Here is a 243,793-nt window from a genome sequence, read left to right as displayed (position 1 = left end):
AGGACAGTCTCAGAGACCTCGGGGACAACATTAAACGCACCAACATTTGAATTATAGGGGTCCCAGAAGAAGAAGAGAAAAAGAAAGGGACTGAGAAAATATCTGAAGAGATTACAGTTGAAAACTTCCCTAATATGGGAAAGGAAATAATCAGTCAAGTCCAGGAAGCGCAGAGTCCCATACAGGATAAATCCAAAGAGAAACATGCCAAGACACATATTAATCAAACTATCAAAAATTAAATACAAAGAAAAAATATTAAAAGCAGCAAGGGAAAAGCAACAAATAACTTACAAGGGAATCCCCATAAGGTTAACAGCTGATCTTTCAGCAGAAACTCTGCAAGCCAGAAGGGAGTGGCAGGACATATTTAAAGTGAGGAAAGGTAAAAACCTACAACCAAGATTACTCTACCCAGCAAGGATCTCATTCAGATTCGATGGAGAAATTAAAATCTTTACAGACAAGCAAAAGTTAAGAGAATTCAGCACCTCCAAACCAGCTTTACAACAAATGCTAAAGGAACTTCTCTAGGCAGGAAACACAAGAGAAGGAAAAGACCTACAGTAACAAACCCAAAACAATTAAGAAAATGGTAATAGGAACATACATATTGATAATTACCTTAAATGTAAATGGATTACATGCTCCAACCAAAGACATAGACTGGCTGAGTGGATACAAAAACGATATCTATATATATGTTGTCTACAAGAGACCCACTTGATACCTAGGGACACATACAGACTGAAAAGTGAGGGGATGGAAAAAAAGATATTCCATGCAAATGGAAATCAAAAGAAAGCTGGAGTAGCAATTCTCATATCAGACAAAATAAACGTTAAAATAAAAACTATTACAAGACACAAAGAAGGACACTACATAATGATCAAGGAATCAATCCAAGGAGAAGATATAACAATTGTAAATATTTACGCACCTAACAGGCACATCAATACATAAGGCAAATGCTAACAGCCATAAGAAGGGAAATCAACAGTAACACAATAATAGTAGGGGACTTTAACACCCCATTTTCACCAAAGGACAGATCATCCAAAATGAAAATAAATAAGGAAACACAAGCTTTAAATGACACATTAAACAAGATCAACTTAACTGATATTTATAGGACATTCCATCCAAAAACAACAGAATACACTTTCTTCTCAAGTGCTCATGGAACATTCTCCAGGATAGACCATATCTTGGGTCACAGATCAAGCCTTGGCAAATTTAAGAAAACTGAAATTGTATCAAGTATCTTTTCTGACCACAGCACCATGAAACTAGATATCAATTACAGGAAAAAAACGGTAAAAATACAAACACATGGAGGCTAAACAATACACTACTAAATAACCAAGAGATCACTGAATAAATCAAAGAGGAAATCAAAAAATACCTAGAAACAGATGACAATGAAAACACAATGATCCAAAACCTATGGGATGCAGCAGTTCTAAGAGGGAAGTTTATAGCAATAAAATCCTACCTCAAGAAACAAGAAACATCTCAAATAAAAAACCTAACCTTACACCTAAAGCAATTAGAGAAAGAAGAACAAAAAAACCCCAAAGTTAGCAGAAGGAAAGAAATCATAAAGATCAGATCAGAAATAAATGAAAAAGAAATGAAGGAAATGATAGCAAAGATCAATAAAACTAAAAGATGGTTCTTTGATAAGATAAACAAAATTGATAAACCATTAGCCAGACTCATCAAGAAAAAAAGGGAGAAGACTCAAATCAACAGAACTAGAAATGAAAAAGGAGAAGTAACAACTGACACTGCAGAAATACAAAGCATCCTAAGAGACTACTACAAGCAACTCCCTGCCAATAAAATGGACAACCTGGAAGAAATGGACAAATTCTTAAAAATGCACAACCTTCCGAGACTGAAGCAGGAAGAAATAGAAAATATGAACAGACCAATCACAAGCACTGAAATTGAAACTGTGATTAAAAATCTTCCAACAAACAGAAGCCTAGGACCAGATGGCCTCACAGGCAAATACTATCAAACATTTAGAGAAGAGCTAACACCCATCCTTTTCAAACTCTTCCAAAATATAGCAGAGGGAGGAACACTCCCAAACTCATTCTACGAGGCCACCATCACCCTGATACCAAAACCAGACAAAGAGGTCACAAAAAAAGAAAACTACAGACCAATATCACTGATGAACATAGATGCAAAAATCCTCAACAAAATACTAGCAAACAGAATCCAACAGCACATTAAAAGGATCATACACCATGATCAAGTGGGGTTTATCCCAGGAATGCAAGGATTCTTCAACATATGCAAATCAATCAATGTGATACACCATATTAACAAATTGAAAGAGAAAAACCATATGATCATCTCAATAGATGCAGAGAAACTTTCGACAAAATTCAATACCCATTAATGATAAAAACCCTCCAGAAAGTAGACATAGAGGGAACTTACCTCAACATAATAAAGGCCATATATGACAAACCCACAGCCAACATAGCCCTCAATGGTGAAAAACTGAAACCATCTCCACTAAGATCAGGAACCAGACAAGGTTGCCCACTCTCACCACTATTATTCAACATAGTTTTGGAAGTTTTAGCCACAGCAATCAGAGAAGAAAAAAATAAAAGGAATCCAAATCGGAAAAGAAGAAGTAAAGCTGTCACTGTTTGCAGATGACATGATACTATACATAGAGAATCCTAAAGATGCTACCAGAAAACTACTAGAGCTAATCAATGAATTTGGTAAAGTAGCAGGATACAAAATTAATGCACAGAAATCTCTTGCATTCTTATACACTAATGATGAAAAATTTGAAAGTGAAGTTAAGAAAACACTCCCATTTACCATTGCAACAAAAAGAATAAAATACCTAGGAATAAACCTACCTAAGGAGACAAAAGATCTGTATGCAGAAAATTACAAGACACTGATGAAAGAAATTAATGATGATACAAACAGATGGAGAGATATACCATGTTCTTGGATTGGAAGAATCAACATTGTGAAAATGACTATACTACCCAAAGCAACCTACAGATTCAATGCAATCCCTATCAAACTACCACTGGCATTTTTCACAGAACTAGAACAAAATATTTCACAATTTGTATAGAAACACAAAAGACCCCAAATAGCCAAAGCAACCTTGAGAAAGAAAAACGGAGCTGGAGGAATCAGGCTCCTGGACTTCAGACTATACTACAAAGCTACAGTAATCAAGACAGTATGGTACTGGCACAAAAACAGAAATATAGATCAATGGAACAGGATAGAAAGCCCAGAGATAAACCCACGCACATATGGTCACCTTATCTTTGATAAAGGGGGCAAGAATATATAATGGAGAAAAGACAGCGTCTTCAATCAGTGGTGCTGGGAAAACTGGACAGCTACATGTAAAAGAATGAAATTAGAACACTCCCTAACACCATACACAAAAATAAACTCAAAATGGATTAAAGACCTAAATGTAAGGCCAGACATTATCAAACTCTTAGAGGAAAACACAGACAGAACACTCTATGACATAAATCACAGCAAGATCCTTTTTGACCCACCTCCTAGAGAAATGGAAATAAAAAAAAACAAAACAAATGGGACCTAATGAAACTTAAAAGCTTTTGCACAGCAAAGGAAACCATAAACAAGATGAAAAGACAACCGTCAGAATGGGAGAAAATATTTGCAAATGAATCAACGGACAAAGGATTAATCTCCAAAATTTACAAGCAGCTTATGCAGCTCAATATCAAAAAAACAAACAACCCAATCCAAAAATGGGAGGAAGACCTAAATGGACATTTCTCCAAAGGAGATAGACGGATTGCCAACAAACACATGAAAGAATGCCCAACATCATTAATCATTAGAGAAATGCAAATCAAAACTACAATGCGGTATCATCTCGCACCGGTCAGAATGGCCATCATCAAAATATCTACAAACAATAAATGCTGGAGAGGGTGTGGAGAAAAGGGAACCCTCATACACTGTTGGGGGGAATGTAAATTGATACAGCCACTATGGAGAACAGTATGGAGGTTCCTTAAAAAACTAAAAATAGAACTACCATATGACCCAGCAATCCCACTACTGGGCATATACCCTGAGAAAACCATAATTCAAAAAGAGTCATGTACCACAATGTTCATTGCAGCTCTATTTACAATAGCCAGGACATGGAAGCAACCTAAGTGTCCATGGACAGATGAATGGATAAAGAAGATGTGGCACATATATACAATGGACTATTAGCCATAAAAAGAAACGAAATTGAGTTATTTGTAGTGAGGTGGATGAACCTAGAGTCTGTCATACAGAGTGAAGTAAGTCAGAAAGAGAAAAACAGATACCGTATGCTAACACATATATATGGAATCTAAAAAAAAAAAAAAAAAATGGTCATGAAGAACCTACAGGCAAGACAGGAATGATCACGCAGACCTACTAGAGAATGGACTTGAGGACATGGGGAGGGGGAAGTGTAAGCTGGGACAAAGGGAGAGAGTGGTAGTATATATATGGACATATATACACTACCAAATGTAAAATAGCTAGCTAGTGGGAAGCAGTCGCATAGCACAGGGAGATCAGCTCGGTGCTTTGTGACCAGCTAGAAGGGTGGGATAGGGAGGGTGGGAGGGAGGGAGACGCAAGAGGGAAGAGATATGGGGATATATGTATATGTATAACTGATTCACTTTGTTATAAAGCAGAAACTAACACACCATTGTGAAGCAATTATACTCCAATAAAAATGTTAAAAAAAAAACCAAAAAACAATAAATGCTCGAGAGGGTGTGGAGAAAAGGGAACCCTCTTGCACTATTGGTGGGAAGGTAAATTGATACAGCCACTATGGAGAACAGTAAGGAGGTTCCTTAAAAACTAAAAATAGAACTACCATATGACCCAGCAATCCCGCTACTGGCATATACCCTGAGAAAACCATAATTCAAAAAGACACATGTACCCCAATGTTCATTGCAGCACTATTTACAATAGCCAGGACATGGAAGCAACCTAAGTGTCCATCAACAGATGAATGGATAAAGAAGATGTGGCACATATATACAATGGAATATTAGCCATAAAAAGAAACGAAATTGAGTTATTTGTAGTGAGGTGGATGGACCTAGAGTCTGTCATACAGAGTGAAGTAAGTCAGGAAGAGAAAGACAAATACCATCTGCTAACACATATATATGGGATCGAAAAAAAATGGTTCTGATTAACCTAGAGGCAGGACAGGAAGAAAAACGCAGACGTAGAGAATGCACTTGAGGACACGGGGAGGGGGAAGGGTAAGCTGGGGACAAAGTGAGAGAGTAGCATTGACATATATACACTACCAAGTGTAAAATAGCTAGTGGGAAGCAGCTGCATAGCACAGGGAGATCAGCTTGGTGCTTTTGTGACCACCTAGAGGGGTGGGATAAGGAGGGTGGGAGGGACACACAAGAGGGAGGGGATATGGGGATGTATGTATACACGAAGCTGATTCACTGTGTTATATAGCAGAAACTAACACAGCATTGTAAAGCAATTATATTCCAATAAAGATGTTAAAAAAAAAAATCAAACCTTCACTTTATCAGCATGATAGGCTGCCCTGAGAAGGTAACAAACCACACAACTGAATTGAACTTAAATCAGAAAGAGAAGAAATGCTATTATAGAGGAAAGGCAAATAGGTTCCATATGAAAGTCACTTCCAATCAATCATAACGAGAGCTGTATTTATTGAGCACTCATTATGTTGGTCACGTGAACTGAGTATTCTTACCCCATTTTTACAGATGAGGAAACTGAGGCAAAATAATTTGCCTAAGATTATATAGCTAGTAGGTGGTGGAGCCAGGATTTCAAGGCAGGCAGTCTGACTGCAGAGTCCTAGCTCCCAACCATGGCATGCTCTGGCCTGCCAGCTGGTGGGTGATGGCTATCTGAGCCTGGTGTTCAAGGGTCTGAGGCCAAATTCAGGTTTAGCAGGGTAGGCTGCCACGATTAATCAGAGAGCTGCCAAAGGGATCCAGACACAGAACAGAAGCACATGTATGGGTACTTGCATCCCTGACTTTATTTAATAGAAAAAGGTCCTACAACATCTGTACTATCAGAACCATGCTTGTCTCAGTCTCTACAAATATTTACTCCTAGATTTTGGCAACATCTGACACTGAGTAAGGTAATTACTAGATTTTGGCAACATCTGACACTGAGTAAGGTATTAAGAGTAACTTTCCCTGCAGGTACAGCAGGTAACGAATCACTAACAGCTTCCTGTTTCATTTTCTGGACCGATGTTGATATGTTTCAGGTCCTGACAGATTGTAGACCTACTTGGGACAAGCAAGACCCAGAGTAACGATGAAGGAAATTTTCCAGTAACTCAGAAAGACAGTTGCTGCTACTGAGATTCCGGCTCTGGAGTCCCAGCCCTAGTGCTGTCATCTTAAAGCGCAGACAGTACTCTGGCTTGCTAGGAGGGCTATGACCCCATTTACTCCCACAGGACTATTCAAAGGGAGGGCAGTCTTTGGCTTTGGGGTAGACTGGGGGCTGAAGAGTCCCTGCCACATGGCAGGCAGATGCAAAGCTGAGGTTTGATTAGGTAAAACATGAGAATCAGCATGCATCTTTGACAAAAACAAAAAAGGGCGAGATCTAATACAACGTCAGGCTGTGGGCAGATGTGAATAAAAACGTATATTATAACTAGTCGTTATTTTTGGTATCTGTAACATTATCATCAGATATATAAAATCACATTTTACAATAGGAATGAAACTTAATTAACTTAACGACCAACATGATTGACATGTTTTATCTGATGCCATTTACGACTGGTACATTGAAGAAAAGACAAGGGCTTCGTGGTTCACGTTAACATTTGTTAGTATAGTCACTCGATCATCCAGAGGCACACTAGCTGTCAGTGTACTGAGGACAAATCCATATAACTACAGTCTAAAACTGTTCTCTTTTGCTTTGTAATTTAAACCACTTTCCTACGCATTGTCTGGAGACATTCTTGATCATCAGGACCGGGGGATGTTACTGGCATCTAGTGGGTAGAGGCCAGAGGCGCTGCTCAACATCCTACAATGCACAGGTCAGTGCCCCACAAGAAAGAATTATTCGGCCCAAAATGTCAAGAGCGCCGAGGTTGAGAAATTCTGGTCTAGTCTGGTGTTTACATATATGGGGAGAGGAAAGCTAACCTTTACTGAGTGTTTACCAGGGGGCAGGCACTGTTCACCGGAATTAACTCATCTCATCACAACAAACCTGTGGGGTGGGCCTATTCTGACCCTGTACAAGCCTGGGTGGGGTGGTGGAGGCAGACAGGCAGGTTATACTCTGTGGAACAGACTGAGAAGACTGAGACTCGGCGCATTAGGGGAAGACCTGGGCGTCCAGCTCCAGCGCAGGGCATGGCGGTGCCTCTGCTGTGTTCACATGCACAGAGCAGGAAGGCCAGAGTGGCTCTGCCCTCTCCTTCTGTTGGTAACACCACTGCCAATTCATGTTCAGGCGGCAGCTCCAAGGTTACGTGGCTCTGGGGCTCCCCCACCCACTCTTGCAGGCTCAGCACCTGGAAAGAGTAGGAGAAATCACAGCACCAAACTGTGATGGTAGCCCGTGGGGCCCAAGGAAGCTGTGCAGCACCCAGAGCATATCTGCTGACTTTGTGCTTTGCTTCGGGAGAGGTGGCGCTGGGGCATCCCTGGGGGGACCTGGACACCAGACTGAAGTGCCCAGCAGGGACAGAGACGGAGACTGGAGTTTTCCGGACAGTCACTTCAGAAAGGCCACCTCGATGTGGGACGTGTCTGTGGGGCTGGCAGGCAGATCTGGTACTGAGTGGAAAGAAGCTGCAGAAGGAGAAAGCGGAAACCACAGGGCCAGAGTCAGAAACCAGTTAGCACAAGTGAGAGCAGCACCCCAGGTTGCTGGAGAGGAGCTTCTCCTGTATAAATCTAGCCTTTAATGAAGTGTCCTCTGGGCAGGCTCTCCACCGGCAGGGGTGGGGTAGGGGAGGCTGGAGGCATGTGGGAGGCGTGGTCCAATACAATCTGCTGCTTAAGGGGAAGTCATGCCACAGAAAGAGAGGAAAGTGGGGAGCTAGTTCCCAAGGTGTGGGTTCTTCGGCACCCCTAAAAATCCAACTGGCTCTAAGAGAGGATGGGATCCAAAGCTCTTCACGTAGCTTACAACAGTGGGTCTCAAAGTTTAGCCTGCATTGGAACCACCTGGAGGGCTTGTTAAACCATAGATCGCTGGGTTCCACCCAAAGTCCTAACAAGTTCCCAGGTGACACTGATGCCGTTGGTCCAAGGACCACACTTTGAGTCAGGCTACCCTACCCTACCCTGCCCCCTCCAAAGATCTGTCATCATTACTTAACCGTAAAGGGTATTATTATTCCAGTTTCTTCAAAGACGGTGTTCATAGGAGTCCCTATTTAACGTATAGCAAATTCACCAAACCTCCACTCAAATTATATTAAAAATGTGAATGTAAACTTCACCCCAGCATCCAATACAAAAGATTCTGGATCCATCATCGGTGTTAATTTATTCACACCACTCCTTGCCTTCATTAACGTGGATGATTGGGAGTTAGCCAGACTTAAAATTTATTATGCATGGAATGAGAGCTATTACCCAGACTTGAAAAATATTTTAAGTCCTTGGACTATGGTCTGCGATTTTAGACCTGAGTGAAAATGTGAGTTTCAGGTTGTCCTGAGAATTGCTGCCATGACATCCTGATCACAATAAATTTGATTTGCTGAAGCAAATCTCTTAATTGCTTCTGGAGCCTGTGTCTGAAACCCAAACTGGTAGCTTGGCTTTGGTAACAAACAGTATATATACTTCTGGATTGCCACTGCTTATTTTTTTTTTCTCCATTTAAAATGGCCTCTTTAAAGGCTTGACATTAGTTTCCCACCAACCTTGGCCCCGTGGGACTGATGTAGTAAAAATCCAACTTTTAGTCAGCAAATGAAATAAACTGTTTTCAAGACACATATGGAGTAAATATGGATGGTAAAGAGGTGCTATTTTTATAGTCACTTTTCTGACCATCCGTCTCACAAAGGAATCACTTACAGGTCTCTCGGAACCTGGCTTCTCTATTCCTCAGCCGGCTGAGCAGCAGACGGGCCCGGCCACCAGCCCTCCTGTGCTTATTCTCTTTTGACTCATCACTGCAAATGAAGGTGTTGGCCCCAAATGCTCTGAAGCAGCTGAAAACTATCCCATTATATAGCACCCAATCAAGCCCCCTCCCCCTTTACTAGACTCTCCGCACATGGAAGCATTTTGAGACCTGGCTCTCTGGGCTTCCAGAAACTATTCTGGGACTCCCACACCGACAAAAGGCCTCACTTTGATGTCAGCGGTAAATGGTTGTTCCAGGGAAGTGTGTTCTCTAATCCCACCACCCTCCTTCCCCCCCATCACCATGAAATGGGGCGGCTTTCACAAATAGCTTTTGTAAAACCCTACAGTCTCTGCCCTTGGCCCTGGTTCCCAAACTCCTTCTTCCAACGGAAACCTGGGGCTTGCTTTTCCTAACCCTTTCCTGATGACGCTGTACAGGATAAGGCCAGTCCTGGCAGCGCTGTGAGGGGTATGAGACTATCAATGAGAACAGTAACAAGCACTTGTGAACACTCATTACGTGCCAGGTACTGCGCTGAGTCATTTCGATGTATTATCTCATTTAACCCTAAAAATGTCCCTGGGTGTCAGTACTGTTATTTTTCCCATTTTGAAGATGGGTAAACTAAAGCAAAGATAACATATTTGGGGTGACAAAACTATTAAGTGAAAAGACAAACAGGTTTAGAACCTGTGTTCTTATAAAAAACTTATTTGTTGAAGTATAAAGTATATTCAGAAGAGTGAAAAATCCTGTGTATACAGCTCAGTGCATTTTTATTCACACACCCATGTAACCAACTCAGGTCAAAAAAATACGGTGAGCACCCTAGAAGCCCCCTTCCTGTACTACACGGTCACCAGCCACCCACTCTACACAGGAACTGTTACCAAGATTTCTTAGATCGTAGATTAGTTTTGCTTATTTCTGAATTTAAATGGAACTGATCCAGTATGTATTCCTTTGTATTTAACTGGTTTTTTTTTTACCCACTATTACAGTGGTGAGATTATCTGTGATACTGTATGAGGCTTTTCATCACTATATAGTGGTCCACTGTGCAAACATCCCACAATTGATTTATTCCATTGTTAATAGGCAGCGGTTATTTATAAGTCGGGGCCATTACAATAGTGCTATTAGAAACATTTCTGCTCACGCCTACTGATAACATACACACACTTTTCTGCCGGGCCCACGCACAGCCAGGAAAGGGACTGCTGGGCACATTCAGCTTTAAAAGATACGGCTAGCAGTTCAGCCAGGGCTGCTGTGAGCTGGCAAATGTCTTGAGGGGTATAACGGACTGAACTGTGTCTCTCCAAAAGTCCTATGTTGAAGCCCCGGCTCCCAGTGTGGCTGTATTTGTAGACAGAGCCTTCAAGGAGGTGATTAACATTAAATAAGGTCACAGGGGCCCTACTCCAATGGGACTGGTGGTCTTTGAAGGAGAGGAGGAGACCTGGAGCTTGCTCGCTCTCCTGACACGAAGGACAGGCCGTGGGAGGACACAGCGAGAGGCGGGCGTCTGCAGCCAGGAAGGGACAGAGTCCTTACCAAGGACCACATCTGTCAGCACCTTGATCTCGGACTTTGAACCTCCAGAACTGTGAGAAAATAAACTTCTATTGGGTAAGCCACCAAGTCTGTGGCATCCTGTTGCAGCAGCCAGAGCGGACTAATACAAGCGGAAAAGTGGTGGAAAAGTTGGGTTCGCCTCAGTGAGCTTTCTTTCTAGTTGGGATCTTGGCCTTTCTAGGCCTGCTGTCTTGGCCACTCTGAGCCCGCAGTTTTGTCTCCCCAGCCCTTGGACTCTGCCAAAGCTTGGGAAAGGGGTGCAGCCTCTCAGTGGCTTTGACCTGGCTTTTTAGCCTCTCATCCCTGTGCCAATTCCAACCTGGCAGAGCCTTGAGGGAAAAAGCGCTTCGAGGGTGGCCTGCAAAAGGTTACTCTATCATTACTGGAAATGGAAATCTAACTGGTAGTTTTTAAAACAAGGAACTTACAAATAACAAAATCAAACTGTAGTAGGACTGACACCAATTCTGTCCTCTTTTTATTAATATATTATTCAGTCAACTAGCTATTCAAATGTAGTATCTGCTAGTTTTTGAAATTATCAACCCGACACAATTTTTTCCTCTAAGGATGTCTCAGTTTGGAACCCACACTTTCTAGATCTTTGATAATGTGGAGAACTGACTTCCTAGGTTAGGCGATTACCCTCAAAATGATCAGAACTGCCTGAACTGTTTTTGAAAAAAGAAGTTTAAGAAATTCAAATACTTAGTGGCATCTGAATAAAAAAAATTGTTACATTTAGTGATTGAAAAACAGAATCATGGATGAAACCCAGAGAGCCCTCCAAATCGGGAAGCCTGGTTTCAAGGCCCACACTGTTCCCCGTTAGTGGTGGGGCACTAGGGGAGTCAGCCACTTGGTGCCTCTGTTTCTTTTTTTTTTTAAAGCATCTTTATTGGAGTATAATTGCTTTACAATGGTGTGTTAGTTTCTGCTGTATAACAAAGTGAATCAGCTATACATATACATATATCCCCATATCCCCTCCCTCCCACCCTCCCTATCCCACCCCTCTAGGTGGTCACAAAGCACCGAGCTGGTCTCCCTGTGCTATGCGGCTGCTTCCCACTAGCTATCTATTTCACATTTGGTAGTGTATATATGTCCATGCCACTCTCTCACTTCGTCCCAGCTTACCCTTCCCCCCCCCCGTGTCCTCAAGTCCATTCTCTACGTTTGCGTCTTTAATCCTGTCCTGGTGCCTCAGTTTCTTTAGCTGTATAAAGGGCATAATCACACTTGTGAAGTGTTCTTGAATTTCCAGAGCACAGCTAATCATTTGCCCTGGGAGCTCCCTCAGCACTGCCGGGGTTAAGCCTTAGCACTGATTGAGGGACAGCGTTCCTAGCTGATGTCCTGGCCTCCTCCACTGGGTTCTGAGCTCCTTAGGGCAGAGGTCATGTCCTGCCCCTTCTATCCTCAGTACAGGGCCTCACACAAGGGAGGTACCGAGGAATGTGACGTAACCCCCATGCCACTCAGCACCCCGTGCGCTGGCAGCTCCTCCCAGTGTCCACTGATGTGGCATGCCTCACAGGGCAGGGCGATGGCATCTTCAGCAGAGTTGATAAGTGGAGTTGTCACATAACGGGAAATAGAATCACCCTACAAAGCTCCTTACATGGCCCACAAAGCACAGTACATATACATTCAATCTAATTCAGTCATCTTTAGGCACCATCACTTTTGAGAATGACAAAGCCAGATGCAAGGAAGGAACCACCGACAGAACCGAAGATCTGGGCATTCAAACTCCTCTGCCCTCGTAATCCTACTGAGTCCCTGAAGGGAATGGAGACACGTGGAGATGTCTGGGGAAGCTTTACTCCCCTGGAGCGTGTCCTGTGAAGCCTCGAGGACTCTTACACCTGAGTGAGACTGTCGAGGTTGGGTTCTCAAGTCAGTGACTAGCCTGGCTGCCTCTTTTGAAGAGTCCCAGCACACAGCAGCTTGGTAAAGGCTTTGAAAAAGTACTCGGTATGTTTAACTGGGATACACGCAGTTTTTCAACGTTATTTGACACTGGACCTTGATTCCTGTTGGTGTATGATACCTATTAATATTCTGTGGGACATGTTCAATGTGACACGCTGGGAATGCAGCCTTAGACCATTACTCAAAGCTTTTCTGACTTATTTTATAAACAATCCCTAACAGAAATATTTATCTGCCTTCAGGGCAGAGCAATTAAGAACAACCTAGAATTGGATGAAGAAGGCTGTCAGATTAAAAACAAAATGGACAGCTAACAGCCTGGCAGGAATGGAAAGGACAGAAAACTTACAGAGCATCCATGGAATTATTTTCAGATATTCAACAAATATTATTGTATGGTACGATCACGGAGGTTCAGAAGAGTAGCAGTCCTTAAGAAAATGTGACATCCTTGGCAAACTTGCTTAAGATGGTAGGAAGACATTTATTGTCTTTACCAAGGTTAGAATTAAAAAGTTGGGTATATACAGACAAGATTCAATTGTTGGGAAAATTCATCTCCTCACCGCACAAGATAAGGACCGCACCCTTCTTACCATTCGCTTTCCCAGCTTCCCGCAGTTGTCCTTCCTTCAGATACTACTCAGATCAGCCTCCTGGACAAAGGCCGAGTCAACCAACTCAAAAAGATTCTTCACGTCCTTCCCACTTCATAAGAATCTGAGTTTCATTTAACCCCAAACATTTTTTTTTTTAAGGAGGAAGGTCTTTCTAATGAGTAAATTTCAAGATACCAGAACATAAATAAAAGTTTATTTATCTTTTAGGTCATATCCACTTGTGAATCACATTCGGTACACGGATGAGAGACTTTAGTCCACATCGTTGGCACCTCCTCCGTGGCCCGAGGCCCGTTGATCGAGGTTGTTCAGCCAGTCTCCTAATGTAATAAAAAGCCTCTCCATCAATTTCGTGGGTTTTTTTTGTTTGTTTGTTTGTTTGGTTTTTTTGCAGAGAGAGAGAACATTCAAAAGAATTATTCCCGGGAGCAGAAGAGGTCCTCATCCCTTCCATCCTTCCGCTTTCCACTGTGTTTAACATACCGACAATTCTCTTTGGAAATGGAACCGTTTTTTCCATCCTTACTCATTGTACTTGGACAGTTTCAACCTGGGGATAATGTTCATCGACTGCAGCTCCTGGAAGAGCAGCTTGCAGGCGTACGGGATGCGCAGGGAGGACACGTGGCAGGACGACTTGCAGAAATGGCACCTGAAACCCAAGCCAGCTGTGTTAGACGGACAGCAACTCAGAGGTAGAGGCCTGCACACAGGAGGTGAGGATTTGCTCTGAAAATTCCATGACCATCCTATCAAGTTCATTCGTTTTCTATTCCTCAGTGTTCAGTCACACTATCAAATATGTATGTATGTGCCCCCAAAATAAAAAGAAGCATCCAAGGCAGCAAAAGAAAGAACAAAACAATATCACTCCCCCAGTTTTTAAAGCATGGAATTTTAATCAGTACTTCCACACTTCTAGACCTTTCTCCTTAAAATGCAAAATATCTGCCTATGTATTTATTTTGAATGAGGCCCAGAAATCTGAACCGTCTGAAAGTTACTCAGATTTAGACATTTTTTATTGTTGAAAGAGTTCCAAACCAATTGAATCCATGTCCATGTATTTGAAAAGCACCTACTATTCTATACTATTCTAGACAAGATAGATGCTCAATTTGATTTCTGTCACTGAAATGCTTGAAGTGTGATGGGAAAGAGAAGACTTTCATATAGAAAGGTGGTATCCAATCAAATGCTACCTATTTTTCCAGCACTCTTCAAGCGTGGTTATTTCTCTTAGTCCTGGAAGCCACTGCACTTAACAACGCGCTGACCCCTGTGCGAAACCAAGGAACCTCTGTGTGTGTGTGTGCGTGTATTCTCATTTAACCCTCACAACAGCACCTGCTCCTAACCACTGTGCCTGCTCTTCCAGTTAGGATTTTCTTTTCCTTCAGGAAGAGCCAGTGAACTGAACCTAGATCTTAGTCAATAGCTACAACTAAAGAAGCGTCCCTGAGGAGAAAGTGAATTATTTTCTCAGGTTTCAGACCAAAATAGGACCTTACCCTATACCTCAAGGGTCTGGGGCATCTGGGACAACAGGTTTCCAGGAAAAATCCTGAGACTTAATATGTAGAAAACTAGGTCCTCCCAGTTAACAGGGGGCAAAATGAGTGCAAGAGGAACAGCAAACAGGGCTTAGAAGAGTCAGCGCTGACTGGGGACTAGAGGGAGAGTCCTTAGTGAATGGTAAAGGCCCTTCTGGAGGGCAGTAAGGCAATGTGCGTTACAAACATAGACACATATGTTATTTCACTGAGTAATCACAAAAGTGGCAAAATACGTGCACAAGAATGTCACGGTTACACTACTTATAACGCATAGTAGCATATGCATACTACTCCGGCTTAAAGCAGGAGATGGCTCATGTGTCCAATAAGCAGTTTGTTCTGTGATTACAGGACATTCATGCAGAAGAATCCTGTGCAGCCATTAAACGTGATGCTGTAGACCCACATTAGTGAAATGTAAAGGTGTCCAGGACACACTGTGGAGTAGAAAAAGCAGTTTGCTAAACAGTGTGATCACAAGGGGGGGTCCTCAGATGGGTTTCAGTAAATGTATGAAGCCCTAAAATCATATGTAACAAGATTTTTTGGTGTACGTATTTTTACTTTTATACTATTATCAGAATCTCAAAAGGGCTCATGACTGAAAATAAAAAAGGGTACAGGACTACTGGCAAACAGAGATGTCCCCAAAAGAGTCACTAAAATGTTAATAGTGGTCATCTGTGGATGGTAGGAATTAGTGTGACTGTTTGTATTTCTTCTTTATATATGTATCATTAACAATTTTTATAACTGAATATTTTACAAAGAGCAGGGATCATTTTCACCATCAGTAAAATAAAGCTTTATTATTTTAGAAAAGAAAAGCATTAAGGCTGAGAATTTGAATGTGGTGGTGAGTATGCAGATATGAACTTCTTGAGGAGAAGAGTATGGAAAAGGGATGAGCCATGATGGACCTGTGCTCGTGTCCCCACTAGGGGACTTGCAGAGGCCTTAACAAGCACTGTGGAGATTCGATTCCATCAACAGTAATAAGAGGAACATGGTGGATGACTTTTTCCTAAAAGATTATCTAAAGACCTCTTTAATGCATTATAGTTTAAGAATTATGTTTTTAATGTGCCTGGGTTGATCTAATTTATCCAGGAATCATGTTCATGCTTTAATTAAACTGGAGAAATGGATTTAACTGGGGCAACTTCTTGCTGATTCTCCTGTCCAGTATATTACCTGGTGACTTCAGGTCAAGCTAATCCATTTAAAACTTCCATATGTGCTGATTCATAATCCAGAAAGCCCACTAATCTTCTCTATTATTCAATGTTTCTCCAACATTTAAAATGTTCCAATGCATGTGTATACATACATGCATATGCGTATATATATATATACACATAAAGAAAAATATTAAAATTTTTACCCTATTTCTGAAAGATTTCCAAAGAAAGAAACTTGACCCAAACAACAATAAAATAAACTGATTTTTTAGGGAAAAGCAACAAAAGAAGGAGGCTGTGGCTTCACATGAGGAATGACTGTCCAGTAAAATATCCTCTACGAGCTAATTATCTTAATAGGGATTTTCTTCTCTCAGCAGTTTTCCTCTCTTTTGTGACTTATGCCCTCCGTGTCTTCTGCAGAACAACAGTCTTGCTGTAAACATCCCCATAGCAATGCCTTACTAATGTGCAAATCACTGACAAAAGGCCAGTTTCAAGGTTCTGAACTGCTCTAATTACTCAGCCTCCATTGTGCTGTTCATTAAAGACCGACTTCCTCTAACAAATGCCCGTGCTCCCTCCCACACAACCCATCACACACGATCAGGTAACGACAGCATCATTATGCTCCTCTGCCAGAGAGCAGCACGAGCAGGCTGCTAGACTACCAGACTGGCTGAGGATTTTTTTCTGTTGGCAACAAGGGTATAAGTAGGCGCTCAAAATCAGACATACGGTATATCCAGGTCTGTTTAATTACAGTAAAGACCCTTAAACAGTGTAACCTGATTTAGTCCTCTTTCAAAGGATTTCAAATACAATACACATTGAACCCATGAGCTTCAAAATCAGGCACTGCCATCAGATGATCTCTAAACGAGACAGACACGAAGCAGGGAAGGAGAAATGAATTTAACAGAATAACGTCGGGATCAATTACAGTTTATGTTAGTTTCCCTGAGTATTCAGAGGAAGAGAGGGGAAGGTTTTCAAAGAGCATGAAGGAAGCTGGTCTACTGCTTCCTCTCTTTTTCTCTCTCTCTTTCTCCCTTTCTCTCTCTCTTTCTTCTTCCATTAGGGGGCATGGGAGGGAAAGTGAGGAGAATGGAGAAGAAAAGGAAATTCTTTTTGAAGTTTCATGATCCCTATTCTTAATAAAATGACTCCTCTGCACCATCTTTTCAAAATAAATTACTTAAAAATCCTTGTGCCAAGTTTGAAGACCTAAGACCTAGGTTCCAGGCACCTTCCTATTATACTTTTCTGTTGCTGTTGTTACACAACCAGGACAATAAAATGCAAACTCAATATGCATTTCAAAAGGCAAAAAGACATCTCAGAATTGAAACATCTGCTCCATGTCACTGATACAAGAAACACCCAGGCTTATGCTTAGAATAATGTCACCTCATCCCTGCCACCTTATGAAAGGAACGAACTGCAAATAGCCACCTCTTGCGTTAGTTTTTAAAATGAAACTATTTCTTCACAGACAAGAAGAAACAGACAACGATTTCTTCTCATTAACTCTTCTACACCAAAAAAATCATAAAATAATTGGCTAAAGGGTTTTGTCATTTAACTAGCAAGGTGTATACTGTGTTCTAAGAAGCTCACTCATTCTGACTCTTGATTTGCTTTCATTCGCCAAGAAACTGGCAGTGTAAGATGGCAAAAAGTTGGGGCTCTCTCTGGAAGGAGGCTTTGATGGGGGGCTCGATGGGAAAAAGGTGGCCCCTGTATTCCTAGACTCTGGCAATGAACACTCATCTGGGCCTAACCCTGTCCTTCTGAGGATGCCCCACCCCCACCCAGGGAAAAGGGGCTCTGGGAGGGTGGGTGAGGGCTGATGAGGGAGTTGAGGCTATTTCCTGTCCCCGCAGCATCTGCCTTATATCCTTGTTAGACCTCATCTCTGATGGAAGAGTGAGTAGAGACTGGGGAACTACCAGCCCTCCTGCCTACAGGAGTACTTCGGAGCTCTGGATCATGACTAACCCTAAACAGAGCAGCTGCCCTTTGGTGGTAGAGTGGAACCATTACAAGGAGGAAAGGTGTTCTAACTATACAAACACCAACAAAAAAATATGTAGCAACATCTTTTAAGCTGGCCTTTGTGTACTGAGCTCTCCACAGAAATTAGAAACTTTATGGATTACATAATTTACCTATTGATAATCCTAAGCAATTATATTTTATTTAGCATCAACCAGGTCACAGGCTGGAGAAGCAGGGGTAAACAAGACAGACTGGAGTTAGAATAAGCTAGAAGATAAGCTCCCTGTGAGCAGCCATTCATCCGTCTTATTCCCCACTGCATTTCTGGGGCCTAGAACAGTGTCTGGACTTAGCAAATTCTTACTAAATGTTTGTTGAGTGAATGACTGAGACAGGCGTGGTCTCTGTCTTCATGGAGTTCACAGTCCAAGTGTAAAGCAGACAGAGTACAGAAAACGTCCTGGCTCTGTCACCAAGTTGCTATAACAGCTGGGGCAACATACCTGGCTCTTTGGGTTTGAGGTTAAACGAGGACATTCAACACAGTCTTCTATTAAAGGCTGCTAGTTAAAATATGCTGTAATTCTGAATCTGCTAGTATTTTTACAGATAAATAGTGTTATAAAAGGTACTCGAGATAATATTAAAAAGAAAATAAAGTCTCCTTGGGAGCTTAAACTCTAGTGGCTGTAGACAGCAGAACATTAGGCAGACAAACTAGTCATGTACATACAGAATCCCCAATTCCAGGAATGTGTGGATGGGGGAGGCTGCAGAATATGTGGGTATGATCCAGGGTCAAACTCTGAGCTGTGATTTAAGAGGCAAGGGATGTGGTATGAGAGACATGTGGTATCCACTTACCAGCCGGAGTACCCAAGAAGTCCGCACTGCCCACAGACATCAACCTCAAAGGCATCACTTGAAATCATCAGTCTCTCTAGTAAAAGCATACTTGCTCCATAACCGATTAAACAGTCACGTTCCATTTCTCCAAGACGCAAACCACCATCACGAGATCGACCTTCAGTAGGCTGCCTTCGAAACAAGTCAGACAAATGTGTTATTATTATACTAAACAAACAAAGAGGCAGCATCACATGCTAGCTAAGAGCACAAGGCTTCAGAGTGGGCTCACCGGGATTCAAACTGCTTTTAGACAGTGCCCCAAAGCAGGCTGCTCAGCCTCTCAGCCTCATTTGTAAAATGCATGTTAGACAACCTATCCCAAAGCGGCTTAAAGGAGAAGAGATGTAACACTAGTGGTTGCTATTATTATTATTAGATAGAAATAATAATTACATAATCTTCTGTGATATAATAATAAATTAATATATAATCATATAAAACAGCAGCAGTGCTAGCATTACTATTACCATCACTATCATCATTATTAGCACAGTATAGTCCTCAAATCAGGGTAGAATGTCTTCTGAGTACTTTCAAAGATATCTCAGTTCTCTGTTATTTAAAGGCAGAAAAATTAAGCAGAACGCACTATGGAAGAAACGTGGGTCCCCAATTGTTATTGCCAGGGCTCCAGGGAAGAGCTTTACTATTAAGCAATAAATTAAACATGGAAAGAAGCAAAAGAGAGTTTTATAAAATTTGGAATAGATCAGGAATCATCTGGAAGGATGGAGTACCTGAGCCAGATGGGAGGTTCCCCAGAGACTGGGAAAGTTCTGTGTGTCCCATTCAGGTCGTTCTTTCTTCTATGAGAACTGGGAAGCTATTAGCCCCCTGAATGGACTCCCTGTGGTTTATGTACCTGCTGGGCTTGACAATATTTTAAAAGGTTAGGAATCCAAGACCCAGAGATGTAGGTAAAATTGGGGGATTCTGAAACAACTCAGGCAAACCCACCTAGATCCCACCTAGGTACTGATGACAAAAATTATTAAAAAAAAAAAAAAAAAAGTAAAGAAAAGAAAGAGAAAAAGAAAAAAGAAAAAAGTGAGCTCCCTGGCTGGTTGATTTTGGAGTGACAGCCCTTAGAGGTAGTCTGAGCAGGGGTGGACTATAAACCTCTTGTCTGCTTTATTCCATAGCATTTTTAATCTTTGTTGTTGCCTCCAGTTTCCCAAAGAGTTCAGAAGGTAAACACAGTGTACACCAGCACATGCTGAAATGTTACCTTCTGTTGTTGAAAGTTACAATGGGAAGTCAAATTGTAGATTATTTGTTGAAAGAAAATCTACCTATGAAAAACTTACAAATAGGTCTAAATAAACACATTATAGTAGCCACTTCATAACTGAGCACGATATCTATATTTTTATCTAGGGTGGGAGTCGGGGGCATCCCTACACCTGTGGTCACTGGACAAGTGAAGGGGGTCTGATCACATGTGGGCAGAACTCAAAACTTGGATTTTAACCAACTGAGATTACAGACTACAAACACACTGCAGGCAGATTTATATGGAATACACAAAAGTAATTCTAAAGCAGCAACGTTTTTTACACAACAAGGCAAAAAATAGGAAACGTATTTTGAAATATGTTACTCTGAAATAGTTTTTTTTTGTTTTTGTTGTTTTGTTGCTTTTTTTGGCCGTGCCGCACGGCTTGTGGGATCTTAGTTCCCAGACTAGGGATCGAACCCAGGCCCTAGGCAGTGGAAGCGTGCAGTCCTAACCACCGGAGAATTCCCTGAAATAGTTTTTGGATGTTGCAATTGAAATGGAAGTTCTGGAGGGGACAGCATTCAGGGGAGAGTTGCAGTGCCAGGTCAGAGTGGGCAGGGAACTGGATATTTGTTGAGCCTCTCCCATGAATCGGCACTGTATACATTCTATTTTAAAACATCTGACGTTCACCAGCACGCTGCAAAGTGGGAATTACTGTCTCCACTTCATATACGAGAAAAACTGAAGCTGAGAGGGGCTAAGTGATGTGTCCAAGGCTGGTGGAAGTGGTATAAGGTGGAGATGAGATCACATCCATGTCTGTCTGTCTCCCCGGGCCCGCCCTCTCTGGCAACCTCGGCACTACTGCCAGACTGAGCCGGGTAACTCTCTGTGGTGAGAACTGGCCTGTGCATTGCAGGATGTTCAGCAGCATCCCTGGTCTCCACCCACTGGATGCCAGTAGCTTCCTCGCCACCCGCCAGTTGTGACATCCCCAAATGTCTTCAGACATTGTCAAATGTCCCCTGGGAGGCACAATCGTCCCTGGGTGAGAACCACTGCCCTAGACCCTGCTTCTCCAACTGGAAGATGCAGTACTAAGAACATGTGAAACCTAATATTTAAAATTCCCTTTCCCAACAACTGTACCCATTCATCAACACACAGACATCGTGCTTGGAATTGAGGACACACTGGTGAAAGGGCACATGTGGACCTTAACCTCCCAGAGCTTATTCTAATAAGCATGCAAGTACAGGTGCCTTATGCTCCAGTAACAGTTTTAAAAAATGACAGTTGTGGCCTCGCTACCAAATAACGTATGTATGTGTTTTCTGTGTACACATGGGAGCATGCAGGTGTATCGATATGTGTGCATGTAAAGTGTACCTACATTCCTATATTTGAACCTTTTAAAATAGGACCATATTTAAACTTGTGCATAGTAAATGACTCTGTTAGGAGACGACTGGCAAGACCTACGGTGGGCTTGCTCTTGCGCCTATGAATTGATTTTTAATTGGTTGCTATTTTTTCATTTTAATCAGACGTATGTGATTTCTGTTGATGCCTAACACCCCAAATTTTGACATCTGCCTATTGCTATATCCGAGAAATGCAAGGTAGACTTAACCGCATTATAAATGCTCTTCTCTTACCTGGTAAGGACAGCTCGTGGTCCCCGGGCCCGGGCATGCATCTTATCGAGCACCATGTGTTTCAGTTTCTGATAGTACACGGGGCCAAAATAGATGTATGCTTCCAAGGGTTCACTGCAAGAAAGGTCAGAGTTTTAGGTTAAGAAACTAAGTTTGGGCTAACAAGAGACAGCCTTTTCTAGGACTCATCACTGGCAGGCCCTTATTTGTTTACGAACAACTTTACGACTGAATGAATGGAAGAGAGTGATTTTCAGTCTGCAGTGAACAAATATGCTAGAGCTGAAAATATAAAAGTACCATGGATGCAATAAAAGATGCATTGTTCAAATAAGAAATAAAAATTTATGAACATTGGGGTGCATGTATCTTTTCGAATTAGTGTTTTTGTTTTTTTTGGATTTATACCCAGGAGTGGAATTGCTGGGTCATATGGTAGTTCTATTTTTAGTTTTTCGAGAAACCTCCGTACTGTTTTCCACAGTGGCTGCACCAATTTACATTCCCACCAACAGTGTATGAGGGTTCCCTTTTCTCTACATCCTCGCCAACATTTGTTATTTGTGTTCTTTTTGATGACAGCCATTCTGACAGGTGTGAGGTGATTCTCACTGTGGTTTTCATTTGCATTTCCCTGATGATTAGTGATGTTGAGCATCTTTTCATGTGCCTGGTGGCCATCTGCATGTGCTCTTTGGAGAAATGTCTATTCAGTTCTTCTGCCCATTTTTAAATTGGGTTTTTGGTTTTTTTTGATGTTGAGTTGTATGAGTTGTTTTTATGTTTTGGATATTAACCCCTTATCGGTCATATCATTTGCAAATATCTTCTCCCATTCAGTAGGTTGTCTTTTCGTTTTGCTGATGGTTTCTTTTGCTGTGCAAAAGCTTTTCAGTTTAATTAGGTCCCATTTGTTTATTTTTGCTTTTGTTTGCTTTAGAAGACGAATTCAAAAAAATATTGCTGCAATTTATGTCAAAGAGTGTTTTGCCTATGTTTCCTCTAGAAGTTTTATAGTATCCAGTCTTACATTTAAGTCTTTGATCCATTGAGTTTATTTTTGTACGTGTTAAAGAATGTTCTAATTTCATTCTTTTTTATGTAGCTATCCAGTTTCCCCAGCACCACTTACTGAACAGACTTTTTCTCCACTGTATATTCTTGCCTCCTCTGTCATAGATTAATTAACCATAAGTTTGTAGATTTATTTCTGGGCTTTCTATCCTGTTCCATTGATCTGTGTGTCTGATTTTGTGCCAGTACCATAATGTTTTGATTATGGTAGCTTTGTAGTATAGGCTGAAGTCAGGGAGCATGATTCCTCCAGCTCTGTTCTTCTTTCTCAAGATTTTTTTGGCTATTTGGGGTCTTCTGTGTTTCCATACAAATTTTAAAATTATTTACAATTGCCAAGGTATGGAAGCAATCTAAGTGTCCATCAACAGATGAATGGATATGTGGTGTATGTGTGTGTGTGTGTGTGTGTGTGTGTGTGTGTGTGTATATATATATATACACACACACACACATATATACATATATACACACATACACACACACATGCACACACACACACACACAATGGAATACCACTCAGCCATAAAAGAGAATGAAATTTTGCCATCTGAAGCAACATGGATGGACTTGGAGGGCCTTATGCTAAGTGAAATAAGTCAGACAAAGACAAACACTGCATGATATCACTTAATGTGGAATCTAAAAAATACAACAAATTAGTGAATAAAACAAAAAAGAAGGAGACTCACAGATATAGAGAACAAACTAGTGGTTGCCAGTGGGGAAAGGGAAGGGGGAGAGGCAATATAGGGGTAGGAAAAAAGGGTTATTATGGGATTATATGAAATCATGTGTGAAACTTTTGAAAACCGTAAAGCACCATCGAATTTAAAGAATCATTCATTCAATTAAAAAAATAGTGTAAAAAAATTTAAACAGGCTGTGAAACAGTGTGAACAAGACAGTCCCTCCTTCACTGCTGCCACCCTCATCAGGCCATCATCCTTTCTTGCCTGGACTACTGCAGACAATCCTCCAGTTGGCCTCCCTGCTTCCACTCTTATCCCTCAACAATCTATTCTTCACACAACAAGCCAGAGTGATTCCTTTTAAATCATAAATCATACCAGGTCATTTTTCTGCTCTAAATTCCCAGTGGTTTCCCATTACATTCAGACTCTGCATTACCCAAATACGGTGTCACGGCCACAAGGTCTAACACAACCTGGTTCCTGTCCACCTGACTCATTTGCTATTCGCCTTCCTCACCGCTCATTCTACTCCAGCAGCACTGGCCTCTTCACTATTCCTCAAATGTAGCAAGCCCGTCTGCCCCGGGGCCTTTGCGCTTACTGTCACCTCTGCCTGAAACATTCTTCCACCAGGTATTCACACGGCCCTGCCAAACCCTTCACCTCCTCGGAGAGGTGCGCCCAATCACATTCTCTAGAGGCGCCTTCCTCCCACCCCAGCATCACAGTGCCAATGCAGTCTCAACTCTCACCTTGGTTTTATGTTCTTCAGAGCACTTGTCACCGTTTGCTATGAAAGTACACCTTTGTTATTTCTCTAATTATCGCCTGTTTTCCCCAGAAGAAGTAAACGCCGCAGAATAAGCACTTCATCTCCTTGTCACTGTGGCCCCTGCACTAATGACCCTGCCTGGCACACAACCGATACTCAGTAAACGTCTGTCACAGAGCTGACTTATGAGCCTTTAGAAAATCTGTAGTAAGAGTTTAAAAAGAGAGTGAATATTTAAGTGCTTTGACAGTGGAAAGCTTTATTTTTTTTTAATATAAATTTATTTATTTTTATTTATTTATCTTTGGGTGCGTTGGGTCTTCGTTGCTGCGCGCAGGCTTTCCCTAGTTGTGGTGAGCGGGGGCTTCTCGTTGCGGTGGCTTCTCTTGTTGCGGAGCACGGGCTCAAGGTGCACGGGCTTCAGTAGTTGTGGTGCGTGGGCTCAGTAGTTGTGGCTTGCAGGCTCTAGAGCGCAGGCTCAGTAGTTGTGGTGCACGGGCTTAGCTGCTCCGAGGCATGTGGGATCTTCCCAGACCAGGGGTTGAACCCGTGTCCCCTGCATTGGCAGGCAGATTCTTAACCACTGCGCCTCCAGGGAAGTCCCTGCATGACCTCTTTATCTCAGTTTTCTTAGTTGTACAACAAGGGGGTCAGACTAAGGTTCTTTCCAGCTTTAATAATAAATGATTCTAATTCCTCCACTGTATGGCTGCTCATAGTAGAATTTCTAGAACTTTGTCACCTAATGCCATTCTATCATTAACTGAATAAAGCCATATCCAATTCTTCCTCCTAGCTATGCTCGAAAATGTGACAAGGGATGAAAGCTGGTGGGTGAATATGTTTGTAAGCCCTTTATGGAACTTTCAACTAACAAGCTAAAGTAGTATTTCTCAAACTTTGCAACTGAGATGAATGGCAAAGAAATGAAAACACTTATTGGCTGGGGGCACTGGGGAAGGTGGTGCAGACAGAGCCTACAGCTGTCCATAGGAAGCAGAGCACAACCCATCCAAATCTTCCAGTAAAATTATGTTCAGAAGGTCCACCGAATTGATTCACTGGTTTTGCATACTTTCTGGTCAACTACTGCATTATTTCTGGATGACAAGCAAAGACTAACATGATCAGTTTAGCAGTGATAACTGTTTTTTTGAAATGGACCTTAGTTACTTCACTGAATCATTTTTGAAATGGACCATCACTCTTCTCCTGTAATGCGATTTCCTATAACATCTCAACTATGATACACCTAAAGAAATCCACATTATTACAGTCTAGATAGGTCATTTGAGAAAGCAGGCAATATTTTTAACAGATACAGATTTTGGCCATTTTCCTCATATCTGGATCGTCTATCTGCAGCACTAACATCAAGCTCTGTGTTCTCACACATGCCTCCACGCTGAGTTTCACTTGTGCTCAAGCAGTTTGAAACCTCAGAAGAACGGTATAAATGCCATGTCCCAGAGTTTTATCTGGCATAAACTATGTAAGTGGGTCTTAATTTAAGCAACTGAGTTGATCCTTTAAAACCATGTGTGAGTCAAGTTTGAAAACCTGATCATTCAGGGTAACCTCAGGGACATCTGTTTCTCCAGGGAACCAGGAAGACCCAGCGCTCTGCTGTGTCTCCCTTCAGGCTGCTTTCCAGCCTCCCCTCAGGCTGCAGCCACTGCCTCTTCCACTTCCCTGAACTTCCCAAGCTCTGCCCCTTGTAAGGTGCTCAACACGCTTCTCCCCTGCATGAAACACTCTCCAAATGTCTCTTCTCATCCTTCCTATCTCCACTGAAATAGCCACCTCCTCACAGGGGTCTTCTAACTTATTCTTTGGTTTCATTTTGGTGAGAGCTATTTGTACTTGTACTGGTTTGTTTTCATTCCTTTATTCAACAAACATTTATGGAGCGCCTGCTGTATGTCAGGCCCTGTGCTAGACACTGGAAATAAAAAGGTAAACAAAACAGACAAGCCCTGCTCTCATGGAGGTTACATTCCCATTGGAGAGACAGATAATGATATTATATGGTATTATTACATTACTTGATAATGATGAATGCTACAGAGAAAAATACAGCAGGAAATGGGCAACACTGAGTTGTGGTTTTAAAGTAAGTAGTCGGGGTAGGCCCTGCTGAGAAGTTACCTTTTGTCTTATTTTTTAATGTCTAGTAACAAATCTCAGTGGTCAGCCCCATAGGTCAGGGACCACGTCTATTTTGTTCACTGTTACATACTTAGTACCTAGCACATGTTAGGTATTTAACACGCCATTGGTGAATGAACGCGCAAATGTTAGGCCTCAGGCTACCTGTCAGAGCACTAAGTATCTGATATTCATCATAGTAGTGCAGAGAATGGCCAACAGTTAAGAGATTTTGTATTATAGACAATTGATGTGTTCTTTAAAAGCTGTGTAGAAATCCTATTTTGGTAAGTAAGATCTTTTCTACTTTTTAAATGGGAGCCTTATCGGCAAAAGAGCACTCCTTAGTTTATTAGTTTTCTAAATTTGGACTTTCTTTTCTCCCCTCCCCCAGTTTCACTGAGATATAATTGACAAATAACATCATGTAAGGTGTACAACGTGTTGATGTGATACACACATACCGCAAAATCACTACCACCATAGCTTAGCTGCGACGTCCACCATAAATCTGGATTTTCTTGTATCAGATTTCTTAAAGGAGTAAAGCCGTATATCTTACGGGCTCTTATGCCTTATCATATTTTTACTTTTATCCTTTTACTTTAATAAAATCATACTTTTACTTTAATAAATTCGTAGTTTTCCTTTAAGGCGTCTAGACACATACTCACCCTGTGATGCCAGATGTAACATAGTCTTTCCCCAAGTAGTTATAACCGTGGCGAACGAGGTCCTCACACACATCCTTCACTTTACTGCCTCCAAACGCAGTGCCGTAGTGGAATCTGCCATCTAACACGCCGGCCTTGCCCGCCAACAGCTCGATTAACTTTCCCACCTGTGGGATGTGAACAAATTAAGAGAGCACCTTCTTGTGGTTTAGGAATTCTGTCTGTTTATTTAGCTCTGGCCTATTTCTTCCAAAAGATTATAAGACTACTACTATTAATAAGAGTGATAAATCAGTAGTAGCAAATATTTATCCTCTCTTACTGTGACCTAAGTTTACGCCGATGGGATAGGTACTATTACCTCCCTCAGTTTACATCTGAGGAAACAGAGGGGTTAAGCAACTTTGAAGTCCCACAGCTGGTAAGTGTCGGAGCCAGGATGACAGAATGGTAACCACAGAAAGGGAGATACATTGATACATGGGGTTCTTCTGTTGAGGGGTGAGTTCATCACTCAGAAGACTGCTCTCGAAGGGAAGCCCAGACCTCTTCACACTCCCTCTGTAGAGGAGATTAGCCCACATTGTCAGGGTCTAGGAACCTGTTTATTTGGCAAGAGGTAAAAGGGCCCTTTCTGAAAATCAGTTTCAGGGCTCCATCTCCTCCGCTCACTACAAACCAACTGCCTGCCTTTTTCCTTAAAGGCAGCGCCTCTGAAGACCGTACTAACTGGGCTTCCCTGGTGGCGCAGTGGCTGGGAGTCCTCCTGCCAATGCAGGGGACACGGGTTTGAGTCCTGGTCCCGGAGGATCCCACATGCCGCGGAGCAACTAAGCCCGTGCGCTGCGGCTGCTGAGCCTGTGCTCTAGAGCCCTGGAGCCACAACTACTGAGCCCGTGTGCCACGACTGCTGAAGCCCGTGCGCCTAGAGCCCGTGCTCCGCAACAAGAGAGGCCACCGCAATGAGAAGTCCGCATGCCGCAACAAAGACCCAATGCAGCTAAAAATAAATTAATAAATAAATTTATTTTTTTAAAAAAAGATAACATTCCTTCTTAAAACAGAAAAACCAAAAAAATAAACCCGTACTGACCGTCATTCGAGATGGGAAGCCATGGGGGTTCATTATGATGTCCGGACAGATGCCAGAATCACAAAATGGCATGTCTTCCTGAGGGACGATCAAGCCACAAACACCTGGGGGAGAGAAGATTTCATGCCACGTAAAGCCGAGCGGCAGAAAGGAAGAACACAGTACTTAACTGGGATCTCCCCGCTGCCATCTCTATTTCCACTGCTCTCAAACCTTCTCCGTGGTCTCCATCAAGAGTAATAAAAGCAACTTCCAACAATCCTGCTACACGAACAGTTCAAAAACGACTGTCCTTGCAGAAAGGCACTGCAGCCTGCGTGTCGGCCTTCTGGCACGACACACAACGTGCCATCAGGCCGTCTGCCCGGCCTCTCTTGCCCCAGACAGGGGAGAGCAGTGGCTTCCCCACGCCCCAGCCCCATCATCGTTCCTGACGCTGCAAGTCAGCGGCAATCTCGCTCCTTGTCAGCCAGTCTGTGATCTGCTACCTACCGTACCCACAGTACAGGAATGCGAGTTCTCTGACCACCAGAACTGACTGGGCAAGGGATGTGTTTAGACTGTGGTTTTAAAACCTGGGACAAGGAGTCCTTGTGAGTGGCTGATGTGCTGACAGGGCTACCTACTGGCTGCCGAGCCCTGGCTGGTGGGCTGGCTTCTGCCAGGGCTTCCCTGGCCGAGCCTAAGCTGCCCTAGGGAACTGTAATTCCTATAGCTTACGGCACGTTAGAAAAGTGACCTCTGATTGAAGTTGTAAAGTTGAACAAGAAAATTAAATGCCAAATTACTCTTGGAGGAAAAGGCTGGAATTAGAAATGAAATTCTAAGAATGAAAACAAAACAAAACCCCACCAACTCCCTGCACTCTATTGATGGTCTCTTAAATTAGTCGTACTTTATTACTCCCCAAATATTATTCTAACCTGTAAGGGATCTTATTGCTTAAATAGTTTTAAATTCCTCTGATTTCTTTCTTGGTAGAACGACTATACAGGTACAATTTAGATTGTTCACCACAAGCTACCTAATTCAGAATTAGAAAACTAGTGTACAATGGCACTGGACCAAGAAAAAAATGCTTTTATATTTCTTAACATGAAATTTCTTTTCCTTTGTATACAAAGTTATCAACCATCTGCACCTATTGAAAAGAAACCGTTCTCAAAGAAATGTTTCTTTCCTCAGTTTGATTTCTACATGATTACTCAAACTATTTTAAAATAAAATTTTTGTGCATGTTATAATCACCAAGACCTGAAGTCTAAAGAAAAAGAGTGCCATCTGCCTATTTAACATCGGTTATCAATGTTCAGATTTCCAGTGGCTACAAACAATATGGTAATTCGGTTCACGAAGTTGAATTCTAGAGCATGCCTTTTTGGTTGAAATTGTATTGTTTATTATAGAGAACATATGCTTTCCTACATTAAGCCCAGAAACATTCAGTTCACTTTATTTCAAATTCAGCTACAATGTGTTAGAATTTAAATCAAGCAGAGTCTGTGACCCTCCTTTCTTCCCTCCAAAAATCCATCTTGTCCACACTGAAATTATCTGACAAAACACTAGGGCTACTGGGAAATCTACTCTGAAAGAGATCAAACTGTAAATCTAGGTGCAACCGACAACAACATTGTTTAGCAGTGAACAAAATGTTAAAAACAGCAATGCCTAAAGAGGCCAGTCCCTGGGACGTGCTTGGGTGAGAATGTCACTTTGGCTGGTGAGGAGGTGGAAGGTTCAGCTACATCCCTTAAAAACAAAACTGAAGAAAAGCCTCGGCACCCCTTCAGCAGCAGTTCACAGGGGGATGCTGGCGTCTGCTCAAGAGGAAGCTGCCTGTTCACCCCCGACAAGAGAAGGTGGGAGTGAGGTGCAGGAGGTACAGAAACCCACTGCGGAAGCAGGACACACTCATATTGGGGGAGGGTAAGGCGTGGCATGATTTGCATTTTGTATTCTCAGTCTTAGTTGACAAGTTTAATCAAGCAAATTTAACTTCACTTTGTTATTAAATTGAAAGCAATGCTCCCTCCCCTGAAATCTGAATCTCCCAATAACTCTGCTTGAAATCTGACTAATATTTGGTATAGAGATTCCTTTCTTGGGAAGTTATTTTCTTATCAGCCCTTTTCTGACATTGCAGTTTAAAAATACATTGGTTATATAAGTCACTTACAGATTTTTTCATTCCATTATAGGAATGGCTTTGGCCACATCTGAATCAAGGGCACCTGTAAGCCAAAAATTAAATCTTAGCTAACTTAAAATTACTTTAGGCTCTGAAAACCCTTTTATATGCCAAGATGGTTCCCATAGCAGACAGGCCTGTGTTGTTTGTTTTGTGTGAAAGTGAATGATAAAAGATCCATGAAATCGACACAGAAAGCCAGAACAGCAGAAAGAACTGAGGGCTCTCCATCATTGCGGCTTCTACCCTCTGCTGACTTGCGGAACAATGGAAGCTACACATCCAACTGCAGATCTAACACAGCTGTGCATTTCATTAGATGAAGAGCACTAGTGACACAAGTAAATAATTAACTTATTCTGGTCCGCTGACTGTGCTTATGAGACCAGTCATAGCTGACAGATTTTAATACAAGTTAACACAAAGAAACCATAATGAGCTTAGAAGTTAAAACAAAATATTTAGACAGAATTTGATGATCTCGAATCTCAAATTAGACAAATGATTTTTTAAAGTTTGTATTTTACTGAATTCATTTGGTGGGGGGAAGAGAGTTCTCAATCTTAGAACCAGCCTTCTCTTTCTTTTTTTTAAAGGTATTTCTGTTTCAGAAATATTCAAATCCTTAATTAAAGTAGGAAGGTTTTTTTCTTATTTTTCAAATGAAAAATTAAAACTCTGGTTTCTCCAGGGACAGAGGCATAAAAATCTCTTCCAATATTTAGAACTCTTAAAAGTTACAGTTACTTTCCTTTAACACTGGTTTAAAAATGTAAATGATATGCAGTACGCTTCAGTGTGTTAACACTCCCCTGGATCCCTGAAAAGGGGATGGACTACAAATAAACCATATCTAATGGAAGCTGTTGTGAAACAATTACTGATTCATACCTTAAATGCTTACACAGCATTTCAGATTTTAAAATAAAATTTCATCCCCCGGCTCACGCTGGTGTCTCGACTCCATTGTTTATAGCACAACCTCCTGGCAGTGAATTGCAAATACACCAGTTTAACAGGCCCCGGGAACACTTAATGCCCTCATAGGGGCCAAATGGGAATTAGACCACAGATTACACTACTGAACTTTTAACAAATGAAAACAGACAACAAGGAAAAACTGTAACACAGAAAGTTAGAGCAGAAAGGTTCTACGGATACCCAGTCAATAAAATATTACTCCATTACCGTCAATCTTAATTTCAAGTTGTAAAGGTAAAGAATTTAGGGAGTCTCAGGAAGCCACAAATCTCACCGCCAAGCCACACAGGAAAGGCAAATCTGGGGACCCACTGCCACGGTTCTCTGTGTCACGGCCCCTACACTGGAGGCTCTTACACCAATTTGTTATTTCTATTTCTGTGGCCTTGCAGAACACGTAAATCATTTTAAGAATATCCAGCAAAAGTCCAGTTAATCTGACAAATCACTCTTAGAAAATATTTCTAATTGTAAACAGCAACTCACTTGTTCAAAAGTCATTTGTGGACTTTTTTTTTTTTAACTAGTCTTAGTGTAATGGATCCATCTCAACCCAAATAGAAAAAAAAAAAAAAAAAAAAAGGTAAGAACGTGAGAAAAAAGATAAGGAAGAAAACTAAAGCGTTATATTACCATATAAAGACAGGAAAGCAAGTAACAACTGGCAAAAGACAACTGTAACAACATCTTTAATCTGAGAGCTGTTTTTGGTGTGACTTTAACGTGTTGAGAACCAGCTAGCAAAGGGTTTTCTCTTTTGCTGATAGCCAGGTCTCCCCTTAAGATCACATTCTACTTCACTTTTTAATTTAAAAACTTTTTATTTAGCAAGTCTACCTTCTATGTAACCACTTTTGGATTAAACTTATCACTCTCAGGTTGATATATATTTTCACTCTTCCTTTTCTGAGTGAGAAGAGAGAGAATCATTTCCCTTGATGCCGTCAGTTAATAAGCTGCATGGCAAATGCTGTGACGGAGGCGGGGGATACGAAGAGGTTCAGGGACCTGAGTCCACTCGAGAGGTGTCCCACGCCGAGGAGCCTAACTGAATACTGACCATGAAAACACCTGGATAGTTCAGCTCACCACGTTCTAATGCTCTAAGAGATGCAGAGCAAATCAGGTAGTATGTCCTGCTGAAATAACACTAATCAGAGTCTAAACTGCCTACTTTTACTTTCTGCAAGTACCAGTTAGACAAGACTTTTCTGCACAGTTTAACACTCTGTCACTAACCAAAGGTGAAATGATGCTCCGATGCTTCTCTATCAGTCCTAGTGCAAGAAGAGGGTTGGTGTTTGGTGAAGGAGTGATCACTGTATCAATGCCCGGTATTAATGAGGTTCATAAATGGGGGCCGGGGGGATGCGATCTGTAACGGGCTCACCACTCCTTGGACGCTCAGACCTGTTGTAGGGTGGGACATCCTGGAATCGGGTGACCTTAATTTGTCTCTGTGCTGTTCAACTGATATTGTTACCTTGGGGATAAAGCACCACTTTCTGGTGAGCCTTAGCTGTTTGGTCTTTGGAATGGGAATAATTAGCACCTATCTCATGAGGCAATTGTGTTAGAAGAACAGATGAGCTAATGTCTGAGAGGTACTTTAAGGTCCTCAGAGAAAGGCGGCATCTAAATACAAGGAATTATTATTATATAAGAAACCTAATTACTCTCAGCAGGAAGCAAACTAGCAACGCAAAGGAGACCAACTTAATGAATGGAAGGGGCAGATGCAGTTGCACTAACTGTGGCTGAAGAGACCGAAAAGCAGCTCACTCCGCTGGGCTGTTCAGATCATTTCACACGATCAGGACGGTGTCTCCTAATAACTTCAGAACCTCACAGGACCTGGGCTGCAGATTTCCAGGGCAGAGTAGCTTGCTGCTGATGAATATGGTGGTAAACGGGGGCCGAAGAAGCAGGAGGAATGCTTTCAAGTTTGACTGTTCGTGTTAAATAAGATATGTTTCTACTTTGAACAAACGCATCTCGATAAGCCTTTACATATTCAGAAATGTAAATCTCTAAATCAAAACGCGAAGGCTAACACAGGTGGTTACTCCTTTCTTCCTTTCCCCCTTTCCAGTTATTGAATTAACCTTCTTTTATTCTCACACCACCACCTTAAATAATCCCAAGGGGGAGGGGAGGAGACAAAAACTGTTGAATCATATTAGCTTTGTTCTGTTGTTGAATCGCTTCCAGATCTATCACATCACTTGCCATATCCCGGTTGACATAATTTTAATTCGGCTCTTCCTTACATGTTAACAGATAAATAATGCATAAGAAAACTTGATTAGCTTTCTTATTAAAACATCACTCTAAATGAGAGGAGGCGCTAGAAGACAATACAGTTTTTACACGGCTTTCCCATGAGCAGTTGAATGGTTTGATGTGATAAATTTGCATAGTCTGAAGCACACAAAGGGCTGATTAATTGAAACCCTTACAATGCTTCTGGAAGCAGCTATTGTAAAACAATAACCATAGGAACTTTACAAAATACACATGGCTGAATGTGTCAAGAGCTTAATAAAATGTGTTGAGGCTACACTATTTGGAAACAGAATTGGAGATTTTTATTCTGGGCCATAAAACACTAAACACCCTAATTTCAAAGCTTTACTTGGATATTTACTGAAAGGTCAGAGGGTTACAGGCTAGCTACCGAAGACCAAAATTTGTTCTTAAAAAACTAAATTAAAAAAAATCTTCTCGAGGTGTCTATGTGGACAAAATAATCTTGATTTCAAACGTTAAAGTAAGAGTTGCCAGAACTTCTTTTTGGAACGAAACTCTGAAGGATTGTCTGGCATCATATACCTTATCTTGGGGCTCACACTGTTAGCTCCATCGGCCCCCTTCTCCCCTCCCACTTGGAGTCTTTCATTCAAGCAGGATCAAGCAAAGTAGGGAGCCAAAGATATCCAGACTTTGAAGCTTCAGACTAGCAGAGAGGATTTTAGACAGTCTCAAGTGCTACATGAGTACAAGGTGTTATTATTATTACTTTAAATCAGAGTCTTTTCATCTCTCAATTTTAGAGAACATAATATAGAGAATGGAAATAACAAGTGAAGGTCTGGAAAAGGCATAGTTTTTGCCCAGCCTTGTTTAACAAACAAACTTCCCTCTTGGCTTTTCTGCCACACACAAATTAATATTTTCTTACTTCCCACAGCCTCCTCATACCTACTGTATAAAGATTCTTTAATGTGTTGGAAAGTCAGGGTAGACTTTTTTTTCTTCTAATAAACATTCAGTTAATATCTTAATAAATTAATTTAACAGGTTGCTGAATAACTTTTATTAATGCAAAATGGAGGCAAGTGACCTTATAATGAAACTTTTGTTGAACAAGAGAGGGCCAAAGACGAATCTTCCAAACAATGTTATCCATAAATGCATAATCCTTATGAACCAATACTGTGAAAAAACTGCATTTGGTAAGACTATATTTCTATTTTAAAACAAAGTTTGACTTCACTCCACTTAAACTAGCTGTCTGAGGATTTAGGGGGCGATACTGAGGAGTGTATACCATTATCTCAGATTTGCAGTTATTAAAAAGCTTCTGTTTGCCAGGACAAACACTCTTGCTCAAATACAGTTTTTCCTCTCCTTTGGAATACTGCTTGGTATTGCTGCCGATTCTGTGATCCACAGGACCTTTGTTGGAGGTGCTAATCCTTTTTCACATGAGAGACTGAGAAATGTTCTTTCAGAGAAGTGATATATTGCCTTTTTTCCCCCTACATCAAAGGAGTCCACTTTTTCCTCCCTCATTGTGAATGGCAGCAAAAGTAAGAGGAAATCTGGAAATATAATAATTTGGTTTCCTGAGCAATGAAATGAAATTTAACTTGGGGAATTCCTTAGGCTGACAGATAATTTTTGTTAAAGGATTAAAAAATAAAACAAACAAACAAAAAACCCAACTGAGCAGGAAATCTGCTCACCCTTCTAATAAATGCACTAACCATCATAGAAAGCAAGGCTCAAGATAAAAGTGTTTGCCTTTGATGAGTTCCCTTCATATAGAACCTATGCCAAAGTTCAAGAGGCTTACATAACTTATTTTGATTTTAATAAGAATTCTAGTTCCAAACATGACTCCAATCAGCATTCTATGTGAATGTGTCTTCCTATCTTTAACTCTATCTATAAAGCTGATCAAGGAAGAATGTGAAGAGAAAACATGAAGAACATTCCAGACCCATCTCTGCTCTCTTTTCCCCTGTGGAGCATCATTATGCATCTATTATGTAAGTCATGGCTTCACTCTGAAGTACCTGGAAGTCTAGAACACTTGGGAAAGGAGATCAAGACTTTGGGGTTCTAATATTTTCCCACCACCACCTGAATTTTTTTTTTTTTTTTAAATTTATTTATTTATTTATTTAGTTAGTTAGTTTTGGCTGTGTTGGGTCTTCATTTCTGTGTGAGGGCTTTCTCTAGTTGTGGCAAGCAGGGGCCTCTCTTCATCGCAGTGCGCGGGCCTCTCACTATCATGGCCTCTCTTGTTGCGGAGCACAGGCTCCAGACGTGCAGGCTCAGTAGTTGTGGCTCACGGGTCTAGCTGCTCCGCGGCATGTGGGATCTTCCCAGACCAGGGCTCGAACCCGTGTCCCCTGCATTGGCAGGTAGATTCTCAACCACTGCGCCACCAGGGAAGCCCCCACCACCTGAATTTAAAACAAAACTAAACTTTCCTTCCTTGGTAAACAAACACACAACAATTTCATAACTTTGGTGTACAGGTTATTACTAAATCATCTCACCTTTTCCAATATTTTGCATACTACTAAAGGATGAACTGTTCTCGAGATTCTTGACCAAAGGCCAGCTCCTTTGAGGGGGAGCTGATTCACTGCGCATTTACTGATGAGATGCGCAACGGACCTCACAAAGACCCAAAGGACGAATGTACTTCATTAAAATTCTTTGAATTTCTCATTGGAAAACTATGTTGGAATTCCCTTATCTAAAAAGTGTGCTGTGAATGAATATTATCTGCTTTTCAGGCTGGAGGAGTCTTCATGTTAATTGTGACACCCTCTTCCTTAGGGAATACTTTCTCCTTCCTCCATGCTTGGCTCTCTCTGCTTGGTCCTCCTCCATTACCCAGGTCACAGAAAGTGATGCTGTTTACTGGGTCTGTCACATTTTTAACAGCTACTGATCAAACACTTTCACTTCTCCAGTGGGGCTCCTCTGTCTGATCGATTACATTCAAGCTTTGCTTATCACACAGCACTGATGCTGATTCCCAACTACTTAGTACTGACTCTCCTGCCCCAGATCACCCACTTATTGCAGCCTCTTCAATCTTCTTGCTGAGCTTTTGTAACATAGAACACATAGCTACCACTGTTTAGCTTCCTCTTCACATTTGTTTCATTTAGCTACTAATTATCCTACCACCTTTGAAGTGAACAGGCTTGAGCAGGAGAGACACTCATGTCCCGTGAAACTAAATTTTCAAGTCTCCTTTAATTGTTAGAGAGGATATTTTAAGAGGCATTAGGTACAGAAATGCCATCTACATAGTATGCATATACAAAAAGAATTCCTAATAACAGCTTTGTCAAAGTAAACTTTTAACAAAAGACAAAAATCAGGCCATCTGCAGGGCCACATCGTTTTCTAAACACTGAGAATAACAAATTCAATGCTCTAAATGGAAGGGGCAAAAAGAGATGGGCATAAAGATGACCTACATCAGAACAATCTTTATATTTTCTCATAGAGAACACATGTGTGTCAGCTTGCAGGAGATGTTACCTATATATATATATATATATATATATATATATATATATATGTAATTTCCAAACAATTCTATATTTCAAGAGTAAAAACTAAGTTCAACTAACTACTGCGCTTACGCTGGTATGTATCTAGACCAAAACAGAAAGAAATCACTGTAGGCGTCACGGTGAGACACATGAAATTTTTATCAGCTCGTTTCATGACAACCACAATAGCATAACCGACATTGTGGGCTATTCTCCGTTTCATTCACAGTTTTACTTGCTGGCATCCAACTCTTTCAGGCCTCATCCAGCTCATCTTTGGGTCCCACGCTTAGGGCTGGGCTGCTGCAGGGCCCCATACAGACGCCGCCAGCTGTGCCTGCTGCATGTGAATATGCCAAATCAGCTCCCCGCCAGCACTGTCCAAGTCACTCCCCTCAAGTACCCCTCCTTTTCCGTCTCTAACTATCACATCTAGCCAGATGAATCAGGAGAATGGGAAAAGTGGAGAACTCAAAAATTCACTTCCTCTTATATATGCTCAAATTCTTGAGAGATTTGGGATTTTAACCAAAGCTACCAAGCCTGACCAGAGGACCAATTAAAGAAGGGAGTGGGGACAGTGTTTTACAATGAGGTGATTTTAGAAAGACAGGAATACCTGAAAACACAGCTCTGTGTTAGGAGTATATCTTAATATGAGGGTTTGGCAGACATTTCTAAAACAAGGTATGTGAGGATAGTGCTTCCTCTGGAGTGGTGGCAGAGGAGTGCTATGTGAAGCTGCTTATCCAGGAAGAAAGGGAATTTTGTGTCTCATTAAGGAAATATTAGAATTAATATTTAAATTACTAATATTAAATATAATATTAAGAAATATTAGAATTCTGTCCCAAGGAAAGGTTGTGTCTTTTCCAAGGGGAAATCTCAGGAAATATGGCGGCAACCTTGGGGGCAGAGTGGTAATGGGATATCAAAAGAGAAAAGAAACACCTCAACTGGAATTAACAGAATGGGCAATGCACTTGGAATCAAAAATCTGGATTTGAATCCTGACTCTGCCAGCACTAAGCTGTAGTAGGCAAGCAAGCTACTCACAACTCTGACTCTCAATCTCCTATTCTGTAGAGTAGAAATAACAATACCAACTAGAATTGTAAAGGTTAAAGGATGGAATATAGATGAAAATGCTTATAAACTATTAATACACAAAAGGTAAATACTATAAATGCAGGTGACTCCCAAATTTTATCTCTAGTCCTAACCTCTCCCTGGAGCTTCCGACTCTATATCCAAATGCCTACTCAACCTCTTCACTTGGAGTCTAATGGGCATCTCGAACCTGAGGGCCAAAATTTCAACCCCTGACCTTGCTTAACTCCAAAAAAACCATTCCTTCCCCAGTCCTCCCCTTCTTGGTAAATAGCCCTTCCAGCTGCTCAGGCCACAGAACTCACCCTCAGTTCCTGTCTTTTCCTTCCTCAACATCTCTGCCATCAGCAACTCCTGTTGGCTCTAATTCCAGAACATATCCAGAATCCGTCACTTCTCTCCAATTTTCCACTGCTACTGCCCTTGTCCAAGCCACCGTCCTCTCCTGCCTGGACCACTGCCACAGTCTCCCTGCTTCCCTCTCTGTTCCCCTCCAGTCTGCTCTCCATATGGAATCCAGGGTGATTTCTTAAAATAGTAATTAGATCTTGTCACTCCTTTGCTTACACTCACCACCCAACAGGCCTATTGGTTCCCAACATATTTAGTATGAAGTCCAAACTCCCTTCCTTTGGCCACAAGGCCCTGTAGTATGTGCCCCATCCTTTTTCTCTCACTATCTCAAACCATGTTCCTCCTCAGGCACATGCCTGGCCAGACTGGCCTTATGTCTATTCCCTGACTATGCCAGCTCACTGATACCTCGGGGCTGTTGAACTTCACTCTCCCAGACCCTTGCTTCTCTGGCTCCTTTTCGTCCTCCAGGTCTCAGCTCAAATGTCGCTTTGTGCAAGAGGCCATCCCTGACCATCAATCCACCCCCTCTCCCCGCAAACCAGTCACTCTTTCACATCAGCCTTCATCTGCAGCACTCATCACTATCTTAAATTACTGTGTTTGTGTTTTTATTTACTTCTTTTCCATCTGTTTCCTTCCCTAAGAAAACATAAACCCCAGGAAAGCAGAGACCCTGTCAGTATTTACCACTGTATTCCCAGTATCTAGGACAGTGCCTGGTACATAGTGAAAGCTCCAGAAATGGATCAATTAATTAATAATATAAGCACTTGAGATGATCCTCCATCTTTGTGATCGGTGCCCTCATTTCCAGGCTTAACACCAGTCACCGTGGCCTCCTTCCTCTCCTTGGCTCTCTTTATTCCTGTCGGTCAACACGCTGCACTGATCTGCTCTTTACTGTTGTTCCCCATTTTTTCTTTCACAGGAAAAAATATCTTCATCACAGCCTTCCAAGTCCAAACCCCACCCAGCCTGCCTTCCTTTCCTGCCCAGCCTGCGAGAGAAGACAGGGGACAGACCTAACAGCAGTTACCTTTACTGACTGCTGGCGGTGCTCCAGGCGCTGTGCTCCCTGCTTTCACACATCATTTTGTTTAATCCCAGTAACAACTCCTAGGAAACCATCTCCATTTCAAAGGGATAAAATTGCTCACTTAGCGCTCAGGATCTCTACCTCTTTGCTATACTTTTTCTCAACCTGAAGGCTTTCTTTGAATGCTGAACAGAGGTGGCCATGAAGAAAAGAGGAAATGTGTCCATTCAGTAAGCCCACAAGGCAGGGCAGGGCTAACGGGTATACATTACAGGAAAGCGCACTCAGGCTCAATATAACCATCGGAACGGTGCCACCACAGAACGGCTGCCTCAGAAAGCAGCAAGGGCCCCCCTCCACAGCTCATGTGCAAAGTGGAAAACCATCTGCCAAAAATAATCTAAAAGAAATTCTTATACTGGGGAAGATGGATTTGGACTAGACATCTAAAAGGTCTTTTTAAACTCTGAGATTTTGTCCCTATCTACAATAAGCTCTCAACTTCTCTCTCATGAATGGTCTTCACCATATAGTTTAATATTTAACTATATGTAATCCTTTGTATTCATCTTTTTGCCAACTCCTTAGGGGCATTAGCCAAGGGTTGAGTTTCCTTTCTGCCTCCTAGAGAGCCCAACATGGTTTTGAGCCCATGGCAGTGACTTAAATATGACCAAATAGATTTCTTTGGGCTGTCAAGGCAGATTCTCACTGAAGCCCAGGGCGCACATGTGGGTGAGCATGTGCATTTAGCTATTTTGGTTGGAAAAGCTTCAGTGGGCTTGTGTGGCCAGTTGGCCAGTTAGGACTGGGGAGCTATGAGTCTAGGGTGATGAAAGCCCTGGTACCAGTCCGGATAAAGATGAGACATTCCATTTCTGATATTTACTAGGAAGAATAAGTTATACTAATTTGGGGAGGGAAGATTTTGTCTTGTTATACCTATACATTTAAGATATTTAATTATTCCACAGACACATTGAGTGAATACCATATAATATGCAAAGTGCTGTGATGGGGGCTTAGGGGGGGTTAAATAAACTAGTAGGGCATGTTTCCTATCCTTGATAAACGTAAAATATACTTAAAGTTAGCAAACAAGGTATTCTGGTATTTAACAACAACATATACTAATATTTTAAAACCACTGCTATTTTTGAATCTTTACAATTTATATATAAATGAAAAGAACTTGAAAAAATAGGCTTCTGCTACTGTCATGCCTCTGACTTCAGATGGGTGACTTTCAAGGAAAGGATCAAAATGGTAGACCTTAGTTACAATAATAATCCAGGGAAAAGATAAGCTATTCTCAGATAATTAAGAGTTGACAAAATGTGGTTAATACTCTTCTGATAATTGTTAGCATTTATGTCATAATTCTGAGTGTGTGAACTATAAACATTTTTAACTTAGTTTTAAATCTTAGAAATGATTAGAACAACCAAAAAAAAAGAAAAATACACAAGGTACCTTGGAGGCAAGGCTCTGGTCAGCAGACAAAAGGTTGGTGCTCTAAAAACCCTCCTCACCTTTCATTAAAATAATTTTAACTTCAGTTCTATAAATTGCAGAGAAAAAAACCAAGCACACTAAGCATTCTTGTGTTGAACATTCTCGAATAATGGACATATGGATTTCCAGTAAACGGGGCAGATGAAACACATGTTTATCTCTACTCCTTCTCCAAACCTCACTAACAGGAGAGTTGACAAAATTAAGGTATAAACCTATAAGGAAAAAGAATGGACAAGAGAGAACTTTGAAAGCTGATGAATAGAGGAAAGAACAGTAAGTGACTTGAAAGAAGGAGAAAAATAAACCTAAGTACCTGCAGCAGAGGCACGAGGAAGTGAGCTGCCTCAGCCCTCACCGCCACTCCCGGGAAGGCTCACAAAGTGCTGTCAAAAGGGGGATGAGGTGTGGGGCTGAGAGCAGCAGGACCGACTCAAAGGCCCCCATCCATCAGCAATTCCAGTGGGCTCTGCGTTAAAAATGGGTCTGGACTGATCCCTTCTCACCGCTTCCCCCACCACCAGGCTTTTCCCACTCACCACCTGGGCTCTTAAAACAGCCTTTTAACTGGTATCACTGCTCGCCCACTCGCCCTATCATATTTCTCATCTGCTCAGGCCCCTCCAGGGCCGTCCCTCTCCCTCAGAGTAAAAGCCGAAGTTCACAGAGTGACCATCGAGGCCTCACCTCTGACTCCCTCTGCTCCGGCCACACTGGCCTCGTGGCCGGGCCTCGAGCACTCCAGGCTGGCTGCAGCCTCAGACCTTCCTTTTCCCTCCTCTGCTCTTCCACCTGAGAGGGTCTGCTCCCTTATCGCTCTCAGGGCTTTCCTCAAAGTCATCTTTTCAACGAGGTGCTGCTCCTCGATCACTTTACTTAAAACTTCAGCACTAACCACTCCTGCCCCTCATGCTTCCTATTCTGCTCCCCTATCTTTTTTTTTTTTTTTTCTTCTCAGCACTTATCATTATCTCTCTTGCCCACAAGAATGTAGGCCCCACAATGGCTGGGATTTTGTCTGTTTTGTTCACTGCTTATCACCAGGGCCTAGAATAGTACCAGACACTTAGGAGATACTTAATAAACATCTGTAGAAATATATGTCTGTATAAGAAATCATCAGAACCCGAGTTTCTATTCTCCACCCCATACAGCCAAGAAACTACCCTCCTACCCCAAAACTTACCCAAGAAACTGAACCACAATGACCCATGATCCACAGGTAGCAATTACAGCACAGGGTGGGGTGAGGGGCTGGCCTGATACAGAGGAATTAAGTGAAAGTCTGTGCACTGAACCACGGGCTGCAGCCCCCTGCCCCTATCTGGCTTCCAGAAGGTCAGCTGATAGCCTTAAGCACTGCACCCACCCTCATTCCCAGCTGCAACCTTCAGGCAGTAGCTAGAAAGATCCTACTATGTAGAAACTGAATGGTTCACTGCCTGATCACCCTACGATGACAGCCACCAGTCAACAAGTTCTGTCCCTGGGACACAGAGCTTCCAAGGTTCAAGGAGGCAGCAGACATTAAAGGAAAGCTTCCAACCACAACAACCAGACCCTAAAACACATAGGAGGGAAAAAACCTCTCTAGAAACGGAGACAAAATTAGAAACAGAAGAAAACCAAAAAGCAAAACAATCAAAAAAGTAAAGCTAAAAACTAAAAGAAAACTAAAAATATATACATATATACCTGTTGTGGTAAAAAGGAGGAGTACAAATTAAATTTAAAACTGTAATTAGAAATTAAAAATATAATAGGTAGGTTAAAAAAATCTGGAAAATAAAATTGATCAAATCGCCTAGAAAGAAAAATAAGAGAAAAGAATGGAGAGTGGGGGAAGAAAAGGTAAGAAAACTAGAGCATCATTCTGGAAGATCCAATATCTAACTAATAGGAAACGCAGAAAGGACATAGAGAAAATGATGAAGAAGAAATTACCAACAAGAAATATAAGAAAATGTCCAAGAATTGAAGGAACTCGAACTTCCAGAATAAGAGGGTGCCTGATTTCCAAGGGCAAGGAATGAAAAAAGGGTCTATGGAATTTCAGAATTCAAGACAAGAAGAAGATAGTAAAAGCTTCCAGAGAGCGGGGTGGGGTGAGGAAAGAGGGAAGGATGGAAGGAGGAAAACAGAGAGAAACAGAGCATACACACAACGATCAGGAAGAATGACATTACAATTCAGATAAGTAGCATGGAATCCAGATGATAATGTAGCAATGTGATCAAAATCCTTAGGGAGAAGAATTTTGAAATCTAGAATTCTATACTCAACCAAAGTATACATCAGGTATGATGACAGAACATGTTCAGACATACATGAGCTCAAAAAATTTACTTTCCATGCACACTTTCTCAGCAACATAACAGACGGACTATCCCACTATGGGGGTGGGGGTGGGCTGGAGAGAAAAGTGACATGGGAAGAGCCAAGAAACAGGGGCTCAAATGGGAATTTCATAAATGACTACCATTCAGCAGGCTTAGAGTGCGTTGTGGACTGTGTCCCCGAAAATTCATATGTTGGAGTCCTAACTCCTGGAGTACCTCAGAACGTGACCCTATTGGGAGACAGGGTCTTTAAAGAGGCAATCAGGTTAAAATGAGGTCATTAGGGTGGGCCCTAATCCAGGATGACTAATGTCCTTATAAAAAGGGGAAATGTGGATACAGACATGTACAGAGGGAAGACGATGTGAAGACACAGAAGAAGACAGCCATCTATCTACAAGCCAAGGAGAGAGCCCTTAAAAGAAAGCAACCCTGATGACACCTTGATCTTACATTTCTGGCCTCCAGAACTGAGAGACAATAAATTTCTATTGTGTAAGCCACCCAGTCTGTGGCATTTTATTTTGGCAGTCCTAGCAAACTAACACAGAGTGCTTCCCAACCTTTTTGGAAAACAGTTTAGGGCACACAAGATGAGCTGCTCAGGGCCTTGGCTGCCCCAGGCTCTGCCCTGCATTCCTGAGGGTTACAAGGATTGATCTCTCAGTTCACCTATTACGATTCTTAACACATTGGCTGGGAAGGTCTGGCTCAGAGAATATAACCACCACAGTTTGGAGGAGGAAGAGTCAGGGTGCTATAAAAGAAATCATCTGGGGAAAAAATGATCCTAACAGACTACTGATCATGTGGAAGATTGTGCTGAGAGGCTGTTGATGGTATAGAAGGATGGTAAGAAGAATAAAGAAAATTAAGCAAAAATTTTAAATGAGATAATTATTAACTTCTGAAAAAATAAAGTTACATAGCAAAGGAAATATACTCAACAATTACTTGGTTTGGGAATGAACAATATTTATGGAGTCAAATTATGCAATCTAAATAATTAAGTAACTCAAAATTATGATAAATCTATGCAGGGAATGGAGGTTGGGAGCAGGAAAGAGAGGTAGCAAAGTGCTCGGTCCTCCTACCTGTCACAATGGGAGATCAGCAGGTGACATCTAAAACGGATGAATGAATGTAGGGCTGCTTAAGAATATTATTTAGAAATACAAAGATGAAGATGAGACGAAATTGCTTCTAGGAAGCAGAATTGGAAGAAAGGCAAGGACTTATGTTTTTTAGTACAAGCCACCCTTTCTTGTACTATTTGACTTTTTAAAGCCATGTGCATTTATTATTTAATAAAAAAAATTATACTTAAAGGAAATAAAAATTATGTTCAGTTAAGCATCCTATGTCATTCCTCCCATTACTCTGTTAAAGCTTACATTATCTATTTTTTTGTTTGTTTGCTTTTTTTTTTCCCCAATCTTTTCAATAAATCTAATGAAGCTGTAAGAGAAGGGAATATCAAGGGAATCCAGGCTAATCAGAAGGTTTTACCCTTGGATTAAAAGCCATCTGGAAAAGGAAAACTAGCAAGATAAACTCCTCACTACAAGTGAAAGGTCATCGAGACCCAGGAGGACTTTTTTCAGTTTCACATAGTGATGTGCTAGTCAAAGCCCCCTAAGAGTGAACAAACCTTTAAAATCTGCTACGTTTCAGATCACTGCAAGTTGGAAACCACTTCTGTCAATGAACATTAACCATATCATATTAATTGTTTGCAAAAATGCAACAGCACAAAGACTTGTTGACATTTTACCTAGAGGTCTGCATTCACAGGAACTTACTAATCAAGTGTGGTTTTCATTTTCAAAAGTAGCACGTTGATTATACTGTAACATATATACACTCATATATAATATACAGATTAAAACCTGGGTAAAATCAATCCAACAAGAGTGGGGAATCTGTTGCTTTTCACTTTCCCCCACCTTCAAATCATTCATATATTCAACCGTTAGCAACTACCTACTAAGTATCTACTATGAGAAAGGCTCTTATGAGAATATAAAGACACGGTCCCTGTCCTCAAGAAGTCTAGTGGAGTGAGAACACAGTGGATAATCACTGAAATGTACTCCAGCCTTCAACTCTTTACACAATACTCTGATGGAGTAACGCACAAGGATTTGGGCTTCAAGTTTGCAAACTGATTCAGAGTGGAGATGTCCTCTTATGGTGTGCATTCTTGTAAAGCTTCCAGTGCCAACATTTTACAAGGGAAGTATCAAGCTTTGCTCTTGTCTAGGTAATAGGTCAAGTAAAATAGAGGCTGTTAACAAGGCCATGGCTACCCCAGAAAGATTCAGGAGTGTATCTCAGAAATTGTCAAGACCAAGAGAGAAGGAGAAACAGTCTCAATATAGAGAATTTGACTTTCACTAGTAAGCAGTGGAAAATACGAGAACCTCAAGATATGTTTAAAAACACTCAAAAGTTAAGAATTAGCATCTTAGGGAACTGTATGAAGTAGAGGTGTCAAATTCACACTTATAGATGGAATCAATTCTTTCTTATAAAATATTGATAGGCTGAAATAATCTTGTATCTCTTAACTGAACTAAAAAATGCTTCTGATGAAATAGTATCTTAGTCTGAAACAGTTTCATTGATGGAATGACAACTAAGGTTAGATTCATTTGATCAAACAAATTGTAATATCTGATATACTTGCTTGGCAAATAAACAGTCAAAATCATCAAGAATACAATGTATAATTATCCTCAAACCAATCAATTAAAAACAAGAAGATAGGGGGCTTCCCTGGTGGTGCAGTGGTTGAGAATCTGCCTGCCAATGCAGGGGACACGGGTTCGAGCCCTGGTCTGGGAAGATCCCACATGCTGCGGAGCAACCAGGCCCGTGAGCCACAATTACTGAGCCTGCGCGTCTGAAGCCTGTGCTCCGCAACAAGAGAGGCTGCGACAGTGAGAGGCCTGCGCACCGCGATGAAGAGTGGCCCCCACTTGCCGCAATTAGAGAAAACCCTCGCACAGAAACGAAGACCCAACACAGTCATAAATAAATAAATAAATAAAATTAAAAAAACAAAAAACAAAAACCAAGAAGATACCATACCAGCAATTTATAAGCAAAGGTGAGGTTCAAAGTTGAAGAGTGAATGAATAACAGCCAATATTAATGATCATTGCTCTCACTTCTTGAGCACTTACTATGTGTCAGGCACAATCCTAACTGCTTAACAGTCAGGATAGCACAGTAGTTAGTTAAGAGCATGGACTCTGAAGCCAGGCTGCTAGGGTTTAGAAACGAGTTCTGCCACCAGCTGGGGACCTTGGGCAAGCGGCTAACACCTTTCTGTGCCTCTGCTTCCTCATCTATAAAATGCAGATCGTAACACTACCTACCTCCTGAGATTGCGTAAAAAACAAATGAGTTAGGAAATATAATGTGCTGAAGACACTGCCGCACACACAGTTAGTGCTACAAAAGTGTTAGCTGCTGTTGCTGTTCTTAAAACCAGTAAGTGGCAGACAGAGAAAAAATTCAAACCCCAGGACAAACTTAAAATACTAGGTATATATTGACTAGAAGAGACCTTACTGATGAGTTAATCAATAGTGACACAGTGCACACATTTCTTGAAGATAAAAAACAAAACAAAACAAAACAAAACCAAAAATGAATGAAAACCCAGCATTGACCGTCAGTGGAAAGGGTGAGGCTCGCCAGCGGGCTCAGATGGAGAAGCAGCATCTAGGAGGAGGATCACCGTGCGGTGGACAAAGCATGCACTGCAGGCGGGAGAGCAGGGGTCTAACACCAGCTCAGTGACTAGCTGGGCAGCCGTGACTGGCTGCTTACCAAGCGGAGTGTGAACTTCTCATCTGTTAAATAAAGGGGCAGATAAAGGTATCTTGTGGTGCTGACATCCTATGATACTATGCCCCAGCAGAACATACAGTATTTTAAATATATACCTTTCATAAAAAATAGGTATTACTATTTATTTCTGAACAGCCACTTGTACTTTAGTAGGTACATCATCTAGAATGTATTTATAATTATAATTTTGGTCCAAGCAGTTGTAGAATGAAATAAATAGCATAGCGAAGCAAAACCATGGTATATTTTTAAATGCCATTAAAATATAAACAGGTTAATCTGAGAAATAAAACAAGAATACTTTTGAGAACACAGTAATAATTTTTCAAACATACTAAATTTTTCTAATGAGCAGAGTTATAAAGTAGTTCTTATATAAAGTGGTTAATAAATATTTTACTATAGTTTTATTAAAAAGTTGAGAAATGAAACAACTTACCTTTTTGCCCATGACGACTGCTGAATTTGTCTCCAATTTCTGGACGCCTTGTCTGTCTCAGCAGCATTTTGATCAGAAAAGCATCTTCGGCATTCGAAGATATCATCACTTTTTCAATATATGAATCCGTTGCCCCTTTGTAGCTAATATTAAGAGGAAGTCACTAAAGCAGAGTTTTCAAACTGCCCTTTGTGAACCTATCACCCTGGCCATATTTTATGTAATACCTATCACAGAATATTTTGACATTCCCATTTTGGGCTCTGAAAAAATGACTTTCATTTTTCAATAACAAATTCAAATGTGACACTATCCCTTGCACAGTCCTAGTTTAAAATGGCTAACATTTATTATGAGGCAGGCATAATGCCATTTAATCTTCACCGCACATACTATTCACACATTGTTATTCCTTTACAGGAAATAAGGAATAAGGAAAACTTATAGGAAAACCGATGCTAAGAGAGGTTAAGCACTTGTCCAGGACATATGCCTCATACAAAGCAGACCTGGGGTTTGAGCTGGAGCCTGTTACTCAACTCCAAATTATTAACCACTTTTTAAATATTACTTTTATCTACTCAGCTCTCCCATCGTGAATTTTTTCACACACTTCACCTCTTATCTGTTTTTCATACCATTATTAAGAGTCTACTCTGTGTCAGATCCTTGTAGGCTCTGGACATACAAAGATTAAGTAGACATGGTTCCTGCCCCGAAGAAACACAACCAATAAAGGAAGAGAGAAAGGTAAGTGCAAGAAGGTTATCAGTGGTATGGGGAAGAGGAAAGGCCCGAGGGAGATGACAGTCAGTCCCACCAGGGGTTGGGGATGACAGTGGTAGCAGGGAGGGGCAGGCTATCAAGGACTGCTTCCCAGAGGAGGGGACCCTAGAGCTGAGTCCTGACCAGGGGGAATGAAATTCCAGGCAGAGGGAGCAGCATGAGTAAATGCACTGCAGTCAGATAGAACATTTGGAGAATAAGAGACAATTTACTAGAAATATGGGGGCCAATGTGCAAAAGGGTAAGGCTAGAGACGTATGCCAAGGGTCACGGACAGTCGTGTATGTATTACTATTTCATTTGGCCTTTATCCTACAGGCAACACTGTCACTGAGAGTTTTACTCAATCTACTCAAGTTTTATTCTAGTTACTCAATAGAGTTAACATGAACAGATGAGTAATTTAGGGGAAAAAATTACTCTGGCAGTAACAGAGAGAGCCTGAGAGATGTGGGGAGGTACAAGACTGGAGGCGGATAAGTGGTCACCAATAACAACGAGTCTAGCAGGAGAGGAGGGCCAAACTCAGACAGCTACAGCTATCATTGGTGGATAAGAGAACTGCTAAGGAGACAGAACTTACAGGATTTACCGAATTAAGGTTTGTAATAGAAAGGAGTCAGGATGGCGGTGCCACTCACCAAGAGAGGGACCCAGAAGGAGCATGTCTGAGGCTGGGGTAGGCGAGGGGAGAAAGATGGTTTGGATCTGGGTTTGGGGCCCCTGCTGTCCAGGTGCTGGTATGGAGCTGAAACTGGGCAGATGTCTATCTGGGAGTCAGCAGCCAAAAGGAGCTAACTTCCAATTTCCCCTATTCCTTCTTTTTAAAAACCTTACAATGTATTTCCAATACATACGTGATGGGCACATCTTTGTACTGCGGCTGCTGGGGCACATTACTTCCTTCCAAGGGAATCTGAGTCACTGTGGGCATGGACTTATTTACAAGCACTTGCTTGTTTTCTACTTTCTCACCTAAGAAAGAGAGAAGGGTGTTAGACAAATCACTATCATCTGTGTGGAACGCAAAGATAATTGGTGCATAAAACCATGTGATTAGACTTGGTGCATGAAATCCAGGAATGGAAGAAAACAAAGTCCACACAGTGGGAACTAGAGCTCAACAGGGCTTGTCTGTAACTTTGCAAGCCCATTTGAAAAACCCATAGATTAAGATCACACTGTGTATAAAATTAAGAAACTCATTTAGGGGACCATATTAATGCGAGAAAATTCATGTCAGTAGGTAGCAATTTAAAATATCTCCTTGAGTGTTAGAACAGGTTTGGGCCACTTACTAGTTATTTCAACCAGTAATAAGTCACCACCAACCTAACCTGGACAACGAGAAAATACAAATATTTCTTTGATATTCCTGCTATTCTCACCTTTGCTTGGTACCTGTTCATGGCAAGCTCAAAGACCAACTACTACACTACTGTCACTGCGCTTGTTTTCCCTGCCACAGCACCCAGGTTTAAGAGTGAGAGAAATTCTCCAAGAAACAAAGGCAGCGAGAGGTAGGGGAAGCCATGTGCCACGTGACTCGGGGCACCACAGCGGATGCAGCATTACCGCCGGGCACTCACCCCCTGGGCAGCATCCGTGGGCAGGGCCGTGTGGACTTCCTCTCCCACCCACCTTTCCAACCCAGCCCCCCTTCTCGCCACCTCCCCGCGGCTCCTGTCGCCTGGTGGCCTCAAGAGCTCTCATTTGGTCCCCTCTATCTTGGCTCCCTTCTACTTTCTTTTCCACACTGCGCCCTGCCTCTCCCCCTGCCCCTCCCCCCCATCCCCATAGGCACACTGGCCTTCCTCAGGGTCCTTTAGTGAGCGAGCTGCAGGACACCTGCACAAGCCCTTCCCCCGCCTAGACACCACCCCCCTTCCGCTTCACTGGTTAACCCCACTTATCCTGCAGCTGTCGGTCACCTCCCCAGGGAAGGCTACCTCGATCTTCCTGACTAGGTCAAATACTCTTGCCATAAAATGGCCTCATAGCTCCTTATATGATTCCTTAACCTGGTTGTAATTTGACCTATGTTTGTGTGTGATCCTTTGATCAACGTTAGTCTCCCACGCTAGCCTACAAGACTCATCGGGGCAGGGGCTGTGGGTTGTATCAACAAAATTCATCACAGGTTTATAAGTACAACAGAGTCACAATTTTTAGTGGAAGAAGATTCTGAAGTCAGTCTGTAAGCTAAATGCACAAATGATGAAATACTGGTGTAGATGCAGGGACACGACCTTATTCTAAATATTTCCTTAAAGTGGCTCTATTCAAAATAATAAGTAGAAAAGTATAACTACAATAGATTGCTGTTATGTAAAAACGTATGCATAGAAAAACAGACTGGAAGGAAATTCATCAAAAGTGACCACACTGGTTGAGTTAGGATAGGGTTTTACAGGTTGCTATTTTTTCTGCCCTGTATACCAAACATTTAGAAATACTGTTGAATAACTTTCATAATTTAAAAATGTATACATTAAAAAAATTTTTAAAGGCTTTTACCTGGAGAACAAATACCATCTGCATCTAAAATTTCATGTCGCCAGATGGGTTTCCTTGTAGCAGCATCCAACATCGGCCCCATCACTTTATCAAAAGTCTGATTGGTATATCGTTTCAAAGTACATTTAGCATTTTTATATACAAGGCAACGCCCAAAGCCTAAAATGAAACCAAAATGGGTTCAGAACCACAAGTAATATGAAACTATGAGAAGTCAAGATTTGTGTTATTCAACAACCCACTACACTCTACCTCCCTTCCCTTCCAAAAAAACACCCCAAAACTGCTCTACATTTAGATAATCTGAGACTGGCCAAACCATATAACAATCTGATAACTTGAAGAACTGGCTCAGGATCTCTACGTACTAACCATATAAACACTAGAATCTCTACAACCATTTTCCAGCATGGAATATACCTCGTCAGGTTGGAGGAAAGTGACAGAGACCTAAGAATGTCACTGGGATTCTTTGAGAGCACAGAGCCATAGCACATGAAAACTGGAAAGGGCCTTAGAGATCACTTGGTTTAACCCCTCTATCCTACAGGTGCTACGAGTGAGGAGCAGAGAAATTAAGTGGCCAAGGTCACCCAGCAAGCTGGTGGCTGAGTTGAGACAGACCGAGTTCACTGATCAGCCAGCGTTCTTCTCATACATCATTTTGGTGCATAACTTCTGCTAACCTTCTCTGGAAGGTTTTCCTTTTGCTGATTTTGGCATTTAGAGGAAGTCCCAAACAAGCAAACAAAAACATTAATTTTTCTCCAGAGAGGAGAGAGAATAAAAAGGAGCAATCAAATAATTTTAATGGGAGAGACAGTTCACCGCTGCCCTGAAGATGAGAGTTTACTCTGATTACATTTTTAGACCACATTTATCTAGTGGATGAGGGAAAAGTGCTAGGACCAATTAACAATCTAAACATTAAGAAAAGTAAGCAAAATGAACAGAAGAAAACCTTTAGATGGAGCAAAAAACTCAACCACTGAATCCCACAAAGAGATTCGTCAGTTGTTCAAAAGAGCTGCCAATCCTGCACTAAATAACATTTCCTAACATGCTATGGCTGTATTTCTTTTTTCCCCTTTGGCCAAGCAGTTATTTTAAACTGGATTCTCCCTCTAGTCTCCTGAGTATATACTGAGCCATGTCAGAGTTCACTTAAACAGGAAAAAGTCTCCAGATTAAATGCCAGCTATTACTGAAGAAATAAATGCATAGCTGTAAAATCCTTTGCTTATGATTCTCCACCAAAAGCAGAACTCTTTCAAGAAATCTAAGAATGTGAGTCAGAAAATCAATCAGGGAAGAGTGGATTTCTAAATAAAATCTCAGTGCTCTAATGTAATTTTTTAAATATGAAGGTGACCATGCGATGAAACAACACATTTCTACAACTGGATAGTAGATGAAGATATCTGTGTGTCTTCGAGAAAGGTCTTCGTCATTATGGCTCCTGGTAAATTGTGTATGGCCATAATAAACTCGGCTCAGAGAGCCAGCTGCTTTGGAAACATTACATGATCTTGAAATTTCGTACAATGGCCATTAAGTGCAACGTGCTGGAGTGCTGTGTGAATCTGAACTGCATGAAATCAGAAGCGTTTTCTTCTAAGTGTAAATGGACATTTTATTTACAGGTGGGAGCTTAAAAGCAAGAGGACAGTAAACTCAGATCATTAAATTGTGTTGTGGGGTTTCTGACAGATATCACAAAGTCTTCAGATTTCCACATAAATGTAACCAGTTAATCAGAAAGGAAAACACCTAGTTTTAAAGCATGGCTGTTGTCATTTGGAGGAAAAAAAGAGGCATAAATTAAGTGCAGCCAACATTAATGCCAAAGACACATGTCTAGGAGTACTATTATGGCTGCCTAGCAACTAGGAAGAGTGAAGGGGAAGGCAGAGTGGGTACGTAGGGAGGAAGGAGAGAAACAGACGATGAAGACAGAAGTCAGACCGCAGATCAGGTGATGGCCAACAAACCACCAAGTGGGGACCTGCAAAAGTAAACTGTCAAAACTGGGGAAGAAAAACGTAAAAACAATGAGCCAGGGTTTGTGTATGTGTACTTTTATCATTTTGCTAACAAAAAGGTACAGCATTATAGGGTTGAGATATACAATTAAAAAAATAGCCTCTTACATACAAATATTGCTACTGTCCTCTCAAACAGGTTTGTTGTTGAATATATAACTATTTTCAAAAAACATATTTCACTTATTGTAATTCCTGCTAGGAAATAAACAAGTTCTTACACATTTTCTGTTAAATTGTCTCAAGTCAGCAATAAATTAAAGGAAAAAAAAGATTCCTTATTAATATTTAACTAATTACCTCTATATAATATTCATTTAAAAAATGCTAACACCAAAACATAACCACCTCCTGTTTGTATATTATAAAATTCAAATCACTTGAAACTGACATTACCATTTTGACATCAAGTGACTTTCATATTGATCATGCCTGTATCTAAATCTGCACAAAGCACCTTTGGTGTTAGAGCTTTGAAAATTCACTTACCTCTGTCCAAGGAAGCCTTGTTTAAAACAAGAGCATCTTCTATATCATAGCCACTATAACTCATCACAGCAACTGTCGCGTTCTGTCCAGCTGGCAGTTTCTCAAATTCTATCAACTCAATAGTCTTTGTTTTAACCATGGGTTTTTGTGGATATGCCAGGAGATACATGAGAGTATCAATTCTGTTCCGCTGGTTGTATCCAATGGTACCTTCATTGATATTGGAGAAAATGAGATGCAACTTTCTATTATATCAAATAATTAGCTACCAATGAATACAGAGATAAACACATTAATTTTACTAATTAAAATGAAGAAAATCTTCAGGTCAAATATTTAAAAAGCAATACTCTCATAGTGATTAACAACTTTTAAAAACAATTTTTCTCAGTTATGTTAAAAATCCTACAAAGAAGAAAAATCACATTCAAGGTGTACTAATCTAAATAATTTCAACTTTTTGGATTTATAAAATTGATCCCATTTGACGAGTTTTAGTCTCCACTGGTTAATTTCACATGTAAGTCAACAATTCTGTATTTGGTTCTACTATGTTCCAGGCACATTTCCAGTTGCAATTGGAGAACACCCCCCAGTGCTGAGAGGCAAAAAGCTTATACAGTAGGACAAACAGATACATTTCATCAAAAGAAATCAACAATTACAAATGTTCTAAATGAAAAGAAAGCAGGAAAAAAGGGAGGGAACAGGATGAAGAGGAGAGTGAAAGCAGAGAAGAGCAGACTTACCCATTTGCTTAACTATTCATTTATTAAGCAGTTAATAAACACCTACTCTGTGCCCAGCATTGGAGATAAAATGGGGAAAGGCAGGGTCCCTTCCCCTAGGGAATCCAGGGCCCTGTCCAATCAGGGATAGGCTTTTCTCTCCTTAGCAATCAGCCTTTCCACCTGATTGGACCTTGGAGGGGTATCACTGTCATCGGAAAGTGAAACCAGAATGTTTCCTACCCTTCTTCTTTTTCCCCATTGGGGTGCATTAGGGTTCAAAGACCTGCCTGAAAAAAGGCTTTCAGTCTCCTGGGCTTGTGAACACACAATCACTCCTACTCAGAGACCTTAAAAACCAGGAAACTCATGTTTGTCCTACTGTTGAGCTTGAGTGTGGGCTTCTCCCAGGTATCTCTTCTTTCCTGCCCTGAGTGGCGCATCTACAACCCTCACCCACCCCAAGACGTTAACGTGCCATTTAATGGAGTTAAGCTTTAATGTGAGCAGATACCAAAACTCAGTATTTATTTTCTTTACCTTTTTCTCTTATGTCATTAAATCAATGGTGATTTCAATTCAGGGATGAAAATAACCTATTCAGGTAGCAAAAATGATATGGTACAATACTCCTTGACGATTACTATTGAAAGAAATAATGAAATCTGTGGGGCTCTAAAGAAACGAGCACCTGGTACAGTGCTGGGCTCACCACCGATGCCCAATAAATGTCAAGTAAACGAAATTATGAGAATACATATTTGTGCTTAAGTCTCTAGAAAATTTATCAAGCGTCAGCTGAAAAACAATAGCTAACTGAACCTCATCAAATTTTTGTCAAGTTTACACTATAAATTGCCAATTAATGTTATTTTAGTGCCAACTAATAAACTGGGCAGGATACCTGGTAATAGATCACTTCCTGTTTTAGAAAGAAAATTGTTGCTGCTTGGATTGTTCACTGACAATAAGTTGGTTCTTTTACATGAAATCATTTCAAATTTATGTTGAGATTTCAGCTCCAATGAGACAAGGATTCAGGCAATGTCCCACTAGGCTGCCAAACATGTCCTCTGAAACCTGAGACGAGCATTATTATGCAGCAGGGAAGCACAGCCGGCTGCACCTCTAAACAATGGTGAAAGAGACGGGGATCCTGCTATAAATTGTGCTACCAGGCCCAGAACTTAATTCTTGGGTACTGCAACTGACCATCGAATAGATGAACAGCAAAATGGTTTAGCAAAAGTTTGGTGCTTATGATCTCATCAGAAATTTTTCTTTAAAGACTTTTTAAAGAAGTTGTAGGTGTATACATATATACACATCTTTAGCAGCACTGACAATGGGTGTGTAGGTTAAAACATGATCTATAAACTATGACTTCTAAATTATAAAACTTCCAAATGCCACCACACACCATAATTTTATAAAAATTATGAATGATTGGTTATTTTTACCAATAAGCAAGCTTTTTTAAGAAAATGTCATGTAGAAATTACATTATAACACTAGTCTGCGGTGAAGCACATGCTCAAACTGGGATGCCTCTATTAGTATTTTCAGCTTCCTTAAGGGCACTTCATATATATAATAACGCATGCAACAAGAATATCTATAAGCTGAATTCTCCTTCTACTGTCCCATTTTGCTATAACTATAATCTCCAATGATTTCATTTTCTTACTACCCAGGACATAATCTTTCCTATAAAGTCTTATTTTCTTGATCAAAACTTTCTTAAGGAGTCACAGGTTGGCATAACAAGGTATGTAAGTGTACGTTAAAACAGTGAAGAAGTTTATTATTTTAAGGTGAGATGAAAAAATGTAAGGATACACATAGTTTAGAAAATGTATACTGACAAACATAAAATGAAGTTTTATACATTTATCTATTTTTTCCCATCCTCCTTTGCCCAATTTCTTTTTATTTAATCAATATTATTGAATTACAATAAACTTCACCCATTTAAAGTGTACAAGTTGATGAGCTCTGACAGATATATGCATCTGTGAAACCACCACCAGAGGCAAGATCCAGAACATTTTCAATACTCCCAAAAGGTCCCTCCCTCTGTCCCTGGCCCCAGGCAATCAAGGATATGTTTATCAGTATAGATCAGTTTGCATTTTCTAGAATTTTATATAAATGGAATCATACAGTATGTACACTCTTGTGCTGCTTCTTTCATGTAGCATGATTCTGGGATGCATCCACGTGGCTGTGTGTAACAGAGTTCATTCCTTTTTATTGCTGCATAGTATTCCATCATATGAATATACATTTTGTTTATCCATTCAACTGCTGATGGATATTTGGGATGTTTCCCATTTTGGGCTACTGTGAACAAAAGTTGCTATGAACATTCAAGCACAAGTCTTTGTATATTCATTTCTCTTGAATAAATACATAGGAGTGGAGCTTCTGCGTGGTTTGCTGAGGGTATGGTTAACTTTCAGAAACAACTTAAGAATTTTCCAAAGTGATTTTTACTGTTTTACATTTTCATCAGTGTGTGAGCATTCTGGCTGCTCCACATCCTCACAAACACTTAGAATGTCGGTCTTTTTCAATTGAGTCGTTCTAATGAGTGTGCAGTCATATCTCACAGAAATTTACATTTACCTGACGACTAATAACGTTGAACATATTTTCATAAGCTTATTGGTTATTCCTTTGTGAGGTGTCTGAGTTTTTTTTTCCCCTTTTACTTGGGTTGTCTTATTATCGAAGAGTTCTTTGTACATATACTGGATACAAATCCTCTATCAGATATACGTATTGCAAATACCTTCTCCCATTCTGTGGCTTAATGGTGTCTTTCATATTCTGAACAGTATCTTTCAAAGAGAAAAGGTTTAATTTTGAGAAAGTCCAATTTATTAATTTTTTCCTTTTTTATACTTTGTGCTTTTGGTATTCTACCTAAGAAATCTTAGGTGATTTGAGTTCACAAGGATTTTTGCTTAAGTTTCCTTCTATAAGTTTTACAGTTTTAGCTCTTACATTTAGGGCTGTGATTCATTCTGTATTAACTTTTTGTATGGTATGAGGTAGAAGCTGATGTTCCTTTTTTTCTGTATAGATACTGAGACATTTTATTTTGTTGAGAAGATTTTCCTTTCCTCTAAATTGCCCTGATATGCTCATCAAAAATCAATTGCCCATAAATGTGTGGGTCTACTTCTGGATTCTGTTCCATTGAACTATATGTCTACCCTAATGTCAATATCATTACTGTGGTTTCAGGGTAAGTCTAAACACCAGGTTGTATGTCTTCCAACTTAGTTCTTCATTTCAAAGATTGTTTTCAAAAATCTGCATGTGATTTCTTAACAATTTTAATGTGCTCAGAGATTTATTCGTTGTTGAAACATTTATTAAGTACCTACTAAACTGGCACTAGGTTAGGCCCAAGGGATATAGTAATAAAGAACAGACATAGTTCCTGTCCTCAAGGAACTTATAATCTATGGTGTAGCAGGGAAGGTACCTTCATCATGATCCACAGTGAATTGGAAAAAGTGAGGAAAGAAGTTAGTTTCAGTGGAGAAAAATTTTAGTAAGTTTTACAAATGTCATGGTGTAAAAGATATAATGTAACTTCTTATAAGTTTCTCAACCAAACTGGAATTCAGTTTCCTTGTCAGAAACAAAAAAGGTATGTATTATAGTTGACAGGATTATTAAGATGATTTAAAAGAAATGTACGTAAATCATTTGGGTAGTCACTAAGTGGCAGCATTCATTATGACTAGTATTAACAATATTAGTAAAGAAAATATACACCCATCACCCTGCAATACCACCTATTCTACCTCCAACTCTAACCCAACATACTGAACTTTAATTTTACCTCCGTAAGTGCTCATTATTAACATTCTAGTCTCAGGAACTGTCCATAAGCTTACATCTAAAATAGCTACAATGATCTTATTTTTTTTTTAACCAACAGAATTCTAAAAAAGAATTGCCAGGGATAATTTGGTCAAGACATCTTTTCATTTTGTATCCCCAAATGGATAAAAAAATAAATAGTCTAAAAAAAAAATTCAAACAGAAAGTGGGAGAAGAGGAGATGTAGAATGAAACAACATTTTATGAGGATCTTTGTATATTATGTGTTTTTAATACTTTAAAATTCTCCAGCCTATTTCTAGTACATCCCATCCTGCTGTAAAGTGGGGGATACGAGAGAAGGAACTACCCACTTAGGAAGAGACTCTATTGAAAACAAAAACCAAAACAGAAGTTGCATTAGCTCCTGACTTTAAAAAAACAAAAGACAAAACAGTCCCAGCAATTTGGAGTTGAAGGAGGAAGGGGTGGTGAGAAAGAGCGGGGGCTGGAGGAGGTATGTGATGCATATTCATTAACCGAGCTGATAGTGACTAAAAGATCCTTTTAAAGAGGAGAAAGTGTTCCACTAGAGGATTGCCAACTAATAAAATGGGCAGGATATGAAAGTGTGACTCATGTGAACTTGGTGTCTGGTGCCAGGGAGAGAGCATACAATGCAGCCCCATCACACAGCCTTCACTTGTAGCACTGAGTGACCTGGAGACCTTTCCATTTCCACACACGTCTACCTGACTTCTTGCTCTGAACCATGTCACAACAAACAGAGCCATATCCATGGAAGGGAGGTGTTTCTCAGTAGCACAGTAAGACGCTGTGTGGAAACTTGAACTTTATGAATAATTTAAAGAGCCTTAGATTTAAGAAACACCCTCTGCTGGTGTTTCATGTTGGAATCAAGTCAGCCCTCTCTTATGTACAAGGTAAGGCTCTCAGTCTCTATGGTTTGTGCTGTCTTGGTCTCCTTCGTAGTGACAGAAAATGACTTTCTCTTATTTTTTCACTCTGTTGAATGGGAGGGATTGGTAGTAAAATGTATATAGTAAACTTTCAGGTTGGTTAGAGTATTTAGCAAATTAATTCTGGGATCCTGTCTTTCACTTTCCACATGGACTAACAGATGAACAGCAACTAAAATATTATGTTAGAAAATCCACACAGAGTCTCTGAGATGTATATTGTCTTCAGCATGGCTAATATTTAAAATGGGATAGTGTGACTTTTAGTTATCAGCTGTCAAGACAGCAGGGAATTAAAATAACTCCGAGAAGTCCAACTCAAAGAGCCAGGTCTCTGTTCTGGATCTCTGTTCTTCAGACCCAGGTCTCTGTTCTGGGTCTCTCCCTCTGCCGGCCTCTTTCCTTTTGCGAGTTTTCCTATAGCCCTCGCTCAATACTTCTGCAGCTACTACAGTGTCCAAAGAGCAAGGTGGCCTTCTCATGTGCAAACTTTAAATATACTCTAATCTCATGGCTTTTCTTTCCAGTCAGGTGTTTTATAATAACAAACAGTAACAAAGGCTTTTTTTTATTACTTAAGATATTCAGTGGCTTTTGTCTTCCTAGCGTCAGCAGTCACGTCAGAGGATTGTATCCAAGGAGCTAAATGTGCAGGACCCAGGGTCAGAGCAGCTGAATACACCAACCTCAGAAAACACAGACAATGAATTGCAAATGACACTCAAAACAAAACAAGAAAAAAAACCTTCACACAGAAAACTACAAAAGAACTCTACAGACACTGAATTGGCTTTCTGTACACACTGATCCTGCTTAACTGTGTGTGGTAACTAGCCGAACGTTTCAGATACTCATGGCTACAAAATAAAAGGCTTTTTTTTTTTGGTAGGAAGAGGAGTTACAAAAATAAAAATATTATTTCTTTCATTCAATCACTTCTTTATTTAAAAAAAAAAAAAGATTTGCCAAGTGGAGACAGATGCAGCTCTTTCTGTTTCAATCTTCAAACACACTAAAGAGTGGCATTAGCGATGAAGTGATTAGTCTTCCGTTAATTCTGCTGAAAGTTCTACACAAAAGGTGTATTGTTTCAGCTGGGATTCACATCATGAAACAAAATGGTTTGGTAAACCCAATAGAAGTGATAGCCCTTTCATGACACACAGGATTCAGTACTGTATATTTCAACTTGTTAGCAAGTCAGAAGCACAAGCGGGAAATCAGCCTACACTGCTGCTGAGTATGAATGGGAAAGGCTAAATTGATGAGCCGCTGTTTAGATTTTCCCACTGGGAATTATTCTGAACTGTCCAGGCATTACATCATTCAGGTAAATGGTAGCAGGACAACATGCTTCTTATGTCTTTGTTGCCAACCAAAGGGCAATATAAAAACTCGAAAGGAAATACATACTCTTTATCCGTAGGAGAAACAGAATGCCTTAATTGCCAAGCTATGGTCAACTGCATTTAATTGTAAGTAACTGAGCAGCTAACTGCATTCTGGTTGTTACCCAAATGCAATGCAGAGACCTTTTACAGTTTCTTTATGAACCTCCTTGTATCATACTTTAAATCAGAGATGACAAGTCACATTGATGTCATAGACATAAATGAAAATAAAACCTATTAAACTTATTAGGATTTAAATGAGTTTTAAAAACATTTCAAAAAAAAGCTTATAAGCAAAACTTTTTTTGCTAGTATCCTCTCTGTATCCTCTTCAAGATAAAACTCAAACTCCCCAACATATGGCATCTCTCCACCATGCTTCTATGTCCATACTACAGCGTATACTATACAAAACGGCCATACCAAAGTACCAAGACTTCCCCCACACACTGCTCGCTTACGTTTCCATACCTGTGAGAAATACTCAGTATCTTTCAAGGCTCAGTTCAGTTCTGGTCTTCAGAAACAACCCACTCTCTAACCTTAGGTGTTCTTTCTGCTTAGTCCCTTAGATTCTTGCTATCATCTTCTACGGCATTTATCAGACTATATTGAATTACTGTTGTATTTGTTGGTCTCTCCTGCTAGACTGTGAACTCACTGAGGGCAGGGCTCTGTGTTTTCTCTATATTTTCAGGTTCCAGCCTCAATGATTGGTTTATTATTGATGCTCAATAAATGCTACGGATGATAAATAAATTAATAGATAAATGAATGAAAGGGAAGAAATATAGAAAGAAGAAAGGAAAATGAACTCAGAAAATGGTGTGACACATACTGAGTGTTTCAGGAGCTATAGGAGCAATTGCGTGGATATAATGGGTTCAATGACTGTCACCCAGACAATTACTAAGTACATTCTAATACACACTGTGCAACTTTATCTCTATTGCCTTTTGCTCTCCTCCCTTAACCTCGAGTTTTCCTGCTCTTTCTTCCATCTCTCCTGCTTAACAATTTACATTTATATAGGGCTTTTCTCTTTATATTTATAACCCCCCTGTAATTCTGTGATAGTTATTATATATCCTTTTGTTTGGTCAAGAGGACAAGTTCAGAGAGGTTTTCTCCATTTTTGTTTAAGCTTTAGACATGACAGGGGCACCTACAAGCACTGCAGAATTCCACAGACAATCTCCTGAGTTTGGTAACACTCAGGTGTTAGCAACGCCTGACCTGGCCCAACATGCAACACTAGTGAAGTAAGAATAACACAGTATTGTGAAGCAATTATACTCCAATAAAGAGCTGTTAAAAAAAAAAAGAATAAAGACGTAAGTATTTATCCAAGTATTTAGAAGCAAGTTCAAGGAGGAACTCTTACCCATGGCTTGTTTCCCCATGGCACACTGATATGTGTTTCTTGGGGACTGGTTGTGATGAGGGTATGGGATCAGGCCAGCACAAACGCCAAGAAGAGTGAAGGGTTCAATCTCCAAGTGGGTGGTATCCCTATCAAGTTAATTAAGAATCAGACATCTTAGGCACCAAGTAGTAAAATAAATATCTCTTAAAGGGTATAAAAAATATTACTATCTAGGTCCCTGAGGACTAAACTTAAAATTTAAGTTTACATAAATACATACAAAAATGTATATATAAAACACATACATTTATATCAATATAATAATAAAACCTCATACCAATAAAATTTGATGCTAGTAAAACTGATAGAAGGAAAACACAGTTAAATATAACAAAGCAAATTATTTTTTTCAGTGAAACTAAAGAGTGAAACTTTTATTATTTGTAGAAATATAAGAGATAGGAGACAATATGGAATGCCTATATAAAAAATAAAACATCATTACATACTACTAATAATAACTCATTTAAAGAAATTACTATATTAAGCACATAGAAATACAGTATCAAAAATATCTACATGGCACAACATTGTAAATCAACTGTACTTCAATAAAATGTCTTAAAAATAATTTTTTTTTAATATATCTATATGGATGAGTGGCCTGCTTTTCCCCACTTTTCCAACGTATATCAATGAGAAAGCTGTATTACCATTTTAGAGAGAGGAATATATCCCCTTTAATAGTTACTATAGACCTATGGGGACCAATACTGTAACCACTAGCTAAATGTGGCTATTGAGCACTTGAAAAGTTAGACTAGAATGGCTGAGAAACTGAATTTTTAATTTTACTTAATTTTAATTATCTTACATTTTAAAGCTCAAATTTAAATTGAAATAGCTCAGTTCAGTTATTTAAAACCTTTTAGTTATGTTTGTAACCACTTACATGTATTACTCTACTTTTTCAATTGTAAATGTTATGAAATCAGATCAAGTATTTCCAATGAGGGCTTCCCTGGTGGCGCAGTGGTTAAGAATCCGCTGGCCAATGCAGGGGACACGGGTTCGAGCCCTGGTCCAGGAAGATCCCACATGCTGCGGAGCAGCTAAGCCCACGCGCCACAACTACTGAGCCTGCGCTCTGGAGCCTGCGAGCCACAACTACTGAAGCCCACGCACCGCAACGAAGAGTAGTCCCCGCTCACTGCAACTAGAGAAAGCCCACGCGCAGCAATGAAGACCCAACACAGCCAAAAATAAATAATAAATAAAATAAATAAATTTAAAAAAAAAAGAAGTATTTCCAATGAAAATTTAGCATCCAAATTGAGATGCGGTGTAAGTGCACACCAGATTTTGAAGACTTAGTAGGAAAAAAAGGTAAAATATCTCAATATTTTTATATTGGCTACATGTTGATATGATAATCTTTCAAACATATTGGGTTAAATAAAATTATTAAAATTAATTTCATCTGTTTCTTTTTACTTCTTTAATGTGGCTACAAGAAAACTTAAAGTCATATGGTGACTTGCATTATATTTCTATAGATATGGGGCACAAAGTAAGACTTGACCTAGTAGATGTTAGAATCTTGGTTACTTTCCTAATATGTTTTTGCAGAAAACTCAGTTTTGGCTAAATGATAAAGCAACTCAGCTATCTGAATGGGAAAGGGCAGCCAGACTGTTTTTAGGTCTTGCTGAAAGTAACAGATCTCACATCCAGGATCTGTGGTCTCCAATGACCTTCTGTCCCTTCCTCAAGTGTTTCTGAAGCATAACTTTAATCATAATTTCAACAGTTTACAGTACTTTTTTTTTTTCCTGAGCCAAATGACATAACTTTTTTTTTATTCTTGATAGTCAAATTGAAATACAAAATAATTGTACCAAATTCCACTGAAATCAACAAATTGAGAGGATCTGATTTACCATAACATCTCTTACATTTGTATTACAATTTAAATATACATTATATATCAACATAATACTTCATAGGTATATAATGAGATGTTCTTATTTACTATTTCATAATTTTCCAAAGAAGATGTTTCTTCTTTTTTATGTGATTGGTGAAATTGAAATAGATTAATAATTATCTGTCTTATGTTCATCTTCTCTTAAAAATATGGAATGCTTCACGAATTTGCATGTCATCCTTGCACAGGGGCCATGCTAATCTTCTCTGAATCGTTCCAATTTTTGTATATGTGCTGCTGAAGCAAGCACTACGGTACTTCTGAAGAGAAGTGATTTCCAAGATAACCCAACACATCATGGAAAATTAGTTGCAATGTACATGGCAAAAGATCTCCCACTTATCCAGTTATCCATCTATTTGCTTTTCATTACACATGTATTGAATTGTGTCCCTCGTTTGGTTAGAGAGGATGCTTTCCATGTAGTTCTTGGTTTGAAGAATATAATTCTGACCTTATGACCTCGCAGAACCTCAATCCTCTCCGTCACTTTAGGCCTTTGTCAGCAGAGAGGGAAGGGGCTCTAGGTTTTGTTTTCTTTGTTTCTGTTTTTTACAGAGAAACAGCTTATAGTGACATTTTATAGCCTAGAATAAAACAGTTTGTTTAAAATGTACTGTTCTGTTTATATATTGCCAATTTGACCAATGCAAATTAAAACTACTTTTTCCGATGTAAAGATTGGGGTAAGCTGAAAATGAAGAAGGTAAAGATCTAAGTTTTTTCTTTTTTCATAACAACAACATACATAAGATCATATACTATCTTACTATCTAATAATTATTGAAAGTCCAAACTTTTGTAAGAGTCTGGATTCGAATTTTACAAAACAGAAAGGAATATTATTATTCAAAATTATAACCACCCTAAGTTTCTATCCTGAACAGGAAATAGGAGACTTCCTGTTCACTATGCATAAGGGCCTTAAATTTAGCTCAAATTAAGACTAAGTGACCTGTTGCTTGCAATAGTGAAAAAACTGGAAACAGCCTAAATAGTCATCAATAGGGGAACAATTAAATAAGTTATCTATATGTAGTCAGACAATGTAATAAAAAGCAAATAAAATTATATATATATATATAAAATATATATATACATACATTAATGTGGAAAAATATCCAGGATGATAATGTTAATTACATTAAGTTAAAAAATCAAGACACTGAAAAATAATTGCAAAAGGTATGTATGTTTGCCTTCACTTAGAAAAAAATCTAGACGAGTACATATTAAACCATTTGCACTGGTTACTTCTGGAGGGTGGAGTTTGGCGGGATGGGGAATTACTTTATGCATTTCTACATTTTAACAAATGTCATAAGTATGAATTAATACCAATTTTTTCTTATTTTTAAAATAAATTAATTTGATGTATGGGATAGCTTGGTGATTGGGTGATACTGATAGTTATATTCCTTTATGGCAGTGAACAAAACAGAGAAAAATCCCTGCCTTCATGAAGCTTCTAGTGGCGGGAGACAGACAATACACAGATGCATCAATAAAATACATGTTTTACAGATTTTAAGATTTAAGCACTAGAAAAATAAAGCAGCGAAGAGGGGTGGTCAGAGGAGGGATTTCTACTTTAAATAGGGTGGTCAGGGCAACTCGCTGAGAAGGTGGTACCTGAGTGAAGACCTGGAGGATGTGAAGGAGTGAGCCATGCAGGTAGGTGACAGCGTTCCAGGTGGAGGGGACAGCCAGGGCAGAGGGGCTGGGGCAGGAGCATGAAGAAGAGGCCAGTGTGGTTAAAACAGAGTGAGAGGGGAGAGGGAGGAAATGACGCTGCAGCCATAGCTTCCTTGTAGGAACGTGAAGGCCTCTGTAAGGACTTCAGAGGGAGATGGAAAGCCACTGGGTGGGGTGGGGCTGGGGGGGTGGTTTGAGAAGAGAAGTGATGAGACCATTCTGATCTATGAAGAACAGACTATATGGGAACAAGTGCAAACCTAGTCAGGAGCCTTTTGCAAGGCTCCAGACAAGCAATGGCAGTGGCCTGCAGTAGGGCGGTAGGTGGAGGTGGTGAAAAGAGCTCAGATTCCGGGTATACTTTGAAAGTCCACATGGTATGTTAAGCGATTAGATGTGGGTGTAGAGGGGAAGAGGAGTCAAGGCTGAAACTGAGGTTTCTGGCTTGAGGAACCAGGATGGAATCGTTATTTGTGGGGTTACTATATAATTCTCCAGTCAATCTTTAAACGAGGGGTATAAAAATAGTACTTTGAGAGATTCATACCTTTAAGGAATAAAAATTCTGCTGAAAAGCATTATTTGTTAAATTACAGTAAGACAAAAATAAAGTGGTATATCTCATCTGGTAGTGGAAAACAGAAAACTACTTTCCTGACTGAAGACATAAATAGTTATCAGGTGGCAGTATTAAACTCCCTAACCATTTAATAGCATAATTGCAAAAATTCTAATTTCAGGTAAGTGGTACCTCAGCCACATGCATCAGACACCAAGTTATATAAATGTCCTATAATGTATTCCAAATGGAGCAAAGATGTTTCTAAAAATATCACTGTTCTAAAAGAAACACTGTGAACATATTACCATTTCATGTCTATATTGCACATAAGTTTAGAGATATCTTTACAACATACAAGGTAGGGAATTCCTGCATTGACAACAGGAATTCAGACATCCACTGACAAAATCAACCCTGGAACAGATAAATACACCATTATGTAGCCTGATTCATTAGTTTAATCTTGGCAGTAATCGAATATTAAAGTCAGAGAAGCAATTCCTTTTAAGAAATGTACAGTGAGTGTAAAATGAAAAGGAAGGATAATTAAATCTAAAGATTATTTGTTAGCAGTTTTGTGATACTCCTGGGATAAACTATGGGTTATGCTTCCTTATAAAACAGTATACTTCTAACAGTTCCTACTAAGAATACACAAAAGAATTGAAGATGAAATGAAAAAAGAAGGTAGTGTCTATCATCAGAACAGGTTTTAATTATGGTTGTTACTTACTTATTAATTGTATGTTCATAGAGTGCAATGTTACAGTCATTTTCTTCATTCACATCTAAATATTCAACCAGACTCTCATGCAAGAAATCTTCAAAATTCCTGGGAAAATATTGGTGAAATGGACATTGTTAAAAAGCATTTTACTGCAGTATTTTATATGCAACAGTGGAAGATACATGCTTTCACTTAGGCCCAAAGCATCTTTCTCTCCCAAAAAGTATCAATACATTGCGATGTTTGAAACACATTATTCTCAGATCATAGAGTTATCACAAGTCACCGAAATAAAAAGAGTAAAACATCTGTGACTCTTGTCAATCTGGTCCCACTTCTAAAAATACCTTCTATGACTTTAAAAACCCCATATGATGAGAGACCCATAGTACGTCAGATGTCTACATCAACATATCCTTCTCGTCCTAGAAACACTGAAGAGTGTGCTAATTTACACCAAGACTCTGTAATCCTCATGATCTAAATTGATAAATATTTTACAATGTCCAAGCAAGTTCACATAGAAAAGAACAGGTTTTTAACAGGTTGATGTATCTGGTAGAGAGGAATTAAGAGACTAAAAATGAAAATATGTAATACTTTTCTTAAAAGCTCAGATCAAATAACATTACTTCTGTTTAGATCACATAAATGAGTATTAAGGAGACTGAGGAGTTTTGCTTTTGGCTATTTACCTGTACCCCTGAGCCAGCTCTTCCATATGCTTATTTGTGACTGCAGGCTTCTGTTTCTTAACAATTATATAGGGTCTGGAATAGAAAAACAGAAAAAAAACCAAAAAACAAAACAGATTTACAGTAGTTCAACAAAAGAATTACATCAGTAAGTTTACTATAGTGAAATGAGGGAAGCTGTAGATATGATCAAACTTATTTCTGGAGTGCTTGAGGACACCAGGTATTTTTTACAAGTGTGAGTGCACAGGGGCCTATTTTCTCTTTCTCACATACACACACACACACACGCACACACGCACACACCAGCTCATGTGTGCACATATACATGTATACACACACAGTCCTTTCTCCAAGTATCTTAGGAAATATTTGGTTCTGAATGAGAAAGCAGCATGAAATGATACTCAATAAAGTCTAGAAAAAAAACCCAAAACCTTTAATACCTTTAATATCATATTTTTTTAAAAACTGTGTAAATGCATCCATCATACCAAAAGCATCTCCTGATTTCATACTGGGAATATGGAGAGGTCAGCAGGCAGAGAACCATCACCAAGGAAAACAATGGCATTCTGTAGTGAAGGTCTGATGACTATCAGCTGTCTAGAGTGGTTTGCTTTAGGATAAACATCCCTGGGCTACGCGCGAGCAGGGTACTTAAAGCTACACACAACCAAAGAGTGGGTATGAGTTTGCAGGGAATATAGCTTTTTCACTTTGGGATTTTTAGTGATGTAATGGGCGTAAGGTAGAGAGCTTTGGTCCACACGTTCTGGTAGATTAACCTGTAACTGTCAGTGGTGATTTGCCTCTGAGGGCTTCGCCACCACGAAGAAACACCCGACACAAAGGACGGCACGCGGCACGAAACGTCAAGGGCTGTTGCTATTTGGACAAGCGGCTCTTACAGAGAGGAGCAAGTAACCAGCAGACACTCGTGCGCTCCACCCTCAAGTCCAAATAACGATTTGAGGACTAATGAGCACTTTTAAACAGTTAAGAAGAGGAGCTGCACAATTACAAAAGGGGGTACAAGCTGCTGGAAAGTGAACAGGGTGAACTCTTCATGGGACTCAACACTGCCTCAAAATCCTGGCTGCCCCTTGGCAGGGAAGCAGAGACCCTGCTGCCTCCCTCATTTGGGGCTGCAGTTTAGCTCAGCTTAAGAGACTGAGAAGTGATGACAGAGCAGGGGTAGGAGAGGGAGGGGACCACACTTAGCCACCTCAGTTACCTTTCACTTTACTCAATGAATTCTACTAATTCTTCCTGCCAGATCTATGTTGTGTCGTTACACAATCACTTCTAAAAAAAAAAGAACTAGTTTTCTTTTAGGCTATGCCATATTATATGGGATGTAATGAAAGAGAAAAATTCTAAAAAAGAGTAAGCTAGAAAATGTCAAGTGTTTTTCCCACCCTTAATTGGACCATGTTAATAGCTATAAATAAGCATCCAGTGTTTGCCTGACACCCTACAAGGCACTTACCAGACCTTATATCAATCCTAGGGAGGCATTGTTATTTACATATTTACAGCTGAGGAAATCAAGGCCCAGAGACTTAAGTAATAAACTCAGAGTCACACAAGTCAGTAAGTGGGACATTAGGATTCAAACACAGGTATAGCATCAGTTAGGGCTCTTTGGTTGCAAAGAATAGGAACCAACTCTGGCAGATTTAAGCAAAGATGGAATTTACTAAAAAATAAGAAGAAAATTTTAAGGAATTTACCAAAAGGCTAAGAATTTACTAGGCGGATAAGAATCAAAGAAAAAGGTTCAATGCTCAGGCTCAGAAAGAAAAGGAGCTAGAACAGTCCCAAGGATCCAGAAAGGCAGGGGTAATGAGCAGTCTCCTGTATGCATCGCTGCCAGGATGCATCTGTTCCGACCACTTCTATCCTCTTTGGGATTCAAACTCTCTGAAGAGACAGTCTGACTGGCCTGGCTTGGGTCATCCGCCTGACCTTTGGCTGAGCAGGAGAGAGCACCTGACTGACCGTCCCAAGAAGACTGCCAGTGGGGAAGGGCAATCCTCAAAGGAGAATGACGAGGGTAACTGGAAGGAAACAAGGATGCCAGACAGACACAGACACTGGCAGTCCACTCTCCCCGCTGGGCAGACTTCCAAGCTCTTGCCACCACTCTAGCCACTGCCAGCTCACTGACTTGTGCCCTCACACTACCTGAGGTCCACAAAGAAAGACTGTGGTGAATCAAGTAAAGGCCTATGAAACAAGGTGACATCCTCAGCTGAAGTCCCTGCCTGACCCCAAAGGACCAGATACCATGTCATGTTCATCTGCGTACCACCACCTCCGACACAGCACCTGTACAAAATAGGCCCTAAATACGTGTGGAATGAATATAAGGCACCTACTTTTCTACCGGATCTAATGTTATGGGATCTCTTCATGCTTCTATGTTTCCTATTCTTGCCATCCCTTAGCCTTTCTCCTTTCCTCCTTTATCCTTTAAAGCAATCCTACTTTAAAGGTCAGTTCATAGCAACAGAATATAGTGGGTAACATCAGGACTGCTGGAGTCAAATGAATTCTAAGGACTTCCGAGTGAAAAACAGACTCCACCACTATCTGGCTTTGGGTAATTTACTTAGTCTTACTAAACCCCAGTACCTCATTTGTTAAATGAAAATAATAATCCAACCTTACAGGGTTGAATGTAGTTAAAGCCTTACACATAATACGTCTATTAAGATAATAAATAATGGCTAGCACTTATTACTCGCAGAGTTGGTTGTTATTACTAATCATTTCTGCCTTTCCCAGCGGACTGAGTTCTCTGAGGGCAGAGACTGACTCCCATTAATCTTTGAATCCCCAGTAGCCAGTATGCATATTCATGAGGTGCTTGCTAAGTGAATTAAATTTATCTTAACAATGAAAGAGGTTAAAGCAGCTTCAAAAATAAAAACAAGTCCATTTCTTTCAAAAGCAAACATAAAGAGATCTTAACAACTCTTTCTAGCCACATCTACCTGCACAGCCTTCCTCCATCAGAGGAAATATAGACACACCGATCTGTCAGATTTGTTGAGATGGAAACAAATTCATTGATATATCCTGCTCTTCGCATCAGTCGAAACGTATTCACCAGCTTCTTGTGGTCTCGAATGACACCTAGGATGTTACCTAAGCAGAAAGAAGTAAGAATATTCAAGACCGAAATAAAAAATAAATCTAATGGGATTTAAAATATTTACTCAATAAAAACAATAAGCAGCACTGAGCAGTCATTTGGAAGTACTGTTATTAAGCCTGCAGCCAGCCCACAAGGCTGGAGGGAGCCCCAGAGCGGAGTGGTCAAGGGCAGCCCGGGGTGGGGACCGGAGTCCAGGGCCAGGCCTCCCACACCCTGGCTGCATAACACTGGTGAAGTCAGCCTCAGTCTCCTCGTCTGTCAGCACCGTGCAGGCACATGAACTCGGGGTCCAGACCCCTGGGTCTGAACACTGGCTCTACCACTTCTACAGGGTCGATGCGAGGATTAAGTGAGCTGATCTCATGGAAAGCACTTAGAACTGGACACAGCACCTCGTAACTGCTATTTTTAAACCGGTTTTGTTGTCATCATCTGAGAAATGAGGAAAATGGGCTTTGGCTCCCAGGGTTAGTGTGAGGATTCAGAGAGGTACTGGGTGAGTACCCAGAGTAAGGACTCATGCAGCGTTAGCTGCCAGAATTCACTGAGCGAGGCAGGCAGCGAACAGCCCTGTTTCCCTTCTCACCAGCCCACGCGGGAAATGGTGAAGGCCCCCCAGAGCAGGAAGAAGGGGGAGAAGAGCATGGGGGCTGAGGCCAGGATGAGCGCATGCAGCACACCTGTGAGGGGACAGGCGCCCAGGCCACCAAGCCACAGCTGCTGCAGCATCTCTGGAGGACTCCGAAGTGGGTGGGAAGGGGTACGAGAGAAGCAACTGGAGCAGGAGCTGAAGGAAAGAGACCCTCTCGCCAGAGGCTGCTGACAGTCACTCACTCAGTGGCTGAATACAAGTCATCTCACTGTAAGGGCTGATCTGATTATTTTTCCAGAACGTCTCACATATTTAACTTGAACTTAAAGATACCGTATTGAGCCTCATTCCACTGTGGATACGCTGCCAGCTGTCAAAGGGTAGAAAGCAAATGGTCTCTGCACCATTACCCTTTAGCTCTGATAGCTGTATTGTCTCAGAACCTGGATCACTCAGCCAATGGAATAACTGTTTCTGTTACCATTTTTTCTACCTTTCGATTAAAGTCAACCTGGGTCCAGAATTAAAGTATACTCAGGGGGTACAGCTCAGTGGCAGAGAATTTGACTGCAGAATTAAAGTATATTTGTGCTCTATATACATGGATAGTAGTCGATTCCCTCCCCCTCCCCACAGACTGTTTAGGATCAACATGTCTCCATAATATACTCACCATTAAGAAAGACAAGAAATACATTTGGGTAAGACAGCTCTTCCCCACATAATAAATTCACATCTTCTACTCCCAGGTTACTGGCTAATTTAACAATGGGTCCATCTTCCATGTCAGTTGTGATGTGTGTCATAAGGGCCAAGTTTTTAACCAAACCACATGCCTAAAAAACAAAAGATAGTCATTTCTAAGAATGAACATGAGTAACACAAAGTACAGTTTGTGTCTGAAAATAGCTCACCACCCCACTGGTGACAAGGCAAAGCAGTACAGCCTCGTAGGGAACACTTTGGAGATTCATACAAAGCCTTAAGGATATACCTACCCCTTATCCCAGAGGAATTTATCCTGAACTAGAAAGCAAGGATATAAACGTAGATTTAGCCACAGACATGCTCAGCACAGTACTATTTGAACTGGAAATAATGATGGCATTATAAATGTTCCCTCCCCAAAGAAACCAATTACCTAAATTGCTATTCCCTGACAACAGAACATCACAGTCATTAAGATGACACTGCATAAAAACAGTAAAGGAAAACATTGATAATTGTGAATACATAAAAATATAAAACTGATGGCCTGAAATGAGAAAGAGTCTGCAAAATAACTGGCCGGTACTCTCCAAGCTTCTTGGTCATAAAAGACAAAGACTGAAGAACTGCTCCAGATTAAGAGGCTAAGGAGACCTAACAACTGAGAGCAATCCTGGATCAAAAAAGACAGCGGGGCGACTGGCAAAATCTGAATCAGGTCTACAGATTACAATGCTGTTATCAATGTTAAGTTCATAACTGGGGTTATGAAAGTTGCTAACTGGGGTTATGAGGTTGAAAACTGGGCTACAGTAACACAAGATGTCACATTTGGGGAATCTAGGTGAAGGATCATGGAAATTCTTTGCACTATTTTTGCAACTATTTTTGTATGTCTGAAATTATTTCAAAGTAAAAAGGAAATGAAAAAAATATTTTTAAACTTCTATACAACCAGAGGAAAAAAATCTAAAGCAAACATATAAACAAGGACGTAATACAGCAAATTAAGTAAAAAAAACAAAAACAAAAACACTTGAGACACATGTGACATGTAAAGATTACATCTTCAATCTTAGAAACCATCTGCTGTAGTGATGCACAAAACAGGTACTTTATCGAGATTAGTTGAAGCAATCTCTGGGAAATGTAGCGTTCCAAAACTCAAGATGTATAAGTTATGCAGATTTGACAAGCTGCACAATTTTAATGTGAATTTCCATATGGTTTAAGATAAATCAGGAGAAGAATGATAATTTCTAAAAATTATAACCCTGTATGGACTTGTATTTTTCACCTCTCCCAAGTCACAACTAATTCCTACACTTTGGAACGTATATTTTTACCTGTCATATTTAACTTATTTATTCACTCAGCGTATATTTATGGGGCCTTTAGTCTGAATGAGGCTCTGGGCTAGGAGCCTGGGATACAATGGTGAACCTAACATGGTTCGTTCCTCCAGAATTTTACAATTTGGAAGGCATAAAATCAAGTGAAACCAACAGTGGTTAACATGAAGGAGAAAGGGCCATGACACAGGAAGTAGTGGGTGCTATGGATGTAAACCAATTTAAACTCTTTGGTTTAGTGTTCAGGTAACTGCTTATGTTTCCTATATAAGTGAGTTGGAATCCAACTTAGGTCTTGGACTGTGTGCTCCTAGTTGGCTGCAGCTGTGACTCTGATGTCCTCTAAGTACAGCCACAGAAAATAAGGAGTTGCTTAAAAAGAGCTCCTTGTGAGCAAAGGTGATGGGTCTCTTAATTTTCCTTCACATTCTTATCCCCTCTTCATTGCCTGGTTTGACTCTTGGGATAAACTAAAACAAGCAAGAAAATCTGGACAATATTTCTATTTAGGTGAGATAATAAACCAAAGACTTCTGTAGGTACTGTTCGGGAATGATACTGATGACATTCTGATGGCTGCAGCAACGTTTCTCTGCCAGATACGTGGCTGACCCCAAAAAGGATACAGCCTGGGGGAACGGGAGAAGAAGCAGAGCATCACCAACAGGCATGACCTCTGACACAGCGGAGACTCCTTGGGGACCTTACCTCTCCTTCAGGAGTGTCCGAAGGGCACAGCATTCCCCACTGAGACGGCTGGAGGGATCGAGGACCACTCACTTTTCTTGTTTTTTCAAACTGGGAAGAGATTCTTGTCATCATGCCCAGTGCGGATATATATGACAAGCGAGACAGCACCTGGGTCACACCCTGGCGATCCATTTTAAATCTCTTCAGAGACCAATTTCCCTGAAGGGAGAGGAAAGACATGAGCCTACCCCTGATCCATTCATGCGGCCTGATACTCTGCAGTCACTCGGAGAGGCTCAGCATAGGAACTGCTTGTTTGTGAAATTAGAGCCATGATATATATTCAGAAATCAAACTGTCACAATTAAAATTTAGCCAAGTTACTCACCGGGGTTTTCTAGGAATTTAATGAATATTACCTATATCTAGCAACCACCTCAGAATGCTTCAACGTATCAACATTATCACATCAGAGTGGGTATTTTCTGAAGAACTAATTATATTCTGAACAAGCCAGTTCAACCAAAGAGTTCCACTGGAAGCAATAAGCTAACTAATAGAACACTAGCAGTTTCTACACACATTTAAGGTAAAACTAGCTTGAAGTTCAAAGAGATAATTTCATGTTGGAATGTGCCATTATCTGGATGTCTTCCAAAATTAGTTTTAATTAGAGGCAAATATAGCAATAGAAAAAAGACTCTAACAGCACTTATCAGGGAAAATGAATAAATGTAGGCTTCTTAATCAAGGCTAAAAATTGCACATATATTCATATTAATAAATATTATATACCTTCTTTGGCTACCATGTCAATCTTAAAATAGATTCATATGAAATAAATTTTAAACATTAAATTTACCTTATCTCCTATGCATTAAAAGTACTGAAATATATTAAATATATTATTTTATAGTGGTATTAATTGTACACATTAAATATTTTCAAGGATAATTCAAGATTAAGGTTAGGAATCATTAAGTTTTCAACTCATGGTAACGTGAATTAATAGAAAATAGTATGCAGAGAAAAAGCAAAGTAGAAAATAAAATGTCAAAAAGTGATTGATTCAATGATCTTTCTGATTCAAAAGGGAAAAAATTACATCTGCTAAACAGTGGTTCTTCATTTTTTTGATAATCTGATGAAAGCTATGACTATTCTCGAGAAAAATGCACATAGGAGCACAAACACAAAATTTGCCTTCAATTTCAAGGAAGGACTCATGGATCCCAGATTAAAACCCCTCACAGGAGAAAGACTCATCTGTTTGAATTTAAATATTTGACTTCAGGGGAGCTCCTCACAAATTAAAGTTTAAGCGTTATTTCAGTGAAGATCTATCACTTCAGCAACTTGAGTTTTTGATAGAGTGGAAAAAAGCTAAAACCTAGGAAGAAACCTGATGCATTACAAAGCAAAGAAATGGAGCAAACACACTGATCCCACAAGTTAACTTCTCATATTGCTTGTTCAGTTAACTCCTTTTATTCTTTGAATGAGAATGAACCTAGTAAACTGACTTATGACCAGAAAGTAAGAGCAAGGAAGATAAATAAATATTCAGCACAGAATTCAACTAAGACAGCAGCTGCTGGCAAATAGGAAGTAGATGGGGAGTGAAGCCGAGATGTTCAGCAAGATAATCTGTTTCAATATTCTTCAGGAGTTTTAAAAAGGGAGAGAGGAGAAACAGACAAAGGGTCTAAAACTGCTCCTCTGAGAAAATTTATTTGTTGAAAATAGTCTACATATGACAACAATCACAATTTTAGAAGTTGATCTTTTTCTGGTTGCCTATAGATTGGGGTTCACCTGTAGCAAGGCCTACTACTGATTTTCCTAATAAGCAGTCTGCTCCCAGGCGTAAAGTGGTGTCACTTAGGGGCAAAACAACTACTCGAAACAGCTATTCTGACCTGAAAATCATGGGTCAAAAGCAAGGAAAAGTCATTCTAACAGAAGTGTGTTCAAATGATCTTTGGAGGCTTCTCTTCAAATATTCAGGAATCTACTTCCAGACAAGTTTGGACCACAGGAGTGTGAGGGGCCTAAAGAGGCACAAAGGCCAGGTTCCCCTCAGGTCTAGATGGAGCTGTCATGGCAAGGGCTGCTCACACAGACCCACTGCAAATTTCTCAAGTCAAGTAGGGCAGCAAGTCGGCCACTAATTCTTTCATTGTTAAGGGAGTCCACGTGCTACACTATACTATTCTTTTGTTGGGACCAAATCCCATCCGTAAAACTAATTTTATGTCTGGCATACAAAACGTGAACAAGACTTTATCAGATAGACCTATAGATGTTACGCTTTAAGAAAGGGAGCAAAAACCTATCTGATAACCCTTTATGAACAGCCGGAGGCCCTGAACACACAGCAGCTGCTGAGGCCTGAATTCATCACTCACGTGAGAACAGCTGATAGCTCTTTGAGGAATATAAACCTACAATGAAATGAAACATTTTGTACTGTTTTGGACAAATGTTGTCATTAATAAACCTACTTGTAATATATCAGTTTTATTACAGAAAAAAATGGGGAAAAGTATCCATTGAAAGAATGGTTATTAATGGTTAAACTAAAAGATTTTTCCTTTATGTAAAGGTATATCTATTTTCTTATTGCCTCATATAACAGGAACTATAATTTGGCAATGAAGTCATATAGTAGTAAAATTCCTACTGATTTAAACTGTAGACTATCTTTCAAAGTAGAAAATTTATGACTTAAATATATATATATATTTTTTTCACCTAGATTCTCAAAGTATCAGTACTTTAAATTTCCCACTGAACAGATTTACAAATAAGTTACAAAACTCTACCCAAATGACTGAAGACTTACGGTTGAAATGGCATTCACCATGCCATTGGTAATCTGGTCCTGACGCATGTGTTTCACGACATCAAACTGGGCTGCTCTTTGCTTAGGAATCACCTGATCTGCAATCTTCTTCATTTCAGAATTAAATTTTTTGAACAAATCTTCAAAAAGAAGAGATAAAAGCTAAAGGAAAAAAAAAGTATATGGTGAACTTTCAAAATGCATTACTAGCTTATTTACTAAGTTTTAGGTCCTTATTAAACTTTGTTTAAAAAAAGATGGAGAAACTGCTTAAAACTGAAAAAAATATATTTTAAAATTCAATTTGATAAACATGTACTTTTATTGATATATGTGCTTATCACTATGCTTGGTGTTGGGAATAAGAGCAAAGATGACAATCCCTGCATTCAAAGATTTTTAATTTAGACCAGTCACTCCCAGACTGAGATTTCATTGACCAGTGACCTAAATAAATGAAGAAAATATTCATGGATGAGAAGACTATCTATTTTAAGATTACTAATTTTCCCCGAATTGATCTACAATTCCAATGCAACTCCAATCAAAATCCCCAGGTTTTTAATGAAAATTGAGGCTAACTCTAAAATTTATGTGGAAAAGCTAAGACCCTAAAATAGCCAAGAGACTCCTGAAAAAGAAGGCAAATGGACTGATTAACGTATAGATAAACTGACCAGTGGACAGAGCAAAGAGTCCAGAAACAAACAACACATATATTAAAATTTGTCATATGATAGAGATGGCATTTCAGATCAGTAAGGAAATGAAAGACTACAAATAAATGGTGCTAGGACAACTGGTTATTCATTTCAGAAACAAATGAAACTACATTCCTTACTTCATTCCATACCCAAAAATCCATTCCAGATAGACTAAAGAACAAATACCAAAGGCATAAGTTTAAAATATAAAGAGTACTAACTATTAAAAAGAAGAAAGGGTTGACAAATTAAAATTACAAACTTCTAGAATTAAAAGATACAATAAAGTTAAAAAAAAAAAATCCAGACTGGGAAAAGATACCAGCAACACATGTAACTGACAAAAAACTGGATCCAAAGAACACTAAAAAAAAATCTTAAAACCAATAAGGAAAATACAAACAACCCAAAAGACATTTAAGAAAAAACAGGAATGGTCAATAAGCATATGAAAAAGAGGCTCAACCTCATTAGTAATGAAGGAAATGCAAATTAAGCCCATGAGGAGATGGTACTGTGCACCCGCTAGATCAGACAAGAATGTTTAATTTTGACTCTAAGTCATAGGATGGAGACCATCAGGACTTATGTACAGTGCAGTGTACAAATACTTGGGAAACTAGTTTGACACTCTCCAGTCAAGTTCCATGACTGGGCAATCCTATTTGTAGAAACTCTTTCATGTAGGCACCAGAAGATATGAATAAAAATGTTCATTTTTTTTAAAAAAGGGAAGTCATACAAAGGTCTTGATAAGTAGGATGAATAAAGGGATATTTATCATATGTATCATATTTTTATACAATTGAATACAAAAATGAAAGTGAAATACAGTGGCATGAAACAATATAAATGAATCTTTAAAACAATGTTAAATGGAGAAAAAAGTTGCAGAAGAATGTATATGATATGAATCTATTTTTATAAAACTCAAAAATAATACCAAGTTCTTGGATTGGAAGAATCAAATATTGTTAAAATGACCATACTACCCAAGGCAATCTGCAGATTCAATGCAATCCCTATCAAATTACCAATGGCATTTTTCACAGACCTAGGACAAATAATTTTAAAATTTGTATGGAAACACAAAAGACCCCAGATAGCCAAAACAATCTTGAGAAAGAAGAACAGAGCTGGAGGAATCATGCTCCCTGACTTCAGACTACACTACAAAGCTACAGGAATCAAAACAGTATCGTATCGGCACAAAAACAGACACATAGATCGATGGAACAGGATAGAAAGCCCAGAAATAAACCCACGCACTTATGGTCAATTAATCTACGACAAAGGAGGAAAGAATACACAATGGAGAAAAGACAGTCTTTTCATTAAGTGGTGCTGGGAAAACTGGACAGCTACATGTAAAAAAATGAAATTAAAACATTCTACATGTAAGTGATATCATATGATATTTGTCTTTGTCTGACTTACTTCACTCAGTATGACATATGTGGAATCTAAAAAAATGGTATAAATTAACCTATTTACAAAACAGAAATAGAGTCACAGATGTAGAAAACAAACTTATGGTTACTAAGGAGAAAGGGTTGTCGAGAGGGATAAATTGGTAGACTGGGATTGACATACACACACTACTATATATAAAAGAGATTGAAACTAACACAACATTGTAAATCAATTGTACCCCAATAAAAATTTAAAAAAATAGAGACAACTAACAAGAACCTACTGCCTAGCACAGGAAACTCTACTCAATACTCTGTAATGACCTATATGGCAATAGAATCTAAAAAAGAGTGAATATATGTACATGTATAACTGATTCACTTTGCTGTACAGCAGAAACTAACACAACATTGTAAATCAACTAACTCTAATAAAAATTAACTTAAAAAATAAAACATTCTCTAACACTATATATTAAAAAAAAAAAAACCTCAAAATGGATTAAAGACCTAAATGTAAGACTGGATCCTACAGGAAAATATAGGCAGAACACTCTTTGACATAAATCACAGCAACGTTTTTTTTGGATCCATCTCCTAGAGTAATGGAAATAAAAACAAAAATAAATAAATTGAACCTAGTTAAACTTAAAAGCTTTTGCACAGCAAAGGAAACCATCAGAAAAATGAAAAGACAACCTACAGAATGGGAGAAAATATTGCAAACAATGTGACTGACAAGAGATCAATTTCCAAAACAGACAAACAGCTCATATAGCTCAATATCAAAAAAAACAAACAACTCAATCAAAATAATGGGCAGAAGATCTAAATAGACATTTCTCCAAAGAAGACATACAGATGGCCAACAGGCACATGAAAAAATGCTCAACATTGCTAACTATTAGAGAAATGCAAATCAAAACTACAATGAGGTACCACCTCACACCAGTCAGAATGGCCATCATTAAAAAGTCTACAAATAACAAATGTTGGAGAGGGTGTGGAGAAAAGGGAACCCTCCTACACTGTTGGTGGGAATGTAAATTTGTATAGCCACTATGGAGAAGAGTATGGAGGTTCCTTAAAAAACTAAAAATAGACTTACCATATGATCCAGCAATCCCAATCCTGGGCCTATATCCTGAGAAAACTATAATTTGAAAAGATACATGCACCCTAATGTTCATTGCTGCACTATTTACAATAGCCAAGACATGGAAGCAACCTAAATGTCCACTGACAGATAAACGGATAAAGAAGATGTGGTAGATATATACAATGGAATATTACTCAGCCATAAAAAAGAATGAAATAATGCCATTTGAAGCAACATGGTTGGACCCAGTGATTATCACACTAAGTGAAGTAAGTCAGACAGAGAAAGATAAATATCTTATGATATCACTTATATGTGGAATCTAAAAAATGATATAAGTGAACTTATTTACAAAACAGAAATAGACTCACAGACATAGAAAACAAACTATGGTTACCAAAAAGGAAAAGGGTAGGGGGGAGAGGATAAATTAGGAGCGTAGGATTAACAGATACACACTACTATATATAAAACAGATAAACAACAAGGACCTACTGTATAGCACAAGGAACTATATTCAGTATCTTGTAATAACCTATAATGGAAAAGAATCTGAAAAAGAATATAAATCTACATACATACAAACACACAAACATATATATATATAACTGAATCACTCTGCTGTACACCTGAAACACAACACTGTAAATCAACTATACTTCAATAAAAAAAGTGAAACTTATATTGTAATAAACTATTTTAAAAATTTTAAATAAATGATGCAATAAAAAAGAAAATAATAAGTACTCAAATTCAGGATAGTGGGGAAAAGAGAAGACAGAGTAAGGAAGAAATATATAAGTAAATGAAATGGTAATTAATGGTCAATTATTAAGAATTACTTAAGTTAGTAGTGGATTTGAGAGTGTTGATTTTATTTGTCCCCTTCATAACTTACATATCTGTGACATTTTTATTTATACTTTTTATGTTAAAAATTATATAATAAATGATATTAAACCATAGTAAACATGGAAAACAAATCAATGGGATGGAATAGGAAGTCATAAAAATAGACTAGGATGGTTCTGTTGCCAGAATTGATGAAGTAGCTCCTATCAGGTGGATTCATCTGCTCATAAAAATTATAAATGCTGGACAAAATACTGAAACTATCTGAAGGCACTGGAGAGTAAAAGCAGGCAGAAACTAGAGGAAAGTTGACACTTATTGAAAGTGCATTTCCATTTTTAAGGCTTTTCAACTAAGGGTAGGACACATTAACAAAAAGGGTCCAAGCTACACTGGAAGCTAAAACTCGGAGAGAGACCCACAGTTTTACTGGATTGAAGGACCAGAGGGAAAAGATCTGAGCCACCACGGTAGTTGGAAAGTGAGAGGAAATTCACAGAAAGGAGAGAACCACAAATAAAATCAACACCCTCAAATCCACTACTCAACTTAATCTTGGGAGAAAACCCCAAGATTACGTATATAAACTTTGCCCAACTCTCTGGCTGACCCCTGAACTACACATTGAAAGGTGTGGCCCATGTTCCCTACTGCCCCAAATCAGGTGTGGGTTGTGACTGCTTTTTCAATAAAGTCTTTTTTCAATAAAGTAAAGTAAGTGAAGCTGTGACTTTTAAGACCAGGTCATTAAGGCCACGCAGATTCTCTTGTGCATGTGAAACTCACTTGGAGTCCTGAGCCACTCTGATGCCACAGCACTGGAATGGTCAAGACCGAGCTGAGCCCAGCCTTCCAGACACCCCACCACCTCCGGCAGAACAACTACTAACCGAGCTCCATGTGAAACAGAAGAATCACACAGCCGAATCACAATCCTGCCTGAATTCCTGACCCACAAAATTGTGAGATACAACAAAACGGTGATTGTCTTAAGCCATGCAATGCAGAAACAGATATAACCAGAACACCATTTATATACAGTTCGCAATACTAAATAAGTGGCTTACGACAAATAAATAGCAGGTATACTTCTTCAATAATCAAATATATTATTACAACTACTTAAATTCCCCTGCAAAATTAATTATATTCATTTTTTTTTTCCTTTATAGAGGAAGAAACAAGTAGGATATATTTGTAATCTAAGCTACCTAACCAAACAGTAATGTAATATTGGGGGACATTATATATGCACCCATTATACAGTTAAACAGGAATTCTGAAGTTCAGTGAAATCTTGTAAGCTAAAGATTTTCCAAATTTCACACTATTCTTGAATGCTTATAACCCACTGGTAGTTTTCTAACTCAAAATGAAGACATTAAAACCAATGAGTCTCCTCCAGCCACTGCTGAAGAAAGCATTTCCTAAGTGGCACGTTACTTTACACTCTTCCCCCTTAAGGTAGACAAGTCCTTCCACTTTTCTACTACAATCAACTTTGCAGATGGGAAAGCCAGGATCCTGAACTTGATTTACCATGTCAGAAGTGTTCTAAAAAGAAAACTTCCTCCTCTGAGAGCTTAATCCTATCTTCCACTCAGACCCAGCAGTTTCCTTCACGGAAGAAAGAGTATGGGAATGGAAGCAGGTGCAGGGGAGGAGAGGGATGGAGAAGCCCATTTCAGCAACTTCCTGTGTAAACTGGCAAAAGGAACTTGAATAAGCATCCTGAACAGAAGCAAATGCCCTTAACCTAAACCACAAAAGCTCAGCTCTGTTTTAATTAGTTCCTTACACTTAGACTTTTGTGTCTCAAATTATGACAAAGTTTTTTTGGATCCTAGCTGAATTTGTTGTAGCCCCCTGGTTCAAGCACAAGGAAATGCCCCGGTACTAAACAAGTAAAATGTAAGAGCACACTCAACAAAACTAATGCCTCATTAATAAATTTCTCCACCCTTAAAATTTCAACGTAAGAGAAATAACGTTCTCCAGTTCACAGAGCAGTGAGAAGCTACAAGGCCAAGTCACACAATAAGCCACATTATTTAGGTCAAGAGTAAAATGATTAAAAGGGATGGAATGCTGGTGATAATATTCAATACCTTTCATTGCTAGCATGAGGCCTTTCAGCCTGCCTAAGACAGGAGCACTAAAGAGCAAATTATATTTAAGAAAAAATGCTGACAGCTCATCAATTGATTTTCAATGAAAATGCTAAAAAAAATTAATAAAGAAGTTAAGCTGCTGAAATACAGTTTCACCAATTAGCTTAATGTCAGAGAATTCTAATTAGGCGTCTTGAGATTGCTATTTAGTGTTTAAGCCTTCAGAGTGCCAAATTCTCCTTTTCACACAAGCTGGTTGCAAAATTAAAGACATTAGGCAGCCTTAATTACATTATCAGAACAGCTGGGATTAGGCAATCTCTGAAGTCAAGACGGCATTCTTTTGTCACAGGGTGGAAATCCCTGGCTTTCCAGGGTGCCGGATTTTGGTGCCGTTCCATATCTCACCCATACAAAGCAAGCTGCATTAGAAACAAAAAAATTTGCAGACGAAGAATAGAGTAATGCTCAGCAAATAATGAACACATTACTGAAAAAGAAAAGGTAGGTGAAAAGATTAAGCCTGAAATCGGTAGGTTTTGCTAACACCTCTATTGGCGGCTGGCCGGCCAGCCCTCTGGTGGCAGTGAGACTAAGGGAAAGCTCTGTGAACCGGCTTGGCCAGTGGATACAGCTCTGTTATCTAAAGCTGAAGCACATTTATACTCCCTCATCCCATGGGGTGTGAAATTAGCAGCTATTGTTTTTACACAGTTTTGCCAACACAATGTCTTTTATGTCTTTACATTGTTTATAAAGCAATGTTTTCTTGCACATGGGAACCCTCTTTTTAATTCTAATTTTTTAAGCAACAGGATAGTCTCTCCTCTCCCCTCTCAGCTCCATTCCTTAGTCCTCCAAACACCCAACATTTTTTTTAAAGGACTCATTTAACAGCATGATTTCTTTTCCAATTAAAAAACTGTAAAAATTGGGACGGTTGGTGGTGGGGATTCACACAGTCCCCTGAACAGTGGTCAATCTGAGGTGGCCAAAAACCCACCTGTTGGCATTAGCCATTAACCAAACAGAACTTCCCAAGTATTCCAGGCATTAATTTTTTCTCAAAACCTAAAACTGCTCTTATTTTTCAATTCCAGTTTTTTACATTTTAGACATGGTAATTAATATCTGCTGTTATCATTCCAGCAACCATCACTGTCATCTGGAATATTGTGTAGTCTCCTAACTGGTCCATTCCTGGTCTGTTCATCTCCAAATCAGATCTCTTAAACTGAAAATCAGATGGTGTCACTTCCCCGATTATAACTCTCTCGTGGTTTTCCACTGCATGCGAAATTAAATCCAAAACTCTTCCCATGGCCTACGATGCTAGTTCTACAATGTCCTCTCTCACCACCCCTAAACCTCACACTCCAGCCACAATGGTCCTCTTCCAGTTCCTCCAATACAGGCGCTGCCTGGGGATGTATGTTGCTTATGCGGGTCTCTTGATGGAATGCAGTTCCTGAGGTTGCGTGAGACTGGCTTCTCCTCACTCAAGTCTCAGCTGGAATGTCTGAGGGCTTGGCTTAAAATATATCACTTTTTCAAAGAGGTCTTTCCTGACCATCCAGAATAAAGTAACACCCCTTCCCCCAACCAACATCCCAACTCTCTCTCTAATATTAATTAGTCTGTTTTTGGTTTGCGTTAAACACTTACGACCATCTAATATCACATTTATTTACTGTTTACTTGTTCCTTGTTTGTTTGTCTCCTCTACCAAAATGTACACTGTTGAGAGCAGGTGCCCCATCAAGTCTCATTCACTATTGTATCTCCGGTGTCTAGTACTTTATCTGGGGACAGAGAGATGAATATGAATGTAAGTGGTTCCTGCCCTCAATGAGTTTACAGTCTAAAGGGAGAAAGAAGCGTGCAGGTAGAGAATTGTACAGTAATTCAGCATGCAAATAAAGACCTAAACGACCGAGCTACTAACTACTCCTGGGGTTCACAGGTGGTTTCAAAGAGGGTGACTCAAAGAATGATGAAGGCGTAGGAGCCCCTCATTATGGGGAGGGAGAAGGGGAGATAAGGGAGGGGCAACTTAGGCAGAAGGCATAACTCAAAGTATGAAAGAGTATCACACTGTGTTTGGGAAGGAGTGGCTCGCCTTGGCATGAGATGAGGCTGGAAAGGCGCACAGGGGCAAGATCATCAAGGACCCTGACAAGCCTGCTAAAGAGTCTACACCTGGGGACTTCCCTGGCGGTCCAGTGGTTAAGACTACACCTTCCAGTGCAGGCGGTGAGGGATCGATCCCTGGTCGGGGAGCTAAAATCCCACATGCCTCGCAGCCAAAAAAAAAAAGTCTACACCTGGTTCTGTAGAGCAGTAAGACTGTGTTTATGAACTTCACAGAGGAGTTTCAGGGGAAGGGCAAACAGGCATAGAAACAAGCCCTTACACCCCACCTCAACCAGAGAGGCTCAACTTTTATCTCTTTCAATATTGGGATTCTGAGTAAGACTTCATGCTTTAAAATTCTTGAAACTCACATCTGAAGCTCAGGCCTGCTGAGGGATGCTCCTGGGAAATGGACCTGTGCTTCACCCAATCTCACAGTAAATGCTCACGAATGTGTCGGGATGGCTTTGCACCAGGTAAATAGGCAGGCACCTGGCCAGAGCCTCCAGAACAGACAGACGGGAGGGGTAGGTGAAAATCAGAGAAAGCACATAAAAAGATTCAAACGTACTAATGCTGTGTTCACTCTTGAGTTGGGACATGTGAATATTTGCTTTATTGAGTCTTAACACACAAACACACATACGTGTTATATATAGTCTTGTATGCATGAAAATTTTCATAACTAAAAAGCACATACACAAAAGCAGGCATGTGTCAATTTCTGTGGCAACACACACATTTAATGATTAAATCCCCACTAAGTAAGCAGACATACTGCTTTGAATATATGTTTCATACTAATGAGGACAAAATGTTCCTTTATGTGATTTCTTCTAAAACTGCAAAGCTTGACTCCAAACTTGCCCTTGACAAAGGACCCCAAAGGAGGCCAGAAAACTCAGCATAAATTCACACAGGCCTGAATGTCCACAAACCATGAGTTTCCAACAGTAAAACTTTAAAAAGCCAGTTAATAAAGATATTTGTATATGCATAGGGTGTCTCTGGAAGGATAAAGGGGATGAAGAGAAAAGTGACCATTACCGGGGGGAGGAACTGAGAACTGGGTCAGGTGAAAGAGTGGGGGGGTCAGAGTGTGAGAAAGACTCATTTTCACTGTAAACTTCCTTGTAATTGTTTGAAAGTCTTTTTACTGTGCTAATATGTTATGTTTTAAAAACATTTTTACTGTGTATTATTAGTTTTATTTTAATATCTGCTGTTTTACAATGTTTACTGTTATATTATTTTTTAATCATAACATTGTTCTTTAAAAATTAAAAATACTTGCTTAAATTGGTAAGACAAATAACCACAAGAATGGGGGAAGGAACATCTTACAGCCCAGCTATGGTTGAAAGAATTATACAGAATGTTTCAGCTGTTCGCTGCAAGGAGACAGGATTCAGAGGTTTACAGCCAAGTTAACTGCCTTAAAACAAACAAAAAACAAACATTCTTCAGAGGAACAAAACAGAATTCCGAGTCTCTACCATTCATCATCCACAATGTCCATCAGGATACAATCCAAGATTGTTACACACATGAAGAAAAAGGAGAACATGACCCATACTCAAGAGAAAATTTAATCAAGAGATTGGTCTGGAGATGACTGATATGTTGGAATTAGACCAGCATTCTAAAACAGATGTTAAAGTTCAAGGATGTAAATGAAAATATGGTTGTGATGAATAAACAAACAAGAAATCTCAGTAGAGAAAAAATACCCAAATGAAATTTCTACAACTGAAAAATACAATATCTAAACTAAAAAATTAACTGGATGAGTGTAATAGCATATTAGAGACAACATAAGAAAAAGTAAGGGAACCTGAAAATAGATCAATAGAAATTATCCAATCTGAAGAAGAGAGTAAAATTGAAAAAAAATCAACAGAGCCTTAATACCAAAGGGTCTAACAATATAATCTGAGTCAGAAGGAGAAGAGAGAATAGTACAAAAAAGATATTTGAAGAAATATCAAAGACTTAAAGACTAAAAATGTCTCAAATTCGGTTAGACATAAATTTACAGACTTAAGAACTTAGTGAACCCTAAGTAGGATATTAACAGAGACCACCACACCAAGGCACTTCATTAAAACCAAAGATAGGGACTTCCCTGGTGGCACAGTGGATAAGACTCTGCACTCCCAATGCAGAGGGCCTGGGTTCAATCCCTGGTCAAGGAACTAGATCCCACACGCATGCCGCAACTAAGAGTTTGCATGCCACAAGTAAGGAGCCCACCTGCTGCAAACAAGGAGCCCACGTGCTGCAACTAAGGAGTTGGCAAACTGCAACTAAAGAGCCCTGGAGCCACAACTAAGGAGCCTGCCTGCCACAACTAAGACCCACCACAACTGAGACCCAGCGCAACCAACCAACCAACCAACCAACTAACTAACTAACTAACTAAAACAGAGAGAAAATATCAAAAGCAGCCAGGTCTATATTCTAGCTGTTTGATTTAAAGGGAATTTCTGATTTAAATGCTGAAACATGAAGTTTCAAAGTTTTAGACACCTGTTACCCAGTTGAAAGGGATACATACTCTCAAAATAAGATAAAATTTATCAGGCTAAGACTGAAAATGAGATAAAAGATGTCCTCACTAACCTACTTCTACTACATCACTAAAAAAGTTAGGCAATTGTTTACTTGTTTATTGTCTATCTCTCTCACTAGACTATATGGACTAAGAGAAAATGGACCTTTGTCTGTCTTATTTTCCCTGTATACCAGTTTCTAGAACTATGCCTGGCACACGATAGGAGTTTAATAAATATTTGTTAACTGAATAAATGATATTACTTAAAGCCATACATCACGTCCTACATTAAACAGAATGAGGGTAAACATCTCAAAAAAAGATATAATATAGGTAACACTATTAACATATTTAAAGAACTAAGAGTTTTCATAGCAATTGTTAAGTCAAAGAGATAGTTAGTCATGTGTGAATGCTTATACTCCAAATATACAAAACCTATATTCCATTCAACCATCTCTTCCTCCTATCTAAAATGAACACTAAATTAATTTTTATTGAGGAAAATAAAATAAGATTTCTGACATAAAATAATTAAATCACCTGTCCTGCCAACTCCAATCGCTTGTTACCATAATAATCTCTGTCGTCAACTTTATTATCTCCTTGGGCCAGAATTACTCTTCGCACCATCACTGCGGTATAGATACACTTGGCTCGGAAATTGAATTCTTTAACCTGTAATTCAGAAATCAGAGAAAATTTTTGAGACAATGCACATTAAAATTTAAGGTGCCTCAAGAAAACAGTCAGTGTTATCATATTTAAATAAGAAAATAATGAATTGTTTTGATTCTCCCTATTCAAAGAAATTCAACTAGTCTGTAAACTTCCTGAGAGCTGAGATGATGACTTTTCATCTTTGTACTCAATACCTGTGGTAGCTTTTCTTCAAAGATGACCACCATCAACTCCTTCCCTCCCTATATGTTCTATGCCATTCCTTCATTAAGAGGTGGAGTCCATCACCCCCTTTGGGTTGGCCTGTAAACTAGAAGTTTCCACTTCCTTTTTCTTAAAGTCCTGAAGTACCATGTGAGAAGTCTAGGACACTCTTTTGGGGAGAAAAGGGCCACTTGGAAAAGCAATGAGGAGCCAGAGATATGAGTGAAGACGCATCTTGGATGCCCACCCCAGTTGAGGCTTTGGATGACTCCATCCTCAGCTGCTATCTGTCTGCAACTTCATGAGACCCAAACTGAGAACGTCCTTCCCCACCACTGAGCCCAGGCAAACCAGAGAACCATGAGAGAGAGCAATAAACAGTTATCTTAAAGCCATTAAGTTTTGGAAATGTTTGTTATGCAGCAATAAATAACAGGAATGGTACACTGTCAGGACTCACCAAATATCTATAGAATGAATCAACAGACTGATGAATAAATTTGCTGCAAATGTTCTATTCAATCTTCTCTTCTACAACTGAAATCTACATGAACAAATCTGGCCCAATCAGTAAGTTAAATCAGAACTGGTTAAATCATTGCACTGGTTTGTTTGGGGAGACAAAAACCTTAGGTAACTAGGTAAATTCTTTCTCTACAACCTAAACGATGAGCTCTGAGAGTACGGACTAAGCTTCTGCCAATTCTAAGGAACATTTTATAGGCTTGTCTATAGAAAATTCATATTATAAAATTTCTGTTTTACTTTCCTTAATCATTGAGTAAGATCCCAATGATATCCTATTAAGTTTATCACTATAACAGATTAAAGAACAGCAACCGGTCTCCTTCACACACTTTTCTGCTGCTGCTAAGGAATTACACTAAATAATATAGGATGTTAGAAATTCTGTATATGTTTCCAAAAGTTCATTCTCCTTCAAAGGAAGTTTCATGTCTTCATTAGGTCAACATATCCCCTTTCTATTACTGAGAACTTTAGAATGTGTTAAAAGAAATGTGTTAATTTTGGAACGTGGTAAGAGAAAAAGCAGCCCTAAAAGCTATTTTGTCATCCTGTACTCACAAAACAATTACATCAATAAGAAAGGTTGGAATAAATCTAGATCTTCAAAAAGAAAAGTCTCTGGTCCGTCCTCAAACAAACAAACAAAAAAACCCTACAACCATAACACCAATTACCACAACACTGAGCAGAAGAACCCAGTCTTTGAGTAGCTATAAGTAATTTACACTCTCAGTTGGTATTTACAAACTGTATGGTCCTCCATTCAGATACATCTAATTTATTTTTTTTTTCTGATTTTAATGTGGTGAGTTACATTAAACATGTAACTCTTCTAGTTGTATTTACTTTTTTTGTTAATGAAAAAAATGAAGCAAATTTTCATTAACCAAATTTTCAACTTTTAACAAAGTCTGTATCACGTGTTTATTTTGCATAAATAGTGGGAGATTCTCCCAAGACATTTATAAGTAGAAATAAATATGGATATTTACAGCAGATGCCCCACTGCACTTTAAAAGGCACTTGAACGTTAACTCATTTTGCCGTTCCCCCCTTTTTAAACTACTATATGCTGAAAAGTAAACCTTAGGTCTAAATTGAAAAAATAAGTTAATACTGAGCCCATTTTTCCTACTGATATGGAAAGTGGGAATCCTTTAATCTAGTAGCTGACATCACTTTTTGGTAGAATGACAATAATAGTTCTGTTATCCCTTGGTGAACTATCTGAAAGAGGGAGAGAAAAAAGACCTACGAGAGGAGCTTGGAACACTGAAACAGAATTGTTATCGCCAAAACTCTGGAGTCCTTTTAATATTATCTTGGAGGAAAAAGAGGTCTTAGGCATCTTGGGGAAACCCTTAGAGCAGTGGTTTCCAAATTTTAGTGTGCATCATAATCATTGCAGGGCCTGTTAGAACAGACTGCTGGGCCCCACTCCCAGAGTGTCTGACTCAGTATGTCTGTGGTAGAGTCCAAGAACTTCTGGCAAGTTCCCAGGTGATGCTGACTCTACTACGTAGTCTGAAACACTCTCACTTCCAAGGAACTGAGAGGCCGGGCTTCGGAGCCAAAGCCTCAAGTACAAGTGAAGGGACTGCTGAGCATCCTGCCCATCTCTCTCCCTCTAGGTAGACACATCTGAACCAGTGCTTTCTACATTTTACTCATTCAAGTACCACCATCAAGATTACTGTCATATCTCTGTAACACTTAAAGTACTAATTATTTAATATTTTTAGGCAACTTTAAACAACTCATTTTTAAGTAAGCTTCATCTATACAATACCATAAAATCCTAAATACCACAGAAATGGATTTAATGTGCTAGTGGTATTTTTTCTAATAAATACATAATTATTTAAAGAAAAATGTCCTTATATCATCTAAAATCACCTCTAACAGTATTCTTTGGTAAATATTGTCCTAAACCATTCTGGAAAATGAAGGTCTTTTCTTGGTTTATCTATTCTGACTTTACTCCTCACTGGATCATATATAACAAAACATTTTTTAAAAATTTATTTATTTTATTTATTTATTTTGGCTGCATTGGGTCTTCATTGCTGCGCGTGGGCTCTCTCTGGTTGCGGCGAGCAGGGGCTACTCTTCATTGCAGTGCACGGGCTTCTCATCGCGGTGGCTTCTCTTGTTGCGGAGCACGGGCTCTAGGCACGCGGGCTTCAGTAGTTGTAGCACGTGGGCTCAGTAGCTGTGGGTCACGGGCTTAGTTTTCCACGGCATGTGGGATTTTCCCGGACCAGGGCTCGAACCCGTGTCCCCTGCGTTACGAGGTGGATTCTTAGCCACTGCGCCACCAGGGAAGCCCTAACAAAACTATAAAAACGGTAGCTTAGGCCCACTGCAACCACACAAAAGTACCAATGTTCAGCTTTATCAATTTACATAAATAAATTTCGGTACAGCCAGCATTCTATCAGCTAAGGCTTTTTAACCAAAAGGTCTCCTCAGCTATTGTACAAAGCTAAGTGAGACCCCAATGGAGACGTGATGGCCATGTCTGGGAGCCAGCAAACCATGGAGCTTTATGTGCACCCTATCACTGAATTAGCACAATGGTATTAGTTTCATTGTTCAGATGAGAAAACTGAAGCTTAGAAAAGTTAAGATTTGCCCAAAGTAAATCAGCTAGGAAGTTAAGAAACCCAGTTTGAACCCTTATCTCTCTGGCTCTAAAGCCCTTGTTGTTTCCACTACTCATTTTTGCTATTTTGAGTTTTAAACTGTTTTTCTAATCACCTAAAATTCAGTTCAGACACAGCTTTAACATTAAGAGTTTTCTAATTCTTTGAATGAGATCAAGGATACACATAAATGAGTGGCAGCCAAAGGGCAGAATCAGAGACCCATATTATTTGGCTAACAAGGTGTTTCAAAATAAGAAAACAATCATTAAGATTCAGTTTAGGTGGTCACTGTTCACTTCTGCAGTTCCTTCAACTTTCCTTTATTTATAATCAGCCCCTGAAGGTAGAATCTGCAATCCCTGAATTAGATCATCGTGCATAATACACATGCTAATTCATCAAAAAGCAGACTATTTGGTTAACAAGATGGTCTGACTAACAAATAATTTTATAACTTAGAAAGAGTAGCATATATATTAAATGGGAGTGGGGGAAGAATGACTCTTGCCAACATGGCTGATCTCTGTTTAATAATAAGTTAATTAAAAAAAAAAAAAATATTAAGGGTCAGAAGATGGGATTCTAGCTCGCTCTCTCTCTGACAACTAACCAGCTGGATGACAAGGTAAAGCATCTGGCTTTTCCAGACCTGAGCATCTTCACTGTAAGTGAAGGAGGCTGGACAATGTGAACTCTAAAATTCAAGGTCTAGGAGGTAAGCCCATCCAATATTTTAATAAGTATCTATGGTAGTGATGGTAACGTAACATTGAGAATGTATCTAATGCCTCAGAAATGTACATATAAAAATGGTAAATTTTTGGGACTTCCCTGGTGGCGCAGTGGTTAAGAATCCACCTCGTAACGCAGGGGACACGGGTTCGAGCCCTGGTCTGGGAAGATTCCAGCCCGTGTGCCACAACTACTGAGCCTGCACTCTAGAGCCCATGAGCCACAACTACTGAGCCCGTGTGCCACAACTACTGAAGCCCGTGCGCCTAGAGCCCGTGCTCTGCAACAAGAGAAACCACGGCAATGAGAAGCCCGTGCACCGCAACAAAGAGTAGCCCCCACTCACCACAACTAGAGGAAGCCCGCACGCAGCAACGAAGACCCAACACAGCCAAAAATAAATACATAAATAAATTTTTTTAACAAAAGGTAAATTTTATGTTATGTATATTTTACCACAATTTTTAAAAAAGTATCCATATGAGCAAGGCACTGTAAGCTCGTTTTAAGTTATTTAAAAATATCTAAGACACCGTCCCTGTCCTTCAAAACGGTGAAATCTAATAGCAGTGCTACTATATACATGAATATAAAAAAATTGTAATTTTGGATTGAAAGAAGAACCAAGAGAGAGTAAACATGATGATGATACAATACAGCTAACATTCTCTAAGTACAAATAAACTATTGATAATGGAAGATTATTTCCAGGGCAGTCCACTGGAGAGTCCTCTTTAGGATTCTCTCTTTTCTTAAGGAGCTATGCTTTAATTAATGTAAACTTGTATTCAAAATTCTTTAACAGAAATGCATGGACCCCACAATGATCATTATTCAGTTGCAAAGGGGTTACTCACTGGTACATGGGTCAGAATGGTAGAAGCCAGGAGCTCTCTTGCTTCTTCTATTTTGGTTTTCTTTGGTCCACCTCCCCACATCCTTTGCCTTCTTACTTTGTTCCCTATATATTTTAATGCCTGTAAAAAACAGAATATATTTATAATAATGTTTGAATGACATCATCAGAGAGAATTTGTTAAACTACCCATACATGACACTATAAGCAAAACAGACAAGGATCCTGGTTATAGAGAAAGCTGAATTGGTCCTAGTCAAAAATCAACATTTGTCATAAATCAGTGACAAAGAAGCATTTACATGCTATTTAATACACTGGTTCCCTTTTTATTTTATAATTTGTTTTCTTACTATAGAATTGATACATGATCATTGTAGGAAATTTAGAAAATACAGAGGAGATAGATGTATCAGCCATCATATTTAGAAAATACAGAGGAGACAGATCACCCAGCCATCTCTGGGTGGAGGCACCCAGAGAGCACCACAGTCTATAGTTAACACTTTGGGGTAGTAGTTTTTCCCCTCAAAAAGGAATTACACCATGTATGACCTCTATCCTGAAATCAACAAAGCACTGCTGAAAGAAAACAAAACCTAAATAAATTGAGGGTTATGCCATTTTCATGGACTGGAACATATAATAGTGTTAAGATGGCTTACTGTTAAAATTCTCTCCAAACTGACCAAGAGATATATCATAATTGCTAACTATACTCCTGGCAGGCTTTTTAAAAAACAAAAATTGATTGATTCCAAAATATATATGAAAATGAAAAAGAATAGCCGAAACAATCCTGAAAAAGTCAGAGGATTTACATTACGTGATTTCAACTATAAAGCTATAGTAATCAAGACAGTGTGATGAGAGGGTAAGGACAAACGGATCAATGGAAGAGAATAACAAGTCCGGAAATAAACCACACTTTTATGGTCAATTGATTTTTGACAAAAGTGCCAAAGCAATTCAATGGGCGAAGGAAAGTCTTTTCAATAAATGATGTCAAAACAACTAAATATCCATAAAGTAAAAAATTAACCTTGACCCTTATTTCACACCAAATAGAAAAATTAGTTTAAGATGGATTTTAGACATAAACATAAAAACTAAAACTATAACGCTTCCAGAATAAAACATAGGAGAATATGTTACTGCTCTTGGGATAGGCAAAGATTTCTTTAAATGGAAATCAATAACCATAAAAAAACAAATAAAAACACCCTATTGATAATCAGATTTTATCAAAATTAAAAACTGCTCATCACAGTTAAGATAATGAATAGGGAATTAATGGGCTGGGAGAAAATGCCTGCAATACATAAACCTGACGAGGGATTTATATCCAGGATATATGTATATATTTTTTTTAATTTTATTTTTATTTTTTTTATATTTATATTTTTTAAAGAGGACTCTGAAATTCAATAATAAAAAGGCAACTCAATAAGGAAAACGAGCAAAAGATTTGGACAGACACCTCACAAAGGAAATCGATAAGCACATGAAAAAGTGTTCAACATCCTTAGTCATCTGGAAAATGCATGATTAAAACCACAATGAGATACCACCAAACACCCACTAGAATAGCTAAAGTTAAAAAGACTGACAACACTGAATGTTGGTGAGGATGTGAAGCAATCAGAACTCTCAGACACAGCTGGGGGGACTGCAAAATGGTACCATCACTTTGGAAAAAGATCTGGCAGTTCCAACTTTATAAAAGTTACATACAGGGCTTCCCTGGTGGCGCAGTGGTTGAGAGTCTGCCTGCCAATGCAGGGGACACGAGTTCGAGCCCTGGTCTGGGAAGATCCCACATGCCGTGGAGCAACTAGGCCCGTGAGCCACAACTACTGAGCCTGCGCGTCTGGAGCCTGTGCTCCGCAACAAGAGAGGCCGCGATAGTGAGAGGCCCGCGCACCGCGATGAAGAGTGGCCCCCACTTGCCACAACTAGAGAAAGCCCTCACACAGAAGTGAAGACCCAACACAGTCAAAAATAAATATAAATAAATTAATTAATTAAAAAAAAATGTACTTTAAAAAAAAAAAAAAAAAAGTTACATACACAACTGCTTTTTGATCCAGCAATTCTACGCCTAGGTATTTATCCAAGAGAAATGCCAAACTGTTCAGGCAGAGACTTGTACACAAACGTTTACGGCAGTTTTATTCGTTAACAGGAAAAGAGTGAAACAAACCAAACGTCCATCAACAGGGAAAGATAACAAACTGTGGTATATTCATACAATGGAACACTACTCAGCAATAAAAAGGAACATGGGAATTCCCTGGTGGTCCAGTGGTTAGGACTCCGTGCTTTCACTGCAGGGGCGCAGGTTCAATCCCTAGTCGGGGAACTAAGAACCTGCAAGCTGCGCAATGTGGCCAAATTTAAAAAAAAAAAGACAAAAAAACCACACAGAAAACAAAAAAACAATAAAAAGGAACAGACCACATGGATAGATGACATAAAGAGGAACAACTTGGCTGAATCTAAGACAATACGCTCAACAAAAAAAGCTGGACACCAAGAAGTTTACACTGCATAATTCCATATATAAAATTCTAGAACAGGCAAAACTAATCTATGGTGAAAAAATAAGATCAGTGGGGGAAGAAGATAATAGAGGTGAAAACTAACTAGGAGGGGCATGAGGGAACTTTCTGGGGTAATGGCAATATTCTATATCTTATAAAAATTATACAAGTAAGATTTGTACTTATCAGTGTATATACATTTTACCTAAAAACTGAAATATTAAAAACTAATCAAGTAATAGGTGAGAAGGAGGCAGAGATTTAGATGAAACAAGAATGGCAAAGTGTTTTTAATTGTTGAAGCTGGGTGATAGGCACATGGGGTTCATAATACTATTCCATATACTTTGTATATGTTGAAATTTTTCCATAAAAAAAAGTTTGAAAAGAAGAGGATAATGTGGTTCTTATTATTTTGTAAAAGCAATTAATGCTTTTTTTTTTTTTTTTTTTAACTGGTTTTCAGTTAGAAGAAAGGGCTGATTCTTTATCCTGGAATTCCTGTCCCCAGTTACCTGCCTGGGAAATTTCTTCTCCATGCTGCAAAACCTAGATCAGGTATCACTTCCTCTTTGAAGCCTTTCCTAACCACACTCCTTTCTCTGTGCTATTTTAATTCCTTATGTATAAAGAATTGAGTACTTCCATTCATGTTCAGATCACACTATATTTTAATTGTCTATTTACCTGTATGTCTCTCTTACTAGATGACATGTCATCTTTTTCCTCGATTCCTAATGACTAAAATAGTGCCTAGAACTAAATGGAACTCCTCTGTTAAGACTAGACATCAAATCTAGGAATCTTCCCTGCTTAAAAAAAGGTCATTTAGAGTGTAAAATAAACTAAGACCTTTAAAACACAAGCTGCGGTAACCTAGCAGTAAGTAGTAACTAAGTAACTGACTGAGGCAAGTCAGCAGTTGGTGGGAACCACGAATAGATAGGCGCTTCAGTTTTCCCTAAACTGAGCTGTCTTCATTAAATTTTGGTCTTCTAGTTCCCTTGGGAAAGAGGCTAAAGATTCTTCACTTCTTTGAGCAAGAAACAGAGGAACACAGGGGAGCCTGGTATTCTTTCTGATGTAGCAGAAAGTCACCTTTTCCCTAGAATACCTAATAAAGTTGCCAGGGGTTCACAGTGTGAGGGTTAGGGTAGGAGCCCAATCTGTTCATAAACAGGCCAAGACGACACCCCTAGTGCATCCTATCCTCCCAAAACGGTAATAACTAATTTCTTCTCTATTTATCAGAGCCCCTGGCAATGAAAATGTAAAACATCCGTGACCAATATAACAGCAAAACGGCTTTGTGAGCAGAAGTGGAGGAGTCACTGAAGAGGGAAGCATTAAAGACAAAACAAAACACAGATTTTAAGCAATCCACTAAAGTGCCATGTCGTCAAAAGTTCTATTACGTAAGATAAAGTGTACTTGCTACATTTTCGATTAGAATAACATAAAATATTCATGTTACCTTAACTCATATGTTCAATTTATCAACCATTTTGGATTACCTGTGCCACTGTAACCTTTCATCAGTTGCAAATAATTAATCTTTGCTTTAATCCAGCATACAGAGAACAAGCCATCTCAAAGTTCTACTTCCTGTTTGTCTTTCTCACGTTAGGAACATTTGTCTTTCTTAAGTTAAATAACTGCACATTCTCCCCATCTTTTAACTGAACTTTTCTAGTTCTGTTAGCTAAAATTTTCTGTCAGTACCTATTGAAGAGAAATAAATGAATGATTTGCCAACCCACTGTTTAGCCCCCGCTCAAATAGCTTTACAGTGAAAAGGTTATCTGACCAACAATGATGATGTTTGTAATAAATGAATAATGGATCGCACTGAATCCACAGGGGTAGCATTAAGGCAAATCGTTCTTCCAAGGCATTATACAGCTTTAAAGCATAGAGTGTGTCTTCCAAAAGTGAGCCAATTCCTTGGTGTTTCTTAACGTTTTCTCTTCACGTTCTTGGAGCCCCTGGACAATGTAATTTCAGTTTATAACAAAAATGCATATTCACTAAATATTTCACTTTCAATGAAGAGCAAAATTAGAATCTCCTAAATCCAAACAACTTTTCCTGATGCTGCCTGCCTGATAACTAGAGTTGACTGTTAATTAACTACAGAAAAAGAAGGCAGTGATAAGAATAATCCCTACTGATTTGTGCTTTTGAATTATATGTACTTACATATGACAATCAACCTTCCTAAATGTTTGACTCAGTCTATGAAACTATCAAGACTGGTTTGACTTTTCAGAACACATACTAACAGATATAAGATGCTATCTCTAATAACATCCTGGGTGACAAGAAAAAAGCATCATGGAATTTATACCTTGTAAGCAACCCACAGAACAGACAATATATGTATGGATATATAAGAATTGTCCATTGTGCTTCTACAGTAAGGAATTCCTACCTCCCAGGATGACTATGAGGAATGTCACTATTGATTTACACTTAGGAAAGCACTTCACAAATGTATAACTAAAAATCCTAAGTATGGCAATTAGGGCTCCCTGTCACATAGGAAGGGAAGTGCAATTATTTTGATTATGTTTAGCATATATACAGTTCTCTAACTTCATCTTTGAGTCTTGTCCTACAATCCACAGGTTGCAACTGGTAGTGCCCAAGGCAGGTCAACAAAGGCTCTGTAGTGGTAAAGGGGTTCTAAACCTGGGTGTTTCTTGCTGGACACACTGGAATTCAGGAAAAGGGATACAGACCACATAAAACTGGATGCTGAAAGCAACTGGAAGTAGGGAATAAAAAGGAATATTAAAGAGAAACACATGAAAAAAAAAACTTTCTACACTAGAGTTGCTGTAGTTTAAAAACTTGTATCACTCAGGCAAATAAGGAAAAGAAGAGTACTTGCTATCCTATCAGAACAAAAGCCTCTTGGTCCCCCCCGCTTCTAAGTTACACACCAAAGGCTGATAATTTGTCTAGGCAAACTCCTTCCTCCAATCCCTCAAATAATGAGTCAAAGAAGCTTCTCTACCATTCCTCCCATCTCCCCAACATCCTCCCCAAACCTATACCCTTAAAAGTCACTGCATCTGATGCTTTATCAATGAGCGGCATTAAATCTCCAATTCCCTTTCATAGCAAAGGACAACATGAAAAGACACACCTGCATCTGTGTGAAAATCTGAGCTTTCTGGCACTCTTCCAAACTGGGCCCAAATGCAGCCATCACGTGCTCCTCTGTTCCAATCATCTGCACAATTTCCTGGTCACTCTCAACACCCATGGCCTAGGAAGGAAAGAAAAGATAGAATGAGTGTTGGCTCTGTGTTAACTCACTGACATTTGCTTATGCTAATTTGGCATTGTTTGTGGGTATTACTTCTAAGCAAAAGCTAGCTCTTTTCTCAGAAACGGTGCCATCTGGCATTGGCAGCCATAGCCCAAGCTGCAGAAGAACCTGAAACAGAAATTTTGATTAGGAAGAGGAAAACAAACATTCTCAAGCACTTTTTGTATGTGTACTGTCTTCTATAATTTAAAGTATCCTATGATTTTCATCATGAGAAAGGAAGTAGGGAGGTATAGTGGAGACACTGGTCACAATTACAAAGGCAAACTGAAAAAAACAAAACAAAACAAGACAAAACAGGCAAAGAGCAGTAAATCAGAAAATATGCATGGCTGAAAATAAACAGAACCCCAATTAGTTTTGCCACAAGATTAATTTCTCTGAGAACTGTCAAATCATGCACCTTCAGGCTAAAAGAGTTTTTCTTAACGGATGTTTTACCTCACTATTCTAGAGATATCAAGCTCTACTTTATGCAGGTTTTTAAAGAGATTTTTATAAAACCAAGAACACACTTAGGTTTAAGAAACCCACTTATCTTTAAGTGTTTCAAGGTGGCAGCCGGCAGCGCAGGTCTTCGTAGATTCCATATGGTACTAAGGCTTACTCCTTCACACATTTGCCTGGCATTCTGCCGTATCAAGAAATACAGCATAATCTCACTAAACCTCTCTTGGCAGAGAAGTGAAGGGGAAAGTTATGTTTGCATTAAAATTCTTCCTTTAGCTACACAGAGAAAAGAGAACCAGGGGTACTTGTCTAGTTAAACTTTAATGATCTAGTTCTCAGTTCTTCTCCACACACAAGAGAGAGAGAAGGAAAAAGGAATTTTGAGTCTGATGCAGAACATGGAGAACATGAACCTGAGTACAACGGAAAGGGAACCTCTCCAAAGCCAAGAGAGAATGTCAACAACAGGCCTGACAACCACTATTACACGTCACCTCCTCCACCCCAGTTTCTTCATTTGTCACGACAGGGCACAACAAGGCCCCTTCCAGCTCAACATTCTACACCTCTACATTTGAATGTTAGTAGTCTGTATCTTAAAATTCGATTTGGATACCTTAGGATCAGATGTAAGCTTACTGAAAGTTTTGAAGCTTTCGGGGGCAGTTAAATAGATGCTATGTCCCTTTCAGGCCAACTGTGATGGTTTTGAAAACGTTCACGAATTCTTTGACACTCTCTTCAAAAGGTAAAGACTAATTCTCCTCCCCTTGAGTGTGGGCTAAACTTAATGACTCATTTATACAGAAAAGGTGGAAACGACTGTATGACCCTGGAGCCTCGGTCATGGAAGGCACTGCCGCTTCCTGTTGGCTCCCTTGTGGCAGCCAGCGGCCATGTCATGGAGACACTCAAGCATCCATGGAAGGTCCAGTGGTGAGGAGCAAAGGCTCTTACCCTGAGGGTGAGCCACCCTCCAGCCCCAGTCCGGCCTTCAGACCACTGTAGCCCTGGCTGACACCTCGACTCATGAAAGACCCTGAGCCAGAAGCATTCAGCCAAGCAATGCCCTAACCCCTCACCAACAGAGACTCTGCTGTAATTTGTTATTCAGCACAGATAACTAATAGACCAACTGTGGGAATTAAATCTACTAAACTTAAAAAAAAATATTTTAAGTGTATAACTTGTTTTGTTCAAAACAAGTTTTGTTTAGTGAACAAATAAAGAAGTTCTAAGGATACAGATCTCTTTTTTATATGTTAATTTTCATGTTTTTTTAATCTCTGATATGATGCACTTATTCAAATGGACACTAGACACCAACTCCAAAAATTACACAAATTCATTAAGACATTTAGTCTTTCATGGATTAAAGAAGAAAGCAATCCTAAAAAATTATCAGTTCTAATTTTTAAACAAATGAAAAAAAAAAAACACCAAAAAACTGGATTATCCTTTGACCAAACACACTGAGTTGCATCTATTCCAATGGTGATGGCGTATATGTAGAGCCATCTGCACTTCCTCCTTGGTCTGCCAAGTAGCCACTAAGAAACATCAGATGAGAATACTTCTCTGTGAAAAGCTAAATAGAATATAGGTTAATTTTTACTTGTCAATCTCTCAAAATAATGTTATATGGGTTTCAATGGAACCAAAACAGTTTTAAAAAAACAATACTAAGGCAATAGTTTGCAGTCACTGTTCTCTAAAACCTTTGATGTGAAACTTTGTAACTAATGCACCTCTCTTCTCAGAGGAAAGCCCGAACACTAAAAAGAGACCTATACAGCAGGGGTCCCCAACTCCCTGGCTGTGGACGGGTACCGGTACACAGCCTGATAGGAACCGAGCCGCACAGCAGGAGGTGAGTGGCGGGCGAGTGAGCGAAGCTTCATCTGCCGCTCCCCATCGCTCCCCATCGCTCGCGTTACCGCCTGAACCATCCCCCCTGCTGCCCCATCCGTGGAAAAACTGTCTTCCACGAAACTGGTCCCTGGTGCCAAAAAGGTTGGGGACCGCTGCTATACAGGACAGATGCCAAACCAAGCAGCAGGAAAAAGTCTCACTAAAACATAAATAGAATCCTAGAGTTGAAATGGCAGTGGCTTTCTGGTTGAGCCCCCTTTCTTTAGGCAAGTTAACATCTAAATCATCTGAATGCCACCTATATTACCTTAATACTGTTTAGTTCAGTAATCTCCAAGTAAAAAAGGCTATATACTTGATTGCCTCTTTTGGTGTTTAATAATGAAAAAGTCCTTCCTTATTTGACATATGGATTGCCACTTCAAGTTGTCCTGCTGCTGATCTAGGCAGTAATTTTATAATTGCACAAAACTCTCGAGTGGCCTAACATGAATCTAAACAGACTGCTTGTTTAGGCCTACTAAATATTTCTAAGTTATGAAGCAAAGATATGCCAAGCACACGGTAAATGACACCATATGTGCAGAAAGAATGATCAGTGGCAAAGCTTTGCTCTAAAAGGCCTAAACTCTTCCTATATCAGATCACTGAAATACAGGGTGATAACTCAGTCAGGTTATCAACTGTGCTCCAGCTCCAAAGATGGAACTGACTTTATGACTATTTAGCCTTTGGAAGTCACAGCTACAAATAAATGACATATTGCTATGGAAATGACAGCAAAATGCCCAACCACTTTGCTTTACAGACATAATTCAGACATCTGAAAAGTAGCTTTTTATGGAACTCTTTGTACTCCAGATATCTGAAATCATTTCACCTAACTAATAAGTCAAAAGTGAATGCTATTTAATAACCTTATGAAAAAATAGCAGAGATAATACGTTTCAGCAGAAGGTCACCCAGTCTGGCGATCAGCAATAAGAGCAAAAATAAGGGGAGGTGCTCTTTAAAAAGTGGCAGGAAGTCTTCTCCTTGGATATCCACTAAGTGTGACTAAAAGTGTGATTTTTAGAGACAGAAAGAAGACTACTAATGAGCAGAATAGAATGATATGTAAGCTAACGGTGACATGCTGAAATATATTACGTGAAGAAGGGAAACGGGTAAGTTCTTAAAATATCTAACATTCAGAAATCACTAATTTTTCTTTAAAGTAGACAGAAGTCAACCTATCATTACCAAAAGCAGTCCTAGCAGATAATAAAAGAATTGTGATGGCCCACTTTAACCTTGTAATTTTTTTCTCTTTAAAGATCAAAAATTTCAATATAATACAATGCCCAACACCCTTATATTTGTCCTCTTTTCCATAAAAATTTTCAGACTACAGATGCCATCATAGTGCAACTGTTGAATACTGAGGGATACAAATGTAAAGGAGGGAATTAATAAGGCTGATCTAGGCCTTAAAAGCTTTATCCGTCATATTCAGACTCAGCATGGAGTCTGGAAACCCTGCTGCTTCTGTCACTTTTAGCCAATTGTTGGCTACAATCAACAACCATCAAGTCCTAATGACTGTCAAGGTCTGTGTTAGGGCCACACAACACAAAAAGAGAAACGATGTGACTTTTCTCCTATCCTACTTTATTTTCCGGGGCTTCTGACATTAAATGTGTAAGAACTCAGTAAAAAGAAATAGCATTGTCTTTCTACGCAGTCTACTGTTCAAAATATATATTATCTCATTTGCTCTTCAAACAACCCCCTTGGGTGAAATGCTCACTTGGATAACTAACTAGATATAGTTATCCAAGACTCAGGAAGATTGGGAAATCTGCCCAAGGACACATAGCTAATAAGTGGAGAGGCTGGAAATCAACCTAGATCAGTCTGATTCTAAGATACCAATAGTCTATGCTCCCTCCCAGATGGGAAAGTCTCAATAGTGGTTATCAAACAAGTTTATTAAAACATCCCTATTGTGGGAGACCAAAAAAAGTGACTATGCGTGACCAATGAATTTAATTAATTTATTTGAACTGAAAATTTCTAAATATTTATTTTAATTCGTATATACTGCTGATTAAAATGTAATGAATATGTTTCGGGAGAAAAATTTAATGACATGCACCAAGTTTTAAAAAATATATATAATCCCACGCCCAGGAATTAAGTCTCACAAAATAATCAGCAACATGCACAAACATGTATGTACAAGGATCCCCAGAGTTGTGTATAAGAGTGAAAACTTAGGGGAACAAAACAACACATAAATGTCACACTACAGGAATTTGCTTAATAGATTATACCACATACACGCATTCTATACAACACCTACTAAAAATAATGATGTGGATTTTATTAATAGATGAGGAAAGCTAGTCACAATTCACTGTTAAATGAAAAAAAATAAAATAAAATCAATGTGTATATTACAAAAGCAAAGGAAAAAAGGTCTTGAAAAAAATATATCCAAAAAAGTACTTATACTTTTTAGTGGCTTTCTGAATTTTTACAACCCAAGGACTATTTTATAATCAGAAAGGGAGAAGTTTGAAATCTCAACTACTGGCTACATAAAAATGCACACTGTTAATTTATAGCCCCATTCTAAAAAGGATTTAATAAGTCAGCTATAAATACATGTATACATTTACAAAATAATATTAAACAAATTTGACAGATGAAACTGTCTTATCAAACTTTTGTCAACTAATCAAAAAAAGTATTTAATAAAGATTTTCTGGTTTTAAGGCATGCATGTGTCTAGTGACCCATTTTCCATATGAGTGATATAAGATTTTCTGCATTATAATTAATTTATAATTTCTGGTCTAAGGAAAGCAGTCCTATGCACCTTTAAGCATTGAAATCATCCATAAACGTCCTTCTGATGCATGGTAACATACTGCCCTCTGCTGGAGAGGTAATTTTACATAGATAAAGTTTTCTTTATCCACTAAATCCCACTATGTACACAAGATACTGCACTGAGCACTGTGGGATCCCTATAAAAAAAGACAAAATTACTTTGCCTTTTACAAAAATTATAATTACAAAAAATATAAACTTTGAAGAAAGGTAATAAAAAAGTAAATTTAAGAATTCTCTCTGGCCCCCTCGATATAATGGTACTGCTGTTATGGTCATCACCATCATCCTAAAAAGAAAATAAATGGCATCATCTCACTTAGAGAACTCAAAAGCACATTAAGCTATACTAAGCATTAAGAAAATTTCCTACAACCTCCTTCTTGTAATTGCTTTTAGAATATGGATACGCCCTGAGTTAATGAACCTGACCTGTCAATATCCATTCAATACCTATGAACAACTGGCGGCTTATCAACCTCTAAAATTATCTGAATTACCCAGTATCTTTCAGTAATTCCTCAAATAACCTGAGCTCTTTATTTCAATCAACCTAGTTGTCAAGATTCATTTTATACCCATATACCTCATGTTCTGCAAAGTTGCTGCAGACACTGAATTAGTGAACAGTGAAACATTGTTCCCAGGAGAAATGCAGAGTTAGGTTCTTGTGAGCCTCTGGTTACATTTTCTTCAACTGATCAATGCAGAACCTTGTTTTACGTGTGTTCTGTTTAAAGACACCTTATTTAATATACATCATCGTGGACTCATTAACACCGCGACTGTGTTCAGCAGCACTGTAACTCATTCCTGAATGAAGCTTATCTAACACACACATTTTCCCCCGGAAGGCACACTGCAGCCTTCTTGTGATTAGAAACACTACACAGCACGTCAGCACCATGCCTGGGCCCATTTTAAACAAAAAGATCGCTTACAAAAAGCACAAAAATTTGAAAAACATGGCACCAAATAGATTGCAAAACGGGCACTTGTTTGTAGTACGAGAGCTGAAATGAGAAGGTATGGTATCCCCATGTTTGATCTCAGCTGGGAATGTACGAGTCTGGTGACTCCAATTTTTCGCTGCTCTGTGCCTGCACGTGTCTGTGAATAATGGTAAAATCACCACATGTGATGATTTGGGGGTTACAAATAAATTTTAGCAAGTAGGAGAATTGCCAAATACAGAATCTGCAATTACTGAGCATCAACTGTATCACATAATGCTGACTATTTTTCTGTTTGATTAACGACTAATACTACAAATAACCATTCATAGAATATGTATATTTAAGTCACAGAGCAGGCTAAATGGGCCACTATTATCTGAGAAGACTATACCATTTAAACATTATTTCTGTGGGAAAATGTCTTTTGGGTTCTAAGTCAACAATTCACAAACAAGATAAATCAGCTTTAAAGATTTGTGTTTATGAAGAAATTCACCAGAATCCTGAAGTCCATAAAAAAGAATAAAAAACTTGGTCCATACTCTCTGACCTAGAAAATTCCACTGCTAGGAACTTAGCCTACAGATATCCTTGCCCTGTATAAAATATTACAGCAGCTTTGTAATAGCAAGAGCTGTATATGTCCACTGATAAGGGAATGGTTAAATAAATTATGGTACACCCATAAATGGAACCCTTTGTTAAAAAGAACATGGTAGGGCTTCCCTAGTGGCGCAGTGGTTAAGAATCTGCCTGCCAATGCAGGGGACATGGGTTTGAGCCCTGGTCCGGGAAGATCCCACATGCCATGGAGCAACTAAGCCTGTGCGCCACAACTACTGAGCCTGCGCTATAGAGCCCGCGAGCCACAACTACTGAGTCCACGTGCCACAACTACTGAAGCCCGCGTGCCTAGAGCCGGTGCTCCGCAACAAGAGAAGCCACCTCAATGAGAAGCCCGCACACCGCAATGAAGAGTAGCCCCCACTCACCACAACTAGAGAAAGCCTGCGCGCAGCAACAAAGACCCAACACAGCCATAAATAAATAAATAAATAAATAAATAAATAAATAAATTTATTTTAAAAAAAAAGAACATGGTAGCTCTGTATGAACTAATATAACACTATCTCCAAGATGTAAGTTACAAAAAAGAAAACAAGCTAAGTGCAAAACAGTGTGCAATGTATGTAAGTAAAAAAAGCAGAAAAGAAACCTACTACATACTCATGTGCTGTATATGCACAGACTATCTCTAGAGAGGTGCACAAGTAACCAGTAGCAGTGGTATCCTTTGGTAGGATAACTGCGGTTAGGTACAGGTGGGTGGGAGGCTTACTAATCACTATATACCCTTTTGTACCTTTGGAATTCTTTATTATGTATCTATTAAAAAAAAAACAAAATAGATCACTACTTTTAAAAGTACCTGAACTCCAGTCTTATTAGCTTTCAATTTTAAATACTGAGAGCTTCTCTATGCCACAACTCTTTTTACTCCTAGAACTCCTTATGCTCCAAATTTCTAATTACATATGAAAATAAACCATAAAAAGAATTCTTTGTAATTTTCAGTAGATACCTGCAGCCTCACCTTAAATATGATGACAATGGGTATATCTTCTGACAAAGTGTTATGCCTCAGATAAAATCGTCCTTGTTTCACAGCCATATTGGTTCTGCTTTTTTTCTCATGGGTAGAGCTGTAAGGAAACACAAGTTGGTTGAACTACATCCCCACTTAGTTCCAAGCTAGTTAACATGCAGTAGCAAATGACCACCAATCAATAAGATTCAATTGATCAGCAATGATCAATAAGGTCCTTCCAAATACGTGTCTTTTTACACAACTCCTCTCCTGCCTCCACCGCCACTTCCATCAACGTTTTAAAACACTAGAATTGTTTCTTTAGCTTTGAGATTATGGTGGAAGTTTTGTGCGTGTATGAGTGACAATCACCAATTCATTTTGACCTACTTCACTTTGATTCTACCTGAATTGCTTTGATCTAGTGTGGGATGTATTTCTGATCAATTTTATACATTTGAAATGAAAAACTTCAAAATGAGCCTACACTATAATGGGAAAACTACACGGAAATGAATAAATACTATGAGTTTTTAAACTAATAATCCAATAAAATATACCTACAATTTTGGTATACAGTGAAGCCAAAAGAAACTAAGGAATCTCCTTCTATTGATCTCTGTTAGCTGTAATTTTCCTAGTGGATTTAAAAACATTTCCAAGCTTTAATCAACCACAATAATAACACATACTGATCACCCACTACATGCTGTGTGCACTGTTACTCACTCTACTTACACTAGCTCTAATCTCCTACATACCAACACTTATTTCGAAGTGTTGCCCCCAAATCACGTACGAGGAAACCAAGGCTTAGAGAAGCTAAGTAACTACTCCCCCAACTAGCTCATAGCTAGTAAACAGCTGTGGGATTCAAATCCTGATTGCCCTGGCTTCAAAAGCTGCGTACAACAGGAAGATGTTGGTTGCAGAATTATTAGATCTGGATTCAAATGCTAGCTTCCTCATGATCGATGTCACCCTGTGCTCAAGGCCTGTTACTCAGATGGAAATAACAGCACTTATCTTGGAGGGCTGAGGTGACAATTAAATATATATAAAGCACCTAGTACACTGCCTGGCTCCTAGTAACTGCTCAATAAATGGGCACTATTGTTAGCTGCCTCTCCACCAGAAAGAAAAATGCAGATACTCTAAGCTAAGCAGTTCACTGTAGGTTGTCAGAAGAGAAACTCTGTTGCATACTGACATTTTAACTATGCCACATTTTTTTATTCCCAGAACTCATTAACATCCAAATTTCAGATTACATAATAATAAATCAGAGAAAAGAAGTTACAGGAGTGATATAAGGGATACTGTTGTAGAAAAATGAGTACACTATGAAGGAGGTTGGCCTAGAAAACTAACAATACAATGTTAAGTACATGATATACAATTCATTAAGTATAAAATAGTCTCTGATTATATCAGCGTAGGAATACATATGTAAAATGGTGAAAGACTGAAAAGGCACATGAAAAACTAAAGAGTGGTTTTTTTAATTTCTTTTTTAAAAGTTCCTTTAATGCTATAGATTAACGTAAAGTTCAACTTGAATAAAGTAACTAATGGCCTTTTGAGCAATGTCTCACACTTTCATCACTGGAAAGTTTAAATCAATACTCTATGCTTACAGACTTACACAATTAATTGAATGCAGATAGTTTAACTATTACACTGCCTGTTACTGGAGAGAAATAACTGGCTACCTCCATATTGAACGATAATCATCTGACACTAATGGAATGATCAATATTTCTTAAGAACACCATCCCTGCCATCCATACCTGGTAACTGAAGCACCCACGGCCCCTTTTCTGTCAGCCTCCACGATGATCCTGTTCTTAGACAGCTGCTCTTGGATAAGAATAACTTTTTCTACTCCTTTAACAATGAAGTAGCCCCCTGCCCAAGGGAAACAAGAAAGGCGTCACCAGCTATCCTTCCAACAGTGTGATTTAGTAATGGCAGTGATCTCCTGATCACTCTTCCATCACCTCACGGTGCTGGCCATCACTCAGATCGAAGGGGTGTGTCAATATTGTTTTACGAATTGGTAATAGTCTCAGCACATGATTTTATACAAATGAGCCACAAGATGATAAGCTTCTTGAAGACAAGGAACGTATCTTATTGGTCTATGGATCACCGGCAGCTGACATATATGAGAGGTGAATGAAAAAAATGTTAAATATATTAGTCTTCAGATTTTATAAGCACAGAATTAACTGACAATCTTCAATATAAGCTAAAATTTGCTCTTAGTTTTCTAACATATCATTGACAATGGCAGATTAAGATTAGGTTTCCAAAATAACATTCGATATTCAATAAAACTCGTAAAACATTATGACACACTTTTGCACACAATTCAGAACAGGATAAAGTGAGACTTCATTTTACCTTCAGGATATAAGCAAAAAGAAGGCAATATATTTGACTTATGCAAAATCCTGTTTCTAATAAAGTCATGTTCTTTGTTAACCTCTTTCCAAAACCTTCTGGGATTCTACATCAACGCAAATTTAAAGGAATTAAATTAGAGCAACTATAAACTAAATCAATGTGAAACATGAATTAAGGAAGTAAAAGAACTTTCTGTTAAGTGCTAAGCTTGAAACTTAAAAAAAATACTGCCTAGAAATAAGTACAAAAATATAACTTTAAAAAATTTAAACAGAAGACTTTCATTTTTTGCCCCTATACGGCATTTAAAACAGCCTGAAGTGAGCTACTTGTGACTTTTCAGATGAGGTAGACAAGGAACTTTGTGAGATTACTCTTGAATTTCTAAGCATACCAAAAGAAACCACTGAGCAAAGAGACAAAGGAAAGCCTGATAAACCATAGCAATAAATCAGAGCTTGGGGTATTAAAGTTTTAAACTTGAAATAAAAGAGGAAACGGTATATCTTTTAAAAATACAGACCAATAGAATAAAGTTGGAACCAAATTTCTCAATGGTTTGCAAAGTTTTACCCAAGTTGACTATAAAGCAGAAAGGCTGGTATTGTTTCTGAGGAAAAGTGGTAAAACAACAGCAAGAGCAAAACAAAAGCAAAAGAAAAAAAAGCAAAAGGAAGGGGGCACAAATCCAAGAAATCACACATACCTGGATCTAAAGGACATTCATTCAGTTTGGCAAATTCTGCTGGTGTTTTTCCTGTAAGAACACAGTTTGAACTACGTAGCATTATGGGCATTCTGTTTAAAATAAAACAAAAGAAAATGTCACATACAGGTTGTCACTGGTAAAAAAGCTGAAAAGAATACATACTGGGCACTGCACACATCACCAAGGGGTCTGCATTCCTGTTTGACATGCTAGGAAAGGCGGAGGGATGGTATTGCATGAAAGAGCCAAGTGAAATGAAGTATTTCCTCAGGCGCACTGCTCTTCTGGTACAGATAACAAAAACTCAAATGTGTGGTTTCCTTAAACTTTGCAGACAAGCCTGAGCGAAAGTCACAAATGGCAGCAACACTTCATTTGTGGTAAACAAAGTGACTCCCCTTAGGTAGAAACAGCACAATGAATCAAAGTGTAAGGAACAAGAGACTATCAAAACTAATCAGGCAATTTTGAAAAAGAACTAAGCAAAACTTCTAGAAATGAGAAATGTAAGCCTTAACTTAAAAATCTAGGAGTGGGCTGAGTAGTAGATTTGATGCTGCTGAAGACAGAATTACTGAACTGAAAAAGAGATCTGAAGAAATTATTAAGAATGTATTTTAGAGACAGAGATAAAGATATGAGGGTTTCAGAGTCCTGGAAGGAGAGAGTGAGAAGGCCTCATGTATGTCTCATCAGATTCCTACACAGCGAGAATACACAGAATGTGTGAGAAGTCTTATTCAAAGAAACAATGGCTGTGAACTTCTAAAAAATGTATGAAAGCATAAACCACACAATATCTATGCAGAATAAATAAAAAGAAAGCCACATCATAATCAAGACGCAAAACACCAAAGACAAAGAGAAGATTTAAAACCCAGCCAGAGGTAATGGCAGGTAACCTGCCTTTAAAGGAAGGGAACGACAGTTGGATGGACGGATAACTTCACACATGCAATTAACAGACGACAGTGCAGTGATAAGCCAGTGACTGTCAACCTAGATTTGTGTATTCTGTTAAGTCACCATTCAGAATGAAGTCGATACAAAGATATTTTCAGACAAAAACAAAGAAGTTACTACTAATGAACCCTCACTAAAAGAATTTCTAGGGAATTCCCTGGCGGTCCAGTGGTTAGGACTCTGCGCTTTCACTACCGAGGGTGTGGGTTCAATCCCTGGTCAGGGAACTAAGATCCCACAAGCTGTGCGGTGCAGCCAAAAAAAAAAGATTTTCTAAAAGATAATACTTCAGGAAGATGAAAAACAAATGTTGAAGAAAGTCTGAAATGCAAAAATGTATAGTGAACAAAGAAAATGGTAAATAATGTGGGTAAGTAAAAACAAATATTAGCTCTAAGATAATAATTTCTAATATATGGGTTAAAAAAGACAAAACAAGCTAGAACTAAAATGCATAACAAAAGCATGTATATCAGGAGGGTCGATTTGATCCAAGTTAAAGCTTTCTAAGGTCCATGACCTTTCCACAAGAATAAACATATTATTTTCAAACTTTGTAAAATATGCAATTCAAAATTTCTAAGGTAAGCATAAGCAACCAGAACTACTGTACATGACTTTCAAATCAGCTGGGAGAGAGTAGAGAAAAAAAACTTCCATGAACCCTAAAGGCAAAAAGAGAAAAACTGAAATGAAAAGCTGGACAGATTAAAAATGCAAAATAAGTTGACAGAAGTATATCCACATATATCTGTAACATATAATAAATATAAATGAACTACATTCTCGGATAATTTTTTTTAAATCTAGCCATATGCAGTTTATTTCAAACATACCTAAAACGTAAGGACATAAAGATAAAAAGAAAAGGATAAAAAAAATGATATGCCAGAAAAATAACCAAGAGAAAGCAGATGTGGCTATAGTAAGAGCACACAAAATAAATTTTAACGCAAAACAATATTACAAGAGATAAAGATAAATGCCTAATATTCAATAACAAAAGGTTCAATTCACCAGGAAGACCTAACAATTCAAAACTTCCATGCACCTAATATCATAACTTCAAAAAGCAAAAATACACAAAAACATAAAGAAAAATGGACAAATCCATCACCGTAGTGGGAGATTTTAACACATCTCTCCTAGTACTTATTAAAACAAATCAAAAAATCAGTGAAGACACAATATCTAAACAACACAATTAACAAGCTTGATCGAAAAGAAAAACATAGTGACACAACAACTGGAGAATACCCCTTGCTTCCAAACACACATGAAACATGTATGAAAAGAAACAGGTCTCCACAAAGTTCCAAAACTTGATGTAAAGCACCAATTTGCAAATTTAAAAACAGTCTTCTAAGTAACTCATAGGTTAAAAAAGAAATCATAATGGGAAGGTAGGGCAGAAATATCCTCATTTGAGGGACTTCCCTGGTGGTCCAGTGGTTAAGACTCCGTAATTCCATTGCAGGGGGTGTGGGTTCAATCCCTTAGTTTCCCCTGGTTGGGGAACTAAGATCCCGCATGCCTCGAGGCATGGCCAAAAAAAAAACAAAAACAAAAAACCCAGAAAAAAAAAGTCCTCATTTTAATATTTAAATAAAGAAAAAAGACACTGACTAATATATAAGAATATTAAAAAAAATTTTTTTAAGAATATTAAAATTACCAGAGTAACCAAAAGAAGAATTAAAAATAAGAAACAAAATTTGGAAGAGGAAGGGAGAAGGAAAGTGAATGATACAGATAAACCAATCCACACCTTCTATATTAGGAGTCAAAAAATAGTTGTCTAAAACTGATGTAGCAAGAAAAAAAGGTATAAGCATAGCATTGAAAGTTATGGATGTAATAACCAGAAGAAATAACAGAGCTGGTTACAAGGTCAGGAATGGGACTAGGGATGAGGGCGGGTAAGGAGGAAGACTCCTGCTTTGTAGCAAATGTTCTTATGTACTATTTGATTTGCTACCAAGTATAAATATTATTTGGATTAAGCTAAAAACTTTTTAGTTCAAAAAAACAATTAAATGAGATAATGTTTCCAATTATGGTAGTACCTGATATAAGCAGTCTAATCAACAGAGGTCGTTTTTCGGAATGCAGGACTAACAAATGAAATCACCTATCACAGGACCTGGCACCTGGTAGGTATTCAACAAATACCAGTTACATGCCCATCCTTCCCTGCCCCTCTTTAACCCAGGATCTAAACCTTAAGTGTATTTCTGGTTTGCTCCAGTATCTCCTGCTTTTCTTTCACAATACTCAAACTGGATAATCATTTAGCAACAGTCCAAGATTTAACTGGACACAAGTATGGTCCATTTATAAGAAAGAGAGAAGCTCTGATCTTAACACTGATAAACAGTCATGCTAAGACAAAGATTAACATTTTAATATCCCTACTTCTTTTCCTAAGTGAAGAATGAGGAGAATGTAGCCAAACAAGCGATGTCTTAAGTGTCTTCTACTTACCTGAGGACCCAGCAGAGTGCAGACAATGACAGTTAGCTGGTGCATATTTAATGAACACATGGATGTTTATTAAACTCTTAGCACTTTTGAAGGGGGGCGGAACACTTGAGCCGTAATTATTTGCACTAAGTTTAAAGTCCAACATCATTATTAAACTCATTATTAAATATTGTGGATTTTGTCCATTTCTACAGGAGAATCAATACATTTCCCTAATTAGGAAAAGCAGGCAGCAAAAATGCTAGCTGATGCTATCTATTATTTCCAAACTTGTTCTGGGCAAATAAATAACTTCTGCCTTAAATACTGCTATAAACACTCATTCTTCCAGGAAAATTCAAAATATGTAAGAATCCACCAAGAAGACCAGCCCAGGAGAGTTCAGTGAAATGCCATCTTACCCAATGTTTCCCTAACAGCCTGGAGTTACAGGAGGAAATGGAAGCAATTTCCTTAACTTTATAGAAAAGCTTTCACAATTTAAATATAACAACCACAACAACGTGATGGACGCTGCTCCAAGTGCTTTACATGTGCTGACTCACTGGACCCATAAAACAACCCCGTGAAGTAGGCTCCATCTCCCCCATTTCTCAGATGAGGGAACAGGGCGAGAAGAGCGTTAGTACTTGCTCGCGGTCACCTCACGGGGCCGCGATGCTGGCCGCGAGGCTCCAGGAGGTGTCAGTCCTCACCTGCCAATGGGTAAGGCGTTGCGGATGATCCTCTGGCTGCCTCGGGTGTATTCAATATCCACTGTGATGGGGGCGGAGTACGTCATGTCCCGCAACCGGCACTGAAAAGAGAATCAGACAATCACGGCTCCTCTCTGGAAAAGAAAGGATCCTGGCAGCCTCAAAGAGCTCTTCTCGAGTAGACGTATGGCCCATGCTGGACTCTGATCCCTCCATGGAACACAGCTGCCCCCTGCGCTGCCTTAAGGGCACTGGGAGGTACAAGCTTACCTTCTCCATGAGGGGACGATGCCAGCCATGGATCTAGACATTGCCACAGCATCCCCACCCCTGCCAGCCCAGAAATGGGGCAATAAATCTGGTACTGATTTTCTTCTCACTGATCTGATGCCATCATCAGTCTGCTCCCTTATCTTTGAAGCCATCAGATCATCCTTTGCAAACTGGGTCCTTGGAAAGTCATCAATGTGGCTGGCTTATTCAAAATGGTTAACAACCAGTATAATAATAACTGAAGTATGTACACACGCACACACTAAAAGAATTAAACTATACTTCCTTTTATTCTCCAAACAAACTAAACTATATCACAAAATTCCTTTCCAAGGGATATGTCAGAGCCTGAATCACTCAACACATCATTCTAACAATTTCTGAGTCACTTGCGGAACTTTAGAAATTGTTGGTGCATGCTTTACTTTCACGTGGTGATGACTCATTAAGAGAAGCCCTTGCCTGGGCCATGATCAGAAAACCCCATCAGAATCTTCCGATGACTTCTCTATTATATTGATGGTCACCAGGTGCCTTGCAGTCTCAAAAAGAGAATTTCTCTGAACCTCAACCATACAATTCATGATGCTGAATCCTCTCCCTGGCTTTTACTGCACCAAAGACAGATACAAACTTTTTCTAGCCTAACAGTGCCTAGGATTTAAAAATATTATATAGTCCTATTATTGACCAGTATATTACCTTACATTTAATTATATCAAGCCTCCTGCAGGTCTGACCAAAGGTAGGGTGGCATGATGATCGGAGTGTGGACTCTATCTTCTGTGCTCGAATCCTGGCTCTACCAATTAAGTTTTAAATAACCTTTCTGCATCTCAGTCTCCTCATATGTAAAATGGGAATGTGAATAATTTTAATTCCCAAGAGTATGAGTATATATTTTTAGAATGGTGCCTGGTACAGAGTACTATATAAATATTATTTTGTTTTTGTTAATAAAACTAATGTAACACCCATGATAGGCAGACATTCATGGGTCTTAACAAACTCATCCCTTCAAATGGAAATGAAATTTGACAGAAGTGGTAAACATGGGGCCCCAAACTACTTCTGGGGGCCCCTCTGTCCCCCTCGAACTCCCTCTTATCCACAGGAATAGGGCTGTGTGGGGAGAGCCTGCAGTACCTGCGCCCCCAGTCCTGCTGTGGGTCCCATGACTGCCCACCCACCTGCTCCCCCACGCTCCCCATCTCTCTAAGAGTCAGTATCCCTCCAAGAAATCTCTGCACCCTCTTTCTCTAATTGCAGTAATACCCCTGTGTTTTCTTCAACATCAGGAATAATTATTATAATGACAACTGTGGCTTCAGCCTTCTTGAACTACTTTGAATTCTTCGTCTTCTCCCTTCTCTGAACCCAGTAATAATACTAGTTTAGAAGGTGACTTGGAAATTGTTAATTGGCTGTTTAGTTCTTGAAAAATTGGAAAGTTCTAGCCAAATGGAAAGTGGAGGTGGGGAAAGCCAAATCGGGGCACACAGTTCCCAACATCCAGTCCTCACTACTCCCTGTTCAATCCAACGTCACATATTTGCCTTACCTACCATCTAGGCTGCAAACCCTGGTGTCTCTGTTTCATTTGTTTTGTTATTTTAATCCACAAGGGTATGAACTTGAGCAAAGATATTATGTCTTATTTCTTTTGTATCTCCCAATTTTGCAGCACAAAATAAATATTCAATCAATACTCGGTGATTAATACCAAAATTACCTATATAAAGTATCTGGTTACTTGATCACACTTCCTGTTTCACCTTGCTTAGACAACAACCATAGCATTCTAACACCTTACTTGTTCTTTACTAAAGATTCCTGTGCTATGTTCCCTAATTGCTATTTTAGCTGTACATTAACACAAACCAGAAAAATCTACAAAGATCATTTTCCTTCCTGAATCAGTGCCCAATTATAGACACTAAACGGAAGAATTTGAAAAGAAATCTAGAATCTGTTAAAAGCCAATAAACAGGACTGTTCTAAAAGCCGTTGTCTGTAGCTCTTTTAAAACCCTGGCATTTACATTTTCTTCTCCTCTGCCTCTTCTGCTAGACTGTGAGATCCTTGTCCTCAGTCCCTCTGCAAACGCAAGGACTGCTGACCCTCAAAATACGTGCTAAGCGAGAAACCCCTGCAGTGAACAGCACACCGCACCAGACACCAGTGGTCAGCAAGGATGGGGGGTGGAGAGACCATGAAAAAACTCAGAAACAGGACATAAGACACAGCGACCTAACAGTGCAAGTTAACTAGGATTAAATAATAAACCAACTAGTACAAAACTGTTTCCTAATATAGTATGATATTATACAGGTGCTTATTTATTTTGGTTATCTTGTCTCATAAGAGATTTTTTCCCATTTTTAAATCATTTTTTAAGAATATATTTTAAGGGCACTGACTCTTCCAGTTAAACCAAACAAATCCAATTAAATTAAGGTTGATAATTACCTCATGAGGGGACACAGGTCTAGTTACATTGAAGCTTTCTTCAACATCAGGAAGCCCGACATAGATATTAAGATATCTGAAAAGCAAGTTATTCCAGAACGAATTACAGTTCTTCAAAGAACATATAAACAATCAAGCTATTTTCCTCCTGAATACAAGATTGCCCTTTGACAAATGCTTATCTTGCAGAGGATGACAAATTCAAAAATTATAATTGGAGATCTTAAAGTCATAGAACACACAGTTTACAAAGGAGAGAAAATGCTATCAAGTTATCTTTAAAAAAAAAGATACTGTAAACCTCTTTACAAAACTATTGAAACTATAGCTCCCTACAAATGATACTTAAGGAAAAAAGCAAATGCAAAAGAGTAGCTATAGTATGCTACCATTCTCATAAGAAAGGATATAAGAGGAAAAAATATATGTGCTCATTTGTGCAAAAAAAACAGGAAGAAGAAAGCAGAAACTAATGAGACTGGTTACCTACAGGGAGCACTGGGAACAGGGTGGGAAGACCTGGAAGGGGAGGGACAATTTTCTGAATAGACTTTTTTCTATAGGTCTAACTCTTACAACCATAATAATGTCTCACATACCCAAAATGGAACACAAACCTTACTGCACTACAAATGAATAATATAACGGCACTGAACAGGTAAGAAAGAAAATAACTAACCTGAGTAACTTTAGAAAACAGTATTTTGATTGGATACAGCAAAGACAGAAAAGCAGTATACAAATATTAGTAAATTTTATTCTCACAGAGTGATGAATTAACAATTCTGAAACTACTTTATGTATATCCTAGGATTGAATAAATAAGTAAATATAGCTCTGTCTACTGAGACTTTAGTACCCATATCTTGGTGTCTAAACACTACTCTCCAATAAAAGAGACTAAAGCTCCTTGGAGAAATGATTGATTCCACGCTGGGACAGGAAAAATACAAGATGAACCACATCTCATGGTACCAGGAAGTAAAGGAGGGCTCGAAAATTCACAGGGGCACGTTGAAAGGATGCAGCAGTCAACTTGATGAATCTCCCTATGGCCAAATTTGGGAAAATGTGAGAAATAAAACAATGATAGTACTGGATTATGATGCATAGAATAAAATAAACATCCATGAGTTCATATTGATACAAATAAAATTACGGATAGAGAGTAAATGAGGGGAAGAAAAAGTTCTTCCTCACAGTAGAATTCTAATATTAATGTAGAAAGAATGATGGAAATAGAAACTTGCCAATAGGTAAACACCACAGCCATTACTGTTGTAGGTAATTGCTACAACAATCATCAATGCATGCTAAAAGTAGTGGGTAGGGCTTCCCTGGTGGCGCAGTGGTTGAGAATCTGCCTGCTAATGCAGGGGACATGGGTTCGAGCCCTGGTCTGGGAAGATCCCACATGCCACGGAGCAGCTGGCCCCGTGAGCCACAACTACTGAGCCTGCGCGTCTGGAGCCTGTGCCCCGCAACGGGAGGGGCCGCGATAGTGAGAGGCCCGCGCACCGTGATGAAGAGTGGCCCCCACTTGCCGCAACTAGAGAAAGCCCTCGCACAGAAACAAAGACCCAACACAGCCAAAATAAATAAATAAATAAATAAATAAATAAATAAATAAATAAAGTAGCTATAAAAAAATAAAAAAAATAAAAATAAAAGTAGTGGGTAAAGTGCAATGAGAAATAAGATATTTGCATAGTCTCGAAGGATCACCTTATAAGATAGTGATTAATTACTAAAGGAAAAATTGGTAACTTTACAGTGGAGAAACCTGGAAGATACCATCTTAATCAAGTGAACAAAGTTAAAATCACCAGCCGTTAAACATATTGACATCTGTACCCCCTGATATGGTACAGTGAGAATGACACGAAGCATCGCTTCTGTGGTATTCTGGACAAAAAGGCATAACACAATGTAGCCATGAGCAAATACCGTACAAACCCAAATCAAGAACTTTCTACAAAACGACTGACCAGAATTCTTCAAAAGTGTCAAGGTCATGAAAGACCAAGAGAGTTTGAGGAACTGTCATAGATTGGAGAGGATGAAGGAGACATATGACATATGAACATAATGCAGGTCCTGGATTGAATCCTGGACCAGAAAAGGACATTAGTGGGAAAACTAAGATTTGTAGATTAGTCAACAGTATTTTATCAGTGCTAATTTCCTAGTTTTGCTAATTATGCTATGGCTACGTAAGATGTTAATATTAGTATAAACTGGGTGAAGTGTAACATGGGAACTCCTTGTCCTATTTTTGTAATTTTCCTCTAAAATTGTTTTTAAGAAAGTTTAAACCTAATAGTTTCAGTAACTTCTCACTCATAACTACCTGTTATCCTTAGCTTACCAATTAAAAATTAAGCATTTGATAAATATCTTCCTATTAAACAGATAAAAGGAGAATTATGTTAAGAGTCTTGACAGCAACTACATTCACTACAAAAAAATGTTAGACATAATCAAAATAGCAAATTAAGAGCAGTTGATTCCTTACTTTAAGTACCACATGGGGTCAGCATCACTCGTAACCTTTTCATTGGCTTTCATTATTTTCTTTATCTGCAGGGGAAAGAGTAACATGAGGAAAGACTCTGGCTTCCAGTTAATTCTTAACCATATCCTTTTCCAAGATCTGATGCTTACCTCTACATTAATGAAATAGTTAAATGAATCTATATGCTGTTTCACAAGGCCTTTCACCTAAACAGATAAAAAGTAAAAAGTAGGTTAGCAACAAAATAGCAGATTACACAATGGATCTCACCTGATCCATAAATTTTCCTCAAAACCAAAGTGAGAAAAAAAATCCATGAATTTTACTTAGCAAAGCTTTACATTTATGTGTCCTCATTCCATCTCTCCTCCATCTTACTAGAACACCCTCAAATTTTCCTCCCTGAAAAACAATCTGACCTTTGGAATTCAAGATATGAGTACCTGAATATACCTAATGACTCCCCATGAGCTAACAAATAAGGCAGGATTTTCTCTACGTGCTTTGAATTCACAAAAAAAATCCAAGAAAAAAATACAGCAGTTGAGCATCATCTCTTCAACCCTCAAACAACGTCTATTTTCTTTCTTGTCTTGCTCCTATGTAAGCCGTTTTATGATTTCCACATATCTGTCTTTCAAATCACTTTTAGAAGAATGAAGGGAAAAAACAAGGATCTCTATTAAGAAAACCAAAAAGAATTGCATTTAAAATTGGAAGCAGAGTGAACATCAGGGACCTAAGATCGGTCAGCTGGCAGTGACCTCCTTTCATCTCAGAAGTCAGTACGGCTGCACAAAGCGCTATGAAAAACACTGAAACGATAAACACATAGAATCCAGTCTTAGGATTTAAAGGACTGTAACATGTTCATCTTTTTACATTAATCTTCAAACACAATTAGTTCAACACTTCTAGAACACTCTCAACAGACAGATAATCACAGGGCCTTTGCTTTAATTCCACCTCCTTAGTCAGGATCTCACTGGCTTACAAAGCAGCCATCCTGTTATGAAATAGTCCTGATTGTTAGGGGAAAAATTCACCCTTATAATGATCTGCAGTCTGCCTTCCCCCAGTTTCCACCTCTTGGGCTTAACTGTCTTTTCTGGAGAAAATGCCTGCTCTACCACAGCCTGTTTAGTTATCACATCTCTCTCTCATGTTCTCACTTCCAGGCTGAACAGGCACTTCCACTATTTCCGCAGGCATGCCTTCCAGACCCTTCAGCAGCCCATGAACTGCTCCTGAGTGCGCTCCACTTTGTCATCACATGGATGCCCTGAACTCACTGACAATCCTCCACAGTCTGACCAGTGTACAGTGGGGCTACTACGTACCTCCCTCATTCTGGATAGTTTACCACTGCTACTAAAAAACAAGGTCACATTACAGGCTGATCAACTAAAACTCAAAAGGTAATTTTTATGTTCACAAAAGAACGCTATTAAGTCAAGCACACCCCATTTGGTACTTGTGCAAAACTAACAGGGACTTACATGAGTCCCTCTTCACTGCTGTCACCCCAACCTAACGTTCCAAGTCTTGATTCTACCTGCCCACAGCACTGCAGCCTCACAAGCTTCAAGTTCCTGTCTTCAGTTACGTATTAAAAATCTTTATATTTTTGTTCTTGGACAAATATATTTCAAGGTGGTCTGAGTAAAAGAGAACCCCAACTTTAAATGAATGAAATAGCTGTAGTCTCATGTCTCTGTTAAGTTCTCTACCTTGTCAACTACAAAGTGGCATTTTCCATTGGCACCTGCCATCTAAGCACTAATATTCTAGTCGACAGTTCAGAAGATTGAAGGTTCGAGTCCCTTCATGGTTGCCATAGTAACTGTCGACTTAAAAAAAACGCGCAACATGAGAATTGCAAGTTAACTTTTATTTGGGGCAAAATGAAGACTGCAGCCGGGAGACAGCATCCCAGACAGCTCTGAGAAACTGCTCCAAAGACGCAGGGGGTAAGGTCAGTATATATGTGATTTTGGTGAAGGGGGAATACATGCAATCAAGCACATATTTTTTACAGAAGGTTTCTCCTAGTCTCGTGAAGGTTACTGCTAGTCACGAGGAGCAGACGTCACCATGAAGGATATTAGTGCTTTTCTAGATATGAGGAGATACAAGAATTGGGCTCATAAAATTGGCTCCTGAAAATATCTAACTATCGGGCTCCCCTGGTGGTGCAGTGGTTAAGAATCCGCCTGCCAATGCAGACAACACGGGTTCGATCCCTGGTCCAGGAAGATCCCACATGCCGCGGAGGAACTAAGCCCATGAGCCACAACTACTGAAGCCCGTGTACCTAGAGCCCGTGCTCCGCAACAAGAGAAGACACCACAGTGAGAAGCCCGTGCACCGCAACAAAGAGCAGCCCCTGCTCACCACAACTAGAGAAACCCCGTGCACAGCAACGAAGACCCAACGCAGCCAAAAATAAAAATAAATAAAATAAATTTTAAAAAATATATATCTAACTCTCTGAAGACCTGTTTTGCCAGTTTTTCCCAGAGCACACAGTGCTTCATTTCTGCTCTCCACCTGAACTCCTTTCAGGGGGTGTTGAAAGTCAGCAGCTGCAGTAGCACATGATTTAATCCTTGTAGAGGTAGATGGCAAGTGCCAATGGAAAATGCCAATATGTAGCAGACAACCTCTTCTTGGACCACATACCACCAACTGTCTCCTCTTTTTTGAATCATAAATCCTACCCCTTCTCCTCTGCTTATGCATATATATATATATATATATATATATATATATTCCCTTTGAAAAAGAAAAAAAGTCATAATTAAAAACAACAACAACAAAAAAACTTCCCTTGACCTTACTATCATTTTATTTCATTTTTGGTTACTTAAAACTTCTTCAAGAGCTTCCTATTGCTGTTAGAAGAAAAGCCAAAATCCTTCACATCAAATTCCTTAACCATAAAATCTGGTCAGAAATCTGGCCCTGACAGCTTCCCAGCTTCAACTCCCAGCACTCTCCCCTCTGCCTATTAACAGAAAACTAAGTTGGACAAAACTCTACTCATTTTTCAACTCTTCATTCTTTCACTTAGTGAGATGCTTCCAACATTCATCCATGTTGTAGCATATGTCAGCACTTGATTTCTTTTTATTGCCAAATAATATTCCATTGTATGGATATACCATATTTTATTTATCCATCCATCAGCTGATGTTCATGTGAGTTGTTTACACTTTTTGGCTATTATGAATAATGCTGCTATGAACATCTGTGTACAAGTTTTTGCATGGACATATGTTTTCATTTATCTTGAGTAAATACCTAGGAGTAGAATCCCAGGATCAGACGGTAACTATGTTTAACCATTTGATGAACTGCCAGGCTGTTTTCCAAAGCGGCTGCAACATTTTACATTCCCATCAGTAGAGCGTTAGGGTTCTGATTGCTCCACATCCTCATCAACACTTGCTGCTGTCTTTCTTTTTTTGACTATAACCATCCTACTGTGTGTCAAGTGGTCTATCATTGTGGAACCTGCTACTACTCAGCATAAGCTCTTTAAAACTGAAATTCAATAATAATAGGAACCTTATAATCTGTAGTTCCTCTGTCTAGCCACTCACTGGTTCCAGCCAAGCAGACTGGACTCTGTTTCCTACAGACCCCGTGGAGGCTCCTCTTGAGCACTTTTATTAAGCCATGCTCCCTGCACCCTACCTTTCAGCTCAGTTAATTCCTTTCCTCTTAAGATGTGGCTTACATCTCACCTCCTTTGGGAGGCCCTCTCTGACCACTTGTGGCATCACTCTTGCCAACAGCACTTTGGTTTGTATTATTCATGTGCCATGCTACAATGTATACTACTTCCTATCTCTAAAATAAGATTAGCAATCCCCTAACTAGTATTTTATAGATAGGGATACTGCCTTATAATTTCTTGTATTTCTAAAACCTAGAAAAGCACACAGTTGTACAAAGTCAAAAAATGATGGTGAAAAAAAATTAATTTTAAAAAAGGCTTATTTCTTGACTCTTCATTGGAAAAACAACTAATTATTATTAAATATTAATTACCTTTAAAAATGCTGGAAGCAGCCGCCATTTTTCCTGTGAATCAGAACAATAAAAGTATCAGAACTCTGTGCTAGCAATCACAATATTTTCATAAGAAGTTATTTTAATGTACCCAAAATGACTCACTTCATCACAGTAAGCAAAAGAAAGTAAATGAAAACAAAAAGAACAATTTTTACATTGCAGCCACTTTTATGGCAATCATATATGTGCTGTGTACATGTATACAAACATGTACACACACAAGTATATATAAACCACAGATTTCTTGAATAGAATATACTTTAATCTCTTCTTGGTCACTCAAGATTCCAAGTACTTTTCATCTTTATTTTATTCTCATGACACTTCCTGAGTAAGCAGGGTTTGCCAGTTTGAGGAAGGGTAAGTTTCAGAGAGTCTGGTGTGGAAGCTAGGTCTCTCAACACAAAGGGAGTTCTTTCTCCCCCTTATTTTCTCTCAACTAGTGCCTGGTCAGAGCTCAGGCTGCAGAAGGATATCACATGGTGCCCACCTCCTACTTTAAATGGCTGCAAACTGCCACACTTCTTGAGTTCTTAGGCCTGCTCATCACACCTTCCTGAGGTCGTAAACAGCCTACCATGATAAGACTCTTCATGAATGGTATCTAATCTGCTAATGGGAAATTTGACAAACGGTTAGACCTGAGTCTTAAGTAAGAATACACAGTTTCTGAGTAAGGGCCCCAGGATCATGTAAGACTTTCCAAGAACTGTAAACTTTTTTACTTTGAGTAACAGGAGAAGCATTGGAAGGTTTTGAGCAAAAGAGTGACAAGATGATGTGACTCATTTTAAGTGGATCACTCTAGCTGCTGGGGTGAGAACAGGCAAGGTTAGAAGGAGGGAGATCATTTAGGAGTTCACTGCAATACTCCAGGCCGATAACAATATGGGTAGTGAGAAACTGCTGGCTAGGAAACTCAATGTGAAGTTAGAGCCAACAGGACTTGACAGTAGATTCGATGGAGACTCTGAGAGAAAGAGGAGTTGAGACTGACACCTTCGAGTTGCCATTTCTGGAGATGAGGAGGATGCTGGATTTCTGGATGCTGTCAGAGCAGCAGGTTTAGGTGTGCAGGGGTCATCAGGAGTTCGGTTGGGGGCATGTTAAGTTTGAGATATCCATTTGTCTATTTGGAGATGCCAAATAGACAACAAATATAGGTCTGGAACTTGGGAAGAGAGTGGCCTGGAGATCTAAATCAGGGAGAGGTCAGCAAATGGATGGTAGTTAAAGCCGTGTAACAGATGAAATCACCTACAGAGTATATAGGTGGAGAAGAGTTCCATGAAGTGAGAGCAACAACACTCCAACATTTAGAGATGAGGAGCAGAAAGCACATCTAGCAAAGAAGACTGAGGAATGGCCTGAGAGGGAGGCAGACAACCTGGAAAAAGTAAAAACATTTTTCAAGAAAAAAGGTAGGTGGGGGTAGGGGGTATGTAGAAAATCTCTATACCTTCCTCTCAATTTTGCTGTGAACCTAAAACTACGCTAAAAAAAGTCAAATGTTAAAAAAAAAAAAGAAGTGAGTCTGGCAAAACTCATCTATGATGATAGAAATCAAAAGGTGTGGTAGGGCACAGACTGAAAAGGGAACTTTGTGGGATGCTGAAAATGTTCTATATCTTGTATGGGGTGCTAGTTATTTGGGTATACATAAATGTCAAAATTAATGTAAATGAACACTTAGTACTCATGCATTTTACTGTATGTAAATCTACAAAGAAGAATGCGAGAAAGATCAGAGAAGACTATATGAGGAGAGTAGAAAGATCTTGAGGAGATCTGGGGGCCGTGGGTGGGGAGAAACAGGTTAGATAAGTAAGCAGTGACCAGAATGAGAAAAGGACTCATATAAATATGGTAAGGACTTTAGATTTTGCCCTGAGAGCAATGGGCAGACTGAAGAATTTTAACCAAGGGAGTAACGTGATCATATCTGCCTGTTTAAACTGATGGCTCTGGCTACAGAGCAGAGAACAGACTGTTGGAATGGGACAACAAGTCAGGAGCCTAGGAAATAAGAGATGACAGTGGTTCAGACTTGGAGAACAGGAGAAATGAAGTTTCAAAATTGAGTACATTTTGTAGTTGGGGGCCCTTAAGATGGGACGGTGGATTGGATGCAGAGGACCAGAAAAAGGAACTGTTATTCCTGAATCAGAAGACTGGAAATGTAGTACTGGTCCCTTCACAGCTGTGCAAATTCAGACGAGAAACAGAAATCCTTTAGCCTTATTCCTTCAGCTCTTTGGAGAAGCAGTCCAGTCAGCAGTTAAGGATGAGGGCTCTGGAGTCTGACTGCCAGGGTCCAAAATACAAATCAGCCATTTAACAGCCTTCTGAAACTGGGTGAGTTACTTAACCTCTCTGGGCCTTAAAAATCTTCATTGGCAAAATGGGGCAAAAATATTACTTGCTTCAGATGATTAAATAACATAATGCTCGTTAGGCTTGAACAGAGCTGGCACATATGTGCTCAGTAAATGCTGGCTCTTAAATAGCTGTTCAAGAGCTAAAAATTCAGATCAACTATACTTCAATTAAAAAAAAGAAAAAGTTAAAAATCCAGTATTGCCCAATGAAGATCAGCAGTGTATTGCAGGCACGCACAGATTGAATCTAACAGACTGATTGTAATTCCTTTATTTGCCGAATAATTATTAAAGAAATAGATTTACTGATCCTGTCGGCCATTCTCCTCCTTAAACTTGTCAATGGCATCCCAGGCCTCCTTTAGATGTCTAACAAAACCTTTCATAATCAGGACCCTTATCTGTCACCCTTAATCTCTCCTCTACTTTTCTTCACTCCAGTACTACTGGATTTAATTCCTTAAAAACAGATGGTCTTGCCTCCAGGCTTCCAGTGTCCTGTTCCCTCTACCTGAATCTCTCCCTTGACTATTTCTCCACTTCCCATCCCATGCCAACTAAGATTTTGAGGCCCAGAGAAGTTATATGTACCTTTGCAGAAAATAAAATTACGTCAACATCTGAACTTCATTAGGCAGCTCACTGTAGGGCAGTTATCCTTAACTCCTGAGAATCTGATGAAAGCTACGGGGCTACTCCCCCGAAAACACCTAGGCAAAATTTGGAGTAAATTTTCTCGGCGTTTAAAATACTCCTGCAGCCCAAACTTGAGTTCCGGGTGAAAAGGAGAAATTACTAGCCTGGGATTCAGACGATCTGGTTTTCCCACCACAGCCAGCTGTGGGACCTCACCAAAGTGGCTTAAGCTTCCTGGACCTCATTATCCCTTTATAAGCCGTCAAAGATGCAATACGTCCCCCAAGGTGGGCGAGAGTCAGTCCTCCCCTGACAACACACGAACACGAGAATGCTTCCAACCCGAGAGCCGTGCGCGGGGCCGCTAGGTCTGTGCGGCGGCTGACATCTCCCCTGAGCTTGACCCTTGCACGCACAAGCGGTGGCCGGCTGCGGAGAGAACTCGCGCGCGGAGCCCCGAGCACGCGCGGAGTTCTGAGCATGCGCGGGAGCCGCGGCCCGCCCCGCTCCGCGGCCAGAGCTCTCCGGGCAACGCCTCCCGAGGACGCATCCCAGCCTCTCTTCCGCTCCCCGCCTGCCCTGCCCTCACCTCTACAGTCGGGATCGGCGCAGCCAGCTGCTCCGGGGTCAAGTTCCCAAACTCCTCCGCAAGCACGTCCATGCTGTTCACGACGAAGCAAGGAGCAAACAGAACCCTCACGCGCGCGTTCGCTGCGTCAGGCAAACTGCTGTACCCGTGCGCAGTGGGAGAGCGGTGCGCGGTGGCCTAAATAGTCCCCGCCGCGCAACTTAATTGGAGGCGCGGAAGAAAGGTTCCGCTTGCTCTCGGTCAGAACCTGCGGTTGAACCCGGATGTGGCTGAGGCGGAGCTTGGAAACTGCACCCCCTGGTGTCGCTCGGAAGTCTCGCCTGGGTATTCTTAAACCTCAGCGGACAGATTTTTTTTTTTTTAACATCTTTATTGGAGTATAATTGCTTTACAATGGTGTGTCAGTTTCTGCTTTATAACAAAGTGAATCAGTTATACATATGTTCCCATATCTCTTCCCTCTTGCATCTCCCTCCCTCCCACCCTCCCTCTCCCACCCTCCCTCTCCCACCCCTCTAGGTGGTCACAAAGCACTGAGCTCATCTCCCTGTGATATGCGGCTGCTTCCCACTAGCTATTTTATGTTTGGTAGTGTATATATGTCCATGCCACTCTCTCACTTTGTCACAGCTTACCCTTCCCCTTCCCCATATCCTCAAGTCCATTCTCTAGTAGGTCTGTGTCTTTATTCCTGTCTTACCACTAGGTTCTTCATGACCTTTTTTTCCCCCTTAGATTCCGAATATATGTGTTAGCATACTGTATTTGTTTTTCTCTTCCTGACTTACTTCACTCTGTGTGACAGATTCTAACTCCATCCACCTCACTACAAATAACTCAAGTTCGTTTCTTTTTATGGCTGAGTAATAGTCCATTGTATATATGTGCCACATCTTCTTTACCCATTCATCTGTCAGTGGACACTTAGGTTGCTTCCATGTCCTGGCTATTGTAAATAGAGCTGCAATGAACATTTTGGTACATGACTCTTTTTGAATTATGGTTTTCTCAGGGTGTATGCCCAGTAGTGGGATTGCTGGGTTGTATGGTAGTTCTATTTTTAGTTTTTTAAGGAACCTCCATACTGTTCTCCATAGTGGCTGTATCAATTTACATTCCCACCAACAGTGCAGGAGTGTTCCCTTTTCTCCACACCCTCTCCAGCATTTATTGTTTCTAGATTTTTTGATGATGGCCATTCTGACCGGTGTGAGATGATATCTCATTGTAGTTTTGATTTGCATTTCTCTAATGATTAATGATGTTGAGCATTCTTTCATGTGTTTGTTGGCAATCTGTATATCTTCTTTCTCCAGCGGACAGATTTTATCAGTTATCCCACAATCAAGACCAACAACGCGTATTGTCATTTTAAAAATAATTCAAAGAAAACGGTAAATGGATAATTTGCACAACTTGAGCCACCGAGGCATAGAATTCATTTAATTTAGCCCCAAACTACACATTGTATAGTATGGAAAAAATAGGAAATTTACCAAATGCCTAGTAGGAGGGGATTGGTTCAAAAATTAAGGTACATGTGTGTGATGGCCTATTATACAATCATTAAAATGACCACAAAGTGAGGAGGAGTTAACTTACCTAGAGAGAAGAGCATAACAGGACAGTAATTAAGATAGTGTTATATTCTAAAAGGGCTAGACAGACGATCCAGGAGTACATTCCAGCAGAAATTTAGTATGAAAAGATGACATTTTAAATCAGCAGGGAAAAGATTGCTTATCCAAAAAATGATGTTGGAGCCGCTGATTAGCCATTTAGAAAAAAAATACATCTAAGTAAATCCTATACGGATTAAATATTTAAATGTTAACAAAACCTGAGAAGAAAATATAAAGTGAATAAATCCATAACATTGAGCTGTGGCCACCTTCAAGGATAGCAATATAGTCAGAAATCATAAAGGAAAATATTCATAGATTGGATAATATAATTCTAGCCACAGTTTTATGATTCCACGGAAAATTTTAAATTTTCTGAACAGATGGTTAAAAATCACCATGACTGGTTTTCAAGAAATACAAGTTGGCAGAAGAGAAAGGATTGGTATCCCTAATTTAAAGTGAACTTACAGGGACTTCCCTGGTGGCACAGTGGTTAAGAATCCGCCTGCTAGTGCAGGGGACACGGGTTCCATCCCTGGTCTGGGAAGATCCCACATGCCGCGGAGCAACTAAGCCCGTGCGCCACAACTACTGAGCCTGCACGCCACAACTATTGAAACCCGTGCGCCTAGAGCCCGTGCTCCGCAACAAGAGAAGCCACCGCAATGAGAAGCCCGCGTACCGCAACGAAGAGTAGCCCCCGCTCTCTGCAACTAGAGAAGGCTCACGTGCAGCAACGAAGACCCAATGCAGCCAAAAAATTTTAAAAATTAAAAAAAAAAAATGATAGAGCCTGCCTTGTAGCGGGTTGTGCAGTTATATGAGATCATTTATATAAAGTGGTTAGGCCAGAGGGTAAGTAATTATTTTACTACATTCTGAAAGAAAAAAATTATATTCAGGTTCTCTACCATGCCGGCAAGTGCAGCTGCTGGGACAGATAACTAGGTTTCCTTTCTTCTTCATAAAGCCTTGCGATAAATCCCTAGGTCCCTTTCCCTTGAAAGCTGAACAAGGCTAACATACCAAGCTTAGACATCAAAAGATAAAGCTTCACTTGAAAAATAGAGAACAAGAGGGTACAAGTTGCTAGTACAAACGTACCTTCTAAAAGGTTAGATTAAATCATGGAGGATAAAGTCATACCTGATTTACTAAATGAAATTAGAACATGTTGGGTGTGTCACTATCCTTTGAAGTTGACAGCAAGGACAATAACTGCAGCCGTATATGTACCCTTGAGTTTCTCTGCCAATGACAATATTGGGCTTAATGAACCACGGGTGTGATATGATTTGACAATTTTTGGTCTTATGTACTTAAGTACTCAATCATCACTTCTCACAATACTAAAACCTCTTGAAGCATGAAAGAGATTTAGGACAAATAAATGAGCTATTGTAATGTATTCTGTCCACATTATGCTTTAGAGTTTGTAGAAAATTTCAAATACATTATCTCATTTGATTCTCACAATAGCTCTGCGAGGCAGTCAGATAGGTTAGGAAATGGATGTTGAGGGAGACTAAAAGATTGGCTTCAGGTCATATAGCTATGAAGCAGAAGTGAATTCAAACTCAGGTCCTGTGACTCTCAGTCCCATGCTTTTACTGAATAATGAGTGGAAAATGTTGGTACCTGACATCCCCAGAGGTAGAACAGGCTGAATTTTAGTTTTAAGAAGGATTCAAGTGAAAAAAATATGTTGCACAAAAGATGGCACTCCCCATGCCCATGGCATACTTTGCCAATCAGCCACACAATTCTTTACTGCTTGTCCTGGATTTAGCTTCAAAATCCTCTCAACACAGTGCTCTGGGAGCTAATACTAAAAGATCAGAGCAGACACATGACCTTCAACTTATTTTCATGGGACTTCCCTGGCGGCCCAGTGGTTAGGACGCTGCGCTTCCAATGCAGGGGTCTCGGATTCGATCCCTGGTTGGGGAACTAAGATGCTGCATGCCGTGTGGCATGGCCAAAGTGGTGTGGGGTGGGGCGGGGAATCAGGTAATTCCTGCATGGTCTACTAGGCAATGCCCAGCACTTCATTAACACAAGGACGCAGTAAGTTCTGTTGTTCGTTAAAAAATAAACTTATTTTCATAAAAGGAGGATTCATAGGGCTTATTCAAGGAAACTGGAGGGATCTGAGGTGGAGACTGTTGCTAATGCTTACCACTACCCAACACCCACGGCCGCCTTTTCCCCTGGGCACATCTTCCTGACTCCTTTGCAGTTAGGTGGGGCCAGATGACCATCTAGCCATCTAGTCATCAACTAACGATCTAGTTAGTTCTGGCCAAGGCACCATGAGTAGAAGTGGGTGATCCTTTTCTTTCCCTTATCTTCTGAGTGATTAAGGAGACGCTGAAGGTTTCAGGGACTGTTGAGTTACAAGATGGATGGAAGTTGAGTCTCTAAGTGGCTGAATGGAGTAGGGTCCTCGACACACACACGAACCTGCCCTAAACTTTGAACTACAATTTGAGAAATAAGGTTATGCTGAGGCTTTGCTCAGCAGTTCATCTACACACACCAATAAAGGTTGACTTCAATGACTATGCCCTTCCTGGAATCATCTTCTCGTGTCATTCTTAGAGGTGATGCTGGATTGGGGGACCTCTTCACACATTTCTCCCATTCAAGTTTTAAAGACCTCATGAGTGCACATGATAGTGGATTTGTTTTTCTCTTTCTGCTCCTTCCTGTTTGGAAGAAATCCCTAGTTGGGTGACCTTGGTGGGAACACAGGAGTCTAAGGGTCAGCTACTGTCTTGTTCCATCCCCTGCAAATTAGAGCCTGGGCGCTTGACAGAGATTCTTCCAACTGAATGTTGATATCCGAGACTTTAAATCTTGAGCAAATGAGGCAAAGCAGCAAGGACAATTGAGAAAACAATCTCTGAATCCAGCTTGGCTGAGGTCCTACGCTTGCACTGCCTTGGTTCTTACCCATTTTCCAAGCTTAATTCCCCAGGTAAAACAGATTCCATGAGGTACTTAAACCTCTCCAATAAACTCTCTTTCTGCTTCTGTTAGCTAGAGTCCATTTCTACACGGACTCTCGTGCCATGTGTTCATGTGTGAGTGTGTATACACATACGCACACAACACAGAATATTCTAGCACCAACAGCAAGTGTTCTTTGCCAGGGCAATCCTTCCAAAACATAAATTGCTTGTAACCTTCTCCTGTTTCAAAAGATTCAATGGTTATCTCTTTCAGGACAAAACCCTCCCTTTTGAGCATGACATCCCAGAAGCCTTTTACCTTGCTTGTTTCCCCTCTCATCACTTCCCCTCTTCTATAGGCTGACCCTTGGCTTACCATTTCTCCACACCGTCGTACCCACTGTGCACTTGGCCTCTTGTGCCTTTCCCTTTCTTGGCAAGTTCCTGCCTACCCTTCATGCTTTAGCTCAAGGGTGACCTCCACGAAACACAGTCTGGCAGTATTTCTTCTAACACTACGTGTATGTGTTTTATTGTCCGAATTACACCTTATTGCAATTGTTCACAAGTTTGTCCTTCTTACTAGGTTACAAACTTCTTCAGGACAGTGTCTGTCTAGTCATCTGTGTATCAAAGATCTAGGATACTTCTTGGCACACCGTAGATGCTCAATAGCTATTTGTTGACTGAATGAACGAATGAACATGACCTGATGTCTGTGAGGCTCTGATGATCAGCAGAAGAATCCTTCTAAAACAACTGCAATAAAGACTGTGCAGTATTCCAGCCCTGAGTTACCCAAAGGTGGTTTAGAAAACAAAGAGACACCAGCTATCTTGAAATAATTTTTAATGTTTTAAAATTTAACTAGTGCACACAATACATGTTTTAGCAGTAGAAGAATGAAAATGTGTGTATGGTGTTTAATAAAATTGACATTACAAAACAAGACCATGTTAAGAAAATTCTCAAAAGTAGAAGTAAACATTTCAGTAAAAACCAAATAAACAACACGCTAAGGGATAGGATTTTAAAATCCTAATAAACGTAGTTGCCTAAATCCAGACTTCAGACATTGAGATTTACTTTGTCACTTAAAAAAAAAAAAAAAAAAAAAAAAGGCAGAATGCCCTTCATGTTAAATGCATTTTAAAAAAATGTTTGCACATTGTTTTCCTGCTGGCAACTACAGTATAATCAAGTATATAAGAATACCAGACGGATTCCAATCTGATAATAAAAAAGTGTACCACCTGGTCTTCTGGTTAAATATACAGTTCACCTCAGAAAGCAACAAAAAGTTATGCTACACATTACATTTCTATGTCAGACCCTCCCTGCTGTCCAGGCCCCAAAGTGAACACAGTTGAAAACTACTTCAACTTAAGAGAAAATGAAAACAAAAATCTACAGCACCTTATGATTTCTAAGCATAGGAAACAGGCAGAATGGAAATACAGGAAGAGGGAAACAATGGGTGAGACCAATGATGTGCTCTTCAGTAAAATTCCATTTATACACAGCTGCTCAAATGGACAGGATGGCTGATTTATGTATTGGTCATGTGAGAAAAAAAACTGACTTTCAAAATTTCCTCAAATTCTGGCAGATCCCTCCAAAATGTAAAGACCGGAGATAATTTACTCACACAATCATTTCCTAGAACTTTATCAAATAATTAGGTAGCACCATAATGGTGAAGGTCGTGGTGAGGAAGAAAGGAGCATTATTTTTTACTTCCTACCCACTCTTCCCCATCAAATTACTAAGGTTCAATGAGTCCTCAGAAAACCAAACAATCAAAATGCATTTCATGCAAATAAAGCACTTTCCAGGCTGAGTCCGTCCAAAAGGTAGTACTTCTCTTAACACTTTGGAAGAAGCATGTAATTCCAGGACGGTATGCAGATTTCTCTAGAATCCTGACAACCAGTGCCAGCTTGGCAAAGTTTAATTTAATACATAAGCATGGCAAATGATGATGATACTTAGAAGAGCATCTTGGTCACAGCAGGTTAAGAATTTAATCAGCGCAGAAGGCATTTGCTAGCACATTATATGGTTAAAAATTCCAAAGTTCAACTGTTTCTTTTCCAGACATGAATTTCACTGAGAATGGGGATATCGTTTTATCAATTTTTCTTCTTCTTACAAGTAAAACAATTCAAACCACTCCTGCCTTATATAAAAATATTAAAATCTTATATAAACCTTATCAATGGCCTGAGAAATGCAGGGACATTCACGAAGAGATGTGTGCAAAAACTGTTTCCCTCAGAGAGCAGGATAAGTGAGAAGAATCCACCCTTTAGAATAAAATTTTAGAAGGGGTTTGTTTCTATTTTCACTAGATGAACAAGGGAGGTTTTATCTAAAATTTGTATGTAGCTTTAAAATGTATTTAATACATTGAAATTCTAAACAAATACTGACAATTGGTATCACAAAATGTGATTTGGTATATTTGTAGAATTTGAGGACTTATACTGTGTAAGTTTCTATTACACATTAATAAAATTTAATTGTACATTTCAAATACGATTATCCCTTACTTCACATCATTTATTCAGAACATCAATCCCCTTGGTTATGTTCACAACTTTCAACCCTTTAAGAAGCTGTACCAAAGTTAAAAAAATCATTAGATTTGATGTGAAATACAACTCCTTACGGGTTGAATGAATAAGCCAGATTTATATGCTTAAGAAAACATTTACAAGTATTATATAGGTAATATAATTAATTACAAATTGCTTTCTGTTCATTAAAAACATCTCTTTTGGACTTGTAGATGGTACACAAACAGGGTCATTACGACGTGCATGTCTTTGCAATGCTAATATTACTGGATTACACAGATTTGGGCTAACGCTGTGCCACAGACAGGACTGAGAACGTGCCGCATCTGAAATGCCATGGATGGAAACAGACTGGGTACCTAAGTGCTGGGCTTCCAATCTCTTATCCAACGTCAGTTCCTCTTTAGTTAGTAGATGATGAAGCTTCCGCCTTCCCCGTGGCTTCCTCACTGAAGAGCAGCTTTCGAAGTATATTTGCATAAAATGGTCCATACACTTGTTTGTTGAGATTCACAATGTTTGCATATTGCGAGCCTAGCACCTCTAGCTCCTGCTGAATGACAGTGAGGCCTCCTGGCACGGGAGGCATGCATTTTTGAGGGTTTGGCAGACAAAGTAGGCTTTTCATGTATAACTGGATTCGTTTTTCTGGGGAAAAAGAAGGCATCTTTATCTGTCCCATTATTAAAGCACGTGATTTTAAAAAATGAGAATAGTAATTGTGGTAGGTGGATTGCGGCAACATTCTCAGTTCTTGACCCCTCCCTATATTCATGCCCTTTCCAAAGTAGCCTTGCAGCTCTTCCCATCAAAGACTGAAGTCTGTTTCCCCATGCCTTGGAGCAGGGATGGCCTTATGACTTGCTTTGGCCAATGCAGAATGTGGCAGAAGTGCGGGTATGTGAGTTCCATGCTCAAGAGGCATGGTTTGAACCCACTCTCTCTGCCTACCACCACCATGTAAACAAGCCTGGGCCTGATGAGGGACCATGTTGAGGGAAGCCCAGTTGTTCCATCTTAGGCCATCCTAGACCAGCCTGTAGCCAACCAACTCCCAAACACCTAAGAGAGCCCAGGCAAGATCAGCAGAGCTACCCACCCAAGCCACAGCTGACCACAAATGCACGCGTGAGTCCAGCAAGACCAAAAGAACTACCCAGTTGCCCCACAGACTTGTAAGCAGTGACGGAGTTTTAGGGTGATTTGTTATGCAGTAATAGTTAGCTAATAAAACATGCATAGCATTTTCAGGGTAGGGTGGGGAATCTTTTACAAAAACTCAATGTCCATAATTTTAGTTATGTATCCTAAAGCTGAGTTTGTAAACTGGCACTGCCAGTTTGGTCCACGTAGTGTTTTTTAAAAATAGAAGTCATTTAAAATGAGGGGATTTCACATAGAAAATCAAATTTTTGGTTCTTCTTGAAAAATCTACAGATCTGGCAAACTTGGGGGCCCAAACCGCCGCATGGCAAGGGTGAGCACACATCTGAGTTTTCACAGGACAGTTATAAAGTTGACACCTGCTGTCCTGGCATAATTAAAAAGAGCACTCTCAAAAGTGTCCTGGGGTGGAAAATAAATTATATGATCACCCCCCATGTGGGCAACAATCTGGAGTCACTAAGGAAGGGCCACCCCAACTGGCACTGCCACCTTCTCCATTCTTCCTGCTTCAGTGCCTCAGTGTATCTGCATTTGAGACGACTTCACAAAAGCACGCAAATGCATAAATAAGTGAAGCTGCAGTGGTACTGGACAAGCCTTACATGCCCCAGCCCATGCTGCTCCAAGGATGTTCTCTGGCTTTGGAAACAGAAATCTCACAAATAAGGAAGTTTACTAAGGAAAATACACTCCATCGAATACAGATAACTATATTACTGAAACTTATCTCTAAACACTTCTCCCAAAAATCACACGTTTCAGCCAGACCTGATCTAGAACTCAAAGTCCCCAGTGTCCCATGTCCATATCTTAGCCCAAATTGTTTCCTCTTACTAGAATGCCTTTCCATCTCACCTCATCTCTGCCCAAGTCGAGAGCATACTTCAATGCTGATGCTAAAGTCACCTACTTTCTGTGGCTTTTCCTAGCAACTGTTACACTATCACCCCATATTACTGTTACTTGAGAATTTATCTCTCCCTTCTTAGACAGTGGGCTTTCTAAGGGTCAGGGCTATGTTTTTTGTCTTATAATATCCCTGGTCTGGCATGTGGCAGGCACGTCATAAATGCTGCTTGAATTAAAGTGAGATTGGAATGAAAAAGGTCTATAAAGATAAACCCCAAACTGAAAGCAATGGGAGCCAGAGAGGAATGGGGGCTGGAGAAAGCAGTCAAAGATGACTTGGGCCTTATCCATAATTTGTCAACAAGAGGAAATTATTCATGGATGTATCACTTGTATAATTGAAAATTACTTTTTAAAAATGTAGGTGGCTATTAGCATGCAAATAATTTACACAGCAGGTAATCCATAAATCATTTTTACATGGTTTTGGTATATATTTGAAAAAAAATGGTTTGAAGGAAAACTCCCTCTCTAATTACCTTTTTTAATGGCTAAGAACACAGTGGGAGTTGTAATTCCATTGTAAACAAATAGCACATCAACTAAGAACAGAAGAAGGCAGACTGTGGGTACCATGAACTACAGGGGAGGAAAGCCAGGGGTAAACTGGAGCCCTTCTTCTGTCCCAGGGATCCCTCTAAGTGCTTAATGTATTCCAGCTCCTCTGCAGGCAGAGAATTAAGAGGAAACTGTCTACTAAATTCCCCGTTAGGCTGGCTGCTCGACTCTCAAAAGCCGCGTCTATTTTCATCACAGATATGGTCCAAACACTTTTCACAAGGCTGTTTAAAGAATGAAACTTTTTCAAAACTGTTATTATGCTGACAAGTGGTTCTATCTCCTCTGCGGATGAGTCAGTTTTTAGGCCAAGACTAAGGTGACAGAAGCGTCTGTCCACTTAGGAGCAGCCAAACCGAGCCCCTGCCAAAGACGTGCCCTTGGCTTCCAGAGCCCAGGGAGGGACGCTCAAGTGAGTCATTCAAGTTGCTAGGCAACAATACTTTGAATGAGGTTACAAAATACTTCCAGTTTGCAAAAGAACAGGAAACTTGGACTGGGGAGAGCTGGGTGGAAAAAAGTTGCTTGACTGGATTTTAAGAGGCCACCTTGGGGTGGGGCATCTCCTCAACCCCAGCTTCCCTCTCCCTTGACATTGCAAGTACTTCCCTGATCTAAAGCAAGGGCACGGAGGACACCCGATGCTCTGGCCACCCTGCCAATGAGCAGCAGGGCTCCAGCTTTGACTGTAGTGCCCATTAGAGCATTAAGAATATGAGTCAGAGAGGCTCAGGAAGAAGCCATACTCTGCAACCTGCTAGTTATGCGACCTCAGGTGAGAGTTACTTACCTGCTCTAAGTCTCCATGCATTCACCCATTCCACAGATATTTATTAAAGGTCATCTCTGGGCCCAGCATGGTATGGGGAAATAGCAGTGAGCAAATATGTGCCCCGTCCTCGTGAGGCCTGTGCACTAGTGGGGGGTCTCTTGGTACGTGGCAGAGACTGCAGACGGCCTGCCCCTCTTCCTCCGGGGAACACCGTCTCCCAGGTGTTAGCGTACAGCTGGAGACTACAGGCCATGCGATGCATGTCAGCAGTGAAGGTTACGCAGGGAAGGGCTCAGCCACAGGCAGCTGCGATTATGCTGTGTTACTGTTTTCACCCGTCACCCCTCAGCAGCCCACATGCTACACACCAGACGGCTCTTTTCTTGGGGGTGGGGTTGAAGCCTAGAGCTATTAAGTGGCCTGGGTGGCCTAGATCTCCAGCATCCCGTGTCCCCAGGGATAAGAATGAGAGAAACTATTTAAGAGCCTCGACTAAATAATAACAAATACTTGTATTCTTAGGGAAGTCAGTGCTGTACTTTGAAAACTTGCAGGTTAGTCCCGGAATGTTAGTATATTCGAATGCCACGCTCTTTCCCCTGTCTGGTCCATTCCTCACCCTCTGCAGTAGACACTTGCTTTGTGTCCCACATCGCCCTCTTCCCCTTCTTAAGGCCACAGCACCCTGATCTTGTCTGGGGGAAAACGATCTCTTCCCTAGTTTCAGACCAGGTGTTACAGGTAAAGCTGACTCACCTTGGCTCCAGGAATTGAACACGTCTCAAGTTTAAGTTTCTTCCCCTCTGGCCACCATGACTGAGTCAACAATGGGACATGACCACCATCTGGAGTCAATGAGACTCAATTCTGGGGTCACTGTCTGAGCTAAGAGGGGAGGGAAACTGACTCCTTTTTTTTTTTTTTTTTTTTTTTTTTGGCTTGACTTAAACACAGAAAGATGTAGGCTGGAGCTGAAGTCATGTTGCTATGTTGGGAAGAGACTATCCATGGAGACGTGGAGACAGCCAGCCCAGAGGAAGGCAGTGCTGAGGGACCAAAGTGGAGAAACCAGCGCCCAGGACATAGTTTAAGCTCTGATTAAGCTGTACCAGCAGCCAATCCCACCCTGCTCTTTTCTGTTATATGAGCAGATACATTCCCTTTTTGCTCAAGCCACTTTAAAAGCTTAGGTTCTCTGTCACAAGTAATAGAAAAAGTCCTAACTGATACATTCTCCCCAACTCACCAATACAACTTGACCTTAAGATATTCATTTTCTTAGCAATCAAGTACAAAAAAAAGTCTACCCACTATGCCTCTCAGTTCCAGGGTCTTTTTAACTCTGTCTGTCTAAGCCTGACCAACATAGGGCCCTCAGCTCACTCAGGTGAGCTCCCAGCAAAGCCCGTGTCTACTTTCTGTGAACATACTGCCAGCTGGTTTGGATTGCTCTATTGATCTAGGAATTTAACATTACTGGTAGCATGATGTTATTTTCTTCATAAAAACCTATCGGCTGGGTAGTAAGGTAGAAGGCTCTGAAACATCCCCCCATTCTGCTACATATACACACAGAAGCAGCAATGAGTCCCAAACCTTTGAAAATATTAATGCTTTCTTCATATTTTCAATATTTATTCACTCACCAAAAGAAGCAGGTAATCTGTTTAAGACTAAAATTTGACTGACACTTAACATTAGCCAAAACCAGCATGGTAAAGCAAATTGGAATTGAAGCAGAAACCAATAAAAACATGAAGACTCACCAATCAAGGACCAGATAGGATTGTCCTCCTCTTCAATGCTTGAGAATTGACCTACAAGATTAGCTTGAACCTCAGCATCTAGAGCAGGTAAACCTCTCTCCATCAGGGTCTTGTTTACCTCAACACAAGTCTGAACACCGATAGAATTTAGGACTTCCTTCAAGTTAAAGGTCCTACAAAACGTGAAACAAAAATCCCATCAGGGATAGTTTTTATTTAGCAGGATTTTTGTTGTTGTTGTTGTTTTAAAAATATACCAACTTATTTCAAATGTCTACCAATTTTCCCTTATACAGACAATAATTATCTCTATTAGAATGAGCTTAGAAAATAGTAACTCCTCCCAACCATCCTTTATATGTAGCAGATTTGTAAATGCTTAAAACCACTCAATTCTGTGGGTAATGTTTAAATAGGAAAGCACAGACAGAAAAATGTGGTCTCTGAAAATAAGTCTGCAACCCCATCTTCAGGCAGGGCTATCAGAAAGGGAAAGAGTAGGTTCTTTAAAAAGTAACCTATTTACTTCTTAAAATAAACCCTCTGGTCTGAGTGGATTCATTCATAGATTTTTTTTTTTTAATGTGCTTGTAAAATGATGTACTATCAATTCCTTTATCCATGCCTGAGCAGTAAATCTCTAACACCAATCAAAAACAAGAAATGAAGATATTCAGAAGCCAATACCATAAAGACAAGTTACCTAAAACTCTTGACCTATCATGATGAAAGGTAAGAAACTCCTTTGCATTGTTACTTTCAAGTAACTGATCAGTAATCCCAAATATATACAGTCCAGAAAATTGTAAAAAGTAGTTAGTGGTAGGTTATTTAACAGGTAAGGAAAAAGGTGTAATTAGAAACAGCGTTTGTTGGATCCACACTATTGGGGAATGATGATGGAAAATTGCTGCTCACTATTCAGAAAGGGTCTTTAAGACAACTTTGTGCAAAATGGGAATTAAAGGATAAGAGATGGGGGGATGGGGTGGGGGGAATTAGACAAAACAATAATATAATCAGATAGGCAGAACAACTATAAAGAAGATGACTTAACAACTAAGTAGTTATTAAAAGCTAACGTTTATCAAGCACTTAGCATGTGCCAGACACCTGCCCTAAGTGCTTCACATGAGTCATCTTAAGTTCTCATTAACTCTAAGGTAGGTACAATTATTCCCTTCTTACAAATGAGGAGGTGAGACTCAGAGTGATTCAAGATCTTATTCAATGGTACATAACAAGTCAGTAGCATAGCTAGGATTTAAACCCTGGTTTGTCTGACCCCAAAGCCTGTCCTCTTAGTAACCATTTTGCTATGTGCTTTATATTAATACTTAAGCAGTACTGGGGGTTCACTAAAGGCTTAATAAATTAGAATTCCTGGAAAATAATGGTTACCCAGTGTGGGAAAATGCTAAGATAAGATCTATTGCAAAACCAGAGCCAGAGCAGGTTTCTTTTTATTATAGGTCTTGGGTCCTGGAACGTGAAATAAAAGAGCCTGGCAAGTTAGCACCAGGATCAGTAGAAAGGGCAGGGCCTTGACATAGGCCAGGGTTCAGGCCTTGGCTTGTCCTTTTCATGGTGTGCAGCCCAAGGCAAATCCTATTCTCCCTCTGAGCTTCAGGTCAAAATGAGAACTTTGGATGCTATAACCACTTGGGCTTCTTTTGGCTTTTAATATTCTAGGATTTTATCAAGTCATTTATGTGCTCTCTAAGTAATGGGCAGGAGGATGGGAGGTTGGGTGTATCTCCCTTCAAAGAGAGGAATAAAGTCCCTGAAAACACCTGAAAGGGGAACCAGCAAGAGGAGCTGACCCATATGAGACCCATGGAAACATCTGGCCAATGGCTAAGACTAGAAATTTTCTAACTTGGACAGGATTCCCAATAGGATGATCTAAATGCAAAATTGAAATGGGATTCTAGTATTCAATGAAGGTTTAATACTGGGAAATGAATTTGGCAAAAACAAAACTTTCACTGGACTTGCAGAGCACCTCTGAAGGACAGAGATGTCACCACTCTGAAGATTTCACAGAGGCTGGATCAGTGAAGCTGGTAAACATTTCATGGCAGAAAACCTATGGAGTTGGAACAAGTGAATCAGAAAGCCTCTTTGATAGGGCGTTCTAAACACTGAGCGTGATGGATTTCTGGGTTTTGTTGGTTTTTTCCACAACACTGTCAAAGAAGAGTTTTTGCACACACCCATCCTAAGTGGAAACACTATACTCACCCTGGCACTTGTTACGGAAAAGACCTCTCCTTTCCTATGATGGGACATCTAAGCCTTCAGTGATATTAAAAGAAATTCTAGAAGAAGAAGGTGTGAGCTAAGCTTCTCTAAAGCACAGTCCCGAATATCACATCTAGATGTCAAGGTTATTCACATTCTCTGAAACACATGCAGACCCTGAATACAAGGGGAGCAGATAAAAATGCTTGGAACTTACTCTTTGTTCATGCCTTCAAGTAGAACAGCTGAAATCCTTTTTAGCCTGACTGCAAGCTCAGGTAGGCCTTCTGTAATAGCACCCACAATGTTGTTGGTGATTAGGGACAGGCAGGCAATCATTTTCAGTTGATTCAGCTTTTCTGTCAGTTCCTGAAGACGTGCTCCATCTGTCATGAGTGTCTAGAATGTTTATTTAAAATGTAAAAATAGTAAGGGAAGCTCAACACCATGAACATGTAAAATAAGCAATGTTACATCCAAACTCCCATTTTTATCTGATTTCAGTAAAGTCATTAAATCACATGCAACACAGACAGACCAGCTGATTTACAGTTTGAACTTAAGAATTAGAATACTGGAAAACTTGAGTGAAGGAAAAAAAAAAATCACTCACCTCTGGTAATTCTTTTTTCTGATAATCCCACTGTAACAATTTCAAATAACTATTATTTAGCACCAATGTAGGGCTCAGGCTTGGCTTGGAGCTGTTTTTGGCCCCGGGAGTTAAAGCAGTCTCAGAAAGAGAAAGTAATTCTTCACGTACAGATTCTTTTATCCATTCTGTAGTTTGATCAAGAGCACCTGCAAGTGCAAAGGCCACATATTTGTCCTACAGCTGATGGATTCCTTCATTTGTGCATTCCACATGACAGATGTCAGGTTAGGTGCTGGGCATGAATGACAAGACAGCCATGGCGCTCAAGGAGCTGAGCTTAGAGTCCAGATGGGCAGACAGACCTGTAAGCTCACAATTACAGCAGAATACAGTGAATACTAGAAGACACAGCAGGAGTGGAGGGAGGAGAGGCTGTCCAGGACAGACTGTAAGAGGAAGAACTCCATAAGTGACACTTCAGGATACAAGGCAAACAGAGGAAAGAGCTGTCACTCCAGGCTAGGAGAATAGCCCACACAAAGACCCGGAATAGTGAGAAAATATGGTAATTTGGATGCTACAAGCAAATCTGTACTGCTGGTCTATAAAGAACTAGGCGGGAGAGAGAGTGGCAGCAGATGGCATCAGATATGGATAGACAGGCCAGCTCACACATGACCTTGAGTCTTGTGCAGAGAAGGTATTTAGATTAAAGGCACTGATGATTAAACATTTTTGGGTTCCAGACCCCTCAGAGTGTCTGAATAGAGCTATGCCTTTCCCAGCATGCTGGCGTGCACACTTTATTTTACTTCAGACCCAGTTCTAAGGTTTCTCCCTAGAAATGAATTGCTTTTTATACCACATTTCTTATAAAATTATGTATTTGGTAGAATTTATAAGGTGGTGATTGCTTAAAAATGCAGACTGAACACAGGTGCAGATTTTTTAAAAAGACCCAGAGAACAAAATAAAGAATAGTCACCCTGAAAACAGAGGTAATTTATGAGCAGCTCAGTTTGCCACACTTAAGCAACACCACCCCCAGAATTTCACAACTTTGTTTCTCCTCACTTGGCAAATGTTGTTCTTGGTTTTCCCAGTTCTGTTTATAAAGATGTAAAAGACTTGCAGTCTTTTATTTAAAAGGTACCCAACAGACAGAAACAGTGGAAACCATCATGGATATAATTACAATATGGTGGTAATAAGCATTTATGCTGCAAGCTTAATCATTTACAGCTGACAGATTTAAAAGCCCATTTCTTTATCTCAAACAAAAGCAACAGTGTAGCATAGAGGTTCTCAATCCTGGCTGATTGTAGAATCACCTGGGGAACTTTAAAAAGAAAGAAATGTGATCTTGGGCACTGGCTCTTGGAGATTTTGATTTAATCAGTCTGAGATGGGGCTCAGGCATCTGTGTTTAAACACCCTAGGTGATCCTAATATGTAGCCAGAATTGAGTACAACTGGTAAAGTGGAAAGAGCATGAGTTTAGGGGGAAACATGGGCTTTTCTCTAAGGGGTCTGTTGAGATTTCACTCCCACAAGCTAGTACACTGACTGTTCTATGTGGCTCCAAAATCGAGGTCAACCCTATGAGGCACTGGTACCCTCGGTTTTTCATATGGAGAAGAGCCTCTCCATTCATTTCTTCAATGACAACTGAGCACCTACTATACACCAGATACTATACCAAGTGCAGAGGATTCACAGATGAGTAAACACAGTCCCTATACTCAAAAACCTCCTTATCTACCAGGAGAGAGAAACAGAACAATAGGCAATGGTTTTACAGGTGCATTTACCTAAGAATTTCTCAGGGGCAGTGGAGGCCCAAGAGCACTTCCCCACCAATATATGTTCCTGTTTCCTGCCAGGAAGGCTTGGCCTAACCCCCCTGAAACTATCTCTGGTTCTCTCAAATCTATATCCTGCCAGTCCTTAGTGGTCCAGCCTCTTCCTATGGGAAGCCTTTCTTGATTGTATGGACCCATCCTTATCACTGCCTTCTTTTTTTTAATATATAAATTTATTTATTTTATTTATTATTTTTGGCTGTGTTGGGTCTTTGTTGCTGCGTGGGCTTTTCTCTAGTTGGGGCGAGCGGGGGCTACTCTTCGTTGCGGTGCACAGGCTTCTCATTGCAGTTGCTTCTCTTGTTGCGGAGCACGGGCTCCAGGTGCACGGGCCTCAGTAGTTGTGGCGCACGGGCTTAGTTGCTCCGTGGCATGTGGGATCATCCTGGACCAGGGCTTGAACCCATGTCCCCTGCATTGGCAGGTGGATTCTTAACCACTGCGCCACCAGGGAAGCCCTATCACTGCCTTCTTGAGGCACATCTGCCTTTGAATTTTTGATCTGGCTGTCATTTCTCTTAAATAGCTGACCTGAAAAACAGCTTCTCTATTTATTAAAAAAAGTTATTAAATAGTTCATGTGCCTTTAATATTACTAGTGATATGAAAATGAGACTCCTTGAGAGTCCAAGCCTATGACGTTTATTTTTTATATAGCTTTCCCTTGACTTAGCTCATAGCACAACCTGATAGGTGTGTGAGATATCTGGCCTTGTCTTGGCAGACCCCTTTGCGTTGGAAACTAATCAAACATTTTTCCAGTGGTACTTGTCATTTAGTAGGTTCTCAAAAAGCCTCTGCTCTCTATATCTGGCATGAGAGACCCGGTAGGTTTCCTATTTAATTCACCATCCCTGGAGGTAACCATGGGCTTAAGTACTGACTCAAATAGTCTCCTTTAGACTGACAAATTGATTTGGTCCTATATGCCTGAAGATATCTTTCCCTTCAACTGTCATGCAGTTAAATGTTTACTAATATACACTGTGCATGCAAATCAAACTGGAAGACACAGGGTGTTTTAACTCTTTCAGAAAGCAGAGGAGGGAACACTTCCTAATTTATCTTATGAGGGCAGCTTTGCTCTGACACCAAAACCAAGCAATGGCATTATAAGAAAAGAAAATTACAGAGGGACATCTTTCATAAATACAGATGCAAAAATCCTTAAGGAAGCATTAGAAAGGCAATAAGATAAAGATAATATACCAGGGCCAAGTGACTGGATAAACATCTCAGGATTGCAAGCTTGGTTTAACACTAGAAAAAAAATCAGTCACTCTAATTCGCCACATTAACACAATCAAGGAGAAGAAAAATATGACCAATTGAGTAAATGCAGAAAAAGCATGTGAACAAGTTTAATATGTGACCTATTTAGATAAAAATTCTCAACAAACTAGAAATAGAAGAAAACTTCCTTAACCCCAAAAAATGACATCTATGAGAAGCTGCAGCTAACATCATACTTAATGGTCAAACAATAAACATTCTTCTGCTAGAAAAGCAAGGATGCCCTTTCTCATGACTTCTATTCAACATTTGATTGGAGGTCCCAGTCAGTGCAATAAGATAATCCAAAGAAATAAAAGGCAACATGATTGTATATACTATAGAAAAACCTAAGGAATACTCCAAAAAGCTATTAGAATTAATAAGTTAATTTAGCAAGGTCTCAGGATGCAAAGTCGATCCTCAAAAATCAATTATATTTCTATATGCTAGAAAACAAAAAGTTGTATAAAATAGCATTTATAACACCAGAAGAACATAAAATGAGATTAAATGTAACAAAATGGAGCTTTCCTGGTGGCGCAGTGGTTAAGAATCTGCCTGCCAATGCAGGGGAAACAGGTTCGATCCCCGGTCTGGGAAGATCCCACATGCCGTGGAGCAAATAAGCCCGTGTGCCACAACTACTAGGCCTGTGCTCTAGAGCCGGCGAGCCACAACTACTGAGCCCACGTGCCACAACTACTGAAGTCCATGTACCTAGAGCCCGTGCTCTGCACACAAGAGAAGCCACTGCAATGAGAAGCCTGCGCACCACAATGAAGAGTAGCCCCCGATCACTACAACTAGAGAAACGCCGCGCGCAGCAACGAAGACCCAATGCAGCCAAAAATAAATAAATAAAATAAATTTTAAAAAAAATTACAAGACCAGTACACTAAAACTAAAACAATATTGCTGACATAAATTAAAGATTTAAGTAGAGATACTGAGTTCACAGATCGGTAGACTCAACATTATTAAGATGTCAATTCAACATAATTCCAATCACCATCCCAGCTGGCTCTTTTGCAGAATGAGATAAACTAATTAAAAAATGCATATGGAAATTCAAAGGACCTAAAATAGGCAAAACAATTTTGAAAAAGAATGAAGTTGGAAGACTAACACTATCTGACTTCAAGACTTAGCCTCAGTAACCAGGATAGTGTGGTATCAGCTAAGAGTAGAAATATAGATCAATGGAAAAGACTAGAGAGTCTAATAAAAAGGAATGAAGTATTGATATGTGCTACAACATGGGTAAATCTTTAAAACACAATACTAAGTGGAAGAAACCAGACACAAAAAGCTACGTATTATATGATTCCATTTATATGAAATGTCCAGAACCGTCAAATCCATAGAGACAAAAAGTAGAACTGTGGTTGTCAAGGGCTAAGGGAAGGGAGGAATGATGAGATACTGCTAATGAGTTTGAGGTTTATTCTGGAAGCATGAAAATCTTATGGAATTAAATACTGGTGATGGTTGCATAACCTTGTGAAAATACTAAAAAACACTGAATTATACACTTTTAAAATTTAATTTTATGGTATGTAAATTATATCTCAATTTAAAAAAAGAATAAAGAGTTCAGAGATAGGCTCACAAATGTATGGTCAATTGATTTTCAACAAAAATGCCAAAGCAATTCAAAGGGGAAAAGATAGTCTTTTTCAACAAATAGTTCTAGAATTGGATATATGAATGGAAAATTTTGAACCTTGAAATATATTGCCTTGAAATGATTCATAAGCCTAAAAGTCTAAAACTTCTAGAAGAAACACCCAAAAAAAAATCTTCATGACCTTAGGATATACAAAGATTTTGTAAACAATTCACTAAATGCACAAACCATAGAAGAAAATTTTGATTATTTGCACTTCATCAAAATAAAAAACTTCTTCTTTCCAAAGGATAGGGTTAAGAGAATGAAAAATGCAAGCCACAGATGGGAAGAAAGTTTCACAACACAAAAATCTGACAAGGGACTTGCTTCCACAATATATAAAGAGCTCTTCAAATCAATAATAAGACAACCCAATTTAAAAATGGGCAAAAGATTTGAACAGACAGTTCATGTAAGAAGATAAATAAATGGCCATTTAGCATATAAAAAGATGCTAAACATCATTAGTCATCAGGGAAATGTATATTAAAACCACATGAGATACTTTCACATTCTCTATAAATATATATAGGGTAAAATTTAAAAGACTGATAATACCTAGTGTTGGTGAAAATGTAAAGCAATTGGAACTCTCATACACTGATGGTGAGTATAAAATGGCACAACTACATTGGAAAATAATTGGCCGTTTTTTCTAAAATTAACCATATATTTACCATATGACTCAGCCATTCCACTCCTAGGTGTTTATCCAAGAAAATGAAAACACATGCCCACACAAAGACTGGTACACAAATGTTCACAGCAGCTTTATTCATAGTAGCCTAAAACCAGAAACAACACAGATGTCCATCAACAGGTAAATGGATAAATGAGGTATGTAATCATATAGGATTACAATAATAGGATAACTTTCAATAATATAAACTATGGATACTCAAAACAACATGAATGAATAGCAAAAACCTTATGTTGAGTGAAAGAAGCTAGACAGAAAAGTGAACATACAGTATGATTCCATTTAATATGACGTCCTAAAAGAAGCAAAACTAATCTACATTGATAAAAATTATATCAGTTTTACCTCGATGGGGGGAGGTTGGTTGCAAGGGGCCTGAGGATTCTTTCTGGAGTGACAGAAATGCTTTATTTCTTGTTTCTAGTGGTGGTTACATGGGCATATTCTTTAGTCAAAACTCACAGAACTATACACTTAGAGTTGGCGTGTTTTTATTGTATGTATTGAATGCTTCAATAAAGATTTTTTAAAAAGATATGGGTTATGGGTTGGCCAACTAAGTCACCGAGTCTAAGGCAAAAACCTAGCAAACAACCTATGTGATAAAGTCACATAAAGCTTTATCAACACAAAACACACGTAAATATTTACATTACATAAAAGCCATCGACTGTGCTATTTAGTGCTTCAGAGAATTCAGTCCAGGGAATGCCCTGTGGACTCTGCCAGTTTGGTATGAATGAGTTTAGTATTTGAGCTTTCTGAGATGAATGCATCAAGGGTATCCCTGTATGGATGCATCAAGGAATACAATTCCCTTCTCTACCGACTTCTAATATGGTACCTAAGCGTGAAATCTGAGTGACCCTTAAAAAGGCAATGACTCTACATCCTGGACTTGGGGGATGGCCAGGCTAGCTCTTGGTCTGTACAGTTCTGAACAGGCACCATTCAATAACCTAGGAGAATGGTGCAGAATACATGGATGGGAGTCCCTGATGTTGTCCAAAGCTTTAGATGGCCTCTATTTTCAATATTCTGGAAAATATTCAGAGCAAATACCCCAATTTTCAGTTAGAAGAATGTAGTTCTCTGATCCATGACATCCACTCTTTTATGCCTAGCAACACCTCACCTTCCCTTTTTTTTGGTACTGATTTTGAGAAATCATTTTCCCTCACGCCATGCTTTCTTTTTGTGAACATCAATTAGAGGTCCCATGGCCAGGCAACCTCCCTGACCAGGGGTTGGCCTCGCTGAGTCATATGCCCATCAGACTCCTTCCTAGGACTCTGAATGATGACCACAGCGTTCAAGGATGGCCCATGTTGAAGTGCACAGTAACCGTCTGAGGATGGAGCTCGGAACTTTCCCTTGCTTTCTCCTCCCCAGATTCCTGATGCCCTCCCAGTTTCCGGCCTTGCGCAGACTCAGGTATTTTCGCTTTTCTGTAAACTGCCCCACTCCTTCCATTCACTTCCTTTTCTGCTAAATCAGCCAGTTAGTTTCTGTTGCCTGCGATATGCCCCAGCTGATATAACACAAAATTGAAAAATCCAAAGAAAGGAGCCAAAGCAGCAGCTTGGTTTACTCCCGACTTGGCCATGAGAGACCTGGCTTCCAGTCCCAGCTCTGCTACTTCTCAGCTGTGCGGCTCTGTCTTTGGGCAGGTCGTTGCTGAGCATCAGCTTGCTCATATCGAAAATGTTTCATAAACATTTCCGGAATGCCTTGGGTGCCAGGCAAAGACAATCATAATGCAGTTTTATATATTTCTGAAAAACATTTATGTCCCATAAGGATTTCTGAATCACATGAAATGAAGTTCCTGAGAACATTTTATCAGATATAAGAGATTATCTAAATAAATAAAACCTTTTCTTTCTGAGTATCTGAAAAATTACTTGTGGCCTGGCCCCCCAGGGGTAATGTGCCATTCTTTCTACAGATAATTTAGTTGTTGGATCTAATGTGGTTACTTTGTTGACATTTAATACATTCACCCAACCACTGCCTAAGGCTTTCTTGGGTATATTTTAATAGGGCAATTATATAAAATCTCTCTGTCGGCAAAATACAATTTTTTGGGGAGTCAATTAAGAAACCCAGAGTGCTTCTCTGTATTAATTTTCTCAATAATTATTTTATAAAAATCATGTACACACAAAAATCCAACACTTTTGTCCTTCTGTGCAATACTGTAAGACTCTTATTTTGATACTAGGGCACAGTGGCCGACTTTTGGCAGAGTGACTTGAGGATATAATTAATAGTTGACATACACTCTGCTTCCTGGACTCTTGATTTCTCTGGGAACATATTTAGATCTGGGCAACAATGACCTACTTGCACAGCTGGATTTATTCTATTCTTAAATCTCTGGAAATATCCAAGTCAATGTGAAAGATGCAAATGAAATATAAGTCACTAAGCCTGGGTTTTAAGGAAAGAAACAAATCATTTGAGATGAACGAAGCTGTAGTTCAACCCTACAGTAAGGAATTTGTTCAAGATTACAGGCTATCTTGACTCAAGACATGGAGACATTTGCACACATGTGTATATACACATATACAGGGACACAAATGAAACCAACTAATGAATCTCAGGAAAATACTGCTAAGAATGTGGTTATCATAGTTCAGGTTTCAGATCCACGTTCTATGTAGGGTTCTATGTCCCATAATCCCTCTCTGCCTTTGAAGCCAAAACAATATAGCTCTGAAGTCATAGAATTTTTGTTGTAGAAGGATCCTTAGAAGTCATCTAGTCATATCTGTCACTTGATGCTAGAGCTCCCTCTGCAAATCCCCCCAAGATAGTCGATACATTGTCTGGAGAGAGTCAGTTTTGCATAATGGTTGAATGCACATGCTTTGGGGCAGAGACATAGCTGGGTTATCCAGGCTTTACCACTTACTAGCAGTCACCTAGGGTAAATACCTTAACCTCAGTTTCTTCTTTTATAAACAGTAGGTGATAACAGTACCAGCCTCATGGGGTGACTTGTGAAGCTTGAATGAGCTAATAAATGTACGGTGTTTGGCACATAGTAAGGACTTGGCACACACTAAGTGCTCAAACAAAATGTTAGCTAGCATGGGCTACTATCAGTAATAGAGAGGCCCATTCCAAAGTTAAAACAGCAGCTCCAGCTGCTAGGAAGGCCAAAATTGGCTGTCTGCTGCTTCCCTCCCATGGGTCCTAGTCTGCCCTACAGAGCTTAACCAAAGCCCTGAATCACTATCGACAGGGAAGGAAGTGCTCATGGCCCACCTGAGTCTCCCTGTTATCAAGCAGAATGGGCCCAGCTTCACTGATTGTTCCTTCTGTCACCCTCCATGGCCCAGGCCCTCTTCCCTGGACAGGCTCCAGCCTGCTGGAGCCCCTTTTCAAGTGGCATCTGTTTGGCTTTGTTTACATGAGGCTATCATATTGACTATCTTGACAGAAAAGCTCAGTCCACGAGGGGTAGGGTGGGGTGGGTGCATCACCTAACCCAGCCTTACACTGTGGTTAACCGAAGCCCATAGGCTGCTGTCAAGGGTTTGCCAATGAGGGAAGCAGTTAACCAGCCTCTTGCCAGCTGTCCAACATCTGGCATCTCAGCTTCCTCACCTGTGAAACAAAGAGAATAACAGTACCTCTCTCACTGAGCAATTGTGAGGATTCAATGAGGTAACACGTCCTCTACTCCCATTCTTTCCTGACGTCTCTTCCAGTCAGGTTTTAATGCCCACTAGTCCACTGAAACTGCTCCTATCACGGTTACCAAGGATCCTCACACAGTCACATCCAATGGTCAAGCCTTGGCCTTCATCTTTCTTGACCATTTAGCAGCACTTGTCGCAGCTGATCGTGTTCTCCTTCTTGAAACACTTTCTTCGCTTGTCTTACAGGACACCACCCTCTCCTGGCTGTCTTCACCTCTCTGGCTACTCTTTCACAGTCTCTGTTGCTGGATCCTTCTCCTCTTCTCAAGCTCTAGATGCTCTAGAGTCCCAGGTCAGGGCCATTCAGTATCTACACTCACTCCCTAGGTAACTTCATCCAGTATAATACTGTGGATAAGAGCATGGAGTGGATAAGAGCATGGAGTGGATAAGAGCATGGAGTGGATAAGAGCGTGGAGTCAAACTGCTTGGGGTGAGTCCCAGCTCTGTAACTCACAGGTTGTGTTGTGGAGGGAAGTGATTTAACCTCTCTATGCCTCAGTTTCCACATCCATAAAATGGGGAGTAATTTCCTCAAGTTTTCGTAAAGATTAAATCAGTTAAAACAGGTAAAGTGTTTAGAATGTGGTAAGCATTCTATACATGTTAGCTACTATCCAGTTCCATGGCTTTATCCACCATACAGATATTGATGACTCCCAGATGTATATCCCCAGTGCCCACCATTCCTCTGAACTCTAGTCTCTTATATCTAAATGCCTCCTGGCATCTTCATGTTGATGTCAAACAAGATCTCAAAGTTCACACATCTAAAATTGAATGCTGACTCCATACCATCTCCCACCCTTCTTTCCCTGGTCTCTCCCATCTTTCTAACAGGCATCACTCTTCACCCAGTTGCTTAGAGTCACCCTCAACTCTCTTTTTTCTCTCATCCAACTTTCAGCAAAACTTCTTACTCCATTTTCAAAATATAACCAGAACCTGACCTCTTCGCACTACTTCCACCACTACAACCTGGACCAGTCCACCATCTGCGATACCACCTAATAGGTACCCCTGTTTCCCTTCTTGCTCCTGTACAATCTGTTCTCTGCCCAGGAGCCAGTGTATACTTAAAAAATCAAAATCAGATGTTGCTCCCCTGCTCAAACTCTCCAGTGACTTCCCATCACACTTGGAATGAAATCTAAATTACTCTCATTTCCTAACAAGGCTCTTTGTGACCTGCCTTTGCCTACCTCTTGGCCTCATCTGCTACCACTCTCTCTTGCCTACTCCACTCCAGCCACACAGTCTGCCTTGTGTTTGTCCAATTTCACAAGCAAGTTCCTGCTGCAGGGCCTTTGTAGGTGCAGTTCTCTCTGGCTGGAATGTTCTTCTCTCACATCTTCCTATGACCCTTCCTCATTCCTTTGTAAACTCCGCTCAAATAGTTACTTCTTAGAGAGGCCTTCCCAGTCCACCGCATCTGAAAAAACACCCCCTACCCTCACTTCTGTCCCGTTACTATCCGTCCCTTTATCCTATTTTTCTTCATAGCACTTAATAACACATCCGACAATACATGTTTTTTGTTTGTCATGCCTACTAGGTCAGCTCCTTGGGGGCAGCAGCTTTATTCTGTTTTGTTCTATCCATAGCACCCAAGGTGTGTCTGGGACACAGGAGGTGCTTAATAAATGTTTGTTTGTTTGTTTTTTAAATGTATGAAGGGCTTCCCTGGTGGCGCAGTGATTAAGAATCTGCCTGCCAGTGCAGGGGGCATGGGTTCGAGCCCTGGTCTGGGAAGATCCCACATGCCGCAGAGCAACTAAGCCCGTGCACCACAACTACTGAGCCTGCATGCCACAACTACTGAAGCCCACTCACCTAGAGCCCGTGCTCTGCAACAAGAGAAGCCACCGCAGTGAGAAGCCCGCGCACCACAACGAAGACCCAATGCAGCCAAAAATAAATAAATTAAAAAAAAAAAAGTGAATAGTGTTTAGCACAGTTCCTGGGTCAGAGTCAATAGCTATAAGTTTATGATGTCAATTTTAGAAGTTAAAAAAATGTTGAACAGAAATGCCAAAAGTCTTTAGTGATACTATTTAAGATGTCAAAAATAAAAATATCATACTTTTACTCAATTTCAATATATATACACACTTATATTGTACTTACTTGGAGTTTCTTCTAAAATTTCTTGGAACTTGGTTCTCTCATAATCTACCAACTGGCGTTGAAGATGTGGTCTCAGACTCCTAATTGTAAAATTGACCATGTCCATTTTCATGAGGTCCAGGACATGAAATATTTGTCTAAAAATTTTAGAGTTAAAATAGTTAGGTGATTAAGAAATCAATCTGAAATTCGTTAACTATTACTAATTGTACCGGCTGGAAAATATAAACATCCCCAAAATGGTTTTGAAATCCCAATCACTTTGACAATGTCACTTTTCACAAAAGGCATTATACATGCATTCCAAATGTATTCTTCCAGAGATCTCAAGAGTATTTGCTTTAGCAAATATACCTCCAGCTGATCCATTACATTCAGCCATAAACTGATAGACACTAAGAAGCATAAACAATGAGTCTTAACAATAAGACAAAAAAGATTCAAGAAGGAATTTTCATTTGAAATTTTATGGAGTCTGAACATAGTGTACATTGTTTCTGTTCCTAAGGAAAGAAGAAAAAGAAAAGGAAAGAAAGGACAGGGCAGTAAAGCACAGGGGAAAAACACTGCATTTTAGAGTTGGGCAGCCCTGTATTCAATTGCAGCTTTACAACTGACCAGCTCTGTGGCCAGGAACAAGTTACTCAATCTCTCTGAGCCTTAAGTTTCTTCATCTGTGAAAGGAAGGGACAAGATCAACCTTGGAGGGATGTTGTGAAGAGTCAATGAGATAATGAATGCAAAATGCAGAGGAGAGTGACAGCCAGTAGGTGCTCAATACATGAGGAAGATGAACACCACAGAAAATCCTTCAAAGCAAGGATTCTACAACTGGAGAATCTCAATCTGCCAGAGCTGAGCGCAACTCTAAGGATACTTTCAGCCTATTTTACAGATGGGGAAAGTGTGACTTTGAGAGGTTGTCAACTTTCCCAGAGTCACAAAGTAAGTAACCCGTTATATGCAAACCAGCTTCCTTTTCCCTTCCCTTTCCTATACTATTACATGAAACTTAATTCTCAATGTGGCTGTATTCACAAAAAAAGGAGAAGAATTCCCCTCAATGGCAAAAAGTACTGCAGACTCCTCTTTCCTCTGGGATCACAAAGAAATTACTGTCTACACAGCCAGATTAGAGTCTTACGATCTTACTGTACACATCACTTCCTGAGGGAAGCTGTGGCAGAGATAGCTGGCCGACCACCAAAGGTCCGTGTTGCCTTCCTGCAGTGTGGATGTGCGGCTGGGAAATGTGTTTCCAGACAGCAGCCACATTTCCCAGGCCACCTTCAGTGTAGGTGGTACCATGGGACTAGGTATAGTCAATGTAATGCATTGCTTCTGGGCCTAGGTGGTTAAACACTGGACATGCCTTCCTCATGATCTCTTTCCCATTCACCAGCTGAATGTAAAGGACTCCAAGGCGCTGGGCGAGGGTGGAGCCAAGGAGAGAAGGAGTCTGGGTCCCTGAATGACACACGGAAGGCTGCCTGACCAAGAATCCCTGACTCGGACTCTGACATGAGTGAGAAACAAACGTTTATTGGTTAAATCACTGAGAACTCAGGGTTTACATGTCATAGCAGCTAGCAATACCCTAACTAATGAAGAAGCCTTCCTGGATCCTTAACTAGATTAGGTCCCCCTGTTGGAGGCTCCATTAATCCCCTCTACTTCCCTTTTCATAGCACTTATCACAACTGTAATTCCTTGTTCAAGAGCTGTCTCCCCATTAGACTGTAAACTCCCTGGGATCAGAGACTGCATCTGCCTTTTTCATCACTGCACCTCTAGGGCCCAGCACTGCCAACTAACAACCTTGTTGGGTCACGCAATGTGAAAACTCCATGCACACAATAAATGACTGACTTGTCCCTCGCTTAGGTGGTTTCTTCCTAGGGTCAAGGGTTCCTTTGGGAGAGGAGGAACCCTTATTCTGTGTTCCTCAATTCCCACACTTCCCTTCTGAATGAACTCAAAGGTACTCTAAGAAAATGCAAGCAGCAGAACCGCTAACCTCAGCACGTCCACGATGTTGCAGGTAGCCTTTAACTCTCTGATATCATCATCTCGCACAGGAGCGCACAGCTTTCCCATCGTACTGATGACGTAGTTGGCCAGGCCTTGGATGTCGACAGTACTGTGCTCAGCCTGCTGCCTAATGAGGTCTGCGTCCAAGACTTCACAGATCTGGTTGCGAAGCCGGTTGCCACCAGGAGTCAGAAAAGAGAGGAGAACCTGTACAGGGAAAGGAAAAAAAATTAACAGCATCCTTACATGAATAAAGGTTGTCATTTCTAATTTCAGTGTCTAGATGACCAAGCTCCCTGTCCATATTTTAATGCCCCGGATGCCACAGAAGTTTGCATTGAGCGGTGGATCAGAGGAGCACTCCAGGGTCCTGACTCTAAAAAGAAAGCTCTGTCTTCTGAATGAAAGCCTCCCCTCCCCTCCCATGGGAAGTTACTAACACTATCGGAATGAAAACAACTGGCAAGGAAGCAATACTATTGAAAGAACTTCAAAAGGTTTACAGAGAAACCATGCAAAGACAAGTTGCAGACCATGGCTCCAAAAGAACCCTTTAAAGAAGGGCAAATAGAAACATCCCCATGGGCTCTATTAGTATATTTACATGTGAAATATTACATATTATATGAGCAAACTATATTGTGTATTCACTACACAGCAGACACTGTACTTATACACACAGCACGTGGTTAGGAGAACAAGCTCTGAGCCGGAGTGCCTCAGTTCAAATCGCTTCCACCTCTCAAAGCTGCGTGACCTTGGGTGAGTCAGGAAACTTGGTTTCTTTATATAAGATAATAACAGGCATAACTACCTCACAGCATTATGGTAAAGATAGATGAATAATCTAGTGCTTGGCACAGAGCAAGTGTCTTGTAAAAGTTAACTATGACTGTCATCTGATTTAATTCTCACAACTACTCCGGAGACAGACTTAAGAAGCGAGAGCCTGTCGCTAAAGCAGGTCTATCTAACTCAGGCTCTGTGCTCTGAAGCACCACAGCCACTGCCCTACATGCTAAGCATTGGCTTGAGTTCCTGTCGCTGCCCTGTTTTCCCAGCCTGCACCCCATTCCAGGAGGTGCAGGAAGAAACCCTTTTGGTGATTGAACTGGCTCAGTGTTTCAAAAAGAGTCTCCAATACTCTTTGCAGGACATGAAAACAGGCTTTGGGGGGAAAATTACTAATTAATACAGACAACATCAACTTGCCTCTCTGATTTCTTCAAACAGTTTGATGGCGTGTTCATACTCAGGGGGCTCAGCGTTCAGTTCTGATTCCAAGACGTCCCAGAAGGCCTGGTGGACAATGTGCCTCACTCTACCGGCCAAGCTACAGGAATGAAATGGATCGTTTTTTAAAATAAGCACTATTTTTCCTGATTATAAAAGAAAGATGCTCATTGTATACATCTTAGAAAATGCAGAAAAACAGAGAATAAAAATTGCTCATAATCCTATTATTAATCTTTTGACATATTTGACCTATGTTCAATGAATGCATTGTTTTAATATAATTGTTTTAATACTGAGTCTGTACAATATTATTTCATTTAATATTCTGTCTTAAGTGTCTCCCCTAGATTTTTTAAATGCTTCCACCTTATAGCTTTTGATATGTTCATAAAATTTCATCCTAAGGAGATACTATAATTTACCTAGCTACTCTTCTACACAGACTTTTAGACTTGGTCTAGATTTTGCGGCTGAGATGGCAAAATTGCTCTTTCCTTAACAGCTGAAGTTTCGTGGCATGGAACAGAACAGATTGGCCCAAGGAGACATGCATTTGATTGCCTGCCAGCTTCAGCTTAGATGTCCCATTTAAAGTTGGCCAGACCAAAACTGCTGAAACAGGAGCCTTCCTAGGACAGGCTAACAATAGAGTAGGTGGCCACCTTGCTTTACCCTGTATGTCAATGCCCTAAAATAGGTGTATGTTAAAACACACAGGGACTTCTCTGGTGAGCCAGCGGTAAAGGATCCGCCTTCCAATGCAGGGGACGCAGGTTCAATCCCTGGTCAGGGAACTAAGATCCCACAGGCCACGGGGCAGCTCAGCCCGCACGCCACAGCTACTGAGCTTGCGCGCCTCAACTAAAGCCCGCGAGCCACAAACTACAGAGCTCACCCGCCACAACTAAAGAGAAGCCCGTGCACCGCAATAAAAGATCCTGCATGCCTCAACGAAGATCCTGCATGCCACAACTAAGACCCAATGCAGCCATAAAAATAAATAAATAAATTTTAAAATAAATAAATAAATAAAACCCACATCCCTACTGAACTCCTACACCATTTTGCAACAGTTTTTAGAAAAGCGCATATTTCCCTGAACTGTAATTACTTGCAAGTCTCTATCCCACACAGGGCTATACACCTCTCTCAGGTAGAGGCCACTTCTTCTAGGTACCCACCACTGTACCTAGCATAGCACTTGTCATTTACTGAGGGTTCACTGAATGCATGGTGAATGAATTCATAATTTGATAGTTAAGCATATCTCCTAATTTTTCTTTTAAAGTACAAATAGCTAAATATACAATAATGCTATGAGAAGTGAAAATTAGCTTTCTGAGGAGTGTGAGTTAAAACTGTTTCTGTAACTGCAAGTACTATATTCTACTCAGCCACTTTAAATGTGAAAACTTATTCTAGTTGCCTGAATAGATTTATTCAACAGAAATGCCATTTCCAATGTTTGAGACTCTCTTGAGCAATTACAGAACAATTAGAAAGACAAACATTGCTGGGACAGACTTTTGTTCTGACCTTTACAAGCCTCATGTACTTGGCTTGAATGGACCAACCAGGAATGAGCTAAAACAACTTTATAGCTCCTTGAGGGATGTCGGAGTTTAAGTTTTCCCAAAGGCTACAAGCTTTTTAATTTTGGGGAGTGGAAGAGGTAGGGAGGAAGAGGTGGAGATGAAATCAGTCAAATCATTTATAAGCATTCCTACCTGGTATCAGAAATCTGGCTTATTTTATCAAGTGCTTCCCCCCACTTGGTCAAATATGAGAGTCAGCCATATTTTAAAGAGTAACAAGAGACAGTGCTTTGAGAGCTATCACCCTGTCTCCTTATTTGTCACAAATAATAAACGCTTATGCTTTGATAAAAAAAAGAAAAAAAAGTAACAACTTGGTCATTGTGGAGGGTCATCTGAAAAATCAGCAGCTAATGATATGCTATTTCACTTTTAAACAAAGGTAATGTGTCCCAACTCTACATGTTGTTTCCCTTGCTCACATTTTCTAGCCGTGGCAGAAAATGAAGAGAAGGGGAATTCATATCTTCCATAGTATCAAAGTACTTACATGCAAGGCACTTATATGCCCAGGAGCATGCATTTAGAGTGAGTGCTGTGGAGAATGCGAGGCTCAGATATGGTCACAGCAGAGCCAGGATTCAAACCCCGGGGTCTGTCTGATCCTAAAGGACCTTCATTCAGCCTGTATTTGCAACTTTTGAATTTAAAGCACAAACACTCCAAATTTGTCTTTTCTGTACTTCATAAAACATACTTATTTTAACTTCAAAAATTCATTTTTATTAATCAGTAAATGTTTATTCAAAATTCAATATGTGGTAGGCCCTGTTTCAGGTGCTTGGGTGTAGTGAAAAGAAAGCCTCTGCTCTCAAAAAGCTTACATGTTAGCAGAGACAGAAAGACAAAAAACACGCTGAAAGTGAGTAAGACAATTTCAGAGCCACAAGGAAGGCAGAGGAAGACAATGTGGTCCAAAATGATGAAGAGGTGCCGATTTGGCGGGGTGGTTGAAGAAAGCTTCTGTAAGACAGTAAGTGACCTTAGAGCTGAGACCCAAATAGGGAAAAGAAAGCAGCTGGTGAAGATCTATGGGAAAAACATTAAAAAAGAAGGAAGAAGGTCCAAGTCCCTGGGACAGGATCAAGCTGGTATACTCCAGGATCAGCGAGGAAGCTTCAGCGTGGCTGAAGCACAGCAAGCAGGAGGAAAAGGAGTAAGAGACATGGTCAGTGAAGGGGGGCCTTGCTCGTCATACTAAAGAGCTTGAATTTTTATTCTAAGTGTAACAGAACCATTGAAGGGTTTTAAGCAAAGACATGATCTAATCTGATTTACCCACTAGAAAGATCACTGTGGCTACCTGTGGATGTGGAGGATGGACGGTGCGGGAGCTAAGGATGGAGACTGGGCAACTAGTTAGGACACAAAGAGTCCAGGTCAGAGACAATGGTGGCCTGGCCTGGGGGTGTAAGCAAAGGATCATGGTGAAATGCAGTCACCATAGAAAACCAAACAGATAAACCTACTTTGGCCAGTACTCTTAAAAAGTATTAGTGATTATTATAAACAACATCCCCAGGAGGAGGACTATGATCCATATTTTAAAGAAGGAAAATTATTGTGTTTACTATTTTCCTGCTTTAAAACAAAAAATGTTCTGAAGGGAATCAAATATTATATGTTGTCTTAATTGACAGAGAGAATGCCTCCCAATTTATGAATGGCACTGTGAGTTTTAAGATTCAGTGCCGTTATCCATGAGCCAATTTTGCCTCTAAAGATGATTTGCCTGCAGTAATGGCTGCAAGCCTTTTCTCCTCTTTGTCCCAGGGGACCTGTGAGCCACTGAAACCAGAAAGACTGAGGTAGGATATAAGGGCATGGCTCTAACTAGAGATCCCTTGGGCATGAGGTTAACCAGGGGTGCCTATGCAGCTGTGATTCCTCCCTCCAGAGGCTTCTGGATCACCTCTTACCACTTTGGCAGCTCAGCTGCATTTATTTATCTTTCACAACCTGAATATTAGTTTTTAATAAGTCAGGCTGCAAATATTTCTTGAGCAGGTACTACATGTCAGGCACTCTGCTAGGCAATAAGGACAGAACAAACAATATAGACATAGTTTCTCCATTAATGGGGCTTTTGGTCAAGTGGGAAAGACAGACTTTGAACCTAAAATTATAAGACATCTTAACAAGAGGGAGGTAGAGGGGGCTATAGGAGTCTTTAGAACAGGATTTAATGTAGTCTAGTGGGCTCAGGAATGTCAGGAAAAGCTTCCTTCAGGAAGAGACATATAAGCTGAATTCTAAAGATTATGAGTAACATATACCCTAGAGGAGTGGTTTTAAAAACAACTGTAAGTTATAAAGCAGAAGCTAACACACCATTGTAAGGCAATTATACTTCAATAAAGATGTTTAAAAAAAAAAACAAACAAAAAAAACAACTGTAAGACCTTGTTAGAGAACTAAATACTGTTAACTCCTAGTGGATATTATACGAGACTGTCCAGGAATCAGTGTGAAAATTTGTGTTCGCAGTACACACACACACACACACACACACACACACACACACACAGTCTGCAGCACAGGTTATGCACAACACATGCCTCCAGGTTACCTGTTCTCAGGGAGGGCATCTTGTTTCAATTGAAAGTTCTCATTTACAGCAATCTCGTGAGCAAGAGTCATGTTTGATAAGTTCCTTGTTGCAGCCATCACTTCATCAAATGTTACAACCCTGGGAGGGCTTGTTGCTGAAAGGAAGACAAAAACCAGTTAATGCCCTGGAAGAGGAGTTGCCATCCAATGAAGCCTCCTGATGCACACAGGGTTTAAGTTACTCCAACATATATTTTCAGTAAGAAGAATATATATCAAAATAGATCGATTCCCCTGCTTAATACTTAAGGCTCCAAAAATTTAAGAACTCCTGTGATAGCTTCAGTTACTGTATTGAAAATAAACTGTTGGCCGCTCTCGCCTTCTGAGATGGCCCACGCTCTGTCTGTGGAGCGTGTTTCCCTCTAAATAAATCCACTTCTTACCTATCACCCTGTCTCTCACTGAATTCTTTCTGCAAGGAGACATCAAGAACCTGAGCTTCATTAAGTCCTGAAACCAGATACTGAAACCCCCGCCAGGTGGGAGAAGTTAACTATATGCTGCCACAACACTCAGACCCAGGACCGGCTGGAACCAGAAGGTTGATGATGCCGACTCCCACGTACCTCACCACCAGCCAATCAGAAGAAAGCCCATGAGCTGATCACATCCTCCTCTTTGAACCATTACTATAAGACTCCTCACTACCCCCTCCAGGTCAGGACACTCAGTTTTGAGAGCATTAGCCCTCTGTGGCCCCCTTTGCTTGGCAAAGCAATAAAACTATTCTTTACAACTTCAAAAAAAAAAGAAAGAAAATAAATTGTCAAATGTTTCTGAGAAAATTTTACTAATATAGGCTATTATAAGTTATTTTTAAAAATTAAATCACCTCATTTTTTAGAGAATATTGATATCTGCATTTATTACATGTACTCTACAGGAAATTGATGACTACTTTTTATTCTGTAATTCATAGCTCCCATTAATTTAAGCAGACTCAATATGAACTGTTTTTTTAAAACTATAATTTCGAAAAGTATTCGCTGTATAGCACAATTCTAAGTTTTGCTAATTGGTAGTTATCATTTGACTTTGCTGAAGCATAACTTACCTCCTCATAGGACTGTCCTGAGGTGACTAAACAAGATAATTTAAGTGAAGAACATGGTAAGAACTCAATAAATGTAGATAATTAAAATAAAATAAATCTGATAAGCTGATAATCTACTTCTCAGTAGGAAATAGTGGGTAAAGAATTATTTTAGTTATCTGTAAAGATTATTCAAAAAATTATTCTAACACGTCATGTCTTTTTGAAATCGTTGTTGGAACTCTTGGCTTCTGTTAATTAAAAATCATTACCTCAAACAACAATCCTGACTGGCAATACTTCGCTACCTAAAATAATTTATTTAAAAAAAAATTTTTGGCTGCGCCACGTGGCATATAAGATCTTAATTCCCAGACCAGGGATCGAACCTGCACCCCCTGCATGGGAAGCGTGGAGCCTTAACCACTGGACTGCCAGGGAAGTCCTTAAAATAATTTTAGAAATAAGAAGAAGAGGAGGAGGTAGTGGAGAAGGTGGAGGTGGAAGAGGAAGAAGAGGAGGAGGAAGGAATGCTGATATACAATTAGTAAAACCCTTCTTCAGGACACCTAGGTACCCTGCTGGAGACATCAACTCCATGTATAGTATAAAGAGTGAGAAAAAGCACTGAAAGCTGAGGGGCTGCTAATAAATTCTTTTGCCAATTCTCTTTCCCATTAAGATTCTCCTTAAAAATGTCTGTATCCTTTGGTCCAGCAATCCAATTATATCCAAAGGAATTCCTAGAAAGGCTTTATGCACCACAATGTTCATAAAGCACTATTTGTAACAGCAAAAAAAATAAAAAATAAAAAAGGAAATGAACTAAATGCCCAATGATAAATCAGAGGTTAAATAAATTGATGGTATTTTCCCTTGGTAAAGTAGTAAGCAGTCATAAGAACGTTTTAAAAAAACATTATCATGAGTAAATGTTTTAGTTATAATAGTAAGTGAAAAAAGTCCACATACATATACATACGTATGTCTATGTGCAGTATGAAGATATGACAAAGCACTATCACCTGTCATCTTTGGGTGACATTATAGGCGATAATTTCTTTTCTTTCTACTTATCTACCTTTCCATTTTTTAAAATGAGAATGTACTAATTTAGAATAAATACATGACAGATGAATGGATAAAGAAGATGTGGCACATATATACAATGGAATATTACTCAGTCATAAAAAGAAACGAAATTGAGTTATTTGTAGTGAGGTGGATGGACCTAGAGTCTGTCATACAGTGTGAAGTAAGTCAGAAAGAGGAAAACAAATACCGTATGCTAACACATATATATGGAATCTTAAAAAAAAAAAAAATGGTCATGAAGAACCTAGGGGCAAGATGGGAATAAAGATGCAGACCTACTAGAGAATGGACTTGAGGACACTGGGAGGGGAAAGGGGAAAGGGTAAGCTGGGACAAAGTGAGAGAGTGGCATGGACATATATAATGGACACTACCAAATGTAAAATAGATAGCTAGTGGGAAGCAGCCGCATAGCACAGGGAGATCAGTTCGGTGCTTTGTGACCACCTAGAGGGGTGGGATAGGGAGGGTGGGAGGGAGGGAGACACAAGAGGGAAGAGATATGGGGATATATGTATATGTATAACTGATTCACTTTGTTACATAGCAGAAACTAACACACCACTGTAATGCAATTATACTCCAATAAGGATGTTAAAAAAAGAAAATAAATACAAATGAACAAACTTTTTCTGAAGTGGGCATTGATCATATTAAATGCTAGTTGCTTCTCTCTGCATTTGCTTGGGCAGCTTAAGGAGTTATATTTCCTATACAAAATGTCAATTAAAAAGCTAAAAAAAAAAAAAGACAAACACATGGCTTCACACATTTCTAGCTTCCACACACAAAAAAGGAAAAAGACATCTCCCTTCACCATGGCACTCTTTTCATTCCTTCTCATACTCCTAGTGCAGTAATTCTCTTCGTGGGCACTTTTCTGGGGTGATTTGCACAACAGTTTTTGAAATCAGTAGGAAATCCTTTAGATTATTTCACTTCCTGCCTGACCCTTGAGTTGGGGCAAGTTTCGTTCCACGTAAATAAGAAAGGACCGATTTGAATTTACCCTTGAATGTGGCTCAAAAATGATCTCAAGAAGGAGTAGCTTTCTGCTAATTGAGAGAGAAGACAGGTGGGGTTAGGAGACCTGATTTATAGCCAAACCAAAGCAGATCAGAGACAGTGATGAAAATAAAAATGGGCAGACTGTAAACTTCAGTGGCAATTTATTGCTGAGAGCGTGTACAAGACAGCTGCAGGGCCCCGGCAGTGCCATTCCAGTACATCTAGAAGGGAAAAGTCAGTACTTTGCTCTCATTCATTTCCGAGTTTTAAAATCCAACATGCGTGTCTAGAACCACCTCCACTCCCCATTGGCTTACAAGCAGGAGAGCTGGATTTGCTAGAAGAGTCGCTTGTAAAGCTCTGCCTGGAGCACTCATAGTCACTGAGCGAAGCCATGCTTTCGGAAAACCGGGAAGAGTCTGAATCGCTTGGCTGGTCCTCGCCCACACACTGCTTCTCACCATTGAAGGGCATTTTGTGTCACTGGAGTGTGGGTAAAGAGACAGCACCTGCACAGACAAACAGACCCTGTGTCAACGTTCTGCGGTTCTCCCCCCAGTGGTGCTGGCACTTCGTTCAATGTAGACAGCCGTGTCACATGTGTCACAGCACTGGAAAGGCCCCCAGAAGATGACCTCCTTCCTCCCATGGCACCCGGGCCAGGCTATCACTAGGCCTGCAAGACTGCCTTCCAGAAAGGGATTCCACAGCCAAGGTGTGAGCTCACACAGGACATACTTGGTGTGAATGTGGAGCAGTCCCCAGCAATAAAGCATCCTCAAAAAACAATGCGCAGAGCACACACTCTCTCCTCCTGGGGTTGCTAAAGCGTGGGAGGGTAAGAGTGAGAGTGTGAGGCTCTGGGTTTGAAGCTTGTTCTGTCTTTTGACATGTGACCTTGGAGAAGTCACTTAACTCCCTACCTCATGAGTCAAGCTGGGCTGGAAGACTAACCTCATAGGGTTGCTTGAAGATGAAATGGGATTAATCTTATTAAAGTGCTTAGCACAGCATTCAAATGTTTGCTATTATTATTGTTCCTCTTTGTTTTAAATAAAATATTTTTGAAATCAGCCTTTTTAGTTGTCTGTGAGCCTCCTAGGGAAACAGGAAGACTAATTAAAATTTCTGGTTGGCAAGTATATAGGTTTTTCTCCTCCATTTTCCCATGAACTGTCACGCTATGAAGAGTAAGGCCTGATATTTGGTTTGTACTTTAGACAGTACCCACTGCCATCCAATGAACAAACAGGCACAAAAGATCCTGATTCACAGGTTGGGGGGAGAACAGACACTAGGAGACCTACTGTGCCATAAAGCCAGTCCCTGGACTCTATATCCACGGCTGTTTCTGGGACATCAGATTGCTTCCCAGGGAAGGGCAGGGCAGTTGGGCCCAGTCACCCCCTGGAAAGGAGATCCTGGGTACACAGGATGCTCAGGCCTGACCCCAGGATCCTCAGCCAGGCCTGTGAGGAAGCTGGCCCTGATATGAGTGTGGTGATAGCTGACACTGAGGGGAAACCTGGGCCCGAGGCAAAAGGCACCTCAAATCCTGAACGGATGGTAATGATAGTAAGGGTTCACTGAGTCTCTTTAAACCTGAGCCAGCAATGAGGTACTCAGAGCTTTTAAAGCTCTCAGAACGGGAAACCACAACTACCCATGGAATGCCTGGAAATGCCTGCAGTTTCTTCAATGATTCCTTTCACGTGTATTAAGTGCCTACTATGCACCAGGCACTGGGAAAAGTAACAGTGAACAAAATACACAGGGCCATCCTCTCATGGCTCTCAAGTCCAGTTACCTAAAATTGTGTGTGCCAGATGCTGGAGGACAAGGAAAGGGAAACCAAGGCATTGCTGAGGAAGCACGAGAAAGGAGAGGTGGGGTTGGGACCAAGGTAGGGGGATCAAGCCTTTGCTGAGAGAAACAGTGCTATTCTTTATCCTTCGGGTGATGACAGAGAAATGGATGGGCCTGAGAGGGACTTACAAAAGGTCAAAACCCAAGGGCACTAGCCCCTGGCCTCACCTAAACAACCTCTCCAGTCCTGCCACTTGTAGAAATGCACCCGTGCTCAGCCTACCACTTTCGCAAACAGAAAACCACCAACTTGGAGGCTGCCTCTGCAAAACGAAGGGCAGGCAGTGGGGACAAGCTGCCAGGAAGCTCTCCAGTAGATACACTCGCCTTCTCCTAAAGCCCAGAAGCCAACCACCTCGGACACAGACTGAGGGCCGACCCCTGGCATCCTCAGCAGTGAACTCACCTCCTTTACCCCAGGCAAACTACATTCTCCTTGAGCGTTAACTCCCGTCTGCTGGAAGGGGGACAGTTGGGGGTGGGGATAGAGGACAGAAGAAAGGGGTCTGCTCTAACCCTTTCAATTCCACCGAACCCCCAAATCCCAACTGATGCGCTTACCCTTCCCTCTAGCCTTCTCTCTTCGCCAACATCTTACTTCTCACTGATGGCATTTCTCGAAAATGCTAGCTTCTCCAGGAAGCCTTCCCTCTACGCCGTGGCCAGAGCTAAGGGCACTCTTCTTTGTACACCTGCAGCACATTTCTTGTATCTGCGCAATAGTACTTAGACCCTTGTAGCTATTTTCCTCCTGTGGCTACTTCCGACTCTCCTTAATAGGCAGGAACTGTGTCTCGTCCACCATCATCAGCGTCAAGTACGTGACAAATATGCATTTGGTGTTAGCTGAATGGGAATCACTAAATCCCATCTGGTACAGCTGCAGCCAGAACATTTGCAAACTGATATCACTTCACATTTACAGGCCTGTTGCTGTCAAAGTTCAAGGCCTGGAGCAGAGTACCTCCCACCTCAACCTGCTTTATTAGGCTTAAGACTCAATATTCCCTGGTCCTGTCACACTCTTACTAGAAAATCTTAAACTCTGTTTCCAGTTTATTATTTCTTTCATTCATTCAACTGTTACAACTGTGCTGTGATGCTCTGCCCTCAATTTCTCTTCACTTTGGCTATTTTTCCAAGTAAGAGTGAATAAGAGCTTCCATCCATTGGAATTTATGAACTGGGTTAATAGGTGTAACTATCCATTTCATTTTTCTACTCCAGCTGAACAGCACACTTCATAGGTTTCTTAACTGTGTTTAACAAGGCAGCTAAGTACAAAGATTAAAAAAAACAAAAAGCTCTAGGTTAGGAGGTAGAAGTCCTGGGTGTAAGGCCTGGGTCTGTTGTTGATTTGCTGCGTGACTTTATCCACATCGAGTCTGCTCTCTTCACCTCATTTTTCGGAGGGGGCTGGGCCAGCTACCAGGTGCCTTTCAGTGAGGAATTGCTAACATGCTATAAACCCAGAGTTCCATGAGGCATCACTAGAAGCTCTGAGAAATTAAATGTGCTCATGGCAGACATACTTAATAACATGCAATTACGCTCTCTTCCAACAATTCACTGGAGGTAGAGTTTCTGGCATAGGGGATGTAACAGAAAATGTAAAAGCATCAAAATGTTTAGAAACTCTTGTTTAGTTAAGCCTCCACATTACAACTGGGTTTTAGTGGATCCAAGCACAAACTTTCTTTGAGGCCGAAATGCACACTATTACTCTATCAAGAAATCGCCTGCGTCCTCATATTAATAATACCTAACTCACAGGGTTGGTGTGAGATTTCATTCAGTCAATCTATGTAGAGTGCTTGGAACAGTGTCTGACACAGAGTAAACAGGATACAGATGTTTGCTATTGTTAGTATTATTTGCTTTAGTAGTTGTTATTATCATCATTTCAGTCATTAAAAACTCTAGCGGGAAGAACAGTTCTATTCCATGATGATAAAAGCATGTTACCCTACAGATAACAAAGACTGGTATTTAACCTAGGACAGAATTCTTGCATTTGTTAGAAATACAAAAGTCAAAAGCAAATGGCCCATCATGGTGTAAACAGTTTTCTGCAAGTTCCTTCACACTTGCTCTTACCTTTCTTGGTCTCAGGTTTCCATACAGGTCATCTGGGGACAAAGCTACTTGACTCAAAGACACTGACGGTAATTAGACTGTTTTTAAAGCTATCTTGGATTCTCTCTTAGAATAGTGATAACGAAAACAGGTTGTTTCTTTAAGAAAGGTAACATTTCTCACACTGACAAACCTAGATTTACTTAACCTTCACCATTGCGACTCACAAACAAACCAAACAACTTTCCAGGAACACCACTTCTCATCCTACCTGGGAGGATTTACTCACTGGCCAAACGTAAAGTCAATGTGAAGAGAGAAGATAACGCCAAAACAAAGCCTCCGACACTCCAGTGTGTCACTATTCAAAGAGAATATCACATTTTTCATTGTACCGTTCCACATTTTATGATAATAAAGGCAATATTATGCCATTCCTTCCAAGGTCAATGACTGGGAGGCAGCAGGCACTTGAATACTTATTGTTGAATGAATGGCAGTATGACCACTGACATTTTAGAGAGGAGGGAACAGGCACAGAGACCTGAAGGGGCTAGTCCTGTGTTCCAGCACATACGGAGCAGAGATCAGTCTCTAATTTGCCAGTGATCCTCGGGCTGCATCCAGATTACCGACTTTACTTCCTTATTTCCTTTCTGCAGCAAACTCTACCTGCAAATGATCCTGCACTGGTTCAGGATTGCAAAGATCCACCAGTGACAATGCACATGTCACCGAAGCAGTAAGAACACTGGCTCTGGAGCCAGGTGGACGGGATCCTTGATCTCGACTCGTGGTATTTACTGACTGGAGACAGGGAACTTACCATTTATGAATCGGGGACAATATTATTATCTACCTTGTAGAATTGTTGTGAGGATTAATTGAAATAGTCTATGTCAAGTACTTAAACTCCTACTAAGTGCTCGACAGATATCAATTATTATTTTATTCTTATTAGAGGAAGTCATGAATTTAAAAAAATATCAATGTCATAAAAAACAAAGAAAGGTTGAGGATATGTTCCAGATGAAAGGGGACTTGACAACCGAGTGCAATAGATGATCCTAGATTGCATCCTGTACCAAAGAAAAAAATGCTATAAAGAACATTATTACATCAATTGACAACATGGTTACAATACTTGAATCTACTGTCTGTATTACAATGTTAAATTTACTGAAGTTGATAAATGTGCTGTGATTATGCATTTAGGAAAAAAGGCCCGCGATATATGCAACTTTCTCTCCAACGAGAGAGAAAAAGACAAAACAATAAAGCCTATGAAACAAAAGGTTAATAGGTGAATATGAGTAAAAGGTAGACAATAGGGAGTTCTTTGTACTGTTCTTGTAACTTTTTCTGTAAGTTTGAAATTATTTCCAAGCAAAAGGTTAAAAGAGAAGAAGTACTGAACCAAAAGTTCAAGTCTAATTCAGAACAGCCCAGTCTCCTGTAGTTTTCAGATCTTGATTGTTCCCACCACTACAATAGCTTAGATATACTCTATTACAGAAGCTCTTATAGACAGTCAAACCCGTCCCAATGTCCTTCTTGAACAGTGCCTAGTGAATAAAACAGGAAATCGTCGAGAGCCCTTCTGAAAAGGCAAAAGAAATCATCCCTTTTAAGAGTTCTTCTCCAGGTGGGTTCCCTTTTCTTAAGAAGTCTCTTGGCAGTGGTTTATAACCCCTCTGTGATTTGGCCTCTGCCCACTTCATTCTGTTACCACTCTCTCCCTAATCCTTCATGCTCTGGACACAACGGCCTTCTTTGGCCTCCTCAGACATGCCAAACTTCCTCCTTTGGAGCACTTGTACCTGCTTTTCTCTTCCAGTGGGATGTTCTTCTCCCTGATCTCTGTGTGGTTGGAGCCTTGTTGTCATTCAGATTTGAAAGCAAATGTTACAACTTCAAAGTGACCTTCCTTAATATCCCCACTAATTCCATTTAAATTCGTCATCTTAGAGCTTAGAACACCACGTGGGATAGAGAAGGAGCTCAGTGAGCATCACTGATGAACAAATTAAGCCATGTTCTATTCAAAAGACAACTTGGGCCGCCCTTCTCCTCTGCCTCACTCACTGCTCATATTCCCATTATGTAGTCATTTAAAGCACGATAGTTGTTTTCTGCAAATCTGCCTCGCCGCTAAATTTTAAGCTCCTTGTGTGAAGAAGCTATGTCTCCCTTCTCCAATTCCCAGTGCAAATTAGCAAATTAGCAAAGACTCACAGTCCCAGAGCTTAGAGAAACTCTTATATTGTGCCTTTCCAACCTCCTAATGCTAACTGATAGCAAATAATAACAATTGGAGTTAACAGTTATTGAGTACTTACTATGACTCGGCCCCCATGATAAGTGCTTAAAATGTTTTATCTTCTTGAATCTTCATCATAACCTTGTTAGCTAAGGTATCATCATTATCCCTGTTTTATAGATAAGAACCTGAGGCTCAGAGAGGTTAAGTTATTTGCTCGAGGGTTCATAGCAGCGGCAGAGGCACAACTCTAATCCAGGCAGTGGGTCCTTAAAGCCTGTGCTCTTTACCACTCTAGGATGGCTGGAGAAAATTTGGCGTACTGCTCATTCTTTCCACTCCCACGCTGCCATAGATCTACCCGCTACCATGTGGACACTTGCACATAGGGTAACAAGCTGACCTTACCCCCGGGGTGTCTGCTTAAGTGCTATACAGTGAAGGGCATCACTGAAAGAGTCCATTGACCAAAATTATTCTCAACCACCCCACTAGAGTGACTGAAAATCCTCTATCAGGGAGCCATTCTTTATGCACTGCAAAATCCCTCCTTAAAACCCAAATATTATCAAAAGGGTTAATTGCTTATAGCTAGCATGAGTCAAAAGCATTTTGAAGTGAATTATTCAGATTATCCAGCAGGGCCCTGAGGAATGGAACCCATTCAATTAAGGTTAAGTCATGAAAAGAGAAAATTTCAAGAAATATCTAGCGGGTATCGTTCTTCAAGACCAGATCAAGGTCAGCTACAAGGACAAGCATTCATATATTTGTAGTAAAGGGCAGGGAGTCAGAGGAGTAGGACTGGGCTCTGAAGAAAACAGTGCAGATGATAAGGAAAAATCTTCATCTTCTGCAAAGTGCTGCTTTAGAACCAGTCCTAAACAGCAGCAGGGCTTAAAAAGTTATTCACACGCAGCAAAGCAAAAACCACAGGGCAGAGAGGTAGGTGCCTGCTCCACTCAGCTGGAGAATCCTGGTCTTCATCAAATTAGAGCCAGCAAAGAGCTAGATAAAAGCCAACAAAGCCAGTCATTGTCCAAAAAAGCAGATGTTCACGCCACACATAACATTACAACGTCAGGGAGAAGGATTTCTAGGCACTTTTCACACTTGAAAACACTTCTTCTCCCACCCCTGGTTGGCCTGTTTTAGTACCTGTTTCCCCCTCTGGGCCCTCAACCCTCCACAAAATGGCATTGAAGCTGCTTCCACACACGACTGGGTATCTTCAGCTCTGGGCCACTTCAAGTCGGGAAAACTCCACGGGCTGCCAGGGTGATAGATGAAATCCCTGGAGGCAAGAGGAAAAGGCAGGCAGAGCGCCTCCTGCAGTGGGAACCACTGTCATAACCTCATTAAGTTTGGCAGGTGGGACAGAGCAAGGTCTCTGACTGGGCTGGAGACCCATGGGACCAAGGGGATCTTGGGGGCCGAGGGGCCGACTGGGGACAAGGACAGCTTGTCTAGTTTCTTCAAGGTGAAAGTAACAGGATAACCATCGAAGACAGCATAAACTTCAGTCACTTGAGGGCCACTCTTCACGCCTGTTTCCACATTTCCATCCTCACCTGTGCTCTATCAAACACTTCTCTTTATCTGAACGAGATTTTTGCACTTAGATACACTTAGTTTGAAAGGAAACTTTGTATCATTGTGAAATCTCTCGGTTTAAGGGAACAGTTTTTCTTAATACTAACGAAAACACTTAACCACGTTCGTCTACGTGCCACCTCAAATCATCGCTGTGACCCGAAGTGGCGCCACACAGAGTGGCAGCCTTGGGAAGCACAAGCCATCCCTGACAGCCCCAGGGGTTCGAGCCCGGGCCTGGTGGGCATGTCCCGCCTCTTCCCTGCAACGGAGGGTACAGTCGTGGGGACGCATCTGCACACCCCTCGCCCACGTCCTCTGGGCGCCCCTCCCCTCCAGCAGCACGTTTCCTGTCAAAACAAACCCTTGGGGGAGGGGACGGCGGAGGCCGAGCCGAACACCGAGGAAACCCAGGCAACAAACCCCAAACACGCACTTGGGGCCCCGCCCGGCCCCGACAGCGACTCAGTTCGCCCACCCGGGTCAGGGATCGCAGGCGAGAGGATGCCCCCTCCCGGAGCCCCGATGGTGGGAAGCCGCTCGCGGCGCGGTCGCTGGCACGGACCCAGGGGGATGTAAGCAGAGGCCAAGCGGCCCCGACCCTGGCGCCTCCAGGGCCCGAAGCCCGCGGTCGCCCCAACACCCACCGTGACCACTCGGCGCCCGCGCCCCGCTCCCACGCGGGACGGCGGTTCGAGGTCAAACAAGGTGATGTGGCGGGTTGGGGGAGCAAGGAGCGCGCCTTTACCGCCCCTGCCCCCGGGTCCCAGGACGGCGCTCCGAGCGGGGGTGAGGGAGACCCTCGGGCTGCCCGGGGGCGACGTGTCCCTCTCCGCCGGCCCGGGCCCATCGCCTCAGAGCCCGCGACCCCCTTCCCCGGAATGGTACGCACCGGCTCCGGCGCGGCGACAGGCGGAGGAGAAAGGCGACTGAGTGAGCCCGGTTCAGGAGTCTCTGGGTGTTCCCTCGCCCAGCACAGCACAAACACCTCAGAAGCCCACGAGTCCAGCAACCCTCAGCCTCCCCGGTCCCCCACCACGCGGCATTTAAAGGGCCGGGAGGGACTCTAGAGAGGCAGCCACGGCGTGGCCACCACGTAACCGGAGAGAGGGGGGAAGACGGCATCGGGGAGAAGGGGAAATCTAGGGCACTTCAGCTTCGATGTCCGAGCTCTGACAGATCTGACCTAATACAGGACATTTTCCTCATCTTCGGATGAAAGAGGCCAAGGAGAGCTCGGATTGGGTGTGTTCTGGGTGCGAGAGGGAACGGTTCCCCCCCCGTGGGCTGAGAGTGGTGCGGTCCGGGGACTGCTAGGGGCGGGGAGAGAAGTGTTTACGGAACTGGGGCAGCGGTGCCTACCCCAGCTCTCGGTGTTGGAGGCGGGGCCTGTCGGGACGCTGGGGACTGGGCGGAGCGGGGAGTCTGGGGGAGGAGCGGGGATTCTGGGGGCGGAACGGGGATTCTGGTGACAGGGCGGAGGTGCTTGTGGAGCGCTGGATTGACCTCCCCCGACCCCGGGCTCCCGGGGCGCACCACCGTAAGCAGTGCTGCTAGGTCCCCGGCCGCGCGTGGAACTTTTACAGCCCGAACACCCCTCATCTAGACTGGGCGATCCAAGTTAAGTGCCCACTATCACACGGTCTAAACTGAGACAACCCAACCCACAAACGGGCAAGTGCATTCCCACGCACGTCAGCAACCAACTTGTTACCTATTTTTGTATCTGCACCTCCACAGAAACAGGAGTCCAGATTTGCATATGGCTGGACAGGATGATTAGCTCCTGGGAGTCACACCCACCCAGGCTCTCTGAAGACATAAACTTCGTGTGCACGCAAAAGATAAAGCATCTTACTTCCCCTAGGGTTCTTCAGCATCTATCTCCCGGAGAAGTTTCGACAGTGGTTAATGTAAATAAGCAGTCCCAGGGAGCTCGGTGCGGTCAGGCCTACTGTTCGGCTCTGCTGTGGGTGTGCTTCAGAGTGTACAGAAACACCCTTCCCCCAACCGCACACACGAAAGCCACTGTATCTTCTGTCAGGTGTACATTGGTGTTATTTGAGAGACAGTTTCATGCAAGAATGTAAGTAACTTTTGTATAGGCTCAAGTACTTCCGTTTAGTGCTGAAATCATGTCTGGATTGTGAAGGCAAAATTGGTTCTAGAAAAAGAACCAGACAAGCAACATTTTAAAGGAGGGCAGAAAGCCAGTTAACCTAGATGGAATCATTCAGTGTCACAACATGGGCTCACACTACTATGAGATCTTGGTCAATGGGGAAACATGATAACTGTCTCATTGGGTTTTTGTGAGGATGAAATGAGATAAAGCAGTGCTTAGAGCTGTACACAGTAAGCACTCAATCAGTGTTGTTGAAACTATTTGGCAAACCACTCTGAACAACCTTAGCTGGTGATCTGTATAAATTTGTAGTATTTGTGTCTCCTTATGCCACTCTCTCCTCCCTTCTCCTAAAATACACAACTTGTTACAAATCAAGAGATTAAAGAGAAAATGCTATTGCCACCCAGGTTCTTTCCTATGAACCTTGTTTATACCGTTTGTTGGAATCAGAAGTCAGGTTGACAGAAGCCTCTAATTTCAATTCTTGCCAAATAACAACCACCACACAACTGCCATCACCACCCTAAAGATTCCACAATAGAAAGATTAAGTAAAAATATCCCCCAAACTTCTGGACACTGTGACAATGACACATTGCAGCTTTGCTTCCTTTGTTAGCTTTGCAGGGGCTTAAGTGTTGTTTTGCCATATTAAATAATGTGAAGCAGGTAAGCATGAGTCCGGAGAGTTGTCCAGTCTACCTGGGTCACCAGCTGCCTGACCCTGGGCATGGCACTTATTTTAAAGCTCAAATATGTAACTCTCAAAGCCATGAGGAATCAATTTTTGTCAAAGCAGATGAGTCAAGTTTCAGCCTATGCTGGTGTGAGAACCTTGAGGCAGAAGAGGTAGGGTAAAACCAGAGACCCATGCAAAGGAGAAAAAGTCTCCTGGAAAAACAATCTTCTATTACATCAACGTTAAATAACTTGCTATCTGGAAACCTTTTGGTCAATTACCTGACTAATTGTCCTTAGCCTGGCTTGTATATAAAATCACTTTGAAGAAATACAGTACTGTAAAACATTAGGCAGTTTCCTTAAAAAAAAAAAAGAGCCTTGTATCATATTCTTACTCAGAGAGCTCAGGCTGTCATAGAATAAAATCCTCCTTGCTCAGATTATGTTCATGACCTTCCAAAAAAACTGTCTGAAAAGGCAACCTCTTTAGTAAGTAAAATAATTAGCTTTTTATTTGAAGAAGACATCACACCTAATTTTTCTAACTTTTCTGTTTTGAATCACTTAGAGAACTCATGGTAATGCAGTTTGTTTAAATTACACAATAGATTAAATTTGATCTGTTACCTTTGGCAAATGACAAAGGACAGATCAAAATTTTTGCTTGGTAAAGAAGTGTAAATACTACTTTTCCTTTGACACATCTTAAATCTGAGTTTTAAATTACAGTGAAGCCTTGTATAAATCAGAAAATCCCAAAATGTAATTTTAATATGGATTTGCAACCTCTCAGCCATTTAACTTTTGTAGCGGGGCAGCATCTTGTGCTGATCTAGCGTAATGCAAATTCAACTAGACAGAGATGGGACCGGGAGTGTGGAGCACAGCAGCATAACTGGAACTCTGCCAATGATTTTAACCCCTTCTTCCCTCTGTGGGAGTTGTGAGGCTTCGCTTTCCTGAGTTGATCTCAGTTTCCAAGCTTCTCATTATGTTCCAAACTTCTTATCCAAGGCTGGTTTCGTGAGCATGCAGTGCCTCAAGACCCTGACCTTGGAAGAGCCCCATACTAGGTTTAATGCTCTGATGCTGCCAACTTGAAATTCTCAATATTTTTTAAACAAGAAGCTCTGCATTTTCATTTTGCACAAGACCTCGAAAATCATGTCTCTGGTCCTGATCTCACCACACAGAATATGAGTCTAGTGTTTGAAGGTGCTTATTTTCCCTTTATCTGTCCTCAAATGCAAGTCAGTTACTTTATCTAGTGCTCAGGTGAAGAAACATATATCTGTTTCCAGGAATTCCCTGGTGGTCCAGTGGTTAGGACTCGGCGCTTTCACTGCCGCGGCTGGGGTTCAATCCCTGGTAGGAGAACTAAGATCCCGAAAGCTGAGCAGCTGGAAAAAGAAAAGAAAAGAAAAAATGTGTTTCCAAGGTCTTATGGTCCACTTAAGGAATTTTCAAAGATAACTTTGACTGCACATGACTTTGACCTTATGGTCTCTCTCTAGAACCTAACCCCTCACATAACATATGACTCTCCACTGTAAGTAGAAAAATTGATTAAATGGAATCCCATCTCTTTTTCTCTCCCCTGTCCATCTTAACATGCTAAGAAGGACTAAAAAGCAATAAAGGGGGGAAAAAAGGCAATAGAAAGTAGAAGGAAGAAAAATAATTTGGCTAATATATGAACAAGATGATCGGTCACTAAATGTTCAAAATTTAACCACACCTTCTTGGCAGATTTGTCATTTTTTTTTTCTTTTGGTCTTGAATATAAGCCAGATTTAGATCATTTACCAGTTCTGAGAGAGAATCAAAATGTTGATTCTTGATCAAGTTTCCAACTCACCAAAACCTGTTTTTCCCCTGACTCTACCCAACTGAATTGGTGTAAACTTGGAGATTATTTCTCATTCCAATTGCCTCACACCTACCATACTAAAAAGAAAACCTTTCTTAATTAGTACCCCCCTTCACCCTCCATGGGCCCCCTCCACTTACCTGGGAACCACTGTTGTCCCTTGGAAAGCCAAAAAAGAGAGCGAGGGCCAGCAGGGAGGACAACTCTGGGCAGGAAGTGGGAGGGGCCAAGGAGAGATGAAGCTCAAAGGAACACCTATGAGAGGCCAAAGAGATGATGGCTCAGAGCTCAGCCAAGACAGCCATGCTCTCTACCCCACCTCTGGGCCAGCAGGCAGTTGTTTTCTAAATGTCTTCATAGTCCTTCATTCAACCATGGATGAAGATTTGGGCCCTCAATTTAAAAATCAGTTGGAACACCCAATGGCGTGGCGGAAGAGCTTCTAAAATTAAAGGGAAAACCCAGAAGACATAAAGGAAAAGATTAAGAAATGTGACTCTTCAGATACAGCGTTCAACATAAAAACATGAATTATAGAACAGTCACTGTGCGGTGATACCATTTATGCTTGAGAGAGAGCTGGCACTAGAGAGCACATGTATGTATTTTGTATACACGACATGCATAGAAATGGACTAAAAAGTTAGCCTCCCAACTGTATAGGAGGCAAGTTGGCAGATGTTCCTCCTTTATTCTATATACATACAAATGGCTTATTTTTTTTACAATGACAATGTATTCATTCATACATTATTAATGTAATTTCACATGGCCTCACAATGATACTACTCTTATCATTGAATGTCCTCCTAAATATGCCTTAGTGATGGAGGGCTATTAACACTACACAACAGTTTTCCCATCTCCTTTATATTCATATTTTTTTAAAGTCATGATAAGAAAAGGAGCTTTTTATGTAAACTATGGAAAGGAATAGATTTGCAAAAGGCCCTTCACTAAGGTATGTCAAAATTATTTATGCTGGGGGGGTGGAATACTCATCTTTACTTTTTAAGTTGTTCCCTTCAAGCCCAATTCTTAGACAGTCAAGGTGCATGGAGTTTACTTTGATTTTAAAAACATGTTTTGCCCCACCTGCAGCCTCTAAGGGTTTCTTTCCTTTGATGATAAACCAAAGTGGTATGGGACTTAAGTAATTATATTACTTTTTGAGGATAAAAAATTGAGAGCCCCGAACATTCAGGTGTCTGTACAATAGTTTTTACTTAAGTTGCATAGGGTTCTAGTAGAAGGTATTACAGGGTTTATGACTGAGCAAAGGGATATTGAGTGACCCGCTGAATTGGCTGGTCAAGAATAGAAAACAAAGCTCATTTCGTGGCTTCTGTACACACACACACACACACACACACACACACAGTCACATGCAAAGTATTACCTATTGGCATTATTATTTAATTTCCATAACAACATGCCAACAAGCATACCAGGACTGTATCAACTAAGTGCCCAAAGTGTTTATAATCACATTGCATTACTCTAGAAGGGTGCTTGGACCAGGTACTGGGGTGGCTGTGCCTTCCAGGTAGCGAGGAGGATGAAATGGTGCCAACTCTCTTAAGATATGAAGCTGTCCATGCATCTCTCATATGTATATATGAAGCAGTCAGAAAAAGAAAAGAAAAGTAAATTCTGCTAAGAAAATCTGGAGTAAAGAAGCAAGTAAACAGCAAGGTGTTTCTGGCCGATTCCCTGATAGGGATTGTTCATGTTAAGAGTATACCTCTAACTACATAATTAGCAAATCCTGAAAATCTGGGTACAACATAATTGTGGTCAAATGAATTTTAATGCTCAAGCCGACTTCTTTATTTAATAGAAGGCTATTGTGATTATACTTGTAAATTAAAAATGATTTTTAAAATTTTACAAATATATGTAGATCAAAGTTTTCAAAGAGCAAATCAATTCAGGTACAAACTACCTGTGTATAAAGAACAAATGTATTCTGGTGGAAAGAGGGAATGCTTTGGATTCACACAGACCAGAGGGCTCATATGTATCACTCATTATATCGATACATATGCTTTATCTTCATAGGTATAAAATATGGATAGTGATATTGTGGGGGCCATTTGTCATTTTGGTGGTCCAGCTTCCCAAATGGTAGTCCCATTATTACTATTTACTATAGAAGCCAAAAAGGGGGTAATGTGGTAATCCCATTAATACTTTACTACCAAAGCTGAAAGGAGAAAAGACATTCTTCCCAGACCCTCACTGGGCCATGGGCATGGGACCTAAGCATACCTATTAGATGCTGCCCACCACGGGCAGGTAGGGATGATTCACAGAGCCTGCAGTGGTGGTGTCCCAATGCATGGAGTCCTAAGCAGATCATCCCTGTGACAAGATAGCTACGCCTGACTTCCTTTTGTTCTTTCCCAAGCCTGGATCTTCAGCCTTCCTGTTAATTCCATGAACTACCCAAAAGCATTCTAGTATATCTATTCAAAGTAGGTGTCTATAATTTGCCACTAAGACTGTTGACTAGAACAAATACCCCATAGTTGGTCGGAGAACTCAGAGATAATGTATATAAGGAGTTGAGCAGATTGCCACGTACATTGTATGGATCAATAAACTATAGCTACTATTATTATACTCTTGTTATATACTGATTTAATATTTATAGTTTCAACTGGGCAACAGTTTCCTGAATGACTTAAAGATCTGTGACATATGATAATTTAAAGTTCTGCCAGGGAACAAATTTGAATCCATCAGGTTGGTGGTACAGGAGCCATTTACTTAGCTAATGAATGAGCCTGACAGAGTAGCCAGTATTGACATATCAATGTGAATATTACTATTCTCTACCCATTAGGCCAATAACTCAGGATCCATTCAGGAAAACAAGAGTCTGTTCCATATAGTTAAATAGAGGGAATTCAATAGGGAGAAGAAGTTATAGACGGGAAGGAAGAGCTAAAAGTCCTGTTACGGGCTGGTGAAACAATCCAGATAATAGAATCAGGGGAAAGCTACTTCCATCCCTAGAGCTAAAAGAATAAAAGGACAAAAGCAGAGCCTGGGTGTCAGGACTGTCCAGTGGGAGGCGAGGCCAGAGAAGGAGGGTCTGAGGAGTAGGAGGCGAAACCATAGAGGAGATAAGCCTTGCTGGAGAGGCTTTCTAAAGGAGGAGGGTGGAAGAGGGGAGGAGGAGGGACAGAAGTGGGTGCGTCTCCCCTCTTCCTACCCTTCTGTCTCCCTCCAGTGCCAAACCCTGAAGCCAGTTGGCAAAGGAGGCTGGGAAATGTAGTCCCCAAGAACCCAGAGCAGGGCGGGGAAGGGAAGAGAAATAACTCTGACAACTTTAAATATAACTTTTTTCCCCCTTTTCCTTTTTGCTTTGATTGAAAACCAGGAAATATACAAGGTAGTCAGAGGGATTAGGGAGATAGCTGTGAAATTAGGAAGGAAATACATTCCCCTATCTCTGTTTAAATTGGAAACATATCTCGCTATCTCTCTAAATAAGATCAGAACTACATGGGAGCTGACCAGAGAGGTTCTTGAGGAAAATCTATGTAGATTTTCTGGACCTAGGATAAGCTGAAATAAGCCCCAGGCAAGCCAAGAAAGATTAAAGATCAGTTAGGACTACCCAGAACTTTGTGAAAATTGGTGTTTGATCAACCAGTGTTTCAAACCATTCTAACTATTTATGAAGACACATAACAATGTAAGCATTTTCTTTGGGGGATAGTAGCTGGAGTGGGAGAAATTAGCAAAAATTAAATTAGCATAAAAGAAGGTGGGCTTATTAAAATGAATCTAGATTTGAATCCCAGCCTTACCACCTATTAGCTATATAATTTTAGGCAAGCAGTTTAACCTTACAGAGTCTGAACAATCTTATCTATAAAATGAGAAGAATAATGCCCAACTACTTGGAAATCCCATGAAAATAAAATGAAATGTATGTATATGTGAATATGTGTCGAGATTAGCTAGGCACTCATACCTGTGTTTCCTTTTCCTTCTGGTGCACTGCCTCCCAGAGGTTAGATGTTAACATGTGACCTGGTTCTGGCCAATGGAAGGGGAGGGGAGGGATGGGTGCCCCTTTCCAGGATGGCCCTTAGATACCACTCTCCCCTAGAAGATAGAAGTCATAGGATGGAAGGAACCTGGGTCTCTGGATGCCTGCCAGTTGGGAAAATCCATTTGGACTTTATGAGAGTGAGAAGTAAGCTGTTATTTAGATTTGGAACAGTTGGCTTTAACTTCATTTAGTATATACATATATATATAAAATTTAAAAGTATATTAATATAATCAATACATAATATACATACATAATAGATTATAATTATATATACCTTCATTTATTATATATACAATATATGAAATAAATGTATAACATTTCATTTATTATATAACATGTAATAAATATATATAAACTATATAAAAATATAGCTGTATTATATACCTTTATTAAATATAATTTTTAATAATAACATACATGACATATAGCATTTACATAACATATGATAAATATAGAGCATGCTTTTATAGAGCAATTACCATGTGTCAAGCTCTATCCTAGGCATTCGAGATACAAGATAGTCAAGGAAGGGCCCAGGCCTCCAAGCGCTTGCAATTTAGGAAGGAAGGTGGATAACAAATCACAAATATATACTATGACTTTAGGTATCAGTAAGTGCTATGGAAAAAATAATGCACAGAAAGGGGACTGAACATGGTGGGGGAGGTGGATGGGAGAATGCGTCAGGGAAGGTTTGTTAGGGGGTCAGCCAGTTATTAAATGATTGACTCTCACCCCTAACCCACCTTCTGTGCTCTGATTTGTAATGCATGAAAAGGCTGAGACTGAGACCCTACAGGTTACATTTCTCCTTTGCTAGGGGCTCCCTGTTAAGGCTATGACAATTGGGGTGGGGTTGTGCGCTAGAGGGAGATGATGAGGCTGGAAGGGATATGGTATGCCCCTCCATGGGTGCCCCAGCTGAGGTCTGAGGCTCAGCTCTGCGGATAAAGTCAAGGGGCTTGAGGTTCTGTGGGAATGAATGTCCATTAGGACGGGGACATTGGAGGAAGAAGGAAGATGGGAAGTAGTGACCTAAGAATGTCACTTGATGTGATACTTCGGAAATGCTACTGTTGTGGTCAGTGACCGAGATTGGAGCAACGTTGTCCGATAGAACTTTCAGCAATGATGGAACTATTCTACAATCTCAGTGTACTCAAGCCACAGGTGGCTACCGAGAACTTAAAATGTGGCTAGTGCAACTGAGGAACACAATGTTGAATTTTATTTCCTTTTAACTAATTTAAATTTAAATAGCTATGGTCTCATGGGAGAGAATAATACAGATAATTTCAAGGGAGTATGGTTTTTAAAAAGCACCCGGGATGCCAAGGGAGCACAGAAGAAGTGCATTTAGGCTAGTTTGAGAATTGTGAGGGAGGTTCCTGGAAAACCTCCATGTGCCAAATCCAATGGTGAATTCTCAGTCCTCAAGCTACTTGATCTCTGTATAGTAAATGTCGCAGTTTGAACACCCTCCGCATCTTCAAACACATTCTTTGCTTTGTTTCTGTGCATCAGACTCTCCCACCTCTCTGTCTATTCCTTCCCAGTCTTTGCAGGTTCTTCTTCCCCTGATGAGCCCCTTAGATGACTTGTCCCTCTTGTTCTCAACCTGCCCACATCTCTTCCGCAGGTACCCTCGTCCCCTTCCATGACTTCCCTATTTATGTGCTGTGTCTCTCCTGTACCCTCTAAGTCTAACCCTCTCTACCTTTGAGTGAATGAGGAGCCATCAGTCACAAAACTTGTTTTTGACCCCCTCATTGGTAAGTCCTATCTAAGTAGTCTGACATCTCCCTTAGAGACAGGGGAGTAGTTGTCGGCCACTTTCTTGTGGCTGCAGATGAAACTGATACCATCGCTGTCTCATTAAATATCCTCTTAAATCTCTTCCTTCCACTTGGACCCCATGCAGGTAAGGGCTGCATCACTCTTCATGGCTGTCTCTCCAGTGCCTGGTGTAGTATCTGGTGTATTGTTTGTTTCCTCATAAATATTTTGTGAATGAATGAATGAATGAATGAGCTGCCCTAAGGCTGTCTTGATGGGTGAGTTAGTGCGTTAGCTGGAAGAAGAAAGGGAGTCAGTGTTCTGAATAAGAAGACAGCATGACCAAAGGCACAGAGGTGAGAAATAGGAATGTGTGCAGACTTTAAAAGCAAGGGCAAATGGCTACATCCCACATGACTTAGTTGTTTTCTCTTTGTTAGACTCGCCAGTCTACTTTTTTTTTTAATCCTATGGAAAATGGAGAAAAAAGAGATGTTAGGGAAAAAGTGCAAAGGGGGTGGGAGCACATTGGCATACTTAAAAAAACAGCTAGGAAGCAAGCGTGGCTGGAATGTGGTGGGGAAGGGGTTGGGGGTGGGAGGTTGGAAGTAACCCAGGGCCAGATCACACAAGGCCTGTAAGTGATGAAAAGCGATTGGAGAGAAGGGACAGGATGTGATAGATGTTTTAAAAGAATCACCCTGACTGCGTGAAGGTAACAGCCTAGCAGAGCAAGAAGGAAGCAGGGAGAAGTGTTGGGAGGCTGCGGTTGCTATTCAGGCTGGAGATGAAGCTGGTTGTCCTGGGGTTGTGCTGGTGGCCTTGTCCCTTGCATAGATCATGCCTATGAATAGCAGTTGGCTGTGCTCCTTTGGAATCCTGCCTGACCTGGGAGTTCCCTTTGAAGTGAAGCTGTCTTAATTCCATGTCTGACAGTGAGAAGGAGATTACCTGGGATGGAAATAATTGAATGGTACATGAGTAAGAACATAGTGTCATCAAAGGCCCTCAGGAAAATCCCCAAATGGAATCTGAGACTATGGCATCTCCTTGTAATTAATTTTTCCTTGTCAAAGGAACAGATGGAACTAGTGGATGTCAACCATTGCTCTTAAGGAAGGCATGCCAAGGCGGGTGCCTTGGTTTAGTTCAGATGCTTTTGGCTTTGAGGAACAGAAATCCAATTCAAACTGGCTTAAACAGCAGGGAAATCATCTCCCATAGCAGCGATATTCTGTTTGCTTGTACATTTTGATATGCATATCTTTATAGACAGAACCCTCTGATCTGCTTGACTTTTTCTTTTTTCCCTAACATCTTCTAGCATACTACAAAATGTGCTTACTTGTGTTTATTAGTGTTGTTTTTCTTCCTCCATTAGAATTAACTTCCATTACTGCAGGGTTCATTGTTTCGTTCACTTATGTATCCTACTTGCCTATATTGGTGCCTGAAACAGTGAAACAAATAAATATTTGCTGAGTGAATGCGTAAAAGGATGAAATATCTTCCTTTGGATCCCAAATGAGGCAAAAGGAGAGTCATGATGACTCCACAATTTCTCTCCTGAGGAAATAGGGAAAAAGTCAGGAAACTCTCCATTTGCTAGTATAGTTTCCTTGTAGCCTCCAAACGGACAAGACTGTAAACTGCTAACCAAACCCCATTGCAGAGGAGGGTACTCTTCAGTAGGGTTGTGAAGGCTGAATAGGAGTTTACCAGGAAAACATGGAATAGGAGAGGGCAGAGTGACACTCCAAGGAGGGCAAATAGCAGATGCAAAGATGTGGCTGTATGAAGCAGCACTGTGTGTTTAGAGAGTTATAACTGGTTCTGTATTTCTGGAGTACAAAGTGCCGGGATGGGAGTTACCAAAATTGAGGCTGGAGAGCTGGGCAGGGGCCAGAGTATTAATACTTTGTATGTTCTGATAAGGGGCTCTGTGTTTATTCTACGTGATGAGTTTTCATCAGGAGAGTGAGAGGATCAGATTTATGTTTAGAAACGTCACTCTGGTATCCAGGGACAAGATGGATTTGAGAAGGGCAAATTGGTGTCAAGAAGACCCACTCACACTGGAAAAATAACAAATCTTTGGCAGTTTCCCACACTGCCCACCAGGTGGAGTAAGTAAGCCAGAACAGCTTGGTTGCTGGCAAAGAAGAGGAGAAAGCACCAGCAAGGGGTTGTTTCACCGGCAGGAAGCTTCTAAGTCAGGTGCCCATAACTCAGAAAAGAGCTGTACTGATTAAAAAAATTCTCCAGCAAAAACTGGAAGTCACTTAAATGTCCTCAAATGGAGGATATGTTAAATATCACAAAACATTCACGCACTGGATTACCAGTAAGCCATTTAGAGGAATGAGGTGGATTTGTGTGTACCACATAAAAAATATCCAAGTGAAAAAAGCAAGTTGTTAGCGTAGTGTATAATATGATCCCTGTTGTGCAAATGTCCAGAAAGATGATCATAAAATTGGTATCAGTGGTAAATTCAAGAGAGGGTTTTGGGCTTACTCACTGTGTGTGTGTCTAACAGTTTTATTGAGGTATAATTGGCATACAATAAGCTGCATGTATTTAAAGTGTACAATTTGATAAAATTTGACCTATATGAACCCCTATGAAACTGTTACCACAGTCACAATAGTGAACATATCCATCACCCTCAAAAGTTTCCTCACACCTGTTGGTATTCTCTCTCTACCATCCCACCCTGCCCCGCCCTCATCTCCAGGCAACCACTGATCTGCTTTCTGTCACTAAAGGTTTCAATTTTCTAGAATTTTACATAAATGGAATCAGACAATATGTCTTATTTTTTGGTCTTGCTTCTTTCATTTAATGAAATTAATTTAAGATTCATCCATATTGTTAAGTGTATCAGTAATTAATTCCTTTTAATTGCTAAATAGCATTACGTTGTATGGTTGTACCACAATTTGCTTATCCATTCATCTGATTGACATTTGGAGTGTTAATAGTTTGGGGGAGAGACTTCCCTGGTGGCACAGTGGTTAAGAATCCGCCTGCCAGTGCAGGGGACACGGGTTCGAGCCCTGGTCCGGGAAGATCCCACATGCCAAGGAGCAACTAAGCCCGTGCGCCACAACTACTGAGCTTGCGCTCTAGAGCCCGCAAGCCACAACTACTGAGCCCGAGTGCCACAACTACCGAAGCCCGCGCGCCTAGAGCCCGTGCTCTGCAACAAGAGAAGCCACCCAATGAGAAGCCTGTGAACTGCAAAGAAGAGTAGCTCCCACTCACCGCAACTAGAGAAAAGCCCGCGGGCAGCAACAAAGACCCAAGGCAGCCAAAAATAAAAATTAATTAATTAATTAAAAAAAATTATTTGTTAAAAAAAAAGTTTGGGGATATTACAAATAAAGCTCCTATGAGCATTCATGGACCACTCTTTGTACTTGCATGTGCTTTCATTTCTCTTTTGTAAATACCTAGGAATGGATTCCAGCTAGATCATATGTTAGGTGTATGTTTAACTTTTTAAGAAACTGCAAATTTGGTTTTTCAAAGTGGTTGTACCATTTTACAACCCAACAGCCCTGTATGAATGTTCCAGTTTCTCTATATCTTTGCCAGCATTTGGCAGGATCAGACTTTTAAGACTTTTAGCTCTTCTAATGGGTGGTTTAAAATTTCATTTATTTAATGATTAATGATGAGTGTTTTTTTATACTTATTTGCCATCTGTAGCTCTCCTTTGGTGAAGTGTTTATTCAAATTTTTGTGGGCTATTGACATTTCTATTTCGCTTTATGTTTCATAACGTTTAAAATTTTTACAGCAACCGTATATCTCTTTTATAATAAAATGAATTTAAAACATCTCAATCCAGAGTACAATAATAATTACAATCTGAACTTCAAACTTAATAGTAGTATATGATGATACTGAAGGCAAATCCTGATTATATCCTTAAAAGGTAAAATATTTGGTTTCCAATCTCAAATTACTAGGAAATGACCTCAAAACCAATATTTTTATTTCACTAGATTGTTGCATTTGAGAGATACCCTGAGTTTAGACTGGAATGAACCTGGCTTCAAACTCCAGCTCTTCTACTTATCAGCTGTGTGATTTGGGGCAAATTCTCAGAGCTTCAGTTTTCTTTCTTTCTTTTTTTTTTTTTTTTTAAATCTGACATATCCTTCACCCCATAGCCTCATTTTAGGGATTAAATTTGATATTATATTTAGCACAATAACTAGCATGTAACGTGTTTCACAAATATTAGAGCTTCTAAGACAAGCAGTTTGAGCGTCTTAACAACCAATGGTTCCATGCTCAAAATTCAAGCTAAAACTAAATAAAGCACAGTCACAGCATTTTGTAAAGGAACTGTTGAAACCAGTGTCAAGACAGGCAACATCCTTTGTGATAACAGAGATCACCAGCCCTCCCTTGCCCCCATTTATTTGGAAAGAATCTGACAAAAGAGCTCTGGTTTGCACTTGGTTTTGAAAGCGGGGGGAAAAAAAAACAGGAAACTTAGGTTGAAAATGGACTTTATTGAGTATCTTAGCACACGTTGACTTCCTTGGAGAACCCTCAATATCCTCTGTTGCTCAACCCACCAAATAGACTTGCAGACGTTCACGGTACCCTGCAGGGTGGTACAGCGCTAGTGCAGAGCTAATGTTCTGCGTGTTTCAAATTGGGGTGATTGTGAGTCATAAATGCTGTATATTGTGTAATGCAATGGAAAGAACCTTGGCAGCCACAGCCAAAGAGAAGCTTTTAGAAAGGAAATGTGAGGAACACCAGCTGAACCCATGGCTTGAGAAAGGAACTCAGAATTCAAGACTCCTGTGGGTCTCGGCCTTGAATCTCTAAGGGTCCCCAGTCTACAGGCTGCTCCATTCCCTGAAGTCCCACGGCACTTTGCCCCCATCTTTGTTATAGCACCAATGATCTAGTATGGGGATTACTTGTTCCATAAGCTGTGAGTTCTAAGGGACTTAATGATTAAATTCTTAGAACTGTTGCTTGTGTATTTTTCCAATTTTGTATATCTCCAGCATCTGGCACAAAGCACGTTCTCAATTATATTTACATATTTAAGAGTAACAGAATAAGTCACCAATACAACTGCCTTGTAAGGAGTGGATTCGGCTTCGATGAAAGGTCCTTTTGTTCAGTTGGGCACCTGGAAGGGTCAGGAACTGAATCTGGGAGTTGGGGCTTGCGTGTGCTGTGCATGCTGGAGAGAGAGTTAGGGTTGGCTGTGGGGTGTGGGCGGGACAGGAGGGCAATGGGAGGGAGGCAGGGAGGCAGGGAGGGATGATCCAATAAGATAGAGAGCAAAGCAGCCAATAAATAATACATTCTCTCCAGGGCCTGGGAGCCAGAGGGTTGTGTTTTGTTTTGTTCTGTTTTGTTTTGTTTCCACAGGAAAAATATTCCTGTTGAAGTTGTTTGAGTTTCAGCTGTGTAAACCTCTCCTCGCCCTCCAATGCCTTTGATAAAGTCTACATGTTCAGATCGCCTGGTTAGAGTAGGTTTTCTATAGAAACCGAGGAAGGAGCTGAGTTTCCATCTGGGTCAGGGACAGAAAGGTGAGACCATTTCCTGAATGAACTAGTTCAATGGAGTCAGAAGTTAGAGGCAGAAACAGCCTTAAGAAAATAATCTTAAGAAAGGAGGCTCCCGGGGAATTTGCAGAAATCTTGGATAAAGCTTTTTTTTTTCCTAACATCTTTATTGGAGTATAATTGCTTTACATTGTTGTGTTAGTTTCTGCTGTATAACAAAGTGAATCAGCTATATGTATACATATATCCCCATATCCCCTCCCTCTCACGTCTCCCTCCCACCCTCCCTATCCCATCCCTCTAGGTGGTCACAAAGCACTGAGCTGATCTCCCTGTGCTATGCGGCTGCTTCCCACTAGCTATCTATTTTACATTTGGTAGTGTATATATGTCTATGCTACTCTCTCACTTCGTCCCAGCTTACCCTTCCCCCTCCCTGTGTCCTCAAGTCCATTCTCTACATCTGTGTCTTTATTCCTGTCCTGCCCCTAGGTTCATCAGAACCACTTTTTTTTTTCTTAGAACACATATATTTAGGTAAGGCTTTTAAACTTCCCTTAGGACATGAATTTGGGAGCACCTAACTCATTTTACCTTATGGTGCAGAGACACTGCAGCCGACATCTAGGATGCAAAAGGAAGGAGGAAGAAAAGAAGGAAAGAATAAGAGTGAGAAGAAAAGATAGCCAGCAACGTAAGAGTCAAAGAAGGGAGCAAACGTCAGTGCCAGAGTTAGGGACAGGAACAGAAGTTCTCGCAAAAGAGGCAAGCCTTGGACTAGCCTTGAAGTGTGGATCTACTGCTTAAAAGAAGCTTACTTTACATATATGGTTATATATAAAGTATTTATCTATTTTCTTCTCTTATTGGGGCAGGTGGAGTGCATAGTGGGCTTTAAGCAGAACTGAAAACCATCAATAGTTCCACCACCCAAAGGAGAAAACTATAGTTAACATTTTGGAGTATGCCTTTCCAGTTTTCAATTAATGCATAGTTTAGATAGCTTTTTTCTTTTCTTTTTATATTGCCAGTCATTCTGAATATAAAATTTAAACCCTAATTTTTATTTAGTTAACATAAGAATTTTTTCCATCTTAGTATAATCTCTTCAAAACATTTTTAATGACTGTGATACATTAAATTGAATTGATGTATTGTGATTTACTAAATCATTCTCCTATTGTTAGACATTTGTGTGGATTCCAGGTTTTTTTCCCCTATTCAAAATAACTCAATAATAAAGTCTGCGCACAAACCTTTTCTGTTATTTTGTAATGTTTCTCTAGAAATGATTCCTAGAAGTGAAATCCCTGCTGTAGAAGGTATGACTAGTTTTAATGTTCCTACTTGTCAAGAGAATTCTGAGGGCATCTGGAGAAGGGGTTCCTATCTCCAGATTCTTTCCTTACAGCCCTCTTTTTTGCCTCTTTTCCAAGAGGAGGTGGAAGAGGAGGGAAGGGATTAACCAGATGCCCAGGCACTCATTGGGTCATCTTTGCCAGTGGGCAGAATCGCCAGGCAGAAAGAAGTCTGGAGATGGGTACAGTTTCTCTTTTTTCTGCCCATCTGTTGAATGCAGTCTGAGAGAACAGGTGACCCACAGCATGAACTCCCGAAGGATGCCTGGGAATTTCCTTTGCTCTCAAAACTCTCATATGGCAAGCAGGCCTGGGACCCACCCTGGTCCTGCCAGGGCTCCTTGCTAGGCTCAGAGGCAAATGCACATTTTCTTGAGATCTCTTTCTCTGTGGTTCCATCTCACCCAGCACTGATGGATGTGCACTGTATCACCTTTCCTTGCAAATGGCTGACCCAGAATTCAGGTCAGGGGAGAAGGCTGCCCCCTTAGGTGTCTAGCTGTGACCTTGCTGAACAGTCATGCGTCAGAGTTCTGCTTTGAGGTGCAGATCCTAAAGCCCAGCTAAAAATAAAACTCCCCCTTGGGGTTTTGCCTCCTTTGGGGACTGCCTGGGGAGGTTTCTTTATTTGTAAACTGGGGATAATAAAAGTTTCAGGTGGGATTTGGGTGCTGTCAGCATCTCTGGTTGCATTGCCCGAAGTTCTCTGGATTGCTAGAGAAATCCAGCTCAGGTAGCTTACAGAGAGTGGTGTGCTGGTAAATGTTTAACAACTGGCCCTCCAGAAAAAAAAAAAAAAAAAAAAAAAATCCTGATTTGCAGTGTTTGCAGATTTCCATGGGCTGGAAACTCCCCTGTGGCTATAGAGTAAATACTTCTAACAGGGCTGATTTCAAGTTCTAACTGTTTAACAACCTGTTCGCAAAATTCCTAAAAATTTAACAATAGGCTCTTGTAAGCCAGAAGGAGCCCACTCTGGTGTACATTAAGGGAGGGGGTTGATTGGCTCATGTCAACAACACGTGGGGAGGGCAGGGACACAGAAAATGACCTCAGGAACAATGGGAACCAGGGAATCTAGTGCCAATCGTATTCTTTCTGCAAACCAATCTTTTTTTTTTCTACTACAGATATACTCTTGGCATGCTTCAACAGACATGACTGCTGGCCGCTTCCAGAGTCACATATTTACTGAATCACAACCAGAGAAAAGGAAGGGCTTCTCTTCCAGCCAGCGCTGGTGTGAAAGTCCCAGCAAAGGGTCAAGCAGCCTTTAATCATGTCCTTTCCCCTTGACTCAGAAGGTAGGTGCACTGCCTGAGCATCGTAGGGTCTGTCAGAAGAGGGGGATGGAGGGTTGCGGTCAGATACTACCAATGATTCCCGTTACAGTGATCATCTCGATACCATTAGAACCTGGACCCCATTTCTACTAGCCTCCAAAGTGGCCGAATCAATGACAGCATGAAGGAGCCTGCCTTGGCATTATATGTCATGGTTTAAAAAAAAATCTCAGCAAATTTCATAGGCAAAAATAATAACCCATTGGTATTTTAAATACTTTTATTTCTTATATCACAAGTGAGGTTAGCAATATGCTCCTATGTGTTGAGTAATCGTATTTCTTTTGTGAATTATTTTCATGTCTTTTTCTCACTTATCTCCTGGGGTTTTAAGGTTTCTAAAAAAATCTCTTCATTCAACAAATATTTACTGATCTGTTATTATAGGGCAAGCATCTATAGATTTAGGAAATACAATAGCAAACAAGATAGGATTCCAGTCTTCAGAGCACTTACCCTATTTGTATGACCTTTTTAGATAATAATATATTAACATTTGCTTGCCATATTTACAACAAATATTTTTCCTATATTTTTTCCTTATTCTTTAATATAGTAGTCTTATGTATTCGTGTAGTTAAATCTGATCCACTCTCCCCTTTTAATAAAACCTTTTTCTTCCATGTTTAAATTCCATTTCCTCACCAAAATCTTAAGATATGATTCACTTTATTTTCTATTTGCCTAAAGTTGAAACTTTTGTATTTAATGATTTAATTCATTTGTAGCAGTGTATGGGTGATCTGAGCATCAAAATTGGTCATTTTTTTCCAAACATTTAACACTTACTGAAGTCTTCTTTACTGATATGTAAAAATGACAGGCAGAATTGTGACTGATGGAGAGGTGAGGTAGGGGTTGTTGAAGGACAACTGGAATTGCTCAGTTTAGGGAACTTGCATGGGAAATGGTGAGGAAGGGAGGAAATATAAGGCACTAATGGGGGTTTGTCTGGAATAAAGGGTCCATATGTTGTAGTGATTCTTAACCAGGAATGTACATACCTATTGACTGTGAAGATTTAAAGAAGTACTCATGCCTTGGTCCTTAGCAGTTTTATGGGGGGGGGGGTTTGGATTTTTTTTAGAAGATAAGAAGTGGAAACATTTAAAAAAATAATTTCTTACTAACCTTCAACAGGTCAGCTTCTTTCTTTTCAACTGTGTTAATTCAAAATGCATCGCCCAGGGACTTCCCTGATGGCACAGTGGTTAAGAATCTGCCTGCCAATGCGGGGGACATGGGTTCGAGCCCTGGTCTGGGAAGATCCCACATGCCAAGGAGCAACTAAGTCCGTGCGCCACAACTACTGAGCCTGCGTGCCACCAATACTGAAGCCCACATGCCTAGAGCCCGTGCTCTGCAACTACTGAAGCCTGCACGCCTAGAGCCCGTGCTCCACAACAAGAGAAGCCACCGCAATGAGAAGCCCGCACACTGCAACGAAGACCCAACACAGCCAAAAATAAATAAATAAATTAATTAATTAAAAAAAAAAAAGAAAGAATCCGCCTGCCAATGCAGGGGACACAGGTTCAAGCCCTGGTTCTGGAAGATCCCACATGCCATGGAGCAACTAAACCCATGCACCACAACTACTGAGCCTGCGCTCCAGAGCCCGCGAGCCACAACTATTGAGCCTATGTGCCACAACTACTGAAGCCTGCGTGCCTAGAGCCCGTGCTCTGCAACAAGAGAAGCCATCGTGATGAGAAGCCCGCGCACCTCAATGAAGAGTAGCCCACGCTTGCTGCAACTAGAGAAAGACCCAACACAGCCAAAAATAAATAAATAAATTTATTAAAAAAAGATGCATCGCCCAAAGATTTTGCCTCTATTGTACATCCGATATAGCAAATCATGCAAATCCCCACTCTTATTTTACAGTGACAAACATGATTACCATTTACATATCTACTGTAGACCCTGAACTTTCATGCTTAATATTGCAACTCTCAAGTATGCGTGAGCAATAGGGAGATTTTCTGAATTTAGGTATTTGTATGGAAATCTTGAATCTTGCAGGTTGCAAGGCTGTTCTTTGGGAACAAGCTGATGCAGTAGGAAATGAGTAGCTTTTTTGCCCTGGACATGGAGAAAGTCAAGTTTTCTGCCTCATAACCACATCTTAATATACGTCTGCACACTTGGAATAAATCTCCCTTCAAATAATAAATGTTTTCTCTTTGTGAAAATTGAGGAAGAATATGAAGAGTGCCTTAGTCCACTCAGGCTGCTGTAACAGAATACCATAATCTGGGTGTCTTGTAAACAGAAATTCCTCACAGTTCTGGAGGCTGAGAAGTCCAAGATCAAGGTGCCAGCCATTAGCAGTTTTGATATGGGGTCAGGGTTTGTCTAGTTTTTAAAAACTCCCCGGCACTGATGATGTAGAAAACTGTGGAGACTAAAGCTAATTGGATAAGTAGGGAGCAGATCGAGAAAGTTGTCAATGCCAAGCTGAATTCAGTTGCACGTCCAGGAAGCCTCTGGGGGAGAAGTAGAAAGAGCGGGGTGGACTTTGGACTCAGGCAGATGTAGGTTTCAATCCTATTCTTGCCACTTGCAGGCTTTGTTATCTGGGCAGATTGCTTGTCCGCACTGAGTCTTCTTATTTTTCTGCCCTAAACAGACTTAATAACATGTACCTAATAGGGTTGTGATGATTCAATGGGAAATTAGGTATAAAATGCCTGGCTCGGCACCTGACACATTAATTAATTCTCCCCTCTTCCTCTTGAATGAATCTTTGGCTCGCGCAGGGCTGCGTCAGGATGAACTGATGTAAGACGTTTCCAGAGAAAGCATGCAAATACATGTCAGGATGAGAACCGGAAAGAGGTCCAGGTCGTCCTTTAATCCCAGAGATTTCAGAAACCTTCAGAGAGGCTGTACCTTTTAGGAAAGGAACCCTTCTCCCTTAGAGAAATGGAGAGATGCTTTGAACTTTACCAAGGCCTTGCCTTCATAAACTAGGCAAAGGCAAAATCTGGCTCCACTGCAGGCCACCCCTACTCAGTGGCACAGATAGTCCCAGCCCCTGGGCAGCTTAGCCTGTAAACCAAGGACAGCTGTTGTGAAGATGACACAGGCGTAGTCATTTAAAAAAAAATTCTCATGCAGATCTGTTTACAGTGCAAAGAATCTCCTTTCTCGAGGATGGAAAACGCCATTCCTTCTCAGAAGGTCCACCTGCCTTAACTTCATTTCATTGATATTCATTCAGTGGTCTAGACAAATATTTATTGATATCACTTCTGTTTGATATCACTTCTGTTCTCTCCATAGTACTCATTTAAACCTGTTTTCCATGCTTCCCTGCATTTCAAATTGACACCAAATATTTATTTTGGGATTGGGTGCTAGTCAGTATTCCTTGGAGGTCATTCATCCAAGAGGCAGTGGGGACTGGTGGAAAGGGAGAGGGGTTTGGAATGAGACACATGTGGTTCGAACCCTGACTCTTTATAGGGACGAGCTGTGTGACTTTAGGCCAATCGCTAAAACATTCTGGGCCCCAGCCTTATTTATCTTTAAAATGAGAATGTCTTCTTTGCTCTAAAGCCAGTGCTCTCTTCTCGGAAGAACCGTATTTTCTTGGGTGGAGAGGAGGAACGAATTCATTCATTCTAGAAGGCAGGAACTTGTGTGGTACCAGAGAGGAGAGCGAAAGAGGTCAGCTGCCTATGGGGTGGGTGTGTTTGGGAACAATGAGAGAAAACATTGGGACAGCAAAAGAAGGGCACTTCTGCCCCCTGGTCACGGTGCACTTCAGGACAGGTGTCTTGGAAGTCCCTGGAGGGGCTTGAGCTGCAGAAGGGATGAATGCATTAAGACTGACGTTGCAACTGAATTGCCAGCTTCCCATAATTAGAGGTCTGCTTTGCCTTCATTGGACGTCAGAGAAATAGACCAAGAGAGGGATGGTATTTTTTTCAGTTGAAGCGAGAACAAGGGGACCTAGGCTTATTGAAGCAAGAGGGGCTTAAATTAGTAATACTGACTTCCTCGCTGTGAGAAAAAGTACAAGATTATCCTACCTCACCAAGGAGTCTCCTTCCTAAGTGACTTGAAATCTCCTGGCTGGCAGAGACTCAGAGAGGAGTTCGTTTGTTCATTAGTGACTCTTAAGCTCCTTCCACATCATTTCCACATCACTGGACAAGTCTCCCAAATCACCGTGAGGGTCGCTGTGTTTGAAAGTTTCCTGGTGAGCTCCTAGTTCCCTCACTCTCATCCACCCCCTTTCAGGCAGAAACCTTTTCAGAGGCTAATCTGAGTTGCGGACAGCAGGCTGCTAGTTCTGGCTGCTGGGTTCCAGGTGATATCCCAAATCTGATGGGGATGCTGGGCCCAGAGCCCAGACACTTGCTGTTTGTCCCTATAAAACGAAGAGGCCCAGGACTAATCAGAAGTCACAGAATCTGAACTGTAGACTGCTCTGTCTACCTTTTTGAAGGTTGAGGAATTCAACCCAAGTGATACAATACTGCACTTACATACAATTCTGGTATTACTTTAAAACCTAAGGATTTTCAGAGCAAAAGGTCAGCCGTAAGGAAACAATATCTCCAATGAAGCTAAACTTCAAGGGATAACAAGGTGTTAATGGTTAGGGACATAGTGAGATTCAGTTCACTGAGCTCTTACTAGGTGCTGGGTCATGGGCTGGGTACTGGGTGGTGGTGGGAGTGACCTAGAGATAAGAGTAATGATGGGGCTTCCCTGGTGGCGCAGTGGTTGAGAATCTGCCTGCCAATGCAGGGGACACGGGTTCGAGCCCTGGTCTGGGAGGATCCCACATGCCGCGGAGCAACTGGGCCCGTGAGCCACAACTACTGAGCCTGCGCGTCTGGAACCTGTGCTCCCAACAAGAGAGGCTGCGATAGTGAGAGGCCCGCGCACCGCGATGAAGAGTGGCCCCCTCTTGCCGCAACTGGAGAGAGCCCTAGCACAGAAACGAAGACCCAACACAGCCATAAATAAATAAATAAATAAAAATTAAAAAAAAAAGAGTGATGATGACAGTGATGATAATAACAGCAACACATGCTGAGAGCCAACCACGTCCCAGGCATTGTGCTCATTTATTCATTTGTTCAATAAATAGTAGGGGCTCCATAAATACTTGTTGACCGAACTAGTCACTTGCCCCAGCTTCACTGGCCTCCTCTCTGCTCCTCAGATTCATCTCAGGGACTTTGCATTCACTCTTTTCTCTACTTGGAAGACTCTTCTTCCAGATGTTTGCATGGCTGGCTCCCTCACTTCCTTCAGGTCTTGACTCAAATGTCACCTTCTCAGTGAGACCTCCCTGACCACCTAATCTAAAGTTGCAACCCCCCTCCCAATCCCATGGCCATCCTGCTCCCCTTTCCTCACTACACTTTTTGCCCTTAGCACTTAGTACTATCCAGCAGGCTGTAGTTATTAATGTGTTATTTGTCTGGTCTCCCTTGCTGGCATGAAAGCTCCATGAGGGCAGGGACTTTGGATGGCTTTGTTCACTGCCCTGGCCCCCTTGCCTAGGTCAGATGCTCAAATTTGCCCAACGCATGAATCACATGAAATGCTTTCTTAGTGTCAATTATCCACACAACAATAAGCACTAAGGATAATGCAGTGAATGAGGCAAAGTTTTTGCCCTCTAGAGGTCCATGGCCTAGTGGGGATAAGATATCACACTAATCACATAATAATCTCCATGGTGCTGAAATAGGGCATGCTGGGTGCTTTACTGATATTATTTCACTGAAACCTCACCACAACCTTAGGCCATTGGTACTATAAGCCACAGTTTACGGATGCTTTTTTTTTTTTTTTTTCTAGCTGAAAATACACAGATAGGCTCTGAATTATAGAGGGGCTGGATTTATCTAGTTGGCACACATTAGTGATAATTATGTACATGTAACTTAAAGTTATATTGGTCTTTTTCATACTCATTACTTCCCATGAATCCTGTGAAGTATTCATCCTACACTATAAATGAGGACTAGAGAAGTTAAACAACTTTCCAGAGGGACACAACCAGATAGCATCAAACCCAATCTGTATCCTTACCACCCTTCCTCATTCTGAACAACCCACATGATGGAGGGACTAACTGGGGTGGTGGGAGGAGGTGGTCAGGGACTAGATTTTCCTAGAGAAGGAGGCAGTTGGAACTTCCAGGTGGAAGGGCTGGGGAGAAGAGCTGGAACAAAGAATGAAGGCTTGCGGGCGGCTGTAGGTCAGGGAGAGGTAGGTTGAGTAGAATCCTTGGTGAGTGGGGAGGCTTAGTTCTCACAGCCCCATCCCCCCAACACACTCCTGGCCATTGTGGTTTGACTCTAATGAGACTTGGAAGATTCTTGAGCAAGGCAGGGGCAGGATGAAAATGGTCTCTGAAGAGTACAGTTTTTGCAGCTACCTCTCCATTCCATTCACTGAGGAATCCATCATCCCCACACACCTCTTCTGCTTTTTTGGTTAAATTAACAAATTATCTGAACCTATCACAAAACATTGCATTTCCACATAGTACCCACTTCTAAACTTTCAAAACTTTGAGACTTTCCCAACACCCCCACCCATTAAAGAGTGGGTACCCTGAAAGGGGGGATGCTGAGAATCAGAAGTCTGGCATTCTAAGTCACACAGTGTTGTATCCGTTCAATGACCAATCCATTGTGGACTGAGCACCTCCTCAATCCAGGCAAACTTCCTGGCACTAGGGATGAGAAAAAGGAACAGATGACAGTCTCTGCCCTGAAAGATTCAGTGTGAATGACAGTAAGCAAACAGGCAATTACAGTACATCATAGTAAGTGCTATGACCCACCTGGGAGCTGGGATAGCACCAGGGAGGGACACCTTATCCAGACTGGGGGTGGGGCAGGAAAACGGTCAAGGAAGCTGAGTTCCTGAGAGAATATGGCAAATTGGGGCAACTGTAGGAAAGCTGAGCCTGGCTAAACATAGGGTAGGAAGAGATTTGAGGAAGACATGAGGCTAGAGAGGGAGAAGCAGGGCCCAGATTATGAAGGATTTTTTAATGTCATGCTAAGGCAGTGGTTCTCATAATTCTTTTTTTCCTCCAGCACTCCTGAGGGGTGAAAAATTGGTCCATCAGCAGCATGGTGAGAAGGAGCAGTTGTGGAGGTAAATCGCCAGTGTCAGGTTGAGATACAGCCCTCCCCTGTCCTTCCCAGTCTGAGATTCATGGTGCTTATTAAGAGTCTGGATTTCATCAGAAGGCTGGCTAGCCTTGGATAAATTACCTCATCATACTAGGCTTGGTCTTCTTATTGGTCTACACATTCATGTGTTGGTTGAAGGTATGAGCTCCAGGATCAATCGCCTGAATTCTAGCCCGACTCCCACCATTCTCAAGATGTGTCACCTTGTGTAAGAGTTGTTCCCCCTCGTCGGTAAACTGGATCAGTACCACTGTGGTGCCTACATCAAAGACTCACTGAGCATGGAAGGAGGTAAAGCATGTGAAATTCCTGGCATAGTGCCTGGAGTGAGCGAGCCGTAAATGTCAGCTGACTGTGATGTTGCAGTCCCCCTACAGCCTCACGGAGCTAGCCGTCATCCTCTCTTTGTCATCCCCTTCCCCATCATCGTTGCCATCATCATCATCATCCCCATCCTCTTGATATCGAAGTTCTAGGAGGTCATTTCTCACTGGGTTCCTCCCCTCCACTGTCCTTCCTTTCATAAGACACTGTGGTTATCTCATGAAAGAGAAGGCCCTACATAGATAAATTTTAAATAATGAGAGATTCATAATATTCATTGAGCTCCTACTATGTGCCAGACATACTGTTCTAGGTACTGGGGATACAAGAGTGAGCTAAATAAAGTTCCCAATCGTGGAACTTACAGTCTAATGAGAAGAAACAGGCAGTAATAATTAAATAAGCAAATATATAGTAGGTCAGAGGAAAAAAATCAGGGAAAGAGGGATCGACAGTGTCTCAGGTTGGGCAGTTGTTATTTTATATAAGATGGTCAGGGAAGAGCTTGCCTAGAGGTGACATTTGAATTGAGGAAGTGAAGAACACAACCTCATGGATACCTGGGGGTAAATTTCACTGGGCACAGGGGACGAAATTAAAAAGGCCCCCAAGGTAGGAACATACCTGGCATATTGAGGAGCAATAGGAGGCCAGTGTGGCTGGATGGCAGTAATCAAGGGGGCAAGTAAGAGGGGATGAGATCAGAGAGGCAGTAGGGAGCCAGGACACGGGGACCATGGAGGTCATTGTAGAAACTGCCTTTGACTCCGACTATCTTGAAAAGTCATTGGAGGGTTTTGGAAAGAGGTGTGACATGATCTGACATATTTTCAGGAATTGCTCTGGTTTTTGTATTGAAAAAAGACCATAGGGCAGCAGCAAGTGCTTAAGCAGGGAGGCCAGTATGAAATTATTTCAATAACTCAAGTGTGAGTCGGGTGGTGACTTGGATCTGTGGGATAATGGTGCAGGTCACAAGAAGTCAGACATGCTGGATATATTTTGAAGGTAAAGTCAACAAGATTTGCTAACATATTGTATTGGGTGTGGGGGGATGGGTGACAGAAGGAGAGGAGTTGAGGATGATTCCTGAGCAACTGGACAGATGTTATTGGCATGTGCTGGGATGAGGAAGACCATGAGTGGAGGAGAAAATCAAGTGAGTATTCACATTGCCTCTGTAAGGTAGGGACTATGGTTTTCTTCCATAAAAACTGGGGCTCAGTGAGGTGAAGCCTCGTATGGTGCTGGGAGTTCCAAGAAAGAATTCCCCTACTGCATGGAGCTCAGGGTTTGGAGCTGGGGGACTCCTGGGACTGGGAACCACTGAGGCTAACACAGGCCCTGTTTGTGGGGCATTTGGGCTCATGTCTTGGCCTCTGGGGGTCTTGTCAACCTGGAACAGAGAAGAAGCAATTGAAGTAATAGGGGCTTTCTATTTAGACCCTCTAACTGAAATGCAGAGAACCAAGAGGGCTGCAGGCTTACAAAGCTCCATGTAGTTTAAGATCCATGTAGTTCAAGGTGTTCAGAAGCATCTTTGCATAAGCTGGGGGAAAGGAAGAGATGTCTCTGGCTCCTCTTTTCCACCTACATTCCTGACCATTGAACACACTTTAGGGAGGATGAAATGGAAAAGGGATAGAAGAGAAGAAATCAGGAGGAAAAGAAGGGAACTTCCTCTAAATGCTTGTTGTGCTGACTCAGAAAATGGGGTAGAAGAATGGTAATCTCCAAGAAGAACCGTTGGAGCCTTCCTGCCCTAGAAGGTGCACTTCCATGACTACTTACCAACCTCCTTCTCTGGGTGTAGCCGAACACCACAGTGGAACCACACTCCAGGGGGAAACAGTGCTGCTTTTTCAAGTTAAACACATCAAAGCCTGTGGTCTATAAGCCGCATATGGTGCTGGGAGCTCCAAGAAATAATGATGAAAGAAAATCGTTGAAATCTAGACATAGAAGCTCTGTACAGCTAGACTTTCAGTGACTCTGCAAATTGTATTAACTACCCTTTATTCACTGAGCCCTGCTATGGGCCCAGTATCGTATGGTGTCTCTCATTTAACCCTCACAACAACCAGGTGAAGTAGGTTTTATTACCCCCATCTCACAGACGAAGACACAGAGGTTCACAGAGGTCACATTCCCCAGTCAGTCATGGAGCTGAATTTGAACGTGTCAGTCTATCCCAGAGCCTGTGTCTTAACCATTATATTTCACTACCTCCCAAAGGAAAAGAGCAAGAGGGAAACACTAATGATAGTCACGGTGCGTCCCCCCCTCCCTTCATTCTTCCAGGGCTCAGTAGAGGCAGAAGGTTGAGAAACCTGTCATTCTTATATCTGGCCTATGTTCTGAATCAACTTTTAAAAATTTAATTATTTCTCATAATAATCAGATGACTATTTTCTCTGAGAAATAGATTAATAATGAGAAAGGCCTTTAGAGATACAGAACTGGTGACCTTGAAATCCAGAGAGGAGGTTAAGTACACTTCTCAAGGTCACAGAGTTAGTTTGGTGGCAGAACTAAGGCTGAAAAGCAGGGCACCTGCCTCCCAGGCCAGAGCTTGTCTGGGCCCCAAAAGCCACTTTGCAAGTTATCACTACCTCTGACCTAACACAGATGACTGCTTGAAGGAGGATGGTTACTTTTTTTGCACTAGAGATTTTGAAACACAATCTGAATTCAGCTGAAATTGTTTTTTTTTTAAATTTTTATTTATTTATTTTTGGCTGCGCTGGGTCTTTGTTGCTGCGCACAGGCTTTCTCTAGTTGCAGTGAGCGGGGGGCTACTCTTCGTTGCGGTGCGCGGGCTTCTCATTGCAGTGGCTTCTCTTGCTGCGGAGCACGGGCTCTAAGCTCGCGGGCTTCAGTAGTTGTGGCTCGCGGGCTCTAGAGTGCAGGCTCAGTACTTGTGGTGCACGGGCTTAGTTGCTCCTTGGCACGTGGGATCTTCTGGGACCAGGGCTCGAACCCGTGTCCCCTGCATTGGCAAGCAGATTCTCAACCACTGCACCACCAGGGAACCCCTAGCTGAAGTTTTTAAGCAAGGTTCTTCTAGCAGCTTCATGATGAGTTAGTTTTCTGATTTCCTTTGCCATCTCCTTTCCCCTCTCCTAGGTCAGAGTTGTAAGCCCAGAGCTAGGCGTTTTCTACAAGAGCTCCTAGTATTTAGCAGGAGTGGGAACATTCCTCTCTGTCTGGGGCAAATGATTATATTTCTAGTCCAGAACCTGCTATAATCTACTCTGGCCTCCCACACTAATAGCGACTCTTCTGCCTGCCTGCCTGGCTTCTGTGAACCTCTGCAATCTGGACCCACTCCACCCAGCTCAACTCTCTTTTTCCTAATCGCAGCTCACACCCTTTGTGTCAGACAGGTGTCCTGGCCTCACCCCATTTCCGCCACAGAAATATCCCCCCTGCTCTCCTCCTATGCAAATCCATTCTTCAAGGCTTTGCTCAAGAATCTTCCGCCTCAGAAATATCCCCCCTGCTCTCCTCCTATGCAAATCCACTCTTCAAGGCTTTGCTCAAGAACTTTCCGTCTCAGAAGACTTCCCCACGTGCTGCCCAGTGGTTTGCTTTCCAAGTTCCCTTTACATTTATATTCTCAACTACACAATTTAGTCTTTGAAATTTTTTTGCACATTTCTCCAAATGTAATGCAGGCCCCTTGAGGGCAGGCACGTGTGTTCATTCACGAGTGATTTTTAAAAGCATCTTTTTTAAAAAAAATTTATTTATTTATATTTTATTTTTGGCTGCAGTGGGTCTTCGTTACTGCGAGTGGGCTTTCTCTAGTTGCAGCGAGTGGGTTTCTCATTGTGGTGGCTTCTCTTGTTGCGGAGCACGGGCTCTAGAGTGTAGGCTCAGTAGTTGTGGCACACGGGCTTAGTAGCTCCTTGGCATGTTGGGATCTTCCCGGACCAGGGCTCGAACCCGTGTCCCCTGCATTGGCAGGCGGATTCTTAACCACTGCGCCACCAGGGAACCCCTGGAATATTTTTTTAAAAAGAAGGAATAGGGAGAAGTCTCCAGGCAGAAGAAACAGGGTTCCTAACGCACAGGCACACACAGACACCAGGTTCAGGTGTAAAGTAGCTTGTAGAGTGGAGCTCTGTCCCTGCCACAGCACTAACTAGCCTTATTGAGAGTGGGCAAATTGCTTAATTTCTCTGGGGCCCATTAAGCGGCACAGGCTCTGAAAGGAGCAGACCAAGGTTCAAATCACGGTGCGTGAGACCTTGAGCCAATCAGTTGGGGCGGGGCTCAGCCTCAGTTTCCTTCCTATAAAGTGGGTAAAATAATTCCTACCTTAGAAGCTATCAGTGAGGTCTGGAGAATATATATGTAAGTTGCTAAGCACAGAGCCTGGCATTATTATATTTCCTTCTACCAAAGTAGGGGTGACCCTGATCTGCCTCCCTCTCATTGCAGCCGCTGCTGGTTTCCCAGCGCGCAGCCCAGAGCCTGTCCGTGGTAGGGGCTGACGCCAGAGCGTGGGCCCCCAAAAAGAAAATGGAGCTGAAAGGCCTTCAGAAAAAAGTCAACAGCGTCGACGGCGGACTGGCTGGGCTAAGTGGGCCGCTCAAGTCTTCTCTTGAACAGTCTTCACACAGTCCGAGAATCTTTGCTAACTTCCCTTAAACATGCCCCTGGAGCCAACTGGTTTTCAGAAAGCCCTTTCTGCCTCCGCCTTCAAACCCCAGGAAAAGGACAAGGTCCAACCAGCGGAGGCTTGGAGGGTGGGATGGGGGGAGGGGGGTGGGGATTTCCCCAACTCCCAGCAGAAAGGAATGGGGGGGTGTGTTCCCGCCCCTTTGCTCCCACTCCCAGGGGCAGGGCTCCTGGGGTCCCCCCCTTCATTTCCTCTCTCCGCACAGGTCCAGAAAGGAGCGGGGCTCCCACGTGGCCCACTGCACCGGGTGTTCCCCGGCTCTCCCCTCTCCGACACGCCTGGCCACCCCCATCTCGGCCGCCTATCCCCGGGGCCCCCGTGGCCTCAGCTCAGTCGCCAGTCCCGGTCCCAGTCGACCCAGCCCTCCGCCCACTCCCTTCGGCCACTCGGCGCCGGTTCCCGCCTCCGTTGACCCAGCCCGGTCGCTCCCCACCTCGGCTGCCTCCTGCCCCGACCCCCGGACCCTGCTGGGCCGTCCCTCTCCCTTTGGCCACCTCCATCCCACCCCGGCTCCCGTACACCCCGCTGAGCCGCCACCTTTCCCTCGACCGCCCCCCTCCCCCCGACTTGGTCCAGCCCCCTAGACCCTGCGGAGCCGCCCCCCGCTCGGCCCTCCCTCTTTGGGGTCGTGGCGGCAGGGGGAGGGGCCGCCCGCCGGCCCCAGCGTGCGTGGCAGGCGCTCCCGGCTCTGCTCTGCCGGCCTCCCTTCCCGGGAGGCGGGGTCGGCGCCGCGGCGGCGGCGGCGGCGGCGGCGGAGCCAGGCCCCCTCCTCCTTCCTCACTCGCCCGGCTTCCTTTCTCGCCCGCCCGCTCGCTTTCTCTCTCACGGCCGCTCCGACGCCAGCAGCGCCCGCGTGCCGCTCGCCCAGCCCCGGGGGAGCCCGAGGAAGTTTCCTGGGCCGCGCGCCCCGCTCGCTCGCCTCGCAGTCCGCGGCTTCACTCGCCGCCGCGCCCGCCATGCCCTCGGCCAAACAAAGGGGCTCCAAGGGCGGCCACGGCGCCGCGAGCCCCTCGGAGAAGGGCGCCCACCCGTCGGGCGGCGCGGATGACGTGGCGAAGAAGCCGCCGCCGGCGCCGCAGCAGCACCCGCCGCCGCCGCCCGCGCCGCATCCGCAGCAGCACCCGCCGCAGCATCCGCAGAACCAGGCGCACGGCAAGGGCGGCCACCGCGGCGGCAAGTCCTCCGCCGCTGCCGCCGCCGCCGCCGCCTCGTCCTCCGCGTCCTGCTCGCGCAGGCTCGGCCGGGTGCTCAACTTTCTCTTCTACCTCGCCCTGGTGGCGGCGGCCGCCTTCTCGGGCTGGTGTGTCCACCACGTCCTGGAGGAGGTCCAGCAGGTCCGGCGAAGCCACCAGGACTTCTCCCGGCAGAGGGAGGAGCTGGGTCAGGGCTTGCAGGGCGTCGAGCAGAAGGTGGGTACCCCGGCCCCCCAGACCCCGTGCGCCCGGCGGCTTGCCCACGCACCCACGTCCGGGCCCCCTCGTGCCCTCCCGGCCGGGCCCCTCGCGGGCCTAGGCCCGGTGTCCTCCGCCAGCGGCCCGGGGTGCCCCCGCCCTGGCCCCCTAGTTCCGAAGCAGTCCCCAGACCCTCTTTGTTAATGGCCGCGGAGGAATCGGCCCCGAGGGATGGACCGCTTCGAGGATGGTCTGGCCGGCCCGGGAGGGTGGGCCAAGGGCCTGTCACAGGACATTAGCGGTGACCTGTAAGGAAGCCGGCAGGCTCTGGGAAGCCCATTCTTTTTGGATTAGGAACCGCTGAATGGGCAGAGTTGTCTGAAGAGGAGGTTGGAAGGGAAGCCAGCGCATCCCTGGAAGCCTCGGGCAAGGCCGCACCTCTGCTCTCCCAGTGGGAGACATCTGAGCCAGATCTTAATAGACCTGGAGCCTGGGGAAAGAAAAGCTAGTAGTCTTACTCGTTTGTGTAGTTCTAATGAAATAGCTCATCTCTTTAGGCTCCTTGCCCTTTATTGGACCAGTGTACCTATGTGGGCCTTGGAAGTAGCATATTTCAGCTTTAGAGGAAGGAAAGGCCAAAAATACTAGGTCATACTGGTGAATAATACCACATTTATATGGTGTTTAGAGGGCTTACTCACTTATTATCTAATTCTCATAGCAACCCTGGGAGGGAGGACTGGCAGTTTTGACTCCATTTTCCAGACCAGAAAATTGAGGTTTAGAGATTAAGTGAATTGATAAAGACCCCAGCTCTTGAGTGGCAGACTGCATGACAGTGTCTAGGCCACTGCGGAGTGCAGGGTCCACAGGGGCCTATTTCAGGTATGGATGGACCTCCCTTTCAACACGAAGTTGCTCAGGTTCCACCCTTTCTGTTTTTTTCCTACACCAAGTGCAGCTCCCCCAGCCTCATTCCTGCGTCCTCCCCTAATGTCATTGCTCAATGAAAGTTGGTTGCATGATCGAAACAAAAAATCCCGCCACCACTTCTGAGCCCGGAACTGCTGCCTTCTTTTCCCAGCATGCTGCCTGCCCTGCCAAGTTTCTATCGACTTGTGTGGAATATGCAGGACTAGGAATTTCCTCCTAAGACTGGCAGAGCAGCTGGAGTGAGTCATCTCACTCCATGCCGCAGGCCAAGGGAGGTGACTTCTCGAAGGGAATTAAGTAGGCAGTGCTGCTTTGCCTATCCTGAATGTCAAATCATTCTTAAAAACTAGACATACTGCTGGAGTATAATCACTAGCCTCTCAGTTTCCTCTCTTCGATCCACCCACTTACCAACCAATCATAATATTTGGTGAAGTCTGATGGTCATATGGCTCCTCGTAGGCCCTGTGGAGGGTGCGAAGGTGCAAAAGACAAATCCTATTTGTGAAGCAGCACACAGGTGGGTTTCAGCTGAGGGTGACTGCTGTGCGAGTTCAGAAGAGAGAGAGGGTGGAGTTTGCCCAGTCCTGTATCCTGGTGGCCAGGGTAGTGCCAGTCTAGATCTAGATGGTAATGGATAACTGTTGAGAGAAGGAGTGAAGAACAGACAGGTTTGTTTGGGGGACAGCACGTGGCTACCCTGCCTGTAGCAGAGTAACATAGGAAGCTGTGAGGGGGGAGGAAGTAACATAGGAAGCTGTGAGGGGGGAGGCGGAGGTCGAGGCCAAGATGGTGGAGGTCTTGAACTGAGGTGGAAGAAATTGAACTTGATTCTCTCTCTGCTTCCTCCCTGCCCCTCCCTTATTCTCCTTTCGGGTTCCCACCCCTCCTCCATCACAGCTTTGTACAGATTCCTTTCCTTTTGGGGACTCAGTTTTCCCATGTCCACATTAAGGGGAGGGCTCTGTCCAGATTTTTAAGAGTCTACCTGGCTGTAAACCATTGAAATCATGACCTTTCTTTTAATTTAGTGGTATAATCAAGCTAATATTTAATCCTTCATATTTACTGTGCACTCATCTCTTTTGACTGTCACAAGCCCAACAGGTAAGGACTGTTATGATCCCCCTTTCCCAGATGAGGAAAGTGAACACAAGGAAGCTGAGGAACTCTGCGTGGTTACACACCTGGCAAGTGGCAGGGCTAGGACTCAAACTGCAGTGAACTCCTAGAACACTCTTAACCAGTCGCCTGTTCATCGTGCTATCTTTCCCATGCCTTGCCTGCTACCTAGTAGGTGTTCAATTGATGCTTATTTCATTGACTTGGAACTCAGAACATGCCCAGAACGGGGGCATTTGGCACACAGGATCTTCCACAGTGTGTGGCCACTTCCCTCTGCACCTCCGGGGTGGCCAGGAAATGTTATTCTGCATTGAGGAGTGAGTAGTGATGGATGGGCCCTCTGACAACCTAAGTTTGAGCCTCTCACTGCCCTCTCTGTGAGGTTTGGTGGGGGCTGGGGTTTGCTTCTTCGCAGGGACATATTCTTACGGTATTATTTTGTTCATAGTTAGTCTTCACTGTGGGCCAGGCATTCCCAGCCACCGTCTGAGGCGTTAGCACCATTTCATAGATGGGCCAGCTGAGCCTGGAGTGCTTGTGTTTCTCGTTCAGGGACGTGCAGACCCTCAGCGGTGGAGGTGGGGCTGGAGTCAGAGCATGTGACTCTGAAGCACGCTACTCCACTGCCCTTCTGCGTGCCCACCTGGTCTCTTTTGTTCTCAGATGCTCTCGGTATTGGGACACGGCCCAGGTCTGCTGAATGGGCCAAGAGGCTGGTCTGTTCTTACCCTGAAGATTCAGCAGGCACACGTGGCTGCAGGGCTTCAGAAAATGTTGGTAGTTCAGCTCTAGGCCCTCTGAAGGGCCTGGGTTGCTCTGGCAGATCCAGGGTGGCGTAGAGTATAGGAGTAGGCTTAGGCCTGGTGGGGACAGTTTAATGAGACTAAAAGCTATTTGTGGATGAGTGAGTTCTCTGGTCGTATTTCTTTGTTTTCTCATCTTGACTCTGGGCTAGGAGTCAAGGCTTGAGGCTGAGGCAGCATCTCCTCCAGGCACTCAGTGCACTTTGAACATGCTTCCTTCTGAGCGTATCACTGGAGGCTAAGAGCGCAGGTTCTAAAGTCAGACATTCTTGGATTTTGATGCTCAGCTCTACCACTTCCCAGGCTCCTGCTTTGTAAAATGGAGATTAATAGGAGCTACCAACTCATGAGATTATTATCAGGGTGGATTGGGATGATGTCTCTGAAGTGCTTTGCATAATCATTGGTATACATCAAGTGTCCTGTTGAATGTGAGCCACCACTATTCTCTTCTCCTACCCCCTGCTGTGAGCCCCTTGATGACAGGGAACCTGTCTTAGCGTTACTTTGCTCTGGCATCTTGTCCACCACTTAGTGGGTATCCCCCATATGTTGGGGAAACATGTATCCACTGCATATTGATTATTATTATTTTTTTAAATATTTATTTGGTTGCGCTGGGTGTTAGTTGCGGCAGATGGGCTCCTTAGTTGTGGCCTGCATGTGGGATCTAGTTCCCCGGCCAGGGATCGAACCTGGGCCCCCTGCATTGGGAGCGTGGAGTCTTATCCACTGCGCCACCAGGGAAGTCCCCTGCATATTGATTATAATGAGGTCTTTGCATGTGAAGGTGAACAGCTCACAACACCATCATAGGGAGACACTCTTTGTACTCTTTTCAGTGTCACGGGTTGATTTGTTTGGTTTCATCCATAATTTCTGATCTAGTCTCCTTCCTAGCCATTTGTAAAGAGCCAGCCCAGGTTAGGAGTGACAGTCAGGGGTCGGGGGAAATAGACCAGCTCTGTCTTCACCAGGCCTTTCTCTGTAAATGCGTTCATTCTTTGATTCATTCAGAAAACAGTGATGAACGTCTGCCATGTTGCAGGTAGTGTGCCTACCTGTTCACACCTTTGTTTTGAATGCTGTGCTCAGAACAGGCAGGTTCTGTGATTGAATAACCTAATTTCAGAGGTGAGCTCTAGGTTATATTTGGTTAAGCAGGGAAATCGTCTAGTATTCTGGAGTCCTTGAGAATCTTATTCTAATCTGTCTTAACATCATAGACCGGTGGAAGCCAGAAAGGACTTTAGAAACCTATTTGTTAATAGATGACGAACTTGGGACTTGGAATATGAGTGTGACTTACTTGTGCTCACAGAGCTGGTTATTGGTGGTGCTGGAACTAGAGCCCGGGGTCCTGTTCACCCATAGCATTTGCCCTTTGGCATTGGGCCAAGGGTGGGCTAGGAATCTCCAGACTTCTGAGCTACTCCAGAAGAAAGATTAAATGATAATGAAGGTGACAGTTACTGTTTATTGATCATTATGTGTTAGGCACAATTTAAGCACTTTACATATTAATATGTAAAGTGGATTAAGCTCACTTCATCCTCACAAGACAAGCCTATGACTTAGGTACAGTACTATCTTTGTTTCCATCCTGTGGGTGAGGAAACCAAGGCACAGATATGCTAAATAACTTGCCCAAGATCACACAGCTAGGAAGTGTCCAAGCTAGGATTTGAACATGGGCAGTCTGGTTCCAGAACCCATGCTATTTTATTTTTTTAGCTGTCCATCATGGAAATGTTCAAGCATAAACAAAAGAAGAGATCAATATAGGGAATACTATTTTCAATAATTATCAATTTTTTGCTATTTTAATTTCATCCCCTCACCAGCCCTTCCTCCGCCCGTTTTGTTGTGCTCTTTTTGGGCTGGAGGTGGAGCAGTATGGGTCTGAAGCACTCTACTCCACCACCGTGTTGGGTGCACACGTGTTGGTTGTCTTGTTCTCAGATGCTCTGATGCTCTCGGTATTGGGAAATGGCCCAGGTCTGCTGAATGGCTTAAGCATGGGCAGAGAAGCTGGCCTGTCCTTCCCTGGAAGATTCAGTGGGCACAGGCAGGGCTTCAGAAAATATTGTCAGTTCAATTCTAGACCCTCTGAAGGGCCCCTGTGGCCCTGGCAGACCCCGTGGATAGTGATCTAATTTTAATTTTGACTGACACATTAGTTGACCCAAAGTATTCTGGGATTTATTTCTAACAAATAAAGAGTTCCTTTCCGTTCTTTCCTTTTCTTCTTCTTTGCTTCTTTTGACAAAACACAGTATATTACACCTAACAAGGTTAACAGTAATTCTTGATTATCACCTAATACCCAGTCCAAAATCAGATTTCCCTGACTTTCTCAGAAATATGTCTCTTTTACAGTTGGTTTGTTTGAAGCAGGATCCATATAAGTCCACACATTACATTTAATTGAGAAATCTCTTAAGTTTCTTTTAATCTCTAATAGTTTCTTATATTTCCCCCTTTAAATATGCCATTTCTTTGTTGAAGATCCTGATTATTTGTCCTGCAGAATTTTCTACATTGTGGATTTGACTGTATCCTCATGGCATGTTTCACTCTTGTATGTTTTCTGTGAATTGGTGGTTAGAGCTAGAAACTTGACAGATTTGGATTCTTTTTTCTTCTCTCTCTTTTTTTTTTTTTTGGCAAGAAAGCATTTTAGGTGGTACCATGTGCCACATCAGGATGAAGCCCAGGCCATTAATAATCATACTCAGCCTCTCAGTACATTAAACCTGCTCCTGGGGGTGGATCCCAGGTCAGACCCTGTTTAGGGTAGAATTTATTTAGAATAAAGGTGTAGTGGCAAACAGGATCATAATGTGTTCACAAAGCCAGAAAATGCTAAGGGTCACTGGTCCACTGATCACATTTTCAGGTGAGGACAGTGATTTGTTCAGGGCCACACAGCTACAAGCGGTGAGCAGAGACCCGAACCTTGTCTCTTGCCTCCCTGCCCAGTGTCTCCCATGTGCCTCAGCTTTGTTTCTGTGAAAACTTGAGACTCTTTCAGTTGCAAGAGCTAAAAATTCAGCTTAAACTGGCGTAAACAGAGATGGAGGAAGGGAAAGAATTTATTGGCTCAAACAAAAAAGTTCCAGAGTAGGTTCCTTCAGTATAGCTGTATCCAGGGATTTAAATTGTGTCTTCAGAACTTGACCTTGCCATCTCTTAGTTCTGCTTCCCTCTGTGATGGCTGGATTTGTAGGCAGGCGTTGGTCATGTGCTGGTCTGAGCTGTTCCAGGCTTCCCTCATCCTATAGCTAGCAATCCCAGTAGAAAGAGGTTTCCTTTCCCAATAGTTTTAAGAGAAGTTTTGGAATCGATTTGTTGGTCTGCTTTAGGCCACATGCCCATCCGCGGGCTAATCACTGTGGTTCCAGGAGCAGGTGGGGAAGTGGGTGGACGGAAAGCATTGATTGGTCAGGCCTGGAGCACTTGGAGCCGGCCTTGGGGTTGGTCCCCCAAACCACATGGGCTGTGTGCAAGGATGGTTCCCTAAAGGAAAAATGATGGTACTGTTCTGGAGGAGGAGGGACCTGTAAGCTGGGCAAACGAAAAGAAATATGGCTGAATCGCATAAAACCCATCAGCTCTTCTCCGTGGTTAACATCTGGATTTTGGTTATAGGTGCAGTCTCTGCAAGCCACGTTCGGGACTTTTGAGTCCTTCGTGAGAAGCTCCCAACATAAACAAGATCTCACAGAGAAAGCCGTGAAGCAAGGGGAGAGCGAGATCAACCGCATCAGTGAAGTTCTACAAAAACTCCAGAATGAGATCCTCAAAGACCTCTCGGATGGGATCCACGTGGTCAAGGACGCCCGGGAGCGGGACTTCACGTCCCTGGAGAACACGGTGGAGGAAAGGCTGACTGAGCTCACCAAGTCCATCAACGACAACATCGCCATCTTCACCGAGGTCCAGAAGAGGAGCCAGAAGGAAATAAACGACGTGAAGGCCAAGGTCGCCTCTCTGGAAGACTCGGAGGGATACAAGCAGGATTTGAAAGCCTTGAAGGAAGCGGTGAAGGAAATACAAACCTCCGTGAAGTCCAAAGAGAAGGACATTGAGGCCCTGAGAAGCACAGTCCAGACCATGGAGTCTGATGTCTACACGGAGGTCAAAGAGCTGGTGAGCCTCAAACAGGAGCAGCAGAGGTTCAAGGAGGCGGCCGATTCGGAGCACCACACCCTGCAGGCGCTCATGGAGAAGGTCCTCCGGGCGGAGGAGTCGGCCGCCCGCCTCCCCGAGGAGATCCGGAGACTCGAGGAGGAGCTCGGCCAGCTGAAGGCCGCAGCCCTCAGGCCGGAAGAAGACGGGGTCTTCAGACCCTCCGAGGCCTTCGAAACGCTCCAGAAGGAGAGCCAGGGCTTGGACTCGCGGCTGCAGAGCGTGGAAGACGGGGTGCAGGCGGCGCGGGCGGCCTGGGAGCACCACCGCGAGACGCTGGAGGCCCTGCGCGCGCAGAGCGAGGAGCAGGCGCGGCACCTGGCGGACCTGCGGGAGCGCGTGGCCGGCCTGGGCCCCGCCCCCGACGCAGACGTTGACGCGGATGCCGGCGGCCTGGCGGGCAGGGTGCGCGGCCTCGGTGAGGTCCAGCTCTCCCTGGTCGGAGACGTGGACGAACTGAAGCGTCGCGTGGCCGAGCTTCCCGGCGCCGTGGAGGCGCTGCAGAAGGTGCAGGAGCAGGTCCGCACGCTGCTCAGCCGCGACGCCGCTGCGCCCCCCCAGGACCTGCTGGACAGACTCTCCTCTCTGGACAACCTCAGAGCCTCCGTGGGCCAGGTGGAGGCGGACTTGAAAATGCTCAGGACTGCCGTGGACAGTTTGGTCGCGTACTCAGTGAAGATTGAGACCAACGAGAACAACTTGGAGTCAGCCAGAAGTTTGCTAGAGGACCTGAGGAATGACCTGGATAGGTTGTTTGTGAAAGTGGAAAAGATTCACGAGAAAGTCTAAATGGATTGCGTGTGCAGGGCGCGGATGGCGAGTCCAGTTTCTCATGACCAAAAAATGTGTGGTTCGCCCCCGCGCCCCTCCCCCCAGGGCCTGGTCCCTCCCGAAGAGCCGGCCACACCACCGGGACCACTGGGGCCTTCTGTGTCTTTGTGCCCGGTTAATTTATTTACGATGGTTACCACGCGCTATCGGTTGCGCAGGCCTTCTGCTGCTGCTTTCGGTGGGTTTCCAGAAGGCCCGGCCCCTGTGCATCAGAGGTGCCTTCTGGAAGGGATGTTTCTCCCTAGTGTCAGGGAAGAACCTTAGTGGCTGCAACCGAGGATAAACAGAAGCAGATTAACCTCAGAAACCCTGCCTGGCTGGCAGATTTCACGTTAAAAAAAAAAAGTGGGGGGAGGAGGTACTTTTTTTTCTAATTGTCTTTACGGAAAATTCATTTCACTTTTTTTTTTTTTTTTTTTAGTACTTCTGGCCGAGGTTTTAATGAGCTGTCACTCACTTCTTGTCTTCCACTTTAAACTGGTTACAGCTCATAAATGTCAGCTCTGAATTGGGAGGGGGACAAGCCCCTCCATCTTTAGTTGAAAAGAGTCAGCTGCTTGGTTCTCTGGGGTACGTGTCTTTTTCATTCCTGAACCATTTCTCCATCTCAGTGATAACTATGCAAAAGAATCCAGACGGTTCAGAATGTGAAGGCACAACCCCCCCAGAGTCCCCTGTGGCCGACCTATGTCGCCTGTTGGTAGGATCCCCAAATAATGTGTTTAGAATAAGGGTTTAGAATCCCTGAAAAGGGAATCCTTGGATTCTTTAAAGAAATGTATTATGAGAGCTGCTCATAAAGGCATGGGCTGCCTCCCTGGGGAATGGAGGCCACATCTTTATTTTACCACGATGTCCCTGAAGAGGTTTGCTGTCAGCAGACCCCATCCATCAGTGAGGAACACGTGCATTTTCTGTAGCTGTTTGCTGTTTCCCTTCTCCTTTGAGCTGTACTGTCCTTTAATGGCTGTCTTGCCCTTTAAAAAAGAAAAAAAAAAAAAAAAAAGGAAAAGAAAACGGAAAAAAAAGGTTTGTTTAGTTTACTGTGAAATGAACTGTATGGCTTATTTACAGTATTTTTAATTCTTAATAAACACTTGAGCTTTGTTATGACTTTTCCAGAGTGGTTGCTTTCTGAGAATGTAGTGACTTTTAACGATGTATGTTATTAACATGCAGTATTCAGGATTAGAAAGATGGGGAAGTTTTCAATTTTAAGACTTTTTTTCAATTCTAAAACCAAGATGGCCTCCCTCTTAGGCCTGGGGACATAGTTTTGATTGATTATTAGCAGGTTTGTTTATAGGTCATTGCTTGACTCCAAATCTTAGCTATAGCAGAGGGTCTCAACCCTGGCTACCTATTAGAATCTTCTAGGAGCTTTTAGAAATGCCTGGGGCCCATCCCCATGGATTCAGATTCAGTGGGTGTACAGAGGGCTGGCACTAGCATTTTAAAGGCTCCCTAGCTGATTCTAATGCACAGCCAGGTTTAAGGACCACTGTCTTGGAATATCTTGGTGACCTTTGGCCCCCATGTAAACCTGGGCATGTTTCCTTTACTTCCCAGGTTGCCATCCACCTGCCACTTAATAAGGGATACTGTTTACTGAATCGAGTACCTGTATGCCAGGCATGGTGCTTAGCACTTCATAGGCCTCTGTTTATTCCTCCTAATACTCCCTGGAGGTAGGCAGTATCATTCCCTGTTTTACAGAGGGGAAGCAGGCTGAGAAGCATCATGTATGATCATTAGCTAGGAAGTGGCAGGACTGAGGTTTGAACCCAGCCCCTGCTCTTAACTGTGGCAGCATCCTCCAGCTTCCAGCAGCACAAGTACAGGGTCACACTGACCTGTGCAGCACCTGCCGTCCATTGTTTCAGAGCCAGAGGCTACAGGAGCTTTTTTCTCTTCCACTCAGGGAGTAGAGGGAGGCCATGACCTGAGTGCATATGGAGCTTTAAGCCTCCTTTCTGGCTGGAGGGTCCCTCATCTTTGAACTTCTCTGCATGTCATTCGGCGTCCTGGAGGGAGGCAGATCCTTAAGGCTTCACAACTCTTTCTCCCAAAGCAGTTTGCAATCAGGATGGGCCCTTTATAGGTGTTAGAAATCATCTGTATTTTTATTTTGAGGTCAGAGTTTATGTTTTAATAGCTTGTTTTGCCCTCTTTGGGGGAAGGTGCTGAATAGCATAAACTCCCATGTGTGGAGCCAATTAAGTTCTTGTTCCTTGTCAGCTTGGTTGGTTGCATCAGGCATATTCTTGCTCTTTTACCATCATTTCTGCAGTCTAACCTCAGACTGTGGAGTAGTTTAATATATTCTCATTTAATATTAATAGTTGAAAACATCTACAAGGGTCAGAGAAGTAGTTAGATATAAATTCAAGTGGTGAAAATAAAAGGAATGCATTATGAGATAGATCTCACCCCAAATAACAATCACAATTCAGTCTTGCTCGTGTCTGCTCACTCATTCATTCAGTGGACATTTATTGAGCCCATAGCCAGACATTTTGCTAGGTATCAGTGAATTCAAGATGCACTCGACAGGATCCTTATCCTTAAAGGAGCTGTAGCCAAGTGGGAATGACAGTCATGTAAGCTGGTAGATGTCATAAGGAATTACAGGTGCTCTAGCCAGGTGTAATGGGGTACAGAATAGGGAGTGGCCAGTTCTGCCAGGCTTGGGCTGGGGTGGTTAGAATAGGTTTGCAAAGGCCTATGGGAAGTCTCTTGGAATGTGTCCATGAGTAATGGGAACCCTCAGGAAACATGAGTTTGCCCCGCCCTTTGCACAGGCGATAGGCACAAGTAATTGAAGGTATTGATTAAACTGCAGATGGTCCAGCACCAGGATAATAGGCTGCGGTGAAATTCCCCAAGCCAGACTGGCAGCACGCTGGTAAGGAGACTGCTCCGCCACATCCCATGTCACTTAGAATAGTGATGATGGTGATGATGGTGATGATGACACCTCACAGGATGATTGTGAGGGTTGAATGAGGCCATGGGTGGAGAGGCTTTAGCTTGACACAGCACCTGACACATAGTAAGAGCTCCAGTGCTCATTCATGTGCAGCCACACCAGAGGGTAAAAGATTGAAATACTTCTGTGCTGCTTGGTAAATAGCTGCAGCCCTGAGCCCCCTGAGTGCCCTCCCTCGGGACCACTAACCTCCTTACAGTCCAACAACTAATAGGCTAAAACCTTGGTGTAGTGGGGTCTCCAGGACCGTGCTTCACCCTCATGGAAGCATTAGTACTCATGGGTGGGCACCCATGCTTTACCAGGGGTTAAATATTTTGCAATCACCCTATGTCTTCCTCAAAACATGATTCTGAGCTACTGATCAGTTTTTCCAGTAACATCTGGACACCCTGCCCCCACTGCCTAACATCTCACAGGGTTCGAAACTGAAGTCATCACTTTCCCCTGGAGTCAGTGGAACCACTGCTCCCTCATTGCTTGAACCAGAAGCTCAGGAGTCACCCATGTCTCCCCACCTCTCTCTTTTCCTGTCCCTCCACGTCCACTCGGGTTGAAGCCCAGACACAGCCATCCCCATCCCACTCCTCCCAGCCTTCACTCCATCACCAGATGGTGCCTGAATTCCAGCAGCAACCCCTGACTGCACCCCCTGCCTGTTAACACAGAAACGTGGTTTGTGCACTCAATATGCATTCAACAGTACTTGGAGAGTACCGCTCTTTGCTGGACAAGGAGGAGATGACAAGGAACAAGACAGATATGGTTCCTGCCTTCATGATGCTCGTGGTCCAGGTGGGAGGAGACCAGCAGTAAATGTGGAAAGAAACAGAGCTAAATGTACAAACTGCAGTCCGTGTCTTGAAGGATACAAACAGCCCCTATTTGGCTTCCCCTGTCCCTAGCCTGGTTCCCATTCAAGGAATCCTCCATGGGTAACTGGTGTGATCTTTCTCGAAAGCTCTGAGAAAGAGACTTTCTCAAAAGTTAGCCTGTGTCCTTTCCCCACTAAATCCTTCAGTGTCTCCCCTTTGGCTTCAGAAGAAAATCCCAGTTAAAAACCTGTGCTCTGGATTACTCTATAACTGATTTATTTTCTTCACTTAAAAATACCTAGTCCTGGGACTCTCCTGGTGGCACAGTGTTTAAGAATCTGCCTGCCAATGCAGGGGACACGGGTTCGATCCCCGGTCTGTGAAGATCACACATGCTGTGGAGCAACTAAGCCCATGTGCCACAACTACTGAGCCTGCGCTCTAGAGCCCGTGAGCCACAACTACTGAGCCCACACGCCACAATTACTGAAGCCCGTGCGCCTAGAGCCCGTGCTCCACAACAAGAGAAGCCACTGCAATGAGAAGCCTGCACACCACAACGAAGAGTAGCCCCCGCTCGCAGCAACTAGAGAAAGCCCACGCGCAGCAACGAAGATCCAACAGAGCCAAACATAATAAATAAATAAATTTATAAAAAGAATACCTAGTACTTCTTGGATTTACTTTTTATTGAAGTATAACATGGGTGCTCTAAGGCATACGCATCTGAAGTACACAGCTGAATGAATTTCTACACATGACACACCATGTGCTAACCACCAGATCAAGATATACATTTTCAGTACCCAAGAAGTTTCCTATGCCCCATAGTCAATAAGCTCCCAAAGTAACCACTCTTCTGACTGCCTTCACCATAGATTACTTTAGCCCGTTTTTGATTTTTATATAGATGGAATCATACCATATAAGACCTGGCATTCCTTAAAACAAACAAACAAAAAAAACAAAACAGCTTTATTGAGCAATAATTCACATACTACAAAATCTACCCTATTAAAATGTACAATTGTTCTTAGTATATTTACAGAAGGCTGGACACATTCTTATTTGATAAATCTTGCCTCTGTCACATATTAAAAAAAATGTGGCACATAGTATGTGCTCAATAAACAGCATCTGTTTGAGTGCGTAGGATTTTTGAACTGGATAACACATTTTGGGGTCTCCATCTTACTGGTCAATGACTCTGAGATGAAAAAAGAGGGTGAGGTGTGGTGGAAATGTTCTTCCTCTCGCCTCTCTGGCTGGGTCCACAGGGAAAGGGTCCCTCCTTTCCTTGCGAGATTCCCAGCTGAAAAAGGGACACAGATATGGAAATGGCACATGTAGTGTGACGTGTGTAGCGGTAAAGGGGTGCATACAGGAGGGACTGATGAGGTCCTGGACCTCTGTTTTTGCCTGCCCAGCATCAGTCCTCCCTTGTTTGGCAACAACTCCTCTGTTTTTCTTCAGAACATCACCCCTTCCCCATTCTCAGTCCACTGCGCTTTGATGAGACTGACTGGGATAAGCACATGACCCAGGATTGGCCAGTGAGAAATCCCATTCTCCCGGTCTGATTTGTTCAAGATGAACACATATCCCAATCTTATCCATTGCTGCTGGAACTTTCTAGAAAGGAGTGCCCTCTGTCCACTGGCAGGATATAAGCCCAGAGCTGCTAGGGGCCACCCTATGTGGAGAGACCACTGAGAATGAAGCCAGCATAGAGGAAAGCAAAGCCAAGAGATGGTACTAGACAGATTCCTGATGACATAGTATGAGCACCTGGATCCAGCTGTGCCTGAAGCTCCACAGGCCATGTTCTTTACCACACAGACTTCTACACCATCGTGCATTTCATATGGACACAAGGTGACATGGAACCATGTAAATGACGGGCATAGTGGCAACTGCTTATGACTAAAAAAATTGTAAACACCTAAAGAGTCTGGTAACCTGATCAATAACTACTTTGTCACTTGTTCATACAATGGACCTCAAAACAATAATAGAAATGAATTAAACCAGAATCCTGTGTATCAGTGTGGATGGATTGCTCAACTAAATGCTGAGCGAAAAAAAAAAAGCTGCAGAAGAAAATACATAGTATGAAAACTTGTATATAAAATGAAGGAAGCATACAAAGTAATACTATATATTATAGTAAAAGGATCAAGGAATGGCTAGGATACTGACTATCCACATTCAGATTGATCTCTTCGGCTAAGTGGGGGCTACCTGGGCATTCATTATATTATTCTTAGTATCTTTTTTCTTCTCTCAACAATTTATTATGAAAATTCAGACAAAAAATGGGAAGAATTGTGCAGTGAACACATACATTTACCACTGAGATACTGCAATGAACATTTTACTATCACATATATGTCCATCTCCCCATACATATATATATTTTTTGATCATGCCATGTGGCTTAAAGGATCTCAGTTCCCTGACCAGGGATTGAACCTGGGCCATGGCAGTGAAAGCCTGGAATGCTAACCACTTGGCCACCAGGGAACTCCCAATCTCTTCATATTCTTGATACTTTTTGCATGTCAGAAATGTTTTGTAATGAAAATTTTTTAAAAAGGGGCATGAAATACATAGGGAAACACTCATACTTTAAAAAATTAAATTATAATTAACATAAAATATTATATTAGTTTCAGGTGTACAACAGTGATTTGATATTGTTAAACATTATGAAATGATCACCACAAGTATAATAACCATCTGTCACTGTCCAATGTTGTTACAATATTATTGATTATATTCCCTATGCTGTACATTACATCCCCATGACTTATTTATTTAATAACTGGAAGTTTGTACCTCTTATTCCCCTTTACCTATTTCATCTCTTCCCTCCATCCCCTGTCCCTCTGGCAACCACCAGTTTGTTCCCTGTATCTATGACTCTGTTTCTGTTTTGTTTTGTTTGTTTGTTTTGTTTTTTAGATTCCGCATATAATGAGATCATATTTGTCTTTCTCTGTCTGACTCATTTCACTTAGCATAATGCCCTCCAGGTCCATCCACATTTGTCTTGCCACAGATGGCAAGATTTCATTCTTTTTTATGGCTGAGTAATATTTCATTGTATATGTATATATATATATACACATCTTCTTTATCCATTCATCTACTTAGGTTGCTTCCATATCTTGGTTATTGTAAATAATGCTGCAACGAACATAGGGGTACACATATCTTTTCAAATTGGTGTTTTTGTTTTCTTCAGGTAAATATCCAGAAGTGAAATTGCTGGATCATCTGGTAGCTCTATTTTTGTTTTTTTGAGGAACCTCCATACTGTTTTCCATAGTGGCCGCACCACTTTATATTTCCACCAACGGTGGAAAGTGTTCCCTTTTCTCCACATCCTCGCCACTTGTTGTTTCTTGTCTTTTTGATGATAGCCATTCTGATGGTGTGAGGTGGTAAACCCACACTTTTATTGTTTAAAGTAGTGTATATCAGAAAACAAATGATCATCTCCCTATACTTCATGAGGTGCTATATTTAAACATAACTAATTACTTTTCATGATAGCCAAGCTAAATAGCCATGTGGCAGGCCTTAGAGAGCTAAGGCTGAAAAGGGGTTCCAATGTCCCTTATTTTATAGATCAGGGGAGGGGGGACTGAGTCTCAGAGAGAGTAAGTTGCTCCCCCAAGGTCACAGACTCGCTATTAAGGAGACAGGGCCTAGTTCCTTCTCTTCTCTCCCACTTGTTGTTTTGGCTCCATCCCAGGCCTAAGCAAATTTCTGAAATGCCCAGAAGCAAGCAAAGGATCAAGGCAGCTGAGTTCCTGCAGGCAGCGAATTGCATTCTGGGCAGGAAAGCGAGTGGCCCCTTGGCCGTGCTGAGCGTATTGGTCATGAACAGCCAGGAGCAATACATGTTGGGCAATGGGCTGTGGGGAAACCTCAGCCTATCTGTGTATAAATACCCGATAATGTTCTGTTGAAATGCGTGTTATCAATCGGGCGTAGCTGCCTGGTATTAAGATGCTTACCGTCCTATGGAGTCACTCTTAGAAGCTCAGGAACATAGGTCTACGTTTCTCATGCGCTGGTATTGTCTTGGTTTGTTTGTTTGTTTGTTTGTTTTTTTGGCCGTGCCCGCATGAGGGATCTTAGTTCCCCTACCAGGGATCGAACCTGTGCCCCCTGCAGTGGAAGCGCGGAGTCGTAACCACTGGACCGCCAGGGAAGTATCCCCGGCTGAAGTTTTAAGAACAAGAGGCAGGGCAGAAAAGGACCTGGGATCAGGAGGCTGGTCTTAGTTCTGGTCTGCTGGCCTGTGCTTCTTTGGATAACTCATCTTCTCTCTCTGGGCCCCTGTCTGCAGTGCTGTCTGTAAAGTGAGGCGTGTGATAAAAATAAAATGATCTCCAAGTTCTCTTCCAGCTCCAACTTTCCTTGACTTTATCGTCTTATATGATTCTTTAGGAGCATCTTGTGGGCAGCAGGAGGTCTGAGGGAAAAAGAACTAGAGGGTGGGCAAATCCCTGGAGGTCAAGGATAACTTCTGTCTTAACCAAGGCTGTGGTCCTAGCTCCCATCAGTGTCCGGCATACAGTGGATGCTCAAATATTGTCTTTCTTACTGGGGTGGGGCTAGTGATTTGTTAGATTTGTTATTGGCGATAGCCTCCAGGCTGGGCTGACATCTTGTATAACCTTATCCGAAGTCTGTTTACTTTTAGAAGATACCCGGATGCACCAGGAACTCAAACTCTTGAACTTTCAGCTGGGGCGTAACCCCAAATCTGTGGGGCTGATGCCTGTAGGAACCAGAGGTGCCACTTGAAGTGAGAATTTAGCGCCATCTAGTGTCTAAGTTGGGGATCATAGGAATGATTTCTTCAGTTTTTTAGGTATTGTGTTTCAGAAAGGAGGGATAAATCCAGTTGTACCATTCAAACGTACCAAGAAAACCCACTATTTAAAAGACTCATGAGTGTATTGTTATGTGACATGAACACTTTTTTTAATATGTATACTCTCCCCCAAATTAGCTCCCTCTGAAAACTTAGGTAATGATAAAGGGTTTTGTTAATAGGAATCTTTTGTTAGTAGAGGCTTAGAAAGTCCTAAAGGCCTTATCCTTCCCACGTCCAGCTAGTTCAGAAGGGCAGGCGCTGACCTTTAGAGCAGTCCAATGCTGAATGCTTAGTCATTAACATAAGTAACAGTCACTCATTATTGTGTATCTGTGTTTTATGTCATGCATTAGGTAAAACACATTTATCTCACTTAATCCTAGCGATTATCGCAGAAAGTAAGAACTGCAGTCTCTGATTTGCTGATCGTTCACAGCAGCTAAGAAAGTTTTATTAATTTGCCCTGACATCACACAGTAATCGTTAGGGCCAGGATTCAGACTCACACTGGTCTGTCACTAACGACTGTTCTCTGTCTACCAAAAATCACATTCTTTTTGCCATAGTGATATAACTGGCATCCCATAATGTCCAAGGATACAACTTTACATACTTGTACTGTGTATATAATACTGATGGTTAAGGAATTGGGTTCTGGAGCCAGACTCTCTGAGTTCAGATCCTAGCCATAACAATGTCTATCTGTCGGACATCGGGAAAGCTACTCAAGGGCTCCATGCATCAGTTTCCCATTATAAATGGGGATGATGCTAATAACACCTACTTCATAGGGTTGTGTGACCCTTAACACAGTCACTACATCTCAGGTGCTGAGAACAGTGCCCTTCACACAATAAGGTGCTCAGTAAGTAGTACTTCAAAATTGACTGTAAGGCAGGGAGTTGAAAATATGAGTCCTGTGAAATGAGCTCGCCTGTTGTTGGCCGACAAAATGCATGCTGAGAATTGTGAGTCCGAGCACCTCTAGGTGGGTCTGTGTCCTCTAGATCCTCTCAGTTCCCATCACTAACTCACTTCTGCTTCTCCATCCATTTAGGACCCTTGTCTGGCTCTCAAAGGCATTTGGGATTTTGACCTTTGCAGTGTATGAGATGAATTAATGGAAACTCTCAACCCCGAGAAATGGAAACTTGGGACTCTTTGTAAATCTCTTTTAAGGCCTGCAACTTCACAGCTTTTTACATCAGAGAAGATCTTTGGGTTCTTTCGTCGTGCAATATGGTTTCTCCTGCCGAGAACAGGGGGGCTCTGCTAGCCAAGAACTAGGGCCAGCTCCAGCTCCACCTTACCTCCTTCCACAGATGTCTACTTTCCTCCCACCCTTCCCAGGGAGGAACCAGGCTCTGGAGGTAAGAAGGGGTGCAATAGAAAGTGAGTGAGATTTGCAGACACAGCCGAGAGCCCCAATCCCTGGAGTCGCTCTGCAGAGAAAGTCTGCCCTGAGGAGGTGTCAGAGCCTCAAGAGTCTTGAAAACTACACGCAGACCAAAAAGGCAATTTCCCTCCACTGCCAGAAGAGGGCAGTGTAGTGCAGAGGACAGAGAAGATTAGTCCTGGGAGACGCAGGTTCAAGTCCAGACCCTGCTTGGAAGGACATAGCTGTGATCTGCACAATAAACTTGGCCCCACTTTTCCTGATGTACAGTTCTAAGGTTCTGCGATCCTGTCAGGAGAGAACTGGGATGAACTAGCCAAGAACTCCAAGTCGGCTTATGTAAGTAAGAAACCAGAAATGGAGGAGGGGAGTGGGGGGTGGGTGAGAATGGGGTGGTGGTATGTGCAGCTGAGAAATTTCTTTTGTGAGGGTTCAAACCTCTCTACGAGAATCCAGCAGGGGGAAAAAGCCTTAAAACAGCTCTTTTAGGGTCACATGCTCATGTTGGGAGGCATGTCAAACCACCCCAAGGAGTCTGGAATCCAGCATTGTAGCCTGCTCCTGCCCTTGTTGGTGCCACTGTTTAATCCCGAAAAAACATTTACAGTTACAAATACCACACGCTGGTGGTTTGCCCATCTCTGCATTGTGTAATAGCAGAGCCTATTTTTTTCTTGATGGAAATTCCTTCCAGAAATGGCTGATGCAGAGCCTGTGGTGGCCTCAGGGTACCCCTAGGCAGAGATAAAAAGTGAAGTCAGCAGGCAAAACCCTTTCTGGCTCAGCAGCTCCACTAAAAGTGCCTTGCTATGCTTTAGAAACCCCATCCTGCTAATTTTGGGCAGGGTCTTTTTCCACTGAAGTCACTTGATCAGGTGCCCTGGTTGGGTGCCCCAGAAGTCAGGGACAGTGAGGTTGTATCTTAAGAGAGCACTAAGGGTCTAGCTTGTCATTAGGAGATGAAGGGGCATTTTTGGTGGTTTGGTGTCTACGCATCTCCATTGGCCTCTAATTCTGCCAGACTCACCCAAAAGTCAGCTGTAAAAGTATAAACTCTGGGCAGGGAGCCTTGTTCAGGAGCTTCCTACCAAGCTTCGCATTTCCCAGCCTGTTCCTACATCTGTTGGCTGTGGACCTCTTACCTCACTTCCTCTTATTACCCTTGGACTTCTTGCAGCTAGTGGGGACAGGATAGCCTAGTAGCTAGGAACACAGGCTCTGGAGCTCAGCTGTCTGGGTGTGTGACTCGGGGCAAGTTACCTAACTTATTTCCCCAGTTCCTCACCTGTAAAATGGGGGTGATTATAATAGTACCTGCCTCACAGAGTATTTGTGAGGATGAAAGTGCTTAGCATAGTATAAGTAGGCACCTGATAAAGCTTTGTTGAACATATATATTCATGTCTACATGGCAGACTCTAATGTATGCAGAGAAAAAAAAAATCCTAGAAGAAAACACATTAAAAAAACCATTATCTCCACTTCCACATCTGGCTGAGGTGAATACAGGGACTGGATTTGCCCATCTGCCTGAAACAACTAAATACTAACATATAATAAGTGCTTATTAAATGTTTGCTGATATTATTGTTTTCATGCCTTAACTCACTTATTCGTCACAAGTGTGTGAAGCATTTTATTTTTATTTATTTATTAAAAAAATTTTTTTTTCTATTTCTTTATTTTCTTTCTTTCTTTCTTTCTTTATTTGGCTGTGTTGGGTCTTCGTTGCTTCATGCGGGCTTTCTCTAGTTGCGATGAGCGGGGCTACTCCTCATTGCGGTGCATGGGCTTCTCATCACGGTGGCTTCTCTTGTTGTGGAGCACGGGCTCTAGGCATGCAGGCTTCAGTAGTTGCAGCACGCAGGCTCAGTAGTTGTGGCTCACGGACTCTAGAGTGCCAGCTCAGTAGTTGTGGTGCATGGGCTTAGTTGCTCCATGGCATGTGGGATCTTCCCGGACCAGGGCTTGAACCCGTGTCCCCTAGCATTGGCAGGTGGATTCTTAACCACTGCGCCACCAGGGAAGCCCATGTGAAGCATTTTAAATTATTAGTCTCATTTTACTGCGAAGGAAATTGAGGTTCAGAGAGTTTCCATGACTTGACCAAGGTCCATTAGCTAGTCAGTCAGGGTCAGAATCAAGACCTGAACATTCTAGAGGCTGTGTTCCGGACCACTGTGCTATCATGTCTGAGCATGTAGCCAAGTGTTCAGCGATATTTGTTGAATTAATGACCCCAACAACCTGGAATGAGACACTCTGCATCCTCCCCCTCCTCTCCTGTATCCTCAGCCTCTTCTTCCCTGACTCTCCCCAGTCAAGTCTTGAACACATTCCTCTCTCTCCTATTCAGGAAAAACAAAGAAAAGAAAAGAAAACCTCCAGTGCCCATTCCACCTCTTGCCTCTGCCCACAGGCAAACTTCTTGAAGGAGTCACCAGTTTTTGTCTCTTTATCGTCCCTCGGTCCTGCTATCTGAATTCCCCTCTGTGCTGTCACATGGTTCCTGTGGAAGTCACCAGTGGGTTCCAAGTCCAAGATCTTCTCATCCTCATCCTCATCTCATAGCTGTGTTCACTACAAGTGCCCACTCCCTCTCCTGGTGGCCGCGTTACTTCATGCTTCTGGTTTTCTTCTCACTTCCTTGGCCACTCCCTCTGGGGATGTGTGCCTGCTTCTCTTCCTTGACCATACCTAAGGGCTTGGTCATGGACAGTCCTCTCTCTTTGCTCTATCCTCTCTTCCTGGGTGATGCCACCTGTTCCTGGGCTCAGTATGCCACCTCCATAGGCTGAGGACACCAAGGTTTTCTCTCAAGCCCAGACCTCTCTCCTGAGTTCTGGACCAGCTCTAGTTAAGTACATACTTGGCATTTAAAGACCTCACAGCAGACTGTCTTTGGAACACACTTTCTATTTGGGGAAAGAGGCACAGATACTCTCTTTTCCAGTTCTCAGCCAATTACAAACTCTCAGCCTAGAGCGTTGAACTCTCAGCTCAGCCTTTGAGGTGCAGAGATAATCAGAGGTCATTTACAGTGATACTGAAGAAATCGAGTGTCTAGGGTTCAGATGGAAAGTATCCAGGGGTGGCGATGCCCCTGGCAGCATCCACAACATTGCTGTTTTCACTTGAACTTTGCTTCTCTCTTGTTTGAATGTTTTTGGTGACGGGGTCTCTAGCCTTTCTTTTGCATCAGTGAGCCACCAGCTATCCTTCCAACCCAGGGCTGTTTTGTGGTGATTGCAGCCAAGACCATGAAATGTACAAGCTTGCTAAATTCATTGTGCCTCAAACGAGCCCATTAGCTACTCCTCTGAAACCCTCTCCTCCTCCAGTGAACTGTATCAGAGTAAATGTCTTCTCCATCTATCTGGTTTCTCAGGTCAGAAACACGAGTCTTACACCTCCCTCTCCCTCACTGTCTGCCTCCAGTCACCAGATCTCACTCATACATCTTTCTAAACATTTCTCGAGAACGTTTCCTGCTCTCCACTGCCATGACTATGGTCCAAACCACTGTCCTTTCTTGCCCAGACTCTTGTGATTGCCTCCTGCCTGATGTCCTTGCTTTCCGCAGTCCGTCCTTCCCCCCGGAAGCCAGAGTGACATTTTAACAAGACAAATCTAATTTTATAACTCCTTTGCTTAAAACCTACAGTGTCTGTGTTGCTCTGAGGGTAAAGTCCAAAATTACACTGGAGTCCCTAAATTCACACTAGAAGCACATGAACCTTTCAGTTTCCTGCCAATGCAAAACTCCTTATCACCTTAGCAACTTGGCAAAATCTGGTCCCTCTGTCTAGAATACTTTTCCCACTACCAACCTTCACCAGGCCAACACTTGGTCATCTTTTTGACCCCAGCTCAAATGCTGCATCTTCATGGAAGTCTTCCTTGATTCTCCAGGCTAAGTCAGATCCTTCTGATATATGGCCTTCTGGCATTCTGGCTTTCCCTGTCTCAGATCTTGTCATAATTGTTATTAATTATTGCTCTAGTTCCTTGATTTTCCAATATTTATATTTCTAAACACTTTAATGTCTCTGAAATCAGGATGCATCTTACAATTGAACGTGCCTCAGAAGTATCATTGGTAGTGTTTTTCTTTTTTAGTTGTATATAAAATAATGGTGCAACTTACAAGCAGTGCCATCTTAGAGCTGATGAACTATGGTAATTATACATTCATTGGTTTGCCTGATGTATCTCCTAGACTGCAAGTCATGTCTGTCTTGATGAGCACTGTATCCCCAACACTACTATAGTACCTGGCACATAGTAGGCACTGGATAAAGATTTGTTGAATATACACACACAAGTATATATTACAGAGACTAATATTTGCAAGGAAAATAATTCCAGAAGAAAATAAACAAAACCCCTCATCATCTCGACTTCTGCTTCTGGGCCAAGGTAGAGTAACAGTATCGGATTTACCCACCCATCTAAGACAACTAAAAAACTGAACCAAATGTGTGAAACAGTGATTTTCAAGACATTGGATATCAGACAACAAAGGACAGTGAGCCCTGAGAGAAGGGAAACAAATGAAGTGAGCCCTGGACCTACCCTAATTTGCAGCCTGAAGAGAGCTTCCAGGCTGTGGTGTAGGGAGAGGGAACCCAGGTGGATCTTGGCAGTCTCCCCGAGTTGAGGAGACAGAGGTCTCCTTCTGAGGAGTCCGCAGTGGCTAGCATTTACAGGACAGAGTACTGGGGAGGAGAGAGAACTTCGGAATTCTGCAGATAGTCCTCCTCAAGTCTTCAGGTGAACAGCCTTCAGCTCATGTGTTTGAGGAAATACCCAAAGTTGGGGAAAGAACTCCTCAAATGGATGGGAGCTCGCTCAGGGTGGGGAATAGTCTCTGTTCCCACCAGTCAAAGTGAAAACCTCATAATTCACAGGGCATTGGGTAGAGTACTCAGTAGAGTTTTGCCTCAGTAGTAGGAGAAACTAGCCCTAGAGTAAACATTAAACTGTCCTTGAGTCCTGCCTAACAAAATTTAAAACCAAGACTCAAAAATACCATACTGTTTCTGGGTAACTTAAATATGTTCAAGAACAAAGTTCAAGAGTATTTATAAGACTACAAAAACATCCAGCACCCAAAAAGGTAAAATCCACAATGTCTGGCATTTTATAAAACACTAGGAGGTATCTGAAAAAGCAGGAATATATCACCATAACGAGAAGAAAAATCAATCAATTGAAAGTGACCTAGAAATGCCACAGATATTAGAAGTTTTAGACAAGGATATTAAAGTAATTATTATAATTGTATTCTATGTTTTTTAAGAAGCTAGAGGAAAGATTGAACATATTAAGTAGAGATATGGAAGTTATAAAGAAAAAGACTGACATTGAACTTCTAGAGATGAGAATGACAACATCCAAAAGGGAACTAATAGCAGATTAAATTTTGAGAAGAAAGATGAATGAACTTGAAGATATAACAATGAAAACTATTCCAAAAAACATAGAAAAAAAGACTGAAAAAAATAAATAGAGCTTCAGTGAGCTGTGGTAAAACTACAAGTGACCTGATATAAATGTAACTGGAATCTCTGAAAGAGGAGGGGACAGAAAAGCTGAAAGAATTTATCATCAGCCAACTTGCACTATAAAAAATATTAAGGGAAGTCCTTCAGGAAGAAGGAAAACGATACCAGGTTGAAACTTGGATCTACACAAAGAATGAAGAGCCCCAGAAATGTTAATTACATGGATAGATATTATTTAAATTCCTCTAAAATATAATTGACTGTTTAAAAAGGAATAACAATGTATTGTGGGATTTATAACATGTAGAAGCAAAATGTATACCAAAAGGAGGAGGGTGAAATAAAAGGATATTGTTGTAAAGTTCTTACATAATATGTGAAGTGGCGTATCACTTGGCGGGAGGCTGTGATAAATTAAAGATGATTATTATAAACCCTAGAGCATTCACTAAATTAAAAAACAAAGAGTTAAATTATAGCTAATAAGCTAACAGAGGAGACAAAATGTGAAGGGATAGAAAGGAGGGATTCCAAAAGGGTAGGAGAACACTTTGGGGCGGGGGTGATGAATATGATCATTATATTATCATGGTGATGGTTTCATGGGTATATACATATATATCAAAACTTACTATACTGCACATTTTAAACATATGCCCTTTGTTATACTCAATAAAGCTGTTAAAAAGGATATCTCTTGGGGCTTCCCTGGTGGCACAGTGGTTAAGAATACACCTGCCAATGCAGGGGACATGGGTTCAAGCCCTGGTCTGGGAAGATCCCACATGCTGCAGAGCAACTAAGCCCGTGTGCCACAACTACTGAGCCGGCGCTCTAGAGCCTGCAAGCCACAACTACTGAGCCCACGTGCTACAACTACTGAAGTCCATGTGCCTAGAGCCCGTGCTCCGCAATAAGAGAAGCCACCACAATGAGAAGCCCGCGCACTGCAACAAAGAGTAGCCCCTGCTCGCCACAACTAGAGGAAGCCCGTGCGCAGCAACGAAGACCCAACACAGCCAAAAATAAATAAATTAAATAAATAAATTTTTAAAAAAAGGATATCTCTTGATGGTAAGGTTATGAATCTCTTTTATTTTCCTCATTATCCTTTTCTAAGTTTTCCAGAATGAAGATGGGAAAGAGAAAGCCAATGAATCTGTTTTTGTAAAGCTTCTGTATCTTTCTTCTCCTTTTGAAAATTCACGAAATTCTCCTGTTTTCCATACTTTTTCCTTTACCTTCTCTGTAATCCATCCAGCCAAGGATCACCAGTGTCATTCCCTTAAAAGGCATCTCTCTCTCCAGCTTCCCATCATCTATAATTTAATGAGGTCCCGAATCCTCCACTGGGCATTTAACACCAGCAGTTAACCTAGCATCTTTCTAGATGGGGTCTGGTTAGCCTATTCCAGTGGGCACATTTTGGTAGTTAGGGGCTTGCCTGGGATTTGGGTTTCCATCCTCCAGGGCAGCATTTTTCATCCACTGCAAACCCTGTGGAGGGAAGGAAAACCCAGAGGCTGGGAGCCACTTCCCCACCCCCAATGCATCAGCTCCCAGCAGAGCCCAGTGCCTCAGCAATGGTGGGTGAGTCAGGAAGAGGGGGACTGGCTACCCTCCTCCCCCCATGTCTCAAGTGTCCCAGAAAAGAGAAAATCTTGAAATGATGTGAGCTACACAGACCGCTGTATCTCTCAGAATATGTCAGAGCTGAGGGGTGAATATTTTTCCCAGCTATACATTCTGAAAAATAATCTGTATATCTCAACATTAATGGTTTCTAGTTTCTAGTTAATGGTTTGTAGTTTCCAAGTACCTGGTCTTAAAAAGTGCCCAGCTGACTCGAGGGCTCCCTTGCGAGGCTGTTTCCAACAGGTGTGTCCCATTAAGCCCAGGGCGCCCCCAGCCCAGCCCCAGCCCCCAGCTCTCATTTCCGCCCTGCCCACCTGCCCACCTGCCCTGCCTGCTCCTTTTCTCTCTCTATCAGCCTCAGCTCTGGCTGAGCACAGGGAGGGCTGCCTTTAGCAGGTGTGCCCCTGGTGAACCGCCTGGCTGCCAAAAACAACGCTCCTGGTGCCAGGCAAGAGCGCTCCGCGTGGCAGAATGTTTATGGAACTTTTCCACAGAAAAATCTGGCACCTGACAGTTTTAAACCACGGGGAGGGATCCCCAAAAACAACCTTTTTTTTTGCACTTTCTCCAAGAACTTTCTCAAAAGCAAAGGCAAATTACATTTTTTACGGAGAAAAAAAGAAAGCCACATGGAACCAACAACAACACAGGGTAATGACAGAGGATGAGAGAAATGCTGTCAGTGATGTGAAAGGCTGTCGTTTTTTTTTCCTTAGCACTTTTCACTTTGGAGGCAAAAGAGCCATGGCTCTGCTACATTCCTGTGGACGGTCCTGTTTTTTTTGCCAGGATGGATCTGGTCGGGGCAAACTCTTTTGGTTCTGAGTAAGGGTGGAAAGCATAATAAGTGTTTGTTGGAAAGATCATAAATTCCTTGACCTTCTCCAGGCTCTGGGGCTCTGGGGAGATGAGATTCTGAAGCTCCCGGTTCAGTTCTGTGCCATCTGGCTCTGGTCTAATGAAGGTTCAGTGACCCCTGGCTTCTGGGTAATAAAGCTCTGTGTTTATACTTCTCCCCTCTACGAGAGCTTGAACTACCTGCTGACCTGCCAGGTCACTCACCTTAAATGTTAGCGGTGGGGAATTAGGGGCAGGAAAGCAAGCAGGCAGAGACACTTGTAGAGAACATGCACAGAGGGGCTTTGTATTGGTTCCCCACGGCTGCTGTAACAAATGACTGCAAACGTAGTGCCTGTAAACAACACCAATCTATTCTCTCGCGGTGCTGGAAGTCGGAGTGTAAAATTGGTTTCACTGGGCTGAAATCAAGGTATCAGCAGGGCTGTGTTCCTTCTGAAGGCTCTGCAGGAGCCTCTGTTTCCTTGCCTTTTCCAGCGTCTAGAGGCTCATGGGCCCGTCATCTGTCTTCAGCCAACAGTGTAGCATCTTTGAATCTACATGGCGTCACTCTGACACCCTGCTTCATCACGGCATCTCTAACTCTATTAAGGACCCCTGTAATGACATTGGACTCACTGAGATGACACAGAATAATCTCCCCATCCCATCTCAAGGTCTTGAACCTAATTACCTCTGGAAAATCCTTTTTGCCATGTCGGGTAACATGTTCACAGGCTTCAGGGATTAGGGTGTGGGTATCTTTGGGGGACCATTATTCTGTCTGCCACAGGCCTCTTGGAAAGGCAGTTGCCTTAAGTCATGTGGTGAGACTCAGAGGACAGAGGGGACTTGCTTTAAGTCAGACAGCCTGTCATTGACCAAGATGGGACTCGACTCCTAGTTTAGGACCCCTGTCTTTCCACAGCATTTGGATTTGAGAGTAACCTTTTGAGGATGGGTGGGAATCCTTGCAAAGCAAATCTTAGCCTTCATAGAGAGGAAGCAATGAGATAGCCCAGATGGCGTTGGAAGGGTTCGTTAAAAAATTATAATTGGGCTTCACTTTGTGCAGATTATGGTAAGCGATTAAAGGCCTTACTTCACAAAATCATTCACAAAACACTATGCAGTAGGGATAATTATAAGCTCCATGCTACAACTAAGAAGACCAAGGCTAAGGGAGACTAAATAATTTTCTCAAGAAAGCAGTGAAGCCAGGATGCAATATCAGGTCTGTCTGACTTCAGAACCCAGGTTCTTGGACTTCCCTGGTGGCACAGTGGTTGAGAATCTGCCTGCCAATGCAGGGGACAAGGGTTCGAGCCCTGGTCTGGGAAGATCCCACATGCTGCAGAGCACATAAGCCCGTGCACCACAACTACTGAGCCTGCGCTCTAGAGCCCATGAGCCACAACTACTGAGCCCATGTGCCACAACTACTGAAGCCCGCACTCTTAGAGCCCAAGCTCTGCAACAAGAGAAGCCACCGCAATGAGGAGCCCGCGCACCCCAATGAAGAGTAGCCCCCACTCGCCGCAACTAGAGAAAGCCTGCACAAAGCAATGAAGACCCAAGACAGCCATAAATAAATAAAGAACTAACTAACTAACTAACTTACTAAATAAATAAAATAATCCCTGGTTTTCCTACTCAGGTGTCTCTCATATATGGACCCATAAAATCCTGTCTTTATGGCTCTCATTGCATTAATTAAACTTTATTAAAATTACCTTTAAAAAAAAAAAACACACCCAGGTTCTCAATGACTGTGGTACAGAGGGAGGACTCATGAAACACTCTCCTGCCAGGAGAAAATTTTGCTGTTCCTCCTAATTTACCTGCAAGGCTGAGTTAATTCAGTACCACTCAGAGGATAGAACAGAAATTTATGGAGAAAGTTGAGGTACAGAGCGGTGAATAATTTGTCAAAAGTCACACAGCCAGGCAGAGGCAGGGCCAAGAATAGATGCCTGAAGCCTCTGTGGGGACCTCTGTGTCAAAGGTTATTCATGGTATGAAAGGGACACTAGGAGAACTGGATCCTCCCTCCCTCAGCTTTTTCTGCAGGATAGAGAAGGAGGCACAGAGCGGCGTCACCTGGATGAAGTTGGTAGGATAAAGTCCATCACCGTTGCCATGGCCAGCAAAGCCCTCCACGTTGGCCTGGCTTCTACCTGCCAAGCACGTGTCCTGCCTCTCTCCCCTGGCTCACCATACCCCACCACACTGGCCTTCTTTCAGTTATGCCAACACTCCAAAATTCTTGCTAATTTAGGGCCTTTGCACTCGTTACCCCTCTGCCTAGGGCACACTGCCCCGGTTCTTAACATGGCTGACAACCTCTTCTCATTCCAACCAGTCATCTCAAATATCACCTCCTCAGGAAGCCCTCCCTGATCACCCAATCAAAATTATCACAACACTTCCCAACCTTGACCATCACTCTCTGTCATGGAACATTGTTATTTTTCACTTCACTGCATTTACTACTATTTGATTTTTTTTAAATTTATTTTTATTTATTTGGCTGCGTTGGGTCTTTGTTGCTGTGCACCGGCTTTCTCTAGTTGCGGCGAGCGGGGGGCTATTCTTTCTTGTGGTGTGTGGGCTTCTCAGTGTGGTGGCTTCTCTTGTTGCAGAGCACAGGCTCTAGGCATGTGGGCTTCAGTAGTTGTGGTACGCGGGCTCAGTAGTTGTGGCTCGTGGGCTCTAGAGCGCAGGCTCAGTAGTTGTGGCACATGGGCTTAGTTGCTCTGTGGCATGTGGGATCTTCCTGGACCAGGGATTGAATCTGTGTCCCCTGCACTGGCAGGTGGATTCTTAACCACTGAGTCACCGGAGAAGTCCCTACTACTATTTGCTTTTCCTACTTACTTTTTTTTTTTTTTAACATCTTTATTGGAGTATAATTGCTTTACATTGTTGTGTTAATTTCTGCTGTATAACAAAGTGAATCAGCTATATGTATACGTATATCCCCATATCCCCTCCCTCTTGCATCTCCCACCCACCCTCCCTAACCCACCCCTCTAGGTGGTCACAAAGCACCAAGCTGATCTCCCTGTGCTATGCGGCTGCTTCCCACTAGCTATCTGTTTTACATTTGGTAGTGTATATATGTCCATGCCACTCTCTCACTTCGTCCCAGCTTACCCTTCCCCCTCCCCATGTCCTCAAGTCCATTGTTACTGGTCTCTACCCTGTCCCCACCCCCCCCACCCCCCCACCCCCCGCCGTAAGCTTCATTAAGTGCAGGAGGGTTGGTTTGATTATTTACAGCTGTGTCTCCTAATGCCTGGTAGATGGTATGCCCTGAATAAATGTTTGCTGAATGACAAATAAAAGTCAATGAGGTGAATATAGGTGGTGGGGAGACATACTAGAACTCTAGGCAGAGGGAAGAGCGTTTGCGAAGGTCGAGGGCTTTGAGAGAACAAGGGGCAGTGGGTGGTCAGCCATCTGGTGTGGCTGGACCATCAACGTTGAGATGGTGAGTGGAGGAGACGGCGTGTCGAGTTGGGTGGGGCAGGCTGACGCAGGGTCTTGTCTGCCAACCCAAATAGCTCAGAGCTTATCCTGACAGAGACGGAAAACCACGAAGGAGTTTAGGCAGGGATGTGTCATTGTCAGATTCTCATGTTTTACTGGCCACTTTGGCTGAGTAGGAAGCATGGATTAGATCAGGGAAAAGCTGGAGCAGGGCTAACAGGTAGGAGTGGAGTTGCAGGGTCCGGATGAGGCGGTGAGAACCTGAATAACATCTGGGGATGTTGCCCGTGGTTTTTGGATGCTTCCTGTAATTTACACATGTTACACGTACATGTTTGGTTCTCTAGCCCCACTTGCTCTTTGTAGCGGATGCTGTTGTGCTCTGTTCCTGGTCCCGGTCCCTCCCGGTAGCGACAGGTGCCCACAGCTCTTGGCCTGCCTTGGAGTTAACACGTGGGGAGCAGCCTCAGCCAGCAGTCAGTGTTGGAGGACAAACACCCCAGCCTCCTGGTACCCCAGGGGAACAGCTAGGAGGTCTCTTCTGCACCATCTCCCGATGTCCCCAGTGGGACTGAGCCCCGGGGGTAACCTGCTCACGAAAGAACCCTCCCTCTACTGGCTTCCTCCTTTCCCTGTCTCTCTTCCTCATTCTCATCTTAGCGTTTCTGGGGTTGACTACCAACTAGATCACTCACATGCAAATCCTTGTCTCAGGGAGTGCTTCTGGGGGTTCCATCCTGAGACACTGTTCCTCACACCTCACACCCTCCTCTGCATTTTCTGTCTCTGGATTGTTCTTCCCCCAGGTTTCCAGAAGGCTCACTCCTTTATCTCCCCAGATCTCTCCTGAGATATCACCTTCATTATCAGTCAGGATGGGTTAGTTATGCTGAGGTCACAAGCTGCTTATCTCAGTGACTTAACCAAGGAAGACTTATTTGTCCCCATGCCACATGCCTCCTGGGGTTTAGCAGGGGTGTTTTGCTCATCACAGGCCCCCAGGACCCAGGCTGATGGAGGCTCCATGGCCACATGGATTCCACAATCACCACAGCCTGGTATGGACCATGGGGAAGTGACCCTCGCCACTTCTGCTCACACAACAGAGGCCAGAGCAAATAAATGGCTGCACCTAGCGGGGGGGGGGCAGAGCAGTGCAGTCTTCAGGTCCAAGAGGCAGAGAGCTGGAAATATTTGGTCAACAGCCCCAGAGACTCCTACATCTTGGGGCAGTTGGCTGTGAACTGGAGCCCCACAGGCACAGGTCATGTTCTGTGTCTTCAACTGGCTACCTGCGTATGTGCACTTGGAGAAAGTCTGTTGAGCTGAACACGTACGATTTGTTCACTTTTCCTTACATGTATGATATTTCAATAAAAAGTTCAAAAATTGTACTCCTGTACTTGCTGCCTTCTTTCCTCCTTCTTCTCCATAGCAGTTATCACCATAGAACCAACTACGTATTGTGCTGCTTTATTTGTCTCAACCATTGGAATGTAAGCTTCATAAAGAGGGAGAGCATTTTCAATTTTTTTTTTTTTTTTTGGTCCAGGCTTCATTGCTGTTTGATCAGGTTCTGGTATACAGCAGGCATTCATGCATGTATATTAAATAAATGAATATTTGGAACCAGATGTAATATTCAAAATATGTCATAAGTAGAAAGTAAAGGCCTGATCCACTTGGGGTGGATATTTGCTATAAACAACCAGTACAGTCTTATTGGGCACTCTGGCTGAATATTAGCCCTGACTGGGACACTAAATGCAGCATTTGAGAATCTTATACTCTCCCTTTTGCAGTGAATTAGGCATGTTCTGGGAACAGGCATCGCCAGGGCTAATTCTCTGTAATTAGCCGAAGGAAGGGGAACTCACACCTCCTGAGTATTTCACCTGGTGCCAGTCCTGGGCTGGGCCTATTATTTAACTTTATGGTCTATGTTGTTTTATTTCAAAATAATCCCAAATTGCATACCCCAACATTCTTTTTCCTCCTGGCCTCCCCTTTCCTCTCTCCGCGCCCACTTTAGCAGTGCACCTGGCAGGTAAAAAGGTGCTCCTGGGACCTCGGTGGTTGATGAAAACCAGGTTAGGAAAAATGGGCTGTTATGTGGGTCTGGCTGGGACCAGCACCTCCGGCAAAACCAGAAAAGACAACACCAAGAGGGCCAAGTGGGCCTCCTTTTCTGTCTGTATTCACACCTCATCTTTCCCTGTCACATGTGACACCTAGAAGATTTTATACTGAAGCTGCCTGGCTGGCCCAGGGGTTCATACATAATGGCCTAGAGCGCTTATTCTTTCAACTCATTAATATTATTGTTTTATTGAAGTAGTGACTTGAGAATGCTAAGTCTGTTCTTCATGAACACTGGCTTGCTTCAAGACCAGGCATCTGGGTCTGGCTTGGAAAAGAACTTGAGCGTGAACTTCACAGACTACGCACTCAGTTCCTCCTGGATTTGCTCACTGGACTCCCCAGTGTATTGGGGAGTCAGTCCAAGAACTTGATAGGGTTTGGGTTCTGTTAGGCTTTTAAAAATTATTGTTGAATTCCCTGGCAGTCCAGTGGTTAGGACTTGGTGCTTTCACTGCCATGGCCTGGGTTCAATCCCTGGTTGGGGAACTAAGATCCTGCTAAGCAGTGTGGCCAGAAAAAAAAAAAAAAAAGAAATCGCTGGTGGTGATGTGATGGCCCCAGAAAAGAACAGAGGCTTTGGAATCAAGAGCTATAACAACTCTTATCTGGGGAGATGATTTCATTTCTGTGTTCCTGCCCCACCATCACAGGGCATCAGAACTAAAAATGAAATTATTTAGTCAATCAAATCAACAAATGGCACCTTCCATTCGTCCAGGCACCAGACCTGGAACTGGGGTGCAGCAGTGCACAAATAGAGATGACATATTTCTCCCGACATTCCTTCAATGATTATTTACTGAGTGTACACTGAGGACCAGACCCCGGGTTGGGTGCAGGGAAGGCAGTGATTGATAAGACACAGTCTCTGCCTTATAACCTAGTGGATAAGAACATGAACTGGGGAGTTCAAATCCCAGATCTGCCCTCTCCATAGCTGGGTGACCTTGGGCAAGTTGATCCAACTCAGTGTTTTAGTTTCCATGTCTGTAAAGTAGGGATAATAGTAGGACCTACCTTATAGGGTTGTTGTTATTAAAATGACCTAAATGTTAGGTCTTTGGAATAGTATCTAGCAAGTGTTCAGTAAATGTTAGCTATTATTATTAGTAATAATTCTGTTGTTTATCTAATCAGGGAGACAAATAGGCCAAATCTTACAACGTGATACAATCTATAATGAATGAAGGGTTAAGGAAACACAGAGAAAATAAATTCTGATGGATTGAGAAAAAGTTTCATATGAAAGGGGATTTTCAGAGGCGGAAGTTGGGTTAGGAGGGAGTGGGGTGGAACCCTCAGCAAGGGGAACAAAGTGAGCAAAGACACAGATGTTTGGGAACTCATGATGTGCCTAAGGAGATCAAGAATATTTGAGAAGGAATCATAGGAGGTGAGGTTGGACCAACTTTGTGGAAATAACCTGCACTCTGGAGCCAGGCGGACCTGAGTTCCAATCCTAATTCTGCTACTTACTGCCTGGATGCCTTCTGTTAAGTGATTGAAACTTTTGGGGTCCCTGCAAAAGGGTAATACTTTTGCCTGTGTCGTATAACCCGTGAGAGAAAAATGGTGTCACCAAATTGTCCCAAAGAATCTCTGTCTATTCTTTCCCTCTTGAATTCTGTGGAACTACAGACCAGTTCAGAGTTCTCCTCAATGACTTCCAAATAGCGCCCCCCAAATCAAGCCTGTGTTCACAGAGCCCTTGTAGCCACCCAGAGGTGTTGGCCACATTCTCCTTTTCTCTCCGGCTCTTGTTGAGTTGTCTGCTGCTGTTTGCACTGCTGCATCTGTGCCACTGGAGACTCTTAAAGTCTTGCAGTTATGTCAATAAACATCTTCCTTAATGACTTTCAATGCAGCCCCCTTGTTTCCGGGTCTCAGGCATGAGTCAGAGAGAGTTTGGGGACAGGACCTCGTGCCCAAAATCAACCCTCCCCCCATAACACTGGCCTATCACTCTGGACCCTCTCTGCTGTGCTTTCACTCTCTTCCATTGTTCTTAAGCTGTGTGTGTGTGTCTGTGCACGCACACATTCACATGTACACACATCCTGAACCCATTTGGTGGCTTGGAAAAGCCCATAAATCCCTTCTCAGTGTCAAAGTCATAGATGCAGCTAATACTACTGTGGTTTGCTGCCTACACTCTAAATGAAAAATACGTTACATTTCAGTTCTAGGTTAGTGAAAATAAAGATGCATGTTTTCCTTCTCCAAATTTTTGGACTCTCTGAGTTCTATTTATAGGCACTTTGGGATATGTGGACCCCAGATATCCCAGATATATATTATGCTGCATAATAAGCTACCTCAAAACTTTAGTGGCTTAAAGCAATACTGTTTTATTCTGCTGCTGCACATGGTATGAACTAGAATCACTTTGTGGTGACATTTGTCTTATGACTAGTCTGATCTGGAGGCTCCGAGAGCTTAAGAAGAAGTTATGAGTCCTCTTCAAAGGCTAGACCAAGAATTGGCATGGCATCACTTTCACTGTACTCTACTGTCAAATAGTCACAGGCCTTCCCAGAGTCAGGGGAGGTGAAATAGATCCCACCTCTCAATGGGTGAAGTGTCAAAGGATTTACGGTTATCTTTCATCTGTCATACCAGGTGACAGTAAAATCTTTGCTTTTTAAAAATCTTTGCTTCTAAAGTGGTCTATTTCCTAGGGGGCTCCCCGGTCCCTCATGCAAATCAACTTCTGCCAGGCTAGCCCCATAGATCTGCTGAACAAGCCATACATGTCAACATGTTAGATTGAACAAGACTTAAATGCCTTTGTTGCAACTCCCTTACATTCCTAGGACTATGCAAAGATCAAATGTGATAATATATGTCAAGTCCCCAGTATAGTAAGTAACTCATGGTCAGATAATGTCAATTCCAGTCCCATTCCCTTTCTGTTTTGACAAAACAATAGCAAACACTCTCAGAATTCAGAGAAGGAAGGGTTCATTTCATGTGGGATATCAGGAAAGCTGCTGCAGGGCTTAACAATAATAACTAATATTTATTTGGTGCCTTCTTTATGCCACATCCTGTGCTAAGTGCCTTACAGGCTCATCTCATTTAATTGAATCTTCTCCGAGTCGATGAAGCAAGTATTCTTGTTTCCTCATTTTTCAGATGAGGAAACTTAGATTCAGAGACATTAAATAACTTGTCCAAATCACACAGTAATCAGTGATCGAGATGAAATTTGAATCCAGGCACTGTAATTATAGAACCATGCTTTTAACCATCGTAATATATTAGTTTTCTATTGCTATGTCACAAATTATCCCAAAAGTTATCAGCTTAAAACAACAATGAATATTTATTATCTCACACATTTTCTGTAAGTAAGGAACTCAGGAGCTGTTTACCTTGGGTGCTAAAGTTCTCTCATGAGGTTAAAATCAAAGTGTCAGCTGGGGCTGTGGTTGTCTGAAGGCTTACTTGAAGCTGGAGGACCATGTTCTCAGATGGCTTGTGCACACGGCTGACAGGTCTGAGCTGGCTGTTGGCAGGAGACCTCAGCTCCTCACCATGTGGACCTCTCCAGAAGGTTGCTTATGTCCTCTCAACATGGTAGCTGACTTTCTACTGAATGAATGTTCAAAGAGAGATCAAGGTAGAAATTGCAGTTTAAAAAAATGGCCTAGGGCTTCCCTGGTGGCGCAGTGGTTGAGAATCCGCCTGCCAATGCAGGGGACACGGGTTCGAGCCCTGGTCTGGGAAGATCCCACATGCCGCGGAGCAACTAGGCCCGTGAGCCACAACTACTGAGCCTGCGTGTCTGGAGCCTGTGCTCCGCAACAAGAGAGGCCGCAATAGTGAGAGGCCCGCGCACGCGATGAAGAGTGGCCCCCACTTGCCGCAACTAGAGAAAGCCCTCGCACAGAAACGAAGACCCAACACAGCCAAAAATTAATTAATTAATTAATTAATTAAAAAAAAAATGGCCTAGACTCAAAAGTCACACACCATTTCCAAAAAAATTCTTTCGGTAACATAGGTCAGCCCTATTCAGTGTGGACGGGAACTGCACAAAGGTGTGAATACCAGAATATGAAGGTCATTGGGGACCATCTTGGAGGCTGGCTACTACAATGTGCTCTTCAACACAGAGAAGGTATTCAATAAGATATTTCACATCTTTGGAATGGTATTGATGGAAGTGTTAGATTTTTGAGTTGGATCTAGAAGACTGGACAATATGTTAATAGAACTGATAGGAAGTATGAGTCAATCATTTCTCTTTGCTTTTTCACCCCTAATCATTACATCACTGTTAACTGATATCGTCAATATTGTTGTCATCATTATCATCATCATCAGCATCATCATCATCATTCTAGAGAGGTCCTCGACTACCTTCACAGCTATTTACAATCTATGATTTTAAAGATAGGGACAGATGTATATAGAGGCCGCACGTGTATAAAGTTAAATCTATACTGTACAATGCAAAGCAGCGGTTATTATGGTGGAGTGGGATGGGTGAATTGTGCGCTATAGCAAAGACCTACTCATTTGCCTTCTGGAAAGCCAGTCTCTATTGAGGCCTAGAAAAGGAGGGACTTGGTACCTTAGCTGAGGGCTCTGAGGGAAATATCTTAGCAAACCAAAGTGGGCTGGCCCCAAATGCCCTTGCTGTATGTTCCCTTGGCACTCTGAATCTGTAATTTCTCGTGTAACAGGATGTTACATTTGACTTTTGGTGTTTTGGCAAAGTACCCAAGGTTGAGACCATCTGTGTAGTACATACTAAGAGATTGTGAAATCAGTTTTTGTTTAAAAAAATTCTTAGCTCATCACCCACATGAGCTAAGACACATGGAAGACAAACAATGGGGTGGGAGTGGGGATCAAGGAAGAGAGACTGGAGAGTGAGTAGTCAGAGTGGGGAGAAGAAGGGGCATGCTTCTCTCTCCTTCCTTGGAACCAGATGCGGAGGACTTCTGAGAATCACTTGGAAAAGTCCCTGGCATTCAAGGGACTTAGTGACTGGTGCACAACTACGCCTGGAGGGTCTAGAGAGAGTCAGACTGGAATTGACTTGATGAGAAAGAGAAAGAAAGGGACTTCCCTGGTGGCGCAGTGGTTAGGAATCTGCCTGCCACTGCAGGGAACATGGGTTCGAGCCCTGGTCCGGGATGATCCCACATGCCGCGGAGCAGCTAAGCCTGTGCGCCACAACTACTGAGCCTACGCTCTAGAGCCCGTGAGCCACAACTACTGAGCCCGCATGCCACAACTACTGAAGCCCACGTGCCTAGAGCCCATGCTCTGCATCAAGAGAAGCCACTGCAATGAGAAGCCCATGCACCGCAACAAAGAGTAACCCCCGCTCGCCGCAACTAGAGAAAGTCTGCACGTAGCAACGAAGACCCAATGCAGCCAAAAACAAACAAACAAATAAATAAATAAATAAGAAAGAGGAAGAAGGGCCACGCTGGTATGAACAGTCCCCCCAATGGCAGTGGGAGCCTGAGTATTGTCCCGAGAAGGAGGAGCCAGACTTGACTTATCTTGAGAGGGGTCTCCATCCAAGAGATCCCTCATGAGGCACAAGGTGACTCCAATTGAGTGTCTGAATAGGACAGATGGCTGGAAGTGAGGGGTTGAGAGGTCAGCTGGGGAAGGCATGGCCCATATCAGGGAATTACAGGAGGCCAATTCCATCAATGGCAGAAGGGAGTGGAGAGGAAGTCCTTGTGGGAGAAAGAACCAGTGTTTGCACATCTGCATTAATGAGGACATTCGACTACTACAGATGACCCTGGCTCCATACGACCGTCTCACCTTCTTTACGTCTCTCACCTCTCCTTCCTGCCAGTGAAACAGTGGGTGGGGAAGAAGGGCAAGGATCAGCAAAGGAGCCCATTCCATCCCTTTCCCTATTGCAGCTTCCCAGCCTGAGCCAGTACCAAGATGAGGCTGGGGGAGGACTTTTTAACTGGATGAAAGATTGGAACTTTGCCATTAGACTAAGTGGGACTTTATAAGTTACCCAGAACGTGAGATTATTCTTTAATATCTGAGAGTGGCCAGAATAAATATAGGATCCATTGAAGATACCTAAGATTTCCAAGGAATAGGAAGATAGAGCAGGTTTGAAGAGGCAGCGATGAGAAAATCAAGTTGCTTTTGACAGATTTCAGTTCATTCAGGAATCTGGTTACCTTTTAAAAGATGGTTCTTTTCTGCTGCTGTTTAAGCTCTATGAGGGCAAGAGTGCATGTTAGTCTCCTTCACTGTGGGATTCCTAGCACCAAGGACAGTGTGTAGCTCACAGCAGGTGTTCAGCAAAATTTTGTTTAATTGCACTGAATTGAGTTGAACTCAGGGTGTGGGCAAGAGTTGGGTGAATGTGATGCCAAATCTAGTGATTCAGTGGGAGAGAAAGAAACCACCTTTCCCCCATTTAGGATCCAGTGAGGAATGTATGATACGATGGCAAGAGCGCCATATTGCAAGCCCTGGGTTCTAGGCCTGATTCTGCTGCCAGCAGGCTGATTACCTTGGGCATGTCACTAGAACTCTCTGGGCTTCAGTTTTCTGATCTGGAAAATGAAGAGGTCAGTTGGATTGGCAAGTAGATTCCAAACAAGGCTGTACATGAGAATCATTTGGGGTGCTCTGTAAACACAGATTCCTGGACCCTCTCCTATCCTTGTTCCAACTGAGGGTGGTGGTATCTAGAATAGGGTTCCAGATTCTGAAGGGTTTCCTAGATAATTCTGATATACCAGTCAGCTTTGGAACCACTAGCTAAGATGATTGCTAAGGTCTGTTCAAGCTATAAGGGGTCCAAATCGCTTACCTTATCTGAAAAATGGGAAGATTCTTAGTATCTGCCCCAAGGTTGGTATGAGATTTAGATGAAATAATACATGGAAAGAGTTGAGAGCAGCTTCTGGCACATGCTACCTACTTAGTAAATCATATCTCATGAACTATAAAAACAGAGGTTTGCCAGTAGAGTAGAACTGTCAACTTTAAAATGGGTTTTAAGCCCACAAATATAATGCCAAATCTTTTCCTGTTTTCCTTTTATTTTCTTACACATTTCTAGCCTGTGCCATACCCTTTCTCCCTCTCATGTGTTTGTAATTATTTTCTCTTTAAAATGTTTTCTCATCCCATCCAGCCACATCCCACGCTTGTAGTGTGTTTCGCCTTACACTGAAATTATGGACATTGCTCACTAATTTTCCAGTTCTCAGGGCAAACTCCCACCGGTACCTCCACCCCAGTGTCCCTGAAATGCAGTGTCTTAGAAAGTCCCTGGCATGCGAGGCAAGTCTTCTGTAAGTTGAACAAGAACCGAGGGCAGTGGGTAACTTTGCTTTCACGGTCAAGTCCTGATGGACGGAGGGGTGGCTGTTGTCCCGCTGAATGTTGATCTTGGTCGTGCTCAGCTTCCCGACTGGTTTTCATTGCATCCTGACTTGGCCCAAGCCAAACATTTTGTGCTGGGCCAGCAGTTG

General features: G+C 41.6%; 3 protein-coding genes and 1 non-coding gene across 6 annotated transcripts; 1 reads left to right on the top strand and 3 right to left on the bottom strand.

The window, feature by feature from the left end:
- Positions 1 to 13,175: 13,175 nt before the first annotated feature.
- On the bottom strand, positions 13,176 to 127,702 carry POLR3B (RNA polymerase III subunit B). Of its 2 annotated transcripts, none has more exons than XM_036866519.1 (28): positions 127,437 to 127,702; positions 123,810 to 123,842; positions 119,903 to 119,959; positions 119,754 to 119,818; positions 117,239 to 117,314; positions 114,497 to 114,597; positions 110,352 to 110,443; positions 109,027 to 109,144; positions 107,243 to 107,351; positions 99,308 to 99,430; positions 93,615 to 93,734; positions 88,508 to 88,642; positions 77,100 to 77,261; positions 74,273 to 74,473; positions 72,178 to 72,340; positions 70,749 to 70,902; positions 67,747 to 67,821; positions 67,058 to 67,156; positions 62,099 to 62,226; positions 53,776 to 53,985; positions 51,245 to 51,403; positions 49,585 to 49,702; positions 47,942 to 48,084; positions 28,306 to 28,409; positions 27,213 to 27,379; positions 21,850 to 21,963; positions 18,925 to 19,098; positions 13,176 to 13,974 (listed from the first exon to the last, which is right to left on the bottom strand). In XM_036866519.1, the coding sequence occupies exons 1-28, from the start codon at positions 127,506 to 127,508 to the stop codon at positions 13,845 to 13,847; spliced, it is 3,402 nt and encodes a 1,133-aa protein (XP_036722414.1). In that variant the 5' UTR covers positions 127,509 to 127,702; the 3' UTR covers positions 13,176 to 13,844. The 2 variants fall into 2 exon arrangements, with proteins under 2 accessions (XP_036722414.1, XP_036722415.1); XM_036866520.1 differs by lacking the exon at positions 127,437 to 127,702 and adding an exon at positions 127,012 to 127,323 and having other exon boundaries at positions 13,412 to 13,974.
- Positions 64,211 to 64,317, bottom strand: LOC118902960. The gene has a single exon (XR_005021670.1). It is a non-coding gene; the product is annotated as a U6 spliceosomal RNA (small nuclear RNA).
- A 5,145-nt stretch (positions 127,703 to 132,847) lies between the features above and the next one.
- Positions 132,848 to 173,402, bottom strand: TCP11L2 (t-complex 11 like 2). 2 transcript variants are annotated; one of them, XM_036866731.1, is made up of 10 exons: positions 173,250 to 173,402; positions 164,880 to 165,071; positions 161,383 to 161,518; positions 157,195 to 157,315; positions 155,969 to 156,189; positions 153,952 to 154,088; positions 142,624 to 142,811; positions 142,228 to 142,409; positions 139,767 to 139,939; positions 132,848 to 135,242 (listed from the first exon to the last, which is right to left on the bottom strand). In XM_036866731.1, exons 2-10 carry the CDS (start codon positions 165,034 to 165,036, stop codon positions 134,998 to 135,000), a joined length of 1,560 nt encoding a protein of 519 aa, XP_036722626.1. In that variant the 5' UTR covers positions 165,037 to 165,071; positions 173,250 to 173,402; the 3' UTR covers positions 132,848 to 134,997. The 2 variants fall into 2 exon arrangements, with proteins under 2 accessions (XP_036722626.1, XP_036722628.1); XM_036866733.1 differs by lacking the exon at positions 173,250 to 173,402 and adding an exon at positions 165,517 to 165,616.
- Positions 173,403 to 204,010: 30,608 nt separating this feature from the next.
- On the top strand, positions 204,011 to 213,712 carry CKAP4 (cytoskeleton associated protein 4). Its single transcript, XM_036866737.1, has 2 exons — positions 204,011 to 204,737; positions 211,232 to 213,712. Exons 1-2 carry the CDS (start codon positions 204,285 to 204,287, stop codon positions 212,558 to 212,560), a joined length of 1,782 nt encoding a protein of 593 aa, XP_036722632.1. The 5' UTR covers positions 204,011 to 204,284; the 3' UTR covers positions 212,561 to 213,712.
- The last annotated feature ends 30,081 nt before the right edge of the window (positions 213,713 to 243,793 follow it).

The sequence above is a fragment of the Balaenoptera musculus genome, chromosome 10 (assembly GCF_009873245.2).
Source record: "Balaenoptera musculus isolate JJ_BM4_2016_0621 chromosome 10, mBalMus1.pri.v3, whole genome shotgun sequence".
NCBI classification, from domain to species: Eukaryota; Metazoa; Chordata; class Mammalia; order Artiodactyla; family Balaenopteridae; genus Balaenoptera; species Balaenoptera musculus.
The sequence above is the reverse complement of the archived record's forward strand: the minus strand, read 5'-3'. Positions and strand labels throughout refer to the sequence as shown.

Coding starts and splice junctions, on each gene's coding strand:
- POLR3B (XM_036866519.1), bottom strand. CDS start 127,508: ATGGACGTGCTTGCGGAGGAGTTTGGGAACTTGACCCCGGAGCAGCTG. Junction 123,843..127,436: donor CGCCGATCCCGACTGTAGAG/GTGAGGGCAGGG, acceptor TCTGATTCACAG/GAAAAATGGCGGCTGCTTCC. Junction 72,341..74,272: donor CGGACACTCCTGAAGGAGAG/GTAAGGTCCCCA, acceptor TTTGTTTTTTAG/GCATGTGGTTTGGTTAAAAA.
- TCP11L2 (XM_036866731.1), bottom strand. CDS start 165,036: ATGCCCTTCAATGGTGAGAAGCAGTGTGTGGGCGAGGACCAGCCAAGC. Junction 157,316..161,382: donor GATGCCCTCCCTGAGAACAG/GTAACCTGGAGG, acceptor TCATTCCTGTAG/CTTGGCCGGTAGAGTGAGGC. Junction 135,243..139,766: donor TCCTATCTGGTCCTTGATTG/GTGAGTCTTCAT, acceptor CTTTTTCCCCAG/AAAAACGAATCCAGTTATAC.
- CKAP4 (XM_036866737.1), top strand. CDS start 204,285: ATGCCCTCGGCCAAACAAAGGGGCTCCAAGGGCGGCCACGGCGCCGCG. Junction 204,738..211,231: donor TGCAGGGCGTCGAGCAGAAG/GTGGGTACCCCG, acceptor TTTTGGTTATAG/GTGCAGTCTCTGCAAGCCAC.